The following is a 239,830-nucleotide window of genomic DNA, read 5'->3' as shown; positions in this document are numbered from 1 at the left end:
TGTACCCAAGTTCATCAGTGTGCATGGAAGAGGAAGCAAAACTTTCCGTTCTTTGCATGGACACTTTCTTTTTCCTGAAATCTAAGTCCACCACTTTAACCTGGGTGATAGAAAAAGCCCCCGCCCCCTTTTTTAGTTTTTCATCAGTATCACTCAGGGGCAAATTGCAGGATACAGGAAATAGGTGCTGACTTCTAATGTGCCTCTTATTCTGATTGTGGGGGACGGGGAACCGACACAAATTCAGCAGCTAAATTTGGACACCTATACTGATAACGTTCAAGGTAGCGGCGATGGCCGAAGAAATCAAGAGTGGCTTTCTTGGTTTTGCCTTCAGGGGGAAAGTGTGGGTGTCCCGGACTTTGACAGTGTTACTCTTTGACTCCAGTGATAATTATAGCTAAGTGCTGGTGCTAAAGCACTCCTCTGATCTGGAGTTCTCCTCTGAGGTTGCGCCTGTTGCAACTCCTCCTGCGTGGGTCAGGAGGTGTGCCACTATATAATCACTCTCCCTGGCAGCACCTGCTCCACGGGATCAGAGCAGGGCACCTGTGCTGCAGCAATGTCTCATCCAGAGAAACCTCATGCGATGGATGCAGCCCCGGGAGGAGGCATTGAGCTGGCAGGGGCTGTGGTTTCTAATGCTTCTTCTCCCGCAGCCACAATGTCCACCAGGCGGTTGCGCAGTGAAGACTACAATGACTACAGCTCCACAGAAGCGTCTCCAGATGGTAGCCCTCCTGAGGGCTTGAGCAACTTTTCCAGCCCCTCGTCCTATCAGCGGTTTGGAGAGGCAAACGGGACAACGTAAGTGATTGTGCTCTTCATCGGAATCTCTCTGCTTGCTGTTGCACAGACAAATTGCTTTCAATGAGGCGAGAGAGAGATAAAATTAGTGGACATTGTAAGGCTTTATCCAGGACATAAATACAAAAAAACCCCTCAGAGAATAATCATATGCACCACTTATGCATGGCTAAGTTTCTAAGTTTGTTGGGAGTAAGCATTCAGACTTGAACCCAAATTCTTTTTTCATCTAGCAGTTATGTCACTTTTTGGGCACTTCTTAGACCCTTGGGTGCATGAATTCAGTCCACCAAGATTATTGTGTGAAGTTTCAGATTATTTAAGACCAGGGCTCTATAAATTTTCTGGCCCCTTTATTTCCGCAGGGCTCCATGATTTGCAAGCACACCTTTTTTCAAGAGGCATTGCACATCTACATTACTTCCTCTGGGCTACTCTGAACTTGGAAAACCTGCCCTCTGCCCACGTTTGGTGTATTGAAACCAATTAAAATAATGAGCCCTACTTTGCTTTGCTCTCTGTTTATGTATTGGGTTCCTTGAAGTCTCAGGCTTGGTGTCCCTGATCAGTAACAGTTATGTGCAGGAGCAAACCAAGACTTTGCTGTAAAGAAATGCAATAAATTTGTGTTAGCTTCCAGGAGAAAATGCAGTGCTTCCCAGTCTCAAAAAGTATTTGATTTCATAGTTCTTCGTTCAAATGACCGAAACATCTCTAACTTATATCGTGTGTTATTTTGCTCTTTGCCCTGGCTATTGTTCTTATCACCCTTTTCCCACACAAAAGGAGTTTCAGGTGCAGCTGGTTAATCCGTTGAAGAACTTAGAGGAAGCTTCAGAGCTGGGTTCTACCTGCAGCCTGGAGTTTGTTTTAACAGCTTCAGTTGATTCACCTGTTGATTCACCTTTCCTGCAGACTAGAGATAGACAACATGGTGGCCTACAAGTGATGTTGGACTACAGCATCCATAATCCATGTACACTGTCCATGCCGGCTGGCGCTGATAGAAGTTGTAGTCCAACAGCATCTGGAAGGCACCATGCTGACTATCCCTGCTGTAGACGAAAGATCTGACCGTTGTTCTGAAGGCTGCGATATGTCATTATAGCATTCTCTGTGTACTCTAGAAATCTCAGCTGGTCTAGAATGCTGCCAGCTGCCAGAAGCATGTGAGACTAGTTGCTCATTGGCTACACTTCCCACTGATTTGTTTCCAGACTACACTAAATGTGTTTGACTGCTTATTTTTTTTTTTTTAAAAATATTTTATTCGATTTTGCATAAAAGACGACAAAGCAAAACAAAAGCAACAAACAATACACAAACATAACATACTACAAACAACAGAAATAAAAACAATCTTATCTTCATATTGATCTTGCATTAACTTGCTTCTCTGACTTCCCCGAGTCTCCCTTCCCTGTATTCCAATTCATACAATTAAACAACAAATCCCTTCCCTCTGTCATAATTAACCTCCTTTCTGATTTGAATGTCTTAATATAGCTTATTCAATGCTTAGAACTTAAGATGTTGGGTCTTCTGATCCTTAAAATTTTACTCCAATAACCTTATACATTCAATCTGGTGTTATTTTAACATTCATTGATCTTGTAGTGTTTCTGTAAATAGTCTTTAAGTGTTTGACTGCTTAACACTTGGGCCTGGGTTGCTCTTAAAGAGTGTCTTCTCCCATATATTCTGTTCTACCTTGTGAGAGAAGACTAATGGGAATTATTCGGTTCTAAATGTAAGACCTGAAATAAGATGGTATGCCCCAAAATTCAGTTCTCTTGGTGGTTTATGCAGCTGTCTCTCTAGAGAGGCTTGTCTAATGCATCAAAACCTTATAAGTGTCTAGTGAAGATTCATCTGTTTTACCTTCTTTCAAATGAACTTAATCCACCTCCATCTTTCCTACTTCTTTACCTTTTTTATTTTGTCCACATTATCTTAATCATGATGGTGCTTGAAGTTCTGTTTTGTTACTATGAAGTTTATAAAATATGTTAGTAAAAGTAAAAAAAAAAAATAGATGTTAGTTGGCGTCTTATTTTTATTAACCACTTAGAGCATCTTCTGAGTGGAAATAAACAAATAAGTTCAAATATAAGTTAATAACAGAATCAGTTTTTCAGCTTGTCCATTAGTGCATCCTAATCCTTAATTGTATCTTAAATTTTTCACGGAGTTTAAACCACAGTTGAAATTAGTTTCTCAGATTATGTACAATTCACTGTCTCCACTGGGGAGAAATAGGGATGCTCCCTTTAAAGTTATTGATGGCCTTCTCTCCATTTGTTTTCTCCTCAGATGGTTTCAAACCTTAATACACCTTTTGAAAGGCAACATTGGTACCGGCCTGCTGGGGCTCCCGCTGGCCATCAAAAATGCTGGCATTGTGGTAAGACTTTTGCGTTTGTTCCAGTTGCTCAGATTCTGTGGTTACTCTCAGCCAGCTTTTGTACAAGGCAAGATGACCTTGCAGGTTTCATTGTTTGACAAATGACGTTTGTGCTGATGGCTTAGGACAGAAGAGGGAACCTGTGGGGTTCCATATATTTTTGGACTACAGCTCCCATCATCCCTAAGATCTGAACTCTCGGTTCTAATCTTAGTTGGGCCACCACAGTCACAAAATAATCTAATCACTAGCAGTTGGTAAGCTGCACGTTCCTTTTCTGGTGGGCATGGAAGAATCACCAAGACAGCAAAGGTGAAATGAAATCTGTGGGTTAACTTCTCCCCATTTCTTTTTTTCTTTTCTTCCTTTCATCTATATCAGACTGTGTATATTGAGATGCTGATCCGTTTTCTGTGTACCTGTATCTGGTTACCGATTCACTCACTGTGGGAGGGAGAATCAAAGGAAAGAATGGAAGAAATCAAGGGAGCAATTTCTTCATTAATTAGAGTTGTAGCATGGGAAGTAGTCCTTGACTGCTTTTAGCAAGCTCCAGCATCCTGCTTCAATTCAGGCTGCAAGCAGAACAGAGAAAGCATGTACTAAGAGTACCCGCCCTTTTAAATAAATGGAAGCCTTCAGCTACAGAGCTGATTTCTAGCAATTTCAAAGGAGCCATCCAAAACATCTAAGCCAAAAACATTATTGGGGTTCTCTCCTTCCTGTTCTACTAGTAAGTCCCCACAGCAGCAGGGAAGTGCCTGTTTGTACATTATGCAACAGCAGCCCAGCCCAGCCTGAGCAACAGATCTACTCTCTGTTTTGTAACATTGCTTAGGTATTAGATGTATGTAGGCCATAACCTAAAAAAAAATTTCCTCAAGCGTGTTGAAATTATGCTCCCTAACTTTCTTCTAGGATACACAATGTGGGCATAAGCATTCCAGCTAAACATTAGATTCTGACGAAACATCAGGAGAAACTATCTGGCAGTGAGAGCTGCTAGACAGTAGAACAGACTCCCATGAGAGGTTCCTGGAAGGTTTCTTCAGTAGAGGTTGGATGTCCCATCTGTCATGGATGCTTTAGCTAAGATTCCTGCATTGCAGGGGGCCTGACTAGATGACCCTCAGGGTCCCTTCCAACCCTGCAGTTCTATGATTCTTCCAACACAACAAGGTTCTTCAGGGACACATAATCAAGATGATGAAAACTGCAATTAAGCTATGTTGCATCAAAATAGTTCTAATTTCATATTACGATATACTGTATACAAAAGAATTTATGTTAGCTACACACAAGCTATTAGCAATATTTTAGCCACAAACAAGTTAATCTGTAATATTTATTGTTTTTCAATCCTAAGTGCTTGATACCGTAAATAACTCGAGTTAAAAAGAACAAACTCTACCCATGGGCTTACCAGCAAACAAGGCAATTTGGAAAAGGGAGTTGAAAGGACCTGGGCAGGTACATAACTCTCCCAGTGAAACTGGCTGAGAGTGGCACTTAAGCGTGGCTGGATCATGAGCTGCCATTTGCACAAGTCATGTTTCCAAGGAGGAATGGTCAGATCAGAAAACAAGAACCAAAAGGAGCCAACAGAGAAGTCATAGAAGAAACTGAGAGCCTGGAACTTTTTCAGGTGAAAAAAGTGAAGTAGGGCTGAAAAGAGTTTCTTCAGGATATAGTTGTGTTTAAATAAAGCAATAGGCATGCACAAACAACTAGCACCCTCTCTACTTAACAGTGGAACCTCAGACGCTTCCATTTTGAAGCACCAGCACCTCTGTGATTGCGTTTGGCGCATGCACCTTCCACCCCAACCGTGTGAGGCAAAGAGCCTGCACATTAAGAAGAGATTCCGTTTCCCCCTTCCTTATCCTTGTTCTAGTCCTCCTCCTTAGCCCTTGATCTATCAAGTGGCCTCCTTCTCCTTCTGAGCTGCTGATGTTCTGCTGCTCTTGGTTTGCCCATGAAGTGTAGGAAGAGCCTCTCACAAAGGGTCCTTCCTAGCCAGCAGTGAGCAGGAGGTGGCTGTCCTTCTTCAGCACTGCTGGCAGAAAATGGACTTTCCTCCTGCAAGTGGAAGGCTGAGCTGTGTGTCTTCCCAAAAGGTGAAACCTAGCAGTGCCAGAATGAGGGGAAATGGCCTTTGCCAAGACACCAGGCCCTTTCCATGCCTTTCTTGATTACTGTGGTAACTGGACCACTTGATGCCCATCTTCAGAGCTCCTCTCATTTACACAGACCTCTATGCTCCGTTCGAGTTGGTGCAACATAGTGGCTGAGTGACTAAGTTGTCAATCAGGAAGTCCCAGTTCAAATGTGATTTAGGTCATCAACTAGTATTGAAGAAGAAGAGCCTTGCCAGATCAGACTAATTCAGCCTCCTCTTCCCACGTTGGCCAACCAGCTGCCTGTGGGAAGCCCATAAGTAGGACTAGTCAACAAAAACACTCTCCCCATTTGTGCTCTTCAGAGGCAGACTGTCTCCGATGGTGGAGGCGTAACATAGCCATCCAGGCAAGCCAGATCTGGTAGCCTCCCACCTGCAATGTTAAGTTGCCACATAAGGTGGTGTGTAAGCCAGGAATGGGAAACCAAAGGTCCTCCATATGGCGTTGGACTACAACGCCATCATCCCTGGCCATTGGCCGTGGTGGCTGAGGCTGATGGTAGTCGTAGCAACATCTCCTGGGCCATGACTTTGCCATTCCTGTTGTCAGAATTAAAAGATACACGAACACACGCACATGCTATATTCTATCACTCTTAACGCAGTGATGGTAAGTCCCTCGGAAACAAACCTCTTGGAGAGCGTGAGCTTCTCTTTCTGACGAGTAGCTACGGTTGGGTTTACTGAAATGAGAACTTGCATTTCTCTCTTCAGCCACAAGAGTGTACTCCTAATGTTCTTCTCTTTCTTGCACTGTTTAGATGGGTCCTCTCAGCTTGCTTGGGATTGGAATAATTGCGGTGCACTGCATGCAGATGCTGGTTAAGTGTGCTCACCACTTCTGCAACAAGTAAGAAGAAGCTCTGACTACTATTATTCCTCAAAGAACATGAATTTGCCTTGCCTGTCAGTGACATCCCTCTTTATAGTCCGTTCCCATTCTTTGAACTTAATGGAACTTGGGGGGGACGGGGGACGCTGGCTTCCATTCCCTTCCTTCCATGACTGCCGGTCTGGGTAGACTAGTTGTACCAGAGGCTTTCAGGTAGGCTGCCACCAAACTCTTCTTAGGATCCTTCTATCCCTGGATGGGACAGTGCTTTCAGGGGGGTCCAAGACAAATACTTAGGAGGGGAAGCAAAAAGAGCATCCAACTTTTGCTTCTCTCTCTCTCTCTCTCTCTCTCTCTCCAGAGCCCAAGGTAGCTTGCCTTTCTCTGTCAAGGCCCACTTACACACACACACACACACACACACACACACACATCACATGAACCAAGTTGATGAAAGTGTGTGAGAGGCAAGTTTTCTTTGAGTCTCACTCAAGCCCACCCTAGACTGAGATCCAGCGCCGAGGGCCTTCTGGCGGTTCCCTCATTGCGAGAAGTGAGGTTACAGGGAACTAGACAGAGGGCCTTCTTGGTAGTGGCGCCCACCCTGTGGAACGCCCTCCCACCAGATGTGAAGGAAATAAGCAGCTATCCTATCTTTAAAAGACATCTGAAGGCAGCCCTGTTTAGGGATGTTTTTAATACTTAATGCTTTATTGTTTTTAACACTCGATTGGGAGCCGCCCAGAGTGGCTGGGGAAACTCAGCCAGATGGGCGGGGTATAAATAATAAATTACTTTTATTATTAAGACTTGAGGCCTAGTGTCAGGCAGCAAACAGTCTGAGAGGCTTCCAAATTGTCTTCATTTTCTCCCTTCTTGCTCCTTGCTCACGTGTCCTTTTGTCCCCTTTTCTTTTCAAATAGGCATCAGAAACGATTTGTGGATTATGGCGATGCTGTGATGCATGGACTGGAAGCCAGCCCCGTTGCGTGGCTTAGGGCTCACTCCATCTGGGGAAGGTACTTGCTCACCTTAGTTGCATTGCTGGAGGTGTGAGTCTGGGTGTAAGCAGCTTGTGCATGTGGAAGAGGCTAGGGAACCATTACAGCGACGTCTGGAAGGATGCAACTCTCATCATTCCTGAGCATTGGCTATGCCACTTGGGCTGATGGGAGGTGGAGTCTGACAACATCTGAAAGGACACAGATTTGATCCCCCTCAATCTCTTTAGCATCTTAAATGTGGGGGGGGGGGTAGTGACTGCGGCGGGAGAGACAAATGTTCTGTTTAACAATGCTTTTGAAATATTTCCTTCATGGAGCGGGGAGGTGCTCATTCATTGCAAAAGTTCATGGTTATCGTCCCCCCCCCCCCATGGTTTTTATTGTTGGCTTAATGATTATAAGCGTTATGTGACTTGGTTGCATTAAGCTGTATGTAACCCACCCGGGGGCTGCTCAAACAAATATGCTTAATGCATGCTTAAGTAAAAACCGGCCTGTTTGGCACAGAATGTGTAGATCTCATATATTTGGCAGATGGTGGATGATTGATCAGGTATGTTGCATTTATTCTGCAAAGTTCTTGCTATGAAATCAGCTTTCTAAATATGAAAAACTTGACTGGGTCTTCAGAAAACATTTATATATTAACTTGGTATTATAATTATAATTATAATCATTATAATAGAAAATATAAAAAACAAATCTTCTAGTGCCATTGACGTCCCTTTTGGCAAATAAGCTTTCAAATTTCTGAAACCATGAGGGCTTTTTAAAAACTGGAAGTTGGAGTTCTGACACTAATGCTGAATGCTGAATTTATCTATTTAGACCTGTGGTTCCCAACATGGGGCACATGCCCAGCAGGGGGCAATTTGATTTTTAAGGAGGAGCAATTCAAGAAGGAGTTATTAACAGTTAATGGCCTTTTAGGCTTTCTCCAAGTGAGTAGGAGTTCACTTTTTGAATAATAAGAATTATGTCACGGAGGGGGATCTGGATTTTAAAAATGCTTAGGTGGGGCATGGCCAAAAAAGGTTGGCAACCACTGATTTAGACTGAATTGCTACAATTCATTATTTTTTCAGGTACCTGATTGGTTTTTTCTTGATTCTCACTCAACTGGGGTTCTGCTGCGTATATTTTGTATTCCTAGCTGACAATCTGAGACAGGTAAGTCTATGGATAATTTACTGGTTCTTTTGTCTGCAGGCAGCATAGTTGAGAATTCAGGGATTTAAGAGATCTTAGCATCTTCATTACTGCTGTTATTAGTAGAAAATGCTAAGACTGGCAGAGAAGGGACTTGTTTCTACGACTAGAGCTGTCTTAGCTGGTAAAAAACCCCACCCCTTCTTATTCTCCTTTTAACTTGTGACAGATGCATGGCTTGGCTATGATATACGAAACTCAGGACCCTCTTACATATCAGGCTTGGTCTTGCCTTACACCTGTTGGATAATATGTTGCCCCTGTATTTGGCCTGGAATAGGATGATGTACCCAACAGGCACCCTGTGGCTGTGTACCTGCAGATACAAATTATATAAACACAAGTTCTCTGCCTTGCTTGGGAAGCAGGGTCTGGGATGCTCCCATGAGATCTTGTGGGAGCTCAGACGACTCTGCAAGATCTCGTGAGAGCAACTGGAGCCATCACATGGAGAGGTCCTTGCTCCCAAGCAAGTCAGGGTGCTTAAAAGTCCTTTTCATACTGGTAAAACACGGGTGGCGCTGTGGGTTAAACCACAGAGCCTAGGGTTTGCCGATCAGAAGGTTGGTGGTTTGAATCCCCGCGACAGGGTGAGCTCCTGTTGCTAGGCCCCTGCTCTTGCCAACCTAGCAGTTCGAAAGCACGTCAAAGTGCAAGTAGATAAATAGGTACCGCTCCGGCGGGAAGATAAATGGCATTTCCGTGCGCTGCTCTGGTTCACCAGAAGTGGCTTAGTCATGCTGGCCACATGACCCGGAAGCTGTACGCCAGCTCCCTCGGCCAATAAAGCGAGATGAGCGCTGCAACCCCAGAGTCGTCCGCGACTGGGCCTAATGGTCAGGGGTCCCTTTACCTTTAAAACTCAGAAATAGTGGTGTCCTGAGATATTGTGAACTACAATGCTTATCAACCCCAGCCAACATGGCCAACCAAAACCTCACTGGCTACTCCTGCTTTTAGTCCTAGCTCCTTATAGTCCCCTAGTTAGAATTAGATAGTCGCAGATTAACTTACTGACAATCACACACTCAGAATTGTATTACAAATCAAGCAAAAACCACCTGCTTGTTAATCACCCATTCAACTTTCTTCTTCTTCTTCTTCTTCTTCTTCTTCTTCTTCTTCTTCTTCTTCTTCTCTTGATCCTTAGGTGATATCTGCGGCCAATGGCACAACCAACGACTGCAGTGCCAATGAAACTTCGCTATTGGCTCCAACTATGAGCTCCCAGTTATACATCCTGTCCTTGTTGCCATTTGTGATATTGCTCGTCTTTATCCAGAATCTCAAGTTCCTTTCCATTTTCTCCATGCTGGCCAATCTTCTCATGCTGAGCAGCCTGATAATGATATACCAGTACATTGTGAGGGTATGTACAAAGACCAGTGTGGAATCTCTTCAGAATTTCCCTGTAGCAATGGTGGGGCCATTTTGCAGGGCCTCCTGCAATTGTAGCTGAGCCATCAGAGGAGGTTCCTGCAGCTCCAAGGTCAGCACAGCCCCTTGGATGGAGTGTTTCCATTTTAATATAGCACCCTCAATGTACATGGTGCTATATAGAATAAGTAAACAACAAGACAGGTTTCTGCTTTAACTGGCTTATGATTTAAATTTCAACAGAGAGTGGCAAGCAAAATGTGTTTCGCTTCAGTTGAAAGATGAAGAGGTTAAAAACCAAGCCTTTTTGTAGTTTGAGGAGAATTCTGGCCTAGGAAAAAGGGCAAAGAATTAGATTATTTTTTTAAGTTCAACAACATCTAGAAGGCTGGAAGCTCACCTTTCTTGATGTATAGGAAGAAGCAGAATGCTTTTGCTATGGGTTGAACACAAGGGGGGGGGGAGAGAGAGAGAGAGAGAACACTTTGTTAGGCTACAATACATCCCAAAAGATTAGCCACCGCTAGTGTAGCAGAATTGATATTAGTAATGTGTTAGGCAAGTTTAGGAATAAGCAAAGTGTTACATGGGCAAGTTCTCTAATGTTGGTTGGCTTTTCCTTGCATTAGTTCTGTTGTGAGTAGGGTGTAGGAGTGGTAGATAGATATTAGATATTCTACATTTCCTCTCAGAACAGGTGAGATAAAAAACAAAGTAGCTATGTGGTACAGCTGATGCTTTGCAAGCAAAGGGTAGAATTCGATATCAAGCTCTTCCACTTCTGATTACACAAACTCACACACACACAGAGAGTTGCTGTCTAATAACAACATGGAACATTCCTCGGTACCAGGAAAAACATACGAGGTGGCCACACCACACTAACTGGCCTTTCACAGAAATTGCTTCCTATGAGTTTCCTAGGAGGGTCAACAACACTCTTTAAAAATTAAAGTTCAGAGTCTGGGGGCAACTGCTTGGGGGCACCAGTGAAAGTCTTTGTGGGCACTGGGCTAGATGGACCAGTGGTCTCAGTTGGGATGAAACAGCTCCTATGTTCCTATTGGAACTCCCCCAAGGAAGTCTTTGGGACCTTTTCTCTCAAATATAAATGACCTTTTCTTTTGCCCTTTGCCAGGGCATCCCAGATCCTTCCCATCTGCCTCTGGTGTCCCAGTGGAAGACCTATCCTCTGTTTTTTGGCACAGCCATCTTTGCTTTCGAAGGCATTGGAGTGGTAAGTCTTTCCCTTGTGTGTGCTTGGCTTGTTTTGCATAAACATTTAATTAGGGGCTTGGATGCAGCAGCTCCCTGGCGTGCTGTGAATCCCGTAGCACTTAGGCATCAGTTGCTGAACATATGGGATGGCAATCTATGCATTCTAGTCATAGATATTTTCTTGTTGCCTCAGTTTTTGGAGAGAGTCCATGTTTCCCTTTGCAGGCTATTGATAAGCTTGCAGAAAAATGGTCTGGGGTACTGGGATCAAGCACTTTTAGATTATTATTTTTTCTAGCTTAAAATTTGTATTTGCAGTTGTGACGCATAACCGATGAATAGCTTTATTTTTGTGGTCTTCAGAGCTGGCTTGCTGGAGGAAAGTGGGGTAAAATGGGAAATGTTTGATCTCTCCCATCCTTCCCTTTGTTCCTCAGGTAATTGTCTCTTTTTATGGAGCAGTGGTTTTAGCTTCAATTTAGTTCAGTGGCGATCTTGTTTCTGAGCTCCTGGTGCCATTCTGAGATGCATTAGCTGAAGAAGCATTGCGTTCACAACAGTACACTTCTAATCAGCACTGGTTAGGTCACAGCTGGAGCAACTGAGTTCAGTTTTCAGTTCTCTCATTGAGAAGTATGTCAACAAATTGGCCAGGGTTCAGAGCAGGCAAGGTGGTAAAAGGCTTAAAGTGCAAGGTGTATTATGAGACTCTGAAGGAAGTAGATATTTGTTTAGTCGAAAGGGAAGGTATGAAATGGGTTTGTATGATCACTGTAGGGAGGTTGAGAGGCAAAGAGGTTATGCTGAGTACATCTAATCAGAACAGCAAGGAATGTTCTTAACTGGAAAAGGTAGTTGATTTGCACATTTATAGAATCTCTTGTTCTGGTTGACTTGCACGTTTGTAGATTTGAGTGAAAAGGACTGCAACGTTTGGGTTGGTCTGTGTACACACTGTCAAATATCTAAATTCAATAACTAAAAATTCTGTTGGAAAACTGACCTGCATCTTTGCTGTTTTGATCTTTGTTGATTGGTCCGCAGCTTTCTTTCTTTCTTTCTTTTTTAAAGCAGGATATTTAAAATATATACATGCATATATGGCGGAAATGCAATTTAAGTATTGTAACGTTATGACTTGTAGGTCTCATCCATGATTACTTGTGTTGAGTTTTGAAATCTCTAAATCCCTTCTATATAAAGCATCTCTGCTTGTTTCTGTTTTTCTTTGTAAAGTGCAGATTGGCTCATTGGTCTATGATTTCAGCAAGGGTCAGGGCTGTATCGTGTATACAGTACAGTATACACAATGTTGAAGAGTCGTTTCCCCCCTGACCTATGCACGCTTGTATTCTCTGGAAGCAGCAGTTGTATTTGAGTCCCTGTAGATTGCTTCTTGTGTGTGTGTCTTTTTGAATCCTGTAACACAAGAAAAGTGTCTTACATTTATTTGGCAAGGGCTAGAATGGCAGACGGCTAGAATGGACGGTGTTCTCGAAGCTACAAACATGAGCCTGACCAAACTGCGGGAGGCAGTGGAAGACAGGAGTGCCTGGCGTGCTCTGGTCCAGGGGGTCATAAAGAGTCGGACATGACTAAATGACTAAACAACAATAAAGAATGGCAGAAAATGATTTTCAGACAGCTTTTAGAGATGGACTGAGGCTCAGTATTCTTAAACGGTTGAAATTTCCCAATGGACTTTGAGCTTTTCATTATTGGTACACCAGGAAAGGTAGCTTTAGCTGTCCAGAACATCCAAACATGACCCACTGAATAAGGGGGAGGAATTTGAACCTTTGGATGGAATGTTACTTAGCAACTGTGCTTCATGTCCTTTATCGTTATTGGGTCACTGTGTAAACATCAAAGCCCAAAGTCGATTAAGATTTCTTCATTGTTACAGAACATCCTGTACAACAATGGCAGTAATACATGTTCCTTAAATGAGCAGTGTGAAGAAATTAAAACTTTTGGTTTTTGCACTTTTGGTTTTCTTCCACAAATAGAAGCCCATTAAAAATAAGATGCAACATAATTAGTGGAACATAAGATGCATCTTGTATGCCACCAAAATAAACTTTATATTAAAAAAACTACATTGGGGGCTCAGTGGTACTCCAGAGGTCTTTCCCTGGTGACTGGATTAGACAGCTAACTGTTCAGTAGATTTATTGGTGGCTATAAGTTATCAAGATCTAGACATCTTCAGTGTTCAAGAGATGGTGTATTTTGTTACCAGATGCTGGGGATTAACAGCGGGTTGATACTGAAAATACATTTTTGGCATCTGGCTGAATCCTGAGGAGACTGGATTGATGAAATTGGTCTGCCCTGGTGCATTGTGTTATGTTTTTTGAGGTTCTGTGGCAGAGTTCACGGGCTGAAGCGTCATTCGAGTAAAGAATAAGGTGACTTAAAAGATTTTTCTCTTTCCCCACCAAGGTGCTCCCTCTGGAAAACAAGATGAAGACCCCTCACCATTTCCCCATCATCCTCTATGTGGGAATGGCAATTGTCAGCACCCTCTACCTCAGCCTTGGAACCCTGGGATATTTGCGCTTTGGAGAAAACATCCAGGCCAGCATCACTCTCAATCTGCCTAACTGTTGGTAAGTTGAGGCAAGGGAAGTCTCTCTCCCGGTGCAAATGAGATTTTGAATGACAGGTTACACTTGGTTGGTTTAGAATGGAAATACGCAGATAGATGCTGAGGTGTAGGAAACAATTTGCAAGAGACCTAAGGCACTCACTCTGTGGCCAGAAGATGTTCAAGTGGAGTGCACTGTGTGTGTTTGTTTGTGTTTGTGTTCAAGCCTTCATGCGTTCTGGCTCCTCAAGAGTCATCCTTCTGCCCTGTGCTCATAATCACTCTCAACAGTCCACTTTTCTTTCACTCATCTTTGTGTTTTGACTGAGATGATCCAGAGACCGGTTGTGGTGCTATAACCAAGCAGATACTTCCTGTCGAAAACTGATGATAAGGACAAACACTTCTGGGTTGCACTGGGTGTAGCCATACAGGAGGCTAGTATCGCTCTGGGGAAACATATTTAATGGGTTGCTGCCATGGAAACATTAAACATTAAACCTGTAATTGCAATACGTCATCTTGCTTTTGCAGGTGACCTGCCTACTTCTTATTTGACTTTCTTAGGATCCGGTACCTGAAAAATTTCCTCCTTCCTTATTCACGTCCCTGAAAATCTGTTTACTATTCAAGTAATTTGACTACCCGTGTTGCCACATATTGGACACTGCCTCTTCTGAAAGTTCATTGCTGGTTATGAAACAGTGGCTATGACCCAGTCTGCAAGCACTAACTTAACTTAAATCCTTGTTTCTCTGATGCACGGCTCAATTCATGCTGGAAGCTTTTTGGGGGGTGGTTATTCTCCACGTTCCTGTGATACATACTTTACAGGCTACAGTGGTGCCTCGCAAGACGAAAAGAATCTGTTCCGTGAGTCTCTTCGTCTAGCGGTTTTTTCGTCTTGCGAAGCAAGCCCATTAGCGGATTAGCGGTTTAGCGGCTATTAGCGGCTATTAGCGGCTTAAGGGATTAGCGGATTAGCTGCTAAAAGGCTATTAGCAGCTTAGTGCTTAGAAAAAGGGGGTGGGGAGCGAAACCCCCCCCCCAGGAATCGCAAGACATTTTCGTCTTGTGAAGCAAGCCCATAGGAAATTCGTTTTGCGAAGCACCTCCAAAACGGAAAACCCTTTCGTCTAGCGGGTTTTCCGTCTTGCGAGGCATTCGTCTTGTGGGGCACCACTGTACTTTGAAGCTGAAGGCGCAATGCAACATGGGGCATCTTTAAATCCAGAAACCCCTAAGGGGACTCGTTTGCATGTTACATTCTAGAGAGATATTTTAACCTAGTGCGATTCTTGGGCTCTTGAGCCCTTCTCTCCCTTTGAAACAAAGTGATAAAGGAACTGGTATGTGCCATATTATTGGATGCAAGATCTTCCTGACAACCTAATATTCTCCAGGAAAGCATGGAAAGGTTCCAGCTGGTTAAGGGAATACTGCATTGAAGTAAACACAACATGGGGAGTTTCAGTCACTACTTTGCCTCAGCAGGAAAGGGAGAGATGTATCCATGCCAGGTCAGGATTTCTTAATAGAATATAACGAGAAAAGAGACTCCCATACTTATTCAGACATTAGCTGTGCAATTCTTTGTGCATCTATGAGAAGTTTTGCATCAAGCGTTGCTTTTCAGATGGACTTGATTTTTTAAAGCAGTAGTCCGTTCTTGTATTTCAAAGGATGTTGAAATAATCTTTCATCATTGCCAGTGATACTTAAACCAGAACTTTTTCAGTTTCTGTTTGTCATCTGAGTTTTTATCAGCTAACACTTTGCAAACTTGTCCGTTACCAAATCAGAATGAAGGAAGGGTTGAAAGACAGGGATTGTGGTGCTCTCTAGCGGATTCCTTGCTCTACAACCTGATGCTTCAACCTGAATCTTTCTGAAAATGAAGGGCTATAGTTTCCACAGCGCTTTGAAATCGGGAAGTGCAAAATACCACATTAGGTCAGCCTTGTGCGTTGCAGTGTGACACACTTCTCTTAGTAATCAAAGGCAACTCATGAAGATACTGTTCAAAGCCAAATGGGTCCAAGCTGTGCCACTTGGATGTAGCACACAGACCAAGTCTGTGCCTTGGTTTTTAAAATATATATGTCACAATCAGATCTTTAAACATACTGGCTAAAAGGATGACGCCTGGAGTTGCCATTTCGGAGAGAATAACATTAAAATTGGAATTGCCTTTCCATAGGAGGCCCTAGACAAAGCTTTTGCTGGTTGCAGTGATTTATAAGCCCTCAATGTCTGCATAGCTGCTTTATCTTTTGTGCAAAGCCCATTTCTAGGGACTAAGCAGAGCTGAGGTTTGCGTCAGATGAAAAAATATATAATTAAATGTCTAGTGGTGGTTGCTTTTGCTGACAGTCTTGGTTGCTTGTTCATTTATTTTTTATTTTATTGAAATTTAAAGGCCATGTTAATTGATCAATAGTTTTGTCGGCATACTTTAAAGTGTTGGCGATTGAGGGGTATGTCTCTCTTCCGCAACTACTAGCCTGAACTGAGGGCCTCCTCCTGGCTGATGCCAGTTGGTCAGCTTCAGATGCTTCTAGGCGAACTCAGGTCTGCGTGAGCCCACCGCTTTTGCGGTCAAGAAGTCACCTAACATGAAGCATCTGAGGAAACTGCAAATGCAAAGCTGGATCTCTCTTAACTACGTTTTAACAAACTGAACACCAGCATCATGCATGTTCACTCCCTCGCTGGAGCAAATTCTGTCATTGGTAGCTAAATAGTAGGACAGCACCAACACTGATCAGATTTCTCCTGGATCTGACTTTTACTTTAGACTGTGATTTCAGATCTCGGGTAAAAGGGGACGCTGATTCACCATCATAATGTGTGTATTCGGACAAATGGTTTGTCATCATTTATTATGGGGAGCATCAGTCGTAGGAGGTTGCAGGAGGTTGCAAAAAGTGCCTTGTAGTGTGGGAAATGGCCCCAAACTGGCTATACCTGGAGACAGAAATACATTCCCCCCAGCAACTTCCTTTGGCTGTGATGCTGGCTGTGGAGATTTGGAAAATAGCACTGAGTTAAGGTTGATTCCCGCCCCCCATCACTGCATTTTCATTGGTTTGGGCTGTTTCATGTCACAAAGGTGCCTTAGGGCGCTCAAAGAAGATCTCTTTTAGGCGTACCTGCGGCACACAAAATGTTGCTGGACTACTGCTCCCAGACCATTGGTCGTATGGACTGGGGCTAATTGGAGTTGCAATCTGGCAACACTCGCCTCCCCGATCTAAATCCAGAAGTGCTGGAAGAAATAATTGCTGGGTGTTGTGGGTGGAGAGGTATGATATTATATAAGCTTTTTCTCTGCCAGCAGCACTGCTTGTGTATGTGGATTTTGGTGCTTGCTCTGAGCTCATTTTGTGCCGCGTATCCACTGCTACCAGCCTGCCACGCAGATGGGCAGGGAACAACTCTGTAGGCAGAGTGGATACGCCACATGACTTCCAGGCATGGGATGTGCGAAATCAGCACTTCTAATTAGGACTGGGAAGCTTTGCTGTGCTGCGGAACACACCTTAGGGAAGTGTTCCATTGCGTTGCCGGAGCGTAAAGACCTTTTTTGCAAGACAGGGAACAGACTGTTCAGTCGGGGCAAGGGGCGGGATTGTTCTGAACATGGACTTTGAAGCCACCGAGGATTGTGCAAATTTCTGTTCCTGTCCTGTGGCAAGCAGCTGCATGGCATATTATTTCTGTTCCTTGCAAGGCAGGAACACTTTCTCCTCTTGTCTACTGTTCATTGCATTTGTTCAGATCACCAGAAGGCCGAGTTCTCTGGGTCCACATCTTTCCCATCAGTCAGACCTTATATGCAGCTCCTATTGACCCTCTTTCTGGAGAAAATAGCCTAGAGCAGTGGTTCCCCATTAGCTAATTCAGGGCCGGATTTAGGTTTGATGAGGCCCTGAGCTACTGAAGGTAACAAGGCCCTTTATATGTCCTGCTGTCCTTGGTCAACAACAGATTGTCTCTGTTTTTTGTGTTGAATATATGCTGTATGGTAATTTATGGATCTAATAGGTATGTAAAGCCATTTGCACATAACAAACTACGTATTTGATCAAAGTAATTGTTGAATTGAAACCAGTGATATTTTAGGGAGAAGGCTAGAAGGCAGGGTCCATTACTTACATCATAGGAGCCTAAACAACAGAAAATACTGTTGCTGTATGTAGGTTTTATTTTATTTGTTTTTTATCTTATATTTTGGAAATGTACTTCCAGTTTTTTCCCCTTTAGATTTTTTTGGCGCCCCCAAGAGAGCGGGGCCCTGAGCTATAGCTTGTTCATCTTATATGTAAATCCAGTACTGAGCTAATTACTGAGGAACCCCTATTTTTCAAAAGCCAAGCCACGCTCCCTACTTTTGAAATTTTTGATAACTCTGTGGTAGTTACCTCTGCAAAACAATTTTTTGAAGAAAATGTGGGATAGCCTCTAATAGGATTTTAGGTATACTAAAAAACAGACTAGGACTGAGCAATATCTAGTTTTCAACATTGTGATATATCAGCAGCTAGACGGCAAAAATGACAAAAGTTTAGTTGTGGGGGAGGCAAGGAATGGGGCTGCAGACCCTTGCATGCGTTCCGCGGACCCTAAGGAGTCCCCGGACCCCTAATTGGGAACCACTGGCCTAGAGCTTTGTCATGCATTGCAAGCTGCAAGGCCCAGAGGACAGAGAGAGCTCCACATGCACAAATTCATCCCAGATCTATGCTGAAGTTATTGTTTGAGTTTCAGAGGTTTGTCTTGTTATACAATCCATGGGGCAACTTTTACTTCTTTGTTACTTAGCCCTTCCTGAAGTCTTCCCTCCATAGATTTTATATCCTTGTTAAACATCTGTTGGATGCCCCTCACCCCATTTCAATAATATATGAGACTCCATCCTCTTTTTCTTTCACTTGTCTGGGGCCCATGTTTTCTAGATATTCACTTACTTTTGCTTGGCTACCTTGACTTTCCATTCACTTTAATAGTTTCTATTTGTATTAGCTTTATTTCTGTTTTCACTAGGATGCTAATCAAATGAGCCACTGTGGTGTAATGGTTAAGAGCGGTAGTCTCGTAATCTGGTGAACCTGCTTCACTTTCCCGCTCCTCCACATGCAGCTGCTGGGTGACCTTGGGCCAGTCACACTTCTTTGAAGTCTCTCAGCCCCACTCACCTCACAGAGTGTTTGTTGTGGGGGAGGAAGGGAAAGGGGAATGTTAGCCGCTTTGAGACTCCTTCGGGTAGTGATAAAGTGTGATATCAAATCCAAATGAGAATTCCAATTCATTCGCTTCCTTGCTTAGTTCCTTGATAATACATATAACTCATTATGTGCCTTCTGAATTATTCATCTTAGTTCCAGTAAATTATGCATTTGATTTTCAGTAAAGTAGTTGATATATTTACTTATTGTAATCTGACATTTCGGCTGTTGCTGTGGATAGTCAATTCGTAATTAATTTCAGTTTATTTGTTTGTCTTAACTTTGTGATTCAGTAATCAAGGGGTTAATTAATTTGTCATCCAATTCATTAAGTTATCACTTTAGAGTTAGTTAGTAATTCAATTATTCATTAAATAATCACTTTGTAATCCAATTTATTGTTTTATTATTTCAGTTCAAAGTTCATTTGTTTGACTTGGCTTAGTAATTCCGTTCCTTATATGCCTATCACTTGTGTATGAAATCTTTGATCCACTATTTCCTTATCAGTTTATCGTTAGTTAATTTATATCTTCAGCTTCTGTACATTCCTTGTTCCTTTCACCAAGTCCTAGTTTAACTTTGATCTTATTTCTTTCTTCGCTCCTGTAGTTCAATGTCCAGCTGCCTTTCTTCTTCTTCTTACGGCTGCAAAGTATTTCTTTAGCTGCACGGCATTCTGCCTTGCCGCCTCACTTTTTGCCAAAGCTGCCTGCCAAAGTAGCAAGTCCCTCTTGGGGTGCGGCACCCCAGTGGCTGCCATGCTCCTTATAGGCCCCTGTTGGATCTTCAGGAAAGGTGTCAAGGTGTTGCTAATGAACCCTCCTCTCTCATGAGACTCCTGTTCTGACCAGCTGTAGTGGCTGAGAAGCAAGCTCAGTGCAGCATACACTCAGAAACTGCAAATAATCCGGAATGTGGCTGCCAGACTTGTGACTGGGAACAGCTGCCGGGACCATATAACACCGGTCCTCAAAGACCTCCACTGGTTCCCAGAGCTCAGTTCAAAGTGCTGGTGCTGACCTTTAAAGTCCTAAGCAGCTTTGGCCCTATATACCTGAAGGAGCGTCTCATTTAGCCTGGACACTGAGCTCCAGCTCCTCTCACACCGATGGCTCGCTTCCCTTCTTCTCGCTTGTTTGTTCTTTTCCTGATTTTTGATCGTTGCCATTTTTACGTAACACGCTGTCTTCCACGTAAACTTGCTCTATGGGTAGCTCCTGAAATAGCTTGCCTGTGAGCCGAGCTGGTGAAAGTGCAAGCAGCGATGACGTCTGTATTGCATAGGACTTACACCCGCGCTAAAGCTTGGCTGTGGGAGAAAGGGAATAATCAAAAACTGTGAAATATTCATGACTGAAACTGATAAAAAGCACTTTGAAGGTATGCTTCAGCTTTTCCGTTAAAAAAGAATAAAGTCAGGGTAAAATCATGCTTGCTGCTGCAGGATAGGACGGACGTCTTTTCAACTGCGCATAGAAATTCCTCAGAAAGATGCAATGCAAAGGTTTTAGGTTACTGATCATAGAAGTAGCCGGGTGTGTAGTTACAGCATCTGGCACAGCTCAAACATTGGAGTGAATGGTGCTGTTGTGGAGCTAGTGGCCTAAGCAATTTTTTGGTGCTCTTTCAAATTTTCTCTTCCCTTCCCCCGCCTAATCTTCATGCCCGTCTTTTTTCATTCACTTGCCAAAACAATGTTAACGCATTTGGATGCTCTATAGAGGAAAAAATAAGTATATGCAAATTGGGTTTTAATCTGCGTAATTGTGGGCATGTAAATTTGGCTTCCTTGACGTGGTCGTTGTGTTTTCGGAGGGATTGTTTACAGTATGTATAACCCTTGGCATATGGCTCCAAATTATAGGTTCAAAACCCAATGTGGGCTTGTGAGTGCGGCTGATAGCTGGCTCCCTCTTTTGACAATGTGAAAGCAGACTTCTAGAATGTTACAGCTGTCCTCGGGCAGAACTTTATTTTTTTTTGGAAAAACATAAATTGTGATTATTGCAGTCCATCTAATCTTATAACCATCTTGGCCACTCCTCTTTCCACCTGCTCCTCTTTTAAATCGGGGAGGGAGAATCTTTTTCATCCTGGAGATCACATCCTCCCCTTCCAAGGGCCTCACCCTGCGGCAGGCAAGGCAGAAATGTGCAGAGCGTTAAATGTAAAGTTTACCTTTGTACATTAGGCCAGTTTCTTCACACTCCTACACACACATTCCTCTCTCTCCTCCAGGCTGGCAAGAAGCTCTAGTGGAGTTCAAGTCCAGGCAAAAACCCTCCAAGAGGGGGCAGAGTAGGTGAAGGTTGTGAATCAGTTAGGTGTGTGATCTGAAGAGAGTTGCTAGGGCCAAAGAGAGTGTGACCTGGAAGGCACCATTTGCCCCCATCCCCAGGCCTGAGGTTCCCCATCCCTGTTGTAAGCAGATGAACCAAATAGGATGTAGCATTGACTGGCCTCACCCAGTGCCTTTCATCAGTACTTCCTGTTTTATTAAAAGAGGAAAAGAACCCTGCTGGGTTAGACCAAAGGCCTGCTAGGGATGCATCCTGTTTCCCACAGTGGCTAACCACATGCCTCTTGGGCATTCTGAACCACTGTTTATAGTCTACTGCCAGAATGGGTTTTTTTTTATATACCGCAAAGCTTTGTTTCATGATACTGTGGTTAAAAAACATTCCGAAAGCCACCCAGAGAACAGTGGGCAGCTTTTATATACAGTGGTACCTCGGGTTAAGAACTTAATTCGTTCTGGAGGTCCGTTCTTAACCTGAAACTGTTCTTAACCTGAAGCACCGCTTTAGCTAATGGGGCCTCCCGCGCCGCCGGAGCACGATTTCTGTTCTCATCCTGAAACAAAGTTCTTAACCTGAGGTACTATTTCTGGGTTAGCGGAGTCTGTAACCTGAAGCATCTGTAAGTAAATAATTGCCAGGTGCTTAATGTGCCTAAGTTGCAACCTTACTGTACGTACAGTAAATAAAATAAAATAAATAAGCAACATGAGCAATAGTCGTCTCCTTCTTTTGTTCCCCAGCACTTCTAATCCTAAGCTTCATCTTCTATGGGTTTTTCTGTTGACTTTTTAGAAGCCATCTAAGTTGGTGGTGGTTGCCACATCTTGTGAGCTCCATAGTGTGGAAAAAGTGCTTCCTTCTGCCTTTCTTAAACCTTTTACCCTTCAGTTTCATTGGATGGCCCTGGGTGCTGTAGTATTATGAGAGAAGAAGGAAAACCCCTCTCTGTCCACTTTCCCTGCGATCACTATACATAACTAAGATACCATTACCCTGAGCTGTGCACAGTATTCAAAATTTCAGTGCACTGTTGAGTTACACAGGGACCTTACAATATTGGCAAGTTTTAATTCATCCTCCATTCACACACACTGCAGTTGCAGAGTATCTAGATATCTTTCCGGCTCGTTTGTTTTCAGCTGTTGAGCCAGCCAGTAATGAAAATGCATAATTACATGCAGAACTTCAGTTCCTTCCAAGGATTCTGTTTATTTCTATTTTTGTTCTGAAGAACAAAGCACCCCATTCACCCTTCATATCTATTTCTTGTCTTTTAGCAAGGCCATCTAATTTTTTGGCGTTGATGGATTTCATCAGCACAATCACATGTCGTGGTGGGATGGCCTGCTGTTATCTTTGCTGCATCTACTTGTTTTGCTCTGAGATGAACTTTAGGAGATTGATTTCTGACACTTCACAGGTTCCGTTAATGAAAGTAAAATCCAAACGGAAGAGTCTATGAAAGAAATTAACCCTTTGGATAAACATCTGTACATAATGGGGAGACTTCCCAGTGTCCATTTCAAAGAAGGATCCTTAGGTTGTCTCCCACTAAGTTATACCCTTAAGTAGACCTACTGTAACCTAAGCCCATTGATTTTCTGTAGGTCTTCTCCAACTATGACTTGATTAGATACAATCCCTTGATTTTTGCAACCCATGAATTTGTGATTATTTATGAAAGAAGAAATTCAGTGATTCTGAGATCACTTAAGGACAGATAGCTTTTCGGCATCCGTCCCCTTGACTCTGAAAAAGACATTACTTGCCCAAAGAAGTCCACGCCTCATCATACAGCAGCAAAATCCTTAGATCAGGGCAAGTGCCTTTCCGTGTTAAGCTTGGTCTCTGCAAAGCCCGGGATTGGAACAGTGTTCATATTCTCTCTCTCTCCCCCCCCCCCCAAATGGAAGTTGCATGCCATAGTCACGGGATTGGAGATCAGAAACATTCCAAATACGCTTTGTCTCTGGGTTGTGTTCATTTTTGGTTTTGACATAAATGCTTCACCTGGGAGGATGAGTGGATATAACTCTTGGTTCTTGTATTATTTATGCAGGTTGTATCAGTCTGTCAAGCTGCTGTACTCCATTGGGATCTTCTTCACTTACGCACTACAGTTCTACGTCCCTGCAGAAATAATCATTCCTCCGGCCATCGCTCAGGTCCCTGAGCGCTGGGCATTATGGTGCAATCTGCTGCTGAGGGCATCCTTGGTCTGCGTAACATGTGAGTAAGAGATCAGAGTGGTTGTATATTTTCCATTCCATTTTGGCACAGTGTCCTGAACAGGGGAATTGTAAAATTATGACTACTTATTCCACTTAGTGAGATGGCTTTACTGAGGTGTCTGAAGCAAGTAATAATGATTGCTGCTGACAAGAAGTTACTTGGTGGTTTTTTAAAAAGCCCTTGTAAATGTGAAGGGAAAGTTGCTAGCATGGGTTTCCGTGACAAAAATCATTTCTATAACTTATTTTGAGTTGAAGCCCACAGATGGAGTCTAGTATATAGAGTTCCTGTCAGTTGGCAAAGGGGCAAGGCGGTTTTGAATCTCCATGGGGTCCTTCTGTGACCCCATGAAAATTGACTCCGGAGGTTTGAGGGACCCTCCAGACCAATGTGGGAAGGGTGAATTTATTCTAAAAGCCATTGGCAAAAATTGTGTATATAGCATAATTTTAGAACCAGAGGACAAAACCAAGCATCTTTATGGGAAAATAAAAAGGGCTTATATGACAGGAATTGAACATCAAAGAATGGAGATGGAGATAGGCCAAAATCCTACCAAGATTGGTTTTCACAGATATAAAAGAGAACTTCCTTAAAACACAGTCTCTCTAGTATCTGACACTACATAGACCAGGCATAGGCAGACTCGGCCCTCCAGATGTTTTGGGACTACAACTCCCATCATCCCTGACCACTGGTCTGTTAGCTAGGGATGATGGGAGTTGTAGTCCCAAAACATCTGGAGGGCCGAGTTTGCCTATGCCTGACATAGACTATGCTGGATGTATTCAGCAAAACAGAAGATGCAAAGCTACATGAGCAAATTTTACATACATATTTGGAAAGCCCCATAATCTGAGTGTTTTGAAATACCCCCCCCCCCAAAAAAAAAGAATTGAGGGGGAGATGTTCCATTGATGTCAGAATGGTTTATTAAAATCTGGATGTTCATAATGGTATGTAAATTAAAATACCGTAAAAGAGCAAGTAACAAATAGCCAGACAAGTTTGGCTTTGACTTCTCTGTTCCCCAGCTTGAGAAGAAGTGTTGGTAGATAAAACTAGTCTGGCAAATGTTGACCATCACTGGTGCCAAGTGTCAGAATGGTGGAAACCTTGTATATGCTATTTAAGATCCAATATAATTTTATCTCCCAGCCAGTATCACTTGACACCACATACCGTCAATATAATTGCTGCTGGATACAACCCAGAAGAGGCTTTTTGTAAAGGCTTCAGGGAGAGTTCATTGCTGCCATAGAATATATTCATTTTCTCCTAGCCAACGTGCACTCATTCCTGCATGTGCACACAGACGCAAAGTGCTTGCCTAACTTAGGCAGGGAGACAGGAGGAATCTAGAAAGGATCCTTGTCTACAGATAAGTAGATGAAGAGTAGTATACAAATGCAATAAATAAATAAATAAATAAAGTAAGTAAGTATTGAAAATTAATGTTTCAAAAGAAAACAAACTAATTCAAATATGAAATCCACGTTTAAAACATAATAATTAACAAGAGAATAAAATAGTACCCTAAGCATAGAACGTATCTGCTGCTGTTGCTGCCAATGGTGGGCGGTGGCTATGGAAGCTCAGACTCCATGGCCTGGGTCTGCACTAAGAGACAGCCAAGATGGCCTCTTCAGCAGCCCCAGCTTTTGTAGCTGGAGTCAGTCAGGGCCACTCCCTTCCAAGCCAGGTGGGGAAAGACCTGCATTGCCAGGGGCAGCTCTTCCAGGACTCACAGCCAAGATGGTCTATAGTCTAGACCAGGGATGTCCAACAGGTCAACCTCGATCGACAGGTCAACCCGTAGTTGTTAGAAGTGGATTGTGGTCTCTTTTTCGTCCGCGGGGGGAAGGGAGCATTCAGCCCCTCCCCCTCCCTCTTTCCTTTATCCGTGCATGATTTCAAGAACGGAAGACGGAGTTTCCACTGGCGGGATGACTTATTGTTTATTGATTTATGTTGCAGGCCCCTCCCCCAAAAGCGACGGAAGTATTTGCTGTCCCGCCCCTAAAAAATGCTCAACAACATTGACCTGCACCCCTAAAAAAATGGTTGACAATTCAGACTTGGCTCCCTAAAAAAAGCCCAACAACTTTGACCTTCACCCGCCCCCCATGGGTAGATCATTTCCAGTTTTTTATTCTGTGAATAGATCACAGTCTCTTGGGAGCTGGACTTCCCTGGTCTAGACTAATCCAATAAATGCTGTTTTATTCTAATGGGCACAATTAGAATCAGAAGCAAAATTCTGCAACAAAAACTGATGCATCAGTCCAAGGGTGCTTCACAGCACCATTGGAGATCACAGATGTGCAAGAGTTTGAGCATTTGTGCTATAACTGAAGCTGCCATTACATCACAGATTGTATAGAGCGCTCAAAGAGATTTCATTTCTGATCTGACGAAGCAGCTGGTTTGCAGGCATAGGTATTGTATCCTATATTACAATGAGACTATCTAACCCACTGAAAAGAAATTTCACCCAAACAAAATTCCTTTTGAGGAGGATGAGTTAGGACTGACACCCAGGCCATGTCTGCACACTTTTCGATTTGGTGTTGTGGTGTTGAACAGGAAGCATAAGAACAGCACTGATATCCTGAAGATTGCTGTCCTTCTGTGGCACAGATGGCTGTAGCAGAGAGACTTAAGTCCTCTCAGCACCAAGTTTATTTAACCCATCTCCAAGATTATTTTTCAGCTATATTAATTCCTTCCTTTCCATGTTTATTCTTGAATGGCTTACTGTTCCTCCTTTGAAACTGAGCCGCAGAAAAGATGTGGTTAGCAAAAAGGGGTGTTAAAACTACTTGCCTTGCTTTCCTTTTTATCTATTTGAATTAAGTGTAATCTTAGAATGCGGACAGTTGTATTTTATAAGACTACAGTGGTACCTCAGGTTAAGTACTTACTTCGTTCTGGAGGTCCGTTCTTAACCTGAAACTGTTCTTAACCTGAAGCACCACTTTAGCTAATGGGGCCTCTTGCTGCTTCCGCACCGCCAGAGCACGATTTCTGTTCTCATCCTGAAGCAAAGTTCTTAACCCGAGGTACTATTTCTGGTTTAGCAGAGTCAGTAACCTGAAGCGTCTGTAACCTGAGGTACTACTGTACTTCAACAAGCCAACTCTGCTCTGTTTGGAGGCCCTCTTCCTCATTCAGCTGAGTGGAGTTTTGGTCTTCTACTCTAAAGTCCTACCCTACCAGATCCGCAGCTGGGCATTGACCAAAGCCCAGTGTTCTAAGGGATGCCTTACAATCATAGTGCCAGAACACAAACGCAACAGAAGGTGCCTTTCCCCCACAATTATTCAGTGGTAGCTATTTGACGGGGATGGGGGTTGAGGGCAAGCAACTTCCATTGAACTCTGCTGCCTTGGGGCCAGAGCACAATATTGTCTGGCCGTTTCTCAACATTATCCACACATGTATCTACCAAAGAAACGTCCAGGTAAAAAACAAAAACAACGTGGGAACTCATTTTGAAGATAATCTTGTTTTCATTTTATATGAAAGCAGTGCAGTGTGTGTGGTGTGACATCGAAGAGACAACCTGACCTGGAAACACCTGAGGAGAAACTTTGACAACTGCCTTCCCCACCCACAGCACACCTCTCAGATTTTGCCTTACAAAGCAAAAGCTTGTTTTGACTTAAGGAAGCAGGTTTTGAGGAGGACTGAAATGTGGGCTCCCCATTTTTAATGATTAAGGGCCTAACATTTTAAAGAAGCGTGCAAAGGAGGGTCAAGCTGCACAAACAGCTTTTGAAGGTGCCCTCCAAAGGGGAGAGTCTATGGCTATGGGTTGAGAGGAGGAAGACGCTGATCGCAAGGGGAAATAAGCGGAAGCAGATTCATGTTCTCCCTTTCATCTCTACCTTCCCTCCATCCTCTCGAGACACAGCCCCCACCCAGGAGTGCTCAGCAGGACCAGCGGATTAGCTGCCTGTCCAAACACAGCGTCATGAGCCCCTTTATGACTCAGCCAATTGCCTCATCTCACAGCAAACAGGATTTTAAACGCCCACTTAAAAAAAATAAAAACAGATAGGCAGCAAAACTAAATTACCCAGCTGCAGCTCTTAAGCCCTCAGGAGACAACGGTTATGCTTTCCATAGATATCAATTCAAAGGGCTTTTAAACTAGACCTCTCTTTCCTTTTGCTTAGCACTTCAAAACCCAAAATTACATCCTCTCTTCAGACACCCAAGCAGTGACGCAGACGTGCTTTGAGGCCAGGAGATCATTTCAATTAATATTCATGCAACCCACTTAATTGCTTTTATCCTTGCTGAGAGCCCAATAAGCTTTTACTTCCTTGCCTCTGACGGCACAAAACCGAATAGGGATATCTTCTAGAATGGAAAGTGTCCTTGCCCTGAGCACCTTTCCAGCACAGGTCTACTTCTCCCCACCAGATCTGGGGGAATCACTTGCAGCCACATGCCATCGGCTACCTAAATCCATCTCCTTAAATAGTACCTCGGGTTAACTTTGCTTCAGGATGAGAACAGAAATCGTTTGGTGGCGGTGCAGTGGCAGCGGGAGGCCCCATTAGCTAAAGTGGGGCCTCAGGTTAAGAACAGTTTCAGGTTCAGAATGGACCTCCAGAACGAATTAAGTTCTTAACCCGAGGTACCACTGTAGGTGAAGTGATATATCGCCCCAGGCCATTGAATCCAGTGTTCAAAATTATGTAACTTCACCCATGATCTCCTCTACTAGTGGCTAACCCTAAGCTTCTGAAAAACTCACAAGTAGGATAGCAGCCCTACTCTGCTGTTTTGCCTCCAGCAGACTACAATCAGAGGTTCTCTTGGTCTGGACATGGAATGCCCATTTAATTGTCACGGTGAATGGTCATTGATGGCTTTCAAGCCATGCATATATGGTCAAGTTGACACATGGGAGCTTGAAACTTCAGATGCATTTGCTGACAGAGGTCCTTGCATACACTAGACATAGAATGTATGCATTTTTTATTTGCTGTTGTAAGCTTCCCTAAGGCTGGAGGACAGTCTGTAAACACAGCAAATAAATACATAAATGGGATCTGTCTTTGCATAAGCTTAAATCCATTGCTACTGAATTGCGAATTGGCTCCTTCGGGACAATGTTGTGTAATCTGGACAAGTTAGCTTCCCTTTGCCAAGGGATACATAAACAGCAAAATGTGATTCCCAAACTCAAAGCCTCAGCAGCTTGTTCAGGCACATCCTAGCTGTTTGGGTTAGATAAGGGCCGTGACTTGTTTGCTTGCTTCTTTAAAATCGAACTCGGTCACTGTGAAATAGCTTCATTCGCTTTCCTCAGTGTCACAGTGAAGCTGGAGCTGCTGCATCCCTTGGAAGCTTCTCCCTTGTCAGTCATGGGGAATCCGTGGCACAGCAGAGGTTGCTGGGCACTACTTCTCATCCACCCTTACCAGGATGGCTAATGGGGGTATTATGGGAGTTGGAGCTCAATAACATCTCAAGAGAGCCACAGGCTCCCCATCCCTCCTCTAAACAAAGCATCCATTGTCTTGCTTTGCAGTACAAATAAGTTCTCACCCCACCCCAATACCCCACCCCTGTGTCACCCATAAAGCAGCTGAGTTTTTCATTTGAAAATACTGCATTGTTTCTTGCCTCCCTCTCTAAATTTGATTTGTCCTAGTCCCCCAGGCTTATTGAGAGCGTTCTTTTCACTGATAATATGAAGCCTATAGGAACTGGAAAAGCAACATCCTACTTTGAAAACACACCAGATTTTTTTCAGGAAATAAACCAATTCCTCCTTCTCTCTGGTCATGGTGATTCTTCTCTTTGAAGTGCCCTACTTTCTTTGCCAACAAAAGTCAGCTTTATTATGGAGAATTCTCCTCTTTTACTGCTTCATTTTAGCAGGAGTTGTCTATGCCTTAAAATACCACAGAAGCATCAGGCAGCAGAATCAACCCCAGCTTACAACTCTAATAATAATAATAATATAATCTGGCTGGGCTCATATTACTTTATGAATTAAATTTATACCCCCCTAAAGAAGGCCAGGATGGCAAACTCATGTGTTAAAACAATGCTATTAAAAGCATAGTAAAGACAATTATGTATATTCACAGAGATATTTTCAAGGTTGCCATGCACAGAAACTTTCAGTATTCAAATGCACGGGTAAACAGGAATGTGCTAATGTTACTTAAAGGCTTAAAAAAAGGTAAAGGACCCCTGACAGTTAAGTCCAGTTGCAAACGACTCTGGGGTTGCGGCGCTCATCTCACTTTACTGGCCGAGGGAGCCGATGTTTGTCCGTAGACAATTTTTCTAGGTCCTGTGGCCAGCTTGACTAAGCCGCTTCTGGTGAAACCAAAGCAGCGCACGGAAACGCCGTTTACCTTCCTGCCAGAGCGGTACCTATTTATCTACTCACACTTTGATGTTCTTTCCAACTGCTAGGTTGGCAGGAGCTGGGACTGAGCAACTGGAGCTCACCCCATCGCGGGGATTCGAACTGCTGACCTTCTGATCGGCAAGCCCAAGAGGCTCAGTGGTTTAGATCACAGCGCCACCAGCATCTCACTTAAAGGCTTACCTCTGTCTTAATTCTCTGACGCAATTTGCCTTCAGAGCATCAGTGTCAGGGCTTCATTTCTGGATGCAACATCTGGACAATTAACATTGTGTACTGTGTGTTGTTTTGGCCAACTTTCAACCATGGCTTCATGCCTGTGCTTGTTTTGAGACCATTATCCATAGCTTCCCCTAACATGCAAACTGTGGCTAAGTTTACAACATGCTGTGCCCTGGCTTGTATTACACCTCATGCATAGGATACAACAGAGGAACAGGGAAGAAGTTAATAAGCCAGGGATTTTGGCTTAGTGTTAAATGCATTTTTGCTGTGGGTCAGCATGCACCACACAGGCCTCCTGCTAATATACTGCAAGCTCAACAGAACAAATTATCTGCATCATATGCTCCTTGTTTGTGGCACTTGGTCATGCTGGCTGGGGCTGATGAGAGTTGTAGCCCAACAACAGCTGGAGGGCCACAGTTTCCCTATGCCTGTATTATTTAATAGACTTGTTTACAGGCATTTTTATTTTATTTTAAGGAGTGTGTCCTCGCAAAAGGAGTAGCAAAACAAAAGAACAACGAATATGCAATACAAAAACACTGCTTAAAGCTTATTAAGAGACCCAAGATCCTGAAAAACAATGGTCAGAGCATAAATCACAATCAGCCTGGCATTATCATAAAACAGAAAAACAGCCCCACTGTTCCACAGTCCAATTAGATCCAATCCATAAAAGCAGCAGAGAACAGATGAGCCCATTTAAACATTTGTCAGGATGGGACTTGTTTTATCTTAGATTTTTCAAGCACGGTTGTCTCTCTCTAGACGGGCTTTTACATTCCTCCAAAACTGTTACTGCTGAGAGGAGAAGAGAGAGGCGAGAGCAAGATGGCAGAGGCTTATGGAAGCTAATGATATACATGTTTTTGATAAGCTTTGCCTTTGCTGGAGCAAATTTGTGTATCATTTTATCAAATCCCCCAATATAAAAATGGTCTGGCTTATGTTTAGCTCAATATCTGTTTGTTTTCTTCTAACCTGAGTGCCTAGTTGTTCTTTTTTGATTTCTCATTTCCTTCAATACAATATCTTCTTCTTCTTCTACTACTACTACTACTACTACTACTACTACTACTACTACCTGAAGTCCAGTATTGTTGGTTTTCAGGCGCAAATGAACTTCTTGTCACATTTTTAAAAGAGAAGTCATAGCTTCTCAGCCTCACAGGTTTGTTGTGAGGATAAAGTGGGAAAGAGGAGAATGGTGTGTGGCTGCTTGAGTTTCTTGGAAGAAAGGCAGGATGCATATGTGATAGTAGATAAATGAAGCTATAGAATATGTCAGAATCCTACATTAATAAATTCCAAAGACTGTCACTCCCTTACAATATTACCTGCTCCAATTCTTGTGCTGAGGGTGAGATAGAATGAGATGTGCTGCTTGTTCATACCTCATTGGCCAGAAGCCAGTAGCACAAGTAATACCTTAAGATCCTCAAGTGGCTTTCTCAAACAGAAGGGGATGAGTTGCCCCCAGGGACCTGTGACTGGGAGTTCCAGATGTTAAGGCTGCAAGGGTTTTATGAGGGGTTATGAGCCTCCTCTGAAGTTAGGATGGAGTGGTATGAGCAGCTGGCTGGGGCTGAGACCCAGGGGGCTGGTTGGAGCTGGGGAACGAGCCAAGCTGACTTCATTGGTGGTTCTTTAGTGGGAAAAGGCCCTGTTAGTCTCTAGCCATGTCCTTCCCAGGCATGTATCCCCCTTGAGTATGAAGCAGCTGCTCTTACAAGTCTCTGGAGGTCCACTCACCCAGCCATTGCTCAATCTTTGGGAATTTCTAGCTCTGGCAGGGAAGTATTGGGGTTTGCTGTGCTATGGATCTGAAACAACATCCCTGTTCATCTATGGATAATAGAAGGGGAGGTTATTGGTGTGTGGGTCCTTTCAACCTAGCCTCAAAACTTCCTGGAAGAACGCAGATGCTATGCTGCTCCCAAATGAGCTAAACTGAAGCAAGCAAACTTGTGCTTCAATCCAAAGCTCATTTATTTGAAATGTGACCTTTACCCTATCCATGCATAAAAGTTGTGATGGTCTTCAACATCTAAAGTAGCGGTAGCAGTGTGGAATAGCATTATATGGTTCTCTTTCCAAGTGGACCATGGATTTCTGTAGTACTCCTGAGTAAACTTAAGAGTCTAACATATGGAATGTACAGTGGTACCTCGGGTTACAAACACTTCGGGTTACAGACTCCGCTAACCCGGAAGTAGTACCTCAGGTTAAGAACTTTACCTCAGGATGAGAACAGAAATCATGTGGCAGCGGCGCAGTGGCAGCGGGAGGCCCCATTAGCTAAAGTGGTACCTCAGGTTAAGAATGGTTTCAGGTTAAGAACAGACATCCGGAACGAATTAAGTTCATAACCAGAGGTACCACTGTATTTCTAAAGTTCAGTGGCATGATAGATCTGGGGATTGAATTTCCAAATTGCCCAGCCTCTTCCTCACCACTGTACCATCTCTGCTACTAGAAGGAACCTCTAGACTGGTTCTTTGGAAATTTTGTAGCTGTTGTTCACTGAATTGGACCATTTGCCCATCTAGCCCAATACCGTTTGTTCCAGCCGTAGCCAGCGTTATTGGACTATAGCTGTCATCATGTACCCTACTAGAGTTGGGACCCAGTGGCCTCTGGGGCGTGCCCTGCTGTGTGCCCCAGAGTGGCAGAAGGTCTTCAAGGTCTCAGGAAGGAATGTTTTGCATTACTTGCTACTTGAGATTTAATTAGGAGATGTTGAGGATTAAACCCAGGATCTTATGCATGCGAAACATTCTGCTGCTGAGTTTTGATCTCTTCCACTACAGCCTCCCTCTACAGCAAAGATGCCAACTTGAATAAAATAGGGGGGGGGGGTGCAGGTAAGCCATGCCCACATAGTCGATCACATGACATGGCACACCATTTGAATAGCAATGCCTATTAACCTGGGGGGGGGGCCTAGGCCCCTCAAATATTTTTGGGGGGGGGGGCAAAGAGACCTTGGCTCCTAGGAGTTGGCTCCTATGCTATACAGTGCTGGATAAATTCACAGTTTTAAAAAAATCAGCCACAGTGCTCTGTTTTCTCTTATACATTTAAAGTTGATGGCACCCTGTTGTAGCATCTACTTCGGCTAACAATAAATGTTTTCAATCAGATGCATTCCTAACCAAGTTTTTATTTCCTCTTGTTTCTTTGTGTCTCAGGTCTGCTAGCAATCCTGATTCCTCGTCTGGGCATTGTCATCTCTCTGGTGGGCTCAATCAGCAGCAGTGCCCTCGCCCTGATCATCCCGCCCCTTCTGCACATTGCCACCTACTACTCCGACGGCATGCATCCCTTGACCATTGCCAAAGATATCCTGATCAGTTTCATTGGTTTTGCTGGGTTTGTGGTGGGGACCTATGAGTCTCTCTTTGAACTCATTGTACCAACTCCCACCGCCGTCAACGCCACCCGTGCCTTATAAATGACACACTAAACCTGTACACACCTTTCTATTTTTCTTTGCTATAGAATATTTCGTCAGCCTGGCTGGATCCTGGTTTCCGTTGTAGCAACTGCAGTGACTTGTTGCCACTTCTTTGCTTCCCAACCGTATTTATTTTGCTGATTTAAATGCAAGCGGACAGTGGAAAAGGCAGGACTCCGATCCGCGTCTATGCTTCTTTATGTACAAGTCAGGGGCGGTTGATTTAAGAGCCTTCACAGCACAGTTATTAGTCTTTGATAAGAGTGGAATACTGTTGTCTGCTCCAGTGTGAGTCTCTCTGATAGAATGGTGCTGAATAGTCTGCAGGGATCTTGGTTTATACAGTCTCCTCTGGAATCTAGAGAATTAATAGTTCCAATACTGTCAAAAGGGTGGCAAAGCCCTTTAAACATCATGTTACCATTCCTTGGGAAGAGAACCCAAGACCAAGTGTATGGGCTGGAGGCACAAGATGCTACCACTTTGCTGATGCTAAGCAGGGTCGGGTCTGGTCGGTGCCTGGATGGGAGGCCGCCTGGAAACCACTTGAATGCCACTTTGGATTTGGAAGTATGATGGGATTGATTGATTGAAACAAACAAAAACCCTTGAATCTCTTTGCTGCTGTTCTGAAATGCTTCTGTCTGACAGCTTACTGATTGCATTGAGCTTCAAATGTGTATTTGCATTTTGGGGGAAATGACGTATAACTTGGAAGTGGCAACAAGCACAGAACAGGAGAGAAACCAACAGAAGTCTGTTAGCAGTTTTTTTAAGTGGACTGCACAGATTGAAGAGCCTGTTGGTTATGTTCCCTTCTTGCTTTCTGCCTTGCCCCCTTCTCCACCTTTGGGTTCATATCAGCACGAACGACGGAGTTGTAGGTAGACTCAGGTACAATAAAATACAATGTACAGTACTTGAACCACTCTAATTGGGCTGCATGCGAAAGATGGCAGTTTCTGTTGCTTCTCAGCAGTACTCCATGGCAGGGTATACGTGAGACCCTGTGGTTTCAAGAATACTGGGAGAAAGGTGCATGTATGAATTGGGCATAGGGTACGGTAATAATTTCAAAGAGGGAGGTAATATTGATTATAATTCACGGCAGGACATAGTCAGCTGTAGGATACAAGCCATCCTCTCCTGTTTTGCAATGGAAGTTGCAACAAGCAGTTACTAAACATACGGTTTTGAAGAAAAGGAAGCATTGACCATACAAAATGTATAGAAATCAAAACTGTTGATGCTGTGCTCATGTATTGGGTCATAATTCAATGGAATCTAACTTTGCCTACAAACGAGAGCCATTTTACATGAGAGAGGAAAATAAGCCCACCCATCTAGAGGGAGAGATGTGGGATGATTTTGGCTGCCCCTCTTGTGACTCCTATGCGCATTGTTGGGAGCTTGCTGTTGAACATGACTTTCGTTTATTGTCATCTGTGCGGTCTTCCCATGTGTACATTTTTTACTACACCTGCTGAGTAAAATGTCGTGTTAAAAGGCCCTGAAAAAGTAACCAATCAAAGCCCCCCCCCCCCACCAAAAAAAATAAAGGTGTTGAATATGTACATGAAAAGTCTTTTTAAAAAACCACCTTGCATTTTTTTGTCTTCTACTATATTATTTCCTCTTCTGTTGATACAGGCTTTACAGTCACATTGCTTTTTTTATAACTGGTCTGGGATTTTTAAAAAATGCAAAACTCAATGTGCCAGCTTGATTTGATGAAGTTATTTTGTCTAAAATTCAATTTTTGCACATTAGCTAACCATAACTTGGAGCGCAGTCCTAAATATGTCTACTCAGAAGTGACTCTTACTGAGTTCAACTTAACTTTCAGTGTATGTTGCATGGTATTGTACACTTACTATTTTAACAAAGCCCATTTTAAATTTTATAGTGGAAGCAGACAAACTTCCTTTTTAAAAAAAATTGCTCAGAAGTATATTTTAATTGTTTGTTACGGCATTAATTTATTGAGTATGTAATATAACTGCTAAAGTGCTTGCACATACGTACAGCTTACATTGCAGTGTCTTGCACTTCTGTCTTGATTCGTCAAGGCTTCCGAAGATTCCTGTATTTATTTCTCTGGGTGTAAGCCCTATTGAGTTTAATGGGATTTGCTTGTGGGTAAATTTGTGCAGAATTGTACTGTTAGTTTCTCAGCTAAAGAAAGAAAGATAGGATGTGCATGGCAGCTAGAAACTTAGAGCAGCTAAGCAATATGGCTGCCTTTAAAGAACTATAAAACCCCAAATTTCAGGCCAGGGGGTTAGAAGTGGGAGATTTCATGAGTGCCAGAGATTACACTTCAGACATTGTACTTTACTGTTCATAAAATAAGTTTCTGAGATAGCTTTGCCCAAGTGTAAGTGTAAGGAAGTACTTATTCATACTTCCTTTTTAAAAATGTTCCTTTAACTCACTCTCTCTCTATATATATATATTCTGGCTTTAAATATGTAATCATGATGCTTTATTTACTAGTCTCCAATATAAATCCTACTACCACTCACAGAGAAATGTAGAATAGCTTTCTATGCCCCTTCTTAATTCTCATAACACTACTACAAATGTATCCTTTCCTTTGAGGTAGACTTTAGGTTTACACTGGAAAAGCGTTTCTCTTCCTGCATGGTAAGGAAGGCAGGAGTTTAGAGAAATAGAATTAAAAACTGGACAAATTCACTATACAGTGGTATCTCGGTTTAAGAACAGCCTTGTTTATGAACTATTCGGTTTATGAACTCTGCAAAACCGGAAGTAGTGTCCCGGTTTGTGAACTTGCCTCGGTCTAAGAATGGAAGCTGAATGGTAGAAGGGCACCAGCAGTGAGAGGCCTCATTAGGGAAAGAGCGCCTCGGTTTCAGAACGGTTTCAGTTTAAGAACGGACTTCTGGAACGGATTAAGTTCGTAAACGTAGGTACCACTGTACTGTCTTGTTACTTAATGCTGAGACATTAATTGAAATTACTTACGTTTTGCCCACTGGATCCAGAACCTCAGTGTGGGCACTTACAGTGCAAAACCCTGCTGTGTCAGTAGGTAGAAATTAGGGCACAATATTTTTAGATTATATTTTACAGAACACTCACACAGCTTTAAGCAAAAATTACAAGAGATAAAATTAAAATGCCTTTAAGCAGTAATTTCACAGCAGGGACTCCTTTTTTATGAGCTGGCATTTAGGCAGTCCATTCCTTCAAGACTGTTTCTGATTGTTGGCGTATTAGTTTACTAGAATCATTAGGCTTACAATTCGTAGGGACTTTCACTTCTACTGATGTATCTTAAATTTTAGTGTCAGATTAGTGTCTAAAGACTAGCAGCTGTTTGTTGTAGGGTAAACAGAACAAGGGAACTTTAAAGGGGCAATGAAGCAATCATCCAAGAACCTGAGTTGCTTTCGTTTAGCCCTGGAGCTCATCCAGCTTCTCAGTTGAGTGCCATTTAAATTATTTTGAATCATAGAATCATAGAGTTGGAAGAGACCACAGGGGCCATCGAGTCCAACCCCCTGCCAAGCAGGAAACATGTCCTCTTAAAAATAGCCTGCTGGAAGAAGATGGTTTTTGCATTCTCTGGGTCAGAATGCTACCCTCTTCCTTTCTCTTCGTATTATGAGGTGTCCTCCTTGGCTTTCATCACTCCCATAATGTCCAGCATGGATAAACATTGAATTAAACATTCAATACCACTGCATTTAGATACATTTTAATCTGTCTTAATCTGTTACTGTAATGGTACCATAGTAATTTCTAGTCTATTTAAATATTAGCTGAAGTGCTCCTTTCAGTGGGAATAATGGTTCTACCTGACTCCTAGATAAATAAACTGCTTTAACAGCCATGAATCTTTAACTGGAGATTGTGGGGGGACACCACAGATTAGTATCTGGATTACTGCTAAATATAATATGCATTGTTTGAGTGGTGGCAAATGCTCTTATCTGTACAGCCTTGTTACTGTTACTGGGTATAGCGTGGTCTTTGGAGATCTATGGTTTATGAAGTACCCATTTTACTTGCTGTTCAAAGTACCATGCAGGTGAACCGAGGCCTAGTTGTGTTTTGTACAGAATGCAGACAATAGGAGATTTTCCAGAGGCACAACTGAATATTTTTGCCCTGTTAAACATTTCCAGCACCTTGTGATTAAATCCAGAGAAGGGTTTCCATGTCCCAGTTTACGGACAGTTGATATCTGGTGAAGTTTCAAAATAGTCTCTTGGTCTAGTTGAGACAATAATCTGACCTTTCACATACTCTCTCCATGAAAGTCATCTGTATTGTTATTTCTGTGTTGACTTTGAAAAAGGATAGAAAGGGCATTTCAGTCTCAAACCAAATGTATGCTTCATTTATGCTTATTATTGTTGTTTTAATAGCACCATGGTGATCAGAGTTGTGGGAAAGGTGCTTACAAGATCCAAACGCAACTCAGGTCTTCCATTAAATTTCTATGGGAGGAGAATTGCTGGCTGTGACCTTCATAAACTCACAGCAGAAGCTCCAAACTGGTAACCTTTCGATCTGCACAATGACACAGACAACATGGTTGCCAGATTGAAGCACAACATTTATCTGCCTCCTTATAGAAGACTATGGGAGAGCCTTGTTGCCTCTGCAGATCCAGCCTCTGGGATTATTTTGAAATCCCATGAGGTTATTCTGGGTTTGCCTAGAGGAGAATATGGGAATGGCTGTGCTCCTTTGAAGGACCTTCCTATGTTGTCTCATTTTTTATATATATATAATATAGGGCAGATTCAAACAAACCAGTTTTTAGGGCAAGTTAAATTGGGGGATATGTTGATGTTTCTCAAAAGTGACCAAGCAGAAGGAAATATATAGGATTATCCGCAAAATGGTTGTGAAAGAAGAGGTAGCATTGAAGATGGGCAAAGGGGTGTGTGTGTGTATGTTTGTGTGTGTGTGTATATGGAGTCATTCATTATGTATTTATTTGTGCCTAAATTTGTCTGTTGCAAGCAAATATTTTGTTTGCTGCTACTGTGCATATCAAATGGAAATGCTCAGTTGTGTATGTGTGTATAATGGTGCTGTACCTGAATCATGTTCTTTACTGGATATATTATTCAATAAAGTCTGTTTTTTACTTTATAAGTATACAACAATGACTTTGTTTGGAATGTTTTTGGATTGTTTGTATACGTCTCCAAATATCTAACTTCAGCAGATTACTAATTTTAGTTTTTAAGCCTCTGTGGGTGAGGACTGGGTAGCCACACAAGGAACTGGGTTGCTTTTTTAACCGGAAACTTGGTGAGATGTCACACAGAGTATTGTATGTTCCAATTTGTTTTACCTGGATTTTAATTGTCACTGTGTTTTTCTTTTTGTAAATAGCCCTGGAAATTTTGTGTATAACAACAACAACAACAATGATGATAATGATAATGGTATGATGATTTCTGAATATGAGATCTTGATAAGAAACATGGTTCTAATGAAGAAAAATAAACTCAAAACTGTCTAGTCCTCCTTTATTATGCCTTAATGATATGTTTACCACCAACCTTTGATGCACTGTTTTGTGGGAGCACTGTTTTCAGGCAAACAGTTCTCAAATTCTGAAAAATATATTGGTTTTCCTCTCTCAGAATGTAGGTTTCTTTTGCTGATCAGTTTACAGAGGTGCTTTAGAGACTGTATTTTTATGGGCTGTCCTAAAGCCATCTCAAGGTAACCCACTGTTGCAGGAACGGGCAACCTGTACAATCCCTTGGCCCTGATGTTGTTGAACTACAAGTCCCATCATCCTTGACCACTGGCCATATTGGCTATGGCTAATCCTAACCTCCTCCCTGCTCTGAGGCCTTTTCCCCACAAACAATGTGGTTAAGAGCTGTACTGTATCTGGATTGAACCTGAGTGCAAGTTGGGAGCTCATGTGATGGGATATTGCCCATTTTGAAGGAAGGAAAATTTAGATACATGGTAACCTAGCTTCTCAAGAAGAAAATTAAGCTGGGAACTTTCTCCTTATCTTACTTTTAGGGTTGGGTTTTGTTTTTTTGTTTTCTTTTTATGGGACAGCATTTTATTAATGTCATTTAGGGAAGTTTTTAATGTTTAATGCTGTATTGTGTTTTTAATATTTGCTTGGGAGCCGCCCAGATTGGATATAAATAATAAATTATTATATTATTATATTATTATTCTAGTGGCAATGTAATTGGGACTTCAATTCATGCAAAATAAGCACAGTGCTTTTCACAACTGCAGGAGTTGGTGATAATGCAATCTTAGAATGGTTGAGTAAACCAACCCCCGTAGTGTGACAGGGAAACCAATGTGTCTATTTGGTTGAGTCTGAATAATGACTTCCTGGTGCACTGCAGGTGTTGGTTTACTGAGAGTGAAATAAAAATAATAATCATAAAACTCATTTTTATAACTTCCCCGCTATCCATAAGAAATAGATTTGACTAATTTCTAATGAGATCTTTATTATTCATAACACCCAGTCATTTCCCCTCCACCTCCTCCCATCTCTCTTCTCAACTACTGTGTCCTCTTCAGGACAAACCTTTTAAGCCCAGACTTAATAGTTAACAGACTATAACACCCATCTGTCTGGCTTGCCAATCAATATGAAATTGGAAATGACATCAGTGGTTGTAAACTAGTCTTCCCAGTGAATGAAACTTCAATATATAAAACAAAATCCCAACACCTGGGCTCTTGAAGTCTTAGATTCCCAGACTGGGATAGCTTGGGAGGGCTTGGGAATGTTGACACTTGAGCGTCAATCTGAAGTTTTAGGAAACACTCCAACATCTGAGCATCTGTGTGTTCTTTGAGGTTCTGTTTACCCAGACAGCATAGTTGCTGCCGTTTAAACTACTCATGAACATGATGTTTCAATGCATGACTATATGTGTTTCTTCTTCTGAAGAAGAGGAGTTTGGATTTGATATCCCGCTTTATCACTACCCGAAGGAGTCTCAAAACTGCTAATATTCTCCTTTCCCTTCCTCCCCCACAAAAAGCACTCTGTGAGGTGAGTGGGGCTGAGAGACGTCAGAGAAGTGTGACTGGCCCAAGGTCACCCAGCAGCTGCATGTGGAAGAGCAGGGAAGCAAACCTGGTTCACCAGATTACGAGTCTACTGCTCTTAACCACTACACCACACTGGCTCCCTTCTGCCCAATGAAACGAGGCAAGATTCTGTTCGATTGAGTTTAAAACAAGTCTGCAATTGGTAGCTTGAAGAAGCATCTCCTGTGCTTTTTGAATCAATGTCCAGAGATGACGAGAGTACATCCAATATTTCTCTTCCTTCTCCAGCTTGCTTTCATGCATCCCTGATTACTGATGCTCCGATTACTGATCCCAATGTCACTCTTGATTCTTTGCAAGTGCTTCTTCCCAGTGTGTGGATCCTGTGTGCAAAGGGAGTCTTCACAATCTCCCAACACACTGGTGATTTGTTTATGTGCAGTAAATTGAACGTGGCAGCAGAATTAAAGCTTTTAAAGTTGGTTTTATCCTAGCTTGGTTTTTTTTTTAATTATTAGGGTGCATTTGCATCAGAAGAATAATATACATTTAAAGTGCAACTAGAGAATTACTCACGAGGCTAACTTTGCTCCCTGATTTCAGTTTATCTTCTAAAATGTGACATCACCTATAAAAGCAGTGCTTTATCACAAGGTTTAGCTCTGTGAAATATAATGTAAGTTATATCATAGCATAATTGCCACGATCCGGTGTCTCTTAATTGTTTTTTTCCTATGCACTTCACACACTCTGGAGAGTAGGACTGCAACAACTTAAGGCTGCCATTGATCTCTCTCATTTTTCATTATGATCTCTCATTTAGAATTCAGAAGATGGCACCACTGGCTAATAGTCTGTGAAATTAGAATGTTTTAGTACGGAAAATTGGAAACCCAATTTTGAGATTGGCACATTTAAGCTCTGAAGTAAAAAATGGAAACCATACTTTGGGAAGAGAAATGAGCAAACAGGGTTTGTGTGTCTCTGTACATCTTGGCCATGTCAGACATTCAAACAAGTGATTTTTTCCCCTTCCGGAGGACTGAGTATGTGAAGGGCAACAACTAAAACGTCATTATGCTTGCACCAATGATCTGAGGGGTGCTTATGGCATTCTCAAATATTTGCTTTTATTTACAAATATGCAGTTTAAAGCTGTGAATTGCCACTTGTGCTCAAATCACACCACAGAACACTGTTCCCTATCATATTTTGGGGATTGGGGACCCCTTCAGAGTGCCAAAGAAATACCCAGCACTGAGCTTGCCTTATAGTGGGCTGTATAAAACTATACTCAGAATGTAGGGACGCAGGTGGCGCTGTGGTCTAAACCACCGAGCCTCTGCGGCCTGGCCAATTGGAAGTTCGGTGGTTCAAATCCATGCAATGGGTTGAGCTCCCGTTGATCTGTCCCAGCTTCTGCCAACCTAGCAGTTCAAAAGCAAACTAATGCAAGTAGATAAATAGGTACTGCTGCGTCGGGAAGGTAAATGGTGCTTCCGTGCACTTTGGTTTCCATCACAGTGTCCTGTTGCGCCAGAAGCAGTTTAGTCATGCTGGCCACATGAGCCGGAAAGCTGTCTGTGAACAAACGCCCGCTCCCTCAGCCTGAAAGTGAGATGAGTTGCCTTTGACTGGACTTAATCGTCCAGGGATCCTTTACCTTTACCTTACCTTTACCTATACTCAGAATATAGCCACTGAAATAAATGGATTTAACATTACTCGTGTCCACTGATTCCAGTGGTTGTGCTCTGGGTGTGACTTAGTCTGAAGCAACTCACAAATTCCAGCTGCAGCTGCAAGCTGCTTGCTTTTATGCAGACACTGGTTTTCATGAACCGTTGCTGTGAGGGAGGAGATGAAGCCCTGATTCCAAAAGTTCTCCTTGCAAAAGAGTCCAGTGGGTGGTCAGCAATCTCCCTAGCAAAGGAAACATACTTGACTATTCTGTTAATGACTCCTTCCATCAGCCTGTTTACTGAGCATCCTGATTTGCTTGCATAAAGCATATGTGAATGTTAGACTAGTCTTTCTAAGCATGCATCCCAACTTGTTTGTAGAGGGTTTAGATGACAAGGAGTATTCATCCCAGTTTGCTAGTGGGTTGTTAATACATCTTCTGATTAATTGTTCATCTGAAACTTTTCAATACATTTTACAGCCTCTTTCCTAAATGGGTTTTTTTTATAATGGATTTTTTGAGCTAAGACAACAATTGTTTAACCCGCTTTCATTATGCAAAACCATTTTTTCTGACATGTGTATTTATCCCACCAAAATAGTGACCGTATCCTAAAACAATCTCCAGTTTGGCACTTTTAGGATCTAGAATCCTAGAGGTTCGGAGGGGGACTGTGAGGACACCCAACCCCAATCCTATAAAACTGTGAACCTAAGTAAAAATACCCATGCCAATTATCAAACCTCAGATAAATCAGTATGTAAATTTTATGCATCAAAAAACTGTAGCTCCCTACATGGGAAACCTCACTGGAGGCAGTTCACATTGTCTGCTGCAAGTCACAAAATGCCGGATAACTGAGTGGTGTCCACGAATGTGTCAAGTGGCCTTTTGCAATGGCAAACAAGAATCGAGTCCGACACATGGGACTTTGCCAGTTCTGTATGTCAGATGTGTGGCTTACTCTTCTGACAAAATGTATTTTTTGGTTATTTTTCTACAGTTCCCAAAATGACTTCAAAAACATCCCTGAGGAATTAGCAATCATCACATCATACTTTCCATGGGTTGATTATTTACACAGGAATGCCTAGTCTTGCTCTCAGATGTTGGGGAGCAGTTTGGTGCAGGGGGTGGGGTGGGGACAGGACTGGACCACATGTCCTTTTATGTGACCCAGTTGCAAGATTCCTTAAGATACTCCTCCAAGTATGAGGCATAGCGGCGTCTTAGTCTATCATTTCAAAAGACTATTGTTGCAGGCCACCCCACTCTCCGAGCGATGCAAGAATCTAGAGCTTCTAGGCACTTACCAGAGGTCTATGTTTCCTTTTGAGGCACAGCAAAGACTATGGTGTCCTTGTGATATACTGTTTATTTACACAAAAGAGGTTTAAAGACTCTCTCATGGCAAATCTAAAAAAATGTGGCATAAACATGACAACTGGGAAACACCGGCCTGTGAGCTCTCCAGTTGGAGAACAGCCTTTACCAAAGGTGTCATGGGCTTTGAAGACACTCAAACTCAGGATGCAAGGGAGAAATGTGCTAAGAGGAAGGCACACTTGGCAAACCCTCACCGTGAACAACTCCCGCCTGGAAACCAATGTCCCCACTGTCGAAGGATGTGTGGATCCAGAATTGGCCTCCACAGTTACTTACAGACTCACTGTTAAGACCATGTTCTTGGAAGACAACCCTACTCAGCTACGAGTGATCACCAAAGAAGAAGAAGAAGATGGTGGGGCTCGCAGCATTGATACCCCAAAAGGGTCTTGCTTCTCCCATAGCTGCAACCTTGGATTCAAACAGAAATCAAACATGTGGCTCTGACCCTCTTCTCAGCTTGCTGCCTGCAACATCACTGCCAAAAGCCCATCAACTCTAAAATTCTGATCTTGTCTTCAAACTAACTCAGAGCTGAGGGAGGGGCCTGTCCCAAGTTCCATCTGCCACAGAGTCCCCTCTCTCTGGCTTTACCTTCCCTATGTTTTTGGTTAATGGCTGATCTCCCAGGTCATTTCCTGCACACAGGAAGTTGGTATGGCCTGTTATTTTAACGCTTTGCCACATCCAGTGTCTGGCAGCCAATTTTAATACTCCAGGCATCGATTAAGTTCTAGCACTTACCAGTCCCAGGAATTTAGGGGAATCTGGCACTCACAACTCATAACATTACTTTAGGAACATTTGTTGGCAACATATGTTTGGCATCTTTGTGTGTGTGTGTGTGTGTGTGTGTGAGAGAGAGAGAGAGAGAGAGAGAGAGAGAGAGAGAAGATTATGATAAAGTATTGCAGCCAATAGAGAGAGAGAGATTATGATAAAGTATTGCAGCCGATTCCACTTGATTGTTGAAGCTTTGGCAAGCCCTAACAACCAGCTGATCCTTGATGCTTGCAGAGACCTCTGTGCTGCACTTTGAAGCCCCAACAATCAGCTGATAGTTGGGGCTTCAAAGTGCCTTTCAAAGGGTTCTGAGGGTGCAACCTCCTTTTTGCCCCAGCTGTGACTTTACACACCTGATAGGGTAAGGTGGAGGTTCCCCACCTCTTCTGTATACTATAGCATAGTATTGGATAGAAATTTGAAACTAGAGTTCCTGGAGGATGGAATTTTGCTCTGTTAAGAGGGGACACTCCTGGAGGAGGAATGGGGTCATGGGGAGGCTTGTTCTCACCAATTTTTCTTTCCTCCCCTGCAGTTCACATTCTTTTCTGGGCAAACTTCTGGAACAGGGTGGGCAGTGGTGGCTGCAGGCAAAACTGCAAATCCTCTCCTCCCTCCCTCCCTGTGGTGCTACCAAGGCAGGACTTCAGGACAAAAGTCAAAACTCATTTTAGGGGGGAAAGCAGACTTAGGATACAAATGTGATAGGAGTGGGGAAGCAGAAAAATCTGGAGTTTGTGGTAGATTTTTATTGTTGTTGTTAAATCACTCCTAGGGCCTGAGAACCTCAAATTGATTTTTGGTTGGAATTTTTAATAGGGTTCAGCTGAAATGAGTTGAGCTGAAGTCTGAGCCAGATTCCATTGTCCAGTTATTCTATGCCTGGGAAGCTGATCTTGGCATCCTAAGAAAGAAGCATCAGAAGTATGATGTTCCCACATTGGCCTCTGGAAAAATCTTGTGCCATTAGCAAGAATTTGTGTGCTTTCTGTCCACCAGAGGGCACTTCACTTGGTTTCGAATGTGCCATTGGCACCTTTACAATTGACAACTGTGCCAGGAATAACACAGCCGTCCAAGTTGGTCTCCCCAGGCAATCAGTGTACAGTGTGAAAATGCACAATCTGTCAATCATTTGTTGAAGGGGACTTGAAGCATCTTCCCACAATTTCTTCTATTTTGGTTATGTTTTCCCAGCAGCCAAACTGCAAACAGAATCCTTCCCTCCAGCAAACATAGAGTCCTAAGAACAGGAAGGCATAAGACCCATTGAGTTCAATGGAGTTTACTCACATATAAGTGCACGAAAGATTGCAGTCTTAGCCAATCCATAAATCATTCCATTAAAAATCTAAAACCATTGATTGGCTGATTCCGATTTTTAATGGGATGATTTAAGTCCCTGGCTTTTCATAAAGATTTGAACTCTTCATGCCCTGAAACTCAACATAAGTTGAACATTACTTGTAGATTCTGGGAAACGTTAATTAGTGTCATGGTTTTCAAATCCTGATAAGCACACCCTCCCCCCAATTCTTCTGGACTTCATCAGATATTTAGAGAGCAATTTTCTACATCACTGCTGATCAAAGCTTCCATGTTCCAGTGCCAAATTTCTCCTCATGTCCTTGTACTGAAAATATTTGTATTGCCCGAATTCTGTTCTGCAGCTTTGAGATGGCTGTGAGAATAGAGGGGCTTGGTTTGTATTTTTAAACCGTGAGAAAAAACTTGGCTGACATAGTAATGAGATGTGCTTCATTTGAAGGTGGAGAGGTTACGTTTTCCTCCCCCCTACGCACGGATCCTGTAGCTTCCCAAGTGCCATCATTTGCATTACGGTTAAACGCACAGAAGTTCTCTCCACCTCTGCATCTGGCCACTTTCCTGTAGGGATAAGCAACCCATGGCCCTCCAGATGTTGCTGGGCTCCGATTTCCATCAGTAGACCTTTCCCAGAGTGGATTCAATAACCAGGGATGATAGAAGCTGTCGTACATCATCTGGAAGCCACAGGTTCCCCACTCTTGCTTTAATGGGGAGAACCCAAATTTTCCAGTTTTAATCATGGAAAACATGTTGTGTACTGTGACTTCCATAGCTGCTACATCTATAATCTATCTATCTATCTATCTATCTATCATCTATCATCTATCTATCTATCTATCTATCTATCATCTATCTATCTATCTATCTATCTATCTATCATCTATCTATCTATCTACTATCATCTATCTATCTATCTATCTATCTATCTATCTATCTATCTATCATCTATCTATCTATCTATCTATCTCATCTCTATATCTATCTCCACCATCTCTATATCTATCTCCACACGGGAGAGCCAGTGTGGTGTAGTGGTTAAGAGCGGTGGACTCGTAATCTAGTGAACTGGGTTCGCTTCCCTGCTCCTCCACATGCAGCTGCTGGGTGACCTTGGGCTAGTCACACTTCTTTGAAGTCTCTCAGCCCCACTCACCTCACAGAGTGTTTGTTGTGGGGGAGGAAGGGAAAGGAGAATGTTAGCAGTTTTGAGACTCCTTCGGGTAGTGATAAAGCGGGATATCAAATCCAAACTCCTCTTCTCTCTCTCTCTCTCTCTCTCCCTCCCTCCCTCCCTCTCTCCATCTCTATCATCTCTGTTTCTATCTCCATCCATCCACCCATCCATCCACACCCCCCCCCCTTTTGACAGGGAATCTGCCATGTTTATGACATGTTTGTTTGCAGGTGTGTTAAAGCCATACCTGTTCCAATGCTCCTGCAAGATGTGCCGCCTGTCAACATTTAAGACAGTCTGATCCTGCACGTTTCTTTAGAAATGTGATTGGCTGGGCTCTCATTCCCAATCCAGGACCCATCCCTAGATCCTGTTCCATGTGTTTTCATTTTTTAAAAGTTTCATTTGTTGCAGGGACCCTGCACACCAGCTAACATTTTCTAACTTGCTGCTGGCCACCTTGAGGTTTTTTATTTATTTATTTATTTATTTATTTATTTATTTATTTTAAAGAAAGGTGGGATGAAAATGTTACCTTAAAAAAATACTGCAAGTGTCCCAGGAAGCGAAGTTAAAGAGAAGGCAGGGAAGATGGGAGCCAAAAGAACATTTTCTCTGTTATTCTTTAGTGACGTGTGGGGATAACAGATAAAGGCAGCGAAACTTCCAGGCTTTTAGTATTGGAAGGGAATGCCGTGCTCTCTTCACACACAGAAGGACAGTTTCAGTTTCTCATATTTCCAGTCTTAAATTAGCCATATTTTTGCATCCCTTTGTGATTTTCCCCCTTAAGAATCCTTCACCCGCATTTCTCCTAATATGAATGTTTGCATGCAATATTCCCTAATGTAATCTGTTTTTTTGTGTGATTTTCCCTAATAAAACACATTTTTGTATGTTATATCCACTAATCTGTGCATTTCTGTGCACACTTTACCCTAGTATATGTAGTTTTGTGCACATTGCTTGGCTGGAGAGCTGCACTGCAAAATTCAGAGAATGCGAATTTTGAAAGATGGCAGTGCTTTGGTTTCTGTCTTGTTCCGTAAAGTGTGAATTATGTAAGCCCTGAACTGAATCGAACCCTATTTCAACAGAACACTGACACTCTTTGAAAAACGACAAAGCCCCTTGTGCGGTAGGAGGAAATGCAGCTGTTTGCTTTTCCAGAAGAGGAAGCAGATTCACAAGAAGACTTAGTCCAATCCAAGTCTTACTCTCCCATTTCCCCAATGTACAGGGATGGGACCAGAGCATCCACAGCCTCCATGTCACATGTGTCAATTAGCCCCATCCCCTGGGGACTACATATAGATATGCACACCAAGGCTCCATCCTTGTAAGTGGACACCAGGGAGCTGGGACTAGTTTGCACCTGCGACATCAGAGGTGTGGCTACTCAAAGCATTCAGAGCAAAATTTCTTGTGTTTATAGAAATGCCCAGTGCAGGCTACAGAAAGAAATACACATGCATTTAGAGTAGTGGGTTGCATTTTATATGTCAGAGGGCAAGAGAAGGCTTCAAACACTTCCATAACCATCTCCTCTCACCATCAGTCTTTCAGCTTGTTGGATAGGTCACCCTCTGTTTTTTAAAAAACGATTTATTGCATTCTGATCCGTATCCATGTGAGTTGTTTCAGCAGCAAATGTTCTTAAAGCCTGTTGCACCAGGATTGCTGGAAGCACCAGTCTTAATTCTTTCTTAGTCAAGGTCCTTGAACTTCGTTCAACAAAGGCCGAGATATTGGATAGCTTCTCAAAAACCATCTCAAATGCTGTGGGATTTTAAGAATCAAGTGGAGAAACCAGCGAGATGTTCCGTATGGAGAGCAGGTCAAAATTATTACAAGCATTATTTGCTAAGAATTATTTGGCTCAGCTCTTATCAGCCACCACGGTGATTTTACTGATAAGAAAAACAGGGCAGGTTGTGGGTGGGAGAAGGATCTAAGGAAACTGATGTTTGCTATGCCAACACAGCTCTCAAGTGCTACTCTCAAACCTCATTGAACAAGCCACGGTGAGCCATCATCGAGTATCCTGTTGCAGGCAAGTAACAAACAACTCTTTTGCAGATTACTTTGCTATCCGAGACCCAACCTCTCCAACCCATTTGAGCTTCGGCGGATTTCTTTCAGTCAGTTCTGCAAACCAGCTGGCAAAGGGTTAGTATGATTTTCTTGTACTCCTTTCGGAAATTATGATTCAGGGCTCCATAAATCACGGCGTTTAAGCAGCTGTTAAAGTATGCCATGAAGTAACTGCCCGTGAAGAGCCATTTAGGGATGGAAGGCTCCAGCGCTGGCTTCAGAGCCACGACAAAACCAATAAAATTCAGTGGCGCCCAACAGATGGCGAAAAGCACAAAGACCATAAACATGGTGAGGAAGTTCCGGAAGTCGTGTGGCTTCATTTTGGGCCGGACGTCGGGCTTGACTCGCCGCCGCACCTGGAGCACCAAGGCCCAGATCCTCAGGTAGCAGAAGCTGACGATGGCGATGGGCAGGAAGAAATGGACCACCACCACCGCAATGGTGTAAAGGGAGCTGACGGACTGGGCAAAAGTGCAAGAGTACACCCGCGGGTCATACCTGAGGGAGTCGACAAAGAGGTTTGGCATGATGGCCAGCAAGGTGAGGGCCCAAACGCCCCCCACGTAGCCCAGTGTGTTGCTGAGGGAGAAGACCTTGTCGTACTTCAGGCTGTGGCAAATGTAGCAGTAGCGGTTCAGGGCGATGCCGGTGATGTTGAAGATGGAGCCAATGACGCTCATCCCCATCAGGAACCCGCTGACCTGGCAGTGGAGGTAGCCCATGACCCACTCGTCGTGGAAAATGGCGATCAGGGCCAGCGGGTAGGGGTACAGAGCCACCAGCAAGTCTGCAAAAGCCAGGCTGACCACAAAGGCATTCCCTAGAATTCAAAAGTTGAACAGTTAAAGGCACTTGAAAAGTAACCATTCTTAATAAACAATTAGCAACGTTCTTTTTTAAATAAAAACTACCGGTGCCTGCATACTTGTACCCTTAAGCTTCTTGTCTATATTTGATATGCAGTCGTAACTTGGAAGTCGAACAGAATCCGTTCTGTGAGTCTGTTCGACTTCCAAAATGTTTGGAAACCAAAGCACGGCTTCTGATTGGCTGCAGTCAATCGGAAGCCATGTTGGACATTCGGCTTCCAAAAGAATGTTCGAAAACCGGAACACTCACTTCCGGGTTTCGATCGTTCGGGAGCCGATTTGTTCAGGAACCAAGGTGTTTGAGATCCAAGGCACGACTGTAGCTTGAGTTTTCATTCCGCTGCAGAAAAAGGGACTAAATTTCATGACAGCAGGAGTCATGCAGGAACAGAGAGCTGGCTCCTAGGATTGCAGAGTTGGAAGGGACCACGAGGATTATCTAGTCCAAGCTGTTGCGATGCAGGAATCTTTTGCCCAATGTTAGGCTTGAACCCACAGCCCTGAGATTAAGAGTCTCATGCTCTAAAGACTCTCAGAGGGTAAACAGCCCACCCACTCAGTAAAAAATGGCCTGCTTTCACCTGTGTCCTTGTCACTCAGCACAAAAACAAGAGGAAGGCATTTGTGCACTTGATGTTCTGGAATTTATTTATAATAATAATAATTTATATCCCATCCATCTGGCTGGGTTTCCCCAGCCACTCTGGGCGGCTCCCAACAGAATATTAAAAACACAATAAAACATCAAACATTAAAAACTTCCCTAAACAGGTTTGCCCGTTTTATTTTAATTGCAGGTTAAATGAAATAGCCCTTAATCAAAATGTTTTAGACGATGTATACTTGAGTTTCTGCCATTTCATAACTTACTTTGAATACTGAGATCATAGGCCTCTGGTATAAGCGGAAAGTGAAACAGAAGTGTGGTCACCCATGCTAATAATTGTGAATGCCTGGTTCTGTTTCACTATTGTTTATGGCCCTGCTGTTTAATTGACCCAAGGACAGAGAAGGTGTATTTATTATTCCAGATATGGATCTCAGCAGTAACCCCAGAGCTTATAATTCTGTGTTTTTCCCACCACCCCTTGTCTACAAAGCATTTATAAGAAGTGTGTCATTATTTTTGCTACTTTATATTAGAAACACTGCAAGCACGCAAGCTGTTTGCAGTGTCTACAGATGGACAAAACCAGCAAGAGAGCCCTACATGTTTATCCCCAAACAGAAGTGCAGCTGCTGTTTGCTGAAGCTGCTCACAGCAACATTTCAATAGACTGAAAGACTGTTTGTTCCAGACACCCTGGGTCAGGCACAAGCAAAACTAAGCAGAGAATGCAAGTGGACATGGCAGAGCCAGCCATATCCTCAGGCTCAAAAGCTTCAGCTGTGTTTTCTACTTGAAGATAACATGCAATGAATTCAAACTACTTGTGCAGAAGTGTGCTTGAGATATTATTGCTCAACGGGGTTTCGTGTAAGTACAAAAAGGACAGCCATTCTGAGCCAGGTGGTGAGACCAGCGGCCGTCCCATTTTATCTAGTTCAGCCTTCTCCAAACTGATGACCTCTAGATGTTTTGGATTTGCAACAGCCCCATTCAGAATAGTCGGTGATCAGGAATGATGGGAGTTGTAGTCCCCAGCATCTGAGGAGGGGAGAGGGACACCAGGCTGGTCTGTTATCTTGCATTAAGAGGGATTAGTGATGTTTATTTATCAGACAACAGCTATATAGGTGAAGCAGCCCAGAAATTATCAAGTAAGCTATGGCTTGTAGCCAGAGGCGGAGCAAGGTGCGTGTGGTCCGCCCCAGGTGCCATCTCTGAGGGGGGGGGGTGACATTGCCGCAGGCGGTGCCCCCCCCGGATGCCCCCTGCCGCCACTAGCTCCACCTCTGCCTGTCCCTATGAGCACCGTGTGGTGGGCTCTGTCCCTAGCCCCTATGGGTACCATGCTGTGCAATGCACACCGTCCCAGGTGCCTGAGAGGCTTCCTCTACCACTGCTTGTAGCTTATCTCCTTAAATTCCTTCAGTGCTTGCTTCATTCACCACTGAGTCCACCATGCCCCACAACCACAAATTCAGTATTATGGGAATTCTGTCAACCTCCCTTCCCACTGAGGTCAAACAGGACACCTTCCTGTTGAACTTCCAGCACCTACTAAGGTCTTCTAAAAATTCCAGCAGACATGTTAATTGAAGTCTGCTTTTATAGTTTTAATCTTTTCTGTATTTTATCCCTTGTATGCTGCTTAGAGATGCGTGCAGTTAAGTGGTATATACATTGAGTAAAATTAAATTATGCAAAGCTGCACTAAAACACCCTGCACTTGCCCTACCTTCATGTAGCTGATTCCGAGTCTCTGTGTTTTGGAGATCACTTTGAAGGCAACTTCAGACAATTTTGAATCAGGGACAGGGAAGCCTATGGCCAGATCTTGTTGGATACCCCCAGCCAAGATCAAAGCCGTCTTTCCCATAGGGCTTAGTGGTGCGTTGTGCCAGGGCGCCGGCCTCTCAGGGGCACCCCAGCAAGTGGGGGAACTGCACAGCTTTGCTGGTGGCCTCCCCTTTCCCTGCACGCCCGCCAGCTGCGCCCCATCAACCATATGGCTGACTGGCTTGCATCTTCCTTCCCAAGCCTCTGCGGGAGGAGAGCGATCCCTGCAGAGGCATGGGGGAGAGTTGCACACACCCCATGGCTGGCAGTGCGCAGCCCCCCCCATCCATGGTAATTTGGAGGCGCTGAGCGGATATTTGCACCCTGGCACTGCATCTGCTAAAGATGGCCCTGGTCAGGATGGCCAACTGGACAGCCACAGGGTCCCAACCCCTGATTTACAAGTTGTGTTTTCTAGAAAGCAGGACATCTTTCAGAAAATGAGGTGTCCTCAAAGGCATCTCTGATCATAAGCATGCCACCTTTCTGGATCAGCCCAAAGTCTGATGGTTTAAAATGGTATGAGGGTGTTAAAAATATCTTTCCAAAGCAAATCTCTCTAGTCTTCAAAAGAGAGAATTGCTATTTAGAATGATGGTATTTAATAACCAGGACACTTTCAAACCATCTAGCTATTTTGGGGTGAGATTCAATCACGCACCAGCTAATTCAGGCTGCACAATTAAAGTTGATTTTATGCTCTTGCACTGTGGACACTCTCTTCTAAAAGATTGGACAGTGTGTGTTTTGCAATAAGGAAAGTTGCAGGGGAAATGTGCTGGAAAGTGTGGCTAACACACTTGTTTGGATGCATGGGCATAACTAGGATTTGTGTTAGGGGGGAGGCAGCCAAAATTGTTCAGCTTTTTTTTAAGAGATGCCCCCCCCCCCAAGTTGTTGAGCTTTTTGGGGGAAATATACCTGCCCCAAAGAGGACATTAACGAAGGCAGGCTTCTCTAGGGGAGGGACAGGCACAACCTCAGTTAATTGAGTTCTTTCATTGATTTTCAATCATTTTTGTGGATCTAGGTTTACGCCCATGTCATCTAATGTCCCTGCAAACAGTGCTCAATAAACATGCCACCTGCACCCTAGAAAGGGAGTTTGTTCAGAAAGCAGGTGCCCTCGAATGAACCCAAGGTGGCACCCTGCACTTCTTCTGACGAAGGAGGGTCCTGCTCAGACAGCAAATATCTGCATGCCTGAATAAAATAAACAAATATCAGCACTGGGCTTCTTCTGCATTTCATCATAAACTGTGGGGGAGAAATGCCTCTCCAGAATCTAATTTGGTGCTACAAGAAAATTTATCTTGGAGATCCTGCTGGGCAGACACAGCATGATTTTCTGCTTCTGCTGGAGCTAAGACTCTCAGCAGTTTCTCAGGCAGGCGGTGGAAAACGGGAACTTGGAACAACGAGGGCAGATTCTTCTTTACAGGCAGGTTAAAGAATGCGCAGGCAACCCCATCCCAGGCAAACCCCGGTCAGTTATGGCAGCATCTGAGGCTGAACGAGAGCGGTGCGGGATGCTGTCTCTGGGGACAGGTGTCCTTTGGCCAGCAGTGCCATTACCTGCTTTCCTCAGCTTCTTGTTCTTGTACACGGACAGGATCACCAGCAGGTTGCCCAGAATGTCCACGGCGATGGTGACAATGAGGACGACAGCAAGGAGGGCCGCCACCCAAACGGGATAGGGACCCGCCTCTTCCCTTTCCAGGCGGGCAGACTGATTCTTCCGCGGCAGCCACCCTTCCTCTTCCATCCTCGCTTATCGGGGGTTGGGGTGGGGGGCGCCCACCACCTCCGATTTCCGGGCGGGGGGAGGTGATCGTGCAGGGCAATCGAGGGCGACCCCCAGCTTGAGAGGAGGAAGCTCATCGCACGGGGATCGAGGGCAACGCTTCCCAGGCTCCTGCCAAAGCCGGGTGCGAAGGCAGCGCCCAGCAACGCTGCATGGCCCCTTTGGAAACCGGCGCAGCAAACGCTACGGCCGGAGGAGAGCGTTGCGCGCCGCCTTGCAGAAGTTTTGCAGAGAAGTTGCTCGCGGCGGAGAGAGGCGCATGGCCTGGACTCCTCCTCCTTCTCACCTCGTGGTAAATCCTGGTGACTCGCAGGCAGCCGGGTGGCTTCTTTGGAAAGACTCTTGCTGGCCAATTCACAACTCCGGGGTTTGGCAAAGACTCCAGGCAAGGGCGGAGGACTCGGGGAAATCTTCGCGGCTGATTTCGTCTGAGCGCTCCGTTCCACCAGATCCCGTCTCGCCTTTTCTGATGAGCCGCGGACGGATCGCCCACAAGCTGCTGCGCCCAACGAGATCTCCCGGCTCCTTAGAGTCGTGCAAGCGAGGCTGAGCAGCGGGGAGAGCAGCTGAGAATGATCGCGGGACACTTGGAGAGGAGGAGGAGGAAGAGTGTGGGCTCGTCGAGGGAGCCTCGCCACGCCGCAACTGCTATGACCACACTTCCAGTTCAGTTCAGGGCGCGCTCACGCACGGGAAGGACCGACCATCTGCCCTGCCCCTGCCTGATGCAGAAGGTGTGGGGTTCAGTCCCCAGCGTGCCCAAGTAGGGCCGTGACTATTCACGGAGAGGCGTCGAGCCGCCTCTCGGCGCAGACAAACATTCAGCTGCATGGGACGGATGCTCTGACTGCAGAAGGCAGCTTCCGAGGTTCCCGCGGCTGTGTTTCTCCCCCGAAGCTGCTCTTTTCATGCACGCACCTTGCGACCGCCGACCAACTCGCCTCGTATGGATCTGCCCCCATTCATACCTGCGACCCGCCCCTTTCCCTTTCTTGCGCGCTGCCGGCCGCACTGGCAGGCTGGAGGGGACGCACGCTGGAGGGGCAAAGTTCTCTGGAGATGCGGGAAAGGCGTCGGCGAGGCGAAGTTGCCAACTCTTTGCCCTCTTACTTTGAGAACCACCCCATCAATTCTTTCTCTCTCCTCCCTCCAGAACAGACCCGGGTTTGGCCCGAAGGGGCTACGATTCGGAGGTCTCTTTCCTACCCTCCTCTCGGCTCTGGACGCGTCGGAGGCAATGATGGACTGCAGCCCGCTTCCTGCGGTTATATAGTCGCTGTCCCTGCACTTGTTGCTGCCTGCGGACGCTAGTTCGGGCTATTAACTCCTTCCAGCCCGCGAGGCAGAGAGAATGTCTGGCTGGGGCTCTTCAAAGCAAGCCCTTTTGGTTGTTCGAAGGCTGCACACATTCTCAATTTAGTGGGGTATTTTCTTTGCAATGAATTACCACCTTTTCCTTCCTATTTACGAATTCCATCAAAAACATCTGAATGCCAATGGGAGGATGTCATGAAGCCCACAAGTCTTTTCTTTGAATTTCTTTGAATTCTTCTAATTTCTGAACCTCTTTGAAGCGCCTATGAAAAAGTGGAATGAAAATGTTTGAAAACAAATAAACCTTGCCCGCCCTTTGAGATCATCATCAGAAGCTCTCCTAGGTTTCTTGCAGATGCCTCCTAACTGGCACCAGGAAGAGGGTCTTAAGTGGCTTCACCCCAGCTCTGGAACTCCCCCATTTTGTTGGCCTAACCTAAGTTAGTTAATGAAAGGAGATGCTATCCCATCAAAATTAGACTGGAAGAAAAAAATGCAAGAATATGTAGAACTAGCTAGGTTATCAGCAAAATTCCAAGATGTCACTGACCAAAAATTTGAGGTATACAGAGTCTATCTGAGGGAACATTGTAAAAAAGTAAATCTGTTCACAGGCCTGGATTGACTTTATGCATGAATTAAGAGTAGTTTACAAGATTAATGTAACCGAAACAACTTAGAAGAGGTAAAGCTTAGTGTGTAGTTAAAGAATGTAACTTGGGAATCACAATGGGATGACCGGAGGTCATGATCACAAAACATCACATACAATAAGTATTAAGTTTGGAATGAATATTTTATCCCCCCCGCCCCCCCGTTGATTGCTTTGTGTCGTGTTGTTTTTAGAACCAATAAAGCACAATAATCATAATAAACCCCCAAGTTAGTTAAAACCTTCCCTTTTAGGATTTTTTTGGGGGGTCACAAAATGGTTTCTCCCTTTTTAAAGTGGTTTGATTTCCATGATTAATGGTTGCCACGTTTCTCTCTGCCCTTTTAGTGTTTCCCGGCTATTTTGTTGCATTTATTGCTGCAGTCAAATTGTTTTAGATGTTGCTAAGTGGGCAATCCTAACCACCGGATCTGGAGCTAGTGTATTTCATCCCCACCCACTACCTACCCCATTGGAGAGGCCGTAATAAAATAAAAATACTAGGAGAATGCTACTACTAATACATTTTCTCACCTCTTGCCTAGGTTAACACAAACCACTTTACACCCATTGTCCACCCACAGTCCCACTCTGATTAGGGCTGCTAATCCATGCTGTTTGTCACCATGGGCTTCTTGAGGCAATGAATGTGTAAAATGAACAAGCTGGGGCTGTAATCTTAGACCTGCTTATTTACTCAGCAGGACTGATCTCTGAGTAGGCACTGGAGTCTGTAAGTACCGGTATTCACTGAAGTGGGTTGTGAAGTAGCAGCAGTCATTTGCAGCAAAGGAGTATGAGAAAGGCACATGGACACTAGGCTTCTTTTTCTCTATGGTAAAGCTGATTGGATTGCAGTTTAAGGGGACAGCTCAGTTGGTAGAAAGGGACGTGAGTGGCACTGTGGGTTAAACCACAGAGCCTAGGACTTGCCAATCAGAAGGTTGGTGGTTCGAATCCCCACGACGGGGTGAACTCCCGTTGCTCGGTCCCTGCTCCTGCCAACCTAGCAGTTTGAAAGCATGTCAAAGTGCAAGTAGATAAATAGGTACCACTCTGGCGGGAAGGTAAACAGCGTTTCCGTGCGCTGCTCTGGTTCGCCAGAAGCGGCCTAGTCATGCTGGCCACATGACCTGGAAGCTGTACGCCAGCTCCCTCGGCCAATAAAGTGAGATGAGCACCTCAACCCCAGAGTCAGCGTGGACCTAATGATCAGGGGTCCCTTTACCTTTACCTTACAGCTGGTAGAGCATGAGGCTTTTAGTCTCAGGGTTTGTCGGTTCAAGCCCCACGTTGGGCAAAAGATCCCTGCATTGAAGGGGGTTGGATTAGATGACCCTCATGGTCTCTCCCAACTTTACAACACTATGATTCCCTAACTTTAGGGAGCAGGGATTTGCTCAGTGGCCATGGATGGGAATCCAAGACCGAAGGAGACTTCCCTAGAAAGGGAGGAAGACAGTTTGGTTTGACCTCGTTTCCACAAGTTTGCCACCTGGGTCCTGCTTTTATAATCTTGGAACGCGTGCAGAGGCGTCTAGTTAGGAGCAGATAAAAGGCACCCGTCTCTCACAAAGCAACCCAGTTTCTTACATTCAAAGCAGTAGGTCAGAGAGAGTGGCTGGGGAGGGAGGGAGGGAGGGAGAGAGAAGCTGTTCTAAAATAGCAATTTATTTCCCCCGTCTGTGTCGGCCAAAAGGCTGGGGAGAAATAACAAACCACTGGCTGCTCTTTTCAAGGCAGGCTTCTCCACTGAACTCGAACGCTCTCTGAAAAGACATTTGCAGCACACCAGGGTGTGAGGAAAGTGGGCAATGAGGTGCTACTTCCATCAATGCCATTTTCTTAGACAAAGCCATTCCCTTCTTAAAATGTCCCTTTTCACTTGCAGCTGCACATCTCACAGTGTGTCTGACTCACTCAAGTGCTGGCAACTGGTTCAATGTCACTTCTAATCCTTCTTTCTTCCCTTGGTTAACTTGAGGAATTTACGGGATGGGGTGGGGGGCAAAGAGGAAACCCTGCAGAGATTAGAAAGCACAAGCTAGCACAGTCCGATTATTGGTTTAGAATTCTTGTCCCAGAGAGCCTCACAATTTTGGGGGGCACAGAATCCCTGTGGAGACATGACAGGTGCCCCCTATCCATATTTTCTGGAAACATAAGAAATTTATTTTTGTTTCAGTGAACTTTTCCATCTGGATGAAAAGGTCTCCGCTTCAGGTTTTAAAACAATACAAAATAAAAGATATAAAATCTATAATAGTTTGGTTCTTCTGCTGTTTTTTAGCTGTTTTGTGGTATGTTTGTATATTGCTGTGGGACACATGTAAAAGCTATTAATAAATATTTACCAGTGTTTATTTTTTTGCTCATAATTCTCATAGGGAAACACCAACAGAAGCAACTTCCCACGTGCTCTCTTTTTTCTCTAATGGCAGCAACTTAAATGCCTTGAAAGAACACAATTGCCACATTACTTGGCGATTTCTTTTTCTGGCATCAGGCAACAACAACCCCAGTTGGACCAGTTTTTCCACACATAAGCTCATAGGGGGAGGAAAGTTCCTCACTTCACTGTGATTGTCTTTTCCTAATACAAAAGAATGAATAATAAATAATCACCGCAGCAAATAGTTGGTAAGGTAAAGGTAAAGGGACCCCTGACTATTAGGTCCAGTCATGACCGACTCTGGGGTTGCGGTGCTCATCTCGCTTTATTGGCCAAGGGAGCCGGCGTACAGCTTCCGGGTCATGTGGCCAGCATGACTAAGCCGCTTCTGGCGAACCAGAGCAGTGCACAGAAACGCCGTTTACCTTCCCGCTGGAGCGGTACCTATTTATCTACTTGCACTTTGACGAGCTTTCGAACTGCTAGGCTGGCAGGAGCAGGGACCGAGCAATGGGAGCTCATCCCGTCACATGGATTCGAACTGCCAACCTTCTGATCGGCAAGTCCTAGGCTCTGTGGTTTAACCCACAGCGCCACCTGCGTCCCTAGATAGTTGGTAAGGATGCCATAAGAACAACAACTAGCGGTTGCTACATTGCAATCACTTGGTTTTTCTACATGAAAAACTCGTTGTGGTTAAGACTTTGTAGTCAGCAAGCTTGCATTAGAGGTTATTTCCATGTTGGGAAAAATAAATAATGCCTGATAAGAGATGCGGACTTCCATTTTCTTAAGACAAGAGAAGGTGGGAGAGTTTTTCCTACAGTAAGGTCTGCCGATTGCTTACTGATAGAAAAACTTTTGCCACTGCATTGTACCAATCATCAGGTGCCTTTTCAAGCTTTCAAATATCATAATAGAATAATTGGACAATGATGCATGTGCACAAGCAGTTTCAATGCATTTAACCAACGTGGAGGCACAGCTACATCTCAGTGTACATCTGAGCCCTATTGAACTGGACAGACGCATGCATAAATAAATAAATAAATAAATAAATAAATAAATAAATAAATAAATATAAACAAACAAACTGTTGTGAACGGGGATGTGCAGTGAGATTTAGGGGCCATTAGTTGTTATGTCTGACAAACGGCCTGAAATTTGGATGTGAGAAATTCCTGGAGGATAAGCCAATCAATGGCTATGAGCCATGATGGCTGTGTTCTACCAGCACTGGTAGAGGCAAGATGTCTCTGAATAGCATCTGCTGGAGATCACATGTGGGGAGGGTGCTTGTGGGCTTCCCATAGGAATCTAGATGGCTAGTGTGAGAACAGGATGCTGGACTAGATGGGCCTTTGGCCTGACCCAGCTGGGCTCTTATCTTCTTACGATTACAGTGGGGTCAAGGCCAGTGTCTTACCACTGAGCTGACTCAGTAGAGCGGAATGCTCCTGCAGTTTGTTAGGTCTGGGTAAAAATTTCATAGCCCTGTCTTTAGTGTGATCTGTGCTGATTGCTTGCTGCTGGACAGTTATCCAGTAACCCAAATTGATCTGCAAATAACACATTTAAAAAAGTCCACTTTATTGCTTTTGATAAACAAATGTCCATAATAAACTCTCACAGAGAAATATTTCATTTAACTAAAGATGCACAGTGCATTAAAGGTACAGGCCAGCCTTGTATTAAATAATCCACTCCATACCCAATTTGGGCTCTCTTTCCTCATGTTTGTCCGTCAGTAGAGTCGCACGCATTCTCACACACATCACCTTGCACAAGTATGTCCATATGTATATCTATATATATATATAGAGAGAGAGAGAGAGAGAGAGGAAATATACAGATACATGCCCATGATTCATGGCATGTACTAAAGGTGATGCAGATGGAGCCAGCATACTCAGCATTTCCCAGGGCAGCAACGCAGTAACACAGGCTCTCATAAATTATGGGAATTGTAGGAAGATAGACTGATCATCAGCCACCACCCTTGACTTCCTTGATCTGGTTAATATGGCGCTCTTGTGGAGGATGCCGCTTACAGGTAACAGACAAGGCTAGTGGTACAAATATGGCACATTGCCTCTATGCCCTTTCCTAGTCTGCCATCTGCACTCATTACTTTCACTTGACCTCTAGTGCTAGTGACGATTTATGGCCTAAGATAAGGAGATGATCCTTTCTGGGCAGCAACTCTTTCTCCTATAAAAATATAACTGTTCTCTTTCTTTTTCTTCCCCAGGCCCTTTTCTTTCTCGGGGCTCGAGGGTGACAGGCCAATGAATGAATGGATGTGACAGTAGAGTCCCCCTCTCTATGAAAGGAACAAGGGGACATAGAACTGCAGGGCAGCCCATTCTCACCCGCCTCCTTTTCTCCTCGGGGAGCTTTCCGCCTAATGTAAACCTTTGATCCAAAGGCAGCACTAAGAGATTTCTCACTGCCACTCCAATGTTTCCCTTATATTTTACAATAAGCAATCAGTTCAGCCCTGATTACTGCTGCTTTGGCGACTGACAACCACAAGTGCCCATTGTTCTTTGGTTACAATGCATTCTAAGGTGTTCTGTGTAGAACGTGTCCATGCAAGGGGTTGGAAGATGGCGTTGAAGTTCTCGGTCTACTTCTGAAGGACTCCCTATTGCTCAGAAGATGCCAGTGTTCTCTTTGGCTCTCCAGATACAACCCAGCTCAAAAAACAAACAAGCTCTATTTGAAATCCATTCCAAAGCAGAAGTGGTTGTTGACCAGGGTTGTGGCACCAATACTAAGTTTCAGTGTAATTATGTGCATGGATGAGGCTGCTTAGAATACCACAGGAAGTCGGATGTTCCGGGAAATGGATACTCCAAAGAAAGTTGCCTCTCCTTCATTGTGCAGATGAAATTGGAAGTCCTCCTCGTTTCAAACACAAGTCTCACTAAAACATCACCTCCTCGCAGCTCCCATAGTCACTCTCCACCATGTCAGAACCCTCGTAACTGGGAGGCGGTACTGGCTGAGTTCTGATAGTGGACGTAGGCCTCACCTCGCAGTCTGCGTAGGATGGCTGGGCCACACTGAGTCGCATGCTTACTCTCTTGTACCCACTGTCTGGGTGGTAAGGCAGCCCCTCGTTCTCTACGCGCTGAGAAGGGTAGTAGCTAATGGCAGTATATTCATTCTGGCACTGGGAAGCAGGTAGCTCTCCAGGAACAGGAGGTAAGAAGTCTTCCAGATTCTGGTTGCTGTAGCGGGGTGGTATTGGGGCCCGCTTGTTGCTTTGGTCAAGCGGGAAAGGAAAGCCACCATAAAGGCCTGTTGTATCTGAGTCTACAGAAGGAGGAGGAGGCCTACGGCACGGAGAAGGTGGAAGAGGGCCTTGAATCACCTCATACTGATGGTACTCTTGGAGATCGGCTGGCTGGTATCTTGGAGGCCAGTAGGTTGTTTCTCCTGGGTACACTAGAAGAAAATCAGAAGCATGTTAATACCTCCCAAGGAATGTGTAGGCTTTTCTAGCCATCTCTGCACTTTCTGTCTAGAATCAGCCTTCATCCTAAGAAGTTAGAATGAGCTGTTTCCAAGGGAACACAATCTTTCACACTAGATCTTAGCCAAAAGGCCGAGAAGCAATTGGGGAACACAATACCTCCCATATATTAAAAAATTCTGGGATCAAACGTGACCATTCTTCATTTCTAAGCCTGTGGTCATCCCATCCTCCCTTATCCAAAATGCAATAGTGGTGGACCACAATATTTTCTCCCATTCTGATTGGTTATCTCATTAACCTTCCCTTTAATATGGCACATCCATCCATCACATTACTTTGTTACTGAAATATGTTGTTACTGGCATTTGAGACTCATAGCTGGCCTGTTTGACTGCTATGTGAGAAGTGAAAGCAAGTCAGTTTGATGGACATGATAGCCTCTGACACTGAAACTTGGCTGAAAAATCATGAAATATTTCCATCATGAACTGCATCAGAGCTCAGCTTGCCCACGACTCTGTCTATATACAGTAATTAACTCCTTCTGCACAGTAATAAACTTGGATATATTATTGCCCCTGAATTAGCAGTTCCCTTATTAAACACAGCTGCTTAAATATGATTTCATCTTATTTGCACGCAGCTTCTGCTTGCAGGGGAAGGAACTTCAAGCTGATAAATGCCATAGTATTTTCCCCAATAAAAATTGATTGCCAAGCTGCTCTCTTTTTATAGACAGGCAAGTATAGTGCTGCATTGAAATGAATCGTAGGCAACCCAGTCTTGTTTTTGGTGTGTGAAAATGCCCTTTCTGACAGAACATCAGGATCCACACATTTCAACAGCAGGGCATACAAGGCTGCATGAAGATTCCAGGGATCAAGAGCAAAACCATGGGGCTGGAAGGAGCAAATATTTTGCCTACATTACTTTTGTCTCCTATCTGAGCTAGTGGCTTCTTGTTGTTTTGCTGACTGCACACTCATTCTTTTCAGAAAATACAAAAGCAAAGATCAGACCATTTCCCCATCTAATGGTTATGTGTGTGGGGTGGCGGCGGCGGTAATCTTGCTTTGGTGTGATAGTCATAAAAGTGGTCACCAAATCCTTTTACTCAGAGGGATATCTGTGCACTAGTGTGAGAGATAAGGAAAACCTACCAATCAAAGATTTTTTAACCTTCAAGTGTTGCATTGATGAAGGATGTGAAGGTAGCCTGGCTTGCTAGCTCACTTCTGTTTCTTTTAAGGGTAACGTTAAGTTCCCGTGCTTGAGGGGTTCAGAGAGGAAAGCTTCTCAAAAATTAAAATCAATTTTTTTTGAAAGACCACAAAATGGCAGGAGAAGCTTCTGACCACTGACGTAATGGGCACAGCCAAAGTTACACAATACTCACATCAACCCTAGCACAACCAATGATCTAGGCAAAGGGCAAAGGAGAAAATATGTTCCCCCAGAGACAAAATATTGTGTTTTGAATGGCAAGAAATGGAGATCCCTGTGACAGAATGGCTACTGTGAGACAAAGACATCTCACACAACAACAACAACTGCGAGCACTAACTGCTGGGAAGGAACGTCATTTGGAAGCACACCAACGCAGCAGAGGGAAAGGGGGGGGGGGGGAGAGAGAAAGAAGGTCCAACAAACCCATCTTTTCTCCAGCCCAGGTGCTCTTGATGACGGGCTCATTTTCAGGTGAGGGCGTGGCAATTGGGAGATTGGGGGCCACACTGCACACAATGGCGCCCCGCTGTTTCTGAACATGGTTTGTGTTGAAGGTCGCAAACTCCGATGTGACAGCAGGCTTGCCTGGGTCTAGTGCATCGAGATGGTGGTGGTGACCGTCGCTGAGGATGTTTAATTCAATGGGGGTAAGACCTTGAGTGCCAACCCCGACACTTTTGGATAATTCGCTTTTGGAGAGCAGGTCTGGGTCTTCTTTGGCCACAGGCTTGTGAGCCTTGACTTTCTGGCAGTAGAATTTGCGGATAAGTACAAATGCTGTCACCAGGATGAGGACACCTAACAGCCCAGCAGAAATCACGGCAATTTCTCCAGACCCCAAGATCCAGCTGGATGGACTAATTGTTGGAGTCACAATTTTCTGCGTGCAGAATGCTCCCTGGAAGTCGCCCGTGCAGATGCAGTGAATGGAACCATCAGAATTCACACAGCGCGCAGAGTTCAGACATGGGTTTTCCAGGCATTTCTCCGCAACTTTTTCACATCTGCGGAAAAGATGACGGAAGGCATCATTAAACAATGTGACATCACACGTATCAGAGACTCTACCTGTGAGATCATCGGGGAGTTACAGTGCCAGAGGAACAAAAAAACTGCATTCCAGTCTAGCTAAAAATGGTTGTGTCCATAATACCATTGAAGAAACAATTAGGTATCTTAATTCATATTGCCTTCAGTGGAAGAATTACAATTAAGTGTAGCTAAATCCAGCCATCGGGATCTAATTCAGAAGAACTGATTCAAAGTGTATAGTTGTCAATATGCAAAAAAAAACCCCAGGTTTTAAAAAAACAAAGCTATTTTTGTAAAAAACAATGTTCTGTTCAGAATGTTCATTTAATTCCTTTTAAAAAATTTTTTTACTGTAAATATTGCTGGTGTGCTAACAAAACCATTTCCATTTTAATACTATAAAAGTTCATAATAGTTCAAAACTTGAAGTCATTTCTCTTCAGTGATAATCATTCTATAGCATGACCACACTTTGAAAACACTTTGGTGTATAACCTGCGTATAACATGGTATCAAAGACAAAGGAAGAACAAATGTTCATAGAAAGCCAGACAGTCTGGCATGGGAATGCTGGTGAACAGGATGAGAGGCCATAAGCTTTATGGCCAAGAATTTGAAAATGGTATAGGAGCAATCTATTCTGAACAAAAGGCGAAACTAATTGTTAATAATGTTTTGACTGAGGAGTTCAGAATAGAAAAAGGAACACGACAAGGTTGCCCAGGAGAGCCAGTGTGGTGTAGTGGTTAAGAGCGGTAGTCACGTAATCTGGGTAACCGGGTTCGTGTCTCCGCTCCTCCACATGCAGCTGCTGGGTGACCTTGGGCCAGTCACAGTCTCTCAGCCCCACTCACCTCACAGAGTGTTTGTTGTGGGGGAGGAAGGGAAAGGAGAATGTTAGCCGCTTTGAGACTCCTTAAAGGGAGTGAAAGGCGGGATATCAAATCCAAACTCTTCTTCTTCTTCTTCTTCTATTTCCCCTTTGCTTTTTATTTCAGTTCTGGAGGTGTTGCTGAATATGATTAGAAAGGACCAAATGGTCAAAGGGATACAGGTCGGAGCTAAACAATATAAATTAAGAGCTTTTGCAGATGACCTGGTTTTGACATTACAGGAGCCAGAATCTAGTGTGAAAAAAGTTCTAGAACTGATTCAAGAGTTTGGTCAATTGGCAGGTTTTAAATTAAACAAAACAAAAACTAAGGTTTTGACAAAAAATTTCACAGAAATTGAAAAAGAAAGGTTTCAGAATGAAACAGGTTTGACAGTGGTGAAAAAAGTAAAATACTTGGGAATTATCATGACTGCTAAAAATGGGAACTTATATAAAGATAATTATGACAAATGTTGGATGGAGATAAAGAAGGATCTAGATACATGGTCTAATTTGAAACTCTCCTTATTGGGCCGCATTGCGGTGATAAAGATGAATGTATTGCCAAGAATGCTGTTTTTATTCCAGACATTCCAGATCATTGACAGAACTGACTGTTTCAAGAAGTGGCAGAAGGACATATCTAGATTTGTCTGGCAGGGCAAAAAGCCAAGAATAAAATTTAAAATATTAACAGACGCAAAGGAAAGAGGAGGCTTTGCCCTGCCGGACTTGAAACTTTATTATGAAGCAGCAGCTTTTTGCTGGTTGAAAGAATGGCTACTTCTTGAAAACACAGATTTATTGGATTTGGAAGGATTTAATAATGTATTTGGTTGGCATGCATATCTATGGTATGATAAGGTTAAAGTGCATAGAATGTTCAAAATTCACATTGTCAGGAAAGCACTGTTTAATGTATGGACTAGATATAAAGATCTTTTGGAAAACAAGACTCCAAGGTGGTTGTCTCCAATGGAAGCAAAAGCTTTAAAGAAACTCAATATGGAGGCCAATTGGCCAAAATATTGGGAGATTTTAGAACAAGATGGAGACAAATTGAAACTACAGAGTTTTGATAAGTTAAAAAGCAAAGTCCGCGATTGGCTCCACTATCACCAGATAATGGAGGCATTTAAATTGGATAGAAAAATTGGGTTCCAGGTGGAAAAATCAAAATTGGAAACAGAACTGTTAGAACCCAAAACAAAGATATTGTCAAGAATGTATAACTTGCTGCTGAAATGGAACACACAGGATGAGGAAGTGAAATCAGTAATGATTAAGTGGGCACAAGATGTTGGTCATAACATAATGCTAGCTGACTGGGAACGGTTATGGACTACTGGTATGAAATTCACGGCATGTAATGCCATAAGAGAGAATATAATGAAAATGATCTACAGATGGTACATGACACCAGTCAAGCTAGCAAAAATTTATCATATGCCCACAGCCCCCTCTCCTACTTTTTTTTTTTACAACCACTTCTCTGCCATCTGGGTTCTGAGAAGGAGTCAAAGGCATCCTTCTTCAGACAAAGGGATTTTAGGTAAAGTCACTGAGAAGGCCTCTGGTGCTAATGTGCTTTGCTGTGCTGGAAAGTACTTTTACAACTTTTAAAGCTTAAAAAACCCACTGAGTTTAGAAAAGCCACAGTAGCAAAAAGCAGCAGCTGAAGAGGCATTTTTCTGGCCACCTCACCTACAATACCTGGCTCTGAGGATACCCTTGGACCTTTCTCAGAGATCCCCAAAACCAGGTGGATGGAGGAGGAAGGGGAGCAGCTAGCTGGATGGGGGTCAAGCTTTACTCTCAAGTGAAGTGATGCCTACACAATGCCATCTGGGCCTGGTGGTGAGTGTTGGTCAGGCTGGTGAGATGCGCTTCCTAGCCCCGAGGCTTTAGCCAGAGCCTGACTTGGGCAATTGTTGGTGCTGTGCCATGAGCAGAGGCACCAACTTCTCAAGATGATTGAGGGGCCCCGACACAACGTCCTGATGTCACATGTGCGATGTCACGAGGAGCCATGGGGTAGAGTTGAATGCCCCTTGAACATTGAGGGGCCCCAGCTGCCTCAAAAAATGGGGAGGTAGGCAAAAGTGTCTCAGCCACTAGGATCTGGTGTGTATAGCCTAGGGAGATCCATAATTGGGTTCCCATAACCCCAAACATCCTGCTCCTCCCCCAAACAACTGTATTTGCTATGTGTGTAAATAATTTCCCATTGAATTAATTAATAATAGTGACATTGATGGCAGGGAATAATAATGAAAATACATTACTCATCAGTTATGCAGCCAAAGACCTACAGAATAACCTGATGTGCTTGTACAGCAGCACCATCTAGTGACACTTTGTGCATTTTCCTCACACAGGCAAGATGAGGAGAGTTATTCTCCTTTTTCATGGTTGTCCTCAAAGCAAGATTATTATAAATATTAACCAGCCTTTCTTTTTTCTCTAATCATCTGAGTGAATTCAAAGACCCGCCAACAACTTTTTGTAACTACGAGATCTCACCTGACTTCATCTTTAAGTAAGAGGCTGCCACTGGTTGATAGCGAAACTCTACAGGCAGTTATTATTTTGCAGTGTTTTTTAAAAAATGGAATTAGGGCATCCATTCTGAATGAGCATGTGTGAACCCATCTAGCATCTGAAGCGTGTAAACCGACTCCTCTGACAGATGTTGCATTTCAGATGTGGCATGAAAACTGTTGGTAATGCTATGATTCTCTGCTTCTTGTGTCATTCAAGCATGGAGGGGGTAATGCTTAAGGGCCACACCTACCTTTCTCCCCAGTACCACTCTGGGCAATGGCAGGTATAGCCGCCTTTCTCGGAGAGGGCACAAGTCCCTCCATGCAAACAGGGCTTGCCTTCACAAAGGTTATCAGCAACTTCGCAGTGGTCTCCAGAAAACTGGATGGGGCAGATGCAAGAATAACCTAGTGACAGGAAGGGGGAAAATGGAAAAGGTTTGAAAAACAAGTGAAACCAGAATGACATTTTTTCATGTGCGGAATCAGGGAACCAGCCCGGAGGCAAAGGACAAGATAGGCCCTCCCACCCAATTCAATTTAAGAAGCTGGATGACAGTGGAATCCCACACCCTGCTGCCCAGCAATTTGATGATAGTGTTTTCCAGTGCACCTGAGGGTGGTAGAGCAGTTATGAGGGAGCAGGACAGCTCTGTAGCACGTATTGCTCAGATCTGCAAAAGGGGAGAATGGCCAGGGGCTCAGGAGGGATATTAGGGCTCTTGCCCTCCAATCTACTGCCTGAGGCAATTGCCTCACTCTGCCTTATGGTACGGCCAGCCCTGTGTGGAATGCACCATTGTTACAGCCATCCATTCCTGGGAAATAACATTTACGATGCACCGAAACAAATGTTGAGTTGCTGGGGAAATCGGAACCATTCACTGCTCAAACTACTACAGTAATTAGCACAGCAGTTGCACTACCTCAACTGCACTGGCGTCATGGGCACCTATTGGATAGCGCATGTGGAATCGCGGCCACAAAAGACATTACTCTCCATTGCCATTTCGCTTACTATATTTTGCACCTTCCTGTTTTCTCCCAGCACAAGTGCCCAAGGGAAATGCACCTACAAAATGATCAGACGATGCTCAGATACCAATTCTGGGTCTGTTTTAGCTTATTGTTGGCATTCCAGAACATCCCAACCATGGCGACTGCATTTATGCAGGCACACACTTCGTACGGGCGTCTTCCCACCATCACACGGAGACCGTCATGCATGTCCCCAAGCATGCTGTCACCGCGTGCTGCAGAAGCGCATGTAAATCTATGAGGACATGAACTTATACGCCCTTGTCTCTCTGAAAATTGTTGTCTGACAAGTGCGCCTGAGCTGCTGATCTGACAAGACAAGAATTGTAAGCTTTTGCTCTGAGCTGAAGGAAAGGAGGACGTGTGCTCTCTGCCTTTTGCTAACTGCTCACCTGTCAGGGCATGCAACTCGACAGCAGGCTTCAGGCAGAAATAACAAAAGGTGCACATGCCTACAGAAGGTGGTTCAAAGTGTTTCTCAGTGTGTGTCTCCCATTACCACACACTGCTCTCCAAGTCACCTCCAAGCACCCATCAGTCCCACCACCACCCCAGGATAGGGAAAGGAAAAATCTCTGCAAGCCAATGAGCACCTTTGCTGGGTGTCCTCCTTGCTTATAAAATTTGTGGCTTTCTCCCATGAACATTAGGACGGAATGCTTTCCACTGATGTGGACACCAGTGACAGGGAGTGTAAAAATGATTCTGCTTAAAGCTCATTGCACATCATGCTTGTGCACTAGAGCTGGAGTTTAGGATTTGTCCCCCCCCCCCCAAATGAAGCTCATGGGTTACCAAATGGAAATAAAACCAGTCAATCAAGGACTACGTGTCTGAATGTAAAGCCCCACTTGGAGCGTACATTTATATTGCTTTAAAGAGTCATGGCTTTCCCCAAAGAACCCTGGGAAGTATGGTTGATAAGGGTGCTGAGAGTTGTTAGGAGACCCCTATTTCCTCCACAGAGTTACAATTCCTAGAGTTCCCTGGGAAGAGGGGCTGAATGGTAAACCACTCTGAGCTCTGTGAGGGGAATACAGTGGTACCTCGGGTTAAGTACTTAATTCATTCTGGAGGTCCGTACTTAACATGAATCTGTTCTTAACCTGAAGCACCACTTTAGCTAATGGGGCCTCCTGCTGCTGCTGCACCGCTGGAGCAAGATTTCTGTTCTCATCCTGAAGCAAAATTCTTAACCTGAAGCACTATTTCTGGGTTAGCGGAGTCTGTAACCTGAAGCGTATGTAACCTGAAGTGTATGTAATCCGAGGTACCACTGTAGTGGTTTCCTAACTCTCAGCACCCTTAACAAACCTCAGTTCCCGGGATTCTTTGGTGGAAGCCATGACTGCTTAAAGTGGTATGAGGTTGCTTGAAATGTATAGTACAGATAACTTCTGGGCTTACCATTAAAGCCATTTGTCCAAGGATCAGTGTTCACATGTGGCCACTAGACTAGAGACAGCTGAAGGCCTAAGCACCTCTGCTCAGGAGGCACCAGAACAACACACATTTTGCTATATGTGATTTTGCTGAGGGAGAAGGACTGTTTTAAGTATGGTGCCAAACCCGTAAAAAGCCCTCATCTTTTCCTCTTCTAATGTGCTATCTTTCCAAGTCTAGCCTCCCAATAACCACCATTGCATTCTAATTGAAAATTATTACTCACCGACTTTGGGCCTGAGTACATGCATGCCTTTGTAATGAATATGCCTCTCTTTGGAGTTCCCAACCCAATTATTTAAGCCCCTTTCCCAGTGCCACTCGCTTGCCTTCCAAAATACTCACAGGCCAAAACAGGTTCCCCTGCTCCTCCCATCCTGCCAGCCTAAACATTCTTGTTATCCAAATCTTCTTCGCTGGCCACAGGCTAAAACCTTCATCCATTCCACACCCTTCCCCCTTTGCAGCTAATGCTGGCAAAGAGAAAATCCCACACTTTCCACATTCTTGTCCCTTGCACTGTTGATGTAAAGGGGGAGAGGCTGATGTGTAGGAATTCAGCAGCTGCCGTTTGTCTGGCAGCCCTGCAATAAGCCCATTGGGTGACTTGAGGCTAGTCCACCCAACCTCAGCTTAGGGTTGCTATGTGGAGAAAATGCCTTGAGCTCCTTGGAGGAAGGGCAGGATACAAATATTGGGTAGGTAGGAAGGAAGGAAGGTACAGACAAACCAAGTAAACCTCTACTCCTGTCTGACAGTACAAATGGATCTAAAGACTCCCAAGTGCTTAAGTTATTGAAAGAAGGGACGGGAACAGAAAATTGGAGGAAGAGCTTTCTTTCTGCTGCCTTTTCCCCCAGCCACATTTGAATGAAGGCAATGAAGCAGTTTGGTCCTTCCATGATCAAATCATTTGGAATTTCCCAATTGACCTTATCAGCTCAAGAAGTTCCAGCTAGTGGGAATACCTGGCAACAGCAGCCAGCGTCACACAAGCCCAGTTCACCTGTAACACTGCCAGTTCCATAAACCATAAGCCTGGGTCAAGTCTCTTGCCTCTGCCTTCCTCTTCCCCTTGTGTGCTGGCTTTGACATGAAGATCCTGGCTTGTTTAAACCAGAGTTCCTTGGTACATTCCAAACAGAGAAGTCTGGTTTAATGTTGGTTAACCAATCAGGATATTAAGCCAGGAGCAGAGGTAAAGGAAGTGTGGGCAGGCAGTGTTATTTTTCTAAAAAAAGAGGTGCTAGAATTCACCACAAACACCTCCCTCATTCTCTTAGAATGGCAATGGTGCCCACCTGAGAGGTGCCGGGCCTGAGTTTCTGTGAGTTTCCCCTGAAAAAAAAGCCCTGTGTGCAGGTTTTATGCTCATTTCTGGCTTCTTAAGCCATGCTTTATGAAGAGGCAACGAGACATCCTAAACAGATCAATGTCTCCACTATCGTTCATATTTTCACAGAAGCCATTTTCCTTAAATGTGACTAATCCCTGCTGTTATTTCTCAAGGCCAGCCTTCCCTAGCTTTGTGCCCTATGGATGTTTCAAAGTACAACTCCTATCAGCCTCAGCCAGCATGGCCAATGGTCAGGGGTGTTGGGAGCTGAAGGCCAAAACATCTGGAGGCTGTCAAGCTGGGGACGCTGCTCTATCCCCCCCCCAAAAAAAAACTTGTACATTGGCCATTACTGTTATTAACACAGCTCTTACCTCCACCTTGTATCTCAATGCAGAGTCCATCATTGAGGCAGGGGTTGCTCCTACAGGCACCGGTGTGTGGGCAGCATTGCCGAACGCCTGCCTCTTCAACAACACCCCTGGACCTCTTTTCCTTTGGTATGGCCACCAGGTCTCTTCCATCGAGTGTAATGGCATCCAGGCACCCTCTGAACCCATCAGTGACCCTCTGAGCCTGATGGTGCTGCACAAACCCTCCAATGAGCAGATCTCTCCTGGAATGGGAAGGGTTGCAGGCCTCAGGGAGCTGCAGAGAGGCATTTCCCAAGCTGTCAACAAGCAAACGGATGGAACTGCCTTTCACTTCCAGGAAGACAGAGTGCCACTTTCCGTCACCCACAAATTGGCTGGACGAAAGGTTACCGCTGAAACCACTCCGACATCTGTACCCAAGGAGAGGCACTCCATTCACAAGCTGCAAAACATACCAAAACAGGCATAGGTATTTGCTAAATAAATAAATAAATAGTGTCCATTTTGCTTTCTTGTTCTGTTTTTAGAGTCTGGGGCTGCATTCACTCTATACCTTTAAGCACATTCTAATCTAAGCACGTTTCCCTCCTCAGTGAATTCAGGGCACGGTAGTCTGCTAAGGATGTTGGGAATTGTAACTCTGTGAAGGGTTAAGTATAGTGCCCAGAATTCTTTGACTGGGGGTAGGGATGTGCTTCAAATGTGGTTTAAAGGTACAGTGTGTTCACAGCCTAAGCATCAAACACAATTTTACAGTGGTATTTTATTGTGGGTTCCCGCACCAAAACGATATAGATAAACCAAACAAAATGGAAAAGTGAATCCAAAGAAGCTCAGAAAATACAGTACATACATTATAACCCAAACTTGCACTGCCATTAATTAAGATTGATTCTTCCTAGAATTTACAGCCATTCAAAATTCATGCCTGCCATTTGGACCTTAGATGATTCAGAAGTAAAGAAATAACACTGGCACTCGGGAAGACTTGACTGACGACTTGCCTACCAAATGGCTGTGCAACAACTCTGTTCTCGCCCTCTTGTTAATGCTATAGAAGTTGCTGCCTAAGCTGGAGCTGCTCTTTTGCTGGCGCCAGTAGAGGAGTGTTGGCAGAATCCAAACAGCGGAAGGCAGCTGACAGTTTTGCACCGGGGAGAGTCAGCAGAGAAAACATAGAGGCAGAGAAAAAGATTGACTGTAATAGTCAGCAGCTTCTCAGCAAGATGGAAGCAGAGACCAGCTGCTCCAGAAGACCTATCTATTCAGCTAAGTTGTTGTGTGCACAGAACAAGGTCTCCCCCTCCATGCCTCCTAAATCTGCTCTGGAAGATTGGTGAGACCCCCAGAACAGTTTTTTTGGGGGGGTGGGGGTGTCCTGCACCCCCCACTTAGTGCTATGTTGAATTCCACCCTGAACATTCATCCTGATTTGCTTACACAAAGCTAATGTGGAGGTTAGATTATCTGTTTTGATTTGTTTATGCAACCATGAGCACTGGTCCTGCATTCATCCAGATTTGCTTGTAGGAATGTGGGACACCCACATTTTTCAATGCATTTCCCCCACTTTCAAAACCACAAAAAGTCTTATTATAAAGTGGGTCTGTTGTGCTGGGTGTAACAGAGCCCTTTGTTCCACTTTAATTGCGAGAACCTAAAGTTAGAGCATGCTCTTGAATCCCTCCTACTAAGGGCAAAAGTTCTGTCAGCAGAAGCATTTTGGCTTTCCAGATGGAACTATCCCCCATTTTCCACCACTGTGTGCTGCTCTAGAAGTTTTACTGACTCTCCCAGAGTCAATTCCAGGGGAAGATGAAGGCAGAGGGTGAGGGAGTAGTGGTAAAGATCTGCCTTGACAACTGCTATGGTATAGTGACACATATTTGAGTGGTTGTGGTGAAATTGCAACTTTACACAGATCTTAAGGTGTGTGTGTGTGTGTGGGACCTACTTTCCCTAAGGATATCCTTTCTACAGAAATTATATAGTATGAAAAGGGAGCTAGTTTGTTGGATTTTGTTTAAAGAAAATCATTATTCTCAATGAGGTGAGATTACAGTGATTTTCTTTGGAATGAATCATTACAGTCAAGGAAATACTATACCTTACTTCTTTTCTAGAACAATATTTATTTTATTTTTCTTAAACATGCTATTACTATCATCAATATTCTCAATAACAAATAAATTATAGTGAATAGTAAGATATACATATACCCACACCAAACCTATAGCTCACAGAACGCAAGATAAGCCTGCTGGATCAATGCAATGACCTATCTAGTCCAGCTAGGAATCAAAGCAGGGACCTTCTACACGCAAGGCATGTGTTTGGGCATTGAGTTATGGTTCCTACCCTCTTATTAAGCCCATCCTGTCACTTATGTTTATGGAGGGCTGCAGAAGAGTGCTTGCCAGAATGCCCTTCCCTATGGAATTTATTCTCCGAAAAGGCCTGTCTAAGCCCAGCCTATGTTTCGCAAGTGAAAAATCTGTTGCAATTTCTGCAAATTACATTTTACCGTCTTTTTTGTTTCCTTGTTAGGGAGGGGATTCATACCTGTTTGATTGTTGGCTGTGCCTTTGTGCTATTTAACAGACCTTTATAACATTATTTTAATTTCATATGTTTTACACCATTTATGAGCCCTGCTGAACAGCTTTGCTCACAGATTGTGATGTAAATAGCTGTGGAGGAAAGATGTTGGGAGGGTGAAAGGAAGGGGGGGGGGGAATCTATTTCAAGGAGTGAATGATAGAACAACCGTAAAGATACAATTTGACCAAAGTTAATCACTTTAAGATGCTGCTGATGTCAGCCAAGCAGACTGCTTCATTCTCTCGTTGAAATCATTAGGATTTAAATGTGCTTAGGACAGATTGTGCACTGAAGTATTACAATGATAAAATAGCTGTGTGGTTTTTTTAAACTAAACAAATGGGGCAAGGGATTCAAAGGTAATTTTAAAGTAATTTGTTTTCTCTGCTAAGTGCTGTGCTGTAGCAATGGCGAAAGATATAGTAAACATTTGGAGTCAGTGAGTTACAAGCTCCTCTTTCTGCATCAAGGTGCATTAAACTCAACCAAGGACCATCAAATCAAAAGAAAACTGTATCTGGAGGGTGAAGTTCTTCCTCTGCTGCCAAGGGAGAAGCAGTGAGCACACCTTTGAATTCCATAAAGATTCTAAAAGTACAGCCAAAAAAGAAAGAAAAGGGAATGATATCAGATTAAAATGTTCCTGCTTCTGGCTAGATGTCTTGAGTGATGAAACTCATCAAGAGAAATATAAGCGCATGTTGGTGCTTGACTAACTCGCTTCTTCTTTCACATGGGCTGTTCATCAAGGAGTAAGTCATGTAGGATGATCCTGAAAAAAGGCCTCCCATCAATTAAAGCAGGGGTCAGCAACGTGCGGCCCATGGGCTGGATGCGGCCCACAAAGACCGTTTTACCAGCCCCCAAGCCTGTGTCTTCTCCATAATAGGTTTGGAGGGTGGCAACACGAGAACAGGCCTTTTTTGCAGTGGCTCCCCATTTGTAGAATTCCCTCCCCAGGGAGGCTCGCCTGGTGCCTTCGTACTTATCTTTAGGCACCAGGTGGAAACATTTTTCTTCTCCCAGGCCTTTGGCTAATTAAACAATCTACACAGCCTTTTAAACTGAGGGAGGGTATTGTTTTGTTTGTGTATTGTGTATTTTTGTGTTTTTCTACTGTGATCTTCCTAAAACCACCAAGATACACCAAAACCACTAAAATACATAAAATAAATGTTATCTGTCAAATCTGAATCATTACTAATAAAAACACAAGCTATGGATCACGTAAAAACAAAGATAAGAAGTTAATTAAAATTGTGGTGAAACAACTAAACGGAGACCTCAGCTTAGAGGCTGTGCCTGTGATAGCCAGCGCTAGGAAAACCTGTGGAACTGGATTTCCAAAAGTGCTAAGCATCTCTCTAATTCCACCGATTGCAGTAAGAAAAGCCAGAGCTAGACCAGGATTGAGGAATTGGGGGGATTCTGTCCCACAATAAGTGACACAATAAGATAAAACTATTAGGAGACGTGCGAGAAAAACAGCAACAAGATGCGTGAGGTGTTTTTATCTCAGACTCATTGTGTAAACAGGCTAGATCATTAAAAGCTAATGAATTATGTGTAGTAATTATTATAAACTGTCATCAGACTACCTGAATAGCTATAATTAGCTGAGCGCTTTACATATTCATCTTTATCCAATGGCTCTTGAGTGTTAGAAATGTAGGAGGCAATTCTGTGACTGCCTTCTCCCCTTATGAATCATCAAAGGATATTCAATATTTCTAACCTCATGCCCGTTAAGCATGTTCTTTTTCATTGAATGCTGCGTAGGAGGACAGACAGCCATTTTGTTGAGCAGTCATTCTTTTTTTTTTTTTTCCTGCATGAAGATTAGTCAATGCTGGCTGTTTGCTGATGTTGCATCAAGGCAAGCGTTCCTCACACCTCCCAGTGTCTTTTCCATTACTTTCCTTATCACAAGAAGTCTGATATTTTTGGGGAATAGGTTTGTTGTGCAACTTCTGCAGATCCACCATAATTGTGCGAACTGAATGTGCAAATTTTGTCTTGAAGATTAGCAGCTAGTCTCAACCTAATTCAGTTTAAGCAATTGTATGAGTGTTGTTTAAGAAAGTGGGTGGTGAAGGTAAAAAGCCCCCATAGACTTCATGGATGATGCCTGTCCCTTCAACCCCACAGTGGGGTTAACAGCAGGTTCAGGCTGAACAGTAACACATGGGGTGGGAAGGGGTGAAGTTCCCATTCCCTCAGCACTGCTCTGTTGATTAAATTAGGTGCTCGATATGTAGACAATCTCCCATGGCTGCTTTAATGGGGGGAAAGGGCCATAGCGCAGTGGTAGGCCATCTTCTTGCATGCTAGTTCAATCCTCAGCATCTCCAGGTAGGGCTGGGAATATCTTCTGCCTGAAACATATTTCTTCCACCTGGAGATCTGTGGCCAATCAGTGTATACAATACTGAGGTAGATGGACCAATGATCTCACTCAGCATAAGGTAGCTTTCTATGTTCCTGTGTTAACAGGGTGAGCAGATGACTGTCTGCTCAGTTTTGACCCCAAATGTGAGAAGCTTATTCATTCATCCAGATCAACCACATGGCCCATGGCACTATATTTCAGCACCTCTCCACTTGAAAGACATAGATATGTATTGAGATAATTATGGCAGCCCACTGGAATTGATGATTGCTCTTTCCTGTGTGGCCAGGATGAGAGGAACTGAACCATGAACTCGGATCATGGTGAAATGGAAGCCCTGAGGCTTCCCAAGTTCGTAAGTTTATTGAATTGGCAGGATACCCTGATACTGAAAGCTCTGCATTGATTGCCAGTTCATTACCAAGTTAAGACTGGTATAATCTGTATAAAGCCTGATGTCCCAAAGTTATCACATATTTGTTTAGCCTTTAGTACAGTGGCACCAAGATTCTGGTACACTGTTCCTGCTGAAAACAGAGGGGCACCTCCAATTTTGGCTATTTCATTGCCTGCTGAAAACAGTCAGTTGTAACTGGAGAATTAATTTGGTTCAGTCTTGACCGTTTGTTCTGTATATTATGATTTTATAATTCTATTAAGTTTTAATGATTTTATCGTACACCACCACAATGATATTACTTTTATAAGTTTAGATATACTTCTTTAAATAAAGATGGAAACTTACTGACTTTTCAAGAAACCACAATGTTTGTTTTTTTGACCTCCCCCTCCTTTTGTTGTTGTTGCAAAGTGCATCTCTACATATAGAATCAAAGAGTTGGAAGGGACCCTGAGAATCATCCAGTCCAATGCCCCGCAATGCAGGAATATGCAGGTGTCCCTTGCAAGGATCAAAGCTGTAATCTTGGTGTTATTAGCACCACACTCTAACCAACTGAGCTATATATGTAGGTGCTCTACATTTGAGATGGGGAAGGACATTGTGCCTGCTTCCTTGGGTTGCAGGGTAGTGGTAGTGGAGGATGTAAGGATCCACAATTCCTACCTGCAGAACTGCACTATTGGTTCCATTGGTAGTGAGCAGGACGGCATGGAGCTGATGGGTTTTCAAGTGGAACTGCATTTGCCAATCCCTTTTGCCTTGGTGGTGGTACCATATGTAGCTGTGTCCACTGAACTTCAAAGCTGTACCTGGAAACGAAAGTTTAAAAAAGGCTATTTTCAGAAACAGGACATCATACAGTACTCTTCCAGTTCTATGCATTCTTTATCCTGAACATGATCTATAGTGTTACTTAATAATAATACTTCACATTTATATAACACTTTTGAGTGTGATTTGAACATGCATTACCAGATCCATGCAGCAACCCTGTAAAGGAAGCCAATATTGCTACCCCCAGTATTGCAGTTGGGAGGACTGAGAGTGTGTAGCTTGCCTAGGTTTACCTAGCAAATCATGGCAGAGGTGAGATTTGAACTAGGGACCCCCTGATTCAGAGCTCAGTTTCTTTAGCTGCAAGGCTACGCCAGCTCTGCTTCCCTAAGGCACAGCATAACAGGGGTTTTAATGAACACCCCTTGCAATCCACATTACAAAAGTGCATCAGACGTGGAGTGAAGTCATCAAAATTTGCATTTCCTACTGGATGACAGTCTCAAAAATTAATTTCCAGATGCCTTCATCTGCCCCTGCTGCCATAAAACACCTCTCTCCCATATTGATCTCTACAGCCACAGCCACTCTTAAACAGTTGGACTTTATCCCTGGTGGTGCAGTCTTCCATTGCGTCTTGAGACAGACAGATGCCATCAAAAGCACTGTGAAAACCACACCTAGTTGAAGCAATACTAGGTGTAGCAGCATGCCAGGTATCTGAGAGGGAGATGGGAAAGACCAAATTCCCCGGCCCACTGCTGTTGGAGCAACAGTGCAAGGAAATGGGTGTATGGGATAAAAACTGGGGAGAACAAGGCAGGCAGGTAGGTTTCACAGGGATTTCACAGGAAGGCAGGGGGAAGGATTGGACCGTGTTGTGCTCCCAGTGACTACATAGGAAGCTTACTTCTTTGAAGTCAGGCGGTTGGTTGATCTAGCTCAGCTGACAGGCAGCAGATGTCCAGGGTTTTGGATGAGGGGCATTTCCGACCCTATCTAGAGATGCTAGGGACTGAATCTGGGACCACCTGCATGCAAGGTGTAGGCTCTACCACTGAGTTACAGGTTAGTTTGGGGGTGGAGTAGCTATTTTCTGAGTTTTTGGAAAGACATTATTTTTGGTCTGAGCAACAAAGGTGCAAGAAGGGTGTGTGTGTGTGTGTGTGTGTGTGTGTGTGTGTGAAGAAACAAAACATGCAGGGCATTCTACAATGTTCAAAAAGGACACCAACAGAAAACCCTGAAATACTTTCAAGGAGGTGATTTATCAGAAGACTTTCTCACCATTGCAAGAACACATTTGTTCCAAACTGTGCCGAGGAGTGAGAACGCTGAGTCTGGCGGTACTGTAAGTGAACACCATGCCCGGGTCAAGCTGCATTGTCTCCCTGCAAGCACGCTGAGTGGTACAGCCCCCCTCCTGGCATGGGACATGAGTCACCTTCTTCATCTTCAGCCCTACTCGCTGGTCCATCTCTTCAGCTGACTCAGAAATCCGGCTAGCAAGGAAGCTGGGCTGGAAGAACGGATGATGAGGCTCCCCAATGGCCAGTAGAAGGTCCACTCCATTGGTAGCACCTGAAGGCTGCAAGCTAGCCATGTGGATATTATGCCGCCTGGTTTCAAAGAGGCTTCCCAGAAACCTTTGCAGGTTGCGCCAGTGATCGCCTATAAACTCCTCAGGGGTGAGGTGGCGGAAGTGCAGCACCACTGCCTTATTCACAGCTTCCTGGCTGAAGGACCACACGTGGATGTGGACGCTGGTTGTGGCTGCAAAGGTCCCATCACTGACAGTGACATTCAGGGCATAGTGACCGTGCGGGAGACTTTCGTCTGCAATTATCTTCCCATCTGAAGCTCCCACGGAGAAGTGTCTCTTTTCCGGCCCTTCCGACTCAAGAGTGTACAGCAGAGTGTCGTGAGGGTCTCGATCCGTGGCATGAATTTTGCCAAGAACCCCACCGCGGAATGCTCTTTCATTAGTACTGATGAAAATCTCCAGAGAGAGGGCTGAAGGTGGATATCTGCTTTGCTGCGTCACCCGGATGTTTACAAATGCAGATGAAGAGAGAGGAGGGATACCACTGTCTGTGACCTGTTGAGGGAAATTCAGCATATGTTTACAACTGTGCACTAACACTTGTGCTCAGTGTGTTGCTAGCATGCCTCCGTCTCCTCCTCAAGTCTCCTCCTCAAGGTAAGAAATGATGTAATATACATTTAACGACTCACACTTGCATAATGAAAGAGTTAATCTGAGTTCAGGCTGCCAGTGGGAGTGGAGTTTAGCAGGCTCCCGGCAGCCTTTTGTTTCCTCTCTCTTTGAGCTTCCTGGAAGAAGGAGGCATGCGGCCATGGCTCCCTGCAAGTGAACTGAATCTCCCTAAATGGAGATTTTATAACTAGCATCTTTGCTAACCCAACAAAGGAAGGAAAGAAACTTTTATTGCTTATATTTTATTTTATTTAGTGCTTTTATTTTCAAGTTGTTTGGAACCATTTTTCCACCTTTATTTTACTGCTGGCAGATGGAGACATTTATGTTGCAACTTCTGAAATTCTGTGGGCAAAATAGTCACTTACTTGCAAAGCTGAGTGTCTGTAATTTATTCAAGGCTAAGTATTTTGTGGGGAATGTTTGTTTAAAGGTATGGGTTACCAAAGGGTCTTTCTGTGTGGGTTACCAATGCTGTTGGAGCAGTGGCACTGGGGAAGCGGCTATTTAACCCAACCAATAGTGTGATTTTGCAATCAAAATACACACTTCCAAGCTGCTGTTTGCTCTGTAAGGTACTTGTATCTTTCTCTCAACAGAACAAACAGGTGCACTTTTGATGTGAGAAACGGCCCCTTAGTCAGCATTGCTGCTCTAAGTCTAAAGAAACTGGCAGCTCTCCAGCCCTGTGACTCCATTTCATTTATTAAAAAAAAATGCTGGGAGAGCCACTCAGAATCTTCCCATGTAATGTGTGATTTGAGCCTAAGATGGATCTACCTGGACTTGCAGAAGATATTGTTCTTTTGTTCTTCTGTTCAGGATGGATGATGTCAGCAACACTCCATCCTGATTGATCTGGAATGCCTTTCCATCATTCCCTTCAGTGATCTGGAATGAATATGGAGGACCGTTCTCTGGGGAGTCTCTGTCACTCATGATGAACTCCAGGACACTACTGCCAACTGGAGAGTTCTCCTGAAATGTTCAGAGAAAAGAGTTAGAGAAAGACCAGTTGTCTAGCTAGTTACAGAATGGCCAAGTTGGCTTACAGGTTCAAGGTTCATTTGCAGCTACAGCTTTGGTCAAAGGCCATCACAAAAACAGAAACAAAAAGTGCTAGGGTTATGCATGAGCAGAGCACGTGAGTATAATAAAATGTCCCAATTTGTATACCTCTTTAAGAGATATTTTGGTAATTATGCTATAAAGAATCTTCTGACCAAATGTAGATACTGCAACACAGTTAATATCTTCAAATCCAGTTAAACTCAAGGGCTATGTAGAAAACTGTGAAAGAATGAAATATTCCTGGAATTTCACCAGATTGGTTTTATTATTACTGTAAATCTTGAGTTGCCTCTTAGCCTATAGGAAACCCTGTGATTAACATGGCAACTCTTAGGATTATCTTTGAAAAAGACTAATCGGGTAAGGCTGATGCTTTGGAATTGATACTTTACCTGAACAGTCACACTGTAATTGAGCTGAAAGAACCTGGGTGGGTTATCATTGACATCAGACACCCGAATGAGTACAGTGGTGTCATTGAAAAAAGGCACCTGTCCATTGTCAGCGGCTCGGACTTTGAGAGAATAGCTGGATATCTAGAAAATATAATGCATGTACCAAGGAGCTTGGTTATTCCAATACATATTAAATGATGATTAAGTAAAGTATCATTTATGGCCTAATATTATAAGTGCCTTCTACTTTACTAAGACTTACAGGGTTGATGAGTTCTAAGTCCATGTCAGTCAATCAGTAGTAAATTTGGATATGCAGTAAATTAAAATATAAACAAGGAACCACAGAAAGAGGGGAAGGGGAATCAAGAATGATTGTGATTTATTTTTATTTTTGTTCTGTATATTGTAAAAGCCTGTAAATAAAATTTCAAAAATAAAAATAAATTAAGATAACTTTTGTTTAGTCGTTTACATTACCCTTATTTATAAACAGAGATCACAACTCACAGATGGTGAAGCAAGGGTGGAGGATGTAGATGAGATTAGGCTTATACACCAAGTCAAGAAACCACAAATATGGGTATTCTAACCACTGAATGCTCCTGCCTTCCCATTTAAACAGCAGCTCTTACTGCACATTCAAAGTAGCCTTCATATTGATTTCTATGCCCAGTGAATGTTAAGCTACTCTTTCTTATTGACTATCACATTTTATTAGTATTATAAACATGTTCGGCAGGTGGGCACCATTAACTTCCATTGTTATTTTGGAAAAGTTCCTCTTTTGTCTTGTGGATGTGTTGCCAGTAGTTTAATTATTCAGTATTAAACCCTAACACATCTTAGCCTCACTCCCACTGAATCTGTCACTCACTTCTTCTCTGTCCAGGTGCTTGGCAATATGGATCTGTCCACCTTTGGGATCAATGATGAAATGGCCTAGTGGATTCCCTACCACAATTGAGTATGTGATCTGGTTGTTCATCAACCCATCCTTGTCATCTGCTAGAACCTGTAGAGAGAAAAAGCTGAGTTATTACCACCAGCAACCTTTAGCAGGAAAGAAGCATTATCTCTTGGACAACTTGTGAAGGTTTCACTAAAATAAGCAGAATGGGTGGGCTGGGTTGGCCTGATTGTTGGGGGGGGGGGAGCATGGATCAAAGCCATGGGGCAGATAGTGTGTGTGTAGCCCTAAGAAATGATAGTCCTGTTTGGAGGTGTTGCTATTTCCTCTGTGTAATGCCAAAGCCCATACCAGCCTATTTAAAAGGTGCCAAAGATTGGGCTGATCACTAATATAAACTCAGTGGCCTGATTCTTACACAACCCTAAATTATGCCTTGCCTTTAGCTTTATGTGTGAATCCTGCTCACTGGCGTAACTATGGTTTGTTTACTGCCAGAAAAACCTCAATCTGAAACCACGGTTTGGTGTTGGTCTATGAACCCTGGTTCATTTTAACTATGGCTTGGTGCTATGCATGAGTCCAACATTCTTCCTTAACCATGGTTTCTTTGGCCACCCAGAGGCTTGACAAGCTGCAAAGTCACAAGGCAAGAGCAGCTGGAAAACAACCCCAACTTTGGAGAAGCAAGCTATGGCTTGTTTGATAGTCTGCGGAACCACTCATGGTTTGTTAAAGATGTTAGGTGCAAACCAGGCCAGTAATGGCTGCTTTTAAATGCCTTCTCGTTGTACCAATATTGTGCTTGGTCTGAAGATGATGGATGGAGATGGCTATCAGCTAATATGCCTAACAGCATCTTTTCCCACTTCTCTCATTTACTGCATCCATTATTACACCAGGCCAAAGGCTCATCTTCTAGTAATAATCCTGTGCACTGCTCACTGTGTTTTCCTCCACAGACGCCATCAGAACACTAAACTATAGTGGCAGAGGCTGTGTCCAAAATGCAGTAGTGAAGTCCCATGCTATTTCTTACCGTGATCACCATTTCACCAACAGCTGCATCTTCACGGATGTCGGCAATGTATGGGTCTTGGCTGAACATTGGCACGTGGTCATTTATGTCCGTGACGTTGATCACAACCATGGTGATGTCACTGAGAGAAGCAGAGCCCTTTCTTATACCCTCGATAGACAAGTAATATTCATGGCTAACTTCGAAATCCAGGCTTCCATTAACATATAAGATGCCTGCGTATAGACAGGGACAAGAAATGTTTTGAACACAGGACAACCAACATACTAGCTATACAAACTAAAGGGATGGGTGGCTACCTCACAAGAAAATATAACTATTTCAGATAAAGCAACATTCCCATTCAAAAGTGACCAAAATTTACTGCTGTATTTTTGAGTGAGAACAAAACACTACTTTTTCCTTTCCCCAACCCTATAAAACCATCGCTCTGTATTGTTGATAGATTTGTCGTCGGATCTGTATAGAAAGGGACCAGGGGAATTAACTGCAGTGCAAGAGAATCACCTGGGAGAAGCCAATCTAAAGAAGAGTGAAAGTATCATTGGCTTATCTTGCCTGCTGAGTAAATAGCCCACTTACCTGTGCTGGAATGGAGCCTGAATTTCCCATGATCATTTCCATTCATAATTTCATACTTGATCTCAGTGCCCTGAGCACTATCTCTTGTTAATGAAGACAGATTCAGAATCTCTGTGCCAACAGCCACGTCTTCCTGTACCACAACCACGTATTCCGTATCCAGGAACACTGGCAGATATTCCTTCAGATCCACTACTGAGACGGTGACAGTAGCAAAGGAGGAGAGGGAGCGTGGGAAACCCCTGTCTGTGGCACACACGGTGAGCTCCAGCGCAGTCACCTGTGATTCTTTTAGAGGCTTCTCCAGCCGGATCACTCCTGTTGCCTCCTCTATTGAAAAGTGGCCATTAGCTGACTCAGGAAGAGCATAGACAACTTCTGCATTAAGACCTGGGGAGAAGGGTGGACCCACAAGAGACAGAAATATTACAGGAGAGAGCATTTCATTTCCATCTTTATTTAATACATGGGAAACAAGCATACCTAGCGTCTCATTTCTTGCCTTAATAATCAGAGATCCAGACTTTAACCTGGAGTAGGTGGCAGTGCTTCCTGAAAATAGCATAAATTATAGGTTTACGTGGACGTTATAGATTGTGTTTTGTTATTATTTGATGAAGAGTGGAAGGTTACTGTGTTTAATTTTGCAAGTGCTTGCAGGTTAGGCGTATTGTCATGGCACAAAACGGGGCAAATCAGATTCTAAGATACATGTTTCTTTGCAAGAAACAATTATGATCAAAAAGAAGTGGAATCCTTCCAGATGATATCATTTTTTAATAACTTTGGATCACCTGGGGGGTTAAATCCTCCATAATAAATGAGAAAAATGATCTGCAGCAAACTACTCTATAGGCAGCATGGGTGTTTCTGCTGAATAAATATCAGGTTTTTCCATCTGTTTAGATTTAAAAAAAATTATAAAACCATGCCGCAGATTTATAAGCTGATTGGAAACAGCAAATAACTGGTTTTGCAATGGCGTGAATAGGGAGAGCTTCTTCATCTCTGGTAGGAAAGTTTAAAAGTCAGAAAATTTTGGAAAATAGTAATTAACTTCAAAGAAGACGTACTTGAAATATATTATAATCCAAGAGGCTGAAGGCTTCAGGTATCCAGTTTCTGTTCAGTTTCAATTGCTCTAGTTCTGACTAGGATTAATTATGTTAGGCTATATAGAAATGAGTGACTATACAGGATCTGTGAAACAATACCATTGGCATTATAAAGTTACCAGATTGATAGGGTTGCCATATTTCGAAAAGTAATATGTTGAACTTTTATTAGAAACTCACTGGGTTTCCCCTGATACTGTATTTTGCTGATGTCTCGAAAACCAGGACATGTCAGGAATTTTCCTGACATATGACAAGTCTACCAGATTGATGAAAGAGAGCTGTCTCCAACAGCCAATGATCTGTAGTGACTAGATACATAGGCTATTTCACATCATTTACCTATGATACGACACAGCTACTCTAGATCTGGGAATTGTTTAATATATTACAATCACTTATGATACACTTTTATATATTACTGTCATGCATGATACAATTTGGATCATACATTTTGTATTAGCATACAAATTTTTGCTCTTCATTATAATGTGAAAAGAGTCATCCTAAAAATGACACACACACACCCAAAGATTTTCCACTGCAGAAAGAATTTCCCATTAATCTATCTAGGCATAGCCAAACTTGAAACTCAAATTTCAGTAGCATTTGATTTCCACATCATATTTGCACAAATCTGTCAATGGTCCATCAAATAGGTGCTTGCCTATGAGATGTCTTCCTAAATATCCTGAACTCTCAATCTCTCTCTTTCTCTTTTTAATCATTAAATTGCTCTGGGGTGCTTCATAGGAAGTGGTTCATTAACAAAATAAATAAACACATACATAAATATCTTAACAAGATTACAGAAAACACTCAAGATACTTAAAATTAAGTTCCTCATGAATGATATTTTTTCTTCATTTGCCAAAAACATTGATCTGTTTGTATTATAAACTTGCAATAGAGACCACATTTTGTCTCACCTTCATCAGGGTCCCTTGCGGAGACAACTGCCACGGGAGTCTTTACTGTGGTGTTATCAAAGACAGCTACTGCACAATGACTGGGAAAGAACCTGGGAGCATTGTCGTTTGTATCCTCTAGGTCCACAGTTATGCCCACCTGGCAAAAACGTCCTCCTCCATCTGTTGCCTTGGCAACAAGCTGGTACTTGGGCTTCAGCTCCCGGTCAAGTAATGAAGAAGTGGTCAGCTCCCCTGGCGTGGGAATGATCAGAATGAATAAAGACATAAATACGGGGCAGGTTCCATGGCATCCTGGGCTTTTAAATTGATAAAACATGCATGCTTACCTAAACATTAAAAAAAAAATGGCTCCAGGCTTTGGAACTCATATTTAATAGCCGATAGCCTTCTCTGCTCTGCAGAGTTGCCTGAGTATGCTGTTCTCTCTTGGACTGGTGCAGAGAATTATGGACAGCATGTACCAGTCTCTTTAGAAATAGACCTTACTAGATATTATACTACTGAAAAATCACCTTCTTCAAGAGCTCATACCATGTGGGAATATTCTGAAAATAATATAAATCCAGGCCAGGGATATCAGATGGCAACAATTTCCATTCTGATGTGTATTCTTCACCATCAGCGCTGTTTCTATTCTTTTGCAATTCGGTTTTCAACAAATACTACATTATTTATCCCACTGTCTGCTCATGAACAAGATCAGCACAATTATTTATATAACATCAACTGCCCTTATGTAACTTAAATTTATTGTGGTATAAACACAACATTAAAAAGTAATTAATTAGGCATGGTTTGTGGGCTTAAAGGTGTTCCAAAAAAATTGTGAATGAATACCAATTGTATTTTCTTGACAGGCTATACCCACGTGCTGCTCCACAACACATGCTGACTGGGGCTGATGGGAGTTGAAGTCCAAAACATCAGAAGGGAGCCATGTTGGGGAAGGCTAGCACACAGGGACAATATTCTGATCTCTAATGTATGCTCAAAGAGTGGGAATGAGAGTCAGCGATACGCTGGAGGGTTGGGGAAGATGCCCATCTTACCTGTATGGGGGTCTAATCTGAACTCATCAGCACCAGATCCATGGAGACTATAGGTAATTTGGCCATTGCTACCAACATCAACATCTGTGGCTGACACTTTCAAAATAGAAAACCCTTGAGGTGCATCTTCTGAAACTCTCTCTTCATACGGTGTCTGGAATGAAAAGAAAGGATGTTTTCAAGTGAAAAGACTGACTTCATTCCAAGTGAAATGCCTTGAAGAAGTGGTCCACTCCATTAACAGATGCTGGGATTCAGAATAGTGATGGAATGGTCATTTCTTGCATTAGCTGAACCTATCTAGTTCAACCCTGATGCCTAAAGTCAAGGCTATGCACCCACAGGCATCTGTATTGGCCTGGTTGACTTTGTTATAGCAAATGGTGAAGCTAACGAAATCCGGACCTAGAGAGAAGAAGACCACTGGAATCCTAAAGAAAGATACTTCAAGCTTTCTAAAAGAAGAATGAGCTACATATAGGGTATAAATACAAACAGCCAAAGAACAGCCTCTGCCATCCTTACCACATTGTGTGTCCTAGGCAGAGTAAGAAAGGGGAAACAGTTACAGAATTCCAAGGCGCATAGCTGCTCAGGAGTACCTAGCCTCCCAGTTGCGGTGTCACTGCAAGAGGGCAGTGCAGCAGGGAGATATGTGCTGTGCAGACGCAGTGGAAGGAGCACTGGATTGTGCACCCATGCAGTGCCACCCTACCACAATGTCACCCTTCCCTCTCTTCCTCCTGGTAAGTGGTACTGGCACTGCTGCTGAAAGGCCAGGTACAGTGGTACCTCGGGTTAAGAACTTAATTCATTCTGGAGGTCTGTTCTTAGCCTGAAACTGTTCTTAACCTGAAGCACCACTTTAGCTAATGGGGCCTCCCGCTGCTGTCGTGCAATTTCTGTTCTCATCCTGAAGCAAAGTTCTTAACCCGAGGTACTATTTCTGGGTTAGCGGAGTCTGTAACCTGAAGCGTCTGTAACCTGAAACATCTGTAACCTGAGGTACCACTGTGTATGATGGCATACCTCCCCGCAGACCACTCCTTCAACTGTTAGTTAAATAAGGCCAGTGAATCCTCATCTTCTAATACTCATAAAGGACCTTAATCAGGCACCCCCAAACTCGACCCTCCAGATGTTTTGGGACTACAATTCCAATCATCCCTGGCCACTGGTCCTGTTAGCTAGGGGTGATGGGAATTGTAGTCCCAAAACATCTGGAGGGCCGGGTTTGGGGATGCCTGACCTAAATCATATCTGATCACTTTTAATCTAGTTTTTCTCTGGGGCAAGTTTTCTATGAGAGTGCAATTCCATGCATTTATGATTCCTTACACTTCGCAGCTACCATTTTGATATCCAGAACCATCAAAAATATAAAGAGGCCATAGTTTGTACAAAGAGTGCAATTCTGCTCTGTTTTGCTATTCTCCATCTTCTCCACCTTGAACTCTTTTATATTGCCTCCTCCTTCGCTCCCAATCAGGTACAAGGCAACAGAATCACAACACATGTCATAGTACATCTAAAACAAGAGGAATAGGATGACTCAACACTGCCAACATGTAATTGTTCAAGGGATTGTCCCACCTTACAAGGTGGCTTCTCCAGGTCAGCTTTGATTCCAAATTGGCACACAGCTAGTGGTGTGTGGTTTTTCTGTGTGTGTGTTTGTGTTTGTGTGTGTGTGTGTGTGTGGATGAGGAGACACAACTTTATAGACATACACAATCACCTGCTTGCATTCAGGGCTGTTATCATTGACATCAAGGACTGAAATCTCCACTTCTGTTGCTGCTTGAAACTTTCCATCAGATACCATGACTTTGAGCAGATATTTTTCTCTTTCTTCCCTGTTCAGAAGCTTCTTGGAAAAAACCTTCCATTCTCCATCAACCTCAGCAACGCTGAACTGTCCCAAGATATCTCCTTCTGATAAGGCAGAGAAGGCATCATAATTGAAGACAATACAAAGTAAAACAAAAAACCAAAAAAACTAAGAGTTTAAGGGGAAGAGGTAAAGAAAGGAGACAAGAACCCTGACATTGCCATCCTATGCATGCATACTCAGAAGTAAGCCCCATTAAGTTGAATGGGACTTACTCCAACAAAGTATAGGATTGTATCCTGTGTCTCTTAAGTCTCATTCCTCTGTATGGGATGTCAAGAAAATTTGTTTGCCCTAGTTATAATGAACATGCTGCCCCACTGACTGCATCTATGTACTTGACTCTGAGCAGAATCAAAACTGCTGTATTAAGACTATATGGGCAAGATTCAGCTAATGAGCTCGACTACCAGAAGCCCACTTCTGCGATGGGGCTTTCCAGTTACCGCCTCCCACACCTTGAGGGAATCCCCCAGAAGAGCATGAGGAGGAGAAAGGGGAGCATAATGTGGCTTAGGAAGGAGCCAGGGATTGCTTTTGAGTTCTCTGATTTCAAAGGGTTGTCCTTCCAGGCAATGCTGGCATGTAGTTTTCATGCCTGCACCCCACAGTACCACCTGATTTGAAACATGTTGCATTACGCGGTCCTTAGTTAATAAAGGCTATCATCAGATATTATCAGCTGCAGAGATTTCAGCAAGACTAATTGTAGGATAAGGTGCTTCTCAAAGTCAAGCAAACCTACCAGAAAACAAGTTGTATTCTATTTTATCAAAATGTTAGAAGAGATAGGTTCTTACCAGTGATGTAACATGTGACTTGTCTGTTCTGCTCTGAAATATCATTGTCTACTGTTCTAAGTGTGGTGATCATTTGCCCAGGCTCAGCATTCTCAACCACGGACCCTTTGTAGATTTCAGAGGTGAACTGTGGAGCATTGTCATTTTCATCAGTTATGGTGACCACCACAAGGGCTTGAGAAGAAAGCTGGTGTTTCCTACCATGGTCTGACGCCACAACAAAAAACTGGTAGGTTTCTTGAACCTCACAATCTAGCTCTTTAAGAGTCATGATCCAACCACTTTCACTGTCAATGGTGAAGAGCTCTCTGATGTTGCTTGGTTCAGATCCTAAGCTATAGCTCACTTGCCCATCACTTCCAGTATCTTGATCATTGGCAGTGACCTGAATCACAGTAGTTCCTGGTGGCATGTTCTCCATTACAAAGGCCCTGTAAGGATCAGCCTCAAAAATAGGCTTGTTGTCATTGACATCTTTTACATGGATGTTGATGGACACCAAAGAGACCAAGTCAGTATCCTGGTGTGAGCAGTGAGCCAAAACATCAATCTGGTACCATTTCATCTTCTCATGATCCATTGCCTTCTCAATAGTCAAGGTGCCTGTTCGTTTATCCAAAGCAAATATCCCCTCTTTGTTGCTTTCAGCAGTGGTACCTTTCACCAAACTATAGATGACAGGGTCCTCTGCCACAGCACTAACTGATCCTATTTCAGATCCCTCCGGGAGGTCTTCAGATGCTGAGAAGGTGTATAGTGGCTCAGAAAACCTTGGCAAGGACACCTCCTTTGGAACAACTTGAAGATTCACTGGAACAACAGAATTCCAATTGGGAGGTCCTGCATCTTCAGCTTTGATTTTGAAGTTCACTGTCCTGTTTTCTAGCCTGCGGAGACTCTCTTTGACTTGAACAACTCCAGTTGCAGTGTTAATCTCAATCACATCCTCTGCAATAACCTCCTCCACTGAATCAACAGAGTAGGTGACGTCAGCATTCACTCCTTCATCAGCGTCATAAGCTAGTACTTGAATGACTGGTGACCCTCTGCTCACATTGGACTGGATAGACAAGATGTATTCAGAAGCTTTGAACTGTGGCGGGTTGTCATTTTCATCTGTAAGTATGATTTTGACAGTACAGAATGCCACTTTTCCTCCCCCGTCCTTGGCCATGATTTTAATAGCAACAACTCTCTCTGTGGAATTTTCTCTGTCCAACTTCTGCAGCGTTTCAATGCGTCCCTTGTCATCTATTGCAAATTTCTCTTGGCCAAGCTTGTTTATGATGGTGTAATCTACGGTGCCATACGGGCCATCATCTGGGTCAGTGGCTAGCAATTCAATCACTTTGGTTCCAACCTTGGCATTTTCAGCCAAAACGGCTTCATATACATCCTGCTGAAATGATGGACTGTATTTATTTACATTTGTGGTATTGATGTATACTGGCACTGTGGTTTTAAACACGCCATCTGATGCAGAGACTCGGAGGTTGTAAAAAGACTCCAGGTCCCTTTTGCAACGATTCAGTGTGGAAATGATTCCAGAAGTGCTGTCAATGGTGAAATGCCTTTTCTCATTCCCTGAAAGGATTAGATATTCCAATCTATGGGTGTCCCTGCTATCAGGGTCAAAAGCCTGGACTTTTATCACAACATGGCCACAGGGGACCATTTCACTCACATTGGCTTCATAGTGAAGCTGACTGAACTTGGGTGGGTTGTCATTGATGTCTAACACACTGATCACCACAAGGGCTTCAGTGCTGAGAGGAGGCATTCCATGGTCTGTGGCTCTCACTCTAATGCGAAATTCATGGTTGGCTTCATAATCTAGAACCTGAGTTGTTGTTATTTCACCTGTGCTGGCATCAACATTAAATAACTTTGACGCATCTGAACGGTCTTCCAATATCTGATATGAAACCACTTTGTTCCTCCCTGAATCTCTGTCAGTAGCAAGGAGCTGTATGACGGGGGTCTTAGCTGGCAGGCCTTCGGTGACTGACGCAGTATAAACCACCTGAGAGAATTCAGGAGGATTGTCATTGATGTCCTCAACCTCCACTTCTACCATTGCTTCTGAAAAGGCACCCATTGCTGTGTCTGTAGCTCTGACTGTAAAGGCATGTTTTGTGTCAGATTCATAGTCTAGTTGGCTGGTGACCATAAGCACACCGGTCTTGAAGTCAATGTTGAAATGTTTAAGAGCTCCTTCTTCCACAATGTTGTATATTAAACGCAAGCCTTCAGGGCTCCGAGCCTGGATGTGGAGAATAGACGTGTAGAGTGGAATGTTTTCAGGCACTTTCACAGTATAGAAGAGGCTTTGGAACAGAGGGTTGGATTTGTCCCTCACCATGATCAGAACCTCTTCTTCAGCATACAAGGGAGGTTCACCGGCATCTCTGGCAATCACTTTTAGTATGTATTTATTCAAAGTTTGAAAATCAAGGGGTTTCTTGAGTGAGATGTCCCCTAAGTAAGGGTCAATCCGGAAATACTTGTAATCTTCTGCAAAGGAATAAAAAATGACTCCATTATTCCCCAGATCCCAGTCAGTGGCAGAAACCTGAAAGATGACATCGCCTGGCTCAGTGCCGTCCTGCATAGCTATATAATATGGCACATTTTCAAAATGGGGTGCATTGTCATTAACGTCGTCCACATAGATTTTGAGCATTGCTTGAGACACCCTTGGCGGATTTCTAATGTCCTTTACTTCCACTGCAATATCATAAGTGTCTTGAGTTTCCCGATCAAATTCTATGCCCTTGGTCTGTAGCACTCCTGAAGAATGGATCACCCTGAACTTCTCTGTGCCATTCATGATGGAGTAGAAGAGGGGTTCATTCAGTTGATTCCCAATGACACCAAGAGCAAGCAGAGTTTGGATATCTGTGGTGTTTTCCTTCACTGTTGCTGTATATAAATCTTGATCAAATTTTAAGGTACTGTCTTGTGGTTCAGTAAAATGAATCATAACCATAGCACTAGCTGTATATAAACCATCTCCAGCTCTAACTGTGAGTTCATGATAGCGTTCTAAGATGGTAGCATTCAGCACAGAGATGAGGCCAGTTGTTGGATGAATGTAGAAAACGTGATTAGGATTCCCTCCTACTATACTGTAGGCTATCTCTGAGTCCACATCTTCTGCATGTATGGTATAAAGCTCCATCCCGTGATGGACAGGAAGTCCTACAGAAAGTTCATAAATATCATTTGTAAACACAGGAGGACAATCATTAACATCCTTGATGTAAATGGTGACCTCAGTGGGTTTGGAAGCAAATAAATTGGGTTTCCCACTGTCACGCACATGGACATTGAAGTGATGAACTGGGACACGCTCGTAATCAATTTCTGCGCAAGTAGTAAGAGTACCCATGCTTGGATCAATTTTGAAAAAATTCAGTGCCTCTGGCTGCAAAATTTCATAGACCAACAAGGCATTAGAATCTCGGTCAGCATCTGACGCATGAATCACAAGCGGCGCATTGTTTTCATCCATAATCATACTTCCCAATGGAACGTTCTCATTGATCCGGCCAACAAAGGAAGGCTTAGAAAAGATAGGCACATTGTCATTCTCATCTATGACATAAACAAACACCAGAACATCCATAAATGCTCCTGCCATATTGGTGCCACGGATTTTCAGCTGATAAGATGAAGCCCGCTCAAAATCTAGATTCCTTTGTGTTGAAATAAGGCCAGACTGATAGTTGATGGAAAATAAGCCATCTTTATCTCCTTCTTTTACTTCATAGGTAACAGACGAAAGGCTCGTGGCTGAAACTAGGATGACAGGAGAGCCAATAACAGCGGATTCACTGATCTCTATAACATACTCCTCCTCTGAAAACTGTGGAGGTGTGCCATCAGAGGGCTTCATAAAAATGTTCACGGTAGCAGAGTCCTTCAGTTGTGGAAACCCTTGATCTTCTGCCTTTACAGTGAGAACAAATCTCTCTTGCTTGGTCTGATCCAGCTTCTGAGACACTGTAATAATTCCAGACAACTTGTCTATAGCAAAGAAGTCTCCATTGTTTCCTGAAAAAAGAAAGAATGAATGAAAAACCACGCTTAAATTGCTGTTGTGTTTATTGGTTTTCGTCACCCATCTGATCACCCACCTAACATGTACCCATCTCATTTATTAGGAGATAATTGCTCTTAAAAACACTTGTTGATGGGACCCGCCCCCCAATTATTTTCCCCTGGAACTTGTGCTGTTAAGACAGTGCCATATATATACGTATATATATAAAACAGCCTTTCTAACAGTTAAAATGAAAGGCTTAATAGCCAGTTCTGATCTACTTTATTTGGAAGTAAGCCATTGCTTTTTCAGTGGTGCTTATTTCTGGAAAAGGATTGCAGCTTTAGGGACAAATAGCCCTACTCAAGAGAGCATAATGGGAAACAATGCCTTCCCTGGCAGGCTACACTTTGTTTAAAGAGATTTAGAAATGTGAAACGGTATTAGCCGCGGATCAATTCAAAACGTTAAACAGACTTTCATGCTACACTTAGGAGCTGCTGGCTTGGAGATGTAAGGCTGTGAAAACTGATAGGGAGCAAAGTGTGTTTGTGAACTCAAAGAAGAAAAATGCTCATAGAAAAAGAATCGCAACTCAGATTCGTTCAACACGTTGGCTAAAATGGTGGCCCATTTTTATTTTTAGATGCCACTTCTGTCCAGAATGAGCAGGTGATACTGACCTGCTGAACATTTTATGATGTGTCCACATGGTGGGGGCGACAGGAGAATGAATGAATGAATGAATGAATGAATAAACTATAGTGCTTTGCTGGCTGGCATAGCTGAGCAAACAAGTGCTAAAAAAAAATTCCAAATCATACAAGCCTCATAAGATTGGTAAGCAACAATTATTTATGTGCATTAAGTGATTAAATTATGGCTATAGTAGCTTTTGGAGTATTTTTGATAGGACATTTATTGTACTAATGGAATTGAATATTTAAAGTAGCATAGCCTTATGGTTTTAAAATGTTTATACATGGTATATTGAACCGATATGAATTATTGTTTTGTGTGTTTGGCTTTACAGCAATATGTACACTGATGAAGGATATATTTGGAAACGGGTGCTTTATGCTAGCTACTGTGCCTTTTTTTTGCTCATTAGCACTTGATGCTGAATACACTATTATTCATATCAACTGAATTTTCAAATCAGCCTTTCTGTGCACGTTTTTGTCTTCTTCTTCTTCTTCTTCTTCTTCTTCTTCTTCTTCTTCTTCTTCTTCTTCTTCTTTTTGCTTGACCAGGCAGAGAGCCAAGGAGCAAGCAAGCAGTGGCACCTACTACTCCTCTTTCTTACAATCCCTGTAGTTTAGGTCTGAATGAGAGGCAGGTAAACAAGCAGGTGATGAGAAGGAGCAGGTCTTGTTGGTGGGCTTCCACCTGTGGTGTGTGCCCTTGGCAGATGCACAACCATCTGACTCTTGACTTGATGCTGGTTCTGCCTACTAATACAATGGGAGTATGGTCAATGAATTTGGAGCCTGTGGTTAGACTTGGGGAACCCAGAGGCACTGTCCTCAGCACACAAGATGGAAAGTGAAAGGATAGCGGCTGAGAAAGGACATGAGTCCTGCAGAACCAGGTCCATCTAGTCTAGCATTTTGTTCTCACAGAGGTCAACCAGCACATTCATATGCCAGTCCACTCCAGTTCATGTAATTTTCTTGCTCCTATTAGTCTTGCATTTATAGCACATTGGGAAAAACCATATTTAGCTAGCACATGCAATTACACTCAGTATTCAGGGAAACATTTGCATTCATAGGCAGCTATAAATGTTCAAGTCCCTTACCTGCCTCAAGGCAGTAGTGGATTTCAGCATTCACTCCTCGGTCTTGATCCAGGGCTCGGACTTGCACAACCTCTGTGCCTATTGGGGCTGCATCCAGAACGTCCGCCTTGTAATGGAGGCTGGAGAACTGGGGAGGGTGGCTGTTGCAGTCCTCTACATGGATGACAATTCTGGCAAAGTCTCGCTTGACCGGGACTTCCTGGTCTCGCACCTAAGTGGCAGAACAGGTGGACGCGTGAATGTCAGTCTTAGAGAAAAGAAGGCATTCATTGCAATGTGACACTTCCCAGCTGCAGAATGCCAAATGGACCTGGGGGAAAGGGACAGTATGGACTTGGCATTGCAACCACTCTCATTCATTTGGATGAACCCGTGAGCCACATCTCAGTCTCCAATGAGTAACTGCATGCAACAGCAACAGAAAAAGACTCCTGCCCTGCAAGTGCATCAACTCCCAGTTTACTGCTGTTCTGCTCTATGTGCACCTACGTGGTGGAAGGCAGGGGCAACCACAGCCATCTAGTTGGTTGGTGCTGTTGCACCACATCTCAATTGCAGCTCAACCTCAAGAGCCAATAAGAGCCTTCATTTGGCTTCAGGGGGTGGGCAGGGCTTGGGTGTGGACCAGAGGGAAGCCTTGTTGGGGGTGGATGTAAATAGGAGCCCTGGGCTGTGGCTTCAGTACTCAGTGTCATCACCAACTTCCCCTCCCTTCCTCCTACAGTTTCAGGATGTTCTTTGGTCACTGGTTAAAAGGGTCACAGTTGGCCCATGACTGTGAGGTTATTGCCTTTCCCATAGCAAGAATGTATGTTTATCTATTCCTGACTGTCACATTTTTGGCAGGGAAGGACATTGGTGAGGATCCATAACTTATGGGGGGGACTACCATAAGGGGTATTGGGCATGGTGCTTCAAGGTCTTCACCCTAGCTTGGGAGGCCATGGCCAATGGCCATATATTGGCACATACCCCAGGTTGCCATCTCGGTGGCCCTTGGCATGGTGGGCTGCATGGTGGCCTCAGCCTCAGGGTGGTGGTGAGCTGTTTTTCCCAGCAGACAGATACTTACCCCATCCCAACCCAATATATTGACTGTAGCCAATAAAATAATGGCCTTGCTTAACCCACAATAGTATCTTTGTGTTTTGGTCATCGTACCCTGACACAATACCTAGCTGTGCACGGCAACAAGTACACGTTGAGTGAAATTGAGAAAAACTGCTGTAAGGCACTCCAAGCCCATGGGATAGAGTTGGATATAAATCAAATAAATATACAAGTTGCTTTCCTGTGACTCCCATACCATGACTGTCAGGGTGTGCAGTGACATGGATTGCGAATCAAGTGCTTCTGCCATCATGAGTGTGCCACTGCTTGGGTCCATCTGAAAAAGCTTCATGCTTCTGGGATCCACGCTGCTCTGAAGGGTGTAGATCAGTCCTTTCCCATGGTCCTTGTCTGTTGCACGGACCCAGGCAATTTCTGTCCCGGGAGGCGTGTCTTCTGGAATGTGAGCCTCATATTGATACTCCAAGAACTTGGGGGAATGCTGGTTAATGTCAATCACACGGATATAGGCCTGCAAGAGTGTAGGGAGAACATATGTAAGAGAGAAGGCAGGGTGGGGGCTGGAATGATGAGGTTAATTCTTAGACAAGCACAGCAATTTTGACAGAAAACTCTATTGCGGTCATTTTTTGTAGCTTTCAGCATGCCAGAGTTAGCAGGCTTTGGACGTGTGCTCCCTGCCATGTGCATAAATGCATATATAAAACATGTGCTCCAGAGAGCTTCTATGCGATTTTTGTCAATGACTTGATGCGAGTCCAGTTCTAGGCTTGAGGTCTTTGGTGGACGACTTCTGCTCTGGATATGCCCTCCCTGCTGGTTTCCCACAGGCATCTGGTTGGCCACTGTGAGAACAGGATGCTGGAGGAGATGGGCCATTGGCCTGATCCAGCAGGTTCTTCCTATGTTCTTATGTGGGCTTACATGGCAGTGGGACCAGGTGACATAGGGCCACTGTTTTCATTCCCCACCATGTCCCCAAGTAATGATACTTCAGGGGCATGGAATTAAAAGTGCAGTGAGAACTGCTTGTGATGCCTGTCTGGAAAAGGACATCAAGGGGGCACAGGGCAGGTGTCATGGTGGGCTCTACCAGGGTGCCCAGCTTGAACGAGATGACACTATATCTGAAGTGATGACCTCATGGAAGAAGGACCGCAGCTCAGTGCTAGAGCATCTGCCTTGCATGCAGAATTTCCCAGGTTCAATTCCTGCCATCTCCAGGACTGGGAATGTCCCATCTGAAACCTTGGAGAGCTGTTGCCTATCAGCGTAGACCATACTGAGATAGATGGACACCGCATAAGGTAGCTTCTGGTGCTCCTAAAATGGCATGGGGCATCCCAGCCAATCATACTGAAGTGTAGGCAAATGAGGCTGAGGATTATGAAGGTGAAGGATAAGGATAAGCAACAGCAAAGGGGACCAAAAAACTCAGACACCATTAATGTTTGGTGATAATCAGTTTAGCTGCACTGGATGTACATACTAGAATTTAGAAACTTATTTGGTGTAGTTGCACTTCTGCTTATTTCATCCCAGGAAACTAACAGAATAAGGACAGGAATGACATGGTGGGGAAAGTGTACAATATATCTGCAGCAGCCTGGAAACGTATTTGTAACAGGAAAAAATAAACCCATCCTTAAGCTCGCTGTCAAATGTTGCGAAGAGAACTTGGCAATCTCTGTCTATTTGATCCAGTTGTTTTTCATTGCAAACCGCATCTTGGAAGTAGACGACCTGATGCAATCGCCTGCTTTCTTCAGTGAAATCCAACTTGCCATGATTTTGCAAGAGCAGGTTCACCAACATACCCAGCAGTGATTGTCAATGCCAAAGTAAACAGAAGAAAAGTTCCTGGAGGCCGGGATTGCATGTCAGCCAAGGTGTCAGAAGATGACTCTTAGTGGCAGCAGAACAATGTTATAAAGACGTTGAAAATACCATCAATCTACTACTGAGTCACACTGAAACAGCACCCTCAGCATCTGCTTCCCACCACCTCCTAGGTTTTGCATAACTTTAGTGGCTATCAGTAAAGCAATTATCAGATTAAATCCCTGCTAAAAACCTTGTTTTCCCAGGCAAACATATGCACTTGTTGGCAGGAGTGAAAGGTGAGGTTACCTACCTGTTGGGAGACAAAATGCATGTCTACACTATAAATATCAGGTCACTTTTGAATTCATTAGCTGTCATGGCTACTGGCCAAAGACCCCATGAACAACAGATCTATAGCAAATAATTCTCAGTATCTTGACAAAAGTTACAATTCCCAGATTGCTTCAGAGAGACTCTGACAGCTAAACCAGTATCAAAACAGTTTAGAGATGCCTTCGGATTTGGATTGACACGTGCAAAGGAAAGAGGTGGATTGGTGGAACCATTTTTGGTCCTCACCTTTCTCTTGGACTTGCTAATAGGCCTTACAAATCCTGCCAGTTATGTGCAACAGGCAATTGCATTAGATGCAGAATTATTCTGACTGCTCAGACCCTGGGACATAGAAATCTGCCTTACCCTGAGTCAGACAATTGGTCCAGCTAACTCAGTATTGGCTACATAGACCGCCAGCAGCTCTCTGGGATTTCAGGCAGCGTTCTCTCCCAGGCCTACCTGCCAGGGATTGGTAATGAACTTGCCAATTTAACGAACTTAGGAAGCCTCAGGGCTTCCGCTTCACCATGATTCAGATTCAGGATTCAGTTCCTCTCATCCTGGCCACACAGGGAAGAATACTCATCAATCTCAAATGCCTGCCATAATTATCTCAGTACATATCTTCATGTGGAGATGTGCTGAAATACAGTGTCATGGATGATGTGGTTGATCTGGATGAATGAATAAGCCCTTTGTTGTTTTGGGTCAAACCTGATGTGGTGCAGGAGACTGTCATCAGCTCACCCTTTTAACATAGGAAGCTACCTTATGCTGCGTGAAACCATCGGCCCATCTAGCTCATTACTGTCTACATTGACAGGCAGCAGCTCTCCAGGGCTTCAGGCAGCCCTACCTGGAAATGTCAGGGATTGAACCTGGGAGCTTCTACATGCAAAGCAGGTGCTCTAAGCTGCAGCTCTCTTCCATGTGGAAGCTCCTGGAGATGGCTTAGTACAGCTCAACACAGCAGCACAATGACCAGGTAAGAGGAAAGGGACCGCAATCTCCTTTCTGACAGACTGCATGTTTGCTCATTTATATTAAGCAGTGGTTAGGCTTAGCTTTGCATGCAAACTGGGCCCCTGAGTCTCCAAGTACTGTACCACAGTTGGCCAGCATCTGCAGAGGAAGGAATTTAAGAAAAAGTGACACCTTTGGTAAGTGTTCTTATCTTTATTTTTTTGTTGTGCATTGAGAAGAATTTGAGCATTGAGTTTGGGGTGTTTTCTCCAAGGAGCTTGCATGAAAGACGATGCCATTTTGTTAACCTACACAGGCCAAATTGGGAGCCCCTTACAGCACCTTATCCCCCAGTCTTATGCATATTCAGCTGAATCATGAATTTTTAGCATTTTGGCAAAGTAATTTTTTGAGAGAACTCTGTGTATGTTCTTATCCCAAGTTCTTATAAAAACTCTCCCTGAGAATACAGAAGGGTTTGGACAAGGCTTTGTGGATGCTCACCTGTGTCTTGATGATGCTTGATCCATCAGTGACCTGCACTGTGAGGTTGTAGTTTGATCTTTTCTTTGCATCCAGGGTTCTCGCAATAACAATGCTGCCAGTGCTCTTCTCGATGTCAAAATCCATGTCATCATCACCACCTTAGAGGAAAGAGATAACTTAAGTAGATAGGGTAGGAGTTATGACGGAGGAGGCCAGGTGTCTGAGTAACAGCATCTCCCCGGGCAGGCAGGGATCCAAGAGGGGGAAAAGCATCATTGCAGCTGGTAGCATTTGCAACAAATAAAATATATCCAGAGGCAGGCAGCAGAATAGCAAAAAAGGTGGGTGGAAAACCTCTGTGAAAGGCGTCTATTGTCCTCATTGCATCTTTGTTTATTTTCCCTAAGTTTTGGATAGGCTTAAGCATGCAATAATGCCTAGTTTGTTGTTGAACTGCTATACAAGGTGAAGGGAGCTGAAATTAACCAGTGGGACACAGAAGGGCATGTTCTGTTGAAAAGAAGAAATATTGGGAGAAATTGGCAGGGGAGAGGACATTTGCTGGCTTTGCTTCAAAGTGTGATGCTTAAACCACTTCTCCTCTCTCTGTTGAGACTTGCTCCGATTCATGGATGAGTCCTGGGCAAGGACAAACATCTGTAAGATTTGCAGTGGAGCAAGCCACCCCAAAAGAAGATGTTTTGGAAGCCACTGCAGAGTTCTTATTCATTTCCCCACCATTAGTTACAATTGGATAAGGACTTCAATAATGCACATTTAGCATCTGAAGACTGAAATAAGACAGAAAACCCCGCAGCTTTATTCTCCAATAGTCCATAAAACTAAAGAGCAGGCTGCAGAGATGATGAAAGGTAGTCAGCTTGAGCAACCTGCGGCCTACCAAATGAAATGCAGCTAACCACCAACAAGAGTGACCAAGCAGAGGCTGAAAAATTGCGAGGTTACCTGGCAGGCCACAATACCCATTTGGTGGGCTGCTTTCAGCTTGGAGTGTCACAAGTTGTGTAAGGCTGACTATAATAATCTATGGGTTATTCTCCAAGCAAGGTTTCTTAGAGCTCTTTGTGTGACTATACACTGAGTTAGAGAATGTATCCTGCTTCTACAGTAGGCATCATCTTGTGGAATAGTGATGCTGTGTTCCCTGACATCTGCATGACGTCATGAGCGAAACACCCTCCCATTTTTCTCCTTTCTCTGCCTCACCCCATCCCCAGAGCTTAGAAAAGATAACTTTTCAGTACAATTGGCTAGCAGCATAATCTCCCCACCACTATCTCACAGCTTTTCCTGCCACATAAGGCCTGTATAGACCGCTCCATTTTGTCCACCATAGTCCACCTCTTTTCTCTGGGAATCAACTCTGTCATGTTAATCCTTCCATTTCCAAATAGCATTTCCTCTACAGCTATTTCTCCCCCCCCCCCTCAAAAAAAATGCAGGCATATGTTGAGGTGGGAGGGGGATCATGATCAGAATGGGAGTGATAGTCCATACTACAGTCCTGACAAATATCCCTTTCAACCAAGATGATCAAGGGTCTGCAAACCAAGCCTTATGAGGAATGGTTGAGGGAGTTGGGGATGTTTAGCCTGGAAAAGAGGAGACTGAGAGCAGATATGATAGCCACCTTCAGGTAGTTACAAAAGTCACATTGGGGAAGGGCCATAGCTCAGTGGTAGAGCATCTGCTTTGCATGCAGAAGGCCCCAGGTTCAATCCCTGACATCTCTAGGTAGGGTTTGGAGAGATCCCCTGCCTGAAACCCCAGAGAGGTGCTGCGAGTCAGTATAGGCAATGCTGAGCTAGCTGGACCAATAGGGAAACTTCCTATGGTCCTATTTGTGTTCCAGAGATCTGGAAGTAGAGTTCCTTGAAGCAAAACAGCAGCAACTGGGAGGCTTTGATGGAGGGCAGCCATGGATCTATTGTGTCATGGATAGAGCGCAGCCTTGATGCAGGAGAAATAGGAGCTGTGGCCATTTTTAGGAAGCTGTAGTTTCTGTGATAACAGAAACAGTTTCACAGATAACAAGGGGAAACTAAGATGCTATTGTATGAGTTCCTGAAATGGTGGAGCAAAACTATATGGAGTAGGTAAATGTAGTTCTGCTCATATAGGCCACCTGACTTGACACATAAGCACTCCTGAGCACTACTTGGAGAAAGTAGTAAGCCTCCAAGTTTAAAAAACTATGTTTCAAATAAAATGAGGCAAGTAGAGAATATGTCGGAGGTGGTGAGGCACTGGTGGTCATCAGCGATCCCATGGGTAATAAGCAGTTACACTCACAAAAGCCTACCCCACAACAGCAGTTCTAACAACCATTAATGGGGGACCTGGGAAAGAATCTTTGGTCTGAGTACTCAGAAAAATATGTCCCTAAGGGGAAATGCGTTTGGCTCTCCTGAAGTAATTTAGGAAGAGCCAGGAATGAAAATGAGAGTGGAGCAGAGGCACCAAGATTTTAAAGAAACAGTGCCTTTATAGAAAAAGGAGCAAAAGGGAAAGGGATGGGGCTAGACGACGTCTGGAAGAAAATGAACCTGTAGAACTATTTGAGCAGACAGGTGCGGACATTGTCTGACTTGCATTATAAATCACTTGCGCAGACAAGTGCAAGGGAAGGGCGTTATAGCGCCAAGAGAAACTTTTGGCTTGGAACTCAAGGGCAGCTCTATGTGTGAACTCGCAATGTCCTCTGCTGTGACACTAGGGAAAGTCCACACTTTCTGGGGAAGCCTAGCCATCCTGGGATAGCTCAGTTGGGAGCGCATGAGACACAGGGTCATGGGTTTGAGCTCCACGCTGGGCAAAAAAAAATCCTGCATTGCAAGGGGTTGGACTAGACGAATCTTGTGGTCCCTTCCAGCTCTACGATTCTATAATGCTAATTGAACAGTTGCAGAAACAGACTAGGGCTGGGGAACTAATGGTCCTCCAGATGTTGTTGATTCCCCATCCCTACGGAGGAGCCCATATACCACTTTTCCCACTGCCTAAAGCAGAAGGCTGCATTCTGTTTCCTTCTCACAGAACTGTTGTGTAGATAAAAAGAGAGAGCCACATATCATGCATGCCACCCCAACCTGAGCTCCTTGGGGAATGGAGGGGTGTAAAATACAATTTCTAAAATAGAAAAGGAAACTCCGCCAATGCTAGCTTGAGTATGCCAGCCAAACAAGGTAATGATTCAGGTCAAAGGATTACCCAGACCCACTGTGTGAAGGAGGTCCCATATTGTAAACAGTGTCTGATTTAGGAGAAAAGATAAATACTGAGATTAAATTCCAAAGAAAATACCTGCAAGGGGACACAATGCGGGCAGACTGTCCCACACAAAAGTAAACTTTCCTCAAGCATTGTCAATTCTGTACTGTGTTGATTCTTGTCCTGCCTTCATTGTATTTGTACTCTATTATCCATGCCCAACTGCACCAGGCACAGAAGCATACCTTGGAGGTGCCCTGAGAAGCACAATTCTTGCAGGTCTGCAAACTATCTGCCTTCAGGAATGGCTTCACTCAACAGAGGCAAAACAAAAACGAACAAACAAAAACCCCAAAGCCCCAAACTAAACCTTAAGTCTGCAATGTAATGCCAGGAAATAGGAATTATGCACTCACAGATCAGTACAGGTGAAAGATACATCAAAGATCAGTCAGATGTGCAGGATACAAATGAAATGAAATGAAATGAAATGATCTTGGCACCTAAGAATTATTTCAAAAATCTATGCATTCCTGAAATTCTACCATTAAATGTGCATGAAAACCTACATGAGCCTGGGGAACATCTTACAGATGTTGCAATATAAGGTAAACCCCCTTCAGAACTATGAGTTCTTGAAGATGGAAGTAGGACCACATTGGACACCCACCGGTGTCCCAATCATTAATCCGAGTGAGGTCCATATCTCCAACAAAAACAAAAATGCACTGATCATTACACTGGAATATCTACCTAGAATGGGTCTCTCTTAACTCTTACAAAAATATACAGAAGAGATTTGTATCTTTTGACATCCTTCTGCATAGTGAAAGCATAGGGCATTTCCAACTAATGGGGGAAAATAGAGAAGAATAGGAATAAAACATAATAGATTTTTATCAAGGGAATTGCTGAGCATTCATAGCAGCTCCCTACCAACTTAACATTTAAAGACTTTCAAAACCCCTTGTGGTTTCTCTCTCTCTCTCTCTCCTGTTGGTTTGTTTTTATTGCTGTGGGGAATAGTTATGATTACCACATATTTCCTGTGAGCTGCAAAGATGTGTTTTTGCCCGTTTGCAACACAAGAATTTTCATTTAAGGTTGGGAGAGTGCCAGAAATGCCATTTTGCAAAGTGCGATGGGTAGGTAACGCAAGACCTGCACAATGCTTTTTGTGGGACAACTGCTTGAGTCAGCCTCAATGCTGCTCCTTGCCAGTGCCAAGGCCTTGACTCTAATGTGCCTGCCATCTAAAATAAACAGCCTTTGTTCGCTCAGGGCATGTGCGTGCCAAATATCTGGGGAACCGAGGCAGCATTTTGTCAGCCCAGAGTCACCCTCAGAGCTCATTTCCCAGCCGCATGCCACTCACCTGTGATATTAAACCACAGCTGGCCGAGCCCAGCCTCCACGCTGATCACTCCCACCATGTGGTTCACTGGGTCTGTTTCCATGACAGCAAAGTTGAAATGAGGCTCATCAAAAGTCAGAGGCTCCGAGGACGGGAGGGGCTTAGGGATCCAGTTGACATGCAGCCTCACGCTGGAAGAGAGTGGGGGGCTGCCGCCATCAGTAGCCTTGACCTGCCAAGAGAGACACCAGCTTACATGCAGTGGAAAACAAAGTTGCTCTTGCCAATGTTCTGAGTGAACTTAATAGGACATCAGCCTTTCATGCTTCTATTGCCAGAAGCACCACAAAGTGGGCAGCCTGCAGTTGCCTTTGCCTTCCTTCAGCTGGTAGGTAAAGTGTACACCTGGATGGCATCCATTTGCTTGCCCCTGTTAACTTAGCAGGGTTCATGCAATACAAGAGTTTGATAGGATTTCTTTGGCATATGTAAAGCTGCTGACTCTGGTCTGTCTCTGTAGCCTGCAGAGCTGTAGCCATACAGAGGAACATAAGAAGACCCTTGCTGGACCTGACCATCTAGTCAAGTGTCCTGCTGCCCACAGTCGTCAGCCAAGATGCCTCCAGGAAGTTCACAAGGATGGATTGAAAATAGCAACCCTCTCTTGCTACTCCTCCCCAGTAACTGGCATCCAATGATGACCCACCAAACTGCTCTTGGACTACCCATGCAAACTGAAGAAAGTGATGGAGGATTTTGTCTTCTGCAACGTACGTGTTGCTGTTGTTTCATGGCAGGTTTGGGCTAAATAGGTTTCACAGGTTCTTGATGTAATTATGTTGCCCTGAGATCTATGGATGAAGGGCAATAGACCAATGAGACAACAACAACAACCTGAATACCATCTTTGACTACAAGGCCCTTAAATACTCAAGAAAACAACTGCTGTCTGCCTCCATCCTCCTTAACTTCCTATATCTCACTCACCGTCAATATGTTGTACTCCTGGACAGGAAAAGCCTTTTTGGAGAAGACCATGCCTGTCACTGGGTGGATGCTGAAGACTCCGTCACTGTTTTCTTCAAGGCTGTAAGTGACTTGGCAGTTGAGTCCCTCATCCCGATCTGTGGCAATCATCCTGTAGACTGGCAAAGGAGTCTCAGATCCCGTTTTCTGTGGTAGATTAACCATGAAGAACTTCTCGGAAAATGTGGGAGGATTATCATTGACATCTGTGATGTGGATTACAACTCTACTGGTGGATTTCAGAGTTGGATCCCCATTGTCTGAAACAGAGACCTATAAGGAAAAGCCAACAGAGTATCAGATCTGAAGCCTCGAGAAAACAGTTAATGCTCATGAAACCCAGATGTTTCCCTGCTATGGCAGAGGAGAAGACCCAAGGTCCTCCAGATGTTGCAGGATGCCTGTAAGCATAACCAATGCTCTGGGATGATGAGAGTTGTAGTCCAGCAACATTTGGAGGATCTCCTAATATCTGACAAAATCTTCTGGGAGTGGTTGAAGTGTTACAATGTGTGGTTTGCCTACATTGAGGGTTAAGGGTTGTATCCAATGCTGCTGTCACATTTAGGCAACAGACTTCTGCTTGCTCAATGGAACCTGCCCCTGCTTCCCCTCGGGCCCCCTATGTACCCTCAAAATCTGCTCCAGAGCATTGAGGGACCCTTTTGGAGCATGAAAGGAGAGAAGAGGAACAGGAAGTCCTGCTGCGTGAGGAGAAGACCCATCATGCAAGGTTGGATACAACCTTACAGAAGCTGCCTTACATTGAGTCATTGGTTCATCTAACTCGGTGCTGTCTATACTGGGAGTGGTTCAACCCGGTTTCAGAAAGTGGAGATGCGATGACTTTCTGCATGCACAACACTGAACGGCAACCCAAACAGTTCGGTGTGCATGTGTTAGGTGGAGAGATATTAGTGAATCAAAAACCAGAGACCACTCATGAAGATGTCATCTCAGAGATGCTATCCAATACAAAGCATTCTCGTTTGCATTGACTCTTACCAATAATGAATCTTTGAGCAAGCTGAATATAGCTCATTTGAAAGAGCTGCTGTTTGTAGAAGCAAGCCTGCAAAATGGAGCAGATTCTCTCAGGCAGCAGCCAGGAGCTAGTAAGTTTAGACTAAGAATGCCAACTGGCCAGATGGGAAAAGGGTGGTGGTGATGGGGAACAGTCTGTCTGAATTCCCCCTGCTTTCTTTGGAGTTATTTGGTAGAAAGGCAAAGAGAAAGAAAGGATGAGGGGCATCTTATGTTGTGTGCTGGGATCTATCCAACCTCCGCTCCAGACCCAACAAAAACTGCTAAAAACCTCCAAGCCTGTACTTGCTTCTGAAAGTGCTTCTGTACTCCACCTTCTGAGAGAGACGACTCTTCAAAAGTTGGCAATCTGAATACGTGCTACATTTATTGAAATGCATTGTTCCTACCAGCACCCATGAATTTTGGTATGAGCTATTTTCTCAGAATGTGTTTGAGTGCAGCACAGTGGTTAGAGGAATGGCCACAGCTCAGTGGTACAGCATCTGTATTTGAAGAGCCACTGTCAGTCAGCATGGACAAAACTGCAATACATGGCCCAGTGATCTGACTTTGTTTTTAAGGGAGCTTTTTATGTTTCTTTTGGAGGATGGGCTAAAACCCAGTGGTACACCTTGCATGCAGAAGGTCACAGGTTCAATCCTCAGCATCTTCAGGTTATAGCCGGGAGACACCGCTGACTGAAAATATAGTCCTTACACTAAAACCAGCCTTCTCCAAACCAGGGCCTTCTAGGAATTTTGGACTACAACTTCTATTATCCTTGACCTCTTGACACTTGGCCATACTGGCTGAGACTAAGGATGGGTGAAAATGTCCGTTTTGTTTTTTCTCTGTTTCTCATTTTCCCAACCTTAAGAGCAGTTCCCCACACATCCACATCAGTCTGTGATATTATTTTTTCTTAAAGTCAACGAAGATTCAGCATTCTGGTGTGCATTTCTCTTAATATACACATTTTCACATAATTTTGTTGAATAAATACTTTTTTCTGAAAAGCTAAAGAAATACATGCATTTTTATGTACACTTTACCCTAATTTGTGCATTTTTGTACCATTACTTTTCCGGAGCAGAGTGTGAATTTTGAAGGGTGCCTGTGTTTCAGTTTGCTCATTGTTTTGGAAAGCGTAGATTGGATAAATTTCCCTTTATATGCAAGTGGAGTCAAATTCCTCACTTCTCCCTGTCTGAGACTGATGTAGTTTAGAACAGGCATGTCCAATGTCTGTTTCGGGGGCCTAATCTGGCCCACTGATCAGTTTAATCCAGCTCCTTGGCAGTTTATTTCCCGGAGTAAAATCCTAAAAAAACCTCAACAACTTGAATCCTTAAAAACAGGCCGACTTTGGTCAGCCCTTAAATCTGGCCCTCTTTGAAAAAAGCTTGGACACCACTGGTCTAGATCATCTCCTATGAAGGCCTCAGAACCTGCAACCTACTGCCTCTTAGCTAAGACTGCATTTCAGTACCATGTAGTAGTGAAATCCCCTAAGTGTCCATTTTGTCAAAAGGGGCAGGAAAACACTTGCCCCCCTTTACTCTGCAAGGGCTTAGCGGTAAGATTCCTGTTGCAGCCTTTCAGCTAAGAAGCTAAGCCAGGAGGTATTAGTGAGGCTGGCACTGGGGGCAAACCCACAAAAATGCAGAACAAGCAATTATCTTCCTGAGCAATTTGGAACTGATGGGATGAGTCCTCCTCTTTGGTGTGCTCTGACTTGCAAGGAAATGCTCTTTGAGGACTTAAAAAAACAACACACACCACTTTCAAGTAAATAAAAGTAATTGCAACTTCGTCATCACTCACCTCTAAGATATGCTCAGCCCTGTATTCGCGATCGAGCTGCCGAGATGTGGTATAAATCAAACCTGCCATGAGAGAAAAAGACCACGATCAGTTCCAAGAGCCCATGTGCTGCTGTGCCTCGCTCACCTGCCATGCCAACGTGACCCGATTCTAAAGGTGATGCTGCCCTGAAGCAAATCTATGCCACAAGCAAAAGAAGCTCATAGATTTTTTTTAAAAAAACACTTCCTGCCTCCCAACCATGGAAGTTTTCCATACTTCCTATATTAACCAAAATGATTTATTTCATTCCCTGGCACCTCCAACAAGTTTTCCCATTCATCTCACCGAATAAGGCAATATTTGAGGCCGTCCACCTCTGGAGATGCCATTTCAGGCTTCAGAGTGGAAGGATAATACGAATACTAATAATTATAATCATATTTATTTATTTATTTATTTATTTATTTATTTATTTATTTATTATTTCTACCCCGCCCCAGGGCCATCTTAAGCATATCCGGTGCCGTGGTGCAAAGCTCCCTCCGGTGCCCTCCCCCATTTCCTAGAGTTTTTTTAGGGAGGACGGCGCTGCCGGCAGGGCTGGAGGAGGCGGCTGGAGGGCGGCTCCTCCGGCGGAGAAGAAGCAGAGGCTGGAGGTGCTGCTTCCTGGCTCAGTTGGCTGCTTCATGCCGCGGTGGCCACTGCAGATGGAGGCTCCAGGCACGGCACTGCTTCAGCGCTGCATGGCAGAGGCGGGAGAGGGCGGCAAGCTGATGCCAGGAGGCACCGCGTCCAGCCTCCGCCTCTTCCCTGGCACCCTCCAGAACTTGGCACCCTGGCGCTCAGTCCTATGGTCCCTACATTGAAAACAATGCCAACAAGGCTAGGGCAGGTGTTGCTGCATGCACATTCTGAGACGCACTTTATATTGCAAAAACATCGACTCCATTTTGAAGGCTGTAGATTTCAATCTTTCCTGATGTATGCATGTATGGTTAGCAGCATATCTTGTTATCTTCAGCTGCAAGAAGCTCTGGGAAATGTCATGGTTGTTGTTCAGCTTTCGCAAATGAAGTAACGCTACATGGAAAAAACCCAGTCGATGCTGTATTTTAGAGGCAGCTGACATGAGCAAGCTGACAGATAGGAGATAAGATCCAAGGGTGCCAGAAAGACAGATCAACATGCCTACTAGTAGGGATGGGTGAGTCTGTCAACTTCCGATTTTCTCAGTTTCCCCTTCGTCCAACTCTTACTCTCTACAAAAGTTTGCGGGTTTTTAAAAATTCCCGTGACCATTCAGCATTTCAATGGTCAATAAATTTCTAATGAACACATTTTTGCAGCACAAAATTTCACCTTCTATACTTCATTTTCGGATGCTGTTTTCACTAATGCATGCCTTTTAATGCATACTTGATTTGGCTGAAGAACGGCATTGCAGAATTCAGAGAAACAAACATTTCAAGGGAAGACTGTTTTGGTTCACATATTGTTTCAGAAAGCACAAATTAAGCAGGATTGCCTATAAATGCAAAGGGAATCCAATTTCTCCCTCATCCTTGCTTACTGGTAACTGATCAGCCAAAGAGGTAGGATTGACAGGCTTTAAACTTTATTATCCTTTGAGATTACTATAATTTCCTTAGCATCAGCGGCATTATCCTTCCCTCAGACTTCAAGAACTGATCCGCCCTAAGGATATAACAGCATCCTAATTATGGGAGTTGCAGTCCAACAACCTGTGGAGGACCACAAGTTCCCCATCCATGTCCTAGAGCAAGTAGTTTTACTAGAGAACCAGACGATGTCTGTTGATCTATATACTCCCTCTATATACTTCTGTTCTCTCTAGTTTGGTCACTGGCATCATGCCTCTGAATCACCTTAAGGCAAGAGGTTAACTCTAGACCCATTGTTCACTGATCCAATCTCTCGCTTCATTTACCTGCTGTGGGGAAATATTCCTCTAAAGGTGAAGAGACAAGTTGTAAACAATGTGTTGACACAATCCGTTATTTCGATGGCAGCCTCTGCTAATCTGCTGTCATTTATAGCTGGTGGGGGGTGGGAAGCAATGTTGCAGGGGCAGGAAACAGGAATTAAAGTGAGGAGGGATTTCTTTTTATCTCGGGATACATGATCTAAGCAGGGTCAGCCCGCCTACATATCAGAGTGAATTGCACCATATCAGATGGCACCATGAAAATGGGGAGAGGGGGGATGAAGGCAGGAATCAGTGCCTGAACGATGCCGCAACACACTTTAAGTATTGGACCTACCAAAGGCGATGCCATTTGGGTTCCACTTCAGTCAACAGCATGCAGTATGCTGGCACTGGACCCAAGTCTTGAGGGTAAAATATTGCACTTTAACCCAACAGACCAGTCTTCAAATCCAATTTTACCCATGATGACATATTGTTACTCCACTACACAAATACAGGTATTAGAAGTGCAGGAGGTCTGCCTCCCCAACCCCCTCTTAGTAACCTAAATGGAGCTCTCTAAACACTCTAATACTCACCTGAGGAACCTAGGATGAGCCCTGCTCAATAAGAACCAAAGGCCCATCTAGTTTAAATGACTACGCAATACATTTTTGTTTAGGAAGGCTTTCCCTGAAGCGTAACCCAGCCATTGATGGAGTATTAATTTTATCGCCAATTAAATTGTTTTGTGGGGTTCGTATTGTTCTTAGAGCTTGTGTTTACGCGCTTTATTCTCTTCTGATCTTGGATACCACTTTGATGGCTTTATGCTGTGAAGTGGTCCATAATCTTGTATGATAATAATCACAGACTCCAGTGTCCTGTTCTCACAATGGCCAACCAGATACCCATGAGAAGCAGGACTTAAGTGCAACAGAACTTGCTTGTGATTCCCAGTGACAACTGCTATTTGTCAGCGACTGGGCAGAGGAGGAACGGTGGAGACCGCCTCCCCATCCTGACCCTCCCAGGGAGGAGGAAGAGGAAGACAATATAGATTTACAACAGTGGTTTCCGGGAGGTCACAGCGCAGAGGCAGATGAGGGCGGGGGGTGGGGGGGTGGGAAATAATGGGAGAGGAGGAGGAGGGGGCGGAAGTGGAGCAACAGCTGATGGACACAATGTCATTGGAAAGCCTTCCAGACCCTCCCATCTCTCAGAACCTGGCGAGCCTTAAAAGTAGGAGACCAACGAGCTCAAAGACAGAGGGCATGTAGCAGCACCCGTAGAAGTGACAAATGAGAAAATGGGAGACACGGGGGGTGGAGATTCACTCGGGACATCACCATTATCCAAGAGGCTGGGTTCTATAACCTCTCTCTGTAAATATTGAATTAAAAAGAACGGTAAGAAACTTTCCCTTGTCTTTATACTTTCCTGGGCAACCAGACAGGAGCCGCTGAAAGGCATCCTGACACTATTCAGTGGGAATCTGCCTCCAATGCTGCAGGGAGCACATAGCCATCATGGCTCCTAGCCCTTTGGTCCATAGATTCCAGTTCAATCTCATAACTTCTATACAGGCCTGGCCTATGCAACTTGTGACCCACCAAACTGAGCACAGTCCATCAGTCATGTATAGCCTACAAGAGGCTTTATATCTTGTAATTACTGTTTCTCTGGGACTACAAAAGGCATGGGATTGACTAGCGACAGCAATGCAAGACACGTGAGTTGGGTTTTGGTTTGGCAGGTTGCAAGTTGCGCTGAGCAGCTATAGGCAGAAGACGATTCCATGGGAAAACAGGACGTGCTATCCAGCTCCAGGGATTGTGATGTAAGTATTTGGAACAGGGCTTCAGTTAGCAGTCATTACTTGTTCATTACTTTCTCCCTCTGAGGGATTATGGATATTTGGCTTATAAACTACGTTTAAAACCAAAGAACACAATGTGTTACAACAAGACAAATTTAATGGACTCTGCATAGAGCCCACGTCTGGGCTGCTGTTTGTTTATTTCATCCTTATATCTAAGCATGAGCAGAAGATCCCAAGGGCAACAACGAAACTATAAAGGAATGTTTGCATTCCTCTTCGCGGCCATGAAGAAAGCTTCGGGCAAAGCACTTAAGCATGTGGTCTCTGAAGTGCAGCCCAAAGGTCTTTGCAAAATTGGGTCCTACATACGGAGCCAGGATGACTCATGCAGAGCAGAGAATGAACGCACCGTCCGGAGGTGCTTGTTGACAGCAGCCCCTTACAGATGTTCTAAGTGTGCAGCGTGAGCACACACAGGTGAGGAGGAGGCTGGCATCCTGGCAACAACTCCACCTCTTCCTACACGTATTCAGTCCACACACTGAAGGCCAAATTAGATGTGATGCTATTAATGTCCTCCATACCAGTGTTTTGGTCCTTTGGTCCTTTTTTGTCCTCACTGCTACAGCAGCCTGTCTTCTCTCACTCTAGGCCAAACTGAGGAACTCAAGGAAATGGTGGGAGCACCTACTGCTGTTCCTCCTTCTCTTCACCCCAACTTCTTCACTAGGCTGGGCAGGATGGGCAGGCAGTGAGGAACCTGCTGGGGTGTCCCAGCATGCAACAGTGAGCCACTTCACTGAGCTGTGGGCCTTACAACTGTTTGAGGGAGCCAACCCCCTGATGCCAGCCATGTCCCAACCTCCTGGCCAGGCATCTTATTCCATATTACCCTCCCCACCATCTAAAACCAACAGCTGAGGCTTTTCCTTTTTCTCTGTTATAAGTGAAGCAGGTAAGAACTAGAGAGAAGGTCCTTTCAGGCTTGGCACCCCATATATTGAATGTCCTCACCTGGCCCAAAGGCTCCAAATCTTGTTTGTACTCTACGGTTTCTTGCATTTTGATATTTTTAATCCTGGAAACTAACCTGAAACCAACTTCAGTGAAGGGAGGTTTATAAATATTCTAAACAAATCAACTGACTGTGTGACTCAAGGTCCATAACATAATGGGCTTCCCCACCCATGAACCATATCAATTGAGGCTGCTAATTATGGCAAGAAAACCCACAGCATTTGACTCACATGGCACACTCATGGCTTCCCCAATGGGGGATGGGGAGCTCACCACAAGGATCCTGGTTTTGATAGCAAAACTAAAGGCAAATTCTCCATCAAGAGCAGAATGGGCAGGTAGAGACAGATTTGTGTGGTAATACGAAAAGTGACTCACTGCGGTTTTGGTGCTCTGCAGAAGCTGAGTGTTCCTCCTATATTTTATGACCTCATTTACTTGTGAGTAAGCTTTAAAATAAACTAACAGAGCAATAAGAAATTGCCACTTTTCCCTCACTCACATTTGAAAAAAAAAATATCAGAAATACATCGCAACACTGATTGAAAGGGTTCTCATCCCAATTCCCGTGGCTTCTGTGAAGCTAAATAGCTGAAGTCTGACAAAATTAAGAGTGACTACACACACACACACACACACACACACACACACACACACATATAAAATGCTGTAATGGAATAGTTTAAGCAATTGCAACAAGACCTTTAACTATTTGCTGTCTCTCAGCCTATTGTGCACCAGAGGGAGAACTATATACAACAGATTGAGCTCCTTGTAAGAAAGGTGGAATAGAAATGTAATAAATAAAAGTAAAAAAGGAAGCTTCACAGGACAGGTAGACAGCACAAGGGAGAGGAATCCTAAAACTGGTATCATATGAGCTGTGATGAAGAATAATGCAGTAGATGACACAAAAGCAAAGAACTAATAATTTTTACTCTGCTGGATTGCTGGTACGAGATATTAAAAATATATAAAAAGGAAGAAAATTAGTTACTTCCTGAAATGTGGCACCTTTATTCTTATTAACTTATTTTTAATTTTTACTCTGTGCTGGAGTAATACAAAGAACATGCTGAAACAAACAAACAAACAAATAAAAAACCCTAAACAGAGAAAATGTACAGTGAGGAGCCAAGTGTGAAGGCTGATGCACAATTTTTTAACAAATCAACATCCCAAAATTATTGTTTTGCTGGAAGACAACTGGAGAGAACCCAAAACATCATGGAACTTTTGAATAACAAGAATAGAACTGGGAGACTCTGCAACTAATCCTTATTACATGGAGCCCCTTTGGGGCATTTGCAAGGGAGAATTGGCAGCTACTTATTCCTCCCACTACCAAACTCTTCTTTGCAAATGTCTCCCACCGTTTTTTTATCCTAGCCACAATTAATTCCGGTTTAAGAGCCTGGAGAAGCATTTGCAGGGGAGAATCATTAGGTGGGAGAAGACAGGGCACCTACACCCTCTTCCTGATGCTCCCATAATGCACAATGACCACGTTAAATCAGGAGTAATACGTCTGCCTTCCCGCCCCCTCCTCCCTGCTTTGGGGTTTATTTCCCCAATTTCTCTCATCCTGCTTTTAATTGTTTTGCTCCCTAACAAGGCAGTTGTACTTTTAGAGGGAGATCTTGTTTGGCTGCCCTGTGATTCCAGTCCATGCCACACACCCCACTGATTTCCTTACAAGGTCTGTTAAACACCCTGTAATGAGATATGAGAGCAATTGTGGTTAATGGTTAATTGCACTAATTCCAAAATAGAGCTGTGATGCTTTTGCTCCTGCACACAAATGTGAGATGTGTTGACATGGATCCATGTTCACAGCACATCTAGGAAGATGCAGTGACATGGAGCTGGCATTAAGGAGAAACTAATTAGAGTGTATGCGCTTTCTTATTTAACTGCTGCTCATTTTCCTATAAAAAGCAAAGGGTTAGAAATACAGGCAGGGTGCAGCATCTAAAGCTTTTGTTCCCCCAAAGATATACACTTTTATTTTTTGCCACTTTAGACAGAAAAAAATAAATTCTTTTTCGCTATTAATAAGCATGCTGTCCTTCTTCACTACACTTCACATTTTTAGGTGTACACCTAAGATGTTTTGAATGAATACCTACAAATCTAAAGTGTCAATGTGACTAAAATATTTGGAAAACTTATGTCCAGAGCATAAACATTACTGTTTTATTTAGCTGGACTTGGTGGTAGTGGTGGATTGAAGGGTGGTGTCCCTCTATTTGGTTCTCTCGGCTGAGCTGGTCTCCTGCCAGTCCCTGCAGTGCTGAGTGACCTTAGCCTTTTGTCCCCACTGAATGGGCAGTTTGGCAGGAGGTTAGAAGTTTGTCAGTATTCCTGCTCCGTGATTACAGTCATGGGATTTTTGTCTGTCACACGATGGTGTGTGTTTTGACTCCACAAAGTGGGAAGTGACGGAGACAGGATGTTTGTGTTACTGTGTTCCGTGAAGTGGGACTATTGTCCTTTGTCCTTTCTCTTTGCTGTCTGATGCTAGAGAGAGAGGGAGCCATGTTGCAGTGCTCCGTGTGTGTTTATATGTAAATAAAGTAGATTAGCCAAAATGTTGTGTTGCTGAGGTCTGTTACGCAAGCTGCGCAGACTCTGTGGATCCCTAAGTGTGCCGATGTCTGTTGGCATCGGTCACTGTGATGCTCACGATGAAGAAAGCTTTTGAACGAACGATTGACCAGGAGGGAGAGAACATGCCAGTCGGGCATGTGTCTCTGCCAGGGTCCTACTCGAGTGTAGGACGAGCTCCTGACAGTTTCCCTGCCAGCAGAATCCAGTGGAAAGCCCTGGGGAAGAGGTGGAGCTGAACCAACCCAGGAGCCACTGGACCTCACACTCTGGAGCTGGGGCAGAGATCAGCTCCGATCATCCAGCTTGCCACCTCCCACTACGATGTGCGGCCAAGCTGTGAAGGTGACTCTACTGTTTCTCAAAGCTACAAGGGTGAAGAATGCAGCCCTACATACTGTAAATAAACAAGCCTTTGTGTGTTGGAAGGCGGGCTTGACCCTCAAAATGTATTCATGAAGCAATATTCAACACATTTTCAAGTATCTGTGTACAGTGGTATGTCATGTTACATATGCTCAGGTTACAGACTCCGCTAACCCAGAAATATTACCTCGGGTTAAGAACTTTGCTTCAGGCTGAGAACAGAAATCATGCAGCGGCGGCGCAGCAGCAGCAGGAGGCCCCATTAGCTAAAGTGGTGCTTCAGGTTAAGAACAGTTTCGGGTTAAGAACTGACCTCTAGAACGAATTAAGTTCTTAACCCAAGGTACCACTGTACAACCATGAGTTAAAGACATTTTTGAAAGGCCGAGAGTCCTCAAATCCCTCATCCATCGATGCTGCTAACACTGCATTGGCATAATGTAACATCTGTGCCCTCTGCCGAAAATCACCAAGTGGGAAATGACTAGAGTGCTAGGTCTCTTAGAAACGCTGGGGCAATCCTTCCAATTGGGCTGTTGCCCTAGTTAATCGGTAACCTGAGTGGCTTCATTACTAAACTCCTGAAAAGCCCAGCACCAAAGTGTTTATGTTGATCAATCAATTTGGATTACAAATGGACTGACGCCTGACTGTAGCTCTGAAGTGTCCTCCACGCTCACTGCAGAATTGGATTCAGGTAGTCCTGTGTCTGTGTGCTCTACATAACTCAAAGGCCTCTCAAAAGCAGTGTTTTCCAGTCACAGAAAAAGATTCTAGTAGTGTTTTCCTGATTTATAAGAAACTTAGAATCCTTCCTTGCTAAGCTTTCCCTGCCCACTTCCCAAATCCTAGGATTAAAAAGGTAAAGGTAAAGGGACCCCTTGCCAACAAAGCATAGTATAGTTAAAGCCATGGCTTTCCCAGTAGTGATGTATGGAAGTGAGAGCTGGACCATAAAGAAGGCTGATCGCTGAAGAATTGATGCTTTTGAATTATGGTGCTGGAGGAGACTCGTGAGAGTCCCATGGACTGTAAGAAGATCAAACGTATCCATTCTTAAGGAAATCAGCCCTGAGTGCTCACTGGAAGGACAGATCCTGAAGCTGAGGCTCCAATACTTTGGCCACCTCATGAGAAGAGAAGACTCCCCGGAAAAGACCCTGATGTTGGGAAAGATTGAGGGAACAAGGAGAAGGGGACGACAGAGGACGAGATGGTTGGACAGTGTTCTGGAAGCTACAAACATGAGTCTGACCAAACTGCAGGAGGCAGTGGAAGACAGGAGTGCCTGGCGTGCTCTGGTCCATGGGGTCACGAAGAGTCGGACACGATTAAACGACTAAACAACAACAAAAGTAAATCTTAAATTTGATCTGGGAGGTGGAAAGGGATAAATCAGGTGAGCAGGCTTGCTTAAACCAGGATGAGTAAATTATGGAGTCCATCCTTTCCCTGGCTGAATTAAGGTCGTTGACGTAAGGTACCCGAGAGATGACTGTGGTACAAACTCTTTGTTGTCATAGCTTCCTCAATGGAATTACAGGTGCTGCCATTTTGTAAAGGTGGTGGGTATTCTTTAAAATAATGTTTATTCTTTGAATTCTTGTTTGGTTTTTCTTACTTTGAGTGGGATTGAAAAGGAAATGCTGCATGCGTAGCAGATAAATTTCACAAATAAATACATTCTGTTTCGGTGCTTCTGAGCATATATGGAAATTCTGTGATTCTGTTGCATTTCAAAAGAACAAAATCGCCACATCGATATGTCACCTTTCCTCCAAGGAGACATCCATGTCCCCCCAGTTTTATCCTACGATAATCCTGTGACACAAGTTATACTGAGAGACTGTGGCTGACTCAGGTCACCCAGTAAGCTTTATGTCTCACTGGAGATTTGAACCCAGGCCTCCCAGGTCCTCACTCAGCACTGTATTAGGTAAAGGTGAAGGGACCCCTGACCATTAGGTCCAGTCGTGGCCAACTCTGGGGTTGTGGCGCTCATCTCGCTTTATTGGCCGAGGGAGCCGGCGTACAGCTTCCGGGTCATGTGGCCAGCATGACTAAGCCGCTTCTGCTGAACCAGATCAGCGTACGGAAACGCTGTTCACCTTCCCGCCGGAGCGGTACCTATTTATCTACTTGTACTTTGACGTGCTTTCAAACTGTTATTACAGTGGTGCAAATGGGCCCTGAAAGTATGTGCTGAATTGTCCTTTAGAATCTGCTCAGGCCTTAGAAAATGGTACATATTCTCCCATTGTGTGATGGGGAATGAGTGACTACACTTCATGGAAAAGCAACTGACCTGCATATGATAGCAGATTTTGCCATGGTGTTTGTGCCTCAGAGAGAGCTACCTACATAATTTCTAAACCACGGGGGCAAAGCCTCTGGGTTTCTTGACTCCTGGTTTGGAGTTTGCTACCTATATGGCTGAGCTCACATGTAGAGAATTGGGAACGTATCGTTTCTGCCTGCAGTTATGGAATGCCTGGCTTCTGCTTTTCGTCAAGCAAAGAGAAAGAACATCTAGTCATGTCAGAACAGAAGCAGAAATATTAACACTGCACAGTTGGCCAAGCATAAAAAAACCCCCAATTTCTCTTGGCAAAGGTGGAGCTGAGGACAAAGTCCTGGTCCAACCTTATTAGAACTTAAGGATTTAAAGGAATGCGAACCAAATTACTGGGCATGTCTGTGTATGTTGTGGGAGGGGGGTCCCAACTAAATGAGGTTTAAGTGGTTTGCCTAAAATTTGCTGCTTTAGCAACAATTTGCATTCCTTTTCCTTTGAACTCCTAGGGACTGAGAGTGTGAAAACATAATTCTCCCCACCCATCCAGATCCTGTAAACTCCTACAAATTGCAGCATTTGGTTTAGGGTCCAGATTTTTTGGGATCCAGCTTGTGTGTTTGAAGAGGATGACCAACATGGTTTCAAAAAAAGCATTGCTCCTGACTCAAGTTACTCATCACCTGACACGTTGAACCTATGCAATATCATAAGCTGTGGTCGACATCTTTCAACATCTTCAGAGAAGCCTAGACCAATGCAGATATCAGGGGCTAGTATCTTATTGCTTTTGGTTTGCAAGAAGCAGGTGTCCATAGCAAAGACTTATAATATAAATGCATATATGAAGTTAGTGGCTAACTGCTGCAAATTGTCTTCTGCTACACATTGTATTACATACTGGGGATTGTGGGGTGGTGGCAATATTAAACCAGCTTTTCACTTTGCTGAATATGTGTGTAACTGGGATGTTACTTCTCTCTTAAACAGGGGTAGGCAACCTAAGGCCAGTGAGCAAGATGCAGTCCAATTGCCTGCTCAATCCGGCCCACGGATGGTCCAGGAATCAGCGTGTTTTTACATGAGTAGAATGTGTCCTTTTATTTCTCTGGGTTATTCATGGGACATAGGAATTTGTTCATCCCCTCCCCCCAAATATAGTCTGGCCCACCACATGGTCTGACGGATGGTGGACTGGCCCATGGCTGAAAAAGGTTGCTGACTCTTGCTCTTAACCATAACCGATTTAACTTTGAAGCTGCCAAGCCTGCATGTAGGTTGACTGTAAACAGTGCAGACTGGTACTAAAAGAACTGTGTGGAAGCAGTCCCCCCCCCCGGGGGGGGCATTTCAGAACATCTACTTGTCCATACACAGAAGCAGAAAGGGAGATAATCTGAGCCAGGAGTGGGCTTTTCTACATGTACCTTTTGGGTTCGTTTTCCATCATTCCTAATTCCAAGAGTCAAATCCAGGAATGTAAGACTTGATAATAAAAGGCAGCAGATTATGTTTTGGAACAGCCTGAGCATGCAGAGGCTTGCTGCAGGAGGAAAGGTTAGAAATCCAAGTTCTCCAGTTACTACAAAAGCCTTCGATCCAGTATCATCCACTATTCTTCTCGCTGAATGCATCCGTTTCTTTAGAGATCTTCTCTTCCAAGCATGAACTGCCGTTTGCCAGTATCGCATAACAGGAGCCTCAGTCAGCAATGCAGGGCCTGCTTTGAATGCCCTTTATTCTCTCTCTCTTTCTCTGTTTGTGTAAACATATCCTTTGCATTATGAGCAAACTTCATCTCCAAGTGTGGAGCCTTATGTAGCTAAACTGGCATTATCTTGTGCGCAAGAAGGATGCGTCTGTTGACAACAGGCTTTAGAGATCCCCGAGATTTGTAGAAGATGCTTAATTCTTCAATTAATTAAAATAATAGAAAGAAACCCTCTAAGAAAGAGGGAGCCCAAATGGCTCAATGTGGGTGGCAGCTGCGTCCACACATTTTATTGCAGAATCAATGGAGATTGCGCACTTGTTTTTTTCTACAAAGTCCACCTACCATATAGATCTACTTTGCATTCCTTTGTCCCTAAAAAGTGGTTCTTGAGAAAAGGGTTTCATTCCAAAAATAAAAGCTCATTGGAGATTTAATTTTGTATCATCTTGTGTCCATCTGAATACCGATGCAAGCGGTCCCAGCTGCCCAGTGATGTTGTGGGTATGCATATTACAGTCACCAATTCCTTCTTTGTACACCTGGGGGTGTGCAGAGAAGAAAAGGTGTTGTTAACCTAATCGTGGGGATGGTATCAAGGAACCACACTCACCCTTGCGGACAGCAGCATCTAGAATTAATCCAGATTGAAAGCAGCATATTAAGGCAGAGCATCAATGATTCTGGATTGAGAAAAACTACATATTTGTGCTTCAAATGGGTTAGTGTAGACACAAGCTGAGCATGCTCAGTAGCCATGGAATGCTGACAGGGGTTGTGGTGGTAAAAGAACAACAATAACAACAACAGGGAGAGGGGAAAGGGAATGGAATATTTTGGAAAATGTACTGCCACACATCTCTATTTTCTTTCACTCTCTCCCTCCATCTTTCCCTCTCTTAAAAAGGAAAAGAAGGGTAGAGCAATGGGTGTAACCTACCAAATCAGGAATGAAACCTAGCTTAAAGATGAATGATATAACAAGCTACTCTTCACAATTAGCCCTGACAAGGCCTGCGGCGGGAAAATGAGCAATATGTGGTTGGAGAAAAAGACAAGACTAGCCAGTTTATGGCTAATCCATAATGTGTAGATTAACAGATCTTGGTTAAAGTGATGCCTGATGCAAAGAAGAATTCTGAGCAATTTCACCAACCAAATGACAGCATAATACACAAAAGCTGAGCTACCCTTTGAATCAGGAAGCGCCCAAAGAAAAACATGTGACCTTGAAAGGATGCTGCTGCACTGGCTGGTCCTGGTTGTCATTCCAGTCAAGCATGTGTTCCAGAAGGGAGAGTTCAAGAAAATAAGGTGAAGGGGCTTGCGCTCTCACTTGTACAGAGAGATGCATGGCGGCTTAATGAGATTGCCTGGAGAGTTCTCTAAGTAACCCAACATTCTGGAAGACATCCTGGGGTTAGTTGATGGTGAAAGAAAGGCATTCTGTACATGCCCAGAAAGCTAAAACAGCCATTTTATTATTATCTAAGAATCACACAGATTTGACAGCAGAAGCTCTTTCGCAAAGAGTTGAAGTGTTACTAACATTTTATAAGCTTTACCAAAAGAAACATTATAACTGTGTAGCAGACCTATTTAATTAACACTGCATTTTTACACCAAATCTTTTGTTTTCAATATCTTTAAGCAGGAGGACCCTGGTATTATTCCTGGATACGTTAGTTTGAGGCCCGCAAGCTGCCACAGACTGTGATCCAAAGACGTGTGGATAGATGGAGCTTTCTTGCTACTTTGTACAGCTCAAAATCCAACCTGTTGCTGCATTTCAGAAGCAGCTGGCCTTCTTGGCTGCTTGAGCTGCAGCAAGAAAAGCTTCAAAGAAAATTCCAGCTGAATGCCTGGTTCCCGAGCACATGTGCAAATGGCTTCTTTGGACTGTAAAAACTCCCCAGTGAGAAAGCACTTGGCAAAAGCTCAGCTGGGCCATCAGCTCAGGTAGGGATATAAATCCATTGCCAGCGGCAGGTAGTTTGAAGTGTCACAAAGGAGCTGCAAACTGCTGCCGTGTGGCGCATTCCCTGCGCAGGATTTCAGCCAATTCTGGCTCATCTCCCAAAAATCTATCCAACTTCCTTAGCTGACATTGCCCTTTGCACATGCATCTCATTCACCTATGCCTTCCACACTTTAACAAATCCCTCACATATGTAACTAGGGTCATGATTCCTCTCTTCTAGCACCTTAACTATCTAGAACAGAACTAAAGAGAGAACAACAAAAACATAATACTGAAACTTTGACATTTCATGTGGCTGGGTGGAAGCCAATGTCTTGTCAGAGCTCAAGAATGAAAAGAAATAATGCATTCATACAAATCTATGGTGTGTTCACACTTGGAATAATAATGATGATGATAATGATAATATAATAATTATTACATTTAATAATAATCATCATCATCATCAAATATTTTAAACTTCCCTAAACAGGGCTAAGTAGGGAGTCAAGAGATAAAAGGAACAACTGGCAAGTTTGGCCTTGGAGTTCAAAACGAAGCAGGGCAAAGGCTAATAGAGTTCTGTCAAGAGAACAAGCTGGTGATCACAAACACTCTTTTCCAACAATACAAGAGACGACTCTACACATGGACATCACCAGATGGGCAGCATCGAAATCAGATGGATTATATTCTCTGAAGCCAAAGATGGAGAAGCTCTATACAGTCAGCAAAAACAAGACCTGGAACTGACTGTGGCTCAGATCATCAGCTTCTTATAGCAAAATTCAAGCTTAAACTGAAGAAAGTAGGAAAAACTACTGGACCAGCAAGATACAATCTAAATCAAATCCCTTATGAATATGCACTGGAAGTAAGGAACAGGTTTAAGGATTTAGATTTGGTGGACAGAGTGCCTGAAGAACTATGGATGGAGGCTCGTAACATTACACAGGAGGCAGCAACTAATGGGCATTTGATCTTATCCACAGGACAATCTTTGTGTAGGAGGTTCTGGGGTGTGCCATCACTGCATGAAACCTTCTGGCTACGTAAAAATATTGACTTTTATTCTGTTATATGCCGTGCTTCTCAGGACTGCTCATTTTACAGTTAATGGAAACGGTTGTTGAATTAATTAATTCATATGGATTTAACAGATTTTTTGTATCCTTGCTCTGGTTTGGATATGATTTTGATCTTTACCTGTTTCATTTTTTGATATATTATTCTTGGCCACATTTATTGATCATTCTGATATGTTGTGGTCTACTTTTACTTCCCTTGGGAAGGAGAAGCAGGGTTGTAAGCAATAGATGAAAAGAAATCAAAAGACAAAGCAGTTTAGAAGCAGTCAATGAAATGAAACTGAAAAGATACCAGGCATGCCAGCTACTGGCACTAGTCATGGCAAAGGTTGTGCCAGAGTCTGCATGCTCCTATTTAAATGCTGTAAATCACAAACTACAAAGCCAGTTTTGCCGCCTGAAGACAACATGGTGCATCAACAATTCTCTCCTACTGTCAGCCACAAACTCAAAACTAGGGAACTATTCCAATACACTTCACCCATATCCCTAATATACACATACAGCAGCCCAACTGGGAACTCATCGCCTCCACATCGTGCAGTGAATGAAGCCAATGTCTCTAGCATTGCGTCACTTACAGCAGGAGTGCTTTGTTTAAAGACTGGCCCAACACCAGACCCAGAAGACTACTTTTCAGAGGCAGTTTACATTAAACACTGGTAGGATTTGAACAATCTGGATGGATCTGTTCCCTAAGCTAGAGATGACACAGACATAATGGAGGCGAAAGGCTGAGTTGATACCTCCTCTGCTAACACTGACAAAACAAGGGAAGTGATAGACACAGCTCAGATTTATAGAAATGGTAAAGCAAGGGGAATTTAGCTAGTGTTGATAGCAGTTTGCATTGAATACGAATGCTGAAGCCTGAGCTTCTAAAAGGCCATTTCGTGTCAGTGTGGCTGCTCTTGATGCACAAACTGACTCCCAGTTCCCACAATAACAACAGTGTTTTTGGGTTGTTGTTTTTTAATTCAAGAAAGTAACTGAACACCCTGGGACTCACTTTATTTTTTTAATTTTAATTTTTGTGATTGTCAGCTGTTTTAATCTGTGTTTAGCACTGCGTTTCAGTTGTTGTGACCCATCCTAGGACCTTAGGGAGAAAGGGCAGGTAATAAATTACAACAACATCAGCAACATCTGGAAAGCCACAGGCTTCCCTTGCATGGTGTGAATGAATTCTCAATATCCTAAGACCTATATTCAGACAATAGTAGCCTATTCATGTTTTAAACTCATTGCGCTGAAAAAGCAATGATCAATATTTTTTATGTTTTCTCATTCATCTATCTTCCACCTGCTCCAAGCGAGGAAGCTAAGCAAGAAACATTTGTTCCCTCTAGACATATGAACATTTTATTTGTTTGTGGTGACCAGCAGTGAGGTTGTAAGTATTTTCTAATAAGCAGATACCATACTGAGATTGAGTCTTTGTAAATGGTGGGCATTACCAGACTTTACTCCTTGTAAAACAAACCTCATACACATTAGGAAGGATTAAAAAACAAACACAGAATATGCATGTGTTTATTCCTTACCTGTGATAGGATTAATGGCGAAGAATCTATTATGGTTTTCATTTATGATGTGGAAGGTCAGCTTCCCTTGGGAGCCAGAATCTGGGTCAATAGCTTCAACCTGAAGGATGGAGGTGTTGGCTGGGGAATTTTCCATGACAGAGGCATAAAAGATTGGTCTCGACATCTGAGGCGGATTGTCATTTACGTCAGTGACTTCAATGTAAATGTCAACCACAGAAGACAGAGGGACTGATCCTCTATCAACAGCTAGCACCGTCAACCAATAATGACTGTTGGATTCTCTGTCTAGTGGACCTGTGGTAAAGATTGTACCTAAGAGAAATAAAAAAAAGGGGGGGGGGATATATGGATTACACAATTAGAAATATATATATTTGTATATAAGAATCCCTTTCAAAAATTAAAGTAAGTGGACTTCTTACTCCGAAGCCCTTTAAAGACAAAGTAGCCCACACTTCCTCAACCTTGGCCCTCCAGATGTTTTGAGACTACATTTCCCATCATCCCTGACCACTGGTCCTGCTAGCTAGGGATCATAGGAGTTGTAGGCCAAAAACATCTGGAGGGCCGAGGTTGAGGAAGTCTTATAAACACAGATAATACTAGCATATTTTTTTTATAAAAAAAAAATGCTGTCAAATGAAAATTTCAGGCCAAACAACCCATGCCATTTAAGCCATTCTTTCTATCTTGTCTAGTGTCCTATTATTATTATTATTACCTGTGTCCTTTTCAATATCAAAGACAGCCAAGCCTGTTCCCTCTCTGATGAAATACTGGATTTCTCCATCTTTCCCTTTATCGCCGTCTTGCGCTATCACTGTCATCACCGATGTCCCCTCTGGCCTGTTTTCCTTCACTGACCCTTCATACACGAAAGAGGCAAAGCGAGGTGGGTGCAAGTTTTCATTGATGTCCAGAACCTCAATCTCAATATGGCAGAGGGAAGAAAGAGACAGGGGCGTCCCAGCATCGCTGATTCTCACAGTTAGATTGTAAGAGTCCCTCTTCTCATAGTCCAGCTCTTTTTCCAAGATCAGGGCCCCTGTAAACTCATTCAGGTGAAACATATCCTCATCATCTCTGAACAGGCTATATTTCAGCTCTCCTCCAGATGCAATATCTGGATCAAAGGCTTCTAGGAACAGCAATGTTGTCCCAAGGGGCAGGTCCTCAGGAACTTTCACCTTATTCAAGGCTGGGATGCAGCGTGGAGAATTGTCGTTTACATCTTCCAAAGAAATAACCAGATCAGCCACTGCAAAGAGCTGCTGGCCTATCAGTGGCTGGTCTCTGGCTTCAACTTTTAATATGTAATGAGGACACGATTCTCTGTCAAGGGGAACAGTCACTGCTACTTCACCAGTGATGCTATTGATGTCAAATTTATCAGAAGGTGCCAGAAAGGAATATTTCACTCTCCCATTGTCATTTGTATCCGCATCATCAGCTTTCACCACGGTGATGGTTGTGCCTATTTCAACATCCTCTGGTATAGTAACCAAGTATGTATGTTGTGAAAATTTAGGAGCGTTATCATTTGTATCCAGAATGTTTACCGCTAGCAACTTCCAGGAAGACTTCTGAGGAATGCCAAGGTCATACACTGTAATGTTAAGTACGTAGAAACTTGTTCTTTCATGGTCCAAAGGAGAGGAGACCAGGAGGAGACCCGTTTCTGTGTCAATGTAAAAACGACCATCCTCATTCCCAGAAGATATTACATAGACCATCTTTCCATTAAAGCCGGTATCACCGTCTACAGCTCTCAGCTGTGCAATGGTTGAGTTGACTGGGATTGTCTCCATTATATCAATAGATCTTGGGAAGGCATCATCGAACTGTGGCGTATGATGGTTTATAAGATGCACATTCAAGGAGGAATCTTCATCTGGTTTTTGCTCTGGAGCCTGGGATTCAATAGAGTGGATCATGCTCTTAGTTAGTTCCTTAAGGACCCCAGTATCCTCACACTGAAAGTCTACTTGGGTATCCTGGTAGACCACAGTGATATTTACATAGGTTGGGAAAGCAGAGTTTTCTCCATCTGTGGCTGTGATTTTTAAAGAGTAGGACGTCGCTAGTTTATCATGGAGATCTCTTAGAGGAGCTCTAAGAGAAATCACCCCAGACACAGGATCCAGTTCAAAAAGCTGCCTCTCATTGCCAGACATGATTTCATATTTGATGGGCTGAAGCTCGTCATTATCAATGGCTGACACTGTGATCACAGAGTGGCCAACAGGTAAGTCCCATGGAATACTTGCATTGCAGTTAATCTTCTCAAATGCTGGGGCATTATCATTCATGTTATTCATTCTGAGGGAAACGAAAACCTCAGTCTGAAGGCGGAAAGGAGACCCCGAGTCTGATGCCCAGACACGCAAATGGTACAACCTCTGCATTAGCTCATAATCCATTAACTTGGAGATGGAGATGACACCTGAAAATGGGTCAATGGCAAATGGAACAGCTCTCTGGTTGGCTATGGTATATGTGATGAAACCGTTCTCCCCAGAGTCACTATCTGTAGCCTTCACAGACAGGATGCTGGTACCCACAGGCAGATTTTCATCAAAGCTGCCGTGGTACGATGGTTGGTTGAAGGTTGGAGCATGGTTGTTGCAATCAATAATACTAACCAAGACAGTGGCAAAGACCTCACTGTAACTTGTTGTAACTTTGAGTTCAAAGTGGGACTGTTCCTGGAAATCTATTAGTTTGTCTGTAGTTATTAGGCCAGTCTGAGGGTTGATTTTAAAGCTTGTGCTACCAGAACTGGGTTTCAGAATGTATTTTAGATTTGGGAGAACTGGACTAATCTGAACCATTGCAACATGACTGCCAGGAGGTGCAAATTCACTGAGCTGGACACGATACAGATCTTTTTCAAATCTCGCAGAGGCGTATTTGGAAGGTGGTATTTGAATAACTACAATCTGAGAAAGAAGAGGTGGCTTGTTTTTGTCTTTAGCCCGTAGGCTGAGATTAAAACCATGTGGGTTATCGTTCCAATTGATCTCTTTGGCTGACACTATCATGAACTCATTACTTCCCACATAGGATCTAATGGATTTGAAGTGCCTCCTTGGATCTCCAGCCACAATGTCAACTGAATCTACCCCAGCTCCTGATCCATCTACTTCCACACTCAACGTAGCATAAAGGAGATCCTCAGGAGAATCGGATGGCCTCACCATCACTGAAGTTATAATGGGGGGTTTCTTGATAGATGGCTCCACCTGGATTGTAAGACTGGCCACGTTTCCAAAGCCACTTCCTTCAGAGATCTTCTTCATTCTGTCCACAGCCAGAACCTTTAACTGGTGCTTCCCCCTGTGGGTGGAGTTCAGTTTCACAGCAGTCATAATTACCCCACTGGTGGGGTGAATGGAAAATAGTGGTGACCTGGAACTAAATGCATAATAGAACTCTGCATTCTGACCAACATCAGCATCTGTGGCACTGACTGCACCAATGGAGGTTTTCAGAGGTGTATCTTCTTGGATGGTGACTTTATAAGAGGGTGGTGAGAACAGAGGCTTCAGGTCATTTCTGTCAAGGATGTGGATCAGAACTTTGGCCCAAGCCTCATAGGCAAATGTTTTCTCCAAGGCTTGGATTATTAACACGTACTTGTCTTTGAATTCCCTGTTCGGCCGCTCGGTATTACCACTTTTAGTCCTGATCCTCAAAAAGCAGAAATCTCCCACAATATGCTCCTCAGTTTTAAACAAGCCACTCGTGTCCCCAGAAGCAATCTTGTATCTGATGTCCCATGCTGGGTCCGTGATGTAAATGCCCATTTTGACATAGCTCTCCACATAGGTTTTGGGAGGGGAATTTTCATAGACTGTTGTGTTATAAAGGGGATAAGTAAAGTGCAACAGGGAAGCATTGCCTTTTTCTGAATTCCCTTCACAAGCCAGAAAAGATGTCAGGCACAGTGCAACAGTCACGGCGAGCCTCCTTGTTCTGATTTCCATTGCAGGCCCTAAAGGAAGGAAAACGAGAACAGTGAGGAGGCGGAATTGCTAAAGGGAAAACAAGGTACAAAAAAAAATAATACAGAGCCTAAGCTAAATGCAGTGGTGACCAGCAGGATGTGGTTGGGCTGTGCTGTTTAGCTGACTTTCTGCCAGTTACTGAGAGGGAGACAGGCAAGGCAGCAGGGAGGTCAGTGTGGTGTGGCTGCAGTGGCGGAAGCATCGGATTGGCTTTTCCCCTGCACCGCACCAACCACCTTACTGCCTCACCCATCTCCCTCACATTTCACTTCTCCTATACCTTGGTCACATTTCTGTCTCTCCTGTGTCAGAACCTAGCTTTTTAAAATTATTATTTAATCATTTTTTTGATACAAACAACAACCACAAAAGACAAATACAACAAAAACCATAATAACAATAATAACACAATTTGATAATTCAGATTTGAATACACTGATATACCTATGACTACACCTTTTTAAACAATATTTTCCCACCTCTCTCTCTCCTCCCCCTACTTCCCACCACTATCCGCCTTATCACTTAAATATTTGTTCCAGATTTATTCATATTTATCCATTCTTATTTTGCGTCGGCATGCAATTCGTTCTTATGTAGCTAATCTGTCCATATTATCAATCCATGTGCTCAATTGAATCTTTTTGGGTCTCTTCCAATTCATCAAAATAAGTTTTTTTGCTTCTAATATAGCACGGTACATCCATTTTTTGGACCCCTTGAAATCTCCAATGTTTCCAAAATATAATTTAGAATTAAATTCAATTCCCCTAAATAACAATTTTTTTTATTACTCTTGCTATAAATATCCTCACCTTGCACCAAAATGATCTTATCATCAGGCAGTTCATCATCATATGTACTACGTTCACATTTTTACTCCCACATCTCCAGCAGTTGTCTGCACTTGGTGTCAGAACCTAGTGCCCTCTTTTCCTCCTTAATACATGACATGCTTTACGGCTGGTCTCTTCAGTTACACATCATTTTGTTAGTGTTATTACGGATATCACAGAGAAAAGGGCTTAAGGCTAATCATAATACTGAAAATATTTTTGCAAAAAGACAGGTGAATGCTTTTTAAAATTTGCATTCAGGGATGAAAAGAGAGAATATTTACATACATTTTGGGTTAATTATAGGTGCCTATATTTACCCTGGATATCCCGGGAGATCTCTATCGGGTGCTGTTCCTTCCTGTTTTAAATTAAAAATCAATGATCAAGTACCTGCCAGATGTTTGGCACTATCCTGCCTTAAACAAGGCAGACTTGTTTGTTCAGACACTTTTTCAAGATCCAACGTCCAAAAATAGTTTGCTTTTCACTTTAAGTCAAACGTACGGTGCACATAGCCATAGCCTCAGTTTGTAACTGTGCTGGTTATGTGTGTATGAGTCTCACTTGTGGAGATGCTTTATTAAACTAGATACAGCGGTACCTTGGTTGTTGAACTTAATCCATTCCATGGGCACACTGGCAGATTGACCAGATTGTCTTTGCTTATGCAACTGCATAGCCCCAGCCTCACCCTGTCTCATCCCAATCTTCTAACTACTTAGGCTGCTACTGGATATAGAATTGGGCTATGGAGGGTGGGAATACACATAAGGATAAGATATTTTTTTGCCAACCAAAATGTCACAAAATTGCATGCAGTTCTACAAAACTCTTTATCAGACTAGATGGTAACAAAGCAGCAGCAACAAAAGGGACACACACACACACACACAGAGAGAGAGAGAGAGAGAGAGAGAGAGAGAGAGAGAGAGAGAGAATCTTGTAGTGAAGTCATTTGTCTCCATTTTGTAAGAGGCCAAAGATGAGGTCGAGAAGGAGGCAACAGTCAAGCAAATGAGGTCTATTTGGTTGCCATTCAGGTTGTACTAGGGAGCAGAAACACACAATGGCTGTTCCCTTATCTAGGCAAGTACCCAAACGAGTCGCGATCCAGGTCTGTCCTCCATCCTTAGACAAAACACACAGGTTCCTTTGTAGGTGGGCAACAGGTAAGCAGAAGAAACAAAGGAAGACATAGATTTTAGGTGGAGTGCTATATTCCCCCCCCCCAAAAAAAACCCCAATCAAAGCCAGATTGAGTAGCTTTACCTAACAGCTGGAGGGAATATAGATGCTTGAGATGTCAGGTATTGACCGTCAAATTGACAGTCTCCCTTGGGAGGTGGTGGACTCTCCTTCCTTGGAGGTTTTTAAGCAGAGGTTGGATGGCCATCTGTCATGGATGCTTTAGCTGAGATTCCTGCATTGCAGGAGGTTGGACTAGATGACCCTTGGTGGTCCCTTCCAACTCTACAATTCTATGATTCTATGAAATTTATTTGATAGAAACCAATGGTCATCAGAAAAATACAAACAGCAAAGAAGTACGTTTTAGAATACATGGCATCCTAGCATGCAGGACTCCTTGATATACAATGATATACAATGACATACAATGACATTTTGTCTGATGCTTTGGGCTGCTTAGGGAAACATAGAAACCTTATATGTAGTGTATCTATTTCTATCAACAAATAGCAGATTTGCTCCCTATACTGTTATAAAGGAAATTCTCTAAAGAATTCCTTTGGGAATTCTACCCCTGGGAGAATAATACATGAATAAATTGCAAGGAGCATAATGAAATATTTTTTTCCCACCTCTCCCTGGATGCAGATAAAGAGGCATTCTGGCATATGTCCCATCCAAATATGCTGTGGGCATAATTTGAAATCTCAAAGCTGTAAATGCCTCCCTCAGCATGTCAACCAATCGCTTAAAAAAAAAAAAAAAAAAAGCAATCTGGAAGACCATAATCTGTTTTCTCAGAATGATAAAATGTTGAGAACCACATAGTTTGGAGATGACATCTACCTAACAGAACCTCCCACACTTTAACTTAATTTATAATGCACTGTTTTTCAATTATAGGAGTAGCAAACTTGGGGGCATTAACAACCAGTCCATATTGGATTATGAAGGTTTTCACACTTGTACAGCTCTATTAGGGATGTGGGTGGTGTTGTGGTCTAAACCACTGAGCCTAGGGGCTTGCCGATCAGAAGGTCAGCGGTTCGAATCCCCATGATGGGGTGAGCTCGCATTGCTTGGTCCCTGCTCCTGCCAACCTAGCAGTTTGAAAGCACGTCAAAGTGCAAGTAGATAAATAGGTACTGCTCTGGCGGGAAGGTAAATGGTGTTTCCATGTGCTGCTCTGGTTCGCCAGAAGCGGCTTAGCCATGTTGGCCACATGACCCAGAAGCTGTACGCTGGCTCCCTCAGCCAATAAAGCGAGACGAGCATCACAACCCCAGAGTCGTCCTTGACTGGACCTAATGGTCAGGGGTCCCTTTATTAGAAATTTTCTCCAAATGACATGTTTTTGGGGCGACAGTGTCTGGCATATTCTGCTGTTTCAACCAATACAGAAGCAAAGCAGTATGATCTGCGGCCTGTCAGCTACTGAAAGAAGGGTTCACTTCCCCTCAAAGATGCTTGCCAACCCATATGCTGAGCAAATAATTTGAGAGACACAAGTGCTCTTAGAGAAAAATGACAGGTTTGGGCTCTGAGAACAAAAGGACGGACACACACACACACACACACACACACACACACACACACACTGCTTATTCTCAGCCAGAGAGCCATGATTTTAACAGTGCGGTTCATGTCACAACTCTAACAGGGTTGAAGAGTCAGGGAGCATGCAGGAACTTGTTTCTCTTTCTCTTGGTTCCTCATCTGCTGATCCTAGAAAGAAGCCATGCAAATGCTGGTGCCCTCAAGTCCTGTGAAGCAGGAAGGATTTCATGTCTCATACAGTAAACGAAATGAGCAGAGGCTTCATATGATATCAAAAGGGACGGGTCCTGCTGTGGAAGTTTAGGTAGTCAAAACTGGCATCAGGGCTTCTGCTCTTTCACAGGTGGTCTCCTTGCTCAGCAGTGGCCAGCTGGTGACAGCACGAATGCAGCACACTGATGTGATCGGTGGGTATTCACTGATTTTGCAGTTCTATGTTGTTGCGATCGATTTATTTTATTAACTGTAATGTAGTTCAATGCTTTTGGTGGGGCTTGGGCCAAAAAGCAGTATATCAACCAATCTGTTTGTTACAGCCAATGACCACTATGCAAAAAGCAGTAATATAAACAAACCATACCACAACATGCCCTAACATTTCACAAGTCACGTGAAACAGCTTGTCATGTGCCAAGGCTCTAGACCAGGGGTGTCCAAACTTTTTTCAAAGAGGGCCAGATTTGATGAAGTGAACATGTGTGAGGGCCGACCAAAGTGGTTGAGCTTTTAATCCACAGGGGGTGGATTAAATTGGTGGGTCAGATTAGGCCCCTAAAACAAATTTTGGAAATGCCTGCTCTAGACCATCTGTGAGCAGTTGGGGCTGGGCCCACACCATACAGATAAGGCATATTTAAAGCACACCCCCACCAAGAATCCTGGGAACTGTAGTTTGTGAAGGGTGCTATGAATTATAGCTCTGTGAGGGGTAAGTACAGTTCCCAGGATTCTTTGGGAGGAGGAAAGGAATGCATTTTAAATGTATGGGGTGAATGCAACACCTTTTGGGATAAAAAATAAAGGTGCCAATCAAGCAAATCTTGATAAAAGTTAGTGCCTTGAACCTCACTCAGTGCAGCTGTTTTAACAATGGTGTGACTTTTTCTCGGCCATCAGTAATCAGGCTACTGAATTTTGCACTAGATGGAGCTTCCAAATCAGACATGCATAGAGCGGATTACAGCAAACCAGCATTGAGGCATGGAGAACATCATAAGAGCCTGCTGAGTCAGGCCAATGGCCCACCTAGTCCAGCATGCTGTTCTCACAGTGGGCAACCAGATGCCTTTGGGAATCCCACAAGTGGGGCTTGAGCATAATGGCACCACCTGTGATTCCTGGCAACTGGTATTCAGAGGTAACGTACCACTGATGGTGGAGGTAGAACATAGCCATTATGGCTAGCAGCTGCTGAAAAGCAGCAACATAGACTACACCTCCCAAGGACAGCATGATGGAGAGATCAACAAAGGAAGAGAGGAAAGTTCTTTATACTGAGCCACATTATTGGTCCATTGAGCTCCACATTTACACTGACTGCTGGCAGCAGCTCTCCAGGATTTTAGACAGGGGACAGTCCCAGCCCTACCTGGTGATGTCAGAGATTAACCAACTGGGGACTTTCTGCTTGCAAAACTGTTACTCTGATGCGGGTGGCACTGTGGTCTAAACCACTGAACCTCTTGGGCTTGCTGATCGGAAGGTCAGTGGTTCAAATCCCCACGATGGGGTGAGCTCCCGTTGCTCTGTCCCAGCTCCTGCCAATCTAGCAGTTCGAAAGCATGCCAGTGTGAGTAGATAAATAGGTACACACTGTGGCGGGAAGGTAAACGGCATTTCTGTGCGCTCTGGCTTACATCAAGGTGTTCCATTGTGCCAGAAGCGGTTTAGTCATGCTGGTCACATGACCCAGAAAGCTGTCTGTGCACAAACATTGACTCCCTCGGCCTGAAAGTGAGATGGGTGCTGCAACCCCATAGTTGCCTTTGACTGGACTTAACATCCAGGGGCCCTTTACTTTTCCCTTTTTTTCTGCCCTGAACCATGGCCCAAACTAAAAAAATGTTTGGGGTCGTTTCCTACTGACAGATGTACACTACAATCACTACAAACACTCTGCCTAATACTATCCTTGCTTTATTGAAGCTCAAACCTTGAAGCACAGAATGGACGATTTCGCCTGCACAACAACATGAAGGGCTTCATCCTCCACAAAATCCTCTCCATCTACAAACACACTTTCCCTACCATATCCACAAAGGTCAAAGAACACTTTGCTTTTCTTGGACCCCAATGTATTTTTCAACTACTGCCAACTATCAAGCTTAATGCAGTTGCATCAAGCCCAACTACAGTGGTACCTCAGGTTACAAACACCCCGGGTTACAGACACTTTGGGTTACAGGCTCCACTAACTCGGAAGTAGTACCTCGGGTTAAGAACTTTTCCTCAGGATGAGAACAGAAATCGTGCGTTGGCGCAGCGGCTGGAGGCCCCATTTGCTAAAGTGGTACGTCAGGTTAAGAACAGTTCCAGGTTAAGAACAGACCTCCAGAACAAATTAAGTTCAAACCAGAGGTACCACTGTATTGCCAACTGAGTGGGTCCCACAAGCCCAAGCCCAAAGACAACTGATAAGGTAGACAGTAGTCCATGAAAGCTTATACCATAATATGTTTGTTAGTCTTTAGGGTGCTACAAGGCTTTACAATAGTTTATGCTGGCATACTTTCCTTGTCCTGCTCCCAGCTTAATGGAGGAGAACATATATAGCTCAAAACAAAAGATCTGAAGCTGCAGTGCCTGCAGTTTGAATAGTAGAAGGGAATTATGGGCTGGGCTGGGGGAATGCCATATAAGCTATGGTGTACTGCAGACATCAGGTGCAATTAATTAATTTTGGGTTCTATAACACACCTTTAAGGTGGGGAAGGGATGCTCAAGGTGTGGTCTGTCTGGTACTTTGCCTCAGAAGCAGCAGCAGATGCCTACAAGGCATCCTGGTGTTTATGAGGGAAACAAATGCACAGAAGTACCTTGTGCTTTCATCTCTGAGGACTTCAAAAAAATTTCTCACTTTGGGACAATGGGTGCCAAAACTTTCTCTAGGAAGTACTCAGATCCGTCATTATGAGCTGTTAGCAAGGCATTGTGGGTAGGCCACAATCTCCTTCCCTAACTTAATACTGAGAGTGTGGAGGTGGTCCGGCAAGGCTGCAGAGGGCGCTTTTCATGCTCCACATGCTACTTTGTGTGTGTAGGCCATGCAGAAAAAGCATCAATCCATAAGGTACATCCACTACACTGTATTTTGGGAAGACTGCCTGAAGTCGTAAGTGAGTGAAAGTTTAGAGCAGGAAACGTAAAAGGGATTCACAAGGGTCTGGTAATGTGAAAATGAATAGATAGTTCATGGCTGGAATCTAGCATATAGCGTAATGACAGCTTCTGCTCAGCTGTGTACTATAAAATGAACAGAAAGCAATGCAGTCTTCGATCACATCAGTGTTAAAGTAGGGAAAATGAGTCTTCTTTGATGAAAGCAAGAGATGTACAACTGGCAAACTGTGGACTGGATCCAGCTCCCAAAACAGTTGATTCCTGGCAGGTCTACCAAATTTTAATCAAGGTGTGGTGAAACGATTGCCTACAGATTAACTCCTAAGAAAAACAACTATTTAAGTGGTAAGAGGAAAGAGCCCACAGGGAGTGTGCCTCTCTCTCTCTCTCTCTCTCTCTCTCTCTCTCTCTCTCTCTCTCTCTCCCTCTCTCTCTCTCTCTCTCTCTGGGTTCCTTATCTAATGCCCTAGCAATATGTGCACAACTGTGCATGTCGGAAACTGCTAGAATGATCAGGAACTCAATGCATACAATCCCACTCCACCAAACATACATACGCGTGGAAACAGCTTGAAACACTGTTCATTAAAAACAGTGCTACATGATCATTCGGATTGTGCATTTTTGTTCAACTCCGATTCCTCCTTTAAAGAGACAATGACTATTGGGGAGATGATGTGGAGCAGTTTTGCTACACTGGCACCAAGGTTATACAATATGTATCCTAGCAAGAACTACAAATGCTTAAACTGAAAGGTGTTTTGATTTCATCTCGACTTCTGCAGGATTTGTGCGGTATCCTGTGCTGAGTTCTCTGTGGGTCCTCAGAAGAAAATATAGGCAGGGGCAAGCCTCACACTTGAAGGAAGGAAGAGGGATCGACTAATATTTGTGTACCCTTTATGTTGCAAGCCCATCTGCCCCGATGAACTGTAATTCCCAGAGCCAAAGCTCTGTCTCTTTTAAAATTAAATTTCTAGTATTTGTATAACCTTAGATATGAGATAAAATGTACCAGCACTATTCTCATCCTTTGTGTTTGTGTGCTCCCCCTATCAGTCTTTTACTTTGCCCCCAATACTACCACAAAGCATTCCTGTGGACACCCAGGTATCCCACCTTGTTTCGCAAACCCAGGCAACGTTGGGGTTGCCATATTTCAAGGAATAAAATTACAGACTTTAGCTTTTTTTTTTTTTAAAGGAATTACCCAGAAAAAGGCATTTCCTGCTTCTGTCGGTAAAATCCTGGACATTTTGCTGATTTCCTGAAATTCCCCTGTATGCTATTTTCGCCGCTTTAATCCCCGGCAATGTAGACATGGGCATCCACCCACGATGATGAGCTTCAATTCAAGAATTTTCAGAGCAGGATTCTGGGATCTATCAGAAGACCCATATTGGCCCCACCTTCCAGACTTTGCGAAGGTTGTCTGAAGACCTTCGCAGCTCAAGTAGGCAGGAAAGAAGGAGGCTCGGAGGCTGCCAAAACAAAGGAACCGGTTTGCAAAGGCTTGCTAGTCATCCGCAGATGCTGGGGCCAGGCAAGGTGCTGATCTTTGATACAGCAACTGGTGAGAAAAAGCAGAGGAACAGAGGTGTGCCCAAGACAGAAGCGGGGAGCCTCAGGCAGGTGTGCCTGCTATACTGTGTTATGACTGGCTGGACGGAGAGAGGGGTGGGGTTTTGCTTTGTGGCCATACTAGAACCAGCATTACTAATCTCTCCACTTTGTCCTTGCTATTTGCTCTGGTGGTTTGGGAATCCTCCTTGTAATAATACATTGGTAAGAAGAAGAAGAAGAAACACCAGCTACACAGGTGGTTCCGTGTTAAGTGCTGGTAGGTAAACACCAGGAGATCTCTGCCAAATGACTCATGATCCTCACTAAAGGTTTCAGGTTCTCAAATATAAGTACACTTCCCAAGCACCTCATTATGTTTTTAATTAATTCAGCATTTTAACTGAGCAGCCATCTTGGTGAGCTTAAATTAAAATCCCATTTGACTCTACATTTACAAGTCTGGCTACGACATATTCAAATGAAGGGACTGGCACAAGGGTGAGGTTCTGGAGAGGAATTTCTTTGAAATGTGGGAAATATTACTGGCGACCAATAATTATATATTGTGCTCAGGGACTAATTCATCCATCTGGAGTATAATGAATGAACACACACACACACACACACACACACAATTTCCTTTCTTGATAATGTACAAATATGTTGGCCTTTGATTCTTTGAGACCTACAGCAGCAGCAATGACAATGCTCTCTATTTGGGTGTCTTCTATTAAAAACGAAAACAAAATGGCTGTAGAACCTGTCCCAAAAGAATACTGGGGAGTTATCCCATACAAGCCCCAGTAAAAGAAACTGGAACACCGCAAGAGCACTACCAACCTTTTTGCACTGCTTTCAAGTTGAATGAGGACAGATGATACTAAAGGTACCCCATTCCCTCTGCTGCCCCAGTTTCTACTTCTGCTTCTCTTATGCCATCCATGAAATTGTGATAGGGAGGGAAAGGAAGTTATATTATTACTACTGCAACTGTTGCTGCTGGAAGTATAAGTACCTAAAATTAACTAAGTGCTGTCGTTGCATTAAAAACAAGGCAGTTCCTGGTCCACGTGCTTACAACCTAAAAAATGCAGCACACAGGAAGAAAAAAAGGATGCTGGCAAATAAGAAAATAAACTCCAGAAAAATAATTTCTGTAAGAGGATTGAACTGATAAGACTGAAGTTCTGCGGATCTGTTCATTTAAATGGGGTGTAGTTTGATGCAATGCACACTTCATATGAACTGCTTAGACCATTTATATTATAGTTGCTTCAAAGGAAGGAACGGTGATGTGTGCAGAGTAAATTCATTCTTGACCACCTGTAAGTCCTTATAAACGCCATCTCCAACTCCTCGAAAGATTCCATCAACGGTGTCTCCGAAAATTTGTACACATCACTTGGGAAGACAGGCGAACTAATACCAGTGTACTGGAAGAAGCAAAGATCACCAGTGCTGAAGCAATGATTCTTCAACATCAACTTCGTTGGACTGGTCATGTTGTGCGGATGCCTGATTATTGTCTTCCAAAGTAACTATTCTATTACGAACTTAAAAATGGAAAGCGTAATGCTGGGGGTCAACAAAAGAGGTTTAAAGACTGTCTCAAGGCAAATCTAAAAAAATGTAGTATAAACACTAACAACTGGGAAACACTTGCCTACAAGCGCTCCAACTGGAGAACAGCCTTTACCAAAGGTGTCATGGGCTTTGAAGACACACAAATTTAGGATGCAAGGGAGAAAGATGCTAAGAGGAAGGCACGCTTGGCAAATCCACACCGTGATCAACTCCCACCCGGAAACCAATGTCCCCACTGTAGAAGGATGTGTGGATCCAGAATTGGCCTCCACAGTGACTTATGGAATCATTGTTAAAACCGTGTTTATGGAAGACAATCTTACTTGGCTATGAGGATTGCCAAAGAAGAAGAAGAAGTCCCAACACACCTGTCTCCATGCAGATTCCCTTGCTAGCCTTTCACTGGGCAGCCACAGTAGTGAGCATTTTGCACCTTGCACTGTGATGCAAATATGGATTCCATGATGGTGTACATAAACAATTTCCAAACTCCCTGACACAACGTTAAATGCAGCATCAATCATTCAGCAAAAATACATCTGAATTGAGAGGAAACCTTCTGTTGAATTGGTAAGGATTCCATAGAAATGTGGTTTGGCTGTGAAGCTTCTTCCTTCCTTCACAGTGGTACAGCGTTCGCCACAAGAGTAAAGACATCTCTCTTTACTCTGACATTTGACACGAAGGTATTTTGTTTTGTAGCATCCATATTGTTTTATTTTGCTAGCCTAGAGATGGAAAGAAGATAAAGTCCCTACCAGAGAGGAATGGCAAATCAAGCCATTGGTGCACACCGAAATGGCAAAATTGACTGAAAAACTCAGGAACCAAGAAGACAAAAACTTTAATGAAGAATGGGAAAATTTTATAATTTATCTAGGAGACCACTGTAAGCAAATGAATACTTTAGCAGTATTCCAATAACACTTGTAATGTAGCAAATATCATGGACAATATGGAGAGATATAAACTATGGATTATGAAATAATATGCAGTAGAAAGGGTTGACAATAGGACCCATGGGGGGGGGAGGGAGTCAGGAGATTCAGAGAAATCTCTAACTATGGATATGTATTTTGAATTATTATAATTCTACGCTTGTAAAATCAAATAAAAATTATTTCCAAAGGGGGGGGGGAGGAGGAGCAGGAAATGAGGAGGGGGAAATTGTTTGATTTTGGTTAGAACAATTTTACTTTTCTACTTGCTTCCATCATTGTAACTGTTTTGCTTGTTGTTATAAGTGTATGACTATATTGTTGTGTAACCGTTCCTTGGACCTTATGGTGAAGGATGGGTAGGAAATCTCATAGGAAAATAAATACTGGACGTGACTACACAGTCTGGATAACCCCCACCATAAATTCCCCTTGACCTCTCTCCTGACTCCCTCAGCCTCGCTTCCATTTTTGCATATGCTCCGTAATCTCTGTCCCAGTTGCCTTTCTGATCTTTGCACTTTTACAGCCCCAATAAAACTGACCCTTTCTTGACTTATCTGTGGAGCTGGAAGAGTTATTTCCCTCCCCCTCCGTCTTCATTCTTCCCTGTAACCTTTAGAGAGAGGGTAGGCATGTTGCTGCATGTGGGTCTTGTGTGGCAACAACATAGGCAGCCTTTGTCCAGGTGATTGGGAAAAGTGGGGGAGGAAAAGGAATCCCTGCCATCTCATGCAAGGAAGCGAGCCAGCATTGCCCAGAAATCTGCTACTGTGCTCACCACCTGGCTCCCTGATAGCATTACCTGGAAGCTGCCTCAATAAATGGGTGAATAGGAGAAAACAAGAGGGAATACTCCGCTAGACCAAAGAACAGGGATGGGCAAGCCTGTCAATTTCAGTTTCTTCCCCTTTCTTATTTTTTCAAACTTACGATCAGTTCTCTGTTTTTCCACACTAGTTTGTAAACTTTTTTTAAAATGTCCTCATGAGATTTAATATAATTTTGCATTTAATGCATTTTTCTCCTAATATTTCCACTTTTATAGGCCATTTTGCCTAATGTACACCTTTTTGCAAAGCAGTTTCCCCTAATATAATGCATCTTTGTATGCTATTTTCACTCATAGATGTGCTTATATGCACACTTTACCATAGTTTATGCATTTTTGCATACATTAATTGGCTGGAAAACTGCACTGCAAAATTCAAAGAAGTGCAAGTTTTGAAAGATGGCTGTGTTTCACTTTGCCTATTGTTTCAGAAGGTGAAAATTAAGTAGGTTTGCCTTTAAATCGGAACTGAGTCAAACTTCTTCCCCCATCCTTACCAAAGAACATGTACATCTATGAATCTGTATAACTATGTTAATAGAAACAGAGAGCTGGGTGGCACCCAACCCCGAATTGGAAATCCAGAGTCAGAATATCCGCAGGAGACATCTCTGCTTGAATACCTCATGAGAGGGATCCCACCCTTTGTAGCACAAGGTAATTGGTTCTTTTATTCTCTTATCATTACGAAATTTCTTCCAATGCCTCAGTGTGTACATCAGTGTTCACTTTGGCTGTGTGTACACATAAACATGTAAAGTGTGTTTATGAGACTAACTGCAAAGCATATATGATACAAATATGCATAAAAGGACTAGGATTGACTACAGTTCCTTGTTACATGTATATATGCTTGCAGACATGGGTTTGTGGACACATTATGCAGGAGGAACTGGATGCGGGTGGCCCTGTGGTCTCTTGGGCTTGGCAATTAGAAGGTTGGCAGTCCAAATCTCCGCAACCGAGTGAGCTCCCGTTGCTCTGTCCAAGCTTCTGCCAACCTAGCCGTTCAAAAGCATGCCAGTACAAGTAGATAAATAGGTACCACTGCGGCAGGAAGGTCAATGGTGTTTCCGCACGCTCTGGCACTCGTCACAGTGTCTCATTGTGCCAGTAGCTGTTTAGTCATGTTGGCCACATGACCCAGAAAGCTGTCTGCGGACAAACGCTGGCTCCCTTGGCCTGAAAGTGAGATGAGTGCTGCAACCCCATAGTTGCCTTTGACTGGAAGTAACCGTTCAGTGGTCATTTACCTTTTCCTTTACCTTTTACAGGAGGAACTCCTCTCCTTGTCTGGCTGCTTTGAATTTGTTTGCAGACTTTGATGAAAACCTGAATAACAAGGAACTGATTTCACACCTTGATCTAGTAATCTGGATTATTGGTATTCCAAAACCTGGCAAATCAACCTTCTTGAAAAAATCTCACATAAAATTTGCCCAGAGGCCAAAATCCTCAAGTTCACTGCTTTGCCATTTGGTCTAGTTTTATTTTATATGTGAGTACAGTGGCTCAGGTGTGCCAGGTACCACATGTCTATGTGACTGTCTGAATTTAGTATAGTTCAATATTAGTTTTATCTTCTTTTCTTAATTTTTAAATTATTATTTGGACTATGGAACCCTTTATCATTATAGGCCACACATCCTTTTCTTCCTGATATGTTTCATTATTGACTCAATTATTTACATAGCTGTAATCACACCCTTTATTGGTAATGTTAACCGTTTATCCTTAAAAAACCTAATTTTTCTTTCATTCCTTCTTTTTCTGTAACTTTTTTGTTGTTATTAGAATTCATTTTAAAATATCTGGAGAAAAATACAGAAGAAATCTTTCCCTGCCCTGATGTGGAACAGATTCACCTTTTAAGAAAATCCCAACTTTTAGGTTAACAGAGGACTGCAAGGAAGAAGACTGAAGCAGAAACAAAACCAGCTCTTAAACTGAACGCTACAGCAAAGGGAAGACAACAGCCTGTCAAGAAGAAAAATAGGGTTTATTCTGTTAATTGTGGTCAAGGCCAAGGTTACTCAGATGCCCCAGGCATAGAAATTGTGGTGCAGAATTTGGCTTGCTGGGAATCTCAACAAGTTTCTAGTTCCTGTGGTTATTGAGGTCTTTTTTATGTCAGGGAAGTACCTAGTATAGGCTCTGAAACTTGAAGATGTGTTGGGCAAAACTGCTGGTGGTCAAGGGATCAGCTAGGGATTTAACTTCCTTTGGTGAATACGTTTGATGATAATTTTTTGGGTGCAGAAAAAGTCTGACCTCTGATAAAGTGCTTATCAGATACTCAGGGAAATAGCAGGCAGCCTGAGAAAATTCCATTTTATACTATGATTGTTGCCCTATCTCAGTTTGAATAGGGGCAACAGAGGCTGTTTGGGTGTGATTCCCTTGCCCCTGGGTCAAGAAAATTGGGAGTTCACTGAAGCCAGTTTCTGGTTCATACAGAGAATGCTCAAATTAGTATCAGTTTTGTACTAGATTCCATTCTCCCAGGGATCATCCTTCTAATAGAGTATGTGGGTTTCTAATATCAGTGTCTTTCCATGCTATCTCCATCCAGATCAAGGGATAGAGCAGATAGGAAAATCACAAGCATGGACAATAGGAGCTTTCTCTCTAAAGGCTAAAACCAAGGCAGAAGTGGGGGCGGGGGGCAGGATGGGTTTCATTTATAGTAAGGCTGGGAAAGTAAGGATTAAAACGACTCTCTATGTTGCAGTCCTGATGAAAATAGGGAGACTTGCCTACTATTATAATTTTTAAAACCTGACATGCTTCCCAATGGCATGTTTAGCATCACATGTTGTTTGGCCATCTGAATGTAGAGCAGGTGTAGACAACATGGTGCCCTTCAGATGTTGTTGGACTACAACTCCCATCATCCCTTGCATTTGGCCATGCTAGCAAGGGCTAATGGGAGTTGTAGTCCAACAACATCTGGAAGCCACTCCAATGGCTGCTCTTGATAATGTATGCAGTGTTTGGTGTCAACTACAAAAGTCTATGCTGACCTGCACAGCTTCCCAACCTCTCTGATGCCTGTGAAGTAACTATCTTTCTACACCATATTTTTTTATTTGCAGGGGGTGAGGAGTCTTGCGTGCTGTTTTGCATTTTGTGTCACTTCTCTCCCCACTTCATTTTCTTTGGAAAATGCCAGGACAAACCAGTTTCAATTTCACTTCTTGATTTTTCATGGTTATCTCTATATCAGCATGCCATAGCAAAGTATGTTTCTGTTGACCAAGTGTATTTGTGAATGCTTATCCAGGATTGCATTTACACTGGATTTGGCGGGGCATGCTTTTTTGGGGGGGGGGTGTATGAGCTTTTTGGGGGGAATAGCCTCAACTGGATGGAGCAAGGCAGACAAAATGTACAGTTAACTGCTTTCCTAACAGCCTTTGAATCGCAAGTTCACTTAAAACAAAACAAAAAAACAACAACGCCTAAAATGTTGCTTTTAGAGCACTGAAATATTTTCCTAATTGCCAAACAGCCTGGAGCAACATGATATGGGTAACCATTTAAAACCTGGAGTGTTGAGCTTTTTTGTTTGCAACTCCTTATTTGGATTGGCCCCTGGCTATTCCACCCGTATTTGCAACACATTTCTTATGGTTGGTAAATATAGGGTAAATATAAGTGCAAGTATACACTTTACATTCAATGAGTGTAACATCTGCGTACCTGTGCACACAACAATTGTGCTGCCCAATTCAGCAAGTGTACAGTCTTTTGCACAAGCACTTGCACATGTGTGGAGACAGCTTGAACCTGTGTCCAGTGAAACATATGTGAACAAGCCGTATATGATTTGACTAAAGGGCTAAGGCTGCAATCCCTCAAACTGCCAAAGCAGGTTGTTGGGGGAGGAAAGGGGGGACAGGTTCCATTGCACTCACAGAAGTTTGGCCAAGCTGTTTTCCTCTAAAAGCTTTCTCCACTTCTACTGAAAAGATTGGGAAGGGACCTTACACTGATGGCACTGCCATGCATTGGGATTGCAAGAGCAGAGAAGCAGCAGGCAACTTTCCTTTAAAATGCTCTATGATGTGAATCAAAAGGGACGCGGGTGGCACTGTGATCTAAACCACTGGGCCTCTTGGGCTTGCTGATCAGAAGGTCGGCAGTTCAAATCCCCACAATGGGGTGAGCTCCCGTTGCTTGGTCCCAGCTCCTGCCAACCTAGCAGTTTGAAAGCACACCAAAAAGTGCAAGTAGATAAATAGGTAACACTCCGGCAGGAAGGTAAACGGTGTTTCCATGCACTGCTCTGCTTTCAGTGTTCTCTTGCGCCAGAAGTGGCTTAGTCATGCTGGCCACATGACCCAGAAAAACTGTCTGCGGACAAACGCCGGCTCCTTTGGCCTGTAAAGCAAGATGAGCACCACAACCCCAGAGTCATTTGCAACTGGACTTAACTGTCAGGGGTCCTTTACCTTTATGATGTGAATCAGGGCAGTTTTCCCCAAACGTCTTTACGGTTCAGTAAATCTCTCTCCACCCTGCACCCAACCCAACCTACAATCAGATACTCTAGCTCTCTTATGAATATCATGGGCCTGGCTATGCTTCAGGGTGGAGGGTGCAATACCCCACCCTTCAATTATAGGCATTTTGATATAAGTATTGTAAACATTGTGAAGGTTCTTTTTGAGAAGTAGGAGTCCTGTAAAGTAAACAAAGAGGTTTGCGCTGTCATCAGAAAAACTGTGCCCCAGGGCAATAAAGACAGATAAATGGATAAATTAGCAGATTAGATAGCAGAAATGTCATCGCTCTGCTTGCACATGCCTGCGTGGATGTTTTGGTTAGTTGCGGAAGAAGCTCCAGCGACTTCCGGTCCTTCGGGCCCAACTCTGTTTTGTAGAAGTGCAATTGCTCCTCTACTCAGTTCAGACACAACGTGAGTCACATTCAGATGATCACACCTTGGTTTAATAACCTAAGATATGAACAAGCCTTGTGATTCTGCATGTAGCCACTTCACTCCTCCCTTTGTGTGGGTGAGCAACAGGCCAGGAAACCTTCAATAGCAGGGGTGGGAAATCTCAGGTCCCTAGGCCAAATACAGTCCTCCAGGCCTGTCTTGAAGCTGTCGTGAAGCTGAGGCTCCAATACTTTGGCCACCTCATGAGAAGAGAAGACTCCCTGGAAAAGACCCTGATGTGCGAAAGATTGAGGGCACAAGGAGAAGGGGATGACAGGACGAGATGGTTGGACGAGATGGTTGGATAGAGAGCCAGTGTGGTGTAGTGGTTAAGAGCGGTAGTCTCGTAATCTAGGGAACTGGGTTCGCATCTCCGCTCCTCCACATGCAGCTGCTGGGTGACCTTGGGCCAGTCACACTTCTTTGAAGTCTCTCAGCCCCACTCACCTCACAGAGTGTTTGTTGTGGGGAAGGAAGGGAAAGGAGAATGTTAGCTGCTTTGAGACTCCTGAAGGGGAGTGAAAGGCGGGATATCAAATCCAAACTCTTCTTCTTCTTCTTCTCGAAGCTACCAGCATGAGTTTGACCAAACTCCGGGAGGCAGTGGAAGACAGGAGTGCCTGGCGTGTGCTGGTCCATTGGGTCACAAAGAGTCGGACACGACTAAATGACTAAACAACAACAGGCTTGTCTTTCTGGCCCTCAGTACTCACCGGCTCTGCTCCATACTATCTTCAAGTGCTTTTGCCTGGAAGTAGTATGTCCTTTTGCTGGTCTGGATGGAGAAATTTGTGTGGGTGTTTGTTTCAACACTTTGCATGGCTAGAATGCAGCCTACTGTACAAAGATAAGAGCTACACCTCCTGTCCTCCCCCCACTTTTGCCTCTGGTTCTGCCCACCACTGGAAGGTTGACCATATAACCCTCAGGCTAAAAACTGTTGCCCACCTTAAACTACAGTTTCCCATTTAACCCAAACCAGGAAGCGATAGTATGGCTTTGGGTTGAGACAGCTTTGAAGTTGACTTCAGATCTCCTGGCTTCTTCAAAAGCTGCTAACCATGGTTTCTGAGTTTAGATGAAAGAAGAGACTACAGTTAATCAAACCCTTTCTGATTAGTTTGACAGCTCACACAAAGGGAAGAGTGGCATGGCTGCGTGGGAGCATGAGACTCATTCATTAAGCCAATATATGATTATCAAAACATGGCTAGTGACTCTTACATGAGTTTCTCTGGAGTAGCACATCACTCCTTGGCTCAGGTCTAGCAGCATTCATTTCCAAGTCGTATTTTAAAAAACCAACACAATGGCAGCTGCAATTTGTGGTGGTCTGTTTTCAAGCTGCTTCAGTGGTATAAATTTCAACAGCAAGATGATCAGCTCTTGGATGGAAGCACCAGTTTACCCAAATGTCTCTTCTGCCTATTTTGTTGCTGGAGATTACAGAAGGTTGGTGGTTCGTATCCCCACAACAAGGTGAGCTCCTGTTGCTCTGTCCCAGCTTCTGCCAACCTAGCAGTTCGAAAGCACGCCAGTGCAAGTAGATAAATACAGTGGTACCTCGGGTTACAGGCGCTTCAGGTTACAGGCGCTTCAGGTTACAGACTCCGCTAACCCAGAAATAGTACCTCGGGTTAAGAACTTTGCTTCAGGATGAGAACAAAAATCGTGCTCCTGTGGCTCCTGTGGCGCAGCGGCAGCGGGAGGCCCCATTAGCTAAAGTGGTGCTTCATGTTAAGAACAGTTTCAGGTTAAGAATGGACCTCCAGAACAAATTAAGTTCTTAACCCGAGGTACCACTGTAGGTACCACTGCGGTGGGAAGGTCAATGGTGTTTCCATGCGCTCTGGCACTCGTCACAGTGTCCTGTTGTGCCAGAAGCAGTTTAGTCATGCTGGCCACATGATCTGGAAAGCTGTCTGTGGGCAAATGCTGGCTCCCTTGCCTTTGACTGGACTTAACCATCCAGGGGTCCTTTACCTTTTTACCTTACTGCGATGTCTAAATTGAGCCTCAGATGTTACAGGGGGGTTGAAGGACTGCTCTGTCAATTTAAGGACTAAGAACTAGGCTGCATTTTTATACCTCACAAAGCTATGATTCCCAGCACCCTTAGCAAACTACAATTCCCAGGATTCTTTGGAGGAAGTTATGGTCTGCATGCAGCCCTATAAAAGGAGAGACCAGCAGGGGCCTTGAAGCTGCCCATCTTCAACAGTTAGCACCTGCTTATCAAGAGCATCCAAAAATTGGTCTCTGTAAATTCATCTTCACACCTTCACTTTCCCTCTCATGTGGCATTTTGAGACCAGATATAACTCATGCCAGCACTGATAATGGAGACATCTGTCATTCTTCACCTTTTCCTCTCCTCCTCATTCCAAATGTGGAAATGGCAAAGTACATTTTTGCTTTCCAGACACACAAACAGGATCATACAAGTCCAACTGATTGGGAAGGAAAATAATCAGAGGTAATATATCATCTGATCATTACTTATTACTTGACATAAACAAGCCTGACAGTTATTTATGCTGCTAATAGTCAAAGCACCACTAATACTTTATAATAATATACTGTAGTAGTAAAATACACTGTGAGTCAGGGAGTCTCTGAACTCTGCACATTTTAGGGAAAGAGGCCTTGCTGCTTTCTTTTGAATTAAGCTAATCCGGGGGTGGGTGGGGTGGGGCCTTCCAGATGGACTCCAACTCCCATCAACATTGACCATTAACCATCCTGGCAGTGCTTGATGGGAACTGGAGTTCAAGAAATCTGGAGGGCCACAGGATTCCTCAGCCCTGAGCTAATCAGTCATTTGTTGTTGTTGTTTAGTCGTTAGTCGTGTCCCGCTCTTTGTGACCCCATGGACCAGAGCACGCCAGGCACTCCTGTCTTCCACTGCCTCCCGCAGTTTGGTCAGACTCATGTTTGTAGCTTTGCTACAATCATTATTACAAATTATAAATCAGTCATTACAATTACCTTAATCATCATCCCACCTGACAATAAGGAAACTGAGGCACCAAATAGGAAAGTGACCAGTGAAAACACAGAATTAAGTTTGAGAATCTAAATGAAAAGATTCCCCCGTTGTTATTATTTTTTGCACAACGTATGAGCAGGACAACTTCCGTTCACTGTTAGTTTGGATTTCATGAGATATACTTTGGAATTCACGGTTGTGAATTTCCATCTGGAAAAACCCCAAAACACCTGGGAACATATGAAGCTGCCTTTTCCCAGGGCAGAATGCTTGTCCATTTCACCCAGTATTATCTTCTCTGCCTTTTCAGGGTCTCAGGCCAATGTTCTCCCTATCAGCTACCTCTTAATCCTTTTGGCTGGAGAGGCCAGGGGGACATTCTGCAGGCCTGCCCCCGTCCACTGAGTTTTCTTTAGGTCCTATCTGCACTCTATACCACTTTAAACATGGATTCCCTCAAAGAATCCTGGGAGCCAATGTTTGTCTTAAGGGTGCTGAGAATTGTTTTAGGTGACCCCTTTCAGAGCTATAATTCCTGGAGTGGTTTAACAAGCAATTGCTCTTCCTGGGGAACTCTGGGAAATATAGCTCTCTGAAGGGAATTAAAAACACACATCACAAGCGGCATAAAAGCGATGTACAGAGGATTAAAAGCCTGGGAAAGTAAATAAAGGACATTTCCTGGTGCCAAAATGACATCAAAGTTGGCACCAGGCGATCCTCCCTGGGAAGAGTATTACATGGCTGAGGTGCCACCGCAGATGGCAGAGGAACAACACTAAAACTAACATTTTTGTCAACAGACCCCTCCTGTTCTGTGAGACACTGAATGTTTATTAAAAAGGAGTTGAACTTGACTTGGTAGCCTTAATAAAACTAAACGTCATGGGCATGGGCCAGTAAAATTTAAGCACTTTTATTTGCTACTTATTTCCATTAAAGAGTCAATCACATTCTCAAATCTTAACTCTGGCTTGATAGTGTGCCATATTAATTTCTCATTCTCTTTATTCCCTTGACTTGCTTCTAATCTGTGCTCCACTCAGTTTCCTCACAGTACAGTGGTACCTCAGGTTAAGGACGCTTCAGGTTACACGCTTTCAGGTTACAGACATGCCGACCGAAACCCGGAAGTACCAGAACAGGTTACTTCTGGGTTTCGGCACTCGCGCATGCGCGGAAACACTAAACTGCTCTGCACATGCACAGAAGCACAGAATCACATCACGCGCATGCACAGATGCGGCACTGCGGGTTGTGAACACTGCAGGTTGCGAATGTGCCTCCCGCATAGATCACGTTCGCAAACCGAGGTTCCACTGTAGTAGCCTGGGCTATTTTGCAGTTCTCCTCTCCCTTCTCTCAGTTGGTCTCTTAATCTGACCCCCTTGTGTAGAAATAGGCACAAAGATATAGAATGAGAATAATTTTCTGACTTCAAACATTTCGGTCCTGACCTAATTCATCATATACAGTGGTACCTCGGGTTAAGTACTTAATTCGTTCCGGAGGTCTGTTCTTAACCTGAAACTGTTCTTAACCTGAAGCACCACTTTAGCTAATGGGGCCTCCTGCTGCTGCTGCACAGCCGGAGCACGATTTCTGTTCTCATCCTGAAGCAAAGTTCTAAACCCGAGGTACTATTTCTGGGTTAGCGGAGTCTGTAACCTGAAGCGTATGTAACCTGAAGCGTATGTAACCTGAGGGACCACTGTAAATTGGTGGCTGAAAAGCAACTGTATTCAGCTGATTCATCCTCTTAGCGCAAGGATTACCACTAGCACAACCAACCAACCAACCTTCCTTCCTTCCCAACCAGCCTACCACATTTATATCCCACCTTTCCTCCGAAGGAGTTCAAGATGGCATATGCGGTCCTGTTCCTCCCTATGTTATCTTCACAACCACCCTGTTTGGTAGGTTAGGCTGAAAGACAGTGACTAGCCGGAGGTCACTCAGTAAGTTCCATGGCCAAGTGGGGATTTGAACCCAGCTCTCCCAGTTCCTAGTCCAACACTCTAAGCACTATACCACACTGGCTCTTTCCCTCCTCCTGTGCATGCCCTACACCTTCCCCACAGGACTGGGGGGGGGGGCGGATCCCTAGAATAAATTTAGGGGGATGTATCAATGTAGGTGTGGGACGCGGGTGGCGCTGTGGGTAAAAGCCTCAGCACCTAGGGCTTGCTGATCGAAAGGTCGGCAGTTCGAATCCCCGCAGCGGGGTGCGCTCCCGTTTTTCGGTCCCAGCGCCTGCCAACCTAGCAGTTCGAAAGCACCCCTGGGTGCAAGTAGATAAATAGGGACCGCTTACTAGCGGGAAGGTAAACGGCGTTTCCGTGTGCGGCTCTGACTTGCCAGAGCAGCGATGTCACGCTGGCCACGTGACCTGGAAGTGTCTCTGGACAGCGCTGGCCCCCGGCCTCTTAAGTGAGATGGGCGCACAACCCTAGAGTCTGTCAAGACTGGCCCGTATGGGCAGGGGTACCTTTACCTTTTTATCAATGTAGGTGGGCTGACTTTGTTTCTTTTAAATGGGACCATTAGAGACAGAATAAAAATATCACATAACAATGTTAGTCCAATAGGAAAAGAAATCCAAATACCATTACCAAAGTTAACTGAAAGACACAAATGGTATAATGATCACTGTGGCACATGTTCAGACATCACATGGAGTCATGATTTGGCATGACAAGAAACAGCCTTAGGCTCCCACATTCACTTCTCTTCCCACTTCTGGTGGGGCCACAAAGAGGCTCTCAGAAACATTTGCTTCAAGATTAGGTGACCCTCAGCATGCCCTTGTTAACCATAGTTAACATTTAACAACAGTTCATAGTTTGGACAAGGGACGTGGGTGGCGCTGTGGGTTAAACTACAGAGCCTAGGGCTTGCTGATCAGAAGGTCGGCGGTTTGAATCCCCATGATGGGGTGAGTTCCTGTTGCTCGGTCCCAGCTCCTGCCAACCTAGCAGTTTTAAAGCACATCAAAGTGCAAGTAGATGGGAAGGTAAATGACATTTCTGTGCGCTGCTCTGGTTCACCAGAAGCAGCTTAGTCATGCTGGCCACATGACCCGGAAGCTGTACACTGGCTCCCTCGGCCAATAAAGCGAGATGAGTGCCGCAACCCCAGAGTCGGCCACGACTGGACCTAATGGTCAGGGGTCCCTTTACCTTTACATAGTTTGGACAGCACACTGAACTATGGTTAATCTACACATGACCATGGCAGAGAAGAAAGTGGAAAACTCAAGGCTCACTGAAGCTCATGGTTGTCACAGTAAACAAGTGTGATGTCTAAATAAGGCCTATTTAAAGACAGAATAGCAGCTAAATCAACTATTGGTCTTATCACTTGTTAGCAACCCAAGTGATAGCCATGTTAGTCTGTTGCAGCACAACCATCAAAGTCTTAGCTCTGTTAGTCCACATCTCTTAGTAGTTTTATCTCTTCTTAGCCAATTCAATGTCCCTGAGAGACTGTGAGAAAAGTTTCATATTTGATTGCAGTCCTCTCTCTCCCTGATCTTATATTAATAAGAATGGTTGGTTCCTCTTCTAATTTCTCTGCCCAGTTTTCCTTGGTTGAAGGACACAAAAATCAGGTATTATGGCATTGGAACAACTGCCATTTCAGACTCTACAGTATCTATGGTTTTATATTTCAGCAGTAGCATTGCAACAAATCTTAGAATGCAAATAAAACTTTGATGGATTACATGTCAAAATATTTGCAAATACTGAAAAGCACCTTGTGAAGATAGCAGTTTTTCTTAAGTTATTATATTATATTGTACATCACTATGGTAACTTTTGGTTTAAAGGTGATATATAAATGATTTTAATAAATCAGTAAATTTGTTTGAAGACAATGGTGTTAGAATGATGATGATGATGATGATGAAGAAGAAGAAGAAGAAGAAGAAGAGTTTGGATTTGATATCCCACCTTTCACTCCCCTTCAGGAGTCTCAAAGCGGCTAACATTCTCCTTTCCCTTCCTCCCCCACAACAAAGTGGGGCTGAGAGACTTCAAAGAAGTGTGACTGGCCCAAGGTCACCCAGCAGCTGCATGTGGAGGAGCGGAGACGCGAACCCGGTTCCCCAGATTACGAGTCCACTGCTCTTAACCACTACACCAGATTGGCTCTCCACATTGAAGGAGGACAGAATGCAAAGAAAGGGACATGCCATGTGCATCTCATATGTGCACTTGCCCCAAATTTTAAAACAGGCCTCCAGAATCTCTTCTCTTAATCAGAGTATTTCTGGTGATCTGCTCCTATGAACTCTCCACACACAAATCTCCAGTCCCACAAACTACCATCAAGATCCTCCATAAATTATCCATTTCCCTCCTTTCCAGGCAGAAATACTCCTGGGCTACTCTGGAGAAAGCGTAAGAATCACTTTAATGGTAAAGGGTAAAGGGACCCCTGACCATTAGGTCTAGTCATGACCAACTCTGGGGTTGTGGCGCTCATCTCGCTTTATTGGCCGAGGGAGCTGGCATACAGCTTCCGCGTCATGTGGCCAGCATGACTCAGCCGCTTCTGGTGAACCAGAGCAGCGCACGGAAACACCTTCCCGCCGGAGTGGTACCTATTTATCTACTTGCACTTTGACGTGCTTTCGAACTGCTAGGTTGGCAGGAGCAGGGACCGACCAACGGGAGCTCACCCCGTCGCGGAATTCAAATCACCAACCTTCTGATCGGCAAGCCCTAGGCTCTGTGGTTTAACCCACAGCGCCACCCACGTCCCTAGAATCACTTTACCTTCTGTAAAAAAATTCTTCACCTACTTTCAGGCTTAGGATCCAAATACACCTGTTGTTTTTTAGCTCGCAGTTTGTGGAGCTAGGTGAAGCCAACAATCTTCTCTTTCTGTTTGCGGTCAGCTTTAAGACTCTGTCACTGCCTGTCCTGTTTCTTCCAGACTCTTCATACTTTTGAGTTTATATATGCAAAGAGGTGAAAAGGAATGAGGTAATGAACTCAGCTGTAACACATAGGAATGCTTCCAAGGGGCTATTAAAGCCACAAAGAGATTGATGACCACTGTAGGGATGGGGAAACTGTGCGCCCCCCATGGTGCTGGACTACAACTCCCATCATACCTGACCATTGTTACCATGGGCTATCAAGTCCAGCATAGAGGAAGGGGCAGGATCCTCAGCTCGGGCTGGGGCTAACCATGTACAAGCAAGGACAGAATCCTGTGCGTTCAATAAATGTGTAGAAAGGGGCATTTCAACAGAGGCAAGTTATTTTCCTTCTGCACAAAAAGCAAAAATTCTTCCTTCCATTGGCATAATTAGTCACAGTCTAGCCAGTCACCTTAAGAATGTCATCGTTCTATTAAATGTAAAAGAAAGCTTGTAAGATAATACCAAGCCTCTGGGGTGGCAGTTTTGACTAGAATTCCCTAGGGTATTACCCTCTTATATGTTGCTGTAGAGTAGCCACTAAATATTCTGAATAGACATGAGTTCATCCTTGCTCTGATCCTCAACAAACCATAACCAGCCATAGATGGTGGCCCACCAATTCTTCTTTTAAGAGACACAGAACATGTCCTCCGTGCCTCCTGCCAACACTGGTCGATTTTCAGTACTAGCTAAAAACTTAGTTTTTCAGTCAGGCTTTTAATCATGTGGGTTTTTGACACATTAGACCACTGATTTTTGTAGTAAGGAGGAGTAGAGGTTATATGGATTAATGTTTAAGGTGCCTTGAATGTAATTACTGGAATTGTTGTACTGTTAGTTTGATTTTATATTGCATGCACCCCACCCTGAGATCACTTGTTTGATGAAGCGCAGATTGAAAACTAATTAAATAAATAGTTCTATCTCTTATCACTATTTATTTAGAGTGGAAGGCTTTGAAAGATCACAGCTAGGCCAGATAATGAGACTGTTTCCTTTGAAGAGGCATGCAGTATGGACCATGACTTCAGTCTAACAAGCACACACTTTTAATTCTTCAGTATCTTCTATCTGTTCAGAGTCACTTAAGTGAAGTAGCTGGAATCCAGAGATAAAATCCCAGTAACACTTACTGAACAAACTGAACAAAAGAGTGTATAACTTGAAGAGAAAAAAACAGAGGGGGTTTGTCTTTTAGGAGCTAAACATATAGAAGAAAACCTCCTTCAGAGCTACACAGCCAGTCAGGGCATGTGTTACCTCACCAGAGATCATGCCATGTTCAGTAGTTGCTAAGCAGCATCTCCACTCCCCCTTGATTAGCTGATGTAATGCTAACAGAATTAACCCTTACATTACAAACTGAATGATTATTACTGTTGCATTTCCAATGCTAATTCCTGGACTGTTTACACTGAGAGAAAACTGAAAAAACCCATCCACACCCACCCACCCACCCATGTCTCCTGCACTAGCACAATTTGGGTTTATGATCCCACCCACCCAAGATTATCCTGATGACCTCTTAGCCTTTCTATTGAGAGCTGCAATACAATCCCAATTGCTTTTATAACATATGACAATTGTTTATTCAATACATAAATTGTTCAGATTGCAGCAGGAATCCACTCCACGCTCATGGGAAACTGTGTTCATGATTGCAGGGCTCAGCAAACTTTTTCAGCAGGGGGCCGGTCCACTGTCCCTCAGACCTTGTGGGGGGCCGGACTATATCTTTTTTTGGGGGGGGGTGAATGAATTCCTATGCCCCACAAATAACCCAGAGATGCATTTTAAATAAAAGGACACATTCTACTCATGTAAAAACATGCCGATTCCCGGACCGTCTGCAGGCCGGATTTAGAAGGCGATTGGGCCGGATCTGGCCCCTGGGCCTTAGTTTGCCTACCCATGCTTCAGAGTAATCAAATGAAACTTTGTTGCATAGCATGACAAAAGTCTGTAATTACAGTATATTGGGACAAGTTGTTTGTTGTTGCAACAATTGCTTTCTCAAAATGTACCTTCTGCACCATGAAAAATAAATGAAAACATTAGTGGAATATATTTGAAACAGTTGACAGCAACTGTCCCAATCTTGCTGTGAATCTCCACATCAACACCAATGACTGCCAGGAATGTGTGGCAAGACCGGCATGAGATTATGCAGCCTGACTGATCTCCACAGTAGGCAGCGGCATTCAAATGTTACAGCCCCAATGTCCAATCTCAGCATACAAAAATAGTCCTGGCTTCCCTTTCTTATGGCAGTGACAAGTTAGTCTGGTTTATACCTAACGCTAAGCTATGATTTGCTTAGGCAAAGTGTGGCTTGTTGGAATGCCCATACCCAACACAGCAGTCTAGCCATGGTTTCTTTGGCCACACCACTCAAAATACTCACCAGCTTGATTTGTGGTTACAAGGCTAAAAAGCTGGACAGCAAATACAGCATTGGAGAAACAAGCTGCAGCCTTTTTGCTAGTCTGTGGACTTGGTTTGCACATAACACTAAGCCAAACCATGCCTTAAAATGAACAAGCAAACATGCACAGCTCCCAGAGAAAAGATTGCAGGCACTTTGCTTCTCCCCAGTTATGTTGTTGTTGTTGCACTGTGCTGAGCTAAACCATGGTTTGGCTTAGCATGTCTTCCAACCCTGGACTTGTGGTCTTCAGACAAACCACAGTTTGAAACCAAGGTTGTTCCTATGGGGCTGAGGCTGAAAGCCCAGTAGCTTGCCTCATACCACCAAGCCCAAATAGCCTTCCCCCTGAGATCCATAGCAGGGATGGGAAACCTGAGATTCTCCATATGTTGTTGCTCCTATCATGCTTGACCATTAGCCATGCTGGCTTCGGAAGGTGGAGTCCAACAACATCTGCAAGGCCACAGCGGCCCCATCCCTACTCAATAACATTACCTCTGTTTAGTTTTTCAACAATTTCCACCATCTTGCTTAAAAGTGTCCAACTGTCTTAGATCTTGATGTTTCGTCAACTCCTTCCAAGGAACAGCTTCTCTGCTCCACTGAGCTCGCCCTTCTACTCCACCTCCTAAGAAAAACTGCAAGAGAATTTGGGAGACCTGCCTGTTCAGCAAAACTGGGCTTCTTTCTAATAGCACACAATGGCACCCGCTTTTCAAGAGATACCTGCCCCCCTTTTTAATTCTACTATGTCCGTGCATCAGTGAAGGCTAAAATGTGCTGACTGCCGTGTGGAAATGTGCGCATCACATGTGCATGCACTCTCACACAAGCATGGATTTCAGGATGTACAGGCACGCAAATGAAAAGCCCTGTCTGTAGCCAACAACTGTATGGTTTGCACTGGAGCCAACAGCCGCTTACAACAGAGCATAATGCAAAATGCATTTGTTGCCTGCAGCAGATGTTGGATTCCAGGTGTATGCAAACTTATTCCTTGTTTTCTCCCTCTGTTTACTTGGCCTACACATCCGAAATGCTTCTCGAGATATATCTTATCAGGACATAACTATCATTCTGTGGAACATGTTTGGCACAATGAGAAATGCACCACCTTTTCTATGGAATAGCTCCAAGCACGCATAAGCCATTTTGCGCTCACCGCGTCCAAGCGCATTACCGAGTTGACACGGACACTTTGTGATCCAGAGGATGGTACAATAAGTTCTGCAGGCTCAAGGAGAAACTGGACGTGTGTTTTTGGACAACCCTCCCCTTCCCTACCAATGTATTTTTGTGTTGTGAACCACCCTGAGATCTGCAGATGGAGGGTGGTGTGCAAACAACTAATAATAATAATAATAATAATAATAATAATGCAACTAAACATAATAATACATAAACAACTAAAAATAATAATAATAATAATGCAACATTGCAAATCACCATTTCAAAGATGCCTGGAGGGCTGCATTTGGGCCCTAGGCCTAAGGTTCCGCTCCCCTGTCTTACACAAACTAGAAGAATGTATACAGTGGTAACTCAGGTTAAGAACTTAATTCGTTCTGGAGGTCCGTTCTTAACCTGAAACTGTTCTTAACCTGAGGTACCACTTTAGCTAATGGGGCCTCCCGCTGCCGCCATGCAATTTCTGTTCTCATCCTGAAGCAAAGTTCTTAACCCAAGGTATTATATCTGGGTTAGCGGAGTCTGTAACCTGAAGCGTCTGTAACCCAAGGTACCACTGTACAAAGGCAAAATTAAATGAAAAGATGGTTCATGAAGCTCTTCCCAAACTACTCCTAATTCCAGCACACTTATCCAGTGCCCCTAAGTGAGAGTAGACCGATTATGGCGCCCATTAAGTGTTGGCAAGGCTGCAGAAGCAAGCCAAATGACTTCAGCATGACTAAAAGGAAAGGGTGGCGCTGGGTTGTTGGTTTTCTTTAACAAAGTAAGAAAATAGCATGGCTCACAATCTTGAGCTCTCTGTTGATGTTTTGATTATCTGTAGCATTAGGATTTACCTCATACATCCGACTATTTTTGGGACAGATTCCTCTCAGGACCACTTCCTAGATTACGTGGCAGCAGCACATATGTGCACAGGGGTGAGTAGAAATCAATCCGAGTTCTTCAGCACATGTGCTTACGTGCACCGTACATGAATATGTCACGTGCTGAATTCCCTTACCCACAGAAATGAATGCGCTTTGGTACACTTAACCAACTCTTTGTTAAATTCCAAGCTACATTGTATACATGCACAAAGTGGCGCATACCACCTCTGTCACATCACACAGCCCTTTGCAACACAAAGAGCTGGAAGCAGGATAAAAACAGTAGTAGACTATGCTTGATCTGAGTTTTACAGCCAAGTTTCACAAGGGACTGAGAAGTGCAGTGCAGCAGTTAGAGAGTTCGGCTGAGACATAGGAAAAGTCCGTTTCAAATCCCTGCTTAGCTATGAGACTTACAGGAGAGCTTTGGGGCAAGTCTCTCATTCTGCCCCAGTGATAACATAAGCTACCACAAGATTTGCTGTTCTGAACTCCTTGGGGATAGTGTGGATGAGATTGATAGTTATGCAATGTTCATCATACTCTTATGGAGCTGTGATGTACCAAAACAGGGGAGAAATGGATGTTAGAAAATAAGCAATCCTCAACCTAAACCAACTGTTGTTATTCAGAATCTATGTATATATTTTTCTGCACATTGCATAAATTCATTATATTGTCACTTTCTTCCTCATATCAAGAATTTATGTATGTAATAATAGGAACATAGAAACGTGAAATTGCTCAAACTGAGTCATACCATTGGCCCACCTAGCTCAAGACTGTCCGCACTGACTGGCAGCGGTTTCCCAGGGTTTCAGACTAGAATCTGTCCCACCTGGAGATGACTTGTGTGCATGTTTCGGATGGAGGCATTGCTGGGTAGAGTAAGCATTGGTCACTCTACATCTAGCCCAATTACAATGCGTTTCAGGCTCAAGTGGCAACCGTGTCTAATTTATTGTATGAGCTTCAATTTGTCTGTGAATAGTGGAAAAACAAAGAAAAGTCTCACAACCTCATTGGCTGTCTCACTCGCCTCCACCCAGTTAAACCAGAATGCTTTGGTCTAATCCAGTTTTCCTCCATTTAAATTAACAGGGTTACTAAACTGTCTCTAATCCAGATATTCTAGATAGGCTAGGCTGCGCCTCCTCAGTACCACATTGTCCAAAAAGCAGATGCTATTGAGCAACTGATCTTTGTCCTTATGGCCTCTTGCTGTTCACCTAGTCGACTTTTAATTCCCCAAGGAGGTTAATTATCTGATAACTTCTGCTCCTATGTTACCTTTGCGTGTTACCTTTGTTCTGTCAATGCTCTCGGCTAGTCTCCATCTCTCTCTCCCCTAACCTCTTTCATTCACTCTCTGTGTGTGCTGAGAGGAACAGCATCTAAACCACGGCTGACTTCAGTTTACTTTAGAGATTGATATCTAGGGCAGTCAGCCATACGAAGGCAGACAAAGAATCGGGTTATCTGCTGACACATATGCACATTCACTGACAACACGCACTCCCCTGCGAGAAAAGAAAGCAAACTGCAAGGCCTTGGCATCACTGAAACATCTGTTCAGCACTTCCCACAACTAGAGATCTGTCAAGGAGAGCAGCGCTGAGGCAGAAAGGTGTGAGGGACCACCTTTACTTAATCTTCAGAGCAGATAAAGACACGTGTGGCAGCAAACTCTCTTTTTGGCGCAATTGTTCTGACACAACTTCATTTTAAGTTGCAAGTTCCAATGAAACATTCCCAACAAAGGCACAATATTGATGAAAAGGTTAGCTAAGATAGCTGCCATATGCAAACATACAGAGGGCCATAAAACCCCACTTGCATACTATCTGCGTGATTCAATCACCACATCCACCTTTCCCCCATATAATCATTCAATTCGTAACTAGTCATAACAAATATCCCATTGTAAATTGTCTCAGAAATGGACATCAAAGAGAAATACTCATCTGGGCAGTTACTCCTAGGCTTCCTGTTCAAGCCAGAATCACATGGGCAAGCAAAAGTAAACGGTTTAAACATTCTCATTAATCTGGGTGATGGATCCAACCCTAAAACCATTTAGACCCTTGATTTTAGACCTTGGACTGCATGACTTTCAGCAAGCCTTTTAAGTGGAGATTTTCCCCAGTCTGCATTTGTCCTGGAATTGCTTCTAATGTTTTAAAAGCATTTTTATTGTTTTATCGTGTGTTGGATTCCACCCTGCGCACCTTTGGGAGGACGAGAAGGAATATAAATGTAATAATAAGTACATATTTCTGGGTCGAACTGGAATCAACGAGAGGAACCAAGAGATTTTGATTTGTAAACTAAGTCTTGCTGAGAATGATACATGGCACTATACATTCCAAGGGTTCAAAGCACATCACATTTATTATCTCGGTAATCCTCAGAACGACCTTGAAAGGTAGGCCAGTCTTCTGATACCCATATAAAAGACGGGAGGCAGAGAGAATAAGCAGCTTGCCTGATCCTGTGGGATTTCATGGCCCAGTCCTCAGACTCTTGCCCTCCAATTCAAAGCACGTTTTCTTGGAGAGAAAGCTCCTTGAATACAAAGGTGTTTACTCCCAAATATGAATCAGATTATAGCCTTAACCACTGCATCACCCCAACAGCTCTCTCATACATTTTCTCCTTTTCCTATCTCATACGAAACTGCCTTACATGAAGTTAGACCCTTGTTCCATCTAGCAGTTACTCTCTCAGGCAGAGGTTCAGGCAGGGGTTTTTCCTAGTTTCCTACCTGGAGGCATCAAGGATTGAACCTTGGATCTTTCTCATGAAACACATGTGCTCTGCCCCAGAACTATGGCCCTTCCCTCTCGGGCAGCGATGGCCAAACTTGGCCCTCCAGCTGTTTTGGGAGTACAATTCCCATCATCCCTGACCACTGGTCCTGTTAGCTAGGGGTGATGGGAGTTGTAGTCCATATATAAATGCCTTTTGATGCATCCCCTCTGCACAAAAAAACCAGGCTTGTTTCGAAATGACACAAAGAAGGACCTAGCTGCACTTTCAGCCGGCAATGTGCACACACTCAAATAACGAAAAAAGTGCTACTTGCCAGGCAAAACTAGGGAAATCCTCTGTCAAACAAGTGCTACTGTCTTGAGAGGCTTAATCCAACATGGGTTTTTAGAAAAAGAAAAAGAAATGTGTACATGTCTCCGCTATCAAAGTTGGTGCTATACAGCACATTTACCAAAAAGAGAGAGACCTAAATCAGATTTGTTCAAACAGAAGAAGAATATAAAGGAAATGCTTTAGGAAATTTGGAACACGTGCACGGGAAAGTTCACAACACCATCTTAAAAACCAACAACTTGTTGCCTGTTTTCTGGCTGGTTGAAATGAAGAAACTGCAGAGAGAAGGGATGAAAGGGGGAGACAACGCCTGCCCCGACGAGTCTCCAAAGCTCGGAAGAGCAAAACTGAAACGTACACCACCAGTTTGTACTACTCCTCGGGCTGCTCACGCTCGAACAGAAAGTTTCGCCGCAATCATGCCCAGCTCCCAACCAAAAAAGCCTTAGCTCTGGGTTCAATGCCCCTCTTGCGCAAGGCAAGGTCCAGGACGTCCTCCGCAAAGGTGGGTTTCTGATGGTACCCCGTGCAATAATAGAAATAAATATGGTAACGCTCCCAAGCGGAGCTGCCCGCGACTCGCCTTTACCTGGTTGTTGCAGGAGGCGATGTCCTCCTGCAAGCGTTTATCGGCGCTCTCTTTGTCCAGCTGGGTCCTCCTCTCTCAAGGCGCAGTGCGCGGCCGGCTGCGGAGGGCGCATGGCGAGCGCTGCTCCGGCTGCCGCTTGCAAGAAGTTGGGCTCAGCAGAAGTTCCAGGCAGAGCGGCGCGCCCGCAGCCAAGCAGCAGGAAAGACAGTTGCCAGGCAGGAGCTGGGGCTGCGGGCAGGCGCGCCTCTCTTCCGACCCCTCCTCCGGCGGCAGGGGGAGGAGGAACCGAGCGCGCCAAGCAGGTGGCCAGGCCTCCGTGCCCGCCCCGGTGTGCTCACACCCCAAAGGAAGGAAGGAGAGAGGAGAAGGAGGAGGTCTAGCGAAAGGAGGGGTGCGCGAGGGTGCAACGGGGGGAGCAGATATATTGCAACCTGGAGAAGTGTGTGTGTGTGTGTGTGTGTGTGAGAGAGAGAGAGAGAGAGAGAGAGAGAGAGAGAGAGAGAGAGAGAGAGAGATCCAGTGGGGACAGGGGACAGCCCTCAGATTCCCACTTTTCCGGGTTGTTGTTGTTCTTAAGTTTCTAGCATTTGCAGAGTTCGAGATACAGTATGAGGCAAAACGTACAGGTACAATTCTTCTTGTTTTTCTCAGAAACTAGCCTGCTCTCCCCTTTCAGCATGCTATATTCCCCCACCAAGACCTCCCCAAATTCCTGCAGATGCGCATGAAAGGGATACTTTCTTTCCACACTGTTTCCTAATCAAATGCTCCCCCCCCCAAGTATTTTGTCATGCACGCGTCATACATAAAACGTTCGTTCAGTGTCACCGGTGGGATGCACCAGATTTAGCCTTATGAACCAGTCCATCTGATGCAAAGAGCAAAAGATCTTATGCTACATGGCCATTTGGTCCTATTGTTTAAAATCTCTCCCTCTGTACATCCACATTTCATGGGAGAACATCCCTCGAGTTCTAGATGGGGTTGCACTCCTTCCCTTGAAGGAGCAAGTTCATAGCTTGGGGTTGCTCCTTGATCCATCATTGCCACTGGAGGTTAGGGTGGCCTGAAGAGGAGGAGGAGGAGGAGTTTGGATTTGGTATCCCACTTTCTCATTCCCCGAAGGAGTCTCAAAGTGGCTAACGTTCTCCTTTCCCTTCCTCCCCCACAACAAACACTCTGTGAGGTGAATGGGGCTGAGAAAAAAGATGCAGGAGAAAAGGTTTAACAACAGAACACATGGAGGGGAAGGTGGGAAGTCCAAAGATTCGGGGGAATCTTGTAACTTTGGATGTGCTATGGTATGATTATAAACTTAAATATGTAAAATCTAAAAAGTTTTTTTTAAAATGAATGGCTTCAGTTAAACTTTCCACCTGCTACTCTATCCTGGCATGGATAGTTGTTTGTTTGTTAGTTTGTTTTTTGTATCTTATAGATGTTATATGTATCTTTAAGGAATGTTGCAATTTAAATGCAAAACCTCACAAGTCAAGGCGCAAATACGACAGGCATTATATAGAAGTTTCAGCAAAGGGCATTTGATATTAGAAGTGGATCAAAACTAACAACCCGCCCCTTTCATTTTGCAATTCTTTCCATTGCAGGAAAAGAGTCTGAAGAGAGTCATATGCGAACAGTTGCTTCTAACCTATGGGGCTTCCCTCAGCTGGCCTTGCGCTGTGCCCAGGGCAACAGAAAAGGAGGAAGTGAGTGGGTAGATCTGCATGCTTGGGCAGAGTCTCCAGAGGCCTCTAGGTGCCAGCATGCATGGATGATGTGTCAGCAAGCCTTGCTAGCACTCAGAAGCTTCTGAGAGGGTTGCATGGTGCAGAGCAGGCCCTTTTCCCTGCCACATCTGCGGTTCTCACTGCAGACTCCTTTTGTAGGGGAAGATGAAAGACCTGAAGGATTCCTGGCAAACTGAATCATGTCGGTTGCAAGCACCTCTCCACCTCACCAACATTGCGGTCAGTCCCACAGAAACCCTGTGACCAAATTTGCCACTGTGCTAGGATTTAGCTGTACCAGAAAGAGCTTTCCCTGCACATTGAGATACAGAAGTTGCCCTCTGCCCTGCAATATTTTTCATTTGGACGCCCGTCATCCGCATTCTGGTTGAGGTCTTCAAGTCTGTGTGACTTGGATGGTGACAGGAGAATGTCTTATTGGTTGTCTCCTGTCGTTGGTGCCTTCCTCCACCTTCGCTTTCCCTTCCAACTCTCATTCAGTTTCAAAAAGAGGAGTGGAAAATTCACACAAACAAGAATCGTGCATTTTACAGGGAAAGGAAATGTTTAACCCAATGAATTAATATAATAAATGAATTCAATAGCAGAAAGGAGCAAAGCTCCTTGAGCTCATTCTCCTGACCAAATGGAGGCAGCTGACCAAAAAGCATCAGGGCTGCTAGCTGTGATGGCTATGTTCTGCCTCCATCCTCAGAGGCAGGGGGTCTCTGAATGCTACTTGCTAGGAATCAGAAGTGGGGAGAGTGCTGTTGCACTCAGGTCTTGCCTTGTGGGCTCACTTAGACATCTGGTTGGTCACTGTGGGAACAGAATGCTGGACTAGATGTGCCTTTAGCCTGATTCAACAGAACTCTTCTTCTGTCCACCAACCCACCTTTGTTTATTTATTGTTTAGGTTTCCAGAGACGCGGGAGGCGCTGTGGGTAAAAGCCTCAGCGCCTAGGACTTGCCGATCGCATGGCCAGCGGTTCAAATCCCCGTGGCGGGGTGCGCTCCCATCGTTCGGTCCCAGCGCCTGCCCAGTGCCTAGCAGTTCGAAAGTGCCCCCAGGTGCAAGTAGATAAATAGGGACCACTTACCAGCGGGAAGGTAAACAGCATTCCGTGTGCTGCGCTGGCTCGCCAGATGCAGCTTGTCACGCTGGCCACATGACCCGGAAGTGTCTGCGGACAGCGCTGGCTCCTGGCCTATAGAGTGAGATGAGCGCACAACCCTAGAGTCTGGCAAGACTGGCCCGTACGGGCAGCGGTACCTTTACCTTTACCTAGGTTTACATTTATACCCCACCTTTCCTCCATGGAGCTTAAGGTGCCATGAACAGCCCCCCCCCCCTGTTTTATCCTCATAATAACCTTGTGAAGTAGGTTAGGCTGAGAGAGCATGACCAGTCGAAGGTCACCCACTTCATGGCTGAGTGGGGATTTGAACCTTGGTCTCCCTGATCTTAACCCAACACTCTAACCACCATATTGTACTTGAACGAGTCTGCCCCTGTGGCTTGATGGAGGTAGAAACTGTCTCCCATGCCTTGTTATGCTGCCGTTTCTACGGGGATATATGCTCGGTATTTATTACCCCAGCTATGCAAAAATCTCCAAATGAATCCGAACTTCAATGTCTAAAATCCCTGGTAGAGGACAAGGATCCTGAGATCACGTTAAGGGTAGCCAAATTCTTAGGGCATAAAACTTAGGGAACAAGCTGTCCTATCAGAATGACTAAGGCCTTAAATGATAATTTTAGGTTATATGTTAGTGACTAAGTTGTAATTTATATATTTTTTAACTGTTGCTATATCTGTATTGTCCATGTTATACCTAAGTGCAAATTCAAATGTATTCCTATCGCGTTTTATGACTTCCTTGATATCGTATGTGGGCTGGAACTGGTCTGTGACCAAAATAATAAAATTCATTCATATCATACTTGCTCTCTGGCTCTTCTGTGCCAATCAAATAAAATCCAGTTGTTGTAGGCTGTTCAGCATTGGAACAGGCAACCTCTGGTGATGGTGGACTCTCCTTTGATGGAAAAGAGAAGGCTAGACAGCCATCTGTCAGGGATATCGTAATTACATCGTACATTGTAGACCCTGGACTGAGCAAGGGGTTAGATCAGATGACTTCAAAGCTACTGTCCAACTCTAAAATTTGATGGCACTGAGAAAGCAATAACAAGTTTTGAGTCCTACCACCTTTGATTGCTTTCATAGTTGGGCTGGTTTTAAGAGGAAATTGTTCCATCCATGTGTGGGAGTCGGTTTGATTAGCAGCAACTGACTAATCAGCAGCAAATGGCAGGTGCTTAATTAGAAGAACATCTGCTCAGCTGTTGGCACAATTCATATTTAATTAATATTAATATTAGCAGAAAATAGAATTTGAGAATGAAGACACAGAAAGGAAGTTAGGAGAGTGACTGAGTGACAAGCATTGCATTCCTGCTCCCTGCTTTATATAGAAAATCCCACGCCCAAAACTGTACACTGTAGAACCCAAGATAACAAGATATAAACTATGTAGATATAATTGTATAAAACCAAGAATCTTATAGCACCATAAAGGCTATAAAATTGATTGCTGCATGAACAATTCACTTCATCAGATGCACCTCTCTTCAATAAAATCTGCATAATCCATGTACATTTGAGACAAGCAGCAGATCCACACCATACATTTAAAGTACAGTGGTACCTTGGTTCTCAAATGCCTTGCTATTCGAACACCTTGGAACCCAAACACTGCAAACCCTGAAGTAAGTGTTCTGGTTTGTGAACTTTTTTGGAAGCCAAACATGCTCCATTTTCAGTGTTACGCTTTCGTTTTGAGTGCCATTCTTCTGTTTTGAGTGGTACACTTCCGATTTAGTGTTAAGTTTCTGTTTTGAGTGTTATGCTGAGGTCTGTCTGTTTTTGCTATTTATTTCACATTTTTGTTTTTGCGGCTCTTTTTCTTTTTCTTTTTGTGACTGTGTGTAACCCAGTTCAGCTACTGATAGATTGATAGATTGTGTGACAGCAGTACATTATTTATTGCTTTCATTTTGGTCTCATTAGATAGTAAAATTCATGTTAAATTGCTGTTTTAGGGGTTGTTTTTAAAAGTCTGGAATGGATTAATCCATTTTACATTACTTTCTAGGGGAAAACTCACCTTGGTTTTGGAACGCTTTGGTTTTGGAACGGACTTCCGGAATGGATTAAGTTTGAGAACCAAGGTACCACTATACATCCATTGCACATATAGAGCACATGACTTCTCCCAAAGAATCCTGGGACCTGTAGTTTGTTTAGGGTGCTGCTGCGTATTGTACCTATGTGAAAGGGAAGCTACCGTTCCCAGTTATCCCCAAGGGAAGCTGTGTGCTTTAAATGTGTGTTGGGTGTGCCTTAAATGTATGGTATGGGTCTGTCCAAGGACATGCATGTGTGAATGTATGCCCACAAAGCAGAAACCCTGGTTTTCAATGGTCTGCACAGACAACAAAAGTAGACCTTCTTAGCTTCATTACAAAGAAATGTAAGTGTTGCTTCCTAGTCCCACAATGCAGTGCATGCAATGACTTTGTGTGGAAAAGGATGAAGTCATCCGTATACGAGGCCATCTGGAGCCACAATGACTTCAGGAACTCTGCGAAACAGAAGGCTTCATGCAAGTTGGGATTGCCAACGTCATGCTGAGGGGGAATGTCATCACTCCTCGAAACAGATGGGACCCTGATGGGAGAAAAAAGATGCTCTGACAAAGTCTGGTAGAGCAAAGACCTTGGTGGGGATGCAGTCATGCATGCAGTGAAGTTGCTGGCACCGGCAGCAAGGTGACACACAATTTCTCTTATCTCTGAGAGTGAGATGCGGCAGGGTGATGGACCATGACCGCTGCTCTCCCAGAGTGGGGTAGATGGGAAACAACCCAACTGTAGATGTCACCATCAGATGACTTGGCTACGGGTTATGCATCTTACTTGACTAGATCTCACTCGTAAGCCATTAGCTCACCTTCAGCCAATCAGCCTCCGTCTGTTCTAGAAACTCTTATGTCATCTCCATCTTTTGGCACTGGGAGCTGTGTTCCATCCCTGCAGCCCTATTTGGGATGCACCAGCCAGAGAATCAAAAGAGAAGGAAGCAGGAAAAGATAAAAGTTCCACAAATGTCCTTGTGTCAGCACGCTGAGGCTCCAGGAATGAGATCATTCTCACCTATATGCTTCAGAGGATAATGAAATCTGCATGACGGCTCAAGACAAGAGTGGCAGAAATTACTTTTGGGGCCCAATTACAGCATTATCTGAGTTGGTGAATAATTCCATTGTTCATCTATGTTTTATTGATTGATTGTTCTTAGACCTCACCCTTCCTCCTGATGGAGTTCAGGGTGGGTAACAACAATGTTAGAAAGCGCATAAATATTTTATAAAAGATGATGCTGATGCTGATAGTAATCTAATATAGTCTCTAGGTGATTTACAAACAAGATCCAAATACAGAATTAAAAACATAACAAGAACCACCTCAACAGTAACAGTAAAATAACAACAACAACCCAGTACTGACAGTGATGTCAGCTGGATCACTGCTTACCAGGAGATAAAGAGAAGCAGGTGAGGTCACGGTGAGGTTGGCAAGGTGGAAACACACATACTGAGCCAATCTGGCATTTCTGCTAGTATATTTTCACTGCGCCAACTTCCTCACCACCTCCTCCTCTGCCTCACAGTGACACAATCAACTAGTGGTCAGGTGACAGATCAGCTGCCACTGGCTGTGTATGCCCACCACACATTTAAAGCGCACAGCTTTCTCCAGAGAATCCTGGGAACCACAGTTTCTTAAGGGTGCTGAGAATTGTAGCTCTGTGAGGTGTAAACTACCATGCTGAGGATTCATTGAGGGAAGCCATGTGCTTTAAATTTGTATTAAATGTATGGTGTCACTGCAGCCTTTGGCTCTCTGTTAGCAGTTGCCTAGTGCATCATCAGCCAGTCAAACTACCTGAACTGTTTCCACCCTCTCTGGTTGTTCTAAGAACGGCGACTTTCAGAACTTGTGCCAAACATGCTTTTTTCCTCTTCCCATCCTCCTCCCCCTTTCCTGTTGTACCTTTTAGATTATAAACCTGAGGACAGGGTGTGGCTTGAGTGTGTGTCCCCCCCCCCCACCATTAATGAACTTTAACCTGCTTTAGGAGCCATTTTGGCTGAAGAAAGTTGTGCAAATGCTTAAAACCAAGCTATTGATGGAAGTTTTTTTGGGGGGGGGGGGAGTGATGTGCATAAGAATTAATTCTGCTCCATCATTATTAAAAGGAATATCATCTACCCTTAGAAGAGGCACACCAAATAACATTAAAGCAAATATGAGGCGGTTGGTAAGGAAACAATCAGAATGATATAATTACATGTGTGTAGAGGGAAAATATATAAAAGATGAGAAAGGAGGGGAATGTTTCAAAATAATTGGGAATGGGCAGGGGGGAGGTGAGGGTTAATACTGGCACAAAGAGGAGAGGCAGGCTGGGACTTCACCTGTGCAGCTCAGACAAGCAGAGCAAAGGGTTGGTGTGCAGTGCGTGTTGCTGCCTGCCGTCCTGTATAAACCTGATGCCTTAGGTTATTTGATGCTGGCAGCTTACCCCAGAGAGAGGCTGGAGTTTAGCTAAGTCATGGTGGCTCCCACTGCATAATAATTATCCCTCTGAGATGGGTTATGAAGCAGTGACAACTATAAGAGCGCTTTTGTTTGTTTGTTTTAAAATAGCAGACTTCAAAAATATATGTGACAATGAAATGCCAAAGGAACTTGAACTTTTCTCCTGCAGGTGTCTAGAAAAGAACCTTGCAGCAGATGCAAGCAAATGTTAAGCACCAAGCGTCATAACCAGATATATATCTCAAACTTTATAAGGAGGTAAATTGTCCGCACAACTGGACACATTTTTATTCAGAAGTGAGCCCTGCTTTGTTTACGAGGGCTCTCTCCCTTAGTCAATGGGACTAACTTTTTGAGTAGATCTGCATAATATTCCTCTAATGCAATATCGACGATCTTTTTCAAAAAGTGGTGGATGCCAAGCAACTGTGTGAATTGCATTAATGCTGTAATTTAATTTGGAACAGCAAGCCACAGATGTAAAAAAAAAAAAAAGGTAAGAAAGAAATCTTGACATTGGGCAAGATGTGTCATTTTAAAATGAAAAAAAAAATGTAGTTTTTTAATGTACCGGCATGTTCCTAGATCTTTAACTTAATAGAGATATGATGCTTTCATGCGTATCTCTGAAATCATGAAGCTTTTCATTTTCTTAAAGACAAAACCTGTGAATCTCAAAGTCTGGTTTCTACTTGAGCCATTCTGTGAGTGCTGATGCCATGTAGAAGGTAAAGTGTTGGGATTAGACTGGGGAGACCCAGGTTCAAACACCTGCTTGGCCACAAAGCTGACCAGGTAGCCTTGGGCTCCTCCCTGTCTCTCAGCTTAGCCTACCTCACAGGGTTATTGAGAGAATAAAAGGAAGACCCATTTATGCCACTCTGAGCTCACTGGCAAAAGAACTGGATAAAAATACCATCATCATCACTGTACACTTCATCTTACCTCCTGCAGTACAAAAACCTACCTACAGCATTAGCATGTTTACAGATGGTGCTTTTGCATCACCTACAAACATCCTAAATGTAATGTACCACATATCATTACCATAGTTTCACTGAATGTGTGGCACATGAAATTATAAAATAAAGAATTAATTGTTTCCAGGGCTCTTTGCCATATTTCTTTAGCTCAACCGAACTACCTTCCGCTCTCCTGAAGCCAAAACAGTGGAAGGCATTCCCTGTTCTCCCCAACCCCCAATTTTGCCATTTCTGTTCTAGGAAATGGTGGCAAAACAGACCTGCCCAAGGCGCCATTGCTTCTGCTCTCTTGTCCACAGTCTTGATGAGCAGCTAGAATCTCAGGGTTCCTTGGGATTCCTTGACCTTTGGAAATATGGAAATAGAGAGCATAAATGAAACATCCTATCATGGGGTGAGGGGGGTGCTTTTTCATGGGATAAACATCCAAAATAGAGTCATCCTAATTTCATTTCTTCTATTGTTGTGGGCGTTTGGCTCCTATTGTTGAACCGCATGGTACCGTCATTCTAACCTTTAACCGTCTACCTGTGAGTCATCCTCTTTCACTGCGAATGCATTCTCACACAGCTTTTGAGAGCCAGAGAGGTAGAGCTTTGAATTTGCTCTGCTTAACATGCCTCGTTTATGTAATGTAAGTGTGCAGTGTATCCATATATACCAAACAGCACTGTAAGCATATAATAGTGTGTACTAAGAATGCAAATGCATAGAAAGCAAATTACCCTAATGATAACCCCAGGTATGCATAGATACTGAACCATGGGAAATCCAGCAATTGGGGATATCAAATCCTCACAAAGCGGCATATATTTTGCTTACACCAACTGTAACAGGCAGGTTCTCTGGGCGTGTGCAGGCATGGCGGCGCATCCTCACTATTGTCTCGCTGCATTCCCTTTGCACCGGCTGATGGAGTGGCCAAGACGTTTCTCAACAGTGCTGAACAATGTGCACAGATTCTTGCAAAACTGCCCAAAGGGCAAAGCGGTTCTTCTTTGCTGAACTCAGCAGTAAAACCAAAGCTTGTGCATTTGTTTGGAAGACTTCATTGAACACCAGAGAGGCCTCTTCTGCAGAAAGAAAGAAAGAAAGAAAGAAAGAAAGAAAGAAAGAAAGGAGAAAAAGTATGCTTTCAGTGATTGGCTCCTACAGATGTTGTTGTTGTTGTTGATGATGATGATAGTATGTTCCCTATCACCCAGGTAGCCAATGGGAAATCATATGAAAGACAGAGAATGCCTCTATCCCATCCCTGCTTAGACATTTTAGTGACATGCTATTGCCTTAGCACAAACTTTGGATATCCAAGACTAAAATATATATGTAGTCTGACAGGTAAAGTACATGTTAAAAGATCAACACTTTCCTCCAAAATTCACAGGAGTGGTGAGCTGGAAAGCTGACTGGGTATTTGAAGGAAAACATGACTAAGGTACTTATCATGGACTTGTTCTCAGCGTACATTATACCAGCCTTTGCCAACCTGGTGCCCTCCAGATGTTTTAGATTACAACTCCCATCAGCCCCAGTCATTGTCTCCTCCTCCCTGCCCACTTCCCTCTTCTTCCTCTTCTTCTTCTTTCCATTGTAGTAGCTCAAGGTGGCTTGCATCAAAAATAAAAAACATTCAACCTAAAAAATAATAACAGAACAAAACGAAAACAAAACAGGCACAGCTGCTAAAAAGTATCAGTTAATGCAAAACAAGTAGAGAAAATAAAATCAGGCACCAGCAAGGCCATGTTGGCATCTGTCTGCCTCAGGAGACAATGAAAGTGTGTGTATTTGGGAGTGAGGTCAAGCTGTTGGAAGGTTACAGACCCTACTATGGCTGTAGAGGCCAAAGGCATGTCAGAATAGACCTTGTGAACTGCTAAACATGGCCCTGGCTGTTTCTTTAACTGAAGGCTGCAGTATAACTCTAGGGAAAAACTGAAAACCCCAGAAATAAAAGGGTCTTCAGGTGACAAGAAAAACCATCAAGGTGGGATCCAGTTGGCTCTTCTGGGACAGGGCATTTCACAAGCGAAGATTCTGACATGTTTCCACCCACCAGCCCATGTGATTGCTTGGACAGGGTTCTGTTAGAGGAAACGGTCCTTTTAGTAACTTGACGCAAAGCCCTTAGGGCTTTCCAGTACAGCCATGTCATCCTCACAATACTCTAAACAGATTGCTGAGCTACCTTCAGGGATCGGAAGAGCAAAAGGATTGACTCACTGGTGGCTGCTTAAGCATGCTATATAGTCCCAGCTTATCCCGCTTCTTCCTTCTAAGTGTATCTGTCAATAAAGTGCACAAGAACAGGGGAGGAGAGCATGATGAAGGACTGTGTTTTACCCAGGTATTAAGGGTTCACATTAAAAAAGAGGACATTGTTGTTGAAAATGTATTGCCATAGCTCCTGGCCATCTGCTGGATTAACAAATTAGCGTTTGTCAATCCTACTTTAGTGGATGACGAATGTGCCAAAATTTAGGTCTGCTTTCCTTTCTAAACAATATTCCCCCTCAGTCTCCCTCTTTCACATTAGCTTATGAAGAAGATACATAACAACCAGAGCAATGCAGATAAGCATTAGCGGCTGTATATGGAAGTGTATGTCTACAGTGTATTTGGGTGTGGCCAGGGTGGGCCCTACTGTTAGGCAGAGGGAGGTGGCTGCCTCAGGTGTACAGAACCGTTTGGGCCATAAGACCCCTCTTGCAGCTCCTAAACTAGCCTCCTTCCCTCAGGTGCAGTGAAGGAGGACAGCCTGTTGCTGGTGTTAAAATACGATCGATCTACCAGTTTTCTCAGCTTCTGTACATGGAATTGGAGGGGTAGGGGTATATCACCATCTGACCTCTGCCTCAGGCAACAAAATGTTTTGAGCCAGCGCTGGGTGTGGCTTCTTCCTGGGAAAGGTATCAAAAGATCTGGCTGCAGATCTTTTGACTGTGAAGGGCCTCATCTGAGATGCAGGCAATGGCAGTACATGGAAGTAGGTAAAATAAACAAACACTGGCTTTAAGAAGAAATGCTTTATTTATTTATTTATTTATTGAATTTCTTTATATTGAAAAGAAGGTCAAAGTGATATACAAAAACAGAAACAAATACAATAGTACAGTATGTTAATAACCAGATAAAAAACCAATTAAAGAAACATTTCACGATTCTGAAATTAATAGTGGCAAAGTCAGGTTTATCATTTTGGATCAAGTCCCTTTTATAGTTGGAAGTGAATCCATTTTTGATGTGCTAAGGCACCATTTCATCACACTTTTCCAGATTTAGATGGAGCTGCATGCTAAAAATGATAGCTCAGCCTCCCTCAAAGGAATACCAATCTAGATATTAGGAAGATACAAAGAAATGTGGGTAAGAGAGGTGTGGTCTGCAAAATCCATAAATCAGAGGGGCTCCATATTAATTATCACATTAGGCGCCTGAGTGACAAAAAGAAAATATCAGATTTGGGTTTGTTTTTTTAATGTCAATTTGGATTCTCACAAATCCTCTTTAATTGCTCCATTTAATTCATTAAAGGATTACAACTAAGGCTAAGGGGGGGGGGGGACGGGACTAAATAATAAAGGTGGCTCTGGCTTTTTGGCAACTCTTGTAGCACTCTTCCAAACAATCAGTCAAACACAATAGAATTTTTGTGGAAATTGTATTTGACCCTTCCATTCATTTGATGAAATAGGCTCTTGCTCACATATCTCCATGCTTCAGTAAACTTGTTATTCGTGTATAGAAAGGTTATACCACACCAACGCGGCTCCAAAGAATCCCCAGGGAAGCCAACAATATACTATAAATGACAAGAAAGCAATATGAAAATGGTATTTTTGACAAGATTCTGTAAAATATAATAATCGAGGGATTTGTCAGTTCATAGTCAATAAGGGCTAAACCAGCAAAGACATGCTAAAGCAGCTTTCGCTGACTTGCTGCTATCCAGATATTTTGGACGTCAACTCCTTGGGCCAGAGAGCCTCAAGTTGTCAAAAGCTGTACAAAAAAGGTGGGTGTTCCACCAAAACTGAACAAGTCTGGCAGAGCTGTTTGGGGCTGGAGTTTCAGTCCGCAGAGAACCTCAACATGTGGTGGTCACTTGCACCTCACTTAAAAAGATGAAACGTATCACCAAAATTAAGAGAACAATTTACAATAAAATAAAAGTTCATGTGCTAATTGATTTGAGTTCAAGGTCTTGCTATTGGTGTACAATGCCCTGTTCAGCTTTGAACAAGGATACCTAAAAGATATTCTCATCCCTTATATCCCCAAACAATCACTGCTTTCTGTACATACAATCTAATCAGGGGGTCCATTCCATACAATGTTGGACTTGGGCCTTTAGTATTGTGGTGCTTACCCATCAGAACCTCTTTTAGTTGTCATAAGATTGCTATGATAGCTCAGTCAGTAGAGCATGAGACTTAATCCCAGCATCATGGGTTTGAGCCCCACATTGGGCAAAAGATTCCTGCATTGCAGGGGGTTAGACTAGATGAGACCCGCATGGTCCATAACAACTCTAGCATTACATAATTCTATGTATCAGTCTGGTGCCTTTTTTTATCCTGTTGAAGACATCTCTTTTCCAACAAGTGCAGATTTTTATCCCATTTGGCATCCATATTCCATTTGAAATTGTTTTTACATATGCAATGGTTTTTAATTGTTTTTGTCCACATAATTATTTTAATTTTTGTATATCTGCAGTTGTTTCTTCTGTTTTTCTTGTCCTGTAAAATCACTCAGAGATGCTTCTTAACTATGTTGTTAAATGTGTTTCTGAATAGAACTTGAGATCTTAATCATAAAGAGCTGTTGAGTCATTTGCTTTCGGTTGCAATGAGCAGCTGTAGTTCAGAATTGGAAGAATACTTCAGAATGTAAATATAGACCAGCGGTACCCAGAAGTTTGGCAGTGTGCTTTCTTAGAAAAATTAACACAAAAAGTAAGAGTACTGGGGGTGGGAAAGCAAAAAATGAATGACTTATTCAAGAAGATATGGAAAGTGTTTATTGATTATGCACTATGTACTGCAGATGATGAACCTTTAGATTTTCTCTCTCTCTTCATCTCGAAACCTGGTATGGAAAATCTAAAGCATAAATAAAATTTTAACATTTTCAGTAAGTATAGTCACTGAGCTGTCTTAAGCCTGTTATATTAATACTCACTCTTTGCATCTGTTTTGCTTTGCTTTCTCTTTGCTTTGTATTTTCAAAAAAGTTCAATCAAGAAATATTTTTTAAAATAAGAAGTGGTTCATAAACAGCAGAGAGAGAGAGAGAGAGAGAGAGAGAGAGAGAGAATGATATGAAAATTTAGAAACAATTACTGTAATTTAAGTAGAAATACAATACACCTCACCATAATAAAGAGGATTGTGACTAGGTCATGGGTAGGCAAACTAAGGCCCAGGGGCCGGATCTGGCCCAATCACCTTCTAAATCCAGTTTCTGATAGGTCAGCTGTGCAGATGCTATTGGTTGATGGGCAACTTCCAGGCCCCTGCTGCTATCCCTTCTTGTGGTTCTGTATCTTTAAATCAGACTTGGACAGGATAACCCTTCAAACAGGAATGGCCAGCATGAAGGGGCAGTGCCATCTTCCGAACATTTGACATAGCTGCCCCAAACCTTGATGGGACTGGGTAGTGTAATGGCAAGGTCAGGGCTGTGTGGGTGCATCAGTGCGAGACCTTGATCAACTCCACCAGGACTCCTGCACAGCTGCTGCTGCCATGCCATCACACCAGCCAGGTACTTGGCAGTGACACTGGTGTCAGGAGGGCACTCTGAAGTCCCACATTGGCCACTCCTGCCTTCAGATAAAGGACACCTTCATACAGAGAACTGGCTGCCCTTCCAATAGAGAGCTTTCCTTTGTAGGCCACCCTACCTTGGTGTATAGGATGTGCGGTATCCCACAGATATAAATCTCTAGGACCATGTACCAGGCCAGACTATGGTCTCTTAGCAGGGGTGGAGAACCTCTAGCCCTGTGGGCCAATCTTGGTCTGTCAAAGTTGCCTTGCAGTGATGGGGAGAGATAAAGATCTGAACCCTCTAGGCTAAAAAAGTTTCCACATCTGTGGTCTATAATATAGCCTAGCATTATCTGCTCTGACTGGCACTCTCCAGCAGGGAGAAGTCTTTCCCATCACCTTCTGCCTGATCCTTTTAAGTGGACATGCTAGAGATTGAGCCTGGGACCTTCGGCATGAGAATCATGTGCCCAACCACTAAGCCATAGTCTCTCCATAGTCCTGTCTCAGTACTGACTGCAACATTCTTCTGTATATCCATTCCAGACAGGCTTTACCATCCTCTACCCAGAGGTGAGTCCCACTGCCTAAGCCTATACTGGACCTTGTCCCTAGTAGAGTCATATTCCGCATTCTTAATAGTTTGTGGAATTAACATACTTTGCCTACTTAATTCTTCTTCTTCTTTATCCAATGGCCTCTGGAATGTACATTTGTTTGGAATATGCCAGCTGGTTGCATTTTGCTGCAATAACAGCACATATTCCAATGGCAAGCTTTCCATTTCAGCAAACCTCTTCAACTTTCCAATATCATTTTTTTTTCTTACATAGCACAAAATGTATTTTGCGCTATAAGAGCCTTACATTATCAGTTTGCTGAAACGCCAGGAAATTAAATGGAGAAACAAGAAAAAAAGAGGAACACTGTTACATCTGGAAGTGTTTCCCTTCTGTAGAGAGTTTGATTTTGATCAGAAAACTTGGCAAGGAAGTACGAGCTTGCAATGAACTCCCTCACAAAGGGTCTTCCAGAGTATGGGGGCCTATTGTGCAATGCATGCTGCTCATGCACATAAGTGTTGTGCAGAATCCACACGATGTTGTCATTGTGGGATATAATCCAAAAGTAGAGTCAAATGCAACATTCCTTATTTCCCTAGAGTGGGCACAAGCAGGGGAACATCCAGTCAGTGTAACTTCCTGTTCCACTGATCTGGAGCTTCCTCCCCCTGCATGTGATCTGGGAGATGGGCGTGGCTCTGGCTGACTCCATAAAAGAGCCAAGTCACTCAGCCATTTTCTCTCTCTTGCTTGCTGCTCTCTTGTTGCCATGCTGCTCTCCTGCAGCCATTTTGTTCTCTTAATGTGATTTTGTTGTCTGCTGGCTCTCAACCAGCAGCACATGAGTTCAGTCTCCATATGCGATGAACTCACTGTTTGTTTGTGTAACTACTAAGAGAAGCCTGCCTTTCAGGGATCAAATTGTGAACTGAAATGTGAGTTAAACTTTTTGTTACTGTACTTTAAGAGGGATTAAAGGGAACACCAGGAAATAATCTTAACTAAGAGATTCCAGCTTCCAGCTGTATTGAAGGGAATCTGCTCTGCTACATCACTTACTAGTGTGAGTGAAGGAAGGATAATACTTATTCAATATATCCTTTCCTACTACAGTGGACTCTCGGGTTATGCTACCTTCGGGTAACGTAATCTTCAGGTTTTGAATGCAGCAAACCTGGAAGTGGGTTTGCCGCTTGTGCGTGCACAGAAGCGCTCTGTGCACTTCGCACATGTGCAGAAGTACTCTGCGGCTGCGTGTGCATAAGCAGTTCTCCAGTTACAAAATTTTCAGGATATGGCTGGGCCTCCGGAACGGATCCCGTTCTTAACCAGAGGTACCACTGTATCTTTAACATTCCCACTGTCATCATCAAAATGGAAGCCCATCCTATTTTTAAAGTTTAATCTGGATTTCCTGATTCCATACCAAGGAAAATTTGGTAAGTGAAAAGACATTTGCAGTTTATTGCTGGTATGGAAGCTCATTAGCACATTTTCCTGTCAAATCTGTAATGATGTTTCAGTGGGTGGCCTCTAATACAGCACCACTCCTTCCGTTTGCTCCTCGCTTGAATACATCGTGGCCATTTTGTTTCCAGCAGCCAAACAATACAATCTAGACTAGTAGTCCTGCCCTATAGTATTACCAATCATCAAGCTATATCAACCAAAGCAAAACACCCTTTTGTCCATTTATTTTATTTATTCCATGGGAGTCTTGCTTTTTTTGTAGCGATTAAATGTAAAGCAGCAGCAAGAGTTTACTTAACCATCTCTTTGTCTTGCCCAGAGGTGATGAAATGCAGTTTAAAAGACAACCGGGTTGAAGCCAAATCAGAGGGAAAGCGATCTCATGCCCTTCTGCAAGCGGAAGACTTAAAGGAACATCTGGTTAAAGGATGCTGAGATCTGGCATTTTGTGCCTTCCAAGTAAGGACCTTGGAAGGAGCCGCTCTTTTGCTAACCAACAGTTGTATTAATGTTCAGGGGCTTTATTACCAAACCTCTTTGCTTGTGTAACAAATGCATCTTCCTTTTTAATTTGTCATGATATCATTAGACCCATTAATTTCAGTGGGTCTACTCTGAGTAAAATACCACCCTGTGCGGTACTTCCTTTAGAGAGAGATCACTGTTTCCCAGCACAATCTGCAATATGTTGTATTTTGGAAAATCTGAACCATTTTTTTCACAAGTAAACATGTTAATTGTTGTTGTGACACCAAAGGATGTTGTAGGTGGTGGTGTCCTTGGCTAGGGTGCAAGCAAACCTTTGGGAATAAGGGTTTACTAATCTGTAAACTCACTGCAGCTTCCACACACAACACTATGTAAGCCCCACCAATTAGCTAATTGTTGGTGCTTGCAAAGTGCTGTTCATGTGGCTTTGCAAACTGTGCCAATCTCAGGGATACCTACAAAGCCCCTTTCAACCCAGCTGCCTCACACCTCTATCTGCTTCACACTTGATGTCATATATCTGAGGCAGGTGGCCAGAAAATGCACACAAGCTAAAAGGGGATGGGGGTGGGAAATTATGCCAGTGGGCCAGAGTTTCTCTAATTTCAAATGAAATGGAACTTTGAGTGTTACCAATAGCACTACAGACAATATCAAGTACTCTTCTTTCTTCTTCTTTGGCAATCTCTCATAGCTGAGTAAGATTGTCTTCCGTGAACACAGTCTTAACAGTGAGTCCTAAGTGACTGTGGAGGCCAATTCTGGATCCACATGTCCTTCCACAGTGGGGACATAGGTTTCCAGGTGGGAGTTGATCATGGTGAGGGTTTGCCAAACGTGCCTTCCTCTTAGCTTGTTTTCCCTTACATCCTGATTTTGATCATCTTCAAAGTCCATGACACCTTTGGTAAATGCTGTTCTCCAATTGGAGCACTCGCAAGCCACTGTTTCCCAATTGTCAGTGCTTATACTGCAATTTTTTAGATTTGCTTTGAGTCTTCAAACCTTTTTTGTTGACCACCAGCATTACGCTTTCCATTTTTAAGTTTGGAAGTTTGAGAGCCAGTGTGGTGTAGTGGTTAAGAGCGGTAGTCACATAATCTGGGGAACCGGGTTCGTGTCTCCGCTCCTCCACATGCAGCTGCTGGGTGACCTTGGGCCAGTCACACTTCTTTGAAGTCTCTCAGCCCCACTCACCTCACAGAGTGTTTGTTGTGGGGGAGGAAGGGAAAGGAGATTGTTAGCAGCTTTGAGACTCCTGAAGGGGAGTGAAAGGCGGGATATCAAATCCAAACTCTTCTTCTTCTCTTCTGGAATAGAGCAGTTGCTATAACTGCACAATGCGCATTTGATATCAAATGCTGCCAAACGATATGAATTGCTGCTCTCAGATATTGTCACCCTGGTTTATTTGAGGGAAGATTCTACAGCTTCTTATCAGTCGATCATCATTCCACCCTTCTTAGTGCTTTTCTCCTGGCACTTTCCTAACCATAAAATGCCTGCTTCTTCCTGAAAGTGGATTTGTTGCGACAGAGAGCCCACTCTGTAGACAAGCCCAGCTATTTTCTCAGCTTTTCCTTAACTCTGCTTGTCAAGGCCGCATCCTTTGTGTGGCAGCGTTACTAGCCTTGCTGAGCCACGTCCCTACATGCAGGTTCAGGTTCAGTGAATCCTTTTGGATCACAGACCTTCCAATATTTCCCCAGTGCCCAGTAGCATATATTAGAAATGAATCATGCAGGAGTGGTGCAACGGTTTGATATGATCAGGATGGGAATGGGGTGGGGGGAACCACAGCAAAAGTTATCAGATGCAGAGCAAGAATTTATGCTGGGTAGGAAAACCCCACTTCTCATAACTGTGGGGCATGAGTGTCTGGGAAAGAACTTCTCCTAGACTCAGGGCACAGGTGTGGGTGTCAAGGTCCCTGCCAGAGCACCTGGGCATTGATTTGTGTTCAGTATATGAGCTTATCGTCTTGATTATCGTGTTTTTTTGTCAATTGCTGTTTCCTTGGAATAGCTCTTAGAGTCACAGCTGCCAATGCAGTTTACTGAGAACACCCTGTGTCCCTGTTCTGCGTATCACATTGCCTGCGGGTGGTGTCTGATGGGAATAAACAACAGCAGTGGCACTGCCATACTCCCACTCTTGGCTACTTTAAGTCTCTTCCACACTAGCTCTGTTTTCTGGGATTACCCTTTCTTCACTCACAGGTTATGGAGAATTGTAGTTGTTTAGTCGTGTCCGACTCTTCGTGACCCCATGGACCAGAGCACGCCAGGCACTTCTGTCTTCCACTGTCTCCCGCAGTTAAGTTGAAGTCATGCTGGTAGCTTCGAGAACACTATCCAACCATCTTGTCCTCTGTCGTCCCCTTCTCCTTGTGCCCTCCATCTTTCCCAACATCAGGGTCTTTTCCAGGGAGTCTTCTCTTCTCATGAGGTGGCCAAAGTATTGGAGCCTCAGCTTCAGGATCTGTCCTTCCAGTGAGCACTCAGGGCTGATTTCTTTCAAAATTGATAGGTTTGATCTTCTTGCAGTCCATGGGACTCTCAAGAGTCTCCTCCAACCCCAAAATTCAAAAGCATCAATTCTTTGGCGATCAGCCTTCTTTATGGTGAATTCTTTATGGAGAATTCCAGATGACTTGTTGGCAAATTATTATACGTATGTCAGTTGTCCTGTATGTTTGATTTGTGGCTTTGTTGTTGTTGTTGTTGTTTTTGCTGCTGCTATAAAGCACAATTGCCTGCCTAGCGCTACTGAGGCCTTTAAAGGCTATTGAGTCTTCCATCAAAAGTTTTCCATTTACAGGCTGAGTCAGTTTTCTTGCTTCCTGTTCAGTATAGCTGTGGGGGTTCCTTTTGGGCAGAGCAATCTAAACCGCCAATCTGCTGTTCTGGAAAGAGTTTGGATGAAACAGAGGCGCCTCTCTCCCTCTCTCCAGTTATGTTTAGCTGTGCTCCATCACTATGGAATGTCCATGCGTGCCTAAAATGCAGGCAGCAGCTACTGTTGGCAAGATTTCTATGGGCAGTAGCTGGTGTGTACCTCCAAAATGGGGCATTTGAGGAACAAAGAAGAGGAGGAGATGGGCTGTCCAAGCACCTGCTGGATCCTAAGCTGGTCCAGCTACCAATGGGCCCAATTTAGGCCTCTCTGCTACACCTGTCTGGATCTGGGGCAGCAAAACTCCAGAGCTTTTCCTGTCCCCAGTTTCTGCTTTGGCTGGCATAAGGAATGGTTCTCCTCCAGATGTAGTGATGTCTCCACCATTAAGTTCTTCTGCTGTTGCTTAGCAGGAGTTTCAGCTTCTCTGCTCATCAGCTTCTGTTCCCCAGAGCATTGCTGTTTTGCTATAAAAAGAAAACAAGAACAAATAACGAAAGGTAACCTCAAATGTAAAACAAGAAAAAATAATAGCAATGAAAGGAAACCACTACTTTAGGTCTCTCCCGCTTTGGGAATAACAAGCTGAATGGATAAGGGGAAGTTTAGGGACAATACATCACTAATCCTCCAGCCATGCTGAACAGGAAGCCATAAATGAGTTATTGTCATACCAGAAAAAGGTTACTATAACACTATAATCCACACACCTGTGTGATGCTTTTATCCATTGGGGGTGTTCCCATACAGGAGAAGCTGGAATCAGCTTCTGGACCAAGGGAGTCAATTTAGTGCAAACTGTAATGTTTAAGGGGAAGGGGGAAATCCATTTTAAAATATGGGACTCAAATGTAGGGAAATGGGAGCATTCAGATAACACTGAAATGGATTATCCAGAATAAGTAAATGGGTTAAATGCATGCTGCTTCCATCATATTCTTTTCATAATCAAGTGCGAAAATGTTTACATTTGAACAAAAATGAAAAGTAACTTCTGCATTCTAGTAATATAGAAACAACATATTTCTGCCACATAAAGTTGCCATATTTTTTCTTCTCTCAGCCTGAATCCCTTTGGGCCCGTTTGGAATTCCTTTTCTCCAAGAATGGGCATCCTTCCTTTTTCTTTTCTTTTCTTTTCTTCTCTTCTCTTTTCTTTTATATAATTTTTATTAAATTTCTTTTCTCATAACAGATATCCAGTAACATTGCTAAACATACATTTCCAATTTCCCCCCTTCCCTGTTGACTTCCCTCAACTACCATTTCTGGTTTGTTACATCAGATGATACATTCTGCTGTTTGTATACTATATTACGCTATCACATTGTTATACTTCATGTTCTCAATAAATAAAATTGTAAATGTTTATTTAAATCCTGCCAACGAGACCATTTCTTTTTGTTGTTTCTGCAAATATTGTAAAAGGTTCCCATTCTTTTTCAAAGTCCCTATTGTCCTTTTCATGTAGTTTGTCCGTTAATTTTGCAAGCTCTGCATAATTCATCAACATTTCCTGCCATTGTGCTTTCGATGGTACTTCTCCAGTCTTCCAATTTTGAGCTATTAAGATTCTTGCCGCTGTTGTAGCACACATAAATAATGTCCGTTTTGCTTTTGGCAATTGTTGTCTTAAAACACCTAATGAAAAAGCTTCTGGTTTTTTAACGAATGCCATTTTAAACTTTTTTTAAAATGTTTCCTTTTTAATCCTTCCTTTTCTGTCCAGATTCTGTTTGGCACACCCCAACCTTTGGTATCTCAAGTGGCATTCATCTTGCAAAGTCACCGGTAAAGCCCCCCCCCCTTTTCCATCACCATGGCTATGCCATATAGATGCCTGCACAGTATAAGCCACAATTCCCATTCAATGTTATAATTCAGGTGTCAGTACCTCTGCATCTTCACACACCAATTGACTCTGGTGGAATCTCTTCAGGCTTTGCACTCCATCCCCCCCCCCCCATTTCAAGCAACAGGCCAAGAGAATAGCATTCTCCTTCCACCTGGCTGGATGGCACACCTAGAGCCATGTCACAGTATGCTACAGTAGTTGTACGCTCACTTGCACAATCTCCTGTCTGGCATTGTGATCACAGCAGACCCCTCTTGAAGTCAACCGAGATGAAGGCCTCAGAATGAAATAGCTGGTGCTATTAGTGCTTTGCAGAAAGGAAGAGCTGGGCATGTTGCTACAGTTCCCTCCCTTTGCCACTTGCAAAATTGACACTCACAGGCAGCAGAAACCTCAAAACAAACCAGGACTCGTTGGGGAGGTGAGATAGAAACAGGGAAACATGAATGGTGTGTGTGTGTGTGTGTGTGTGAGAGAGAGAGAGAGAGAGAGAGAATCTCCTGCTAGGTCCACAACTTAATACCAACAGGTTGGCCCTGTCACCATTACCTGGTTTTTGTAACCCTTTCTACTCATAAGAACATGCTCACGTAAACTCTGCATTAAAAAGGTACGTCAAGGTGCGTTAGTGGTTTAGGGGCCTAAAGGAGATGCTCTCAGATCATGATTTAATAGCCTTGGGAATTTATCCAGTAACAATTGCCTTCTGTGGATTATGCCACCCAGCGTGCAGCTTTGACTGGCTTCCCTCTCAAACTCCTCCTACCCTAAAGCGTTTTCTCCAAAACAGACCCCAGATTCACCTTTTGTGTGTGTAGAACGGATGAAGGATTGCATCCTGCAGAATCAAGTATGAACTTGCAGGGGAGGACAGAAAGAGCGATAAGGGCCGATAAAATATGTAAAAAGGGAAGTTGTTCTGCAGTTCCTATAGTTCAAGCAGGAAAGGTGATACAATGCAGAGTGTGATGCCTTAGCTAGCAATGCTAGATTCTTTTGGGCATCCCCATCTGAATCAATGCTGTGTGCTGAAGGCAGGAGCTCTCAGCTGGTCTTATTACAGATGGAAAATAATATTGCTTCAACAAAATGTGCCTCTTCTGGTAGTCAAATTGCACATTAGCAAAATTAGACCTTCACTGGGATAATGTTAAATATTTTGCGATGAATGATAACCTTTTCTTTTAATATGAGTCTGTTATTTGTTCCTCCAGTCTTAGGTAATGTAGTGCCTAAATAACATGCAATTACTCCAGGGAACCTTTGTAAGAACAATGAAAGTACTGCTGGATATTTAGTGATCATGTGTCTTCTTCACCGCATCTAGAGATCTTTGGAATTTCCTAAACACTGAACCTTCCAAAACTCTGTCCCCAAATTAAAACCACAAATTTTGGGAGGCTGTTTTACATCTTATTCCAGGCAAGGAAAACACACTGGTACCAGTCTAGAGAAAGCTGTGTTCCTTTGTTTTCAATGGCACTGAAGTGTGACTAACTTTTTTGGACTGATGCCACCTCAGGACAGTGCATAATTTACACACTGTGTTGTTTGAGACGGTATGTACTGGCTGTGCAACTCCTGACTTGTTCCAGAAATGTGGTTTTGTCTGTGAGAAAGTCACAGAGAAACTGGATCCATTGCCTTGGTCTGCCTTAGCTGATCTACCCATTATACAGAATGTGGTGGTGAACTGAGATACTAAAATTCTGCACTGCACCATTTCATTCTGCTCTCTCTGTGTGTTTGGAATTCCCTAGATGCAGTAAAAGAGCTTACCAGGGAGAAAGGTTTTTTGTGTCCTAGTTTATTACACTCAGGGAGCCTTAAATATGAAGGAGGTTTCCACAAATTCACCCTCAGTGGAATTCTGAGACAGTGCAGAATTCTACCAACTCTTCTCTGTAGAACAGGACTCACATCTGTACTTTGAATATTGGGGGAAGGCTAGAGAAAAGCATGGGAGAAAGGAATGCCTATGGCTATGTTCAGGGCTTGTGTCCTCAACATCTCTTTCTTATGGGGTGTTTCTGTGTCTTCCCGGTAGCCATTCATCCATCCCAATTCCAATGTGTTTCCTCATCACTTTCCAAACCACAAAAGCCCTTTGTTGTTTTTTAAAGTGGATTTGTTGTACTAAAACAACAAAAAGTTTTAATCCACTTTAATTGTGCAAACCTTAAGTCTGAATACCTCCCAGAAAATACTGACACTTTGGAGACGCCCTCCCTTGCTTTTGCTATACTACCTTGTATAGTGTACTCTACCCTGATCGGGGGAAAGATAAACAAGGTTTATACTAACTTGTTGGAGAGAAATTGGACTCAGTTTGCATTTAAAGGTGAACCTACCTAATTTGCTTTTTCCAAAACAAGATGTAAACTGAAACGCTGCCATTCTTCAAAATTTGCACTTCTCTGAATTTTGCAATGATGTTCTCTGGCCAATTATTGTGTGTACTAGTGAAAACAACAACTTTGCAAACTGATGTAGCAATATGGAGAAGTGAATTTAAGATTAGGAAAGGGAGAAATGGAGAGAAACTGAAATTGACATATGAACCCATCCTTAACTATATTGACATTTCATTTCTTCCCCCCTTTCTTTGCTACATTTTTCTCATTAGCTTTTAGGGAAAGCTGTGGGCTTTGTCACATGAGATGGGGTGCTGTTGTCATTCCCCCGCCCCTTTACCATTTATGTCATGTACATTTGCTAAATATGAAAAGCAATGAAAAGCTAATTTAACAAAAAGGAAAGGAAAAAGAAAGGGTTGCAGGGGTCGGGACAGTGCAGTGCGTGTTATTCCTTCAGTTCTCTGCATAGGTTGCTGGAATGCTGGCATTGAGTGTGTGCCTTTGTCAGGAATGTACCTGCCAGCTTGGCCAGCTTCATTCTGGTCAGTGCTGACTGGGGCTGATGGGAGTTGTGGTCCAAAACATCTGGAGGGCATCGGGATGGCAAAGGCTTTAGTCCATGATTTATTGTCACAGAGCCAGTCAGAAAAACACACAGTTAAAAACTGGAGTTGACTCCTTATGAGCGAAACACGGTATTCAGACTTAGCTAAGTTTCAGCAGCTCATACCCTGTAGGTCCTACTCCCTGAAATCAGTTACAAAGACTAACTCCCCCCCCCCCGGCCAGTTGTCTGTGTCTTCTCTTCCTCTTCAGGGCTACTTGCAAGCAACCTGAGTCTGCGCCTGCATGCAGCCTGTCTTTGCTACTCCCATTTCATGTCTCTTCTGCTTCTTGGAGTCGGCAGGGAGGGGCGCTTGTCACAGCAGGAGGGGAAGACACTCATGACTCTTCACCAGCCTGACTCATCTCTGCCTCTTGGCCTCCCTCCTCCCGCTATCCTGCTCCAGCTTCTGCCACTGGTTCTGGACTTCTCTCTCTCTCTGGTTCACAGACTCTCCCGGCTCACTTAGCCCTGTTACCCCTTCAGCTTTCAACACCACCTCTGCTTGGTCTTCTCCAGGCCTTCTTCCCTTGGTGGTTCCTCACCCCATCTGGGTCCTCCCACCATTGCTAAGTGTCCAACCAGTCCTATGAAATCTAAGTGCATAATGTGTGTATTCTGTATGGGAAAAGAAGCCTTTAACTGAAAGGTAATATTGAGATGGGAAGGTGCCAGAATACACAATGGAGCTTGTGTGAGTTGTCTACTGCCATAGTATGAACTTCTTCCTGTACAAGTTGTGTGTTTTGTCTGATTCCCATCCCCACCCCTGGCTGGAAAGTGATAAGGCTCTGTGAGAGGCAGCCAAACAGCTTCATACGCGTCCTCCAACAGCTGTCAGGTAGGAATTCTCTTACTGTATTGTTATAGTTCCAGTTGTGCAAGATTGGGGCAGTAACCGTTAAGCAAACCTGCAGTGCCTGAGCAAATAGGAGAATTGAGTAACCGGAGATCATAACTTCAAGGCCGCTTATTCTTCATGCAACGCTGTGAAGTGTGACATACCCTGAAATGTGTTCTTTATGATTCAAAGATATTTTAATATTGTTTTATTGAGCTTATGAATCAGATCCTGGCTCTGTATCCCTAACATTGCCGGAAGGGCAAGATTATGGGTCTGCTAAACTTGATGCGTTTTTGTATTTCTGACTATTGAAGCGGAGAATACAAAACTGAAATAGGCTGTTCTCTAATAATCTCCATCTGGCAAAATGGCTCTTAGAGGCAGCTCCTTTCCTGAATCATTATGGTGTGAATTAGGAGAGGGGTGGGTGGCAATGTGATGTGGGAGTGCAGTTTAGATTTTTCCAGCTTTAGAATGTGGATGCTGAAGTTAAGATGCTGAAGTCTAAGAACCTAACAACCCTGCAATTTTTCAATTGACTTGCCTACAATCCAGGACAAAGCGCCACCATTTGGAAATTCCCTCCAGGCATCAATTCCGCCTTTGAAATCACGGTAATTTCCAAAAAAATCTGGACATATGGCAGCCTTACCAACCAGATGCTTGTAGCACGCCCACAGACTGGACCTGAGAGCAACAGTGCTCTCCCCACTTAGGATTCCCAGCCACTGGGATTCAGAGGCATACTGCCTACAACAGTGGAGACAGAACAGTCATTGTGACTAGCATAACCTTCAACATTTTTCTGATTAAAATGGTGATGTCCTAAATAATAATAATAATAATAATAATAATACTTTTATTATTTATATGCCAGCCATTAAACATTAAAAAAAACTGCCTTCAGGTGTCTTCTAAAGGTTGTACAGTTACTTATTTCCTTGGCTCGAGGGTCGCATAGACTACTATGATAGCCTTACCCCCTTTAAAAGCCAAATGCGTGGCCATCACTCCATCCTGTGGGATTTAGGCCCCGTTTATTGCTGTTGTGGCAGGGACATTACTGTGTACAATACAATTTGCACACAGTAAGGGTGTTGCAGTTGTAGCAGTAGGCAAGCTGAAACCACGCCAGTCTCTCAGATTGTGTGATTGTGTAGCATCACAACAACATTCATCCAGGGCACATGGGCAGGAGAAATCATGGGATCAGGACAAGGCACAGGGTTACCCCCAAAGTGGGTAAGTCACCTCTACAAATATGGAGTCTTAGTTACATAGAAATGGGGCGTTGAGTGAGTAGTCATAGCAGTACAGTGGTAATCTGCGAATAATTTCCCCATTTCTTGACAACCTAACTACTTAAATTAGGTTACTTAGCTTACTTAGTCATGAGCTCTACTAGTTTCAATGCCAGTCTTTTCACAATAAAAAAAATTCCTTCCAGTAGCACCTTAGAGACCAACTAAGTTTGTTATTGGTATGAGCTTTCGTGTGCATGCACACTTCTTCAGATACCAAGCTCATACCAATAACAAACTTAGTTGCTCTCTAAGGTGCTACTGGAAGGAATTTTTAAATTTTGTTTTGACTACGGCAGACCAACACGGCTACCTACCTGTAACTAGTCTTTTCACACTTCATTTAACTACCTGGAGTGTCTTATTTGTCCCATAGTTACTGGCAAGCATGTCTCCCATGTTAGTTTCAAAGCAATCATGGTTTGAAACTGCGGTACTGTGCATCAATGTTTTACAAATATATCATTTAAAATAATAACAATTTATTATTTATACCCCGCCCATCTGGCTGGGTTTCCCCAGTCACTCTGGGCAGCAATCAACAGAATATTAAAACAGAATAAAACATCATACATTAAAAACTTCCCTAATCAGGGCTGCCTTCAGATGTCTTCTAAAAGTCAGATAGTTGTTTATTTCCTTGACATCTGATGGGAGGGTGTTCTACCGGGTGGGTGCCACCACCGAGAAGGCTAACTAAAACTTGCTCCAGGTTTCCTGCTGTGAAATAAAACTAAGGAAATATATTTGTGTGTGTGTGTGTGTGTGTGTATTTACAAATATACTGCAGTGGCAGTAGCAGCTAGTTTTGAAGCAGACTTTTTTTGTATACAAATCAGGCTACTATTACTCTGTATGTAGTACATAGACTAGTATGGGGAACATATCATTTTTTAAACTACAGAGCATTCATTCAGCGGGAATACTCTGTGGGAGTAGGAAATTATGTGGGCTTCCTTTTGCAGAGAGTCAGCAGTTCCAAGGATTTTCTTTTCCAGGTAGAAAACAATTCATTAACGGGATACACATTATAAAGGGATTATGAGTAAATGCATTTTTATATGATACTGAGGGAATGTGACAGAGGCTTCAATGAACGTCGTAACGTTTACTCAAGCTGTCTCCGTGTTTTGCAACAAGTAGGCACAAGGTGAGGTTTGTGGCAAACTTATCTTAGAAGCATCAGCTATGAAATGATAATTAACTGGCCAACCTTCACAGAAGCCGACCGAGACAAAATACAAGCATTCTGATCCATCATGGATTACCCACATGTGGAAACAGGCTTCTGCACGTGGATCCCCTGTGTGAAAATGGTGTGGTTGAGGTACGAGGCAATTCGGAATTTCCATTCCAGTTGAAAAATTTGGACTAAGCGTCTAAGGGGTTCGCTTGGAACAACAGCACACCACTGCAGAGTCATAGCAAAAGTATATCTGTGACTTGAAGCAGGCTATCAAGCTTCTGTTTGTTTATTTATTGCCTTGCCTTTTCTTCAAGAAGTTCAAGGAAGTGCATACATGGTTATCTGCGCCAATTTTGTCTTCACAACAACCCTTCAAGATAGGCTAGGCTGAGAGGTAGTGACAGGCCGAAGCTTCATGGCTGAGTAGGGATATAAACCCGACTCTCCCTGTTCCTAATCCAACACTCCAACCATTGCACTGCACTGTCTGCCTTCCTGATAAAGAACTGACAGAGTAAGTGTAGTGTAGTAACTAGACTGCCAGATTGGGAAGGCCTGAATTCACATTTCTACTTAGCAGTGAAGCCTGTGGGACTCTCTTCTACAAGTTGCTGGCCTACCTCATAAAGTTGGTGTAAGGGGGAAAATGAGGAAAAGGAACTTTCAAGGTTAGCTCTTTGAGGCAGTAAGTCAGCCTTATGTGAGGAACAGAATATTGTATGTCATCCCCTAGCACACAGTTGTAACATCTGTGCTGACATTACTGAACACCTGTTGGGTATGAATGTAATGTGGAAGGTACCAAATCCAATCTCAGCACCAATCCAGGCAAGTGATTGGCGCTGTCAAAGCTGTCTGAGCCAGACATCAGTTAAGGGGATATATTTACATGAAACTTTTGAAAATGAGACCAGTTTAATCTTTCCCCCTTATTCTCTGTCAGTCAACTAAATATCCTCCGTCACTAAGCTAAACATTGCTACATCAACCAGGTGGATGACAGTGTTAATTCCCTTCCTCAAATGGTCCCTTTTTTATATTTCCATATCCCAAGTTGCATTCTGACAATTTCTCGGTTGTCTTGCTCCTTTAACTACCTGTGCATTATTATTTCTTAAACTCAGGTGTGGTTGCTAACATCTAGTTCACCCGGAGTTCTTGGATAAATATGCATTCTCTGCAACAAGCAAACACCTGCACCCAAATCTATGCACTATGCTCTTCATCAGTGACATGAGGGCAGTTTCTCAAAATAAATGTTTACGTCGATATGGTTTTATAAGTTATCCGTGCTCAGTTATACGTACCTTGATCCAATGACAAAGAACTGTGGTTTGTTGTGAGAAGAATGTGCTGCAACAAGCTTCAGATCTGAGGAATCCTTCTTTCCTCTGCAACATGTATGAAAAGAAACTTCTGTTCAGAGTTTGTAACAAACAGCATTTTGTTAGAATACCAAAACTGTGGTTGGTGCAAACCATTATTAGGGAGGGATAGTTGATGGCTGGGACGCGGGTGGCGCTGTGGGTAAAACCTCAGCGCCTAGGACTTGCCGATCGCATGGTCGTCGGTTCGAATTCCCACGGCGGGGTGCGCTCCCGTCATTCGGTCCCAGCGCCTGCCAACCTAGCAGTTCGAAAGCACCCCCGGGTGCAAGTAGATAAATAGGGACCGCTTACCAGCAGGAAGGTAAATGGCGTTCCGTGTGCTGCGCTGGCTCACCAGATGCAGTTTGTCACTCTGGCCACGTGACCCGGAAGTGTCTGCAAGACTGGCCCGAACGGGCAGGGGTACCTTTACCTTTACCTTAGTTGATGGCTGGAAATCTTTTATTAAGATTTTTCATAATATAGTAAGATTACAACTACAGAAAATACAAATCAAATAAGTAAAATCTTCTCTTAAAAGTAATTATTGGTCCTTACTACCCACTGGGGACAGTAGCTCCTCCCAGTTCCCAGCTGGGATCTTTCCTTTCTCATTCCAGCCTTTCACCCTGGGAGACTGACATTCCCCAGGATCCTCCATCAACCATCTACCTTGCTGATGAGTATACAATCTCTTGACTTTAACAAATGCCCCAGACATAGGACTCTAAAGAAGGAAGGAAGAAAAAGAAACAAAGAAGAGAAACAGAAAAAAGAAAGAAAGTGACAATAGAAAGAAAGAAAGAAAAAAGAGAGTGAGAAAAAGAAGAATGAAAAGGGAACATCAGCAAAAGATACAAAAGGAAAACTTTCAGTTTTCTACCAATTACATTAAATGATTATTTTAAACATTTGGTCCATGCTAACATCCATCGTCTTCACTCCCCGCCCCCGAAAAGTTCAAGGTAGGTTCCCTAATTGTTACTTACCGTACCTCCATTAATTCTCACCACCATTACTTAATATTGAATAATAAATTCTTCCGCCCATGTCCATTTAAAGCCTCCACTGGGATCACATATTAGGCCAGTATTTCATATTTTCTCTCTTTCATTATATATCCACTAGTTCACGTGCAGTTCACTATGTTCAGTTCCATTTCCTGTTGTATTTCCAGGAAATCAGGAAATCAAACCAGGACCAAACTATGGATTAATAATGAGTTTTTGAAACTAAGCATGGTTTGTACAAAACGAAGTTTCTTGTATTCGGATGAAATGGGAAACTGGTCTGTTATAGAACCCTGATTGGACACTTTACATCTCCACTCATGCACAAGCGAAAGAAATGGGGAGGGGAACATGCAATCCTGAGGTTCATTGCAGTAGATTCCACGATGATTGTTACATTGCCTGAATGCATTCAGTGATCCTTTCAAATATAGGAGTCCTGGTGCTCTTTCAAAGGCATTGGCAAGAGCTTAAAATTGCCCTTTTCAATATAGGGACAGTTCTGTGTATGAAGGGAATGTAAGCACAGAACTGCCATCTCCATAGAAGTTAATTGCAGAAAGGCTACTTTCTAAGGAGCCCCATCTGTGAAGTCGACATGGCACTCTGTAGCAGAGATCAGCGACATGGTGAGGGTTCATTGCAACTGGAAATGAAATGACCATGTTGATGTGCAGGTGTACAACTCTAGAAACAGTACAGACTTTAAGAGAGCTCTACAAACACACACACACACACACACCCCTCAAAGCAGGCTCGACTTGTTTCCTCATTTGTTCAGGCTTTTCATGTCTCAAAAGCGATAATTAAAATTATGTTTGAATGTTCTTTTGTCTCAGGTGTATGACATCTCACTAATATTTCAGAGGTTTGTGTGTGGCATAGCTGTATACCGGAGGACATTTCAAAAGTAGGAGGAAGCAGAACTCTTCAGTTGCTAGTTATGAGATTCCCAGGAAATGCTAGACTTCTATGTAGCTGACAACTGTTTTTTTAAAACAACAACAACAACAACAAAACCAGCACCATTTCTGGGCTTTTAATAGTGGAAATGTAGGAAATGGGTGAAGCCGTTTGTGCCAGGAAACCCTTCACCTGTTAAATAGGCTCCTGTCATTTTACAAGTTTAAAAGTTTGACATCTCTAGAGTGAGATAGTGTATTACCAGTTGCATGTATGTATATTGCTTAGATGTGTGTACCATTTACAAGATTCAACTTGTATCTGTATCTGTAGCTTTGAGAAGCAGCCTGATGTTTCAGAGCTGCTCTGTGTCTTTTGCATTTGAGTCATCATTCAAGGCTGAATTAGATAATTTAAAATGGAGCTCTTTCCACCACCACCCCTCAGTAAAATGAGGGAATATAAAAACATACATGATATTATTGACAGACATAGAAGAGATTTAAAAACAAACAGACAAAGAAAAAGTCTATAACTTCAGTACTTGTCAGAATTAGATGCAAGTTTCAGGCATTGTTACTCCACCTGAGGGAATGAAGCTTGCAAAATTTTGGGATTAGAGCTGCTGCTTTCACTCTCCTGTAAGAACAGACTTTACTGTTTTGGGGAGAGTACAGCGAGAATCATAGCCTGAGGTAGTGTTGGGGGGAGGGGGAGCATGGATCCCTAAGAAAGACCTGGATAGGTGAAATGTCAGTCTCCACAAGAAGGATTTTATTACCTCAATGGTCATTGGTAGGGAGTGGAGTTCGGGCTCCTCCTTACAGATTTCTGGGATCCCTGGGATAGATTGATGCCTTCCTTGCATAGGGATCAATCCCTTACTTACCTAAGGGAAGGGGCTCATGGAAAACAGCATAAATCCTCAGACTGGAGTGAGAGAGATGTCACCCTCCCAGCAATGACACTTTTACCCCAATGGTCATTGTTGAAGGCTGGGGTTGTGCCACCCCAGTGGGTTTGGGGAATACAATGAAAACCTCTCAATTGACTTTATTGATGATAATAATAGTAGTAGTAGTAGTAATAATAATAATAATAATAATAATAATAATAATAATAATACATTTATATTCCACCCATCTGGCTGGGTTTCCCCAGCCACTCTGGGCGGCTCCCAACAGAATATTAAAAACATGATAAAACACCAAACGTTAAAAACTTCCCTAAACAGGGTTGCCTTCAAATGTCTTCTCAAAGTCAGATAGTTCTTTATTTCCTTGACAACTGACGGGAGGGCGTTCCACAGGGTGGGTGACACTACCGAGAAGGCCGTCTGCTTGAGAAGGCATGGATCTGCATGAAAAACAAAAATCATTTTTAATCCCTTCCCCAAATCTCTGTAATTGAAGTGCCCTGAAGAAAATAAAACACTGTGATTGAGAGCTGTCTATCAAAATGAAGGATTCCCTCTCTTTTCTTGCTCATACTCCAATCATTTCCCCAAGCAGCTTGGTTTATTTTCAGAGCAGAGGACGCAAAAGCAGGTGGCAGTGAAAATTCTTGGACAACTGAAGCCACAGAGCTCATGACTCATGAGCTTAAGCTGTTCCTGATCTTGTTATTGGTGTACTCTGACTTCAGAACTGGAGAATCTTCACCAATTTGCCTCATAATTTGGGGCCCGCACAGAGCCAATGCACACCCCGATATTGCTTAGGCTGGAAAAATAGTACTGACAGGAAGCCATGCTGGCATCTGTGCAGGCTGGAGAGAAACAAGTCTGTTTAGGAAGACAAATAATATAATGGGGTATATTCAATGCTAGTCCTACTTGGAGTAGGCCCATTGGAGTTAATGAACACGACTCTATGTACGACTGCCATTGGCTGCAACCCAATATTTTGGTCCTACTCCAGCCAAAACCTTAAAAAAAAACCTTCCCAAAGACAAATACAGTTAACCTCAAATGTATGATTTCAAATGTTTTAAATAAAAGCTGAGACCGGCAAGATCAGAATTAATCTACCGGGATGAAAGCTGAAATACTGCCACTAATCCTCAACCTGGCATACAGGCATCGACTTGGTGTGCGTAGACTTAATCCAGATCAAAGAAAACCCTCAGAGCTGCGTTTGCTCTCTGAGACTCGCACTCCCCACCCAAAAATGAGATCTTCCAGATGGAAACTATCAGGGTTGCTTCACACCAGACACATTTCCTGCATCCATGTAGGGAAAAGCTTGCACAGAAGGTGTTTACCATGGCAGGTCTTTTATTTATTTATTACTCTTGTGGTGTCTGGGCATGTACAATGGTCCCATGTGGTGAAGCACCCCTGCTCACATGGCCTCTTGTCACTTGCATCATTGAAGAAGAGTTTGGATTTGATATCCCGCTTTATCACTACCCAAAGGAGTCTCAAAGCGGCTAACATTCTCCTTTCCCTTCCTCCCCCACAACAAACACTCTGTGAGGTGAGTGGGGCTGAGAGACTTCAAAGAAGTGTGACTGGCCCAAGGTCACTCAGCAGCTGCATGTGGAGGAGCGGAGACGCGAACCCGGTTCCCCAGATTACAAGACTACCGCTCTTAACCACTGCACCACACTGGCTCTCGTGTGGGAGAGAGTTCTGTTGTTTGACCATGTGCTGCATGAAAAAAGACTTTATTTTATCCATCCTGAATCTTCCAACATTCCAATGATCAGTATCTCTAAACTCATGAGCGGTCCATGCAACTGCACACAGATGTGCAGCCTCATGGGCTAGCCTTTTTTTTAGAGTCTTTAAAAAAATAAAATTCCATTATTTAACTTTTCATGTTTCTTCCTCTCTATTTAATCTTAATCAATGGAATGTGAGACTTAGTTATACACTCTGATATCCCAAAGATATTTTCTTCTATGTACCAGACCGTTTATAGCTGCACACTGGTTGATTTCAACTAAAGATTGTGGCTCAATTTGCCTGGCATCTTCTTCACCAACCTGTTCCCTGGGAAAATGTGCTGGAGTAATAAACCCCTGCAGCCAGCAGGACTGAACCCTCTGCTCACCAGGGTTCAATCCTGCTCAGTTTGGCTATATGCACCTGGCCCCCTGCAAGCACAGGCACAGCAGAGTGGGAGGGCTGTTTGAAAGCTCTTTTGCAAAGAGCCTTGTGCTGCTCTTTGAACCTCTGGAAACCAGAGGTTCTTCACAGGTGATTCTTCAAAAGTTGTTTATAGGCAACATTCCACAGCCCTCTTGTGCAATGAAGGCTGCACTCCTTCATACCTTTACTAGTGAATAAGTCCTCTTGAAAGCATTGGGGGTTGTTTTCCAGTAAACAGAGTACAAACATAATAGTTTGTCCAGCATAATAGAGTCCAGCATAATAGAGTACAAACTCAGTCAGTCTGCTGCATTCACAAACAATGGTAAACCATGGTTAATAGTTTATCATACAGATTGTTCCTGCTTTAATCCTCCCTGCTAGAGAGCAGGAGCAATAAACCATGATGCTTTGCTTGGCGCTATGTCTGAACTGGAGATGGTGGTTTTTTTCGTTCCAAACAAACCATTGCATGAAGCCGATAATTGTTCTTGGCTTACCAGTCATTGGTTTATTTCAGTGAAACAAACCATGATCCTCAGTTGCAACGTAATGCTAAGTCAAGGAACTTGCTCCCACGGGTGATGAGGGGAGAAATCTGCATTCATGGCAAACCATTGACCGTGGCTTACTATGATGTGCAAACACAAACCATCACTGCTTACTGAAGCTGGTTTGTTGAATTCTGTATCTTCTGTTCAGCAGCACTGTGTTGTTCATGGGAGATGACCACTTGTGATGATGATGATGATGATGATGATGATGTTAAAGTTTACTTTTCTTTTCTTTACTATTTATATCCCGCATACCTTACTTGGTTTCTCCAGTCATTCTGGGCTGCTCCTAACAAAATATTAAAAACACAGTAAAATGCACTGGAAAGTAATATATGAAAACAGACTCTTACATATCTATTATTCTGGAGCCATAAATTAAATTAGCAGATGGTGCAGAAGCCTGCAAAACTGCTGGTACAAGAAGACAGAAAGGAAATGAGCTTTGTAAAAAATGAGTTTTGAAAGTAACATCCTGGTATATCACAGCATGGCGGCTGCATCTGAGGGCATAATGACACATTATATACAAATGTCTGCAGCAGAGTCCCGCTGACTTTTTTGTTTAAGACAAGAAAAGCTACTCTGCACGGGTGAAATTTGGACCGGAGAAACAACTACCCAGTTGATCTTTTAAAACCTGTATTTAATCATTGTGGTGATTTAATCAGTATTTAATATTACGGGTGTGGCATTCAACCCAATGACACACCCAAAACATGTTGGTTTTTCCCCCTATGAGAGCAAGACCTGAGTTCTGCTCTTTGCTTCAGACTGCATAAAGGTTAGGAGTGAAGGGAGTCTGGGTTGGAATGGCCGTGGCTCAGTGGCAAAGCATCTGCTTTGCATGCAGAAGGTTGCAGGTTCAATCCCTGGCATCTCAAGGTAGGACTGGGAATGTTGCCTGTCTGAACCCTGGACAGAATAGATGATACTGAGCTAGATGGACCAAGGGGCTGGCACAGTATAAGGCAACTGCCTGTCTTTCCTGGCCCCCTTCCCATGCATCTAAGGTGTGAATGGAGCTGCACATGGACACAATCCTTTGCTTTGTAAGTGCAATTTGGAACTGTGATGGGGCAAAGCTCCTGATAAGTGGAAGAAGATGCATAAAGTTGCATGCATGTAAAAGTCCATACATGCCTTCCACAGAATGTTCAGTTCACAGAAGAGATCCAGACAGGGCGGAATGCATCAACTCATCTTACCTCTATATGTTCTGTGATTGTAGTTTGAGGGTTAGAATGATCAAGGCTCTTCTTACAACCCAAGTGAAATCCCTTTATGTGAAAATCCCCATGGGTTTTAAGAGACCCTACTACTAATAAATATGCCTATGTGTTTTAAAATGGCATTGGAGGAGAAGGGGAAGTCCTCACTTCTTTTTCTGAAATCTTGTGTTTGAAGATAAATGGGTGGAAATGCAACAGAAGGAGTCCGTTTTCAGCATATCTGAAGGATTCCGTTACTGGCATGCCTCTGTTTGTGAAGAGCTCCCCCCAGAGATTTTTATAGGGCATGTATAATTAAACAACGACACACATTCTTGCATACATACGAGCTATTCCCAGTTATCCATACCAGAGTTGGGGTTTTTCTTTAGCTGCAACGCTGGTGGGACCTCGTCTTCAAACAGGTGTGTTCCTTAGCAGCCTTTCAGTGGTATTGTCCTTCGGCTACCATGTTCAGTATGATTTTGTTTGTTTAATAGGAAAGGAGAGGGAGATAGAAAGAGGGATTTTTTAAAAACGTCAGACATGATTTAATCATATGAACACCTCTGGAACAACTCCCAGGTGCTAATACTCTACTGAAGATATGAGGGACATGTGACCCTCCAAGTGCTGCTGTACTACAATTCCCATCATCCCTGACTACTCATAGACCAGCCATAGGCAAACTCCAGATGTTTTGGGACTACAACTCCCATCATCCCTGACCACTGGTCCTGTTAGCTAGGGATGATGGGAGTTGTAGTCCCAAAACATCTGGAGGGCCGAGTTTGCCTATGCCTGACATAGGCCTTTACTGACAGCAGTTATAGTCCAACAACACGTGGAAGCTCGCAGTTTCCCCACACCTAACCTATTGTAACTATGTATGTGTACCTGAAATAATAGCATCTTTCCCCTGCCTCTAGTTCCTCTACTCTTTCCCTCATGTCTTTTTTAAAATTAGCTCCCTTGTGGTGAGGACTTGCCAGACCTGTTCTCTGTAAAGCACAAGATACGTAGAACAGGGATAGCCAACCTGGTGCCTTCCAGAGGTTTTGGACTACAACTTCCATCAGCCCCAGTTATCATAGCCAATGGTCAGGGTTCTTGGGAGTTGTGATCCAGCACCTCTGGAGGGTGCCCTGTTGGTTGACTCTGAAATAAAACTAGATGGTAATAGTCGTAATAATATTATTATTAATAATAGCTTTTGAGGCAAAAATTTGAAGCAGGTGGAGTCATGTCTGCAAGAGCTGCTCAATCATCATTTGACTGTCGAAGGGGCAGAGGATGAGATGCAACAAAATCTCAACAAATTAGAAAGCATGGGAACAAGAACATTTTCGGCTGGCTTAAGAAACAAACAAACAAGAGGGAACTTGTTAGCAAACAAGGAGGAATGAAAACTTGTGTGTTTTGCATGTATTTATGGTGTGGGTAAACAAGGAATGAAATGTTTTGCTGTAACATTTTGAAAGAATGAAAAAGAGTCAACATCTTTAAAACACAGTCACAGCAGCTTATGACATTATTTACATTATGACATTATTATTGCTATTTACTCAGGGCTGGTAAACGGTTCCTGACACATTAATAGACCAAGTTTTGCTTGAGTTCTAATCGTTCCAATGACTCCCTTCCCTCTTTTTCTTCTTCTTCCTCCTCCACCTTTTTGAAATTGGTGACCCTTGCCTCCTTCATAGCTCCATTTTTTAAAAGGCATTAAAAGAATCACTCGAGCATGCTGGTCCTTGCCTTTTTAGAAGTGGCCTAGCCCTAGGCTTGAGATGCTTCCACTGCCACCCTGTGCCACAGAAGTAAGGGTGTCTTACTCCCAGGGAGGGAGGGAAGAATCTACCAATTTTGGTTCTTTCAGTTTTCATTTTTCCAAACTTAAATTTGGTTTTCCACATTTCTGCTGCACCCTGCAAATTTCATTTTTTAGAAAATCCTCCTGGAAATCCTTCTGCATTTTAGTGCAAATGTCTCCCAATAAACACTTTTCTGTACGCAGTTTTGACGAATGTATGCAATTTTGCAAGCAGTTTCTCTTAATATAATGCATTTCTGTATGTTATTGTTGCTAATATATTCATTTTTATGCACCAACCAATGTATGCATTTTTGTAAGCAACTGCATCATGAATTTCCAATCAGTGTGAATTTCAAAAGGATGGCTCTTCTCATTTCAGAAAGTGCACATTGAATAAATTTGGCTTTAAATGTGAATTGAATTGAATTTACCCCCCATCCCTACTCCTAGGGAAGGATAGGGTCACAGTTTTCAGCCCTTCTATTGGAAAGTAGAAACCATGGGAGGGGAGAGTGCTCTTGCGTTCGAATCCTGCTTGCAGGTTCCCCCAGGCATCTGGGAGGCCACGGTGACTAGAGGGGACACTGGCCTGATCCAGCAGGCTCTTCATAGGTCCTTAGTGTGCCCTCTCTTCCAGCGTGGGACTCAGCAGCTGCTTGTGTTCTGTGGATTCTTTAAGGTTGTGCCCACACATGTTAAAGGTGCAGCCAGAGGCGAGACAGCGAGAAAGCCAGCCACAGTCGTAGCTTGCCCTGTGCTAACAGCAAAGGATCTTTTGTACTCCAAGAGCAGCTTAGAGTTTAGTGCTATATATGTGTGCGCGCGCAGGCATGTGCGTATAAACAAACTGAGAGATTACAACTCGTATAGTGGCAGTTTCACCTTGAAGTTCAGAACTATGAGGGTTGGGTATCCACCCCGTGTGGGGAATGGAGAGTGCTCATCCTGTATTGCTGTATGTTCACTTCATCCAGTCATATTCTACTCAGCACCTCACTCCCACCCTGATACTAAGCAGTGCAACTGCTCAGAACACACAACTGCTTGCTGCCTGTTTAAACCCTGGCTTTAATGCTGCAAAATAACCAGCCACATGCAGCACACGTGCGCGTGCACACACACACACACACACACACACACACACACACAGAGTGCTTTTTTCCTTTAAAAAATGTTTAGGGGTACTCTCATTTTGATTCAAGAAAATCACCATTTTATAGTTCAAATCAGGAAACATAAATACAGTAAATGGACAAAAGTACACACACACACACAATTTTTATTAAATGATCTGTTTTACAATTTAAAATGCTCACTTTACATCCTTAAGATATCAGTGACTTCCCTTCTTCTCTTCCCATGGTTCATTTTACATATCATAAATCCCTGCATATTTTACAAAAACTATACCATTCAGTATTCCATTATTGCATCCATCAAAACTTATTTACATTGTTGAATTAATCTTAATGCTGCCAGCGCTTTCAGCTGTACACCATTATTTCCTATATAGTCAATAAACGTTTTCCAATCTTCTTTAAAAGTATGTTCTTGTTCTCTTATTCTATATGTTAAGTCTGCAAGTTGTACATATTCTGTCAACTTAAGTTGCAGCCGCATGCAGTATTCTTTGTCTTGTTGCCCCTCCCTACCCTCCTCCCTTGGCTGTTGGAGGCAGTCTGCCCCTGAACACCAGTTGCTGAGAATCCCAAGAGCGCTGTCATGCTCAGGTCCTGCTTGCAGGCGTCCTAGGGGCATCTAGTTAGCAACAGTGAGAACAGAATGCTGAACTAGCATTGTGTCCTCCAGGACACAAGGGCAACATCTCTTTCCTGCTGTTACTCTCCAACTAATGGTTATGCAATGCCACCTGCTTTTGTACACAGAGGTTTTATACATGACTAATAGCCATGAATATATTTCTCCTCTGTGAACTTGTCTACACTCCTTTTGAACCCATATATCACTCAACCAATCAATAAGCTCAATCTCATTAGCTGCGTTTCATCCAAAAAGGTTGCAAATCAAAGGAAACCCAGCAGCAAAATTAAATAACACACTACTGTATATGGAAGGGACGCGGGTGGCGCTGTGGGTTAAACCTCAGAGCCCAGGGCTTGCAGATCAGAAGGTCGGCAGTTCGAATTCCAGCGACAGGATGAGCTCCTGTTGCTCGGTCCCAGCTCCTACCAACCTAGCAGTTCGAAAGCACGTCAAAGTGCAAGTAGATAAATAGGTACGGCTCCAGCAGGAAGGTAAACGGCATTTCCGTGTGCTGCTCTGGTTCGCCAGAGGCAGCTTAGTCATGCTAGCTACATGACCCGGAAGCTGTACACCGGCCCCCTTGGCCAATAAAGCGAGATGAGTGCCACAACCCCAGAGTCGGTCATGACTGGACCTAATGGTCAGGGGTCCCTTTACCTTTACATTACTGTATGATAAAGCAGATAGCAGCATGGGAGTCAGACCATGGGTTCATCTAGCTGGCTGGCTAGCAGTCTTCTGGAGATTGAACCAAGGACATTCTTCATGTAAAAGAGATGCTCTGTCATAGAATCATAGATTTGTAGAGTTGGAAGGGACCCTGAGGGTCATGCATGAATCTCATCTAAAGCATCCATGACAGATGGCCATCCGACCTCTGCTTAAAACCCTCCAGTGAATGAGTTTTATCAAACAGACTAAAGCAGTAGCTCAGTCCATAGAGCATGAGATTTTTAATCCCAGAGTCAAGGGTTTGAGACCCATTTTGGGCAAAAGATTCCTGCATGGCAGGGGGTCCAACTAGAAGACCCTTGTGGTACCTTCCAATTCTATTATTCTATAAAAAAAGCACCCAGTAATTCATTAGAACATAATTGGGGGCAATAAAATTAATTCTCAAAATGCTAGTAAACAATGAAACCTGCTCTTGACGATTGCAACCATTCTCTTTCTCCAGCTCCCCTATACTATCCCAGTGCCCTGATAAAACCTCAAAACCCATCAAATAGATTCCACTCACTCAACACACTTCCACTCACACAAATTCCACACCCTTCAGCACACCCAGGCCTCAAACAACCTACACCTGCCTTCTGTTAACTTTTGTCTTTCCTTTGTTAGTTTTCCTGATCCTTATGTTGAAGGCTGCATAAAACGCAGTGGCAAGAGCATATTTGCCTTCAGAGTTTCCATTCTCTGTGTGAGGACCGTTTGTGATCAAGGCATCTGAATGAGTCTGGTGATTCGCACTGTGCATCAGAAGGAAATATGGGGCAATGTAACACAATGCACTGCCGCTACTTGAAGTCTGAGAAGATGGCCTTTGCACTTTGCACTTGAGATGTGAAATTCGTCCCATAAATTCAAGGCACAAATGCGGTGGATTTGCTGTTCCAGGCACCATGTCAGCCTGAAAAGGCATTAGCATTTTCTCCTTCATTTGCTCTTATAATCTTTGGGTTTCAAGAGGAGGAATTTTCAGTGGCAGCTAGGAATGCAGCTACAGGCTGTGTACATGTTGCCATTTACTCCAGCTCCAGTTTTTTTACTCCACTAGTGCCCTTTTTCTATTCTACTCCTCCTCTCCTCATCTTCTATGTCCCTTCTGTTCTGAGTTACCTTTCATCTGCCTTTAGGCTTGATTTAACAAATGGTACATGAAGTATAATACACAAAGACAAAGAACTGAGGTTATTATATTTAATCAGTAAAAGTAAAGGTGAAGGACCCCTGGACGGTTAAGACCAGTCAAAGGTGACTATGGGGCTCTCATCTCGCTTTCAGGCCGAGGGAGCTGGCATTTGTTCACAGACAGCTTTCCAGGTCATGGGGCAAGCAGGACTAAACTGCTTCTGGTGCAACAGGACATTGTGATGGAAGTCAGAGTGCACGGAAATGCTGTTTACCTTCCCGCTACAGCAGCACCTATTTATCTACTAGCGTGCTTTCGAAATGCTAGGTTGGCAGGAGCTGGGACAGAGCAGAGGGAGCTCACCCCATTGTGGGGATTCAAACCGCCACGCTTCTGATTGGCAAGCCCGAGAGGCACAGTGGCTTAGACCACAGTGCCACCCACATCCCTGTGTTTAATAGGAAGCAAGTTCAACACTGACTGCATTGGTAGTGGCTCTTGAGGCTTTCAAATAGGAGTCTTCACTAGAGATGCCAGAAATTGAACCATAATTCCCAGAGTTCCCTGGGAAGAGGGATTGACTGTTAAACCATTCTGTAGATCTGTGAAAGGAATAGAGGTATCCTAACAATTCTCAGTGCCCTATGGTTCCCAGCATTATTTTTGGAAAAGCCAAGGCTGTTTAAAGTGATATACCGCTTTAAAGGTATAGTGAAGAAAGGCTTGAGTTCACATCTAAAAGAGAAGATCACCATAATACAGAACTTGTTTGCTCTTCAGATGTTGGCTGCCCTCTTTGTGTGGGATTCCCCTCCCCCTACATTCTAACAGAAACAATTTTCAAATTGCATCTTTGAACACTGGTGTAGGTAACGTGGTCTGTGACCTTAACAGAGCCAATCAGAGCACATAAAACTTTAAAAAGTCCATTTATTGGAAGAAGTGCATCACGTGCTAATGTAAAAACAACAAAGAGTCTCGTGGCACCAAGATGAGCACTTTTATTATGGCATGAGATTTTATGAACACTTCGTTAGATGCATTTATAGCTTTTTACTGACATCTTGTGGCCATCTGGGGCGAAAAGGCAAAACTGCTGCATTACTCCTCTTCGGAGATTAGGGAGGGGCCACGGCTTTGCATGCCGAAGGTCCAATATTCAAGCTCTGGCATCACCAGCTAAATGGATAGCAAATTATGGGAGACCTAGAAAGTCACCATCAATCACAGCAGACAAGGCTGGAAGAAATGAACCACTGCGGTCAGACTCGGTATTAGGCAGATTCATGGTTCAGATTTGTGCACAGCAAATCAGGTGACTGTGAGCTGCGAAGTTCCTAGTTTAAACTGCCATAGATCCAATGTGAGAGGAAGTTAGACTTGTGGTGCCTCTTGCACCTCTTAAATCAGGAATGCATGGCACGGAGACAGAGGTATTTCAATAAAGGTTGGATGGTTACCTATCAGGGAGGCTGTGGCAGAGGATTTCAGCAGGGGGCTGGTCTGGATGATTTTGGTCCCTGTCTAATCCAAGATTCTCCTATCCCAGCTCAGTAGGGATACCATTCTTGACTGTGCAGACACTGAGTGTAATATCCACAGTTACAACTATTTTGTGGTGCATCAGTTACCCACCATCATGCACCCAATACAAATCACAGTGTTTTGGTTTTTCGTTTCAAGTGGTGGTGAATTATTACCAAATCCTTGTTGCTAATCAACAATCACAATGCTGAGACTGGGGGGGGGGGGGGGAGTCAGAACTGAAAATCTATGTAACTGGCATTTTCGGAGAAGTTGCTTGGTGTTGACATTCATCCAAACTGTTGTTTTTTTTAAAGTTATTTTTATTAAAGGGTTTTCATAGTTAAGAGTCCTTTCTACAGGTCAGTTGCATTCAGCGTGAGACGCTGCTGTCATAGACATTGTGAGGTCGGCGGGGGAGAGAATCGGGAAGAGAAGGGGGAGGGAGGGGAAAAAGGGGCAGCGATTTTTAACTCTTTTGCTTAGTGCATTTGCAGAGTTTTTGTGTCAGTGTTGTGAGGATAGATTGGGGAGCTCTGCACATGCACTAAGCAAAAGAGTTAAAAATCGCTGCCCCCTTTCTTTCTCCCTCCCGATTTTCTGCCCCGCCGACCTCACAATGTCCATGTTCACTCCAGCTGTTAATGCAATTGTCATCAAGCTGAAATTGCCTCTCTCTGGCCCAGCAAAATTACACCTCGCTCTCATTCAGAACCCTTTTCTCCTCAATCCACCAGGGGGACCTCTTCAGCTTCCTCCCATGCTGCTGCTTGCTTCTCCCATTTTTCCCCCCTCAGAGGCAGGCCGACCCAGGAGCAGCCAAGGAAGGAGGGAGGGAGTGGGGTGCAGATGCCTGGCAAGGTTTTCATCGACTGGCGGGGTGTGTGTGTGTGGAGTGAGGGAAGGAGCCTGTCTGGTAGGCTGTTATTAGCTTGGACTCTGGGAGAGATGCAGACTGTGCTCAATCGGATGGAATGCTGCCCTTGTTCTGACTGCTGATGGAGATAGGGAGGGAGCCCTAGGATGTGAGGGAGCAACTGGTGAGCAGGTTCCGCGATCGCTCTCATCCATTGTCTGCATTTCCTTTCCTCCATTCCTCAGTCAGCAGTGGGAGTGCGCATGGAGGGAGAGGAAGGGACAGATCTCCTATCCCGCTTTGTTTTTCTTTGCGACCCTCCTCAACATCCATGCCAGTTTTTAAACTGGAGAGAACCCATGACGGCACGATTGAACTATCTGGACCCAGATGGAAGCCTCTGAGGGGTTTCTTGAGGTGGAACTGAGGAGGGCTGCTATGGTCTGAGGAACAGGAACAGGAAACCGAGATGGTCTCTAGCTGCGCTCCAACATTGCCCAGCAACCTGAACTAGCAAGTGGCCTTGCTACTACACCAGACTTCAATGTGTAGCATCTAAGACTCGTTCATTACACCCTTTTGAGTGTGCTGTTCCATGTCAATCCACTCCTGTCTTTTGTGTTTGCCTTTTCTAATGAATGTTGTAATGACATCTCTTTACTTCTTTGTTTTAACATATAACGCCTTATCTCTGTGGGCTACACCTTACCTGAAAGTAGCTTACATGTAGTAACAAAAGATGGTGGCTGAATGCTTGTGCAGACAGCAGGGCTAAAAGTATGACAGGGTAGATGGGGGGGCACTTTTCATAAAGTGAACATCCTCTGACTCCCCCCCCCCCCCCGTTCTAACCGAATTGTGCCTCATACCCTTCTAAAAGTTGTGGGTGGTATCCAATTAAGTCACCCTCAAAGCAGATCTGTTGAAATGAATGGACTTAAGTTAGTCCACTGATTTCAGTGGGTCTTTGAGTATGACTAACCTTGGATACCATCCAATAGCTTAGAAGGGAAGTGGGCTTCCTCTGTTCCCCACCCCCACCCCATGTAATTTGAGGTCTGGTAAACAGAAGGGTTTCTTACTAGCACTAGCTCTTCAATAGTGTCCCACAAATTTTTATTCAGATCAAGAGGGAGAAGGACATATCGACCTTGTTCTGCTTTAGATGTTATTTAGCATGCATGCATAGGTGCGTAGGAATCAGGTTAACTCCTAAATCAAAACGGATATTATATATCACATCAAGAATCAAAATTAAGTAGATCTATATTGTCTTTATTGGAGGTTCTCAAATAAATGGTGATCTGTGAGCTCCAATCAGATAGTCTAGTGCATGGGTAGGCAAACTAAGGCCCAGGGACTGGATCCAGCCCAATCACCTTCTAAATCTGGCCCACAGACGGTCTGGGAATCAGCGTGTTTTTACATGAGTAGAATGTGTGCTTTTATTTAAAATGCATCTCTGGGTTATTTATGGGGCATAGGAATTCATTCATTTCCCCCCCCCCTTCAAAATCTAGTCCAGCCCCCCACAAGGTCTGAGGGACAGTGGACCGGTCCCCTGCTGACAAAGTTTGCTGACCCCTGGTCTAGTGCATAGTCAAGAATATCTCTACTTGACCCTGTGTTTGATGCTTTTTTTCAGGTGATTGAGATTGACGCTCCTTTTGATCAAGGAGCTGTGACATTCACAAAAAATGTTAATGTCGTCTAGCAGTTCCCCCCTAAAACATTTCCTGAGTTCAAGGGGCCCTTTGCGGTTCTGTGGTCTTTGGCCTGTGATTTCCACAATCCATCCCTGGCTTTGACTTTGAGGATGTTGCCTCTGAAGAAAAGAGGTTGTTAAAATGAGCATTGATATGTGTGTGTCTAGTGGGGAGTGATCCGCTGAGACCACCAGCAATTTTTGAGTGGTCTGAGGGACAAAAACCCCCTTTGAGAACCATTGACTGCATCTTAGGACCACTCAGCTGTAAAGAGGACCAAGATTGCCCTTAACAACAGAACAGAATGGCAGGCAAATCTCAGTCCTACCACTGAACATGGCTTAATTTCCCCCTCTCAGCTTATCACTCAAATGATATCAGCTCTGTCGAGAGCTAAACGCTTTTGATTTGTAGAGCCTCGGAATGATAAACATACTGAAATGAGGGTTGTTGATATGCAAGCTATGTTGCAAATATGCAAACTATGTTGCCCTGTCTCAGTATCCAGCCAATTTCCTGCAAGGGTCCATTGCACTCAACCCAGCCATATTATGGATGATGAATGGTGCTGTTGAAATACACCCCAAGCTGAAGAACACCACCTGTGCCCTTCTAATTCTGGAGCAGATGTCATCCCAAGGCTTACAAATTACCATCCTAATTCTGCAGATACGTAACTGTTGAAAAACATGGTGCAGTTTAGCTATAAGCAAGAGTAGTGAGTCTTGGCTGCTTATCTACAAAACAGATGAGTCATCCTTAAGTGGGTCTCATATTTCCTGCTATTGTTTTGCTTCTACTCCACTCAGTTGTGTGCCATTGCTTGCACCGTATCTGGAGATGATAGCTCCTGGCACAATATCATTGGCAACCATAATATGATCTTCATGATGGCTGAGGATTACAGGCAGTATCCCTTCATCCAAAATATTTAGTTGCTCATGCAGCAGCTTGTTGATTCAGGACACTGATACAATCCCACAAACATTTCTGGCTGAATGGTTTATTCATGGCTGGTTGAATTTTTGAGGTTCTAACAAGGGTTCCCGTACTTAGCTGAAGAGATGCCAGGAATGGCCCTAATGTTAGGCAAGGTGGAGCAGCCACCTCAGACAAGTTTTGGATGGGGTACCATGGAAAGGTAACAAATTGTCAATTATTTTGTGTATTGGATTTACAACTGGAGGAAGGAGGGGAATCATGAAGACTTTGGGGCTGTTTTGATCTGTCTCTGAGAGATGTGCAGTGCTGTGGTGTCAACCAGCCATTTTAATATAAGCCTTATACATTATCTTCTTTAGGGTCATATATATTTACCCACAACTTAGCAAACCCCACCCCAAGTTCACAGTCTGTGGTAGTCCTACTCAGAGTAGACTCATTAAAACTAACGGACATGACAAACTTAGATCTACTCTTGAGTATAACTTACTTGGATCCAACTTTCAAGTGTGGAAGCTTACAGAGACTTAGTGAATTGATTCCTTAGAGACACCTAGGAAAGTCCTGGTGTTCAGAATGCAGCACACATGGAAAACTGGAGTTGATGTCGCTGGGCGGAAATGAGCCCTGACAGTTTTATGCCTTCAACTAACTAGTAGGGGCATCATGGTTTCCTGCGGTCATGGGAGTTCTAAGCTAATGCTTTGGGATTCTGCACTGCCCAAAATAACCAGTCTCCTGTATTTATGACTTGGGGTTTGTTTTCCTTTCCAGGGCCGCTTAGCATGCATGAAAGCCCAAGGCTGGAGAACATGAGATGAAACCCTGTGTGAATTACGGGGTTTGTGTGTGCCCACCCTCCTGGAGTGACTTTTCATGACATAAGCGGCAAAGCAGGAAGCGCAAGAAAACTTGGCTTCCTGTTGCCATGACTGAAGTGGAACATAAGAGCCTCAGAAGAGCCCGGCTGCATCAGGCCAAAGGACCACCTAGTCCAGCATCATGTTCTCATGGTGGCCAGCCAGATGCCTGTCCACTCATCTGCGATTCCTGGAAAATGCCTCTGACAGTGGAGGTAGAACATAGCCATCATGGCTAGCAGCCATTGATAAACGTAACCTCATTGAATCCTTTTTTAAAGGCATCCAAGTTGTTGGCCATCACCACATCCCCTGGAAGCAGATTGTGGGAAACTGCAGTCAAACATAACTATGCATGAGTGCTAGTTAGTGCATGAAGGGGTCAAAACAATAGAGCTGGATTACTAGACTCGGCTAGCTCCCGCTCCTCCACCACCAATGAGAGAGGAAGTGAAGCCATCTCTTCCTAGTCTCTCTCCACACCATGCAACTGACCAAGAAGGATGTCTAAGCCTTGCTCTAAGCTTAGAGCATGTGTTTGAAGCAATCTTTCTGTATCTTCTATCCAAGAGTATTCTGCCTGAGCTCTTTTTGCTGCTGCTTGGATAAAGGCATGAATCTGACCTTTGGAATATTTCTCAAGCATTTTAAACTTACTGAACAGCTTGTGGTCTGTTCATTGAAAGCAGGGTAGAAAGAGGGGAGCACTTTGCAAGCAGACTAAATATTTTGTGTTAATTTAACTATCACAGCTTCTCCCAAAGTGTCATGGGAATAATATCTTGGTACAGGAGCAGAGAATTCTATGTCTGAAGTCTCTAGCCACCTAAAAAAAAAACAGTTCCCAGGGTTCATGGGTTACAGAAATCACTGTTCAACCAATTCAAATCCTGAATATAGATTGTACATTAAGAAGTAACCTCCCAGGGCCTAAGATCTCACCTTTATTCAACAGGACTGGCATAGAACTGATTAATCTTCTAGCCCATACTTCAGTGCCATGCTCACCTGTAGATATATGTCCTTCTTTTTTACTAAAGGTGTCAAATGATCAAATCTAGGATAAATGGCTTTTTTCAAACAGTAGAATTTCAGCTCCCAGAAGACGGTTGGAAGTGACCCTGCTGAGATGAGGGTCACTAGTAATATACTGAGGACTACAGATTCATTTTTTATCTCATATAGCGTGGTGGTTTCAAATAGCTCCTTTTTTTGTTTGTTTGAGAAAATTCCTCATTGCTCACACTGCAGCAACATTTTTGTACAACTAAGATGTACAGAGTACATTAAGAAATAAAAGTGACTTCTCAGCCTATGAGACCTAACTATTTGTTGCTACTGAAGATGTTCTTATTAGGAAGATACTTCCCCTGAGTTTTCTCAACCCAAATGCAAATGTTTATTCATGACACACCTCCCTATGAGTAGAACCATCACGTGCCAAAGGGGTGCTCACATGTTATGTTCAATGTGTGTGCACAAACAATTGAGTGGACACTTGCTGGTTACATTCAGTGTAACAGTCCGTGTGTGGCCTGAAGTTGAGCTGTACACTTGTACCTGTGTAGAGAATGCTTGTACACGCATCCAGCTTATCATATGAACAGGCCTAGTGTTATTCCTCGGAGGTCATTTTAGAATGACCACAGACGACTAGGAGGGAAAGACTTGGCTTAGGGAAATGTGCTTTTGCTCCTCAGAATGGATTTCAGTGACAAACAAACCACAGCAGGGAAAAAGACTACGAAAAGAAAAATAAGCACCACCAAACACAGATAAGCACCAAATCTAACTTTAAAAGCATGGTAAAGACAACAACAAAGAATACAGTCACTGCGCAGCAATGAAGCAGGTAGAATTTTCTTACTTTTTATTTTAAAAGGTGGGAGTTAACAAGACTTCATTTCCCCACCCCCCCTTGCATCTCAGTTGCTCTCTTGTAATCATTCCTTTCAGGTGAGTTGGTGCCAGATTCAAAGAACCGCAGAATTCATAAAGTCACCATTTTGGATTTTGTAGACCTTACCCATCTGTACGCTTTTTCCATCCTACTAAGTAACTGAAATCTGGATCTCCTAAACTTTCATAAAACAATTGTCCCACTACTTGACTTTGTATAGCCCAGTCTCCCAACACCCTTTTTGGTACACTTTCCTTTACTTGCCTTCTAGAAATTAGGGAGTAAATTGGTCTGGAGGTCCTTAGCCTGAGAGTTACATAGCCAAAAACATGTTAAGATTTTGTTTCTTAAAAAAAAAAAAAAAGTTAGAAAAGAGAGGGCCAGGAGAAGGAGGTCAATACTTTGAACAGAAGCGGATTTGTTTCACTGTACTGATATTATCGAATCAAGAGGTCAACAGAAACACACAGATGAGTGCGTGAGCAGAGTAATCTAGTGGTATAGATTAGGCTACTAACAATTTTCTGTTTCTCTTTTTCTTTTAGCACCGTTAATATATAAGTTTAGATCTATATTAGCACCTTGTCCCCGATAAAACAACCAAAAAACCCCCAAATTGTTAAAAAAAAAGAAAAGAAAACATGGGAGTTGCAGGTAACAGAAGCAGAAGCTGCTGAATTTAGATCACGAGATCCTTGTCAATATCCTCTGCAAAAGAAGAAAGACATGGTGTAAGAACACGTATGTGAATCTGTACAGTGTGATTCCCCAATATGTATGTGAGTGTTTATTGAAAAATCCACCCTTAATCCCTGCCTGCCAGCCCAGCCGACCACCCCTGCCCAAACCAGCTGCCCCATTTGCCTGTTGACGTTTCTTCCACATCCTGTTATGAGGCCCCTATTCCCCTCAGAAATCTGCAATTCCCAGGAGTGGTTTAACAATTAACCTATCTTTCCAGGGAACTCTGGGAACTACAGTTCTGGGAATAGGGGTCTCCTAGCAACTCACATCACCTTTCACAAACTACAATTCCCAGCATTCTTTGGGGGCAAGCCCTGGCTGTTTAAAGTGGTATGATACTGCTTTAAATGTACAGTGCAGATGGGGCCATAGTTCTCTGCAGCATACAGCCCTACTGAGGGAAGAGATAGCATTGAGTGCTTGGTAGGGGTGACCTGAGACATCCTGCTAATGTCTCCATGGTGGGGGTGTGAGGCTGTGGAAGGGGTTCCCCTCAAGCAAGAGCCCTTTCAAAGCCTTGCCACTGGGCAGGGAGAGGAGCAAACCCAGCAAGGGCTTCTTAAACACCTCCCTCTCGCTGAGACTCACTGCGAGTAAGGCGTTCTGCAGAAGGCCTCTCTCCACCCTTAGGGGCTCCCCAGCAGCAAAACTGTGCAGCACAAAACTGTGCTTCCCTGCCACCACCACTTCCTTTACCTGGGTTGCTTTTTCTGTGGCTGCCTCTTGCATTTCTGCCACCTGAGGCAGCTACATCACCCCACCTAATGCGTGGGCTGGCTCTTAAGCTTGACCAGAGTGTTGACCTGGTCCCACTGCCAAAGCTAACCAGGGTTAGCCCCACAAGCTGTCTAACAGGGAAGGCAGCCTGAACAACCAAAGGTAAGCTGCTTTTAGTTCCTTGGAGAAAGATTGGGGTACAAGTGAAATAAAAGAGGCAGACTATCAAGGAGTTCCAGAGTAGATCCCAGCGCTCATCAGGTATGCCACCAATTGGGCTAGTTTATGAAGTTGCTCTGGTTTCAATCCTATAATCACTTACCTGGGACTAAAACCCGTGGAACTCAGTGGGATTTACTACTGAGTGGATGTATAGCTCCTTTTATGCAAGTGCTTTTATTTCTGGTGTATCTCCCTAGTCCCTAGATGATTCCCTTGGTTTGGAATCATCAGGAGATGTTTGCAATTAGGAGCTCCCCCCCTTTCCTCTAGTGAAGTCCCAGCAATGCCTTAGCCCTGGTGTGCGGTATACTTACTCTCCTTAATGCCAAAGCAGCTGCCCCATTCCTCAAGAGCGATGTACTTGTCATTGTCTAGATCACATGTTTCAAAGAAGCGGGTGGTGCAGTGCTCCATGGGGATGAGGGGAGCTCTCAGTGGGGCCAGCTCAGTGTGGGACAGATACCTGAAAGAAGGAGCATCAAGGTGGTCACAACAACAACAACACCCTAAAATTACCATCAACCGCAGTTTTCACTAGATTGGCAGAAAGGACAGAGGCAACAATCCCTTCGCTCTGGTCCTCCACTCCCACCCAATCATAGCCTTCCTTTTTATTTTGGGGCTCATTCTCATGTCTATTCAATAGAAAGGCTTCTATGTTCTGGCTCCATTGTGCCATTAAGACAATGAGCACATACCTGTGGGCTTAACTTTGGGCTAGGTCAATCCACGCTGGCAATTCAAGCCACTGGTGCCCCATCTCTTCTTGTGCCTGGCAGCAATTCCCCCCTTTTATATTGGACTGAGGCCTGTTTCCTAATCATACATTACCCAAGCTTCATGGAGGCAAGTTTCCTGTATATGTGACCTATCATAGAATCATAAGAGTTGGAAGGGACCCAATGGGCATCTGCTCCAACCTCCTGAGTTGTGCCAGTCTAGTAATGTATGAAAGGAAACAAAAACTAATGTAGGAACTTTCCATGTGCTCCATTCTTCTCCTGTGATTTTCTCATTTCATACATTACTAGAGCATCGTGGGACGCAGTCATGATGCACCATGCAATCTGGAGAATGTATGGATCAGGCTTTATATACCAAAGATATCTTGTTCTTTGGGAAATCTCTCTCATTTTGTGGCGTAGTCTTATCTAAGAAATGGAAGAACCTGCAAAACATCCCATTACCCAAACCTGAAGGACATTATGTGGATTGAGAATGCCCCGAAATCAGCCCTTTAAATGGATGGGCTATACTCTCTATCCGTTGATACCAGAGCCTTCAGCAGACACTCCCTTGTCTGTTTTTAAAAGTTAAATTTAGGAATCCTGAGAATCTGAAGGATGTACTGCTTAGCAGGCTGAAAGCCAAATGCTTGATTTGTGGCACAGCCATGCAGTAAGGGAAGGTGCCCATCTTTCATAGTAAACACCACCCTGACCTCTGCTAACAAAGTAGCTTTTCAAAGAGCTGAGTGCAAGCTATTTTACACCTAAGATAAATAAGGGAATTGGTTCTTGTATCCTAGGCTATTTATTATTTTAAGCCTTGCTTGATGAGGGCTAATGAAGGTTATAAAACATTGAATTTAGCTTGTGATCTAATACGAATGTGACTTGTCTCTGCTAGAGTTTATCACAGGCCAGGGAAGTGGGTGGGTACATACCCATCGACGGGGTGCTGGTCCAGCTGACCAAATTGCCAATGCACAGGGAAGATGTACATGTTGTAGTTCTTCTCAAAATCACGGGTCAGCAGTTCCACTGTGTGGTCCCCAGCTTCCAGGCGCTTCTCATTCTCGTGGATCTTTTTCACCTATTCATCAAGATACAATTTGCATTAAAAAAGAAATTAGTCTGAAGCTACCATCAGAGCCTTTCTCCTGGGGTAAAGTGGGCAATAGCTTGTATTTCATTCTGAGATGGCCAAAGAAGAGCCACAGAGCAGTGAATTACTGGCGGAAATGTACAGGAAGGGGGGTTTCACATGCTGTCCAAGAGAAGTTTCCATCTGGTGGAATACACCAGCATATGAAGGTAATGCAAGGCACACAATGGCTGGTGACACAAGACTGGCTTTGCAAATGGCATGCTCCCTTTGCGCCCACATTTGAGCAGCTAAGGTCATGTCATGCATTGTGTGGCAGAAGAACCAGACTTGCCAGAAGTGTTTTCAGGGTATGAATCTGTTACAGATGTAACCCTGGCTCTAATGGGTGTGCTGGTGAGACACACATGTTTTCAAACACAGTTGTTATATTCATATGCTGTATGTTTAGGCATACACTTGAAAAATATTAGGTGCACTTTGGGGGCGGGGAGTGTTTTCTTTGAACAGGTGGGCTGCCTATATTCACTAATGTGTGATGTGATATGATGTGTTGGCCTTGGTATGATGGGGTGGTAGATCCATAACCATGAAAAATAACAATATAGGAAGACTCCACCTTTGTGCACCATGTAAGCTATGGGGATGGTTGTTTATGTGGAGCTGTAGCTCACCCTGAGTTTCTGCTTCTCGGTCAGGAGGTTGTTGTCTTCATCCCGCTCATACAGGGTCACCAGCACATTCTTCAGCCAGTCACGCATACGCAGGGGGAATTCACTCAGCTCGGTGTCGAGGCACTCAGGAATGACTGAAACCCAACCAGAGACCCATCAGCTCATTTACAGTCAAGGAGAAGCCATATTTATTGTCTTTAACCATGAAACACTGACTCTACCTAACAACGGCACAGAAATTATTAGATAGCGATACGCATTATAGCAAAGACAGCCACTGCATTCAAAAAGTTTGCACAATTTTATTTTTTTCTGACAATGCAAAAAAGGAGCCCATTCTGCAAGTTTCGATGGGGATGCCATTCATCCCCATAGAAACCTCCCCAAAATCTCTTCAAGCCAGTACTCTCTTTCTGCACCCTGACATCAGAACCAACTTTAGGATTAACCTGAGATAATAAACAGCTTGTGGATTGATCCAGGTTTGTTTGTATTTGAACTTTTTACCTTCTTAAGTTTTTCATTTTGTACAAAACAGGAAAGTATAAGCTTGCCTTTCACAAGCAGCAGAAAATAGCATTCCAGGTAGGAGGAAAACATTTATCTAACTTCATCAACCATCCATGAGTTCAGTGCTTAAATGTCTGTGTTTGTTTGTTTTTTTAAATTAATCTAGGACTTACTTGACTAATGGCATATTTGTTAAAATGCTAGCTATCAGGTTAATCCAGTCTGGAGGAGAAGATATTAAAGTATTTCTTTCTGTTGGTTGCAAAGGCCGCTTCTTGCCTTAAACTTAGAGACCACTTGAAAATAAAAATATCCTGCCAACACTTAACACAGTTAAGCCGCCTTGACCACACTTTCTGTGTTCTGACCTGATCTAACTCTATCCCATCTGCTCAAAAGTTGGGCTGGTGATATGTTTACAATTTATTCAACATGTTTACCTGCATGCTTAAATTAGAGGTTGTTAGTTGCTCAAGGCATCCATAGTGGAGCCCCTGGAAACAGGAAATCATCACAGCCACTGAAGCAACTGTGGATACCTTGAGCTAGGGCAAGGACAATGCCTGCAAAATAGAAGCTGTCTCATTCTACAGGCTTGTGGTTAGAGATAGATGTAGAAAGATGCTGGAGATGAGAAGGCTCTTGAATGAGTACTTTATCACTTGTTTGTCACCTGGGGTGTCATGTAAGAGACATCACAAAATCCACTGAAAGCCTATAGCAGAACTTTACAGCATGGTAAATAGACCATTTTCTATTTACAGGATACAGAGGATCACATTTGCCTTAAAGTTAGGGACCAAACAAAGCTGAAGGCCAGCACCCAACATTGCAGTACCATCTTGGTCATGCATTCTGTGACCATCAGACCTGAGGAACTGATATGTCATTTTCTCCCCCCTGTGAAATCTTACACCCCAAATAAGCTGCAATTATGAAGCATTAAATGAAATATGAAAACTTTATAAAACCTATCTACCAGTGAGCAGGGTCATGGAAATCTTGGCTAGATAGAGATCAAGTTGTGTCTTCAGATATGTTGCTGTAGCTGAGCAGCCTACAGAGATTTCCTAGCTATTCCTGCTTCTTCAGGTGCAGATGATTAATGGAGTCCAAGCCACCTTTCTCTGACAGAGACTAAGTTCACATGTAATGCTAAGCCAAGCCATGGCACAGCACAGACTAGCAAATGTGTAGGTTCCCAGAGCCGAAATCTCAACCACAGTGCTCCTCCCCTGATTCTGCTTTTGTCTTGTTACCTGGGGCTATGTTGAGGTTTGGATTAGCATTACAACCAAAAGCAGGCTTGTGGTTTGTCTCACAATAGACAAACCACAAGCTTTAGGCAAGGTTCCTGGTTTATTGGACCAGTGAGGTAACCAAGATGGTAGGTGCCATGCCTTTGGGCTGACCTATGGGTCAGTTTTCCCAGCACATTTCCTAGAATCTGTTGCTTGACTGTTATGAATGCAGGCACATGATGCAGGCACATAATGACCTAAGTATTTTGTTTTTTAAAACTATTATTTTTATCGTTTTTATTTTTTCAGCATGTGCTAGTGTTGTGCACCCCTGTGAATGAACAGGATGCCCATTATCCAAGCCTTATTTATTTGTGACCCACATTGATATGTAGATTTCTATGCTAACATAACTTGATGTAGTGTTTTTTGCTATTCCTTAGATCACATGGATGCCGGAGCCACAAATTCTGAAAATATAGTTGAATATAGACTAGGTGTAGCCAATGTGGTGCTTTCTAGAGATGATGTCATGATACAGCTACCAACAGCACTAGGCAGCATAGCCAATGGTCAATGATGATGGGAGCTGTAGTGCCACAACATCTGGAAAGCAGATGTTGATTACAGTGGTACCTCGGGTTACACCCACTTCAGGTTACAGACTCTGCTAACCCAGAAATAGTACCTCAGGTTAAGAACTTTGCTTCAGGACAGAAGTTGTGCTCCGGCAGCACGGCAGCAGCGGGGGGCCCATTAGCTAAAGTGGTGCTTCAGGTTCAGAACAATTTCAGGTTAAGAATGGACCTCCGGAATGAATTAAGTACTTAATCCGAGGTACCACTGTAGTTGCCTTCTGAATAGATTTTGTTCTGTAGCATGAGGATGAAAACTCACATTTGCAAGGTCCAATGTAGTCCAGGTGGAGCTTGTGTCCTTTCTTGGTTCCCTCCAAAGTGCATTTGGTGGCAAAGAAGTGGCAAGAGGTGTCATAGGTCTTGTTGTCAGTGCCACATACCTTTGTGAAAAGGGTTAGTTGCATTAGAAAGATGAAGTGCTCAAATGCAGAATGGATCCATCTTTTCCCCCATCTAGGACAACATCAATAACCTTCCAGATATAGACAAGCTCAAATGTCTATCAGGTATTCATAAAGCCTCTACTTGGCAATCCTTATTCAGCCCATAACTCCACTTTCGATTCGTTTCAGGATTGGACTGCAACCCTGGATTTAATGGGGTCAGCATGTATTTGTCACTGCACTCCCAAGTAATTTTATTTCCTGGCAGCTGCATGTAGATGTTAGAGTGCCAGGCTCACTCAACAGGGCAAAGTCCAGGGGATGGAGCTGCTGTCCTCCAGTAATGCCCTTGGCACTGACCCATCAGGTAGGGGAAGAACTATTGCCAGGCAGGGCCTCTCACTCCATGTGTCATGGGCTGTTGAGGAAGACTTGATAGTCAGTATTTGACAAAACCACTGAAAGATTCAGAAGAATGACAAGCTGCACTCATTCTGTCCAGTGGCATGGTGGCCACTCTCCTGTCATTGCTCACATCCCTTTCTCAGTAACTCCTGCAGCTTCCTTTCAGCCAGGTTCCATGACGTGGCTATATACCAAACTTGCAAAACACCCTTCATTGGTAGCATGGTACTTAACTATGTGATATGCCCTCACCAGAAGTTACAGATGTTACTGGGAGAAACCTCAGAGATGCATCAGCTGCTATGCTAAAGCTAAGATATAACTGAGGCTATAAGCAATCACTGTTCCCCAGACCTCCACTTTCGTCAGTTTGCTCTGTTGGCCTGACTTCACTCATCTTCTCTGCTCACCTTCTCAAACACTGCAGTGCTGGCTGGGCAGCTGGAAGGATCCTGGCACACACACATAGGGGTGTTGTTTTCATCCAGTTCACAGACTTTGCCATGCTTGCAGTGATAGTTCTGGCAAGGATCTAAGCAAGACCAGGAAGAAAAGCAACTTTTGAAGCCAAAACAGTGTTAGTGGTTCCTCACTATTAAAAAACCCCTGGAAAACTAGCCATGGAGAGATATACTCAGCCTTTTCACCAACAGTAGTGTCTGAGCCATCCAGCGTAGTGTTTGCTTGGCTCATCAGATGTAGGATAGGCTAACATATTTATTTTATGGAGCAAGGCATATAGTCCAATAGTCTATGTTTGTCTCTAACTAGGGCAGCACAGGAATGACCAGAACTCCTTAACTGATGTATTGGAGTTAAGTTGCTAGTGTCAGCATTCTCTTCTGAAAGAGTAATACCTTACTGCCACCATCTAATGTACTTCGAATCTTTCCCAAGCCTAAAAAATATCTGTAAACACAATCTGCATGGCTAAAATGGAGTGAGAACCAGCCTCAGAGGGAGCAAGCGGTTCACAGACCATTTCCTTCCCTCTGTGGTCCTTTAAAGTAATACCCCTGCAACTTAAAGCAGCCTATGGAGAGAGTGATGCTCTCGGGTCTTCAGGATGTAAGATTGGGAGGGTGGGACTTAAATGACAGTAGCAAGAAACATCATCTGGCATGAGCATACCAGGGCTGCTGCAACAACCCCTTTTCTTCAGTTTTTTGCATTTCTATATAATATGCATTCTTATATACAGGGCTGGTCCACCCTTGAGGCAAGGTGAGGCAACCGCCTCAGGTGGCAGGATGTCAGGTGCCAAAATGTTTTGGGCTGGCCCTGCTTATATTATGTGTACATATAAAACATTGCAGGTTTAAAGTATAATATCCAGAGTACTGCTTACTTTCAGCAACAATCTCCTCCACATCCACAGTGGGCTCTTCAAACTCTCCAACCTCCACCTGAACGGGGTTGATACCCACAGGTTCCTGGGAAGAGAGGTGGAATAAGGTTAGTTATTGTTGTGTTCTGGATGATGACAACCTGGAAGGCTGTTGTGACATAGAAACCATACCCACTCAAATAGGCTATTCAAAAAGAGACTCACAGCATTAGAAAGCCAAAGGTCAGGGAAATGTCTCTAGAGTTAATTTCCTTTCATGAAAGAAGAGGTATTATTATTAATAATAATTAAATTTCTATACAGCCCTTCACCTGAAGATTGCAGGGTGGTTGAAAATGCATAATAACAAACAAAAACAACACCCCCCCCTCCAATTTAAAAGGCCATAGATTATTTAATTAGCCAAAGGCCTGGGAGAAGAGGAATGTTTCTGCCTGGCACCTGAAGATATGTAACAAAGGTGCCAGGCAAGTCTCCCTGGGGAGAGCATTCCACAAACGGGGAACCACCACAGAAAAGGCCCATTCTCATGTTGCCACCATCTGGCCTCTCATGAAGGAGGCACACAAAGAAGGGCCTCAGATGATGATCTGGTTTGGTTCATATGGGAAGAGGTGGTCCTTGAGGTATTTAGTATACTATATGCCAATAGTGAGTTCATACTCTAAAATGTAGCCAAATAGCACAGGAGTCTTTGAGGAAGATTTGGAGAAGCACAATTTTTAGGGAGCGAACTATAAAAGTAGGGGAAGGGACTCTTGAGCAATTCAGTGGGGACTGAACACGCTCAATGGGCACAGCTGGTTGTTGTGGGTGGAGGATACAGAAAACAGGGTGGGGAGGGGAAATGGAACGGAATGGGGTGTCCTAGGAGAGGTATGGCTGACTGGTGGCTAGCTGGAACCCTGAACAAGAGCGCTCCACACTGTGACTGAGTTACAGGCCCCACCTCTCAACAGGGCTTCCAGCTGCAGTTCCGTTCCTCTTCTGATCACCCTTAAATTTCAAGCAAGCAGTCTGAAAGCTCTTAACTCATAATAAAATGAATAAAAAGAGAAATGGTGATCTGAAGCAACTATCTCCGGAAGGATAGCTGTGTTCGTTTGTTTTAGCAAAAAAAGAGAGCAAAAGTCTCGAGGTACCTAGAGACTAACATATTTATTATGGCGTAAGCAGATTGCAGTCCATTGAACGTATATGCCATAGAAAATGTGTTAGGTTGCTCCCAGACCATCTGTTTGCTGAGCATCCATCCCAATTTGCTTGGGTGGTGGTCATATAACTTCCCATCAGTCGTTATCCCACCTCTTCCAATGCATCTGTTCCCACAAAGTACATAAAAAGAGGGGGGTATTGCATCAACTCATACCTCTACTGTAGGGTCCTCTACTACTTCCATCTCCTCTGGTAGAGCATCCTGCTGCAAGGAAGAAATAAGGAAGTCAGGTGTGGATGTGTCTCCCATCCTAGCTCTACTGCAGGGTTTCCCTCAACCTTGTGCCTGAAGCTCCACTCCTACTGCAGTGACCAAACACACACATGTACAAAGCTCCTCTGCCACCCCACCCAAGTGCTGCAACCAGCAGGAAGAAAGTGTGAGACTTTCTGCATAATGCTCCCCTTTGCCGCAGTTAGAACCTAGCAGGTCCCACTGAAGTCGGTGGAGCTCCTTGCCTTGCTTTGGAATGCAGTATTGCCGTATCTCATTCCTTAATAGACTTGAAGGCACTTAAGTATTCTTGGCCCAACTTTATTTAAAACACATACACACTTAGAATTCAAAGCGTTAAGGTCCGTGAATTCCTGTTGCTCACTAACTTGGGCACCACCCAATGGACTTTGCCAGCAACACTTACAGCACACCTGCCCCTAAGGTGCAGTTTTGGCAGTGACTTTGAAAAGAATCAAGCTTTTGAATATAGTCATCTGAGAAGGATGGATTCTGGCGTGTGTACATCATGCTTGTTCTGACTTAGCCTGAGTTCACACAGCCATTTATTCCATTTCCCTAACTGCAGCCAATCAGACGCCGCGATTTGGTTTCTGAATGTTTTGGAAGTCGAACGGACTTCTGGAATGGCTTCCATTCGACTTCCAAGGTACTGTACTGTCAAAATGCGGCAATCCTTTTGTTGTATGTTGGCCCTGAAACTCACCTTGCCCAAGCCTTGCCCAATGGCAATCCTATAGCAGGAGGGGCAGAAATTCATTCTAGGAAACAGGTTTTAAAATTTTATTTGATCCCATTTCAGTACTTACCGGTGCTGCCAGGGCCTTGCCTGCCAGGCAGAAGAGGAAGAAAATCCAGGCCCGCATCTTTGTTTGAAGTCTGGAGAGAGAAGAGGAAACATTTGACTTATATTTGGGTGGGGACTGAGTATTGTATTCTACTGTATTAGTTTTTATGAAAATTATGGGCTTTATTGCACGAGAGTCAGTTTATTATTTTCATTTATTGCAGTTTATTCCACCCTTCCTCCAAGGAATTTAGGGCAGCATGCTTGATCCTCCCCCAATTTTATTCTCACAGCAACCTTGTGAGGTAGGCTAAGCTGATAGATAGTGAGTGGCACCCAAATCATGGTGAGCTCAAATGAGGATTTGAGCCCTGTGCTGAGTAAAACATTGTAACCACAACACCACGTTTTCATGTTACTGTTTCTTCTTACAGGAAGAATAAGTAAGGGTAGATAAGGCTTTTGACGTAGTTGACGCTGATGAGCTGCAAGGATGCTTCGAAAAAGAAAGAAATGGGGGTAATGAAAATGACTTGAAGCCAAAGTCTTCTGCTGAACAATTCATGCATGAACTTGATTAACATTAGGTGATGGAAGGATTATACCTACAGTTTCCTCCCTTCAACAAGATACAGAATCAAAGAATTGTAGAGTTGGAAGGGACCCCAAGGGAATCTCAACTAAAACATCCATGACAACTGGCCATCTAACCTCTGCCTCAAAACCTGTAATGAAGGGGAGTCTCCTAAGGGAGTTGGTTCCAATATCAAACAGCTCTTATTGTCAGAAATTTCTTCCTGGATTTTCAGGCTGAAATCCCTGACCAAGCACAAGCCCAGTGAGTAAATTTCATTGAACTTGGTGGCTTTGTGGAGCCTGTTGTAAGGCTAGACGCCACAATGACCTCCATCCACTTACTTCCTGGACCTAGCAAAGCAAGCCTTCATTTTGACCCCTTACAAGCAAAGAAGGAAAATGCAGCGGAGGAGGTGGCAGAGAAATAGAAGGCAGAGACACTATTTCTGGGCTGAAACCTGGCATCCATAAATTTTACCTGTTAATGTTTCAGTTATAATCTCTGTTTCAGACTTTGTGGGTAGTAGGGGGAAATAAAGGAACTAAAATGAGCTTTTTCCTATTAACTACATTGCAGAAGTGTGCATAACAGATAACCATAGAAAAATTTAAATATCCTTTGGATTTAAAAACAAAAACATGGAAGTTTTACTGGGAGTCAAAAATATTTCAGAAGGGGAAAAATAAGGGTGGAAAAGTGGAAGTCAGTGTTATTCTCTGCATCATGTAATGTCCAAACCATCTTCCTGCTGGTGCAAAGTCCTATCTTTCAAACGCAATAGCATTAAGGCATGTCCATCCTTGCCCAAGGAAGTTATTGCCAGAAAGCACTGGGGAAACAAACTGAGGAAATCCTGAGTGATTAAATTCTTTGCTTATCTGCAGTCTGGCATACCGCAGAGGCTGCAACTGCAGAATCTTCTTCTTCTACAGGCCTATATATTTCCTGCTGAGAGTTTTCAGACCTTCGCCTATTTTCCTAAGAGTAGAGTGTTGATACAGATGGACAGTGCTCCTATATGGAGCTATCTTGTCTACTCCAGACACAATTTGTAGAACTTGAATATCTGTGTCCATGAAAAGTGGTATGAACTGTGAAGAAAGGGGAATCTTTTGCTGTGCCTAGCATGCAGGCAAGAATCTGAATGTGTTGACTGTAAAATGATATATGAACTCTTTGCTAATCTGAAAAACCACTCACAGAGTACTAGTAGGTACAAACGGGTGGGTATCTGGAAATCCAGACCAACCGATAAAAAATGCTATTGCCAAATGCCTTTTCAATTGCTCAGATACAATCTATTGTTCAGTGATCACTTCCTGCTTCTAACAAAGAAGGGAAATCCAGGAGAATATGGAATTTGTATTCACAATAAGATTATGAGACTGATGCGTGCAGTTCTCTCACAACCTTCCCTATTGGTAGCAGATTCATGTGACAGATGTACGACAAAATATAAAGTCAACACTGGCAGTGGTTTTTATTTTTCATTTGTAGTGCAAGCCTGAGTGAAATATTTATCTAACAGTGAAATATTTTCACAAGCCAGAAGTCTCCCAAGTCTTAAACTGCGGAATATAAAATTCTGAACTCCAACTTAGTACTTTCAAAATTTGAACACTGCAAAGTAGCTCCCTACCTACAAACATATTTCACACCTAAATGCAACCTCATACAAAATGTGGCTGATTTCCCTCCCCCTCTCAATATATTGCAGATCTAATATGAATGCATTTCCTGGCATTTCTATGGCAGGTTGCAGCATGCTCCCTTTGCGCCCAAAATGTGGAATCGTTTTCCAAACATGTTGCCTTCAATGCACTACAGAAAGGCTGATGTCTGAAATTTCCACCTCAGCTTTTATTTATGCCAAATGTAGCAGGCTTTAGCAATATTTACACTGTAACTTTCTAAAAACGTTCATGCTGCAGCCTCCAGCATGTTTTGCATGATGTATTTTTTGTGTATATGGTTAGATCATGGTAAGAGAAATAGAACCATTCATGAAGATGCAACATGGTTTCATGCAAAATCATGGATGTGCCTGAAGTTCATCATTACAGACACTTTTTGGTGAGTATAGAGTAAGGCAGGAGCAACCAACTTTGTGCCCTCTAGATGCTTTGAACTACATATCCCACCATCTCTGACCAGGCTGCTTGGGGCTGATGGGAGTTGCAGTCTAACAACATCTGGATAGTACCATGTTGGCTATGTAGGGGGCCTATTTCCCATTGACTTGGCGGCTGTCTAATGCAGACAGCTCTTTCCTCTGCCCCCACCTCTTCTCCTGCTGTTCAGTACACCAAGTCCTTTCCTCTTGCCTTTATTTGCTCTGGAGGCTGGTAAAAGCATCCTTCGTCACTGCCAAGACCTGAAGCTGAGGTCAATAGCTCTTCCCCTTTTAAATGGCATTTTTGGGGTGGAAAAGTACAGCTGCATCTGGCTGTTTCCCTCCTCCTGGATCTACAAGGGATTTTCTTGTGCTTTGCTTAGCGGGGCTCTTTCTCGCCTTGCTTCCGAGGTCCGCTGATGACCAAGGTCCGACAACTTCACTGAGGTTCAGCAGTTACGAGCCAGGTGTCAAGGGGCTGCTTTCAGAAGACAACACCCCTTGAGCCACCCTGGTCAATATTGGATGAGGATCTCAAGCGGTGTTCCTTGCCCCAGAGAATATCAGATTTCAAGGCCCGGGGCTGTGCTGAGGTATAGGAGCCCATCTGACAGCAGGCCAGCAAACACTGAGAACAGCCACTGTTGTGCTTGGAGGTAGAAGGGACATGGATCAACTCTCTGAGCAAACAAGCTTTACATAAACGTCTGTCGCTGGAGACAGGAAACAAGTTTATTTGAAAAACAAAAATGTCCAGAAACGCCTCCATAAGAGACTTATTTTTTGTCTAAGAGGAGCTGCTTTGGCTGAGGCCTTCCAGCCGTACCCTTGATACTTTGCAATAGAGGTGTCAAATGCATAGTGTGATGCTCTCGCAATGAAGACCTGTGCAGCAGCCATCACACGGCTATCTGTGGAAAATCAAATGACTCAAGGCATGCTGCTGGGGCTTAATTGAGCCAGACCCAGGGCTCACAGGGGCTCAACCCACGAACATGCTTCTCAGTGCCAAGACTCAGAGTTTGGATCTGCAAAGTGGATTAACGCACTTGCATTCATATCCTCATGAATGCAGACGCAATCCCCCTTTTCCAACACTCTTGTTTCCCAGGAGTAGGTTGGAACACAGAACAGATGCAAAAGCTAGTTGTCCAAAGGAACAGAACTTTAAATAAGGTTTAAGTGGCATGGTCACTATCCTAGTTTGAACTACAGAAGAACCAAATTCTGTGTTTGGTTTCAGCCAGGGCTTGCTGTGTAGGCTGCGGTTGGTATCTGGTTCTATAAATGGTGCTGACATTTGATAAGGATCCTATGCTTTTCTTTAACTGGAGTGATTTCTCTATATATCCCATGGGAGGAAAAGACAGCTTCTCAGCATGTACAGAGTCCCGCCCCCCAAGGAACAAATAAATCAGAGCTACACTCCTGTCCTGCCGAAATGTTGTCTTTTTCCCATGATCTAATTGGGGTTGGGAGTCATGTAGGAAAGTGCAAGGGCAATGATGTAATCTGCTGGGGTGCGAGGGTACTTGACAAACTCTCCTTGCAAGTTAAGTGACATGACAATAAAGCTTTCAAGCTTGTTTGTGTCAATTTAGCACAGTCAGAGAAGGAGGAAAATAATCAAGCAGAGGATGGAAACATCTTTCCTTTGGTTTAGGGTTCTTACTTCATGCTAGCAGGTTAAATGGCAATACTTCTTTGCAAGATGGTTCACGTTTCTGATTGACATGGCTATAAACTTATGCATGGTTTCCCTTATGCATGGTGCTTATTACCAGGAAACTACATTGGATTGTGGTCATATTCATTCTAACCAATTTGGTAATATGCTATGTACTTCTACATTTTGATGTGTGTGTGTGTGTGTTGCACACATTTATGCACACATAAATATAGGGATCAGTGCAGCTGCCTGTACTTTTGGACACTCCTTTAGGGTGTGGCTATGAAGGTTGTCATGATGAGCTCTTCAATATTTGCCACTACACCACTGCATCTGACACAACAATCCCAGGGAAAGCTTCTTGTGAAAGGGAAAGCGCACGAGGTGGCAGTTTGCATAAACTCCCTGTCCTGGCAATTTCCCTTGGGTGCCACATGGAGCTCTTTGTTGCCTTGTGGTCTATAGTCCGCGAGGATCCCCACTTTAAATCAACATTCAAGTCCACATTATACCCAGAATAGGCTTGAAACTGGTAGCTGCTGCAGAGCTAAGGAAGGTTCCCACCAGGGCATCTCCCTTGGGTGCCCCCCCCCCCCCGTGATATCTGGAATGCAGCACATAGGCTGTTGTAAGGGTTTCTTTTGTCCTAGTTGACTCCACCATTTTGCCTTGCTGTCTTTAATGCCTAGAGTCCATTGCAGAACACGTACATCAGGCCACCTTTCCTTGCTCTTTCCTTTTGACATATGTTCCTATGCAAAACAGCACCTTATGATGATAATGAATAATGAGACCAGAGTTACTCAAAAGAGCTTTGAAAAGATGTGATCATCCTATTTCCGTACCTGCAATTTAGGTGGCTTTGGTGGCTGCCTTTTATCAACTGCATATCTCAAGCATCTCTTAGCAGATATTCTCTTCTCTCCCCTCTCTCTACGATTAGCATTGGTGGCTTCCTCTGGACAGCATGGACTGCTTTCTCTGCCTTTTCCCAAGCAAGGATAACGTTCATTACCCAGCATTTGAAATGACCGCAAACTCAATTTTCTCTGCTGTCCTCTTTGTTCACATTCCATCTCATTTAAAGGATGCGGAGTCATGGACCAAGGCTAGAGCCTGCACCCCTTTTCTCACACCTTCGTTCTAACTACTCTTTCAACCCTGATTTGACATGGTGGGGGTATTAACCCATGTTGCCAATTCATGTCTCTCTTAAAAAGCTATCATAGTGTGCACAATCATCAATATGCTCACTTATCCTGAGCCTTTTCTTTCTGAGAAGAGCTGTGCAACACCTGTCCATGTAGCAGCATTATACATGGAATATGGCTCAAAGCAGCATTTATGAAGGGATGCTTCTAGTTGGGTCCTTCTGTTCATGGCCAACTCATTGCTCCAGCATAAAATTCTGTGAATGGACTGGGAAGGAAGGTAATTCTCACTAATTCCCACTTTTTTCCCACTCACTAAAACCCTCTGGTGCAGATTTGAGAGGGTGCAAGAAGCCTTACGAGTGTTCACATAGAGCCAAATGTTTCTTCAGGATCGGCTTTTTATCAATCAGTTAAGTAGACTAGTATGGTGCTGTGGTCTAAACCTTTGAGCCTCTTGGGCTTGCCGATCAGAAGGTCGCCAGTTCAAATCCGTGCAACGGGGTGAGTTCCTGTTGCTCTGTCCCAGCTCCGGCCAACCTAGCAGTTCAGAGGCACACAAGTGCAAGTAGATAAATAGGTACCACTGCGGTGGGAAGGTAAACGGCATTTCTGTGCACTCTGGTTTCAATCACGGTGTGCTGTTGCCCCAGAAGCAGTTTAGTCATGCTGGCCACATGACAACCCAGAAAGCTGTCTGTGGACAAACGCCGGCTCCCTCGGCCTGAAAGTGAGATGAACACCACACCCCAGTCGCCTTTGCCTGGACTTAACCGTCCAGGGGTCCTTTACCTTCTACTATGGCTTGACCAGGATCCTAAACAAAATGGATCCCTTTTGCAACTGTTGCTCATGGAGAAAGCCTTCAAACCGCAAACCAAGGTTTGCAGATGAGTACCATGAGGGAGCGGTTTGTGCTTGTAGCTTGCAATCCACAGACAGTCACTAACATGGGAGGAAGCCCACTGAGCCAGGCTGAGGGAGCCTTGGGCAAATGCTCAATGATGGCCAGCCTCCTCTGTCACCAGGCCCTGGAAAGTGTACCTGGTGGCGGTTGAGGCGCAGCAGCACCAAGCTGAATTTCTCACAATGCCTGAGAGTAACCCTACACTGACGAATTAGAGGGAGTTTAAATAAATAGTGGGCACAGCTATCTGGTCTTGCTTGAAGTGCTATGCCAGATTTTAAAAAATATATAAATGAAATGGGGAGGGGGGCATGTGATCGCTATTGCTGCAATGGTAATACTTTTAAAGTGCAGCTTTCTGTTTATAAAATCCCCATAAAAAGTTGCTCAAAAATAAATGAATGCAGTGCAGCTTGCTTTGAAACCTCATGGAGGAAAAGGCTATCCATGGCTACTAACCATGGGGGCTGCATTCTGCCTCCATGAATAGAATAAACGTTTGCTGAAAGCCGCAGGAGGGGAGAGTGCTGCTGTGCTCAGATCTTGCTTGCAAGCTTCCTATAAGCATCTCGTGGATGCTGGACTAGCTGGGCCACTGGCCTGATCTAGCAGGGCTCTGCTTATGCATTTAACCCTGTCTTGTTCATCTTCAAGGGAAACTGATTGCATCACCATTTCTTTTCCAATTATTAAACCCAAGTAGCAATTTACAATATTAAAGACTGTCTAGTAACCAGTGACATGGGGGGGAATGGGGGATATTGCCCTGGGTGAACAATCTGGGTGTGTGTGAACCAGGAGCTCTCCACCCCACTGAGATCCCCCTTGCAGCCGGCGGCAGGGACTAGATAGCACAGAGGATGAAGATCACCTTCTGCGTGTCCTGCCCTTGCCCAGCACAGCAGAGCTTGCCCACTGGCGATAGGGGCGGGGGAGTGCAACGGTGAAGGGTGAAGGGCACCCTCTACACCCTGCTCCCGCATGGCACGTGAACACCCGCCCAGCGACATCAGTGGCAAGGGCTGGATGAGCCTGCGGCACATGCATGCTCATCTTCTCTGGGCTCTGGCAAAGGGCGTTACGCCACTGCTAGTAACTCCATGTTTCAAAAGCCACACTAGCTAAAAGCTTACGAAGATGTAATACTATGAGGGGGGAAAAGCTTGGGAAATGGTTGGGTATCATCATCATCATCATCATCATTATTAATCCTGTCCTTCCTCCCGAAGGAGCTCAGGATGGAGATTCCATTTCTGACTCCACTTTGTACTGCTAGGCACACACATTAAGTCCTCCCTTTCCTGCCGGAAAATGGTGATCCCTTTCATTTTCTCCTCTGTAAAAACAAGCTGATGTTAGTCTGCTCTGGCAGAAGCACTGTATAAAGTGTCATCATTTTAAGAACTTGTTCAAGAGAACTACCCAATAATTCAGCTCCCTAGTATCAAATGTGTGGCTTTAACTGGAGAGAAAATGATACATGTCAGAATATCCAAGGCTTAAGGGCAGAGGAAACAGCAGGTAATTTTCACCGTAAAGATAAAGGGAAAGAAGCTTTATATGACTGTAATATCAGGGAAATGATCTAGCTCTTTATTGCTAGTCCTTAGCTGCACAAGCTAAATACTTTCCAGTCTTATTTAGCAAATAGTTTTTGAAAGAAAGAAAAATCACATGCACCTTTAATGTGCTGCCTGGGGCATAATTCTCATTGGGGTGATAAACCTGAGCTTAGGACTGTAGTTGGGACAACAACAGCTCCCTATTGTGGGGCGGTGTCTCTCATGTAAGAGGGCCTTAAAATGCTTTGGCTTAAGAGGAGTTGTACATTTGGGTTCCTGCAAGGACTAGCTATAGCCATAGCTGTCAACTTTCCCCTTTTCTTGCGAGGAATCCTATTTGGAATAAGGGAATTTCCCCTTTAAAAAGAGAAATGTTGACAGCTATGGCTATAGCTTCACTTCACTCCCTGGTGTACTGAGGTGATCTTCCATTTCCCAGTGAAAGGGATGTCTGGCAGCAAGGAAGGAGCAAGAGAACAATTCTCTCATGTTCATTTCAGTGCAGACAGCGCTGACTTCTTGTCGGCATTTATGGAGACAAAAGCAGCACAAGGAAGTTGTGCTCTGCTCTCTCTAGATTTCCCTCCTACCAGGAAATAAGAGACTGCTCCAGAAGTCCCTGTGCCATCTCATGGGCCTCTGGGGGATGTCCTGTATCTCAGCAGAAGTGGTGCCTTGGCACAATTGTGGCTAATAATAATAATAATAATAATAATGCTTTCCCCTCAGACTGGGATTCAAGGCAGCTTACAGATAAATGGATGGATGGACCTGACTAAATTCTAAGTCCTGTCTGAGATATCCAGCACTGGAAAGCTGGGCTTGCTTTGCTTGTAATTTTCCAGTTATTTTGGGTCATGTTATTTTATGGATTCTGCGGCACCATGATGAAAGCAAGGCCAGCTGCTCAGCATTCATGTTGTCAGCTACCAGCAGTCTGTCCCAAGAGGAAAGTGGCCGGAAGTTTGGCCTGGAAGGAAGCCCAGATGCTCACCACCTGTGAAACCCCTACATTTCACCCCTCCTCCAGTGCAAAAAGATATCAGCAACTTTCTTAAGTTATAAAGAATACCTAAACTATCAAGTACCGCACAAAGTTAATTAAAGGCTGGTTTGTTTAATCATAGCTCTTTGTTTTAAGATATAAACAGCTGGCATGAATGTAGCTGACATAAATAACTGTGTGGGCATAATTGCTGTTCTTTCGCTATACCATTTAACAGTGGCTGTCCCAGAGTTGGGGCTCTGGAAGATTTACATCTTAATCTAGAGTTACAGGGAACAGACCAGCAGCTAGACTGTTGATTGGGAGTGGCCACTGAGACCACATAACGCCGGTCTTGAAAGACCTACATTGGCTCCCAGTATGTTTCCGAGCACAATTCAAAGTGTTGGTGCTGATCTTTAAAGCCCTAAACAGCCTCGGCCCAGCATACCTTAAGGAGCGTTTCTACCCCCATTGTTCAGCCCAGACACTGAGGTCCAGCGCCGAGGGCCTTCTGGAGGTTCTCTCACTGTGAGAAGCGAAGTTACAGGGAACTAAGCAGAGGGCCTTCTCGGTAGTGGCACCCGCCCTGTGGAACACCCTCCCATCAGATGTCAAGGAAAGAAACAACTATCTGACTTTTAGAAGACATCTGAAGGCAATCCTGTTTAGGGAAATTTTTAATGTTTGATATTTTCTCGTGTTTTTAATATTCTGTTGGGAGCCGCCCAGAGTGGCTGGGGATATAAATAAATTATTTTTACTACTACTGCAGTGGTACCTCGGGTTAAGTACTTAATTTGTTCCGGAGGTCCGTTTTTAACTTGAAACTGTGCTTAACCTGAAGCACCACTTTAGCTAATGGGGGCCTCCTGCTGCTGCCGCACCGCCAGAACACGAATTCTGTTCTCATCCTGAAGCAAAGTTCTTAACCTGAGGTACTAATTCTGGGTTAGCAGAGTCTGTAACCTGAAGCGTATGTAACCTGAAGCGTATGTAACCTGAGGTACCACTGTACTACTACTACCACCACCACCACCACCATAGTTAGTGGTAAAGACACTTGCACAGAAGATATATTCCTTTATTTTACGTATTCCAGAACTGAGTTCAAGCATTGAACAGACAGTCCCTGATGGAGCCCTGACTGAACCTCTGCAGAAGCCAAGCTCTGGTTGTAATGATAGCGAGTGAGCTAAAATACTTTACTGACATGAAGACGTGTGTGTTATGAGATCCCCTCTGCCATAATAGATGGAAACATCAGTTAAGGACAACTGGGGAGAAGTCAAGAGGTGTTCTGCTGTGTCTTTCTACATTCCTTCTTTTCGGATGCTGCATAGAAGGGCGATTCAGAACCGAAAGCAGCACTTCAAAAAATAAACCTTTGAACTTTTCCGCATCTAAAATTCTGCAAAGGGGAAAAGTTCCAGCTGAACACATCTTTTCCTTTCCGCGTCTCAGGCCATAAAGGCCTTGCATCTCCTGAACCAAAAGGCCCTGAAAGGGTTGCCATGGAAGCCGACATTCCATTGTGGGAGAGTCATACAAAAGAAGAGCGCCTTTCCCCCACCCCAGTAGGAGGAGCTTGGCAAAAGTTTGAAAAGTTTATATCTCCCCACCCCCCACCCCCAATCTCCTGCTTCTGCCTATGTGGCAGACAATGGCTTTGTTTGAACTGATTCATGGACTGTGCATGCATTTTCCTTAATCCCCTCCGCATACACACATAAAAATTTCTCCCCTTCAACTTTATCACCTTTCCAGAGTCACAATCCATTGCATTTTTGTTATATTTCCCCTCGTCCCCCACCAATACGCACACAAATAGACTGCTCAGAGCAACAGGGCTCTTTCCTATCTGCACCAGATTAAACGGCTCCAGGCACTTAGATAGCACTCTGCAATTCAAAATTAACTGCCTTTTTCTTGGCAAACGTTTTGGAATAAAATACTGTTCCAAGAGGGAACAAAAATAAAAGAGCAGCTTGGCTCAAGGCAGGGGAGGCAGTGGCTGCCTTTAAAGGCAATGAAATCCCTTTTAGCATCCACTGTTGTCATTTTTTTAAAAAAACAAAACAAACACAAAACCCCACAACATTCTGACTTGAAATTTCTCCTCTTTCTGTACTGCTGTCACTCTGCAAAAAGCAAATCAGTGAGATAAATAACGACAATTGCAGGCGGTAGTATACTTTAAAAACAACAACTTTCTTCTTCCTTTGATGGCCTTTTTCTGGAAAGAAAAATATCGTTGGGCTAAATGTGCTAAGATAACGTTCTCTTGACAAGTTTAGTTCCTTAGATGCTCGTAACCTGAAGTGACCAATGACAGGCTGCATTCCATGTGCCAGACCTAATTATCATTATTATTATTTTAGAGGGGAGGAATTAAATTGTGAAATCCTAGCAACAGAGTAACAACTTGCTTGAAAATTATCTTCCAATAAATAAACACATATTTATGGCGAGCAGCGAAAAGCAATGAAACAAGCAGCAAAATCCTGTTCTTTCTGAAATGTCATTGAACTAAGCCTATTAACATGCTTCAGCTATAAGAGGGGTGGGAATAGCTTTCGAACTGAGGAACAAAAGTAAGGTGCAGCAAGCAAAATTCTCAAGAATGGAAAGTCAAGAAAATGCAAAAAAAATATCCCCAAACATTAATACAACACCCCTTCTCCACCAGCACTGTTAATTCAGATGCCAATGTTAGATCTTTGGCAAACTGTGACCCGCTTGCTTAGTATCATAACAGAGAGGAATGAGACAGAACAGAGAATGGAAAAGGAGGATTTGATGCCATACCTCAAGGACAGGGCAGTGGAGCTGAGAAAACTTCAGCCTCTCTCAAGGGTCTGAAGGAATCTAAGTGTTTTAGAAGGAGGCAACAGGAAACCGTTCCGAGGTTTGCTGGGCTGGGTTTCTGCTTGGCTGGCTCTCTTTCTCCTCCTCCTCCTCCTCCTCTATTTTCCAATTCTGTTTCTTTCTCTCTACAGTGGGCTGGCTCTCCCCCTCCCGTCCCCCTCCCACCCCGTCCCCTTCTTCCCGAGTCCCAAAAATATAATCTGAGGCTGCAGCCAAAAACTAAATGATAGACCAGAGCAATCAAGAAGTGACGGAGGAATACACTGCCTTTCGGCAGCGGAGCTGATGGAGAATCATAGGCGAGCGCCACATTTGTGGCAGGCATTTCAGGATTCCAGCAAAGACTCTTTTGTTCTCTCGGGCTTCCCAAAAATATTGTCGGCTTTACGGGGTGCTGCCCAGTCCTTCCTGTTCATACAAACCTTGCAGACCGATGGAGATGGCTGCGTATTGGTGCACAACCTGACTGAGGATCCAGCTGCAAGTATTCTAGCGAAAGGACAACAATAGTGCCATCAACATTAGCACCAACTCCTAAGGCAAGCAGTATGACAAAGGAATAATAATAATAATAATAATAATAATAATATTTATACCCCACCCATCTGGCAGGGTTTCCCCAGCCACTCTAGACAGCTTCCAACCGAATATTAAAAACACAATAGAGCATCAAACATTAAAAACTTCCCTAATTGCTAGAATGGGAATTATATAAGGAAGCACACCACTGTTTTTTTGGTGGCATTCATAGCCATCTTTTAGTGTGTGATTGGCACATATTTTCCCTACACTGATATTTATCTATTGAATTTTTATTCATTTATTGCTTTTCTAGCAATAAATGTCTGTCTTTTCCCCCCGAGGAGCTCAAGGCTCATTTAATCCACACAACAACCCTGTGAAGTAGGTTAGGCTGAGAGGCAGTGACTGGCTCAAGATGACTCAGCAAACTTCGTGGCTGAGTGGGGATTTTGAACCCTCATCTCCCAGGTCCTAGTCTGACACTCTAACCACCACATCACAATGGCCCTCACCAGTCAGAGCTCTGTATGAAAGAACAGAAGCTTGGTCAGAAGAACGACAAAGTGCATACAGAGACTTTTAATCCATGTGGCAGAATTAATACTCATGGTGGCACTTCCCAACTTGGTGTCTGGTTTTTTCCACAGTGAAACTACACATCACCCACACAACTGTCCCCCCTAAGCCTGCTTCTGAAAACAGCAGCCCAGCATCACATTCCCTTTCCCCCATCTACGTACAGCATGGAACTCAACTTTCCTTGCGTCCTGCTGTTATTATGCTAATTCTACGTCCCTGCTCAGCTATGATGTGCTCAGGATAATGGTACTAGTAAGCCCCACTACAGGGACACGGGTGGCGCTGTGGGTTAAACCACAGAGCCTAGGACTTGCTGATCAGAAGGTCAGCGGTTTGAATCCCTGCGACGGGGTGAGCTCCCGTTGCTCGGTCCCTGCTCCTGCCAACCTAGCAGTTCGAAAGCACGTCAAAGTGACAGTAGATAAGTAGGTACCACTCCGGCGGGAAGGTAAATGGGATTTCCGTGCGCTGCTCTGGTTCGCCAGAAGCGGCTTAGTCATGGTGGCCACATGACTTGGAAGCTGTACGCCGGCTCCCTCGGCCAATAAAGCGAGATGAGCGCCGCAACCCCAGAGTCGGCCACGACTGGACCTAAAGGTCAGGGGTCCCTTTACCTTTACCTAAGCCCCACTACAACATACTGTATACTGTGAAAAAATGAACACAGGGGTACCATTTTTGGCAGCAGCCCCTTAGGATATTGTATCCTCCCACCTACAGAACAGGGAAATCGTCTTGTGTGGAGTGGCCTTAAGTGTATACGGAAGGAGAGTCTGCATTGTTAAGAGACGGAGGGATCCGTCTGACCTCGTAAACCTATTCAGGGCATGTTCACATATTGCAAAGAGGGTGGCAACAATCCAATGTAGCTTAAGTCCATTGATTAAAAGGGGCTTAAGCACAGTAATTCTGTGTTGGGTTGTGGCCAGTTGGGTGGTGAGTGACCTCATAATGGTGTGAACAAGAGTTCCTACAGTTATTTGTTTTTTCCTGTATTGTATTGAAATGCAAAATCAAAACACTGAGCAAAATAATTGTGGAAAGCATATATGATATCTCGAAGCAGAAGGGGGGCCAAAGACACCAGTAATACAATCCAGATTATTATTATTATTGCTATAATAGGAATTATAACAAGTCTATGAAAATAAAAACACCATTAACATGGATATCCCTTTTTTCCAGGGAGATAAGCTGAATTTCCAAAAAAACTTAGTTTGTGAAACACAGCATTTTATAGTATTAACCACAGCCATTTATAAACTGGGGGTTGGCGGTGAGGGGATTGGTTGTCATCTACATTATTAACATTCTTACATTTATATATTGATAGATTGCAACTTAGCCTTGAGTAGAAACTCTCCAACCTTTTGGCTGATAACCTAAGAAGAGTCTCACTGTATCCGGCCAAAGGCCCATCTAATCCAGTATCGTGTTCCCACAGCAGCCTGTGGTAAATCCACACAAGCTGGACCTGGGGGCAACAGTACGGTCCCCACTTGGTGTTCCCAGTAACTGGTTTTCAGGGATACCCTCTTTCTTGCCTTCCCTCATGCTAGCAGAATTTAAGGAGTTGGCAACCATCTTGTCTGCATATTTATAATTTCAGAAATCTCAAGCAGTACAATGCCTGTGAGTTTTAGTGATTCCCCCCTGCTCCCCCAAAACCCTGCTCCTATTTAAACTTGCCCTTTTTCCATAAGATTTCGCTAAAGCTTTTTTGTGATACAGTAAGTTAAAAGAAACTAATCTAGGTAAGAACAAGAACAGAGAAAGAAAGAGAAAAGGAAACACAGAGTCCTCTCTCAAATGTAGCTCTTAACCTTTGTCTCCCACAGTAAGTAGTGGGCCCTCCCAGCTCTCACCTGGGAGATTTCCTTTCCTCTCCCAATCTCTCATCCTGGCAGATCTTCCCTACCCTGCCTCTCACCCAGGGTCCTTTCATCCACCTACCTCCTTCATATGTGTGTAATCCTTGGACTCCAATAATGGCCCAGAGCAGAGGACACCAAAGGAAAACAAAAGAGAGAGAGAGAGAAATAAACAGGATTTCCAATTTTCTATCTGTCAGTTACATAAAAGAAATTATTCAAAACATTCACTCTAGAACGGTTCTACTTTCTGTTAAGCAATATTTCCCCAGTCTTCAGACCCATGTGTCCCAAATTCATACATTTTCCTTTTCACACAGAAAGTCCAAAAAGGGGTTCTCCCATTATTGTTATTAACCTCTCTGTTAATAACAGAACAACAGTCATTAACTGTTGTTAATGACCTCTCTCCAATCAAACATATCAGCCTTGCCTCCCATAGTTTCAACAACCATTTATCCATACTAAACAATAATAAATCTTTCCATCTCTGTCCGAATAAGTGTCTCTCTGCTGTGATCATACATAGAGACACTGGCCTTCTTGAAGACATTTACCTTGAATTTGTTTTCCAACATCAAGGCAACAGCAAAGGAGGTAATGTAGGCAGAAGAGGTAATGTAGGCACGGTTATCAATGATAGAAAGATGCTCACAGTAGCGGGTCAACACTTGCTTCAACATTATCAATCTGCATAGGTTAATCAGCTACAGCAAAAACTTCAATAATTATAGCTTACATAGTCATACAGTAGTACCTCAGGTTACAAACGCTTCAGGTTACATACGCTTCAGGTTACAGACTCCGCTAACCCAGAAATAGTACCTCAGCTTAAGAACTTTGCTTCAGGATGAGAACAGAAATTGTGCTCCAGTGGCACGGCAGCAGCAGGAGGCCCCATTAGCTAAAGTGGTGCTTCAGGTTAAGAACAGTTACAGGTTAAGAACAGACCTCCAGAACGAATTAAGTACTTAACCCAAGGTACCACTGTAAATGGAAAGTTTTGACTCTCTGGAATTCCCGATTCAATTACAATTCTTTTTTCTTGCGAGATTAAAGGCAAAACCAGGGAGGGGGAGAATTCCCTCAAGGGAGTCGTAAATGGGACTGAATCATATGTAGTCCAGCTGTCGGGCAGCTTCAGCATGACCTCTGTGGCCAACAGATAGCTCTGAGATGTCTACAGATTGAGCAGCAAAACCTAAGTAGCTGGAATGCATGATCTTAGTCAGTGAGGTATCAATTAGATTATTCATGATACATATTCAAAAGGATGGGATTGGTGACTCACTAGGTTCCAGTAGCAAATTTCCGTCTGTGTTGTTCTTTTTGTGTGTGACACTGTTACTGTATAACAATGGTGATGGTTCACAAACCTCATTTATGATATTTCATAAATCAAAAGCAGGAAGCATCATTGTCTTTGAACAACTCATTCATAATGCTACCAGGCATGTCCCTTAAGAATTTCCATGGCAAAGAACTTTCAAAGAAAAAGTCCTTTTAGGACTCTTGTTTGTCAACGCCCCCCCCCCCCCACATTTTAACAAAGACTTCATTTTAAACAGTGAGAAAATGTTAACTCTGAAAATGAAGGAGCATTTTAGATAAGGTTGGGAGGAGAAGGTTGGTCCATCAATTACTGAAGGTGACTGGAAAACTGTTGTTTTATTTGGGGGGGCATGTCTGACACACCCATCTGAAAGAGAAGGTATACAAATGAATTGGATTGTTGGTATTTGGCCCTGAAAGAAAAGAAGAAAAAAGATTTTGGAAAACCAGAAATGTGGACTGGAGCAGCATCCTGGTTTCTCATAGTCATGTTCTCATTTTCAAATGTTTGGGATTCAAATAAAAAGGAACATTCGGAGAATGTTTGTCTATGATTTACAATGAGTACTTAATGGCCACGTAGCTGGGGTGTGTGTGTCATGTTCAGCTTGGCCTAGGGTGTGTGAGAGCAATCTTCAACCAACCCCTTTTTGAAAAGAGTAAGCATGAGTGTATCTAAGGCCAGCTCAACATAGGGAACTCATGTAGTCCCAGCACCTGGTTTGGGCTTCAAGGTACAACCAGAAGTGTGGGAATCAAACCTCAGGGCAAAGAAGACATGAGGTGGTAGTGTGTTGCTTGCATGTTGCCGTATGTAGCCTGTAGCATCCTTGTGCAGCTCACCATTGATGACTGAGACATTCTGATAGGATGTGCACAGGTGATGTGTGGCTTAGGTGTGCAAAAACAAAAACAACCTCTCCATCCTGGAGTGCAATAACTTGGCCGGCCCTTTTGTTGGCCCCTAACTGCTGCATTTTCTGAGAATAGTTGGGAGTCAAATACCCAAGAAGATTATATGTGGACACTGACAGGGCGATTTTATACATGCCTACTCAGAAGTAAAGCCCACTGAGTTAAATGGAACTCACTCCCATCCAGTATGCATTAGTTTGCCTCTCTTGTGCCTAAGCGTGTGTGTCAGGGGTTCAGGAGAAGAGTCACTGGAGAGGCAGGAAACGGAGAGCGAGGGGGAGGAGTCAGAAGGAAATGTCAGCGACGACAGTAGTCCGAGGTCTCTGAGTCTCTCCAGTGACTCGGAGGATTCACAGAAAGGGGCCCCCATGGTCAGGGCAAGGGGGACACCTCGGGAAGAAGGGGCCAGAGAGGACTCAGAGAGTAACAGCTGGAAATCCGGACCAGCTTCCCCCCCAGAGTGCAGTAGGGGGGAGGAGTCCAAGGCATCGGGATCAGGGAGCGCGCAGGCAGAGGGAGAGCGTGAGGCAGGAGTGGCCACACCCTCGTCAGGGAGCGAGGAAACGGTCATCAGGAAAGTTAAACGCGCGCGCGCGCCAAGTT

General features: G+C 43.7%; 4 protein-coding genes across 6 annotated transcripts in view; 1 reads left to right on the top strand and 3 right to left on the bottom strand.

Moving 5' to 3' along the window:
- The window catches only part of LOC310669412 (proton-coupled amino acid transporter 1-like), a 40,063-nt gene extending 4,939 nt beyond the window's left edge, over positions 1-35,124 (top strand). For both annotated transcript variants that reach the window (XM_083423281.1, XM_083423282.1), the window contains exons 2-11: positions 660-807; positions 3,121-3,211; positions 6,152-6,240; positions 7,146-7,241; positions 8,312-8,396; positions 9,586-9,804; positions 10,951-11,049; positions 13,476-13,642; positions 23,211-23,380; positions 33,200-35,124. In XM_083423281.1, coding sequence (XP_083279407.1) covers positions 665-807; positions 3,121-3,211; positions 6,152-6,240; positions 7,146-7,241; positions 8,312-8,396; positions 9,586-9,804; positions 10,951-11,049; positions 13,476-13,642; positions 23,211-23,380; positions 33,200-33,462 — 1,422 coding nt within the window. In that variant the 5' untranslated portion in view covers positions 660-664 and the 3' untranslated portion in view covers positions 33,463-35,124. The remainder of the gene's footprint in view (positions 1-659; positions 808-3,120; positions 3,212-6,151; positions 6,241-7,145; positions 7,242-8,311; positions 8,397-9,585; positions 9,805-10,950; positions 11,050-13,475; positions 13,643-23,210; positions 23,381-33,199) is intronic.
- A 13,330-nt stretch (positions 35,125-48,454) lies between these two features.
- On the bottom strand, positions 48,455-56,916 carry LOC310669491 (melatonin receptor type 1A-like). The gene is made up of 3 exons (XM_083423677.1): positions 56,570-56,916; positions 53,841-55,646; positions 48,455-49,773 (listed from the first exon to the last, which is right to left on the bottom strand). The coding sequence occupies exons 2-3, from the start codon at positions 54,028-54,030 to the stop codon at positions 48,995-48,997; spliced, it is 969 nt and encodes a 322-aa protein (XP_083279803.1). The 5' UTR covers positions 54,031-55,646; positions 56,570-56,916; the 3' UTR covers positions 48,455-48,994.
- Positions 56,917-59,996: 3,080 nt separating this feature from the next.
- On the bottom strand, positions 59,997-162,300 carry FAT2 (FAT atypical cadherin 2). 2 transcript variants are annotated; one of them, XM_083422241.1, is made up of 24 exons: positions 162,151-162,300; positions 125,976-129,248; positions 125,252-125,566; positions 108,935-108,996; positions 106,046-106,357; positions 105,080-105,290; positions 100,492-100,631; positions 97,100-97,375; positions 95,794-96,004; positions 89,948-94,003; positions 88,995-89,191; positions 87,257-87,410; positions 86,205-86,438; positions 84,161-84,550; positions 83,579-83,793; positions 82,507-82,644; positions 81,627-81,770; positions 80,944-81,141; positions 79,233-80,043; positions 77,835-77,980; positions 71,779-72,220; positions 67,839-67,995; positions 63,562-64,142; positions 59,997-61,880 (listed from the first exon to the last, which is right to left on the bottom strand). In XM_083422241.1, exons 2-24 carry the CDS (start codon positions 129,238-129,240, stop codon positions 61,357-61,359), a joined length of 13,179 nt encoding a protein of 4,392 aa, XP_083278367.1. In that variant the 5' UTR covers positions 129,241-129,248; positions 162,151-162,300; the 3' UTR covers positions 59,997-61,356. The 2 variants fall into 2 exon arrangements, with proteins under 2 accessions (XP_083278367.1, XP_083278368.1); XM_083422242.1 differs by having other exon boundaries at positions 63,724-64,142.
- Positions 162,301-211,174: 48,874 nt separating this feature from the next.
- Positions 211,175-234,190, bottom strand: SPARC (secreted protein acidic and cysteine rich). Its single transcript, XM_083423751.1, has 10 exons — positions 233,949-234,190; positions 222,199-222,268; positions 221,309-221,359; positions 219,940-220,024; positions 219,002-219,123; positions 218,063-218,183; positions 215,415-215,548; positions 214,580-214,728; positions 213,228-213,376; positions 211,175-211,938 (listed from the first exon to the last, which is right to left on the bottom strand). Exons 2-10 carry the CDS (start codon positions 222,253-222,255, stop codon positions 211,910-211,912), a joined length of 897 nt encoding a protein of 298 aa, XP_083279877.1. The 5' UTR covers positions 222,256-222,268; positions 233,949-234,190; the 3' UTR covers positions 211,175-211,909.
- Positions 234,191-239,830: the final 5,640 nt, after the last annotated feature.

Source organism: Podarcis tiliguerta, assembly GCF_965153285.1.
Source record: "Podarcis tiliguerta genome assembly, chromosome: 2".
Lineage (NCBI taxonomy): Eukaryota > Metazoa > Chordata > Lepidosauria > Squamata > Lacertidae > Podarcis > Podarcis tiliguerta.
Note: the sequence above shows the minus strand (reverse complement) of the source record. Positions and strands in the feature narration are given on the sequence as shown.

Excerpts from the sequence above, each read along its gene's own strand:
- FAT2 (XM_083422241.1), bottom strand. The coding sequence starts at position 129,240 with ATGGAAATCAGAACAAGGAGGCTCGCCGTGACTGTTGCACTGTGCCTG. Across the intron at positions 96,005-97,099 it reads TGCACACCCTGACAGTCATG|GTGCGAGACCAGGAAGTCCC; the intron begins GTATGGGAGTCA and ends TCTGCCACTTAG. Across the intron at positions 61,881-63,561 it reads CTGGGCTGGAGAAAAGATGG|TGTACCCAGGAGAAACAACC; the intron begins GTTTGTTGGACC and ends ATTTTCTTCTAG.
- SPARC (XM_083423751.1), bottom strand. The coding sequence starts at position 222,255 with ATGCGGGCCTGGATTTTCTTCCTCTTCTGCCTGGCAGGCAAGGCCCTG. Across the intron at positions 220,025-221,308 it reads TAGAGGACCCTACAGTAGAG|GAACCTGTGGGTATCAACCC; the intron begins GTATGAGTTGAT and ends CTCTCTTCCCAG. Across the intron at positions 214,729-215,414 it reads CCGAGAAGCAGAAACTCAGG|GTGAAAAAGATCCACGAGAA; the intron begins GTGAGCTACAGC and ends CTTGATGAATAG.
- LOC310669491 (XM_083423677.1), bottom strand. The coding sequence starts at position 54,030 with ATGGAAGAGGAAGGGTGGCTGCCGCGGAAGAATCAGTCTGCCCGCCTG. Across the intron at positions 49,774-53,840 it reads CAAGAAGCTGAGGAAAGCAG|GGAATGCCTTTGTGGTCAGC; the intron begins GTAATGGCACTG and ends TTTGAATTCTAG.